Source organism: Puccinia triticina, chromosome 14A (genome assembly GCF_026914185.1).
Source record: "Puccinia triticina chromosome 14A, complete sequence".
In the NCBI taxonomy this organism is placed as follows: domain Eukaryota; kingdom Fungi; phylum Basidiomycota; class Pucciniomycetes; order Pucciniales; family Pucciniaceae; genus Puccinia; species Puccinia triticina.
In genome coordinates, this window is record NC_070571.1 from 4,641,727 (window position 1) to 4,926,191 (window position 284,465).

Here is a 284,465-nt window from a genome sequence, read left to right on the forward strand (position 1 = left end):
GGTCAAAGGGATGGGCTCGTCTGTGTCTTGTCTAGGTCGGACGGTCCATACTTCATGCTTGAGCATGTTCGCGATTTCTTTCAGTTCTGCCTGGATCCAGCTGTTGCGGTCAGTTCCGCTCATGGCCTGCCTGTGTGTTTTGGGGTCGATCTCGATTTCCAGCAGGTAAGCCAGCCTCGTCTTCCTGCCAGAGACGATGTTGGAGGGATCGATGGTGCTGCTGATCTCCTTGGTTGGCGGGGCAAGCGTCCACGCATAACGGCGGCTTAGGGGTTGCCGAGGTTCAGGAGATCCCGCTTGCGCGGTTGGGGCGGCGGCTTCAGGAGCCGGGGAGGATGAAGACGTGCGAAGGTCCAGTATGATTCGGTTTATGTCCTGCTCCTCTTCTACAAGTTCTTGCTGCGCTGAGTTGTCGGCTTCGATTGCCTCCTCTTCGCTGAAGAGGAGAGGCTCTTTCGCGTTAAAGCTAGGTAGTTTATTGGATCCAAGAGCAACATGGCTCTTACTCAAGGCTGGGCAGTCGGGAAATGAGGTTTCATCGAAGTGGAGATGCTTGACGGTGACAATCGCTTTGTCTTTGATGCGATAGACCCGATAGGAGGAGTAGTCGTTATCATACCCTAGCAGCACGCCTTCCCAGGAGACTGCCAAGAACTTGGTCTCCCTCTTCTGCTTTGGCTTAACTACCCACACTCTGCAGCCAAACAGCCGGAAGAAGTGGATGTTTGGTTTGAGTTTAAACATCAGCTCAATAGGGCAATTGCGACCTTTAGCGAGAGAGGGCAGGCAGTTCGTCGTGGAGGTGGCCGTTTGGACAGCTTTGGCCCACCACTCCGGCGCCATGTTGGCCTGCATCATCAGGCACCTCGTCATGTTGATGATGGTGCGGTTAGCTTGTTCCGCCAGGCCGTTATTTTGGGGGGTGTAGGCTGGCGCGACGTTGTGTTGGATGCCGGCGTTTTTCAGGTGATCGCCGAGGGTGCCATTGACAAACTCTCCTCCGCCGTCTGATATGAGCTTCTTCATGGCGAAGCCTGTCTGTTTCTCAAAGAAGAGTCAAAAGTCGAGTATGGCCTGTGTGGCCTGGCTTTTCTCTTTCAGGATGGTTGTGTGTATATATCCGGTGAATTGGTTGGTTAGCGTCATGAAAAAACGTGCTCCACCGTTTGTTGGTGGACTGATTGGTCCAACAAGATCCGCGTGAACAACACTGAGGGGAGGATCAACCTCCTTGAAGTGCCCGCTACAGGGAAGTCTGGTTAGCTTGCCCTGCATACAGGCCGTGCAAGAATGCGATTTGGTTAGGTCTAGAGAGTCCGGTACTACCTGCCCGATCCTGCCATAGCTTGCGTGGCCGAGCCTGTTGTGCCACTTGTGGTAATTGGATAGCTGAGTGATTGTAGTTGTGGTACAGTTGACTGCGGGTGCTGGCGGCGGAGCAGCACCGATTAGCTCAAGCAAATGGTTTGAGACGTTAACCTGAAACGGAGTGTTGTCGTTGATTTGCACTTCATAGCTGCCGTTCTTCTCGTAAACTGAGGCTTTGCGGTTGAGAAGCTGCATCAAGGATATGAGGTTCCTTGAGAGGTTTGGCACAAACAGTGCCTCCCGGAGGGCTAGAATCTGGCCAGAGGGGAGAGATATGTTGGCGGTTCCTCGAGCGACTGCGACTAGTTGTGATTTACCACAGCCCGTGACTATGCTAATGTGTACAGGAGTAGTGTCGGTGAAGTAGCTGAGGGAGTTCAGCATATGATTGCTGGCTCCCGATTCCAGAATGGTGGACAGTGGCGCGGGGTGAGGAGTGGTGTTGTAGGTGAAGGCCGGCTTGACTATCGCGCGATGGGCTTCCTCTTCTGGTTCGTCGGCACCGGTATGGTAAGTGTTGCGCTGTCGCTTCTGCGGTCTTTCACGCTCCTGAAGGGGTTTGTCAGGTGGACGCGTCAGAGGATGGATCGTCCAGCACGTTTCTTCAGTGTGTGTCGTTGCTTTAGGGTTATGTTTGCCGCCACTACATATGATGATCGGTTGGCTAGGTTTCTTGTGTCTGTGGCCGGTACCCGTGGCGAGTGCAGTTGACGTTGGCTCAGCGTCATCTACAAATTTCCTTTTTGTGGAAGTCTTGTGTCGGCCGATGTCCCGTAGCTTCGCGATGATTTCTTTTGGCTTGGCGAGTGCCTCAAGGTCCACAAATAGAGCTTGCATGAGCATGGGTTGACGTTTAGTGATCTTGCCGACAATACCGCAGCCTACGAGAACGTCGGGAACTTTAAGGCCTAGAGAGCTGAACTCAGTGAGGCTTTCTTCCATCTCCGTAATGTAAGAATTCATGTCCTTGTTAAACTGGATGTCAAGCCATTTATTCCAGACTTGGAATACCAAGAGGAGCGAGTCCAAGGCGTATATGGTTTTGATGTCAGTCCACATTTGAAAGGGGTCCTTCTTGTTGTTGTCTTTTATGATGCTGGTAAAGATTGCGTTTGAGATCGCCTCACTTAGGATACTACAAGTTCGGAGAGCTCCTTGTAGCTTGTCATTGTCTGGCTCCTTTGACAGTGGTTCTTCAAGGTACGTTTCAAGGTGGCAAGGCCGAAGATGCATTTTGATCTTCCGTTCCCAGAGTGGGAAGTTTGAGCCGTCGAACTTTGGTACATTGACGTGGTCTTTGTTGGGGCTGTAGGCGTCACTCTTGGAGACTTGCAAGGTTCTGTCTGTAGCGGTGGAAGCTGGGGCCGGTCCTTGATTGCGCGTGTTTGCCATACCGTCCTGCTTTCAGTTGTTTTGCGAGGTAGTCAAAGAAGAGGGTCCTTGAGACTGTAAATCTAAAAAGTTTGGAACAACTGAAAAGTTTTGTTCCTATTTCTCAACACGCTTGTATTTACATTTTTATATAATTTGAGAAAAGGAACAGAGGAGAATCTGGTTGGGGATTAGCTTTACCTGAAAGCAGTACGTTTGGGTGCTTGACTTTGGTTGAGGTTCTCCTTGGAGTTGTCTTCCTGGCTGGTAGCGCGAGGGCGGTAGCTATGCAAGACTAACAGAGGTGTTTCTAATGGAAGGGCCTGCGTTAGCTTAAATCTTGACTAAGGTCCTAGTCTGGTCTTTCTAAGGCTTACCAATGGCGGAGCCAGCTAACTAAAGAGCTTGGTCTTATCCTGCCTAAACGGGTGGGCTGTGCTGGTGTCTGCTTGTCGAACATGGTTCGGCTAAGTCAGCTATCTGTTCTGTTTCTGTTGGTTCTCTGGGAGAGGTTCTACTCACCTTGTACGGTGGTTGCTGAGATTCTGCAGAGGAAGGGCTCTTGATTCTTAGTACCGATCCGGTCTGCAAGGGTTCTACGAGTATAAGGTTGGTCAGCTATTTGTTCCAACTTTATCTCTCCTTGGGTACGCACGTTGACGCTGCTTCTAAGCTTAATCTTCCCGTTGCGGTTCCCGGTATGGTTGCCGTGCCTGCAAGTGATTGAGCGGGGCTTGTCAGCTAGAGGCTGGGTTAGGGTTCTGATCTGCAGAGAGGCTTACCTCTTTTTGCAGCTGGGGCTAGTTCTGGTTCTGTCCGCGCTAGCTTCCTCAAGGGTTGCTGCGGGTCTTGGTCTGGGTTTTGCTGGAGCCGCGCGAGCTTCCTGGAGGATGGCCGCGGGCCTGGGTCCGTAGTTTAGACTTCATATTCTGTTTTTTTTCATGCAATTTTAACCCTAGTTACAACTTATCATTTCTTTATAATTCTACTCTTTCCTCAAGTTCTTGTGTCAGCCTCAGAGTCAGTGCAACTAACCTAAAAGTCTGCCTTTTCTACATCTCAAATTATTTGAGCACAAAAAATATAAACTAAAAGATGATCTGCAATGTCTGTGTTCCTCCAATTGGGTCCCGCGACTCAATGAATTGTGGTTGAGTCCTGCAACTCAATGAATTACAATTGAGTCCCGCGACTCAATGAATTATGATTGAGTCCCGCGACTCAATGAATTACAATTGATTCCCGCGACTCAATGACAGTTATGGCGCGCATGCGCAGTTGTGACGTGGCAGCGCTACCAGGCGCGCCAACCACTTGTACATGTGTAATTATGTAAGCAAACTGTGAAGCGTTTTGAAGTCAGGATCTCCCTTGCCTGAGGAGGATTGACAGAAATCAGACACCCAGAACCACACCCGCAGTTTGCCCAGGATCACCACCAAAGAGGATACCACACTCCCAGTATACCTACCATCACAGCAGAAATGGGCCACTACACTAAACTAACGTTATTGGACAATAACTGTTAGTGTAGCCATTTTATTGACTCCCAAATTCATGTTATTTGTTATCTCAGATACAAGTATCCATACTAACAATAACAGGAAATAACAGCAATGACAACAATAACAGGCATTTTATTGCTACTAACAGGATACAATAACAGTTATTGCGGTTATCCATCACTATTTCCAGGGCAAGTTCCTGTATTGTTAGCAACACAAAAAACAAGATAACAGAAAATGTTGTTATTTTTAGCTGGTTTTGGCTAAAATACACTACACTAACAAATAACGTTACTGTATCGGCCAACCGTTGATCACAGGCACCTAGGAAATTGACAGTAAGTATCACTCTTTCACTGAGCCTTGACTATCTCAGAGGTAGAACTCTGTGTCTCTTGATTGCTCTCTCTTTCTGCTTGCTTTTGCCCAATCCTTTATCACAGGTCTGCACCTATCTTGACATCATCAACCAAAGGATTCTGCTGCATCATATCCTTCTTTTTTTGTGGTTTTTGTAAGAAACAAACCACACAGGTTTCCCTTTAAAGAACCTTGATTATCCAGAAGGAAGCTAAACAATTGTAGCTGGATTAAACTTGTCTAATCCAGGAGCCCTCCACGTTTCTTTGGTGAGAGGAGGCTGTTGCACTCTCTAGCACAGCTTGGCAGCACTCCCTAAAGGAGTTAGCATTGCCAGTGGAAGTTAGTACCCACCAGAATAACCTTGAATATCTGCCAATCTTGAATCTGCTCAGTTTCTCTCTCTCTTTCTCTCTCTCTCTAATACTTGTAATTTCTTTATCCCAAGAAATCCAAGGAGCCCCCAAATTCCTTGTGTCCTGCTGTCACTATAGAGACTCAGGCTCACAATGCCAACCTGTTCAGAGAAGAACAGTAATATGGCAAGATGAGCAAGCCCCCATCAGCAATCTAGTAAGCCAAATGGTTTGACTAATATCACTGATCTGGATATCAAGGGTGTTGACAACGCGGTTGAGAATAAATGCCATCACCTGTGGCGTGGCAAGGGCAATTGACCTTTTGTTATGGGAAGGCGTAGCGTATCCTATGACGCTGTGTAACCGGAGATGGTTGGGCGGGCTTTTTGTGGTGTTGTGATTGAGACGGTCGGGATGCGGTGAGGATGATATCAAGGAGTGCGCCTATAAATAGGGTGCACTGTGGCGGGTATTTAGGAAATGCCAGTCAACTTGCTGCGCTGCACTTCCAGCAAGTGAGGAGACTCAAGCCCCTCCGCTGTTGCACTTGTGCAGTTTGAGGGTTAATTCTTGATGACCCCCCTTTGCAATTGCCTTAAATGCGGCGCGCTGGGGGTTATCTTCCCAATACTTGCAACCTCTCTAGAAGAGGATGAGTATTGGGTCTGGTGTTGTTGTTTGGCTTTTTTTTTGGCTTTGCCACTGCAAGGTTAAATTCCTGTGTTTGAACAAAAAAAGCTCAATTTGGACCAGTGCAGTGCTTGTCTGATAAAACACTACATCAGTTATCAGCAAGTCTAGTTGTCAGGAATTGACATAGAACTAAAAGACCCAAACCCCTGCTGTTTCTGGCCAGCCAAAGTTTAAAGCAGATTTGTGCTAACACTGCACTAAATGTGCTATCATGCTGTGCAACACCCCTGCATACATTACCACTATGGTCTCTTTTGTAGTGGAAAAAAACTCCTGTTATTTTGTGGTGCAAAATTGGAACAGTCCAATACATGTTTTGGCATTGGATTGTTTTTTAGCATGATATAAGGCAATGTTATCATATTTGAATAGCTTGTATCAGAGCAAAAATACAATCCAATACCAGATGTGTTTCTGGGATGAGTGATTTGATTTTATCCACATCACCCAGAAAAGACATATTTTTTGGGGCAGGCTAAATCCACACCAAAAAATTACTTCATCCACTCCAAAAATGGAGTGAACAGTAGTCCACTCCAACTTTCATTGGAGTGAACCATAGTCTACTCCAATGAAAGTTGGAGTGAACAAAATTACACTCCAAAAAAGCCTGTTTTTTGGAGTGTAACCATGATTCACTCCAAAAATTTTGGAGTAAACCCAATTCCACTCCAAAAATATTTTTTCCAAGCACCATTTTTTTCATTTTTTTTTTGGAGTGCACAGATGTTCATTCCAAATTTATTGGGGTGGATTAAGGTTTCTCAAATTTAAAAAAATGCAATTTTAAATCTGTACAATTGAAACTTGCATGTAACGTTGAAAAATGTATATTCCAACCAGGAAAACTTTAGGGCAGTAGTAGGCAGCTGACATGACCCAACCAAATTCAATCCCCTTTAATTTATTTCTGGTTCAGGCTTTAGTCATTGTAGAACCTGAAAACATTTTACACACATTATTTTTGATGTATTTTAAATACACATATGATGCTGACATAAGTTTTCATTCCTCTTTAAGAACCCTGACTTATTTTACTGCAATACTGTTGAAAACCACCCCAATAAACTTGGAGTGAAAATATGTGCACTCCAAAAAAATGAATCATTTTACCTTGGAGAAAATATTTTTGGAGTGGAATTGGGTTTACTCCAAAATTTTTGGAGTGCATCATGGGTACACTCCAAAAAACAGGCTTTTTTGGAGTGTAATTTTGTTCACTCCAACAAAATTTGGAGTAGACTATGGTTCACTCCAATTAAAGTTGGAGTGGACTACTGTTCACTCCATTTTTGGAGTGGATGAAGTAATTTTTTGGTGTGGATTTAGCCTGCCCCTATTTTTTACCAATATAATACCACTGTATTTTATTGGCTTTCCAATACAATCTGTGATACTGCTTTTGTTGGGTATTGGAAGAGCAATTTGATATGCAGTAATGATGGCCTCTCGCACCCGGGTACCCACTGCGGGTGCGGGTACCCGCCTGAAATTTCGCAAAATCTCAACACCCGCACCCGCACCCGCACCCGGCACCCGCCGGCGTGTGCTCGGCAGGTATACCGGGTACCTGCTGGCGGGTGCCGGGTGCAGGGGCGGGTACCCGCTCTAATATACTCACTGCCGGTGAGAAATCCCTCCCGGTCAGCAATACATACACTCGCTGACCGGGAGGGATTACCACAGTCAGCAAGCTCATTGCGATGGCCGGGAGGGAGTCCTCCCAGCCATCGAGCCATCAATTATATCGATGACTGGGAGGGAGTCCTCCCAGCCATCAATTATATTGATGACTGGGAGGGAGTCCTCCTAGCCATCAATTATATTGATGACCGGGAGGAAGTCCTCCCAGCCATCGATTATATTGATGACCGGGAGGGAGTCCTCCCAGCCATTGATTATTTATCGATGACCGGGAGGGAATCCTGCCGGTCATCAATATACTCGCTGACCTGGGGATTCCTCCCGGATTCCCGGGGGTATAGTACCTCCTTGACCGGAGGGATCCCTCCAGTCGAAGAGGTGCACAAGCTTTTTGACCGGAGGGACTCCTCCGGTCGAGGAGTCCCTCCGGTTGAGGAGGTGTACACACCTCTGGGCGGAGGGATCGCTCCGCTTGAGGTGGCATGTACACCTCCCACCTCTTCAAGTGGAGAGATCCCTCCAATCCATCTGGCCCACCAAGATGGGTGTTGTAACCCCACTGGGTTACACGTAGAGGGTCTCATCTAGACCCCTTTTCACATTCTCTTCATGTATATAAACCTGTCTATGTTTACATACATGAAGAATCATCATTCCTAGCGTGAACCACCTCTGAGGTTCCTTTAATGGGCGGGTACCTGGATGGGTACCCGTTTTTTTCCTGCCCAAAAACTGAACACCCGCACCCGCACCCGGCACCCGCCTGCGGGTGCTGAGCGGGTGTTCCGGGTACCTGCTGGCGGGTGCCGGGTACCCGCAAACGGGTACCCAAGTGCCATCTCTAATATGCAGCACCAGCAAATAAATACCTTGGATCATTTTGGCTACAGCGTTTCTCTTTCATTCAACAGGTTGTGAGCTCATGAAAAACAACAAAGTCCAGTTTGTCAAGTCTGCTTGATTGAATCCCTTCTCCCCTATTATGTAAGTTGGCTGGCAGTTGCTTGAATTCTCTATGGAAGAGAGTTTTTATTGCTACTTTAGATCATTCTATTGATCAGGAAGAATGATTGTTTCAGTTAAAGAAAAAATTTCATCACATATTTATTTAAATTCAAGTCTTTCTTTTCTTGATTAAGCCTGAGAATGGAAAGATCAAGAAGAGGGATGTTTAGACTGATGATAATAACTATTTTCTCAAGTTGGAGTGCAACTGATACTCATTGATCACATTGTCTATTTGCTTTGACAGCTCAAATAATTAATATCTGTATGATCTTTATTGCCTCATTACTATTGACCTTCTTTAGCAGGACACATGTGCCTTTAGATACAAAACTCATTTGTTCTTACCTTATTTTGTTACAAGAAAATCTATCAAAGATGTAATAGCTTACAAGAAATCCAGTTGTTACATAAATTGTTTACGCTGTTCACCCGCTGGAGACCTAGACGCGACCCATTTTGATTAGCTGCAGGGGCGGATTGGCTAGCGTTATGATTCAGATGAGCTTGGTGTGCCCAGGAATGATTTGATTCTGTAAGCATTTTGTTGGAATATATGCTTCAAGCTCCATTTGAGGGGCCAAGTTATATGATCTAATATCCAAATACCACCAGTAAGACCCACTGTGTGTTTAGCTAAGTGTTATAAGAGCAGCTCTCATGAATGTAGAAGGTCGTGGGTTCAAATCCCACAACACACAATTCTTTTCACCTGAGTAATTTCAACACATTATCAGTACAGATGCTCTCAGTGAAGTTGGCTAAACCCTGTGAATACTTGATATTCATGCTTCCATATGCATACGCAATATTCAATTTCATAGTTGTTATGTATCAATCATTACCTATGATGCATGACAAACATACACAATTTGCATATGCAATATTCATAGTTTGTTGGGGCAGGCTAAATGCACACCAAAGATTTACTTCATGCACACCAAAAATGGAGTGAACAGTAGTTCACTCCAAAATTTTTGGTGTGCACATGTGTCCACTCCAAAATTTTTGGAGTGGATGATGGTATACTCCAAAAATCCCCAAAAATTGGAGTGCCCAACCATGCACTCCAAAATTTTTGGAGTGAACACCAGGGCACTCCACAACCAGCACTCCTCCCATCATGAATGGCTGGTCTGGACTCTGCGCTGCCCACGGAGGGCAGTACATATCCCTCTCAATGACCAGCACAGACTGGTCATTGAGAGGACAGACACAGCCCTCTCAACAACAATGCAACTATTACGCTAAAAGTAATAAGAGGCGCTAAAAATATAGTGTAGCGCTGGCCGCTAATAATCTGGGCAGTTAGTGATGGTGGTAGCGGTCCAGCGCTACATATAGCGCGTAGCGTAGCAACACCCTTGCTACATCATTTCCCTGCTCCGTGTAGTTTAGCGTTTTGAAGGTGCTAACGCTAAAAATAGCTGTATTTTAGCGCCAAAGCTGCTACACCTGCTGAAACATTGAGCTGGAGGTCTATTTTTTTCCCAGATTAGATAATGACCACCAATTATTCAATAATTACCACCAATCATTCAATAATTACCTCTAATTGTTTAGGGGCAGGCTAAATCCACACCAAAAAATTACTACATCCCACTTTCTTAAATCCACAGAATTCTAGACCTGCAGATCTAAGTTTTGGGGTGTTTTTTTCTCAAAAGATGGGGCAAAAAATGCCCCTTTATCTCACTTGGCACGTTGAATATCCCCAAAGACCCGAAGGCCCTATGGATGACCCTCCAGCTGTGCCGGAGCAACGCGCAAAAGAGGGCCGGTTGGTAAACTAGCCAGGGAGGGCCTAACCAAGCAGTTAGGGGGCTCCCAGGGAGGGGGCGGACAAAACCGAATCCCCTGCGGATCCACCAACTCCATAACCTCCTCTTTATATACTCACGCACATAACCTACCACGCACCGGCTGTTTCCCCGAATCCACAGCTATGCCACACTTGCTCCTATGATATTACCGCCCGTTTCGCCAAACCACAGCCAGGCCACACCTTGTCCTACACTACCGTCACCGCCCCGGTGGCGCCACACTTGCAGCACAACTCAACATGTCACTCCTGTCACCCTGAACTCCCATGTGCACGACAATTCAGAAATGGCCCAATGCCACGCTCACCCACAACAGGCGCATCCCTCTCCATTCTAACCCTGGCGCAGCCCGTCTCGCGCTGTAGATGCCAGTCTCCCCCGCCAACTCTATCCAACCCATTCTACTGTCTCTTTGAGGACTTGGCTGTCAACAACTATACCCTCGTGCGTCTCTCTCAAAAACTCACAGATCCTTTTTCCCCCACTCACTTTCCTTCTGTTATGCAGCAAATCAATCCCCACAGAGGGGTGAACACTGAGCATCTCAATTGATCCAAATTCATTGGTCGCATGCTTGCCTTTGCTATCTTCCATAGGTTTGTCTATATTGTCTTTCTCTCTTTTGATGTTTGACACTGAGGTTGTTTTTCTAGGAGGTTCCTGGATGTGTATTTCATCACAAGTTTCTACATGATGATCCTCAAAACTCAAGAAGGTTGCTCCTGCTGACATGAAGAGTGTGAAGCCGAGATAATTGACATGGATGATGTAAGTTTGTGTTTATATGGGGAAAGAAGGACGGTGGTCTGAAGTAAATGTTTTCTTGTAGGGAGAACGACATCACGGATGTCCTTGAGAGTTTGTTGTTGGTCCAGGTCGAGAAGTTTGGCAAAGTAACGATAGATATGAAGAAGAGCCGCCGCAACATACAGGTGACTGAGGGGAACACAAGAGAGAGTACATTGAGTTGATTACTCAATGGCGGGTCGGGAAGCGAGTGGTGGAGCAATTCCCGGCGTTCTTGAGCGGCTTCCACAAGCTGATCCCGTAGAAACTGATCAACGTCTTTGACAAGCGCGAGCTCGAGCTACCAATCGGGGGGATGTTGGACATTGACATGGACGACTGGATCAAACACACCAATTATCGGGGATATCAGCCCGACGAACAAGTCATCAAGTGGTTCTGGCAAGCCTCCGCGCCTGGCCTGCCGAGAAAAAATCCCGCTTGCTCCATTTCACCACTGGTCAGTCCCCCTCCCCCTCACCCTTGTTTTTTTTTGTGGGAAAATGGGCGGGCTGAGAGACGCACATTCACTTTCTCCCCCCTCAGTTAGGTACATCTAGGATCCCCGTTAACGGGTTCCAAGATCTCCAAGGATCTGATGGCCCTCGTCGATTCACGATCAAGAAAGCAGGTGAAATCACCCAGTTGCCTAAGTCACATACATGCTTCAGCAGGTTCGACTTGCCCCGCTATCCCACCTCCAACAAGGTAAAGTTCCCCCCTCCCTTCATCCTTCTTTTTGATGTGCTTGTTTGAGGTTTGTTGGGATGATAGGTTGGAGCGGAACATCAGCTTGGCAACCGCGGAAACTCTTGGTGTGTCTCCCTCCCTTCCTTTCTTTTGGTTTGTTCTGGGATGAAGAGCTGATTTGGGTCTCTCAATAGACGTTCTTGTAGGATTCGCGGTCGAGTGACACGGCGACGACTGTACCAGTGCCTGACGACGGGCTGCCCCACGGTAGCCCGACGCGTGCCCCATTGGCGTCGGGTTGTCAGTCCGAGGGAGCCAAAATCGCTCTTGTGGTGTATCCTGACTCCTTTGAGACCCAAAACGAGAGCGACTGATCCTATGGTTCGTTGGACGAGGTGGTACTCCTAGCTGCTGCTGAGGTGGGTATTCAGATGCCGGAAAGGTATACCGCCTCCCCCTGACTGATGTTAATGGCTGGTTTATCATTTGACAAATAGCAGTTTGCCGAGCCAGACTCCCCCGGCCCGTCATCTGTTCCTCCAGGCACAGACTTGGGTGCCTCAGTCCCATCTCCAGCCCCTGACACCCCCTTGGATGTCATAAAGAGTGTTTTTAAGACTTGTGAGATTCCCTCTCCTCTAATCCTAGCGACTTGGCAATCTTTAGCCCTTACCGGAAAACTGATTGGAATGGCTTTCAGATGGGTCTGCTCGACCCTCATCCCCAAACCCAGCTGCAAAGAGGATGCGATTGTCTTTGGGTACGTGCATTTCATACCCTTGCTTGGGCTGCCCTCGCAGCTGACAGCTTCTTCATCTTCAGATGGTAAAAAGAATACCAAGTTGGATCTTCCCCGGCCAACGCCATTTATGCCGGTTAAGGAGAATTTCAGTCGCGTTTCGGCTTCAGAACATGCGCAACCTCTGATTCTGCCGACGATCCCCAAGAACTCTCCTCTCCCAGCTACCACGCAAAATACGACTCGTCCACCTTTGACTTCAGCAATCACTCGGCAATCCGAAGGCCTTCGAGCCCCGGGGCTGCCTCCTCCAATGGAAGAGAGCCGGTTAAAATCATCTTCATGCCCCCGGCTGGCAATGCCTCTACTGCTGACTCTGGCTCAACTCTTCTCAGCCCATTGGAAGTCTGTGAAAATCAGGTGCCCATGAGGACATGCGATCTAACCCCCGGAGCCAATCATCAAGTCACCACCGGGAGCGCCCCTGCCCTTGACGCTGCCAATCCCCTCGAGCCAGCCCCTACTCATTCCCAGTCTACTCTGGCCGCATCCCAGAGCCACGCAAGTGATCCACAGGCCGCTTGCGACTCCTCAAGAAAGAAGAAGCTTGATGAGCCGATGACAGGCATTGAGGTGTTCAGGCGTCCAATCAGCAAAAAGGGTTAGCATATCTCCATTCTCATAGATCATCACAAAATGCTGATCTATGCTTTGCTTGCTCATGTAGGCCTGCTCCGCAACATCGACCAACTGGAGATCCTGAAAGACGAGATGGAGCTCAATGAGGGTCTGGCGCATATCGCAAGGAAAGCTGTCAATAATTCCCCTCTCTTCCTTCCAATAGTCAAGGAGGTCATTGCCTACCGAGTCAAGAATTGCTTCGATAATGGCGGTTTCAGGGTCGGCACTTTCAAGCTCAAAAGGAGTTCTCCGGAGTTTCTGGCACTCTTTGAGGCAGCTAACACCAAGGAGTTTGCATCAGTCATCCGCTGCAGTAAGTCTCTGGCCTCCACAAAGCTCCCCACCCCTATTCGGTGGTGCTAACATTTGTCCGACCACTCAGGCCCCCGCCTCACCCAGATCGATGGTGATGATGTTTTTTTTAGCAACAAGGACTTGATCGACTTCGACTCAATTGCAGAGCTCGCAAAGGCAAAGAAAAACCCGGAAATTGACGCTTCGTGGCGCTCGCTTATTGCCCTCATGCAAAGGTCGAAAACCTCTGAGAATGAGGAGTACAGTCCCCAGGAACAAGGCATGAAACTATCAGTCGGCAAGGTCCATACACTACTTCAATCCTGTATCGGTCAGATTGCTAGCGGTTGCAAACCTGTGGTAGAGGCTGCTCCTTCCGCGGACGACACGATTGCCGGCGGCCTCAAGATCATGTGTGAGAAAGCGTCCCACTTCAGGGCTGGTGCCCAAGGAACCTCGAATCACCGTGGTAATGGTCTCCATTTTCTGCAAGAGCGAGTTTGGGAGTCTCTGATTGCGCTCATATTGATGGATTACTCGGTTGAAAGTCAAGAAAAAGGGGGGGGGGGGGGGGAGAGTTGTGGCTCTGCGCTCCTCTGTTGCCTCGTGCTCGTTGTTGTCTCTTCTCTCTCCTCTTCCTATCTCACATCTACATATGCACCCCCACCCACAGACACTACATATATATCTATATGAACAGATCCTTTCCACAGTCACAGGTCTCATGCTGTGTTGCTTTGCGCGTCGGCCCCCTCGACTCCTGCGTCACACGCCAGGGGACAGGATACTACAATTTCTAATCCTTATCTATTACCTCAGGTGGAATACATACGTTTCTTCTGGTCTTCATTTGTGGGCCATGTATCTTTACTCAATAATATTAGTAAACTGACTTTTGTTGAAACCTTTCTCTTGTCTTTCTCACGCTTTTTGTTGTTGAATGATGGCCTGAATGTACACGCATATTTCTCAGTTTTTGTAAAACTTAAAACATTAATGATATAGAGAATGACCATGACTTTAGCATTTTTATTATTGTTCTGTTGATATATATACACATCTTTATTTTTTGATTGATTCTTCTGCTTTGAGTTCTGAAAAGAATCCGGAAGCAAATGAGACAAATTTTCTTCTGCTGCGAGTGCTCAAAAGAATCTGGGCAAGCAAATAAGATGTATCTGTGGGCTTTTTTCTGATTTGAGTACTGAAAAGAATCCGGGCAAGCAAATAAATTCAATCTGGAAAGTGCTGCTATAACCCATCTGGAAATTAATTTGTGAGGCACACTAACACCACCCTGCGGCGGCGTAGCCGCTTTAAACTCTAGTCCACTCCAAAAATGGAGTGAACAGTAGTCCACTACAACTTTCATTGGAGTGAACCATAGTCTACTCCAAATTTTGTTGGAGTTAACAAAATTACACTCCAAAAAAGCCTGTTTTTTGGAATGTACCCATGATGCACTCCAAAAATTTTGGAGTAAACCCAATTCCACTCCAAAAATATTTTCTCCAAGGTAAAATGATTCATTTTTTTGGAGTGCACAGATTTTCACACCAAATTTATTGGAGTGGTTTTCAACAGTATTGCAGTAAAAGAAGTCAGGGTTCTTAAAGAGGAATGAAACCTTATGTCAGCATCATCCAAGTTTATTAAATTCACAAAAACATGGCAGAAAAGATCTAAGTTTTGGCGTGCAGCCACATGGTGGCCACTGTTGAATAGATTACCCCCGAACACTATGTGCCATGGATAGACCCTTCAGCTTGTGACAGTGCAACAAGCAAAAAAGGGCCAGCATTTTTTATTCTCAAGCAGGGGCCTATCCAAGCGAAGTAGGGGGCCTGCAGGGAGGGGCCAGGACGAAACCGGAACCCCTGGGGGGACAATTGACAGCAGCCCCCTCCTTAAATACTCATGCTCAGCCCATCCATAGCCAGCGAGTCGTGACTCTTCCAAAGACTCTAGCTGCATCCTGCGCCACAGCTCCCATATCCTCGCCAACGCCACGCCGCCCAGTACACCCCAAAAAAACCGTTGACACTCTATGCCCTCGCCGGATTGGATGGCTAGCCAACAGAAGTCAATACCCGGCGCTTCCTGGCCATCCTCCAACCCCCCTCGCGCCTCAAGATTTTCCCTGCCAACCTCCCAATGGACCCCACTCAACCTGTCCTTCTGCCCCTTCTCCTCATCTGACGACAGCTTCCTCCTCCTCCTTGGCCAGTGTCACCAGTGTTGCCCGACCAACGGTATCAAGGCCCTCCCCTTCTCGTTTCCCTGCCCCCCTCGCCTCAGCGCGGAGACCTTGGCCCAGCCCGGGCCCAGTTCGTGGGCATCAAGGCCAACGTCACTGGCTGGCTGTACATGAAGCAACCCACCTTGATCCCTTGGCTCTTGCTGAACGGGATTAGCTCAACGGACACCTCAAGGATGTACAACCCTGTCTGCCTGATCAACCAGAACAACAAGAGTATCATGAACACCCCAATCCAGCTGTACCTCCACCCGGTGGCTGCGGGCAAAAGCCGCCACAAACTGATGAGCTCGCAGGCGGGAGTAGGGGGGAAGGGACACATTGAAGTTCCCAGCGAATTAATGGAGACGTTCTAAATACGGGCCCAATGAGGTGCTGCCCTGCTGGGCTTCAAACAGAGCGCAAGGGACAGGAACCTGCTCTCGTCCATGGGCACTGACCATCAATGTGGCCAAGGAGGTCAAGTGTCCCTGGGAGCCAAGCTCTTGCCCCGTGCCCATTGAGCACCTCTGGCCCACGCCCCTCTAACAGCAGCAGCAGCCCAGGAAATGCGGCCTGATGGTCCGGGCGACGGCCTTGACGCCAAATCTGAAGCACTCTTTTAAGGGAAAGATCCGTGTCAGTCTCCCCAAAAATCCTCAATCCACCACCACCACTACCAGCCTGTCTGTTCCAGATGAAACGGCTCAACTCCCACCGCAAGACCTCCTGCCCCTCCCTGGACTAAATCAAGCTTGCCTGGTTGCACAACCAGGACAGACTGGCGGAGATCTTTGATGACTCCGAGGTCTTCACACTTGTTGAACGCGCCCGCAAATGCAGACTCAAGACCCTTGTACATTGCCAGTGCGGCGTCTCTGGCTCTGCTACCTTTGTCATTGGTAATTGCATGTACAAGACTCTCTTACATTTTGAGAAGTTACAGCTCTCAATAAGGATGCATGATGTTTAATATTTTTTTAAAGAGAAGTTACACTGGGCTAAGCCTAACATGGTACATCCCCACATCCTCTTCTCATTTACCCAACATCTAACTTGTTTTGCTCCTTATTTTTGTTTCTTGAATAGGGGTTGATTTAATAGCCGCGTTCCTATATGCTGGGCTAGACACCACACAGGAAATCACTCTGCACCAATGCAGACTAATGTCCCGTTGACTATATTTCTGAGGAAATAAAGAACAGAAGCTCAAAAAAAACATGACATAAATGTTTTATTGATACATGATACATCTGATGATACGTAGATGAATTTCTTCCTGGATTTTTACAATGTTGCCCTGTGTATTGTGTGGAAATATTTACCATTTTAAACTTGAAAAACTTCAAAGATTGTACCATTATAGATTAGGCAGTGCATGTATTGGCAACATTCCAATCATTTGGAGAATGGAGAAAAATTCTGCGCAAGGTAAATGTTGGGTGTACCCACAAGCTGATTTGAATCTTAAGGATGAGCTACATTGTTGTGTGAAATTGAATCTGTGGATAACTTTATATTTTGCTACTTTGTAAAATCTAAATAACATATGACAAGTGTTTTGATGTGATTCCTATTACATGAGATGATTGAGATTAACAAGGCTTGGATAGCCAGGGAGGTCAAACATCCCAAATTTGAGAGGTGAAGCATTAAATTTTTTCCTCTATTGCTGTGGGGCCAAATTTGAAAATCTCAAGAACCACAATTTACATGATTGCATTCAATTCTCCTGAATTGTGACACACCCAGTCCATGCTTGCCCTGCTGCAGGAAAACTTGCTGTTGAGATTTTGCTGTCACAGGCAAGTGGGGGGGGGATATTAGTGATACATATTGGAGGGCTAATGAGGTGGCTTGGATAGCTATTTGGCAGAACAGGAGGCTGGATTGGTGCCCTGCAGCGGCGTAGCCGCCTTGGCCTCTAGTATGTGTATTTAAAACACATCAAAAATGATGTATGTAAAATGTTTTCAGTTTCTACAATGACTAAAACCTGAACCAGAAATAAATTCAAGGGTATTAAATTTGGTTGGTTCATGTCACCTGCCTACTACTGCCCTAAAGTTTTCCTGGTACTCCACCCCAAAAACTTGGAATATACATTTTCAAAGTTACATGCAAGTTTCAATTGTACAGACTAGAGGCCAAGGTGGCTTTGCCGCTGCAAGCATAGTCCCCTAACCAGATGGCTCCCTGCCTTTGGTTTTTATCTCTCTTTGACAGTGAAGGGGTTTTTTTCTTGTGGAAATACCTTCAATTAAATTTTGATGATGTGCTGGATTTATTTAGGGTCAGCCTAAATGCACTCCAAAATTTTACTTTGTGCACTCCACCTTTTCGGCTTTGGGGGGCCAGCACTCCAAAAAATCTGGAGTGCCTTAATCTTGTACTCCCAAAACATGGAGTCTCCAGATGGGCACTCCATGTTTGTTGGAGTACACAACTGGGTAATCCAAAATTTACCAAAATAGGGGAGTGCAGCTAGATGCACTCCAAAAAAAATGGAGTGCAAGCCCAAGCACTCCACCTTTTCAGCAAAGGATTTTGGCTTTGCACTCCAGCTGGCAAATACCAAATGGAGTGCATTGGGGTGCACTCAAGTCCTCACTGGCCATTGGAGTACACCCCCCACCTCAATGACGGGCCATGGAGTGGCATACACACACCTTGATGACCGGTCCGTGCCGGTCATTGCTGGGAAAAACATCTCCTCTCAATGACTGGTCTGCGCCGGTCATCATGGGGGTAAAGCACTGTTGCACCCTGGCCATCGAGTGGGGTTTGCACTCCACATGATGACCAACAATCAGTGGAAGTACACACCCCACTTGGTGGCCAACCATTGAGTGGAGTACACTCTGTCCTTGATGGCCAGCAATCAAGCAGAGGACACACTCCACTCAATGGCCGACCACCAAGTAGAGTACACTCTCCGCTTGATGGCCGGCCACCAAGTAGAGTACACTCTCCGCTTGATGGCCGGCCACCAAGTAGAGTACACTCTCTGCTTGATGGCTGGCCACCAAGTAGAGTACACTCTCTGCTCAATGACCAGCCATCAAGCGGTAGATCCCACTCAATGACCGGCTGTCAAGTGGCCTACTCACCCCAATCAATAGGAGACCCCACTCATTTGCCGGGGTGTAGTGTTACACCCCTTGATGTTTGGTGTGTGCCGGTCATTGAGAGGAGGTGCTACACCCCTTGATGTCCGGTATGTACTGGTCATTGAGGGGAGGTGCTACTTCGCCAGTATAGACCGGTCATAAGTCCCCTTGATGACCGGAGAGGGGTGAGTCCGCTTGATGACCAACACACACCAGTCATTGAGAGATGTTATTCACCTCAATGACCGGTCTGGTCATCAAGAGATGTTGTTCAGCTCAATGACCGGTCTGGTAATCAAGAGATATTTTAATCACCTCAATGACCGGGACCGGTCATATTGTGACTACCGTTGCCTGGCCATCCAATCCAACAACGGCATTGTCTATCAATGGTTGTTTCATGAAGAACATGACTTGCTTGGGAAGCTGCAGGGTTTTTGTTGGGTGGAACTGGGAGGCGTGGCGTTGGCAAGGATATGGTGGCCATGACGCCGGATATGGCTGGAGTCTTCAAGGGAATCACAACTTGCCGCCTATGGATGGGCTGAGCTTGAGTATATAAGGAGGGGGAGCTGCTGTCAAATGTCCCCCCGAGGGTTCCGGTTTTGTCCTGGCCCGTCCCTGCAGGCCCCCTACTTTGCTTGGATAGGCCCCTGCTTGAGAATAAAAAATGCTGGCCCTTTTTTGCTTGTTGCACTGTCACAAGCTGGAGGTTCTATCCATGGCACACAGTGTTTGGGGGTAATCTTTTCAACAGTGGCCATCATGTGGCTGCACACCAAAACTTAGATCTTTTTTGCCATGTTTTTGTGAATTTAATAAATTGTACAGATTTAAAATTGCATTTTTTTTAAACGGATGTACTTCGCGCACTGCGAAAAACTCGTTGCACAATGCAGGGGGCGTCCACTCAACGTCCCAGCCACAGTGCACGGTAGCTCAAAACGCTTCGCGCACTGCAAATGAAAAAGCTTGAAAATCCCCTTTTTTTTTCTGCCAGCCGGCAGAGGGGATTTTTCTTGCCCCTCCTCCATTTTATTGGGGTATTTGGACCCCTCAGCATGATGTAGAAAAAGTATGATAAAGAAATACAAAAAATAAGCGGAGCGCCTCCCCGGGGCACACCCCCGTGGATTTTCAACCTGCCAAAAGTCCATGGATTGGGTACACAGCCCCTCAAGAACAGAGTTCGAGGGGCAGAAGTACATACCCCATGACTTTGCCGTGCCGATGGCCGGCACAGGCCAGAGCGGAGTACTAAAAGAATTGGAGCAACTAAAAGATATTTCTTGCTTGTTAGATCTTTGTATGTACACGTGTAGCAATGAAAAGGAAGTGAGCTAGTTAAAGAGATTGATCCGGGCATGTACCTAAAAGCAGAAAAGGATATGCCCGGGGACTGAGTCTGGTTGAGCAGGAGTGGGTATGATAATGCGCTTGCGCCGCCTCCGTATTTCACAAGCTGTTTTATTGTATCCTACACTCCAGTTGGCCGTGTGTCCAACGTCAGTCTCTTTCTGTGATGGCTCTGGTTGCTGGTCTTTTCCAATTACGGGAGCAAGCCGGGTTATTTGAGTAACTTTGTCTTTTCCTGTCTGTACAGGTCTGTTTGTTCTTGTGCTGTTTGTTTAGGAGCAACGTTCCAATGTTAGTTGTCTGTGCTTTTGTGCTTTGTAGTCTGTTGCTGTTTCTGTGCTTACAGGTAACCAATGATTGCGACAATAGTCTCGATAGCAGGTCTGTCTGGGCTGTCTGGGTTTTGAGTCCAAGTCTTTCCGTGAGAGTTAAGGTTTTTGTCTGTGCTTGAGCTTGTCTGTGGGCGTTGACCATTAAGGTTCTCGCGTGATCGCCATCTGCGGTCAACGGAGCAATACACTGCAGTTAGCTTTGCCGTGGTTAGGTCTTGGGTCTGGACTGCGAAAGGGGCTAACCTTTATTTGCAGCTGGGCTTGCGCCTTGGTCTGGCCGCGCGAGCTTCCGTAAAGGTTGCTGCGGGTTCTGGTCTGGGTCTAGATTCCTACAGCCTCGCATACTTTGAGTCAAGAGATTGAAAGTAGCTTCAGAGATTTGGATGACACCTATTTGGGCCAGGGATCGACGGATTACCAAGCGTCCAAGGGGTTTTGTGAGAAAGTCCGCAGCGTTGGCGTTAGTCATTCACGTATCGTAGTTTGATGATGTTGAAGAGAATGAGTTCCCTGAAGAAGTGAAGCCGGATGTTCATGTGCTTGGTCCGTAAACTGTTCTGCGAGGTTTCACTGTTGGCGAGATCTATAGCACCTTGATTGTCGACTCCTACTTCAATGTCTCGGACAGATTCTTGGAGTTCTATTTCCTTGATAAGACTGGTAAACCAGGCAAGGTCCCTCCCAAGGTCGGATAGTGCCTTGTACTTGGCCTCCGCTGTCAAGAGGGAAACTGTTGGCTGCTTGCACGATTTCCAGTTGAGGAGATGTGAGCCCGCAAGGACCACAAAACCGGTGGTGGATCTTCTGGTGTTGGGGCAGTTACCCCAGTCCGCATTGGAAAATGCCCTGAGACCAGCGGATTCTGAGCATTTGAAGGTGAGGCTGATGTTCCTGGTGCCGGACAAATAGCAAAAGACTTGCACAGCGGCTTGGTAGTGCTTGATCCCAGGCTTTTTGAGATACTGTGACAGTTGGCTCACGGAAAGAGAGACGTCCGGCCTCGTAAGAATGCTGACGTAGTTTAGAGAACCGACTAGGGCCCTATAGTTGATGTTGAGCTTGCTGAGTGCGTCGATCTCTTGTGCTGTTGCTTTGGAGAGGCGTTCTCTTGGGTTTAGCGGACACAAGGCAGGGTGTTCTCTGTCAAGCCCAAATTCAGCCAACTTGCGCCCTATGTACTGCCTCTGGTTTATTTGAAGTCCACCTTCAAATCGGTCAATGTTCATTCCTAGGAGAAACTCGGCATCTCCTGGGTATTTTATTTCAAACTCTTGTTCCATTTCCGCTTGAAAGATCTCCGGCCGGTGACTGATGATGACAATGTCGTCAACATGGGCAAAGAGCCAGGTGGCTGGTCTGCCCTTCCCTTCGCGCATCCAGAATACGCAAGGGTCCAAGACTGAGATTGAGAATCCTAGCAACTTGAGGTAGCTTGTTAATCGCTTGTACCATACAAGCGGTGCCTGACGCAGACCGTAAATGGCCTTCTTGAGGTGTAGGACCGAGTTAGGCGGGCAGTTATAGCCTTGAGGTGGGAGCAGCGTGACTGTTTCTTCCAGCGGACATGTAAGGAAGGCGCTCCAAACGTCGAGCTGATGGATCTTCATTCCATGGTTTACTGCAAAAGAGATAAGCAGCCGCAAGGATGAGGCTTTGCCCGTCGGGGCGTAGATGACTTTGAAGTTACGCCTGTACACCTGGCGAAATCCCTGAGCGCAGATACGGGCTTTGAATTCAATTACTTCATTTGCTGCGCCTAGCTTTCTCCTATAAGCCCATGTGGAGGGAATAGGTTTGTCCGACAGGAGCCGCTGGCGCACTGTCCACACTTGATGTTTGAGCATGTTCAATATTTCCTTCAGTTCTGCCTTTGTCCAGTTGTCACGGTCGGGCCCGGCCATTGCTTGTTTATGATTCTTTGGGTCCACTTCGATCTCGATCAGAAACACCTGTTGTGACCTCTTTCCTTGAATAATATTGCTCTTATTGATGCTGCTGGAGATTTCCTGTGCCAGAGGTGCCAATGTCCAGGCATATTGTCTTCCTTCTGCCGGGAGCAAGACTTGGGGCTCAATGGGCTGCGCGGGCTGATCCTGAGTTGGAGGGCTGCTGGAGCATATTAGCTTGCATCAGAAGACAACGCGTCATATCGATTATTGTTCTGTTTGCGCGTTCAGCCATTCCATTGTTCTGGGGTGTGTAGGCTGGCGCGACGTTGTGCTGAATACCTTCTGCTTTGAGGTAGTCGCTAAGAGTCCCGTTGACGAACTCGCCTCCACCGTCAGATATGATTTTCTTCAGGGCAAATCCCGTCTGTTTCTCGAAGAACGCCTTGAATTCAAGTATAGCTGTCGTAGCCTGACTTTTCTCCTTTAGTATGGCTGTATGTATGTAGCCGGTGTGCTGATCCACCAGCGTGAGGAAGTATTGCGCTCCGCCGTTTGTGGGAGGCGAGATTGGACCGACCAAATCGCCGTGTACGATGCTGAGCAGCGCGATGGCGTTTTTGAATGTTCCATTACACGGGATGCGTGTAAGCTTTCCTTGCATACAAGCGTCGCACGATTTGACTTTGGTGAGGTCGACCTTGTCCGGGACTACCTGCGCTATGCGCCCAGAGCTTGCATGGCCTGACCGGTTGTGCCACCTCTGGAAGTCCGACATGGGAGGTGAAGAGACGGTGGCTAGACTGATACCGAGATTTGGGACTGGCAAAACTCCTTCGATTTCGAGGATGTCGTTAGAGGGGTTGACTTGAAATGGTTCAGCATTGTCGAGCTTCACCTCGAATTTTCCGTCCTTTTCACTGATCACGACTCGATTCTCCATAAGTTGCACCAGTGATACAAGGTTGCGTGAGAGTTTTGGGACGTAAAGTGCCTTGTGCAAGGTCAGGATTTTGCCGGATGCTAGTTGAAGTTGTGCGGTCCCACGAGCTACAGCTGTCAACTCCAATCTGCCGCTGCCAGTGACGATACTCACGTGGACGGGAGTGGTGGTCTTGAAGTACGCCAGGGAGTTGAGCATGTGATTGCTCGCTCCTGAATCAAGGACGGTTGAAAGAGTGGACCCGGCTGAAGTCGTGTTGTAGGTGAAGGCTGGCTTCATGATGGTTGTGTTGAGGGCTTCTTCATCACCTTCGTTGTCTTCGTCGGCAGCTGTGGCGTGGTACGATGATCTCTGCCTCTTTTGGAGATGATCTTGGTTCTGCAGTGGCTTGTAGGCTTTGGTCTGGCCGCGCGAGCTTCCGTAAAGGTTGCTGCGGGTTCTGGTCTGGGTCTAGATTCCTACAAGTACAACATGCAAACTCCCCTGATGACCGGCCAGCACACAGGGGGAGTGCAAATCACCGGTCATCGAGGGGAGTCTTTACTCCTCTAAATGACCGGAACAGACCCGGCCATCGAGAGGCGGATCACTCTTGATGACCGGGCTCATTACTTCCCCAGGTCATTGAGAGAAGATTAAAGACTCCTCTTGATGACCGGGTCTGTTCCAGTCGTTGAGAGGAGGAGTGTTTCTTCCTCTCGATGACCGGAATGGACCCGTTCATCGAGAAGAGGGTTTAATGCTCTGAGTCTCGATAACTGGAACGGTTCCGGTCATCGAGAGGATCATTTCTCTTGATGACCGGAACGTTCCCGGTCATCAAGAGGACCATTTCGCCCTCTTGATGACCGGAACATTCCCGGTCATCAAGATGACCATTTAGCCCTCTTGATGACCGGGACCGTTCCAGTCATCGAGAGGAGTGCTTAATCCACTTGATGACCGGTGATTTGCACTCCCCCTGTGTGCTGGCCGGTCATCGGGGGAGTTTGCATGTTGTACTCCGCTCCGGGACCAGCCTGTGCCGGCCATCGGCACGGCGAAGTCATGGGGTATGTACTTCTGCCCCTTGAACTCTGTTTTTGAGGGGCTGTGTACCCGATCCATGGACTTTTGGCAGGTTGAAAATCCACGGGGGGTGTGCCCCGGGGAGGCGCTCTACCTAGCTTTTGTATTTCTTTATCATCCTTTTTCTACGTCATGCTGAGGGGTCCAAATACCCCAATAAAATGGAGGAGGGGCAAGAAATATCCCCTCTGCCAGCTGGCAGAAAAAAAAAGGGGATTTTCAAGCTTTTTCATTTGCAGTGCGCGAAGCGTTTTGAGCTACTGTGCACTGTGGCCGGGACGTCGAGTGGACGCCCCCCGCAGTGCGCGACAAGTTTTTTGCAGTGCGCGAAGTACATCCGTTTTTAAATTTGAGAAACCTTAATCTACTCCAATAAATTTGGAATGAACATCTGTGCACTCCAAAAAAAAAATGAAAAAAATGTTGCTTGGAAAAAATATTTTTGGAGTGGAATTGGGTTTACTCCAAAATTTTTGGAGTGCATCATGGGTACACTCCAAAAAACAGGCTTTTTTGGAGTATAATTTTGTTCACTCCAACAAAATTTGGAGTAGACTATGGTTCACTCCAATGAAAGTTGGAGTGGACTGCTGTTCACTCCATTTTTGGAGTGGATGAAGTAATTTTTTGGTGTGCATTTAGCCTGCCCCATTATTTATTAAATTAGCGTAGCAATAAGGAACGCTAATATATTGCTATATTAAGGCAGAGCCGCTAAATATAGCTGAAGTGTGGCAATCAGAAGCTAAAAATCACTACTTTCTAGCAATTAAAAACTTTGGATTTTTTTCTGGATAGCAGTTAGCGTTGAATGTAATATGCTGGTGCCAAACTAAACTTTAGCGTAGCAGCGCTAAAAACGCTGCTAAATTAGTGTATTACACACTAACCGTAGCATAATAGTTGTATCATTGCTCTCAATGACCGGGACAAACTGGCCATTGAGAGGACACACCCCTCTTGATGACCGGCAGGACACACCCCTCTCAATGACCGGCACAGACCGGCCATCACAAGGACACACTCCTCTTGATGACTGGTCGGTCCCGGTCATTGAGAGGACAGACACAGCCCTCTTGATGATAGGGAGAGACCGGCCATCAAGAGGACACACCCCTCTCAATGACTGGTGTAAGACTCAAGAGTGGTTGTGGAACCCTTTTGCAGAAAGGTGAAGGGTATGATGGAGGTGCAAAACTCTGCCCTTCTGCTATCAGATAACAAGACCCACCAAGCTAAGCTTAGCAAGTTTTAATCAAGTGATAGGTCTGGTCTAGTTCCAAATGAGGTTGTTTGATGACAGGTATGTGAAAGATGAGCAAGTTTATGAGGAGTGGGAAGGGTGAAAGTTGACTTGATGTTTCCGGTGGGGGTTGAACACAGGTCCTTGAGAGGGTGATGTGAAAATTTGGGGGAGTGCCTAGGCTGAGAAGTGTATATATCTCAGTCAGGAGTTGAACCAAGAATGGGGTAACTTGTGACAGGCACGTGATATGTCAACCAAGAGAGATGAGAGTGAGTTCAGTGGTTATTGCAGATGAGAGGGATGATATGGTATGTTATGTGATATAAAGTATAAGGATAAAGATAATGGCTGATGGGTGATGTCTGTATAACTGGTGGGTACTGAACTGAGGGAAAAACAACTGGGGGGGAGAGAGCTCCTTATATAGACAAATGTGAGGGATTTTATCTAAAAGGGGGACCCTGGATGAGGGATTTTACCTGGTGGGCTGCGTACAAGTGGTGTCAGAAAATACTAAATACAGGCAAAAAGTGGGGTGAGAAATGAAAGAAGATGACATACTAATAGAAGGAGTACATAAACAAAGCGGGGAAATGTCAAATACAGGGGTACCTCATGCAAGGGGTGCATGAGTGGTGTCAGACTAATGCAAGGAGTGCAGAAATGGGGTCAGAAGACTGCATGCAGCTGCAAGGGGTGCATAAATGAGGCAGGGACATGTCAAATACAGAATAAATGGGGTTGGTCCCCTGTATATGCAGTGCAGATAAGAGGGATAGAAAATAGTATTTGTTTGGCTGGGGCTGAGTATGTGTATACCTGTGAAAGGTGAATTGAGGGCTGTGATAGGTTGATGACTGGGGCTGGCCTTGTCCATGAGGGTCCAAGTGTCAGCCGGGCTACTATAGTAATTTAGAGCCCTGCTAACTAACATCACACAGTTGTTAACTGTACATACTTATTGCGGCGCAGAGCGGCGCATACAAGATGAAAACCATATTTTATTATTGAATACTAATGGTGGTGCAGAGCGCCGCGCATACTAAAATGAATGAATATGCAATAAGCCTTCCCCTCGAACAACAGATAGGGTCAAAGAGAGACTGTCAAAACTCCAGCCGCAGGTAGCGGCCGGAGAAGAAACATAGCTATGTTCAAAAACCCGTTCTGAAGGAATTTTGACAGAAGACCGCAGCACAAAGAACACACAAAGATGAGCCTTTGGGCTCGAGAGGGGACAATGAGGGGGAGAAGGCTCACCGGATTGGCTCGGATAAGAAGCGCGGGTAGAAAGAAGGAAGAACCGATGGAGCTTGATTGCTTGAACTAGGCTATGTATAAATAGACTAAGTACAAGGCATCAAGTTGTGGTTGTGGACAACAATGTGGAGCAGATGAAGATCCGTATAAAAAAAAAAAAAAAAAAAAAAAAAAAAAAAAAATAGAAGTGGATGGAACCCGATGGAAGAAAGAGAAAGAGGACTCGGTGACATTCAATCTATCACAAACAGATCTCGTGCGCAAGAGATAACACAGTAGAGAGGAAAGCACAACAAACCAGTCTAGGAAGGGATCAATGTCACATGGCTAGTAGAGAAAGCATACATGACCTGATCTAAAAGGTAAGCATCATGGGCAGTGGATAAGATAAGGACAGATAGAATGAAGTGAGTCCGGAAGGGGGAACGGTGACGGGTAAGAGAGGCAGAAGGAAGAGAAGAATATCCAACACGTTCTCAGGCCAAGAAAACGGGTTTGATATTCTTGAACTAAAACTGAACTGCAATAAGAACGATCTATTTGAAACGACCGGAGGAGAGTAGTAAAAAGAAGTAAACTACTGCTTCTCCCCCGGCCAAAGATAGACAACCAAAAACAACACTAAGACTAGAACTCTTCCTTGGACCAAGGAAGAGTTCCACTTGTAAGTGAACAAAATAAACAGGAGTGATGTGAGTAACAGAACTCTCAATCACTCCTGTCAAAAATAGTCTTTCCCGCGGCCAAGAAGCTGCGACAAATTTGAAAATAGAAAGGCAACCCTACCAGTTGCCGCAAGAATATATAAAGGGAGGCTTTTGAGCAAGTAAAAGCCTCCCCAGATTCATACCAACCACCTCGTTGCCATACCAGCCCCGCCCCAATCTACCCGACCCGGTCGCTGTGGAACTACTCAAAGGGGAGAATAGAGCTTGGAAGGTAAATGGATAGCAACACTAGTACTAATGTAAGCTATGCAAGGGTGCTGATGAGGCTGCCTTCCTGACTAATGCTGAGGGGATGAGAGTAACACTAAGAAAAAAGAAGAAAAGGTGTGGCTGATTTCTGCTTGATCTTAGGAGCTAGTACTATGAGCTTTAACTACTGACTACTGAGGGTAAGAGAGATGGAGGATTGATGAGAGTGGGGAACTTATAATTTCTGTATCCAAAATTATCTATAAATTCTGTATATATTTCTCTGCATGAGGTACAAGTGAGGGGGGGGGAAGACAATTCTTATAGTAAGGAGGGATGAGCACAGACAATGAAGAGTTCTGGCTATGAGAATGAAGGTTGTACAAATGAGGAAGAGTGATGTGAACATAGTAACAGTATGTAATGATGAGCAATGCTGAAAAGGGAATGCTGGTTATGGGAATAAAAGAATGTACTAATGGGGAAAAGTGATGAGAACATAGTAACTACTTGTAATGATGAGCACTACTGAAAGAGGTAAGCACAGATCTAATGATGTAATGTGTACAATAGCCATAGTACATAATGAAGAATGTATGTAAAAGGTTTAGTATGTGAAAGTAATTATGTAAAAGGGATGTACTGTAATGATTCCAGTAAGTTACTAATGAATTGAGTATTGTAACTAATGAAGACTGTAGATTATCTGTAAGTCTTATATCCTCTATAACTATTGAACCATTGAAGATAAGAGTATACTATGTATGAGTGACTATATGTGAAATTTGATGTAGAATCTGAATATGCAATAATAATGAGGTATTTGTGAAGGGTTATGGAGAAATGGGCAATGTAATGATGAATATATTGTAAAAGAAAGCAATAAAATACTACTTATGGTTTGGAATGGAGCACCACATCGCCTGTCTGTTATTGTTCCAATCTTGGTTTTTTGAGTCGTTTGCCGTCCTTTTTTGCGGACCCTCTTTACGAGTAAGTCCGCTGTTTCCTTTTCTTTACTGGGATTCTATCCCCTATCCACCTCCTGGGAACGTTTCCAACGTTCTAAATACCCCCTTAACTGGGCCCCAGACGTCACAGGCTATTAAAAACCTCTGCGCACCCGTGCGCAGACCCTGTAAGACTTTTGGAGGGCACTTAAACACCCCAGGCGCTCCTGGCCCCTCTGTTAAACCCCTTTTTGGGCTCATATTACAAATAACTTTAAGTTATTTGATACTTTTTACCGCGCTTTTGCTGCGCGCACCACCCCACAGCTGCGCAGTCACCGGTGTAGCTAGAAGAGTACGCTTACTCTTGGCATCACCGCGCCTGACACCAAGAGGGTGTAACTTCCAGTTGAGCGGGGTTCCAGTGATGCTTCCAGTGGTGACTAGGGGTAAGATTGGCCATAGAATCCATTTCTGAGTTCCATTTGGTGGTATATTTAGTCCTGGTATGATTAAATATATGTATGAGAAAAAACTTTTGATTTTTCACTTTTCTGTCTACCACACCGGCAGAGACCGGCCATCAAGAGGACACACCCCTCTCAATGACCAGTCAGTCCCGGTCATTGAGAGGACAGGCACAGCCCTTGCAAGAGGAAAAACCCCCTCTTGATGAACTGGACCAACCTGTCATCAAGAGGACACACCTCTCTCAATGACCGGGACGGACCACCCCTCTCAATGACCAGGAGGGACTGGCCATCAAGCAAGAGGAAACAACCCCTCTTGCAATGACCAGGATTGACCAGTCATCAAGAGGACAGACACAGCCCTCTTGATGACCGGTAAAGACCGGGGCACACCCCTCTCAATGACTGGGACCAACCGGTGTGAGAACTCCTTTGGGAATAGTGGCAGTTCTGCAAGGGGGAAATACCAGTTATAATATTTCAAAGATGTATGAAGCTATTACAACTGTTACGGGTGGTTTGAAAGACCTGCCCCTCTATGATACTACACAAGAGCTATCACAACAAATTTATTTATTGTTGTGGCAAAACTAATGATAGAGAAAACTATGTGCAGCAGTCTCTTATCAGACCTAGATCAAACTTGAATTCAGCGGAAAGTGGATTTTGTATGGGAAATACAGTTAGAGTGGTTTTACAGCAGCCTTGAGTCAAATAATGGAAATGAGTCTTTAACGTAAGATATGTTTTATATGGTTTTATATGTTTGTGATATGAAAGTGGAGATAAACTGATAAAAGACTTCTGTTAGAACTGATGTTATATGTGAACTATTCAAAGTGTCTTTGCCCTCTTCCTTAACCTTCAGTTAAGAGCAAAATTGGTTAAGATCACTTTGACTTGTTAAGAGCACAAGTGGTGATGCTGGCTACTTGACTACTTATATAACCTCTGAGGCATGAAAGATTTTGGTTGGCAACTTGATTGAGATCACACTACTGGATTTTATGTGGATGTGACTTGTAACTCTGAGTGAGATGTGTGTTCTGGTTAGGATTGCCTGAGTGGCATGCTAAAACTGAGGAGGGGAAAGGTCCTCCTTTTATAGTAAAATGTGAGGGATTTTTGCTGGTGGGGATCCTTGTGAGGGATTTTTGCTGGTTTGACCACCACACAGGTGTCCATGTGGTGATGGTATCCACGTGGTTGTGGTTGTGGTGTCCATATGATATCCACGTGGTTGTGGTGGTGGTGTCCATGTGGTGTCCACGTGGTGGTGTCCATGGCGCCTACACAATTATGGAGGTGTCCACAGGTGGAGCCATGCTGTGGTACGTGGGTGGAGCCAAACAACAACCCTGGAGGTGTCCACAGGTGGAACCATGCTGTGGTGCGTGGGTGGAGCCAAAACAACAATCATGGAGTTGTCCACAGGTGGAACCATGCCATGGGAAGAGCCAAACCACACCACTACATACACTATAAATATGTCCTTGAGTCTAATTCTATACTATTTACTATCAAAATATCTCTACAGTATGTAATTATGCTTATGAACCCAGTATAATACTAGTAACTTTTGACTGAGTGCAGCTAGCCTAGTGGTTCCAATGAGTGACTAGGGGTTAAATGACCTGTAGAATCCAATTATGCAATAATAAATCTAGAAATATGTCTCCTTCTCAATATTAAACTGTGACTTTATGTGATTTGATACTTGAAACACATTTGGCACACCACATCCTCCCCCAGCTTAATGCTGTCTGCAGCGTCCCTGTGTTTCAAGTATCAAGAACATGAAAAGATCCCAAAAACAGGAAGTACTAAAATCTATCATCTCCTTTAAAGTTCCCAAGCATAACATAGCCCATTTATCTCTTCCCTCTATTGTTGGAATTAAATCTTACAGCCTATTCATAACTAGTAGCTAAAATCAAACTAAACTCAAACACTCATAAATTTCCTAAAAACAACTAATCCAATAGTTACCTTCATCCTATTCAATAACTCTAATCTAAACTCTGAAATAAATCACTCTATGTTTTAGCTACTAGTTCTTGAATCCTGTTTCACTTCTCTTCCTCAATAAATGAAATTGATCCATGTCCCATAGTAATGTCATTGGTTCTTCTCTGTGATGTAATTTATTCCATCTGCCTTCTGTCTTATCTTGTATGTCAACAATGTAGCTGTTGAGAAGTTTCATATTTTTCTTGTGTATCTTTGCTGCCCTGGATGTTCTTTTTTTTTTTCTACTTGCTCAAATGTGTCTATGTATGTATGCACTGAAGAGGCGGGTTTGTACCTGGCCAAACTCAGGCTTCAGAATGAGCTTGCAGTTTTTGGTCATGCAGGACCCCTTCCGTTGGGATTGCTTGAAAGTTGCAGCTCGTTGCAGTTTACGGTCATGCAGGACCCCTAAAAGAAACTCCAGACTGCACAATATGTATGCACTTCTCCGGTTGTCGTTGATGTGCTGGCAAATAATATTTGTGCTCGTCGCTGACAGACCTGGGGCACTCCTACAGACTGGTGGCTTACAACAAGTATGTGGGGATGGTTGTTTATCTTTTATCGCCGCTGAACCAAACCCTTAAGCTGGTTCTAATGCCGCCGCCTTTGATCCACCGCTGCAGGACTTCAACTGGGCTGTTATATTCATTCCTGAGAATGTCAAGGATCCTCGCTCGTAGTGGTCCACCCGATCTATTCTATGTATTCATGGTCATGGTTGATGGTCCTCCAACACCAGGAAGAATCCCTGGCCGCGCTGGTACCACCGTGGATGGATACAGGCTCCTCTGTGGACGCTGGTGCACCGTGCCAATCGGATATACACTCCTTCTCCGCGGTCCATGGCTCCACCACCAGGAAGAAATGAACAGGCTGGTACCACCATTCATGGTCAACCGCTGCTGGATGAGAAAAAAACTAGCGCCAGTCGTGGCTCCCTCCTCGGCTATAAAAGGCAAAGGTCCTGCTGCCCTTTCTCCTCCATCCTTCCTCATCTCATACCATGTCCGACTCCTATTTACAATCTCCCAAACCTTCTATCTATACAATCTCAACTGATTATTTGTTCACCTACTATCTTTGTAGTGTCCTGAGATGCAGGCTGGTTCAGGTTCGCCGCTCGGTGGCCTGTAACCTTCAATACCGGCGACAGTCATTGCCGATAACAGCCTACGCAGTTGGTTCCTTGCTAGGCCAAACCTTTTTGGAGACCGTCGGGACAGCTGCACCTTCAATGGCCGTCTCTGGTCGGAGCCGGGCGATCGATACGAACTCGAAGATAGTGAGTTGCCTCCCCTTTCATTGACCCCCTCTATCCTCTGCTAATGATATTGATACGCTTGCTTGTTTTGGCCGTTATAGCAATAAACTCTGACTACTCGGCCGTCAGGCCTGAATCTAGGTAACTGCTTTTCCTTGATAGTTTTGTACTCAGGCGACGCCGTTCCCCTCAATCACTTTGTTAGCGCGTCCGAGGCTTCCGGGTCTTGCTTCATGGCTACTGGGGCGTTCACCTCGGTACGACCCTCCGACGAAGCTTGTTATAGAATAGAGAACAAGGCTTGACGCGTCAACACTCTGCTTGCTACCAATTCTCATGTAGTAATTCTTTCTTAGAAAAAAAAGCCCGATGGTAAAGAAGAAAGGGACAAAAAGGAAAACAAAACTATAACTGATAAAAACTCTTGTGGCAGCAGCGTCTGCTTTTCCTATCTGCTCTTATTCATACCTTAGAAAAAAAATCCTTGTTTCTTTTTTTTCCTACTATCTATCTACCCAATGTTGGTACACAAGCAGCATAAAAAAAATGTGTAAGGTTTATTGTTTCTAACAAAAATGTGATCCCACATAAGTGGAAGCATAAATCTTGTTTTTCCTCCATTTCTCTGCTCTAGCCTTTTTACTAGATACATGAGCCTTATACCATTTCTTACCTCCCCCAGAATAAAGTTTGTGTCTCATTTTGCTGCTCACAAAGCCAAATCTGGAAGTCCAAGATCCCTGCTTGACAAATGCTTGCCCCCCTGAGTAATTCAGAAGTTGCAAAAAATCCAGTGAGTCTGTGAAACCACCAGGTAACTCTCTGAACCACTCCTGTCCCTTTCTCTCTCTTTTGGTCCTGTTAGTTTTGTCAAAAACTTCTCTGAACCTGCGGGGAATATAATGTTTGACCCAGTATAATTCCAATCGCAGATCTGGATTGACTATAGGTTCTGCTTCCCACAGCACTTCTGCTTCTGCAAGTTGGGTGTCCACTCTACTCTGCTCCTCATCTGTGAGAATAGCTGCTCCCAACTCATTCGCCCAATCTACTGGTGTGGCAACAAATACTCGCCAAGGGTCCTCCTCTATTAAGGCTGAGTTTGAATCTTTGCTGGCCAAAATTTCTACTCGTGGCAACTCTTCTTCTCCTGAAGTCAGCTCGCCGGTTCCTAGTGTAGATCCCAGTTCCTCCAACTGATCCCATTCAACCACTGGAATATTATCTTCTTCCCTTCCCAATGTTTGATTAGCAAATTTATTAAAAATATCCCAATCAACTACTTGGAAGGAGCAATTCTGCCTAAATGTTGGAGCTTCTTTGTGCCATTCCGGTGTACTGGGCAAACAGATAGGTATGAATACTCTTCTTCCTTCTGAATCCGGAAAGCTTAATACCTCTCCCTTCTGATTGGACAACTCTAATCTTATTCTATGATCTGCTAGGAAAGGTTGACCTAAAACTGTATGAACTGAGCCTCTTACTACAAAATAGTTGGCCAAGTGGACGTAGCCGGGAAGCACACTAATTGGTATTTTTTCTGCTAGTCCTACAATTGGTGTGAAGTGACCCCCAATCCCTCTGAGACGCATAAATATCTCTGGAGTTACTAGTCCCAACTGACTTGCCAGGGTGTCTGGAATGATGTTCATTTCTGCACCTGTATAAACTAAAGTCCTGATCTTCCTACTATTGATGGTCATATCCACCATCCCAACAGGACAAGCATAATTGAGCTGTGTGTCATCTTCATCTTCAGCGTCAACACTGGTAGAACAGTTCAATTGCCCGTTATTTACTCCTTTCCCTGGCGTTTCAGGTTCTGGTTGGCATTCTTGTAGACCTCTCAAGAAATGTGGGGCAATTTTTACAATTTCCTCTAAGGTGAGAGTATATGTCTGTTTATAGAACTTGTTGCAGATAGACTTGTCTAATCTGGGGTTTGATTCTTCCTTACTTTCTGGATACTCTTCCCTGGTTTTGCTTGCCTTATCAGAAGCTGTTGCTTTGTGCTGTACACCCTCTTCTTCCACATTTTCTTCCTCTTCCATCCAGGACCCAGGAAAGCTTTTCCTCCTAGTGGGGGCTTTTAATCCTTCCTGATTTGGTGGTGGTGCTTTGCTGGTTGACTCTTGTGGTTTAGTAGGTAAGGATTGACTAGTCCCTGGAGTGGTTTTCTCCTGAATTCTTTGAGACTTTCTGGATCCAAACCCTATATTGTTTTGCAACTCTCCTTCATTGATGTGCATTTGAGGTGGAACCCATGATCCCCATTCTTCTAGCTCTATGACGGCTGATGTTGATTCTGGAGCCACAGCAGTGGTCTCATTTACCTTGCTTTGTTTGTCGTGGAACCTTTGTACCATTTGCTGCACAGAGGATTCTTTATCTACTACAATAGGCTGTCTATTTGGGTAGTAGTAGACTCCTTGATATCTGTAAATCCTTCTAGTTTGCATTTCCTGGTTGTAAGATTCACACTCAGATAAGGTGTGTCTCTCTTTACAGTAGTAACATTCTAATGGTGCGAACCGGGGCCTTGTGTCTGAAAAACCTTGTCTTGGTTCTGAAAATCTGGGTGATGAAGGTCTGCTAAGATGCGGAGGGGCAGCTCTAGTCTGGTATTCTAGTGCATTGGTGAGCTTCTTTATTTTCTCCTTCAACTCCTCTGTCTCAGTAGGATCCTGAATGGCAAACTTCTTCTTGGGCCCCTCTTTTGTAGTGGATGCTACCTCTTCATTGTCAAAGTCAATAATGATTAGGGCCATGTCAACATATTTCTTTAACGTGTCCAATTCCAGGATGATATTATGTCCATCTCTGGTTTTCTTGAGTTCCTTGGCATGAGCTAACTCTTTGGTGACTTCCTTCTTCAACTCAGCAGAAAGAGCCCTCCAAAGAGGATTACCGCTTTCTGGATTCAAGTGACTGTATCCCATTTGAGTAAAATAGTCTGTCATTTCTTCAAGCTCACCAATGAACTTCTTATACTCAATTCTAGTTTTGATACCCTGACTGTCACGGGCCTTCTGGATCAACTGTGGTATGGCATCTTCCCTATATTTCCTAAAAGGAATAGCCCTGCCCCATTTCCTGATCATCTGTTTCTTCAGAAGCTCCCAGTTACCTGTCTCATTTCCGTCCATCTGCTCAAGAGCTTCACTTATCTTCTTATTATTGATGATGAGTGGCAATTGAAACGCAAGGTCAATTGCACCGGCGCCTTGAATTGAAGCAACCTTCTCTAACCTCTGTATGAATGTCTCTACTTCCGTGCCGTCAAAGTGAAGATTTGTCTTCTTGACGTCAAGTATAACTCCTTTGCGCTCATCTGGCAACATGATTTTTGTATGAGGTTGGGCCTGACTCGACTCTGGCAATGGACCTCCAGCCACAGGTAATGGTCCTGGTGACATCAAAAAGCTCTTGTCCCCTGCACCCATAGTTGTCTCTAAAATTTGTGTCCTATCCGTGTAAGATGTTGACTCTGCAAATCTCAAAGAAGTTCTTTGTGCTAAAGCAGGTGTTTCTGAGATTTGTCTCTGTTGAGGTGTGTCTAGTACAGCCTGAATCTTCTCCTGATTTTTGCGCATTTCCCGCATTTCTTCCATCATTTCTTGCAGAGAAGCTTGCAACTTAGATATCTCTTGCTCTTTCTCCTGGAGAACCGCTGTAGGATTTTTTGATTCTTCAGCCATTGTGTGGTTTTTCTTGTAGCACACTTGCTAGGGTTTCGTGAATATCCTTGCCGCCTTGGGGGACCTCGTCAATGTATTTGCTTACAAATTCTCGTTCCTGTTCCGGCAATCCGGGGTTGTGCCAAATCCGCTCCTCCTCTTGGTTTTGGTCCGTATTGTTATCCACTGTTTATTGTTTTTGTGTTGCTGATGATGTTTTATTGTTGATCCTTTGGAGGTATTAAGCCACTGTTGGGACACCAGATGTGAGAACTCCTTTGGGACTGGTGGCAGTTCTGCGAGGGGGAAATACCAGTTATAATATTTCAAAGATGTATGAAGCTATTACAACTGTTACGGGTGGTTTGAAAGACCTGCCCCTCTATGATACTACACAAGAGCTATCACAACAAATTTATTTATTGTTGTGGCAAAACTAATGATAGAGAAAACTATGTGCAGCAGTCTCTTATCAGACCTAGATCAAACTTGAATTCAGCGGAAAGTGGATTTTGTATGGGAAATGCAGTTAGAGTGGTTTTACAGCAGCCTTGAGTCAGATAATGGAAATGAGTCTTTAACGTAAGATATGTTTTATATGGTTTTATATGTTTGTGATATGAAAGTGGAGATAAACTGATAAAAGACTTCTGTTAGAACTGATGTTATATGTGAACTATTCAAAGTGTCTTTGCCCTCTTCCTTAACCTTCAGTTAAGAGCAAAATTGGTTAAGATCACTTTGACTTGTTAAGAGCACAAGTGGTGATGCTGGCTACTTGACTACTTATATAACCTCTGAGGCATGAAAGATTTTGGTTGGCAACTTGATTGAGATCACACTACTGGATTTTATGTGGATGTGACTTGTAACTCTGAGTGAGATGTGTGTTCTGGTTAGGATTGCCTGAGTGGCATGCTAAAACTGAGGAGGGGAAAGGTCCTCCTTTTATAGTAAAATGTGAGGGATTTTTGCTGGTGGGGATCCTTGTGAGGGATTTTTGCTGGTTTGACCACCACACAGGTGTCCATGTGGTGATGGTATCCACGTGGTTGTGGTGGTGGTGTCCATATGATATCCACGTGGTTGTGGTGGTGGTGTCCATGTGGTGTCCACGTGGTGGTGTCCGTGGCGCCTACAAAATTATGGAGGTTTCCACAGGTGGAACCATGCCGTGGTGCGTGGGTGGAGCCAAAACAACAATCATGGAGTTGTCCACAGGTGGAACCATGCCATGGGAAGAGCCAAACCACACCACTACATACACTATAAATATGTCCTTGAGTCTAATTCTATACTATTTACTATCAAAATATCTCTACAGTATGTAATTATGTGTCGAGTTTTAAACTCGGACATTGAGTTTATGTGTAAAGTCTATGCATGCGGCTTTGCATATGGTTTGGTGAATCATAAGCATGTCGATTGATCTCGATTCCGCCGGACTCTGGTAATCAAGACATTATCCGCCGACAACTCTATTCTTCCCTTTTCCGTTCTCATCCCCGCTCCTTATCATCTTATCTTCATCATTGTTACTCATTCATTGCTACTTAGTTCACAAAACCTCATCGATTCCTACGCTACTCAAAGACATTCTTCATCGTACCAAATCGAATCAATCAAAGACTCAATCTAACGATTGTCGGCTCCCCAAGCATCAGGAGAGCTAGATTCAGTCTCTGGGCAGGTAGTCATTTTATTTCTATTATGTAAAAGTGTATCGTGTTTGTTATTGACATCATTCTTACAATTTTTCTATCTAGGCTGTTTTGTTGTGGTATTCCTTGTGCTTGCGCAGCGTCGTCGTTATAATTGTGTCGAGATTTTCTTTTTGCTTTGGTTTATTCCTCAAGGTATTTATTACATTATCATTACTAAAATATCATGTACAAAAAAGCTAATCGTATTATCTTTTTTATCATTCAAGTGTATTACTTTTTATTGAGTTCTTATTAATTTAACTGTTTCAATAAAGTATTACTTCTACCATTTTTACATTATGCTTATGAACACAGTATAATACTAGTAACTTTTGACTGAGTGCAGCTAGCCTAGTGGTTCCAGTGAGTGACTAGGGGTTAAATGACCTGTAGAATCCAATTATGCAATAATACATCTAGAAATATGTCTCCTTCTCAATAGTAAACTGTGACTATATGTGATTTGATACTTGAAACACATTTGGCACACCACACCGGCCATCGAGATGGGTGCGTCCTCTCAATGACCAGGACCAACCGGCCATCAAGAGGGGTGTGTCCTATTGATGGCCGGTCTTTCCTGGTCATCAAGAGGGCTGCGTCTGTCCTCTCGATGACTGGGACCCACCTGTCATCAAGAGGGGTGTGTCCTCTTAATGGCCTGTCTTTCCCAGTCATTGAGGGGGCTGTATCCTCCCAATGGCCGGTCTTTTCTGGTCATCAAGAGGGCTGTGCCTGTCCTCTTGATGATTGGGACCGACCGGTCATTGAGAGGTGTGCCCTCTTGATGGCTGGTCTGTGCCAGTCATTGAAAGGGGTGTGTCCTCTCAATGGCCGGTCTGTGCTGGTCATTGAGAGGGGTGTGTGCTCTTGATGGCCAGTCTCTGCCGGTCATTGAGAGTGGTGTGTCCTCCCAATGGCTGGTCTGTGCCGGTCATCAAGAGGGATCTGCACTGCCCTCTGTGGGCGGCGTAGAGTCCAGACCAGCCATTCATGATGGGAGGAGTGCTGGTTTTGGAGTGCCCCGGTGTTCACTCCAAAAATTTTGGAGTGCATGGTTGGGCACTCTAATTTTTGGGGATCTTTGGAGTATACCATCATCCACTCCAAAAATTTTGGAGTGGACACATGTGCACACCAAAATTTCTGGAGTGAACTACTGTTCACTCCATTTTTGGTGTGCATGAAGTAAATCTTTGCTGTACATTTAGCCTGCCCCTAGTTTGTTCATGGTGCATGAAGGAAGGGGGTGTGTTGGAATATATGCTTCAAGCTCCATTTGAGGGGCCAAGCTATATGATCTAATATCCAAATATCCCCAGTAAGACCAACTGTGTGTTTAGCTAAGTGGTAGAAGACACTACAGCAACGGTGAAACTGATACTTCACAAGTATCAGTATTGTGTGTGTATTATATCAAAATAGATGTATTTTGGATGTATTGGTTATCAGATACAATACATGGTTTCCCAAAACTGTGTATTTGGGTGCCCAATACAATACAATACAGCATGTATCAGGGGAAATACATGCTGTATTGTATTGAAATACATGTATTTGTGATGTATCTGATATCAGATACAATACACACTTTTCCAAAACTATGTATTGCCAATACAGATACAAATACACGTATTGTATCAGTTTCACCGTTGACTACAGGCAAACAGGTGACGTTCCCGCACGCAGCGTCTCCTGCGCAGTTACTGCGGCCACCAAAATTAGGTGACGCTGCGCGCGGGAGCGACAGCTGTCTGCCTGTAGTGAGAGCAGCTCTTATGAATGTATAAGGTTGTGGGTTCAAATCCCACAACACACAATTCTTTTCACCTGAGTAATTTCAACACATTTGACAACAGATGCGCACACGGAACAACAAAAGAATTGATTGGAGGACATGTTGGAAATGTGCTCACAATGATCTGGCGCTCTTTGGCGAGTCAAAGGTAGTGTTGGTTGTGTTGACAGGCGGATTAGGCGGAGATGATGATAGTATGTGCAAGCAAGTGTTTTGAGCACACGAAGAAAGAGAGGGCGAGCTTACAAGGATGGCCATGGATCTCACAATGACCCGGTCAATCTGGCGAGCGTCCCAGCTGATTGTCTCTGCCAGCGGCAAGGCCAAAGTTAGTCAAGACCGGTCTATTGCGGTTAGGGATTGTTGATCTGGACCCTGGTACCAACCGGTACCTGGGTACCCCCTTGATTTTTAGCCCAAATGTGATACCTAGTACCGCACCTGATACCGCCTGGCAGGTACCAGGGGTACCGCTGGCAGGTACCACAGGTACCGCCAGCAGCCTTTTCTGTTTCCATTGCCATGAGCAGCCCTCACATACTAAATCACTATGTTTTATATTGCAAGCATCACCGAATAGCTTAATTCTTACTATGTAAACTATGTAGAGTAACTTATACTTAGATTACTCTTCATCTACAAGGATTACCTTTCTTTTATGCTTCCTTGTGGTCTTGCTGGAATCCTCGATTTTTCTTTTCCATGCAGCCAAGGTACCATCTTTGATTCTTCTGTTCTTTGAATAGAAGGCAACTGTCATTCCGCCACTTATCGAGTTCGGTCCAAGTCGGTGCCTTCGTGCCGAAACATAATCCCGACAAAAGCTGAATGCCCTCTCCACATCAACAGAGGTTGCTAATGAATCAAGTTCGGAATATAGATTAGATGGATGCAGTAAATATATTAATGTTTTGATAGTTGACTGACCTGGACAACTTAAAACATCAAGCGCCATATGTACCAGGCCGCCATGCATGTTTCCGGAACGCTTCTGTTGAAGCCACCACTTGAGAGGATTGACCGGATTGTTACCATTGAGGATAAGTCCCCCGGCCAGCCAGACATCAAATGCGTCAGACGCTGAGTTTCCGCCTTGGGCGGCCGCTGCGTTTCCAAGTCCAGCCAGCATACTTGTCCTGGGCTATCGAGATACGTGAAAGATCAGTAAAAAGTACATGGTATATTTGTATCATATCAAATTAATCCTGCAACTTACTTTGGAGGATGTAGTTGGTACAGATACAGCTGCCGCAGCCGCTCGCGGCTTGTAAAACAATACCCACATATCCCGGGCTAAGCGTATTGCTTCGGCTATCCATTCGGGCTCCCAGTTTGCTAATTTGAAGTACTCATCCTTGAAGGATGGGTGCAGGACTGAAATTCACATATTCAGAATAAGAAATCAACCATGATAAGGTATAATATACATATGTATAGCTATCCTATAAAGCGGGGAGGTGTCTGTTAGACTATAGTATTTGTTGGTTATTTTTAACCCAAATCGACTTGCATTCCTCAACGCCGCAGGATATTTGTGATTGCTGATAACAGTGGATAGGTGCTCGGTGATTTGATCGATGTATAAGACAATATTCGATAAACGAGACGAGCCTGCAACGGAAACTTGAAGTGTTAGCTCATCAAAGACGCCCAGGACATTGACCAAATCGCGCGCCAGGTCAAGGTCCAACTGATCCACGTAATGCCTGCGCTCAAGGCCATGCCTTTTATGCCGCTGCCACTCAAGGCTAATGATGAAGAATTGATAAATTTTAGTGATACTGTACGTTTTGAGACGGAATGCGAACCAACTTACACAGCAGCTTCACATCTAAGAATACTCTTGAGTTGAGTATATGTTGAGTTCCATCGAGTACGGACATCCCTCTCAACGGTATGCGGCTTGGGACACCCTTTCTCTTGGCAGATCTCTACAAACTCCGCTCTTGAATTCGGTGAGTACGTCAACTTCTTTGCAACCGCCCAAAACTGCAGCAAGGACTGATATCAGCTTCTCTCTCATATTGATCCAAGACTTATTTTACCTTTTCCAGTGATTTTTTGCATGAAATGGTTGTATAGCAATCACTTTCATCTTCGTCACTCGCTTCGTTTATATCTTCTTCATTGAGGGATTCCATATCACCTTGATTGTTTCCTCCTTGTGATTCATCATCACTCGAATAATCATCTGTTAATGGTGTTGCACCCGTTTGACCCGGAGAAAGCCTAGCGTAATGTTTCACAAATGTATAAGCTGTTGAAATTATAATTAGAGAAAATGAGATCAACCTTACAATCTTATTTGATCCTCAGCATCATCGTCTTCAGAAAGCAACTCGTCCGAGCCAACACTATTGTTTCTGGAAGTATTCTTCCCCTTTGCACTCGCAGTTCCGAACGGTCGGAGGATCCCGTGAACTATCAAGTTCAGGATGTGTGCAAAGCACCGGATCCAATGCGCCTCACCTCGGAAACGTGGCCACTTGCGCTCCTTCAGCTCTCGGACCATAACATGATTGTTTGTGGCATTGTCACTAACGATTCCGCATATCTAAATTTTAATTTGTCAGTGTAGAAGTTGAACAGTCAACAAAAAAAAGGGCAGACCTTTTCTTGAATGTTAAAATTCTCCACGACCAAACTGACTGTCTTCGCCAAGTACTCGCCTGTGTGGCTTTGAGAGAGTCGGACAAAATCTAGAGGCATGGCCTCTAGATCTACCTTGCCCGTGCCATCTTCAGCTAATCGATATATTACTATACCTAATATATCAAAACCGTTAGGGGACTGCCACGAATTGACCCCTAGATATAATGCGCCTTGGTGCGCCTGATAAACAGAAAACCGGTCAGGTGATCAAGTTAGAAATAACTAAAAATAGGAACCACCCACGTTTAAAACTGATTGATACTCGTGTTGTATAGCGGAATAGAGCATGTGGATATCTTTTGAGACTTGATACGGTTTTGGCAAATACTTGAGGACCGTTGTATTGAGGATTTTTTTTAGGCTGGCATCCGAAAGCGCTGAAAATGGCCTTGCTGCCTCAGCGCACCAAATAGCACATAGTTGAGGAACCTGAACAAAGAGAGATAAATCGATAAAGAGCATGTTTCTGATTAAAAAGGGCAGCAACTTGAACTGAGCACTGACATCCGCTGGATTTATATCCCCTGTCCCGGTTATTCCGAAATGTGCCAACAACGGAGTGCGTTTGGAATCCTGAGTTTTTCAGAGGCATATCAAAGCATGCTTGGTGAGGTTGCTGCAAGAGGAATCTGAGGTTGGTCGGTTGATTCTGGTGCCGCATCTGAAGATGGATGTCAATCAAAAGGTCTAATAGGTTAGTTATAATAGAAAAGCTAGCTTACAACTTGCAGGGATAAGCAATCATGCGGCGTCCATACTTGTCCAACTGATTGGAAAGCTCGGGCGACTCGTATGAAGCATAGGATGAACTGATTGAGTTTTCCGCGACTCTCTTAGCTCTTTCTATATGTGGATTACTAGTCAGAATTGGGTTGGAAAAAGTGATGTAATGACCAGGCTGATGGTTTGTACTCACGCAATTCCTCCTCATCTGTTGTCGCGGGTGGGGGCTGGGTTGCAGGGTGTGCGTTGATATCATTGGTGCTTCTCGGCGATTCGACATTTTCTTGTTTGGGTGGATTCTGCTTGTCTGGTGCATTTTCTTGGGATGATGAATCGCGGGATGACGGACGCTTGAATCGTTTGCGGTGGCGGCTGGAACGCATTGCAAAGTAGTTGACTGTCAAGAAGCAAGGGATTGATATGGGGATATGGGTAGTCAACGTTGTGGTGGACAAAATGATGAGATGTCTGCTAGATGTCACAAACTCCAAGGTTTGGGTTCAGTTCGAACTCAGGCTTTGGAGGGTGGGCGGTACTTGTGGGCGGTACCCGGGTACCTCACTATGGCCAAACTCAAGTACCTCATACCGCACCCGGCACCGCTGCACAGGTGCAAGGCGGGTGCAAGCGGTACCTGCCAAGCGGTACTAGGTACCCCCCACGGGTACCAATCAACAATCCCTAATTGCGGTCATCAAGAGGGATGTAGCCTCTCAATGACCGGTTTATTGCGGTCATCAAGAGGGATGTAGCCTCTTGATGACCGATCTATTCCGGTCATCAAGAGGGATGTAGCCTCTCAATGACCGGTCTATTCCGGTCATCAAGAGGGATGTAGCCTCTCAATGACCGGTCTGTGCCGGTCATCGAGGGGATCGTCTCCTCCGGATGGCCGGAGTGTCTCAACCCAGCCACCTGTTACCGCACGGCACCCCCGTGTGCGGATAGTTTTGGGGGAAGCTGGTGGCGCGCACGGAGGGGGGCCCAACGTCACATGATGTTGAGTCAACGGAAATTCCCGTGTGCAACAAGCTTCCCTCCGTGCGCGAAGTAAATCTGATTTTTTATTTTTGTTTTTTCTTTCTGTGTATGATCTGCCAATACTCTTGCAGATCATTTTGGTCTAGTTCAAGGATCACTTTTTTCAGGTAATTTCTTGACCTTGCCGACGGACAGGTTGGTCCGACCAAGCAGAAACCAGTCAGATTGATGGGCCTTGTCAGACAGGTAGACTTTGTTATGATGGGTCATTCTAGGTCTTTTATTATTGTCACGGTCTTACATATTTTCATTACAGCACATTACATCTTATTACATAGTTTCATTATGGGTTTACATATTTCTTCTCACCAACCCAAGTACATAACCATACTTGTATATATATTCTACATGCTCTGCAATCTTATTCTTCCCTCTGGGGGAGTTTTCCACATCATTCTCGCCATATCCTGATATCTAAGGCTTTGTTTGGAGCCGATATAAATATAGGTGATATAATCATTGGTTAATTCAATGAAAACTACAAAATTCAACATAAAGCCTCCAAATATTTTTCTAGGCAACCTACAATACTGGTCTCTTCAATTATGAAGTCAGATTCAACTGATTCAGCCATATTCAGTACTGTAGTACCATTATATTGCTTTTGACCAAAACAAAGCAATATAATGGTATTATGGTGCTGAAGATGGCTGATGACCTCATAGATGATGAGACCAGTACTGTAGGTTTCCTACAAACAAAAAATTGGATTCTTTATGTTGAGTTTTGTATTTTTTATTGAATTTACAAATGATTATATCACCTATGTTTATATTAGGGGGGTTCACAATAGGATTTTTACACACCTAGCTCCCTTGATGGCCCGTCTGTACCGGCTGTCAAGAGGAACACCCTACACCCTCTCAATGGCCGGTCAGTACCGGCCAGCAAGAGTAAAGCACCATTTATACTCTTGATGGCCGCTACTGACCGGCCATCAAGAGGTGATACACATACAGTTGTGCAAGGCATCCTACCGTACAGCCTCGCCCGCAACAAGAAATTTCAAACGCGGACCGGATCTACAACTCCGCATATGAGCATTATGTCATGTAAATGACATTTTTGAGCTCTTTGGAAGTTGTAGATTCCAGTTCTATGAGGGCTAAGGTTTTTGACCAGCCAATTTTCTTTTTTTTTGGGGGGGGGCCTCACATTACGGACACTGGCCCAAATACATACTGTAAAGCCATATTTATGGGCTTACATATGCTAAAGCCATATGTATGTATGTGTTACACCTGTAATACCATAGATTAGACCATCGGAGGACCTCTGATCCCGGTGATGACCGGTCAGCCGGTCATCGCAGAGGCGAGGATGCAACCTCTTGATGACCGGCTGACCAGTCACCAAGAGGGTTTATCCTCTTTGATGGCCAGCTGAGCGTTCATTGACAGGGATACAACCCCTCCCAATGGCCGTCTGTGACCGGTCATTGACAGGGATACAACCCCTCTCAATGGCCGGCTGTGACCGGTCATTGACAGGAATATAACCCCTCTCAATGGCCGGCTGACCGGTCATTGACGGAGATACAACCCCTCTCAATGGTCATTAATACCGGGAAAAATTAAAAACTCAGACCCTGGAATTCCGGACGGGGGTCCCCCGGGGGTATTTCTTGTACGGTAGGATGCCTTGCGCAACTGTACCCCTCAATGGCTTGTCAGTACACCGGCCATTGAGACAAAAACACTAAACTATTGTTGGCCCATACTGGCCAGTCATCAAGAGCAAAACTCTCTGGGTGATGTGTATACACATCACTTGATGACCAGTCAGTACCAGCCATTGAGAGGAACATAATACACTCTTGATGGCCTGAACTGATTGGCCATTGAGAGGAAATACACACCCCACTCAATGGCCCGTCAGTACCAGCCATCAAGAGGAATATACTACACTCTTGATGGCCTGCGCTGACTGGCCATCAAGAGTGAAGCACTTTTCTCTCAATGACCAGTTGGGTCACTGTGCAAGATGTGCATGTCCTCTTGATGGCCGATCAGTCCAGGCCATCAAGAGTGTATTATGTTCCTCTCAATGGCTGGTACTGACTGGTCATCAAGGGTGATGTGTATACACATCACCCAGAGAGTTTTGCTCTCAATGACCGGCCAGTATGGGCCATCAAGAGTTGAGTGTTTTTGTCTCAATGGCCAGTGTACTGACAGGCCATTGAGGGGTATGTGTATCACCTCTTGATGGCCGGTTAGTAGCGGCCATCAAGAGTATAAATAGTGCTTTACTCTTGCTGGCCGGTACTGACCGGCCATCGAGAGGGTGTAGGGTGTTCCTGTTGATGGCCGGTACAGACGGGCCATCAAGGGAGCTAGGTGTGTATTTCCCCTCAATGACCGGTTAGCACCGGCCATTGAGGGAGTAGTGCTCTCTTGCACCTGCCACTGAGAAATGCAGGTGACGAAATCCACAACAGGTGACAACACACCCGGGGCGCAAGTTTGAAATTGAGTTTGGATTTTGTCAGCGCAACAAAATCCGGTTTACGTCAGCCGTTTGCTGGCGGTGTAAGTGGTTTGCAGCGCAGCTGCAAACCCCCTTACAGCAAGGTTGCTGGTTCAATTCCCACTGCCCCCATGACCCATTTGGGGGTTAGGGGGCGGGTTTTAGGGGTTAAGGCTGTTTTTTTAAAAATATTTGGCAAGATGTATAATACACTGTATTGGATACATATTGGTGTGTATTGGATACATATTGGTGTGTATTGGATACGTATTGGTATGTATTGGATACATATCCAAACCAAATATACCTTGTATTGCTATCTATGGGTACATATCAGATACATTGGTACATATTGGATACATCAATACAATGTATTGCCATTTTTTGGCTACAACCATACAATGTATTGCTTTGTATCAGATACAGCAATACATTGTATTGGTAGGTATTGGATACACCAATACAATGTATGCCAGCTCATCCAGCGCCAGCCAACGCGCTAGCTCCAGTGGAGCTGGCCTGGCCAGCTCTGCTGTCCCTTGGCTTTTAGCTGAAGAAAAAGGCATTATTTTCTCCGGCTAATAGCCAAAGGAAAAAAGGGACAAAACTCACTCAGACTGCCAACTGTCTGACGGCCTTTGAGGCAAGCCAATGCACAGGACTGTTGGCTCAAGCCATGCGCCGGGCCAACCCTGATGACCAGCGCATTGGCATGGTCGGACTGACCTTCCCGCCAGGAAAGGTGCTTTGGCGTCAATTTAACCCGGTCGGACAGGTCAGGCTGACCCTTTGGCATGTCCAATGTTGTGTTTGGTCGGCCTGACCGTAATCCCACGCCGGGGCAAAAACAACATTGGTTCTGCTCTACAACTGGAGCCGTAGTGTAATTCTATGCACCTGCAGGTACCCATTGCGCGTGTGCAGCTCCCTGCAAGTATTTATACTAAAATAGATCCCCTGTCACCTGCCATGGGCACCTGCAAGCACATAGTGTTGAGGGGAACTTGGGTGACATGAAGACTAAGTGAGAGATGACAAGATGTCAAGGACATAGTCCAGGAGCATTGAGTCAATATATAATAATCATTCAGTGTAGTGAAAGAGAAAACAACTGAGACAGGGACTGGACTACATAAGATGGTACATGATATGGGCCAGCTTGTGGGTGTATGGAGTAGAAGCATACAACTCTATCAGAATATGATGCACTATCTTAACACATAGAATTATGTGCTGAAGTGTGACGGTACCCGCTGGCGGGTGCCAAGTGCCATCTCTAGATCACATGTTTATCGCATGCCTCACTAGCTAAAATCCCTCACTAGAAGCTTCCATGCAGCAAAAATCCCTCAATGGAGAAGTCACACCAGCATAAATCCCTCAACTGACTTCCCCACCAGCAAAAATCCCTCACATTTTTACTATATAAGGAGCATGCCTTCCCTCCTCAGTTTCAGCATGCCACCCAGGCAATTGTAAATAGAACACACATCTCACTTTAAAGTTTCATGTACATACATCCCCTGTGATCTCAAATAGTAGTCTCACAATCAGTGTGATCTCAACAATGTATATATACTCCAAACTAAGAAGGAGCATCACAATCCTGTAAATACCTAAACATCCTGGAACTTCACTGATTCCTTGGAACCATCCGCTGTAGAAATTACAAAAGGGTTTTGTGGTACACATTTCACTGATCTAGGTCTGATAGAGACCACTGCACAAAGTGTTCTCTCTCAAGGTTTGACCACAACAATAAATATTTTTTTCAAACCACCCGTAACATAAGTATTACTTAACTTAATATCATGCTTGTTATTTCCCCCTCAAAGAACTGCCACCTGTCCCAAAAGAAGTTCTCACAATGTCTTGAGTGGATCTTTCTTTTAGATCCCATGAGGTCTGGGGAAATTGATACCAGCTTTCTGAAACTCTATGCGGGGTCATTCCTGTTGAAATGTGAGAGTTGTCTAGATTTAAGGACGTGTTGAACCCGCCTGAGGTGTGGAGTGCCAGCTGTATGCATGGCCGACAAGAGGGCTCTGATATCACCTGATTGAAGTTTTTTTTTTTCTTTTGGCAGTCGATGGTTGTTGTCTGGTGAGTTGAAGCGGCCCAAGAGAAGCCAGAAGGCTTTCCCCCTCACCTGGGTTGTTCATCCAAAATGGTTGACTCAGCTCTTGTTAGCTTTTGACTCTGGGCTGAGCTTGTTCCACTGGCAAGCTCCCTTGTGGAAGAAAGGGATCTTGCTCTCCTGCCAGGGTATGTAGTGGGTGTGGAAAAGCAGTCAGGCTGGTCAGCAAGCGCGGGAAACATCCACTTCCCTCCCCACCTCGACCCCAGACCACCATCGCCCATCCGACATGCCGCCGTCTGCCCGCCCAGCCCCACTGGCCGCCGAGGATGACGAACGAGCACACCTGCTGGCCGGGCCCGCCGGGCTGCTCGAGCGCAAGCCGACCGCCGTCGAGCTCCGGCTGGCCGTCCTCGCCTTCGGCTGGCTCTGTGTGGCCGCCATCGGCTTCGGCCTCTTCGCAGGCGAGCTCGCCCGCAGCCATCCCGCCCACCCCTCCCCGCCCTCCACGATCCTCACCACCACCGTCTTCGTCGCTCCCACCGGCCTCCCCTCGCCCCCCAAGAAACCCAGCCAGGTGTGTGCTTGCCCCCCCCCCCCTTCCAGAAACCCTCGACTGATCTCTCTCTGCTTGTCGCCAGATCTGCGCCAGTGGCCCCTGTGTCGACGCGGCAGGAGAGCTGAGACGGACGACCCAACTGAGCGTCGATCCCTGTCAAGATTTCGCCCAGTTCTCCAGTAAGTCTTTCCGTGTTCGCCGCATGTTAAGGTCGAGCCACACATGCTGAGATCGACGCCTCTTGGGGCGTGGGACCCGCAAGCCGCTGCAGGCCGGGCGCCGGCGAGTGAGGAGATCTCGGCAAACATCGACGCAAGGATCGAGCACGTCTTATCGGGGCCTGCGAGCGCCGACGGGACGCTCCAGAAGATCCAAGCGTTCCGGAGGTTATGCGAGCGATCGGGGCGCCGGCCGGCCTACTCGGAGTATGCGGGGCTGCTGGGGAAGCTGACGGGGCTGTGGCAGCGGAAGCGGGGCGGATGGACGGAGGCGGACAGGCTCGGGGGCGTGCTGGCCTTCCTGCACGCCGCCGGGCTCCCGGCGCTCTTCGAGATGGGGGCCGTCGGGCCCGCCCTGAGGCCCCAGACGATCGGCATCGACGGCCTCCCGGAGGCCTTCCATGCGCTCTTCCCCGCCGGCCAAGTGTCCCAGCGCATCCAGGCCGCCACCAAGCTTGCAGACACCCTCGCTCGACTCGCCGCGCTTCCCGGGGAGACGCAGGTGCTCGAGCTCGACCAGGCCCAGCGCTTGGCCTGCCCCGCAACCGCCCCCTGGCCCTGCTGGATCCGCTGGAAAGACTTCTTCGCCGCTCTCCATCCGGACAAGCCGATCCGCCGGCTCACCCTCCATGGAGTCGACTACTTCGCACACATGGCAAGGTTGGCCTCCCGGCCCACGATCTCTGTCCCGAGGGCCATGTGCTGATCGATCCCTCCCTCTCTCTCTCAGGACTATCGCGGAACAGTCGGAGATCGGCCTCGAATCGTTCTTCCACTGGGTCCTCATCCACTCAGTCAGTCCCCCATCTTATCTCACACACTCGCTCACTGACCATGCCCTTCTCCGCGACAATGGGAGATAGATGCGCAGGCACGATTGTCGCCAGGAAACCAAGCTCGTCTTCGGCCCCAGTCTGCTCACCCTGCTGTTCCTGAACACGTCCGAGCAGCGCACCGCCCTGCAAGCGCATCAGCGCGCGACGCGCTTCGTGCTGGCCGCCATGCGGGACCGTGCGCCCCGCGAAAACTGGGTAAGCCCGGTGATCTCCAACCCCAAAGAACCATGGGGACTGGGAGTGACGTTGGCCTCGCTCTTCGTGCGTGCAAGCCCAGGACGCTCGAAGGCCCTCCCACGGACACCGACCAGTCGCAAGAGCTCGCGGCTGTCAGCCCCGATAGCTGGGTCGAGACCGTCTACGCGCTCGAGCGGATCAGGACCCGTCGGGCGTTCGCCGAGGGAACGCTCCGCTGGGACGTCCTGGCCAGCCGTCCGTAAGCAGCTCCCTGTACCACTCTCTTCCTCTCTCTCTTTTTGAGATGATGAAAAGGAGACTGAGGAAGGGTTTTCTGGCGCCAGAGCGATAGCTGGAGACGTCTTGTATCTCCCCCTCGGCGCCCTGCAGATGCCTCAATCGTTTCCCTTCTCCACGGACCTGCCCAAGTCGCTGCTCTTCGTAAGCCCCAGCCTCTGTCTCTCCATCATCCCAGCTGCTTGGGCTGAGCGTTTGTGTTGGTCCCCGGCCGGCAGGGCTCGACAGGATACGTGCTGCTTGATGCGCGCGACCAAGCCATAGGGGCGCACCCAGCCGGCGTGAGTCGGCCTTCGCCCTGCGCACACTCCACGCCCCACTGACCCGTCCTCCACTCCCTGCCTCCTCCCCCACCCCTCGCCCCCCAAAACGAAGGAGAGAAGCGGCTGCGAGGCGCGTCTCGCGACGGCCTTCGCGGGCTGGGCCGCCTGGGCCGCGGCCCACCCGCGCCAGAGCCGGGGCCGGCTGGTCGGCCTTCCGGCGCACATTGGCGCGCCCGACGCGCTCTTCTTCGTCGCCTTCGGGCGCCTCGGGATCGGCTGTCCCGCCATTCGACGGCTGCCGCCGTTCGTCGCCGCGTTCAATTGCTCCACTCCTACCTCTCTCTAAAAAAACACACACAACCCGAGCTCTGGTGAAGACACCCGTCTACCGCTCTTTCGTGTTGTTGTCTGTCGTGCTCTGTTCTTTCGCATGGGTGCTGTCGCTGGCATCGGGCTTTTTCCTCGCATGTCTCACTCTTCTCTCTCAAAAGAAGCAAAAATCACATCTTACATGTGTGGTCTACTGTTGTTGTTGTTGTATTGTCGTACTTGTTCTAGCCTAGTTTTGCACTTAAATGAATGCCTTAGCAATCCCAACTTTTCTGCCTGTATGTGCATTCCTGGGCCCGGGCTTGCGGTGCGCAAACACCGCGGGAACCGCCTTGCGCCGCAACTAATCGTATTTCTGAGTTTCTCTTTTTTTTAAAAAAAGGAAATACATATGTTTATCATGTTGCCCTTTCTGGGTGTTCTGCGCGAATCGAAGGGCCATGCTTGTGTCGGATACACGCCGCGAAAGACAAATTAACAGATTGTGGATAGCGATGGTTGTGCACATGTGCCTTCATGACCGGCCACAATCCGATGTCTCCATGTATATTCCACCTGGGATCTACGCATGTTTATTGACACTATCAGGATGCACCAATGCGCACAATTTCGAAACTAATCACTGGTATCAGCACCAAAGAAAATCTGGCGACGGTGTCTTTCCCGGGTTTCCACGGGATCGGCAGGGCGCGTGGCCGGAACCAATACGCGCCGCCTTGCACAAGACATCTCGCGCTCAGCCCTCTCCTGATCGCTTGTCGCCTTAGTGTACTCCCCTCTGAGGTCAATTTGATTGAATTGTTGGGCACGCCGCGCCTGGAAAAAAGAGCAGGAGACTGGCTCGGTCTTGCCCGCGAAGCATGCCGTCAAGACACTCTCGGCTGCAGCGGGGCGTATCTTTCACTTGGGATCCCCAGCTACAAGGTGACAATCCAGCCCCATGGAGTAGGCGGCAGCCGAGCGGCCTCTCGCTAGCTTCCGCCTGGACATCTAAATATTCAAAGCACCAGGGTTTTTGATTGGTGGAATTCAACACTAGGTATACCCACGGAGTCGGGATCGTCCTCCCCGTCAGTCCACGCACGTCAACTAGGCTTGGGGGCTGGGACACACGATCAGCATCACGCTTTCGGGCCAATTTGCCGAGCATGCTCCATTTTGCCTGGGGAGCTGAAAGCTCAACACACCACTAGACGCGAGTGGAACATGCAGATGATGGCACACCATCTGAGCCGTGCAACAGGCAGACAAGGAGGGGCTTACTGGGTATATAAACCAGTCCGTTCTCCTTGCCAGATTGCTTCCTTATCCACTTGCCACCCTTCACCTTTCCAAGTCGATCTTCAAATAACCACCTTTAGCGCCTGACAGGTCTCAGCTCTTACCACGACCCCTTCGATTTGCCCAGCTCCTTTTACCAACTTTTTCTTCCGAGACAAGATGCAATTCTTCACCGTCATCGCTGCCCTCGTCGCCTTCACCGGTAAGCTCTTGGTCTCCTTTTGCAGTCTTGCAGGCTCAGTTTTAGTACCTGTGACTAACTGGCGCTTTGGCTGGTCCAACAGGTGTTTTCGCTGTACCGGCCCCCACTCAAACCGAGCAGTAAGTCCCCACTTTACCGCTAGCAGTTCCATAGCGGCTTAACTGGTTTTTCTCCTTCAGGGCAACCCTCGAACCTTGCCAGTTTGGTGGTTTCGGCGGCTTTGGACCAGCAAACGTAGTTGCCGGAGCGGCTGACATTGCCACACTTGGTGTCTTCCACAACGCGCTTGGCGGTGGATTCAGCGGTGGATTCTTCTAAGTTTACAAGTCAGTTTCCTTACCCATCTTGTATCCACATTGTGACTAGGAAACCTCTTTAGCCCTCGTATACTTCACACTAAAACATTATCCATCTTCTGCAGCCCGATCATTGACAAACCTGGAACATCGTTAACAATGAAGTTTCTCTTTCTCATATTTCTTATTCATCTTGTAGCCGCTGGGCATTATTATTTTTAAGCTGAGACCTCTTGAGTAGCTTGCTACTGCGCAAATTATAGTGATTATTTTGACCATATCCACAATTGCCTGCACCAGTTGCCCACACATCGTGAGCCACATGAAAGACCTGGTGGGTGACCCTTTGCGTTCAAAACACCCATAGTCACTTCAACTTGTGCCACACGCATAGCTTTGAACCTAATATCAATACCTGCAATAAGCATGAAGCATGTCAGGCTCGGTGATGCCAAGACACAAAGTCCTCTAGCTACACGAGTGACTGCGGCGAGTGGGCGCGTCTGTAGACGCGGTAAGATGATGGTTTATAAAGATTTATATCCCTGATGGGATGTAACGGAGGGGCCGCGAGAGCAGCGGAATGGTTAAGGTGCCCTCCGGGGCGGTTCTTACAGGGCCTGACAAGCAGGGGTAGTATGTCCTGTGTTGTCTGGGGTCCGACAAGCGGGGGTTGTTCAACAAGTTCCCAAGTATATAATTGATGGGGATTACTCCCGAGATGATAAAGAGAAAATGAGCTGGACTTACTGTTGGAGCAGGAGTCCAGCGACGAGCAATGAATCTAAAAACAATCTAACACAAGCTGAGAGCAAACTGATCAACGAATATGTTCGGCGAAGTAGTGCGCTGCTGGGCGGTTAAAGTGATTGATGATTCTGGGGAGCCAGAGTCCTCCCAACACCGGCTTTTTATGCTGTTTCTGGGAGGCTCGTCGGCTTGCTATTCTCCTGGCTGGCCTTCCAATACATTTTGTTGGAAGGCACAGCCTCTTTACTGGTCTTGCTACTCTTAAGACCCGTATCTCTTGGATACTGGTCGCAAGGAGGATTCTTCCTTCTCAGAACCTGTTTACTGAGTTCTACTCGGAATGACACGCTAGAGATCTTCTGCTCTCGAGTAGAGGATCACTAGGAGTCATTTCCTATGCGGAGCTCTTCGGCGATTCGTATCCGAGTCTTTCCGCTACTGTTGCTGCGACAGAGCTCGGAAGAAGATTATTACCACGCGACCAGGTACTGTAGTTCTCTGAGTCGCGTGGCTTGGTTGTTTAGCCGCCTACCGGCGACTGTTGTTTCCATGCGACCAGGTATTACAGGCTGAGTGATTTAGCCGCTACCAAGCCCACGTAGTCTTCACACAACCAGTGGCTGTCTGCTGAGTATTACGTGGGTTTTCTGAGGGGGTCTTTTCATACAGGCTCCCTTGGTTTTGTTACTTGTACTTAGTTGGAATATATTGTACAGAAGAGGTTCTGGACCGCGCGGCGGTCCTCTTGGTGTCTAGCTTCTCTAGGAAGCTATTTGCAAGTAATTAAAACAATCAAAACTAATCTATGCTGCGCAGAGGTCCGCGCTGCGGTCTGCTCTGCACCCAGTTTACGGTGCTCTTGGCTGCGCTACCGGAGCTGCAGGCGGGGCTCTATTTTAGAATGGTAGCCCGGCTGACAAAGCAGTTCCACTGAAGTTTGTTACAAACCACCGTTGCGCTTGACTGTAGCGCAGAGGGAGCGCCAACCACAGCTCTTGTGTGGGCCCTCTCGTACTGTACTCCGCTAATGGCACACAATTTTTGGCAAAAGTAAGAAGGTTCCGCTTGTTAATGGATGTGTAGGCGGGTTCTGCTAACCCCCTCACCCACTAACTGCCTTGCACGGGATAATTTAATCCGGGCGGTGATCTCTGTGATAGTTGATCGCCTGATTAGTTTCTACCCTGTCATCAAGTTATCTGATAAGGTGGTGGGACACTCCGCGCCCATGGGAAAGAAAGGAAGTTCTTTCTGTCGTTAATTCGGCTGTCCCCGTCAAAGCATGCACTTGTACTAGCAGGCCGACTGTCGACCGAGTCCGACAAGGCACTCTCGGCTGGACCGGCGCACCTCTCCTTTGGGGATCCCCAGATACAGCACAAACTTAGGCGATTGCCGATCGGTCTGTCACCAGCTTTTTGCATGGGGAGCTAAGGACCAAGCTTCTAACTGATTGCACTGGGCAACACGTAAGCTCACGGAATTGGGAACATTCCCCCAGTCAGTCCACGCAAATCACTCGACTTGGCTGGGGCGATCAGCATCACGCTTTACGGCCAATTGGGCGGAAAGTTGCCGAGCATGCTCCATTTCGCCTGGAGAGTTGAATGTTGAACGCACCGCTAGACGCGAGTGGTTTAGCTCGAAAGATGCAGATGATGGTAAACCGTCTGAGCCATGCAAGAGCTCAGAATTTACGGGGGGGGGGGGGGGGGGGCTTGCTGGGTATATAAACCAGTCCATTCATCCGGCCAAATTGTTTCCTCATCCACTTGCCACCCTTCACCTTTCAAAGTCGATCTTCCAATAATCACCTTTAGCGCCTGACAGGTCTCAGCTCTTACCCCCTCGATTTGCCCAGCTCCTTTTACCAACTTTTTTTTCCGAGACAAGATGCAATTCTTCACCGTCATCGCTGCCCTCGTCGCCTTCACCGGTAAGCTTTTGGTTTACTTGTTGAACTTTGCAAACCTGGGGCGGACTTTCGACTAACGTGTTGTTCCGCTTGGTCGAATAGGTGTCTTCGCTGTCCCAGCCCCCACTCAAACCGAGCAGTAAGTCTCCACTCCAAAGGCACCCGCTGGCCGCTCCATAGTGGCTTAACTGGTTTTTCTCATTTAGGGCAACCCTTGAACCTCGCCAGTTTGGTGGTTTCGGCGGCTTTGGACCCGCAAACGTAGTCGCCGGAGCGGCTGACATTGCCACACTCGGTGTTTTCCACAACGCGCTTGGCGGTGGATTCGGCGGTGGATTCGGCGGTGGACTCTTCTAAGACTTGTCATGTCAGCTCCATCTCATTCTCTTCCTGTCTTTCGCCCTCGTATACTTTTCACTGAAACATTGTCCCCATTCTGCAGCTCGATCCCTGACAAACCTGAAATACCGTTGACGATGAAGTTTCTCTTTCTCATTTTTTGTTCTCCTTGTAACTGCTGGGCATTATTATCTTTAAGCTGAGACCTTATGAGTAGCTTGCTACTGCGCAAATTATAGTGATTATTTTTCCCACATTTTAGTATACTCACTATTTGAGTTATTTCCATGCGAGCCGAAGACACACCCTGTGCGAGTTCTTGCCACCGCATATGTTCTCTCCCAATTTCACCAAGCGCCGCCTGCATCAACGCTCCGCTGTTCAGTACTACCTTTACGAGCGCGCTTAACAGGAGGCTTGAGTCGTCATTCGCCAGAGGCCAGGCGGCACCTGCTAAACAATCATTGACGGGCGCATTCCCCCGCCGGCACGTACGTCGTCTATGCTGGACCCCCCAAACACCCCCCGTTCAAGGTGTGAAGCTTCTGTTTCTCACTTATCCTCTCTTTACTGTACCACATAGCTGGACATTCTATCACTTGCAGGTGATCATCTACCACATACAGCATTCCAAGCTGTCCCACTTTGCTGACTCTGTTCACTCTGAGTCCGTATCACTCTGTGAGCTAAGTAAAAAAAATCAGAGCTCTGAAAATATTGAGGAAGATGCCATGGAGATTCCAATCCCGGGTCCCATGATCCATCCAGTGAAAGCTCAGCCAAAAGTTGATATTAAACAATACATCAGGTATGATTGATGTTAAGTCAACTCACAATTCAGAAAATCTGCAATTGATGCAATTGAAGCAGCACCACTATCAAACTGAGCTAAGTCCCCTCCAGGCTCCTGGGCACAAAGCGCTCGTAGGCGGGGCTTGCGCGGGTCCCCGACGACGGATACCGGGTGCGGATACGGGTGTTCGGTTTTGGGACATAGAGAAAGGGCGGTTACCCCGCGCGGGTACCCGCTTGTCTGACTGTTGGGTCTCGGGACCCCATCAATGGGTCTCTCATCGGGTCTCGGGACCCCATCAATGCGTCTCGGGACCCAATCATCGTCTCGGGACCCAAGCAATAGGTCTTCGGAGTCCCGGGACCCAATGATTGGGCCCCAATGTATTTCCTGCTGGTTGTGCTGGTCGCTGGTGAGACCAATAATGTGTAGGCACATTAAATAATAGCCACTTGTGAGCTCCTGGTTGAACTTGAAGTCGGTCAGAGTTGGTCACTCAGCATAATCACCTTGCCTAGGGTAGGTCGCAGAGTTTCTTGAGGGTGGATCAATTAGGCAGGTGAAAAAGGGAGTTGATCATGAGGCCCAATCTGGTCCAATGGAGTGCCAGGGGCATAAAACAGGAAACATGCTGTAGCTGTATTTTATGTACATTTTTTTCTTGAATTCTAACAACAGACCAACCTAGGCAACCTCAACCCTTTCCGGATTAGTACAGGGAAAAAAGAGGGAGAAGCTGAGACAGGGTGTTGTTCAGTTGCCAAGCTGGATCAAATTCATGAGCAGCAAAGAGGGACTACAAGCTCTGGCATACAGGTAACTTGGTGGATTGATGTGGATTTTGGGGCTCATCCAGCTTGGCAACTTGTCACCCTGTCTCAGCATCTTCCTCTTTTTTCCCTGTACTAATCCGGAAAGGGTTGAGGTTGCCCAGGTTGGTCTGTTGTTAGAATTCAAGAAAAAAATGTACATAAAATACAGCTACAGCATGTTTCCTTTTTCATGCCCCTGGCACTCCATTGGACCTCATGATCAACTGCCTTTTCCACTCTTCACCCACATTCCTCAACCAGTCACAATACCAGTTGCTTTAAGGAATTGGGCTCATCATCCCTCCATAATAGATAGGCCTTACACACCCCATCCAACAATAGATCAAGAGTGCACCTCAGCCTCAAATAACAAAACAATATTTTGTATATCTCCATCACACTACATTTTAACATCATCTAGATCAGCCAAACCCAAAACACACACATACTCCACCGAGCTCACAACACCAAACATCCGTTGTCTCAACAACGACAAAATCAAGCCTTGGCCATGACTGAAATCCAAGCTAGGTCAAGTCATCCCTGCCCCTCTATCAGCTCGAAACCATTCGGTAAACAGCAAGCACTCAAAAGGGCTACCTCTCGATCAATCTGCAAACGAGCTCCCTCCGCATCTTCACTGTCTTTCGGGCACATCCCCAATGTTCTTCCGGGCCAACAATGGCAGAAGAGGGAACAAGTCAGCCATGCCGGTGTCCATAAACCATACCAAAATGGCATCTGGGGCACAGAGAGGGCGGGTGGGGCCTACAGTGTGGTTTTGAGCAATGCATACCATGATTACGACTGCGGCGACATCATCTGGTAAGCCATAACTTATCCATTTCTTCCTTTGACCAACTTTTCTCGGAATCAAACAAACGCGCCTTTGTTTAATGACCTTTGTTCTTTCACCAGGTACATGGGAAGTGGTGGATTCAGACGCCCCGGGACCAAGCAAGTAAGATCAACCATGCAAGACAATCAAAATCCCCATGGCCCGTACAACAGCGCGCTCCAGATGTCACTTCGAACCGGCCACCCCGTCCGAGTCGTTCGAGGCTCACAACTAATCGCGTCCCCATGGGCACCTGTGTCTGGATACCGCTATGATGGCTTGTACAAAGTCACCCGCGCCGATATGGTGAGAGATCCCTCGGGGGTGACATCGTTTAAGTGCGTCGTGTTTCGGATGGAACGAGTCGAAGAAGCCGGATATGGATTATATGAACTTCCTGTCAAACGGGGTCAAGCTACCCTGGCCCTCAGCAGAGCCAGCAAAGGACGATCGCGCAAAATCAAAGAAGATGAACAAAATGCAGGCTCAAGCCTCAGCTCGAACAAACTCCTCAGACGGTGCAAAACTTCTCTCCGTCCGGCCCAGCAGTCAACCGCATTTCAAACGCGTCCTACTGAGACCTTGCCTTCCATTCAAGTACACGCTCAGTCAATCGCCTTTCAACCGGCTACTCACCCTTTCCCTTCCCTTCGAGCACATCCTCAGTCAACCGCCTGTCAATCGCGTCCTAATCCCACCTTCCCTTCCCTTAAAGCAAACCCTCCCCATGAAGATTTGCCAATTTCCTTACAACCTGTCAAAAAACCATCCATACCCCAAAACCAAGCCACCGAGTCTCCACAGCCTGGCATGTCCAAGGGGGTCTTCAGCTTGAAGTTTAAGAGACGCGATTCACCAGCTCGACCTGTTCAGTTCCCCGAAACCAAACTTTCTCCTGTCCTACAAAGCTACACAACTAGTCCAGTTCCCGACTACAAAGCCAAAAGTCAATCTCCTTGCTCTGCCATTTCTACGGACATGTCGCTCGACGTGTCCGAGTCCGAAGGCTTGCGACCGGAAAGGCTCCTCTCACCTCTACCTCTTAATGATTTTACCTTCCAGATAACGGATCAACAGTCAAAACATAGTTGGTCAGCTTCACCAGACAACCGTCTCTCTTCACCCACTTTCATCAAACCCAGCTACCAAGCTCCAATCCCCACTCGAGCATTCCCTCCATGCCCCACAGTTCCAAATTCGCCCGTTCGACCACTTTCAAAGGCTTCCCTAGAGGCAGCATGGCAATTTGCCTCTACTGATCACGCCCCACCCCAAACCCTTACAAATCTTCTGTTGGACATCAAGGCCTTCACCGAAATCGAACACCACACCTGCTCGGGCTGCATGCAACTCGACATGGATCAGTCGCAGGGTATCGATTTTGATCCTGCTGAATGGGTACCAGCCATCAAGAAGGAGGAGGCTGACATTTCAGAAGATCTTCGTCACAACGATACCGTGGCCCCAATCGTGGACTGGCCCCAGCCTGGCAAAACCGAAGAAGTTAAGTGGGAGATGCCTGACATGGGCAACTTGGACGGCACAGAGTTGGAGTCTGAAGAGGACAGCGTTGATGACGAACAGCAAGGAAAAGGCGACTCGAATCAAACGCTGCCTATCCGCGGCCCTGGCAAAACCGAAGGAGTTAAGTGGGAGATGCCTGACATGGGCAACTTGGACGGCACAGAGTTGGAGTCCGAAGAGGACAGCGTTGATGACGAACAGCAAGGAAAAGGCGACTCGAATCAAACGCTGCCCATCCGCGGCTCGGAGGAGCACGAAAATGAGGCCTTGCGCGCTCTCCACGGGGTCCCTATTGTGGGCACGCCGGAATTGGCTTTCTGGAGCTTTATGCACACGACCAGTAACCAATATGTTGACACCGACGAAAACCTCGACGGCGACCCACTCGACGACTCTCTTGCCGACGAACTTGATGGCGACCCCCTCGACCCTCTCCACTCCTGCTGCTTCACCGACTGGGGAGATTAGGATCTTGCCCACCAACATCCCGATCGTCCTTCATAGTCCAGCCGCCCGGTTTACTTCTCCAACTTTGCTGATAAATCCGTACAGCTACTTTTTCATATATCAATCATCACACTCCAAATAGTTCATTCCTCACAAAGAAAACATGGTATTATGTTGGTTGAGGAAGGGAAAAATATCACTCTGGACTGCTTTGTGCTTCTCTCAATTTATCAGTAGACCTTCATGCACATTTGCTATAATTCAATACATAACAGCAAACACACATAAATATTTTTTGCATGTGTGCAATTTAGGCCGCATCTTGGATAAATTAAAATGAAGTTGAAGGTAAATGATGTTGAGATAGTTTATTAGCATTCCACTATGTATTATGCTTCTAATCTATACACCCACAACTCAGTCTATATTGGGCATGTATATAGTCTAGTTGTTTCCCTCACTGTTATCCTTCCTCACTGAATGATGATTATATCTTGACTCACTGTGTTAGGACTTTGTCCTTGACATCTTGTCAAATCTCTCTTAGTCTCGTGTCACCCAAGTTACTCTCAACAAATGATAAGGCCTACTGTGTAAGAAACATTTGACCTGGTTGACACATCCCAGATGCCATGAACTTGGAATTACAAAGCAGCTTACAACGACACCTGCGGATGAAGGTAGTTGAAAAGCTCAGGGAGCCAAGCTTCATACAGCGTGTGATCTTTGTTGTGGATTTCTTGATATGGAACTACTGTGATAATGGATGAGTTCCCACCAAATCTTTGACCCTTGCAGACATCGAGATGCACCCAAAAAGACTAGATTCAGGCAGGAAAATATTGAAACTCTAAGGGGAAGCAAACTTAACAAAGTCCCTCAAGACTTCGGGCCCCCGGGGGGTGTCAGAATTCTAGGCTCTTCTTCCGCTCACAAGTCTCAATATCTTCAATCATTATCACTCTGCTTATTTTAAGTAGTTTTAATGTTTATTAATCACTCAACTTGTGTTGTTTTATCTCACTCTACTGTCTTGGTAGTTTTATCTTTGCTCTAGTATTCTGCTAGTTTTATTATCCTGGTTTCACTCTAGTATTCTGCTAGTTTCATTTATCCTGTTCACTGGGTATGCTACTAATCTTTGTAGTGTACACTTTTATTGTTTTGTTTTTTTAGTCTCCTAGGCCCCCTTTGGATCTTGCAAGGGGGCTCTCTAGTTGTGACTACATACATTCTGCCCCTATGATTTGAAATAAACCATCAAGTCAGAGCATTTCCACCCATGACCCACATCTTTAGCTCCTTGGTCCAATCCAAGCTCCTCTGTGATTGTCCCTCTCTTCCTTGCACCTTGTTTCTATGATTGAAAATTTGACAGGGGGTAGGATGAACTCGCAAAGCAAGCCTCTGTCAGGAGGGACTTACACCATATTGACCTAATCTTGCATGGCTAGAATGAAATTTTCATGCCAATTTTCCTTTTTTTAATTCCACAGCTCACATATCACTGAAATTTTGTAACCTTTTTACTTGCTTCATGACACGACATGCTAAGCAAAATTTTAGTATTTTTCTTTCTATCTTTTTCCATACCTGTATTTTACTAGAACTAAAATAAAAAACATGTATTTGATAGAGTCACCAATAATTTTAGCCAATTCTGCAATTTCTTCATCTCAGTAATGCACAGACCCTCATAATTATGTGATTGTTGTTTCACGCTCAGATCACTAGATCACCGTGCATTATGCTGGAGTGGAAGCGTACACACAGTACGCCAGAAATAAACTGGCATCCTATCAAACAGCCGGAGAGAAACCGGCCTTTGAAAGAGCAGTCACAATCCTGCCTTGCTTTAGTCATGTCTATGGTTGATTCTGAGACCAGTTCAATATTCTCCAAAAAGTCAGGGCAAGAGGACAATGAAGCAGATCCATGGCCAGTTCCAGTTAAGAAATCACTCACTCTGCCCTGATCAATAACTAAACTCAAGTCAAAGGCACTGTATTCATTGATCCAAAACCGCACAAGGGAAAGATATGGCAATGAAGCTCCCCTTGTGGCCATTTTCAACCACTTTCTTGAGGATTTCATTCATGATCTCCCTGGTTGATTGCCATCCCTTGGGGGAACACCATAGCACATGGCGGATCTTCACCTTGGTATGATTGTTGGTGAGAAAAGACTTGAGGAACTTCTTTGAGTTGAGATTGAGTGAGGTCATGACTTCCCAAACATGGAGTACTTTCTGGTGTTCAAAGCAAAGATTAGGAGGAAACTTTGGCGGATGAGCTGGATTATTGTCCACTGGGTTGACCAATGGATTATTAGGGGGTTTCACAATAAGTAAAACCGGGAAGGTGTTTGAGCGCTTGCGAGTATTGTTATGAGGATGCTTGGGGCAATTTCTCACAGGACTTCATGCCAAATTTTTAAGCAAGTATGTCACCCACGAGTAAAGAAATTTAGTGCCGCGGGAAGCAAAAATGCTTATTGTGAAACCCCCTATTGTCTATTTGGCTGACGATTGCTATGGGTGATTGGCCAACTGCAAAGGTAGATGTTTATATGCGGGCCAACCACATTGATGCCGTCTTGTGAAAGCCTCAAAGTAAACTGTAACTAAAAAAAATATATGTATATAAGTCTGTGAGCTTGGACCCTCTGAGATCCTTACGGACCCCCTCTGTAAAGAAAGTCCAAAGGATTTCAATGTCTGATTTGCTTTCAGGCTAGGTGATGCTAAGAGCCAAACTCTTCTGGCGACACCTGCTGATGGTAGAGATGCGGAGACGCAATCTGGAAAGTGTTAGGTGTTTTATTTCAAAGAAATAACAAGAAAAACAAAAAAAAGGAGGGGCCCGGCAGAGCGGGGGTGGTTTATATCCCTCCAAAGATGATGCTGGGGCCTGAAATGCAGGTGTGGTTGAGATCCCAGGTAGTAGATAGTTGGAGAGTGGGTCAAATCAAGGAAGGGTTTAGACTTACTTACTTGAGTATATCCTTCCTAGTACAACAAAGAGCTTGAAAACAGAACAAAACGGTGAGAGCAGGCTTAAGACGGCGAGATCCTGAAAGTGAGGTCTGTTGGGGTCTTGATGGAAAATGATCAAGAAGAGGCGCAGACAATGGCGGTCAGGGTTTCAAATGGGTGTAATAAGCTGAGGAAACCAACTGGGAGGGAGAGCTTACCTCCTTAAATAAACCAATGGTTCCCTTGGGAGGATTCTTCCTGCGGTGAAAGTATTGGCCGGAAGATTATTTGTTGGAAATAAGTCATACTCCATCCGATCTTGGGAGTATGACTGTTAGAGTTTTGAGGGACAGGTTGTATAAAGGACAGTCACCTGATTTTGTTATTTGTTACTTATCTGTCACTTGTCTTTGGTATTACATTACTGTGACAGTTCCTTTCTTATGATGTAATAACTTTATTCTATTTGCCGCGGTACGCAGGAGGCAAGGCTTTTTTGTATGTAACAAGGGTTTCAGGTAGTTCCTCCGGGCGCGCGCGGGGCGCTAGTGACTTGGTTGGATTTAAACCAGTAATAATTTCTCTTATAATATTTCTGCTGGGCACGCGCGGGGCGCTAGTGACAAGTAATAATGTCTCTTTATTATTTATTTATTTTTGTAATAATATTTAATATGTATTGTCATGATGGCTTGCGCAGCGTAGCCAGCTGACATTTGCCAAGGAAATATATTTAGGGTTGAAGAATAATCATGATCAAGCACAGTTTTGGTGGAGAGGATGACGAGAAGCAGGGCTGTCACCCAAGCAAATTTATTCCACCAAATGTTACGGAAGCAAGGAATTATAAAGGTTTGAATATTCCTGCCACCAAAATTTAGATTCTAGCCCCCACAAAACGGGTTGATAAGGCGCAAGTCCCTCCTGCTGAGGGCTATTGGAGGCCGAACTTAACTCAAGCCCCTCGCTGCTGCAGGCGTCTGGTCTTGCAAAGCAAGCCTCCGATAGCCCTCGGCAGGAGGGACTTGCGCGCTATCACCCCCTTTCGCAGAGCCTAGAATCTGGGTTTGGCTGGGTGGTTTATTCAAACCATCACAGTTTGTTGCCCTCTCAACATTATACTTTGAAAATTTTCTTGGCACATAGCCTTGCTTCTTGCCTGTCATTGGATACAATCTGAGTTAAGTCACACAATTCCTTCACAGAGAAATAAATTATCAAAGTAAATAAAAACTTGGATTTTACCAAAGCCAAGTAACAGAAGGGGTCCGTGGAGGTCCGGGCTCACATACTTTACATATACTTTCTTTTGACTTACAGTCAAGCCTCTGAGCCCTTGATCGCCGGCACAGACCTGCCATCAAGACTGCATAGCCCTCTGGATAACCGGTAAAGACCGGTCATCAAGAGGGATATATACAACGCCCTGGATGACCGGTACAGACCGGTCATCAAATGGATATGTAGAGCCTCTCAATGACCGGTCTGTGCCGGTCATTGAGGGGAATTGACACTCTCAATGGCCAATACAGACCGGCCATCGAGAGTATACAACCCTCTCAATGACCGGTCTGTGCCGGTCATCGAGGGGACTTGACACTCCCGATGACCGGGATCGACCGGTCATCAGAAGGACTCAACCCTCTTGATGACCGGTACTGTGCCGTTCATTGAGAGGGCTTTATCCTCTCAATGACTGGAACATACTGGTCATTGAGAGGGTTGAGTCCCCTCAATGACCGGTTGATTCCGGTCATCCTCAAACTAGCTGTGTGTGAAACACGCTATGTATTAAACAGAGAGTCCGTGCTCTTGTTCTGTGATTAATTTCTGCAATTCTGGGTTGCAGACTTGGTAACAGGCTTGAGGTTTTTTGTCTTGTTTAATTTTTCAGGACATACTGGTATCAGTACATAAAGGGAAAAAAATATAGGTCTCAGCCGTAGCATGTTGGGCAGACCTGGAGCAAAAAAAAACAAAAAAAGGTTGTGGTATGAGAGATGAACAAAGGGGAAAGTAAAAAGAGGGGTGAAAATACCATTCTCCATGCGCCAGGATGGGGAGGTACGGTATAAGCAAACTTAGCACAAGTCCCTTGCCTGCTGGGGGGCGCGGCGCGAAGCGCCTCGCACAAAGTGCAACCTCCCGTCAGGGAGGGACTTTCATGGAATCCCTGATTCCTGGAGTGAGAGCCCCGCGTACAGCTCTTAGGCCCCGTTTGGCTGCCGCGTTATACGTCATAAATGGTTGAATTTATGACGCCGCGACCCAAAGTTTACCCCCTGTTGCTACCAAAACGTTGAAACCCCTGGGGGTTGCGCATCAAAAACTCGACCATTTATGACGTATAACACGGCAGCCAAACGGGGCCTTAGTTTTTGCAGGTGTCCAACTTTGTGCCCCCAAAAACCCCACTTCCCAAAAGAACTGAGTCCCGCCCCGGATATTAAAGAAAGGCCTGCTTCTCCTCTTTAATTTGACGGCAGTCACAGGCTGATAGCACTTGGTTCATGGCCTGGAGAGCAGTTTGAAAAGGGCCTCTTTTTGAGAAGCATTCCTGCTGATGTAAGCAAGAATGCAGTATTCAACTGCCGTTCAATAGATTGAAACAGATTTTGATACAAAGCCACATGTATTTACAAAAAAAAGTTCTCTCAATATGGTCCGCTTTTCTCGGTGTTTGAAAACTTCAAACGCAAGGATCAGGCCTTATATTGGCAGCTACAAGGCCTAAATTGCATCAGAAGAAGCGCACTCCCGAGCACTTCTTAAGTCCTGAGGGGCAGCCTCAGCGGGCTGACGGTTGAGTTACAAAAAAGGAAAAAGTGAAAAAAAACCTGATACAGGCTGATATTCCTGGGGCTCTCAGGCCAGATACAGGTTTTTGCAGCTAAGCCTCTCTGTGAGACAGAGACCCTACGGGGCTGCCTCACTGGGAGGCTTTGTTAAGCTCGCGGTATAAGTCCCTCCTGCCGAGGGCTGTCGGAGGCTCGCTTCGCGAGTCCCAAGCCCGCAGCAGCGAGGGACTTTGTTAAGTTCGATCGGAGGCTTGCTTCGCAAAACCAGACGCCCGCAGCAGCGAGGGACCTGGGTTAAGTTCGAAGGGGATGATCTCGACTGGAAATCAGCCAATGCGACGACTCTTGAGCGGCTTGACTAACCGAATTCCCAACAGAAGCTCCAACCCTCCTGCTTGTGCTTGGACTGACCCCCACTTGCCTGATTCTACGCACGGCTTTACACGGGATATTCTGTCACGCCCATTGCTCTCTTTGATTGCCATGCGTAGTAGTCATGTACTCTGTCATCGATTTTCAGACAGGTTGGTCATATCTGCCATTGTCTCGGCTGTCCTCGCCAGATGAAGCACTTACAGCAAATCATGTGATTGATTTCATGTTTAGTCCGCGTAAATCCTCCGAATTTGGGGTCATGAAAAGCTCCGCGTCACACTATTGGGCCAGTGGCAGAGTAACCGAGCAAGCTTCATCTGTGTGTAGCCTGAAAGTGGAGTGGCTTTCCTCGGAAAACGCAGATTTCTGGGTAGCATCTGATTGAGTGTATGTGTCTCTCAAGAGCTCGAAAGTGAGGGAACTCACTCCACGCACTGCCACGCAGTGGGCATATAAAAGCCAGCTCGTTCGTCCGATTGAGCGATTCCTCATCCACTTGCCCCTTTTTATCATTCCAACATCGAATATTATATAACCACTCTTAGCGCTTGACAGGTCTCAGCTCTCAACTCTACCCCTTCAACCTTGCCCAGCTCTTTTGCCCCTTTTTCCCGAGACAAGATGCAATTCTTCACTGCCGTTGTTGCCCTGATCGCCTGTACCGGTAAGTTGAGGGTTTGACTCACTTGCGATGTGAGTCTGGAAGCTGTGACTAACCGTTTCCTACTACTCTTCTGACCAAACAGGTGTTTTCGCCGCCCCCGCTCCCACCGAAGCCACCAAGTAAGTTCTCAATGTTACTCACTATTTTCGGCACGCCCGCGTTCCGTCTTAGACCTTGCCTTTCGTTGTAGAACTACCCTTGAACCCCGACAATTTGGAGGTTGGGGACCCGCTGGTGCGGTCGCGCAGGCGGCCAACGTTGCTACCCTCGGAGCTTTCGGCGGTGGATTCGGTGGACCTTTCGGATGGGGAGGATGGTAATCAATCCAAGTTAGTGGGCATATTTCAGAAGACCTCACCTCACATCAATCACTCGCTAACCAATCAATCAAACATTTGTGCTAAATCCAGAGCCAACAGATCAGATCCCGCTCGCTGGCTATTTGCTATGGCAAATCCGACGTCGCACGATTATCCGATTCCATCATGTCTCAATTTTCACTTCATGCTTTTTTTGATTCAGCTGGGCTTTTTTATTAAGCTGTGGACTTTTAAGTAGCTAGCTACTGCGCAATTTCATAGTGGTTATTTCACAAACTCGCCTTGTTGCCCCTGTGGTCCTGAGTCGATATTAGTGAGATTTGCTCCCACAAACCGATGAGCTTTTCATCCCCTGGGCTGTCTTCCACCAGCTGTTTGAGGGAGCGCAGAGGAGGACGCCATTTTCGTCTTGCTGTTGTTCTTCTCCCAAACTAGCTATAAGCCAAGGCTTTGAGATTGATGTGTATGGCCAGAAACAATAGCCCCATGAACTTCCTTCATGTAACCCGCTGGGTTTTCTTTTGCCAACCCCCTACCGCTCCTTCCAGTGTTCGGTGAGTTTTTTCCGAAAAAAGTCACATATAAATGGGCCACGGCGGCACCAAACAGAGGATCCAGCCCCAAACAATGGCATGCCGTTGTCATGCCCCACCATGTGCTCCCTTGCTGCCAAAAACATTTTCGCAATGCTGTTCATGTGTTCTTTCTCGCTTCATCTATTTTCATAGATGATCGGCACTTGTTGCGCCCATACTGGCTTTAATGCCCCGAAGTCATAACAGATTTCACTCCCGTGGAGCCCTAACTCTTGAAAGAATAGATCATCAAAGGCCCCGCGGCTGCAGTCGTATGTTCTGTAGGCGAAGTCCACGCAGAGGGAGAGGCCTTGCTAGGTTACGCTAGAGTGACACACGTGAACTGATAGAAATCGCAAAGGTGTGATTGTGGAGGAGTCAAGTGGAAAGGCCAAGTGGACTTTTATTATTCTTATCCGCAGTCGTGGGTACAACACAATCAGGCTGCCGATGTGCGCCGTATCCACCCATGTTGAGCTTCCGCTTACCGCAATACTTCTGTTAAGAATGTGTATGTCATCCCGATCAGGTGAGTTTTGCTTGGCTTGCTTTTTTGGTACGGGGTATTCTCGATGACCAACCCTGCTACATGGCACGCCAGCTCGCTTGCTGAATTTCCACTCGGCGTTTATTGCCTCCTGGAGGCAAATCCAGGTTCTCGCTCATGACCCACCGAATCGATGGATTCATCAGCTCCGAGGACCTCATGAGGAGCAATCAAACTCAATCTGCCACCCAAGCACCACTGTGATTCGGAAGTAACGCCGAGATCGACAGCACAGACGACCTGCTCTCCTTTCAGCTTGTCACTCAGCTCACCTTGGTTCTGACCAGAGTCTAAAGCGAAGCTTCTGGGTGATACGGGTAATCGACACTGTCAGCAGCCATCCGCTCGCTTCTGATCGTCAAAGGCGCGGATAAACATGGATCCAGGCGGATGTGAGTCCGTACCCTACAATCCAATCATCGGGAAGGAGTCGATGATAAGAGTGAACAGCTTGGCCGAAGTTATAAAACCACCGTCCTGCTGGCATCTCATGTTTCCTTTCCCCAGACCAATCACATTGATCAATCACCCACTAGTATCTTTATTTCAAACCTATTAAAATTTCTGTCAGGTACAGACTTTGCTCTCCTAATTCCGCGTCTTTTGCTTGAATCTTTCACTCTACTCCCACAACCTCGCTACTATCAACATGCAGTTCATCACCCTCGCCGTTGCGTTTGCCTTCTTCACCGGTTAGCCTCCCCTTATCACGCCGATGCTACAGCACCGCTAACTCGCCTTGTGCTCTGACTGCTTTCCAGGTGTTACTTCATCGCCGGTGTCCATTGACCGTAGAGCCTCCAAGGAGTGAGCACACGCAAATCTATCCATTTATGTCGAAATCCTAGACTAATTGAGTTTTCACCTGCAGCGACCCCTCTTCGTCCAGTGACGCTTCTGCTAGCGCTTCTGCGGCCGCGCATGCTCACTCAACATGGTCCGGGCCGACCCCAACTCCTGGACCTCTGCCGTCAGTGTCGGCTGAAGCCAAGGCTCAAGCCGCCGCCTCTGCGAAAGCCCAGTCCCAGTCGGCTCCTCATCCCATCCAAACAGTTGGCCAGGCCCCGTCAGCATCGGCCAGCGCTAATGCATCAGCAGCAGCTGCTGCTCAAGCCGCGCAATCGGCCGGGACACCCACTGTCCCTGTTGCATCGCCATCCACATCATCGGCCAACGCCAACGCTAATGCGGCAGCCAACACGGGAGCAAACGCAGCTGGGAATGGCTTCCCCGGTCCTAACGGTAACCTTCCCACAGGTATCTCTGGCCCGATTGACTTTTCAGGCGATGACTTCGGTGACATGTCATTCTCAGGTGCTCCAGGTTCTCCCATTGTCGGTAAGCCGCCGATGCCCCCTTTAGTCGCACCGAACCTTAGCACGCTAACGCACCGACTGCTCGTTGCAGGCCCTTTCCCAAGTGGTCCTTCAGCAGGCCCAGCCCCCACAGGCCCATCGGTATCTTCCTCATCCAGCCAGTCGAACGCCTCTTCCGGCAAGCATTTTCGTTGTTCAACGTACACTTACAAAATCCTCGGCATGTCATGCTGACACAATGTTTGAAATGACAGGCTCTAGCTCCGCTGGCCCTACCGGCCCGCAGGGCCCAATGACCCCACCTTCTTCCCAAACCGGATCAGATCAACCCTCGATGCCCGGGTTCCCTGGATCCCAGGACTCCCAATCAATGGGACCCCCTGGGTTCCCATCCAGCAGCCAGCCCCCATTCAACGGCGCGTCGATGCAATCCCCTCCGCAAGCTGGTCAATCTACCAGCATGAACGGACCCCCAACTTCATTCCCCCCGCAGTTCGGTGGTCAGCCCCCAATGCCTTCTTCACCTCAGTCTGGTGGTCAACCTGCTGGCCCAACTGGCCCGTCAATGCCATCTGCATCTCAGCCGGGTGGAAGCCCTCCCATGGATCAATCTTCTCCATCCCTGCCGCCGATGGGCCCGTCCGGAGCTCAGCCTAATGGCCCCTCCGCAGGGCAACCTCCGATGACCTCCGGCTCCTCTCAACCAGGCCCTAACGGTCCACCTCAAATGCCCCAAATGCCATCCTTCCAAAGCCCACCAGGCGGGCAGATGCCTCAATTCCCTCCTCCCCAGTACCAAGGCTCCAGCGACGCCGATGCTTTCGCTGAGGCCAACGCGCGAGCTCATGCCCAAGGGTACGGTAGACCAGCTCATGGCGCAGGCTACCCCGGAGGATACGGTGCATTCTACCCATCCGGCGGATTCGCCTACGGACCGGCTCACGGTGGATTTGCCTACCCGCGTCCAGCGTACGGCCCTGGTATGGGATTCGGTGGCGGCGTCGGATTTAACGCTGGAGTTGGCCTAGGAGGTCTTGGCGGCGTTGGTGTTGGGCTGGGCGGTCTCGGTGTAGGAGCAGGTGTTGGGCTAGGCGGCCTTGGTGTCGGAGCAGGTGTTGGACTGGGCGGCCTCGGTGTAGGAGCAGGTGTCGGACTGGGCGGCCTTGGTGTAGGAGCAGGTGTTGGCCTTGGTGGCCTCGGTGTAGGAGCAGGTGTTGGCCTCGGTGGCCTCGGTGTAGGAGCAGGGTTATCAATCTAAGCCTCACATCTAATTAGTAAGTCTTGACCGTTCATCTCTACCCCAGCGTAAGCTGACATGTTTGTGTGCTCGGCTTAATCATTTAGATCCTTCTTGCATAAGCGCGCAATTCTTGTTTCTCAGTCTTGTTTGTAACCCACCGGATAGCTGGCTGTTTGTTGGACTGTCTTCAGTAATACACACATCACAATCCGTGAAACTATCGTTAAGACTGAGCCCCATTCCATGCTAATGGTCGCGAGCGTGCTCGGGGAGTAAGCTGAAAGCCATCAATCTATGTAATTGTCCAAAATGGTTGGTAGCACGCTAGCCGCGCCGGCTACATTTGCCCGTTTGCCTGATTTTGGCGGGCCGTTTCCTGTGCATTTTACTGCTTCCTGCGGGTCAAACCCCATACCACAGTTCGGGTCCTACGAAGTGTCTGAATTTCCTGTGGGATTTGTATGATTAACCAGCGTTTTCAAGTCATTATGTAGCGCAGCTGCATTCGGAAGGCTCTGGGCAAAGAATCAGCAGGCAAGTTCCACACGATGCGGAATGAACGATGCCAATGGCCCGTCGGCGTGAGGAAACCATTTAAATCTGCTAAGTATTGGCTTGTCTGGTTGGAGGCGCCTTTGAATGCTTGATTACTCGAAAACGTCCAGCCAGTAACCGAGAGAATGTTTTCAAGCTACTTATTCATCACGTGCTGCGACGTGCAATGCAGGAGAACGAGCTCCGAGAGGCTCCGAGGATGGTGTGATCCACCTTCAGTTGCTCCATGCACTTTGAAGTCGCGCTGCAACATTCCGCCGTCATCCATGTGTGAGTGAATTGGTGCTCTGTGCAACTTCCCCTTGGAGTACATGAGATCAATATCAGCATCGGAGCGGGACAGATGAGGATCTTTTTGTCGAAAGGGTTGGCAATGATTCAGGATGGGATCGGTGAGGATCAGTTCCTTCGGATGATGTTGTAAACTGAATTGGAAAATGCCCGTCGGGTTCATCTCCGCCGCCAAAGCTTCCCGCGCTAAGATGATACAGTTCCATTGATCCTGCCTACCTCTGCCACTTCACAATGGCTCGTCTGAGGGTGCATCAAGATAGAAGAGGGGCATGATGAACAGAACTATCGATTGAGGATATAACAACTTACACGATTCTGCTCGGTCAGGAGAAGCGCCTTGGCTCTTGCTAGTGTATCTCATCCACCAGCTCCACCACTGCTCTGCAACAAACTCATTCGCTGAGTCTCCACCTCAAAAATTAGACTGAATTTTCTCTTTCTCTGTTAGGCCACCCTCTGGCACTGCTTACGATTATCGACCCTATTTCCCGCGCAATCATTAGAATTTCGAGCGGCGAAAGGATTGATTCAAAGACGAAGATGAAGACACCAGCTATCCAAGGTCTGATCGAGAAACTTGTCCCCAAACCTCTGGCAAGCAGGGTTCGGGGAGAGAAGAAGGAGGACTCGAAAGTGGGAAGCCACAGGAGTGGGATCAAAAGCCAGCAAGCTTTCGGAGACTTTTTCGTTCGTGAAGATCGCTCGACCGGTATCAGGCCCGAGAGGCCATCCAAATACACTAGTTACACCGTCTCGGAAGGTTTCCAACGCGAGACCGAGAAGGTTTACATTGCCAAGTTGCTCAGATCTGCCACTTGGAAACTGGACACCAGGTTAGCAAACCCCAGCCTTGGTCTTCGTCAGAAGAAGACGCTTAACCTTACTCCGCTTTCCTGTTTTAGGCTCATTCCTATCATGGCACTCTTCTATTTCTTGAGCGAACTAGGGCGCTTAAGCATCAGTTAGCAAAAATCTCTGATTACTAGCTGGAATGATGACCATGATATCTCTATTCGAATCTGGTTGAGAGAGACTTTTAACTGATTCCAAAAACTGCCTTCCATCTTACAGATAACATACGCTCGATAGGCAAGTCTTACCAACACATCATGATGTTTTTTATAAGCGCAATAAATCATCAGTTCCACTAATTCGGACTTTACACAACCGGTCGACGAAAATTTGACAGGCCTTCAATCGGATTTGCGAACTGATGATTCCCAATATACACTCTCGCTCATTGTTACCTTAATGTAAGATGCACCTGGTACTCTTAAGTACCACTCTTCACTCAACTAATGCTATTTTTATTCCGACTCATTTAGTCCTTTAATTGTAAGGCTCCAACAGTACTTTTTGTGACATTTCTAGCATTGTCTTCTTTGCAGGTAACGTCTGCTAACAAGTCATTTAAAAACTCCTTCATCCCTAGCTTGTTGAAATTCCATCAAACTTCATCGTAAGTCTGATCTGAATTTGTCTCTGGGAGATGAAGCGACATGGTTATTTCTTAATACCAATCATGCTAAACACAATTGTGCCTCTTTTTATGCATGTAGATGCGCCGGGTAGGCGCCCGATTTTTTTTCCCTGCGATCCTTACCGTTTCGGGATTGATAATTTTTTCTCATGGATTTTTGTCAAAGTTGGTTGAGAAATTCATCATGCCTCTTGGCGTACCGCCCCCGGCAAAAATATTCTGCTGAATGCACTGCTTCTTATCCCTTATCGATCGATCAAAATCAAATTAGCTATGTCGGACTTTTGGCGGCTAGGTAAGCATGAGCTCCCGAGATTTTGCGACTGCGCGTCACGCTCATATCAATTTTTTTTGCAATTGTTTTGCACTAGATTCTTCGTGGGGTTAGTCAATGGTGAGTGGCTAATTGCAGCTTTCTAGACATCTATCCTTTTGAAACTTAATCGTGACGACTCCGTTGTGCTTCATTCAGGCGGACTTTTTCCAGGCTTCTTGCTATACCTATCGTCCTTCTATACACGGTGAGTGAATCCCGGTTGAGGTGATCCTCGAATGGTATCGATCGAGTTCTCGCATCCTTATCGGTGAGAATATGATTCTCTTACAGAGCGGAGCTTCAGTGGAGAATGGCGCTATTTTATTCCACTGGCTGCATGGCAGGCGGTCTTTCGGGCTCGTTAGCTTACGCTTTCACCCGTCTGGACGGTGCTCTGGGACTTGCAGGCTGGGCTTGGGTATTTTTAGTTGAGCATTTCTTTCCTCTCATCCTTTGAGAGGTAGATCAAGTTCAGTACATATGATCTAACTGGTCTCTGCGTATTCCTTCCTAAAAAATTGTGGTCGTGTAAAAGATCGAGGGTATTTTGACCATGTTGGGCGGCAGTGTTGGATTTTTGTTTTTCCCTTCCTCGCCTGAGGGTGCAGGGTTTTTGACAGCAGACGAAAAGAGGTAAGTCGTTGAAGAGAAATCAATCCTAATTTGTCTCATTTCAAGTTTTTTAGAATGCTCATGGTCGTGATCTTATTGGCTACGAATTGCCCAGGGCTGTCTCTGAGAGATTGAATGGGGATCGTAGTCCGGTGGCAGAGGGTTGTTTGTTGGATGCGAAGCCATTCAGGTCTTCAGGCTTTCAAATCTGTCAAGCTCTGCGAAGTCCTCACGTAGCCCTATGCTGCCTGGCGTTCTTCTTCGCTGGGACCAACGTGACCAGTCTCATGCATTTTCAATCAAGCAGTCAGTAGTTATTTCTTTGAACCAGCCGTAAATGGCGACCAGCTGATCAATCTTATCATTTGTTTCTAAAAATTCATCTTCATTGTACTAGTATTGAATTCCGTGGGTTTTTATCCCTTGGGAAGGTTTCTCTCCGAGTGACAATGCTAATGATCTGCTGGTACCTAGCTCGGACATGGATCATCGGCCTCACAGATGTTATCGAGTGAGTGTGTTTGCGACTGAAAAAACTCTTGCCAAGACGTGAATCTGACAACAAACAATCTCTCATTGCCAACCACTGAAAAATGAAAGTTCCTCCCTACGGTATAGCAGTCCTCACGATTTTGCTTTCGTCCTATCTATCGGACAGATACCATTCTCGGGCTATGGCTTCAGTAGTATCCGGAGGTGTCTCGGCGGTTGGGTATTCGATCCTCTACATCTCAGATGACAGCAGCCTCAAGTACGGCTCGATGTTCTTGATCATCATTGGATCCTACGGAGTCATTCCATGTCTGGCAGCATGGATGAGCAACAACAGCGAGCCGTACGCTCGGAAGGCTACCAGTTTGGCTCTAGGACCAATTGTGGCAAATCTTGGCGGATTAATCGGTACACTGGTAAGTCAAAATCATCCGCACAACTAGCCTGGGTACTCCAAGGGTGCTAACCCTTAATCTTTAAAGCTCTTTCCAAACTCAGACCAGTCGAATTTCTCCGTTGCCATCATGGTGAACATTGTCTTGTAAGCCTTTAGTTTTCTGTCATCTTTCTCTTTGATTCTCCAGATAGGCATATTTGGCCGAGTGTGAAATTTGTGGAGGGAGAAGATGAAAGCTGACAATCAAGTGCAATAAAATCATTTGGGTTTCTTCATTGGCGATGTCTAGTGCGATGCTTCTGATCCTGACCTGTCTGGCAAACCTGGGGTACTTGACATACGTAGAAACCGTGAAGGTCCATCGACGCGACGAAGTCCTCCAGCACTATGCACTCAATGATCTGACGGTTGATCCGAGTGTCCAAGAGCTTTTGTACCTCAACGGCTGGGAGTATCTTGGTGACCGACACCCAGACTTTAAATACTCCTTTTAAGAGCTTTAATTCTGCAAATGTCAGCTCTTAGTCTGAGGTAAAAAACTTTTTGTATCTTTTTGTATTTTACTATTAATCAGTCATCCGAAACTCACTCAGAATAGATACATGTACAAATTTGTTCTTTAACCAGCATGCTCCATAGCTATCATCCTGCCTATATGTATATGTGTGCAAATGTGTTTTTTTTGTTTAGGAAAATATCCATCTTCCATGTCTGTAGCCTAATATGTATGCAATAGAAATACTAGTCCATCAGTCACCCGTGAATACTTTGATGCTGTTCTGTCCACTGTGGCAGGAAAATTCATCTTTTGGCATCTAATCTGAGTCAGTGAAGAATGTGGGATGCACAGAGACACGTTTGCACAGCAGGAGGCTTATTCAGCATCAACTTCCAAGGGCACTCCACAAGTTGATTTATTTAATTATGATGTTCAAAGTTGGTTTGCATAATTTTACGGACTTGCTTCGCGCACTGCGAAAAGCTCTTCGCGCACTGTGCAGTGCGCGAAGTTTGCAAACACTTCGCGCACTGCGCGTGAAGGGCGCAACTTTTTCAAATTATTTTTTGACCAATCAATAGAAAAGCTTATTATTGTCCTCTGTGAATTTATTTGGAGTTTTTTGAAGCTTCCTTGTATGCTTAAAAATCCCACCAATAAAAAAAACAAGTACAGCCATTTGGGGACCTGGAATTCATATTCCCACCAGTCAAAAAATCCAAATAATTTAGTGAATAATGATACATATGAATTCAAACTTTTTAGAATTTTTTGGCCACTTTGTGCAAGAATAAGGCTTTCAAAAATTAGGAAAGTTCACCACTTACTGGCGCATTTTGGCATATCTTGAGAAACAGTTACTGGTTTTTGAAAGCCTTGTCCTTGTACAAAGTGGCCAAAAATTTCTAAAACTTTCAAATACATGTTTAATATGATTCAATAAATTAATTGGATTTTTTGGCCTGTGGGAATATGAATTCCAGGTCCCCAAATGGCTGTACTTGTTTTTTTTATTGGTGGGATTTTTAAGCATACAAGGAAGCTTCAAAAAACTCCAAATAAATTCACAGAGGACAATAATAAGCTTGTCTATTGATTGGTCAAAAAATAATTTGAAAAAGTTGCGCCCTTCACGCGCAGTGCGCGAAGTGTTTGCAAACTTCGCGCACTGCACAGTGCGCGAAGAGCTTTTTGCAGTGCGCGAAGTAAGTCCGTAATTTTATGCATGCATAAATCATAAAATCATAAAAATATTTTAGTGAGCAAATTTTGTATTACATAATCAGACAGTCATATCCCCTGCAAAAAATATTTTATGATTTTATGATTTACTAGAGGCCAAAGCGGCTGCGCCGCTGCAGCAATGAGATTCACCTTTTTAATTTTTCTTATTTGTAGGTTTTGCTCTTATAAATTTTCAGCGGTGAAATAGCATATCCAAAATTATCCAAAAGAGAATGCTTGTAAGAAATATACACCAGGATAATACTCCTCCAATTCCAGAAAACCAACCAGTAACATGTTTTTTGTTGTAATTCATGAAATAATGTTTTGTTGTACTCCATGAATTGTAATAATTTGACTGGATCAACTAGAGGCCAAAGCGGCTTCGCCGCTGCAGAGCGCAGCCTCCCTTTTTCCTCAGATATTGAAAAAAGCCAAAACATGACAAGATATGTGTATTGATGTACATAACATATTCAACTGTTGTAACTCATTTTACATCTATTGTTTCACCTGCCCCCTTCTCAAAAGAAACTTTAAAGAAAGAATGACACACACTTCAGATCAATGAAACTGGAGGACTTCCCATGAATCTGGGATTCCAGATTTTTTCACATTTTGCAGGGAAATCTAGGGAAACCTAGGACCTAGAGTCCCAATGCCCAGATTTTTATGTAAAATCTGAAAAAATATGAGTTTCCAGATCAAAAGGAAGTCCTCCACTGACTTGGCATCAGCTCCATCCCTCAAGTTTTGCACAGTGTGACATCAATTGTTTCTAGTTGTAGTACTTCGCAACCTGTGATAGTTATTCATTTTTGCGGGCAATGAATAATTACATATGTGGAACAGTATTTCTGATGCATTTGGCATATGACAAAACACTTGCATTCAGTACAATATGGTGATTAACACCCATACACTTTGTTGAATTTTCATGGTACACTCCAAAATCACAGCCTTCATTCCCTTCAGCATCTACAACAAGGAAACAGAGGAGGGGGGGACTAACTTGTCCAATCATGATACAAGTCGTCGGCCAGATCAAAGATTGCGATGGGGTGATTGTTCAAAGATATTTGGATTCGTTGGCACAAGGAGAAGTCGTTGTTGTCAAGCTTGGGGAGATAGAGTGTCACAAGCATTGCGAAGTTCATCACTCCCACCGAGACAGCAACAAAGGCCGTGCTGTCCTCAAAACAGGGACAATCGTCTACCGGTTGTGGATGGGCAGCCGTGAGGATCAGACCGCAGACAATCAAAACGAGGGGGACTGATGCTTGCGTGCTTGTTGCCCATCGTTCAACAACTTCACCAAAGACTTGATGGATCGTCCATGCAAAAACACCTATCGTCCAGCCGCAGGCCACATCCTGGATCAAATGCATCCTGCAGTATACTCTCCCAAAGACCAACAAGAATCCATAGAGGATCAGGCCAAGAAAGAGCGTCAACTTCTGGACGATCGATTGGACATGAAGGGCGTATTGGAGTCCCATGAGAAACGTGGATGCAGAAATGGCAGAATGACTGAACGGGAACCCGTATTTGGAGGCGCAATTGCTGATAGCGAGTCTTTGGATCGGGAGCAAATAGGGGCAAGGAATACAGAACAGATCCTTGAGGATCCCAGTGAAGTAGACGGACATGCCAAGGATATATACTGGGGAGCGTTTGAAGTGGTGGTTGCCAAGCCAGAAGATCAGGGGTAAGGCGAGGATGAAGAACTGGTGAGAGCCAAGCCACAAGGAATGGACCATCAGTCGATCAAGCGGGCCGGAGAGGTAGCTACACTGGATTGACTCTAGAATTGTCATCTCCTTGTTCAGTGTCACTAACAATGCCGACCGGATCTTGAACCGCCAGGGTGACAACTGAGAACGGTAGATGTGATCTGGCTGGAGGCTGACTGGGCCCGATGAGCTCGGTGCACTGCTGACATGGCCGGGTTGGCTGCGGAGCTTGGTGGATGATGATACTGAAGAAGAGTGATTGCCGGGGGATGGGCTGAGTGGACTGAGTGGGTTGTTAATTTAGATGAGTCGCAATGATCTCGAATGATGCCAAAAATGATGCACTCAAAAAAAAAAATGATTAGGTACGCGGCTCAACTGATGAGTGTGATTGCTTGAGGCCGTCTTTAGACAAATCTGTCCGTTTCAATTCATCACCAGTAGCTAATTATTCCTGGAAAAAAAAAACAGAGAAGGAGAAATCAACCAACGGTCATCGAACCAAGCTCCGAGAGCAGTCAGGACATCGGCGTCCGGCATGGCCAAGTTAGCATAGGCTGAGCCATGCATACCGAGCATGTGTAACGGGCTGTGTAGATTGGTAGCAGGGGGGCTTACTTACACCACCCGGGTTGGCTTGAAAACGCGCCTCCGCCGGCGCCAGCAAGTCAAGCAAGAACTCGTCCTTCAGGGGCTCTGGGATTGTCGGGCGTCTGTCCTCTTTGTAGCGCATACGGGCTTTGGCGAAGGGGAAGGTGGTCACAGTCGCTGCGCCTGGCTATTTTTTACAAAGTAGGGCAGTGGGTCAGCATAAGCGCGTAGTGGTGTGGTAAACGCCACCGACCAGTGTTGGCAGGATTCCGCGGAGTGACGAGTGGCGCGGTCATGGAAACAATACGGTATAGAGGTGCGTTGCGTCAAGAGGGTGGGCAGGGGTTTGCCTTGGCGGTGGTTTTGGTAATCAACAACAGGGCAATTGTGTGGCTGGCGGTTTTGCATGTTGAGAGCTGGAAAGGTAGGATCGTGGGCAGGAGACGGTGGCGGTACCGAGGCGGAGACGGTTGGCAAGGGTACAAGTCAAGCCACGGGGGTAGGAGTGACTGAGGCGGAGTTGCAGAGTAGGTTGGTTGAGTTGATTGCCACAAGGTATAAAGGGGGGGGGGGGTCGGGACGTTCTATTGATACGCAGGGGATTCGGTTTTGTTCCGCCCCCTCCCTGGGAGCCACCTAGCTGCTTAGTTAGGCCCTCCCTGGCTAGTTTAACAACCGGCCCTCTTTTGCTTGTTGCTCCGGCACAGCTGGAGGGTCATCCATAGGGCCTTTGGGTCTTTGGGGATTTTTCAACGTCTGATACCTTGTGTAATAGATTTAATTATTTTTTGACAATTGTATAGGCCAAAACTTACATCCAAATGTCCAGGATTGTGTGGATTTAAGATAGTTGGATCAGCATCCTATCATGTATAGTGATTATTGTAACATTATTTTCTTTTTTTTTGCCACATTCTCTTTCACAGCTTGAGAGCTTCAGACACTGCAAGAAAAAGTTGCGCAACTGCAAGCAGTTGACATGCAAGAGCGCTGGGGACAGTTGCTGTGCTACTCAAGCCTTTTTGAAGCTTGTGTTGACCAAGCTTCAATGCACAGTCACTGTGCATGATGCACAGTGACTGGGCAACAAAATACTGTTGAGTGCTTGAGTGGAGTTAGAACAAGGGCTACACAGAAGCATCTCGCATGTCAACTGCCGTCAGTTGTGTGAGTTTTCTTGTAGTGAGATCCACTCAATTTGAAATAAGCTCACTGATTTACCTAGATAGCAGTTCAAAAACCAAAGACAAGAACAAAGCCATTTTCCTTGCGGACACCAACTGTTGCTTTTCCCCTGAGATCCAAAAATAATGGGAAAATAAATCTCAACAGATTGGATAACAGATTTCATATATTCTGCTTTGTTTTCAACAAGAAAACCAGGAGATAGACATCCTACTTTGTGTTTGAACATTAATCATGAAGAAGAGATATAAAGAAATATGCATCCAAGTTCAAACAAGCATATTCCACTGCTCCAAATACTCCTTACCCTTGGTATCCCAAGCTTGGTTTCTAGCTGGTTTTAGAATTGCTTTTGTACCTTGTTTTCCAAACTTCTTCTGAAGCTCAATGGTTTCCAAAGTCAAGCTTTGAATTTATTAGTGATTGGCCCTCTTTCAGAACTCCCACTATTATTTTCAACAAGATGAGAATAACATACATCAAGGAGATGCTTTATGCATTTTTTGCACAAAGCTGTGGTATGGTCAGTGGAAATTGAATACAGAAATACAAAGAAGTGTATTCATCATGGAGAATGCACCCTTAGTTCCATAGATAACACTCCTGAAATATGCACCGATAGTGTTTTGGTCAAGACTCCTATCTGCATAAGGAATCACAAATTTGGATGATATTTCCACAATTGATAAGTCAAGAGTAAAATGGGCACAACAGTAAATGGTTATGCATAGGAAAGAATTATAGGACTCCTATGAATGACATGCTCACTTAAAAACACAGATCAAGTAACTGGAAGTAAACATGTTCATCATGAAAACTGTTTAAAATGAAGATAAAAAGTGTGCAGATAAGGATAAATCCTACCCTTAGTATTTGTCTTGCAATGGAGGAAGAGAAACTGCTCCCTCTGAGCTTGCTGGGATCCTCTATTATCATTTGGTCTCACTCTACACTCTCTTGGCGCAAATAGTGTTGTTTATTAGCATGTATTTGATATTCCCAATGGAGGCTATGCCACAAGTGGCAAGGCTATTCTTGACAAAAATATTGAACCAATTAACTTTTGATTATAATCTGAAAGCCAAAATTCAAATTAAAAATGATTGATCAACCTTTGATTCTTATTTGCTGCTTATTATGATCATTGACAGTTCCACCCATATATTCATGGATGAGTCAATAGGATTGTGGTACAAACAAGTACAGGGGACACAAGTACATGAGGAGGGCTGTAATTAGTAAAACCCAAGGATAGGAAAATATAAAGAAAGAGACAGACGTACATCTATGTGTCTGTATTTTTGTTATATACCCAGTCAAAAATCAACAAAACAAGATAGACCAGAATAGTCAGGTTTCCAAGTTCTGACAAAGTTATTGCCTGGAGGAAGCTAAAGCTCATTGCCTCCCACGGTGAGTAGAAGATGCTGGTTGCTAGCGCGAGAAGCAAGATTGAAAGAAGAGACAACGGCGACTGGGTGGGCAGCAAGACAGCAGACTTGGAGGACGCAGAGCTGATGAGCTTGTGGATAGATAAGTGTGATTCAGCCAGCTCTTGCCACGCCTTAAAAGCCGTTCTCCCACCTCAAACGCCGTCACCTCTTTCTCTCCCACTCACATTCAAGCCGATTGCCTCGGCCCACCGTGCAGGAATCTCCCAGCTTGACTGCGACATTGAGTGTAGTTTGCTTAGGGAGGTCGCGGAGGAGGAGCGACGCAAGGATGTGGCAGGGGTGGAGTGGGACCAGGAAGAATACAAGAAGTTAGAACATGCACGCAAGGGGAGGGGATCTTGTGTAGCAAGTGAGCTTGCTGGCATGGCCAGGGAGACGGGCAGGATTCAGATCGGCTTCAGCATATGATTGGTTGCGGGTAACTGGCCAGCGTTGGCTGAGGTCTGGCGCATCAACACCTTTGAGGTGCGCCATTGGCTGAGCCCCCAAATGCTACCCTCCTTCTGAACTTCAGCCAATCGATGGGGTTGAGGCAGTTGGAGAGGACAAGGGGGCAACAAACAGGTCGTATGTGTCAAGCGGAGCTGGCTCTGGGTCTTGGCCACCTACCCTTGATGACCGGTACCGGCCATTGAGCAAGTGCACACATAGATCCATTTGATTGCTGGTCAGACCTCAACCTCTCAATGACCACTCAGACTGGTTGTCAGGAGGTTTCTTCCTCTCGGCAACTGGTCTTATTGGTCATTGAGATTTTTTCCTCTTGATGACCCATTTGGCTGGTCAGCGAGGGAATTTACACATCTCAATGACCCATTGGGCTGGCCATTGAGGGGATTACACATCTTGATGACCCTAACCGGTCAGGTCCAGGGTCATCGAGAGGAATACACCTCTCAACCTGGCCTGTACACACTTGTGCACAGGTCAGTATTGTGTCTGCCCAGCAGGGCTCTGGCAACACAGGTGGTGTGATTCCAAAGGGTGTGGCATGCAGCTGGTGGGCTAGGTCGGATACTTAAACAGCATGGATGAAGGTACTTGTCCCCCCAGGGGATCCGGTTTCGTCCCACCCCCTCCCCAAAGGCTCCCTACTCACTTGAGTAGGCCCCTTCTTGATTTCACAAAACAAAAAAAAAATCAAACTTAATTAACAAAATTAGCAAAACTCAAACACACCAAAAAATTTCAACTCTTGAAAAAAAAACAAAAAAATTAAAATCAAACAAAACAAAAACTTTGAAATCAAATAAAACCAAAAAATTCACACTCAAACAAAATACAAACTTTCAACTACAACAAAAACATTTAAAAAACACAAATTTGAAACCTTTTATTCTTTTTTGCCCGCAATTTCAATAAAATGCAGCATGAAACCATGAAGTCAGTTTCTGTGAAACTGTGGTTTTAATAAACTTGGATTAAAAACAGATAATTGCGTGGATACGACTTTTTTTTTGTAAGAAGGCATGATTGCAGGGGAGACAATAATTTGGGCAAAGCCAATCAATACACCCCAGCAGCCTTACAGTGTCCTGTCCCCGGTCGCCTCCTTTTATGCCTTTCCAAAATGCGCTCAGCCAGACGGTGTGTCATTGCATGCACACAATGATTACACCGCTTGCTCAAGACTTTTCACGGTCATTTTACTTTCCCGCCTGTTGCTTTTCTACCTGCACCAATTGCAAACTGTGAAATTAAATACAGCTATTTATTAAAAAGCCTTTGCTGGTTGCATTTTTGTCAGTTGCCTTTTAAATTGTTCATACTCCTACCCAAAACTGCCAAACTCTCTTTGCAGCCAGTTTTCCTTCTTCTAAAAACGTCCATCCATATGTTTATCTGCTTGACCGCTGTTCCATCGTTTCCGTTCTCATGAAGACAACTTGCCTGACTCACTTGATCCCGTTCCCACCATTTTGCTCACCTCCTTTATCCAGCGCGGTACTTGTACCTTTTCCAGCACACACTCCGTCCCTACCCCATATTGCCTATTTGCACACATAAAATACCCCTCACATCCTTGTCCCAGCACAGTACCAAGCCTTGTCTTTCACCTAAACCTATGCTTGTTGACCGGTACCCGGTCAGCTGTTTCAAATGCTTACGTGTCAAACTCACATTTCTTTTTCCGGGCCCTCAACCAATTGCATAAGTCATTTTGCTTTCTTTTCATCTTTCCTTTCTGCTGGATCACGGGATGAGGCGGTATATGCAACCTTTCCAACGGGCTCAGATTTCAAATTGTTACCAACTTTGGTGGTTGAGACAGAGCGCATTGCCTGTAACTGTTTTGTGTTGAAGGTACTTACCTCAAACCACCCATCTTGAATCACTCCACCGTCCTCTGAGTCAGTTACCGCTACTTTATTTCTGTTCACAGGACATAGTATATTGAACCAATCCCAAGTTGCTATTCTCTTCCCCCCTAACTGATTCTAGCACCTCTTCACACAATTTGCTGGTGGCCATCTTGCGTTTCCAAGCCTTAACCAGCTTGATTACAAACCTAGCTATCAATAGTTGACCCAAATTCAATGCCTCGCAACATGCCTGGAATTGTGACAAAGTCACTGTCTCAGAATAACAAGCAATATATTATGCAGGACTTTGGCCACGAAATTCCGTACTCGGTAGGTCAGTGTGATGATCCATGTCTGAGACGTCAGTCTTTGCACTGGACTCTCAAACGGAACCTCGCCAATTGCCGGTTGGACCAAGCGCTGTATCCATCATGTTGCCAAATGGGGGCAGCTGTCCTTCCAACGGAGTATGATACAATATACCCAAAGCTTCTAAAAGATCTATTAACAGGATCAGACTCAGGTCAGCATTCTTTCTATGATGATAAAGACGTTGCGTTAGTGTTAATAGTTGTTTTCCCACAGAGTCAATTGCCTTTCAGCAGGGCATTTGGAACTATAATAACACACTGTCATTTACCTCTCTTGGAGCGCAAGTGGACCGTTCTACTCAGGGGCCGCTAGGTATTTTCAGCGTCCGAGTAAAGGGAGCTTTGTATCATAATATGCGCTTGGTCCGGCCACCCAGTCGTAAACAGGCTGGCTTTGCCCAAATATATGTTGTGGGCAGCGGAGATGAGGGTCCAGAAGTCAGGATCAATGCTTGATGTTGGTCTCATGTTAAGCTGAAATGCACATACTTTACTACAGTTCTCAAGCTTTATTGACACCGTTGAACGTCAACATCGATTCAATTAATTCCCTATGCCTCAACCGGCTTCTGGTGTCTTGTGGTCCAAGCTATTGATCAAGTTCTCAGCAACACCAACAAGACAGTGGGTACGGAAATTTTGGGCAAAATTGTATTGCCTGGCTTTCCTCTGCCTTTCCTCCGCTTGAAGGAAGGCATGCCGGTCATTTGCCTCCGGAACCTGACGATAGGTACAGGCTTATGTAATGGTACTAGGTTATTAGTCACCGGTATCCAACCTCATGTTCTCAAGTGCCAGGTAATGACTGGGCCAACAGCGGGGATAGAGGTCGCTAGCCCTAAGGTTAGCATCATCCACAAACCAGATGAAGCGTTTGGAACAAAGTTTTCACAATATCAGTTCCCAATTAGCCCAGCTTTTGACAAGTGTTGACGGCCTGATGGTAGGCTTGGTGGAGGACAAGAGCAGGTCATTTGGCACTTGCAACGTTGTCAATCTAGGTGTTGTGAAAGAAGGGGTGGAGTAATTCTGTTTTGTTTTCAGAACATTTGCAGTGCGTGTAGTAGTGTTTTGTGTACTTGTATATATGCAAACGGTGTACTTCTTTGTCTTCCTGATATTGTGTGAAATGTACATTATTTGACGTGTGCGATGTAGTGTGGTGGTGGCACAGGTTGAGGTGCCGCATGTGCATGGGCCGCGGCGGAGCCGTGAGTTCACTAGTGCATGCATAAAATTATGCAAACCAACTTTGAACACATAAATTGTATGAATTTAGCCAAAATTCCAGATTTTACATCACCCACATTTACAGGGGGTCTCCAGGGTCCTACCACCTGGCATCCACAATTGGACTTCAACATCTTTTGGGGCCTGTTGAGAGGGCACATTCCAAAGCTAGGGATATTGGCATTGACATTAATCCTCAAGTATTTTTTATTGGTTATTTGGCTGCAACACGCGGGCAGCCCGCGGGCCGATCGGGGACAAACTGCCGCCCGCCACGACCCGCCCGTTTATTTTGCGGGCTGACAAGGGCGGCCCGAGTGCGCCTGATTGCCATGCCGTTAATGAAATTAAATTAAAAGACACAATCGATTTTTCCACATTCTCAGCGTAAAACCCACGGACGAAGACAACAGGAAATCGCAGTCCGAGGGGACGAGATGATTCGTTTAACCACAGAACTCAGCGAGCGAGTGCATGGCTTCCATCCGACGCTGAGGACGACAGTGACGGTGAGAGTGGACGAACGAGACGCCCTGGAGGAGTGTGCGGCTGGACTAGTGTACGCGGCGGTTCCGGGGACAGTGATCGTAGATCGGTACCAGCTACGGGTGCTCTACGAGGAAGGCCGACTAAGCGAGCCGACGGCGGTCCCGACCGGCCCGCTCGACTTGCTCGTCTGGGCGGACGGCGACCTCGAGGGGCCGGCCTCCCGGCCGGATCCGCCCCAGCCCGGCGGACTCTTGGTCCCATTGCCCCTCCACCTCTCCTCCGATTTCTCCATGCACATCCCCCTCCATCTGCGCTACCTGCCTCCCATCGTCAGTCCCGAAGTCCGGCCCGTTAGGGATATCCTCATCGAGCCACCCGTGCTCGTCAAGTGGTGCAACCAATCCAGTAGGTTATCTTGCCTCTTGCGTCTCTTCATACCTAGACAGATCCTCAGCAAGCGTTCGTTTTCTTCCAGCCGCCAACCCCTCGGAATCGACTCTTCCCGCGATCAGCCCGGCCACAATACGGCTCCTCAGTGAGACTTTTTCCACCCCCCATCGGCCCCTCTCAGCGCTTTCTACAGACGGCTCTTATCCCTCCACGCCTATCCGCCTGTCTGTTCCCGTCGGCGTGCAGGACGACGAACTGCTGGTCCAGATTATCACCGCCGCTACCGTCTGGCTGGCATTTGTTTGGATCTGCTCATGTCTCATGCCTAATCATAGTCCTGAAAAAACCAGCCATCCTTCAGCTGCCAGCGCACCTGGCTCACATCATTAATTCTCCTCATTTGACGGGGTTACCGGCAAGCATTCTAGATCAAGGTGTAGATATAACACGGACATAGATAAACTTACTGGATAAACCTCACGCAGTTTCCCCCTCATATTCTTATTTGTATTTGTATTGTCCCCTCCAGAAGAAGAAAAAAGCAAAATGGCATTTCGGAATCTTACCAACAAACATATACTTTCAACCTGAGCATGTGTAGCTAAACTTCATCGAGTTGTGAATCCAGTAATCATTGCTTAAGTACGAGATTGGGAGCCAGTGTAGACGAGCCAGTCTTCATGATCAGAAAGAATTTGCCATCCGCCCCCTCATGACATTATGACACGTTCAAATAGATTGATAACAAAACTCAACTGGAAGCATCCAGAGATTGAGCTTCTACATTGAATTAATATTACAAAAAAATCTAACAGGAGAAATTGATCATTCCCGTACTCGAAGTCGCGCTGGTAGTTTGTTTTACGAGGGTATGTCTGGCCTGAATAAGGAAATTGCGAGTAATAGAGACACCTTAATACGATTAAAACATCTGAGTCACAAGAAACAAGTAAACGTGGAGGCTACTGACGGATGAAACAAGGGAGAAAGGGGTGGGTATCAAGTTGAGGGAAGCGTGTGAGTGTGATTTTTACGGAGTGGCCACGAGAAGGGCCAGGACCTTCTCCCTAAACTCGGGTTTCAAGAACCCGTCTAACTCCTGGTTGGCAGCGAGAGCGGAATCGTCGGAGCCATCGATGTCCATCGGCTGATGGTCCAGCTTGGACAGACGCGAGATTTCCAAGGAGGCCTCGTAGGTTCTGATGATCGACGAGTCGGAGATTGGCATCGAACAGGTCGACAGAAGATTGATCGCTCCAGCCAATCGGGCTATGTTTGCCCGGGTTTTAGTCGTGATTGGCTATATGTGTATGCGGTGAAATATCGTCAGAGGGAACATTAATTTCACATGGTGGGCGGTCGTTGGAAAGTCCAGAAACGCTGACCTCGTTGACGTCAGAGTACATGTTGTCCGCTTCGGCTTCGAAGCCCTCCTTGAGCGACTCGTCATGTTCTGAGTCGGCCCGTTGTTGGGCAATCCAAATCCAACCATTCACTCCGATAATTAGATCGATCCCGATCGGCAAGATGTGGAAATGCGACTTGAGTCGCAAGATTAGTTGCGAAGGAACTTTGAGTAGCATTCCGTTTCGTAGCTATTCTCGTCCACACGAGCCACGTTAACGCGAGCTCGTTTAAAGCTTAAATACCAGGCGCTTCTTGCTCACCTTTCCATACTTCCTCGAGCGTGTGTGTAAGCTCATCGATCCATCTCCAAAAAAACCTTGCACTTCTGCTACCAATAGATCACCCTCTTGGAAGAAGTATCTCATCTGAAGCTCGTCGGATTCCAACTTTCTTCGCTACATTCCCATCGACACGACACCAAAAGGAATGAGTGATTGAACTCAGTTGAATGATCGACAAGTTCCAATCCAACATGCTGAACTGACCTGGACTCCACCCGGCAGATTGACAGATCCCAACATAAGTACCGCGTGTTGACGACCGCCGGCCTCAACTTTCCATCGTTTTGCTTGAACTTCGGTGATCCTTCCGATGACCAGATCGCCGACCTCGGGACGGTATCTAAATAAGGGGAAGGGTTGATCTAAGATGAAGGATGGGATGGGGTGACGGGAAAGCATTCTAGAGAACCCACCTACCGGCCGCTGAGTGGACTGACGGTGATGAGCTTGTTGATGCGCTCGACCGTGCCAGCAAGGCTACTCCGGATGAGCCCCTCCGAGGGCTGCGTCTCTCCTTCGATATCCCCGGCGTCCTGCTCGTCCTCCGTCTGGTTTTCGATGAACGTCCCGTGCCCCCTCATCCAGTACTTCGACGAGGCGATCATCTCGCCCGGCACGACCAGGACCGGCTGGTCGAACGACGATCCGGAGCCTTGGATCGGCATCTCCTTCGGTTGGGGTGGGTCTCGGGTGATGGTGAAAATCGAATGGGCCGTCATGGTTCGTGTTGGATTTTTCGTGGTCGATGTGCCCTCCCACCAACCACCACCGAGTCTTTCAATCTCCGCCGGATGCATGCCAAATTGAATAGTTACACCCTCTGCAACTCAACTGAAATTCCAATCCTAATTCAACCAAGTGGACAGCACCAAGCCTCAGCCAGCTTGATTTTCCATTCTGGATATACTGTGAGGAGAACAGCTCCCTGTGCAATCAAGCCAACAATTTTGAACAATGTTATGGTAAGTCATTTGAGTGTCCAATGTTTCCTCTACTGTTTGATTCTACACTTTCCAAAAGATGATACTCAAATGGAAAATGAAAGCCATATGCACTCCTTGCTCCTGTCTGGCTAGTGTCTAGTCAATCCAGAATGCCATCAGACATGTAATCCTGTTATCCACCAGTCATATAGTTGTTGGGAGGAAGACAAGTGTTTTGTCTGAGTGTGTGGTCTTTGATTATTAGATTGAGGGCTGGGCTGGGGCTTTGGTGTGTCTTGTGGACATGATAAAGTTTGAGAGTCTTGCACTCCAAACAAAAACAAAACTTGATCTAATCTGATTCATGATTTTCCTCCTTCTATCACTCATGAATTTCTCAAAGACATCTTTGCTGACTTCTGACGTCACCAAAACCTGTGTATAAGAAACAGTGAGACTTGCCCCACCAGACCACTCAAAGAGTCAATCCAACCTGTCCTCGGGACCATCAGAGCCCAAGAGATTGATTGGTGTCCAAACCGCCTGTTAGAATGTTGGACAATATTATGTGTTTCATCTACATGTACATAGCTTGCTAAACATAACCTTGTGATACTGGCATACACAACCCTATCTGTTGTGTACTGGTATAGATAGCCACATGCCCTGGCTCCCTTCTCTCTCCTTATCAAGATTGGAGACTGATTGTGTGTGGTTAGTTTACTCACTGGGTTGTCATTGTACAGGTTAGTCTTAGTATGCAATTCTATCAAGATTGGTGATGAATTGCGTGTGGTTAGTTTACTCACTGGGCTGCCATCTTGCAGACTCCATACCGCCAGAGGAATGGAGTGCCTCTCTGATGTGGCTGACCCAAGGGAAGGGCTGTGGTAGCTTGTAGCCAGGTTGGTGCTCAGGGAATGCTGGGCTGTGGCAGGGGCAAGCCACTCATCCCCAACAAGGACCAAGTTAGACTGTAAAACTGGTGGTTTACTCCAACTCAACTTTGGCAACACAATACAATCTGCAGAACACCACTGCAGCCAGTGCAAGACCTTGGGGGCGGGTAGTCAGCAAAGACAAGGTGGTCTTGAAGATGATGCTGCAGCACATGACTTGGCCCAAAGCCATCAAGGACTGTATCAATGGCCTCTACAGGATTGTGCCACTTCTGGGGGCTCATCTCCATGAGATGGAGAAGGAGTAGCTACTCAAGTGGCAATTCATCATACCAATAAAATGAGATATTTGCAAAGGGGAACAACATTATGTTCTCTCCTTGGCGGAGTTTGTTTTGCAAGCGCTGGCCAGCCTGACCTCCCAACTGACAATCAAGGTCAGAAAAAAGCAAATGCTGGACAGGCTGTCAGTGCTGCAATATTATTTCCCTTTTACCTCTGTAGCGGTTGGTGGCTAACGCGGCTGTCTCCTCAGGCAAGGGCCCAGCAGGACGCTCTGGTGGAGTTATGGCACTGATGACACGCAATTGGCCCTGGAACGCTCCCAGGCCTGGGTGGCAGTCAATGTAAGCTGGGAATTGTGGATGTGGAGCCTCATGGGCTGGGCTAGGCCATACTGACCGGGTTGACCTTTGCTCCCATCCAACAGCCACTGGCCAATGTCAATGAACAAGAGCGCATCCGCATTGCGGCTGATCTCCATGTCTACATCACTAGGAAGTATGGCATCAACACCAAGTCAATGAGAATCAAGGACCCAAAAAACCCAGGCTGCTCAATCCGCATGACTCATGACGCGTTGACCAAGTGGAGTTGCTGTATGCTTCATAAAATCCCTGGGATCAACCAGGACAACCCCCCTGACATCCCTGAATTTGTGAAAGATAAGTGTCCTGTGTTTACAGCCATTCTCAAAAAGCTTGCGGGCTTGAGGCCGAAAAAAGATTTTTTTTATTTCAGCCACAGGCCTGTACAGCTTCACTGTACAGGCAGTCAAAATCTCTTTGGGCGGCTGTTTGGCTCAATGAGGGTGCCGGGCTGGCCACAGGGCAGGGGAGGGGGATGCGGCAAAGGGTCCGATGAGTGTAAAATTGGTCCAGGATCCCAATGGTCCAACCCTTGAGGCCCCAAAGTTAAAAACAAAGAAAGTAGTGATTTTCTTACAATCACATTACTATATGCAGCCTGTCATACAAGGGCTATACAGGCTTTGAGGCTGAAAATAGCAGTTCAAAATTTGGGCCTACCCAACCGCAAGCTTTTTGAGAATGGCTGTACCTTGCTGAGCTGGCCGTTAAATAAGATGGGCGCCTCAGCAAGCACAAGTCTGCTGAGGATCCTGGCAAGCGCAGCCAGAGGATATTCATAAAAATGTATGAATGTTTAAAGCCACTTTGGCTCACAATCAAACATGATAAATGGATTCTGAAAAGATGGGCACATGTAGGCTTAAAGGGAGAATAATGTACTGCTAATTTCTCCTCAAAATGTAGTAAATGTTGGCAAGAAAAGCCAAAAATGTCTTTTAAAAATGTATTAATCCCACAATTTTTGAATTGATTTTCATGAGTACCCTCTGGCTGTGCTTGCCAGGGTCCTGTCTGCTGCCTCCCCTGCAAAATTGCAAGCTGCCCGTGCGTCAGAAACCCCGGGCCAGGCAACGTCTCACTCAAAGACGGCCACCCATCCAGGCACCCCCGCCCAAACGGTGTCAGCGTCATTGTCTGCTGCTCCGCCCGTGGGGCCAAAAACCAAGAAGGCAGGCCTAGTGTTTACTCCGGTGCGAGTCTTGTTTGCAGGCCTTTAGGTCCCTGCCTTGGAGTCAAAGTCAGCGGCTGGCATGCCTTCCCCTGGTGCTCAATTGCTAATCCGCGCAGATTCCCTTGCACGTGCGGAGTCCCTGGCCAAGCGGTCCCTTGGCACCAGTGCGGGGCCTGCCCGGCGCTATGACTTGACTGGATTGGTGGACCTTGGGGGCTATTCTGAGGATCAGGAGATGACCTGTTTGGAATCCAAGTACCCTGCTGGAGTCTCTGCCACCCATTCAGTCCCATCAAATACTTCTACCCGTCTAACTTGTGATGCAAGCTCAGATTTCAAAGTCATGCAGCCCTCAGATATTGACCCTGGTATTCATTGGTTCCCCGCTTGCAAAATCCCCTGCAGCCCTGCCGCGGAAGATACAGCACAGACTGTCAGTTGGCTCACCTTTGGGCGAGATTGTTTGCCACCAAGGTTTGCACGCACTTGCAAGATCCTGACTCCCAGATCGCCCTCCTCCAGTTCCTGGATCAGCATGACCACTCCGACTGAATGATGCCGGCTGCTCTCTAGGGATGGAGGAATTCCTCCAAAAGTGCAACATCTCAAATGACAACCCACTCCCGCGGGGGTTAATCAAGCTGCACCACATCAGTTGCTGGGATCTTTTCCTGGACACAACGTCAAATGCCCTTGAGAAGCTCAACTTCCCCCCCCCCCCCCCCCGCTGGCATTGCAATTGATGAAGGGAGCAAGATGGTTGATCCCAACTCACACACTACCTCCTCATGACGCCGTGGAACAGCCACTAAGCAGGAAAGACGTTGATAAGTTGGCCCCTCCAGGCAATCCACCATCAACTGAGGCCCCGGAGCATCCTAGCATCTTTGTGCGCGCGGTCCCAACCCCGCCAGAACACCCAGCTGGCTCTCCTCTTCCTGAACTGAGCCCACAAGTTCTATCACCCCATTGGTGCACAATTTCATCTCTAAACCAGCTGGGGATGATGGGATGACCAACAACTCCAAGGATGATTCAGAGGCCTTGCCTTTGGCTGTGTTGCGCTCCAAGGTTGCTCCCACCCAGGAGATGTGAGCAAATTTCCTGGCAAATTGGTGCAATTGCTGTGGTAAGTAGCACCATGCGTGCATTTTCTTCTTTCACGTACTTCCTACAGCCATGTTAGAAAAGCTTGCTTTTGGGCAGGCCCAACTTTTGGGCTGCTGATTTCAGCCTCAAAGCCTGTATGGCTCCTGTATTTCAGGAATGCCATTGGAAGAAAAAACCTAGTTTCCACTTTGGGGCCTTGAGGGCCCCACCATTGGATTCCTGGAGCAATTTTACTTTGATCTGGCCCTTTGCCGCCCCTGCCTCCCTCGCCCCTTGCACGACCCGGCACCCATGTCAAGCGAAGCCGGCTGCCCAAACGGGTTTTGTCTGCCTGTACAGTGAAGCTGTATAGGCCTGTGGCTGAAATGCTGAAATCGTTTCAGCCACACAAGCCGGCAAGCTTTTCTAACATGGCTGTAATATGGCACTTTGTCCCTAGTTGTAGCTCACTCGAGTGAGGCCAAGACATTTTATGCAATTCATCATCAAGTTCTGGTTGACTCAAACATTCAATTGCCACTGGCATGTCTCTGCCAGCGGCCATTCCATGGTAATCATTCACTGGATAGTCCCTAAGAACCCATGTCCAAAATCCTGCGACCTGAGCATCTATCATGGTCTTGTAGATCCAACTGGGAGATCCACTGAGTGATTAAAATTCTGGCCAAGTCCATGCACAGTGGAGTTGCACGCCCAAGTCCACAAAAAATTCAAGAAGTCCCCATGCGTACATTGCACTCTTACGCCAAAGCCAGCAAAGTCACCAGATTGGAGGCCTGCTCAAAGTGTGTGCAGGGGCTCTCCCCCTGCTCAAAGTGTGTGCGTCTGTGATTGAATTCCGTGCAACCAGGAAATAATTTATATTGTCTTTATTTCTATGGAGGGTAACATAGAATCAACCCACTAACATAGACACATATCAGGGACCCAGCACATCTCGTCAAGATACAAAAGTGGATGAGGTGTAACACTATGCCTGATGAGTTGAAATAATATAGTTGAGGGAGGAGCCACCAGGAAGTACCTGAGTTCAATCACTGCCTGAGTAACCAGTTCCAAAGAAGATTCCTCTCATCAATCCCGGAGTGACAATTGTTGGCAAAAAGTCCTTGATTATCTCTGCATCCGCGTGGGTTCCAGTGAGAATCTGCGCTTGCTTCAATTGCAACTTGAGGACAGAGAATACCTTTTTGATTGGGTTGAAGTCGGGAGAGTAGGTTGGAAGGTACATGAGTAATACCCCTGCATCTGCACAAATCTGCGCAACCCGACTGCCGTGGTGGATCCAAGCATTATCCATCACCAGAATGCTGTTTTGAACCGGGAAAGGATTCATTGCAGGCATCTGGGGGTACATACCAGATTCAGGCTATTTGGACTGCAGAAACCAAGCTGAGGGATAAGGAAGTTGGACTTACCAGTACAGTCTCAATGAAATATTCCATGTCCAGGCAACACATGGAGCCCACCTGGGCTATGGTTCCAAGCAGACCGTTCAATGACACCCCGGGCATTACAGTGACTCGGTTGGCTCAAAGCGCCTTTGGGATCCTAGTTGTGCGGCAGCCTTGCAGTGCCATCGCAGTGTTGCAAGCATGCGTGCCAAGCAAAACCCCACATTTGTCTGGTGAATTAAGACCAATTTAGACCTCAAACACATCTCACAAACCACAGAAACAGCGCGGACTCACCAAGAAACACCAAATACTCCGCAGGGAAATGGCCAATGCGGTCAGTGAATTGGAAACGGGCCGCCTTGTCTTGATTGGTGTTATAGGTTTAGGCCACCTTTTTGGTTAAGAGGAGCCAGGTTCTCAACTCCACTGAAATGGTGCTGATTGGATGGTGAGTGCTGGTAATTGCCTGGATGTCAGGGCGGGTCTCTATCGTGGCCGCGCCCTGAATCTTAACCTTAGATATATTCTAAGGTTCTCAGCTGGTCTCAGCTGTCTCAACGTCCGTCGGTACTCGACTTGGCCGTAGCACAAGGAGGAAAGCCGCGCCTCCGTCTGGAGGGGCTGGTTGAGCGTATACAACCGGAATCCGAAGGACTCGAAGAACTGGTCCTATCTAGGACAGGGAAGAGAGGAAAGGAAAAAAGACCCGACTTACCTAGTGAAACAGGGAGTCGGGTTGAGTGCGGAAGGGATGAGGATAATAAAAGAGATGGATCAAGAAAAAACCCCAATCGTTGTGTTCGGCGTTTGTGGTCAAATACAACAATAAAGTCGGGTGTGGTAACTGATCTGGGGGCTATTCCTGGTAGGAACAATCCCTGATACTTATACCCCAGCTATGCTGGGTTAACTTGTGGTTCGATGTGCATCGGCACTCTACGATCTATCCACCTGGGAATCTTATTAGAAGATGCCCAGGTATTGCTCACTCACTCGCTCGAGGTCGGTGAGCCTAATGTCATGCTTCACTCGGGCTGGCCTGCCCACTTGGGGGCAACACCTGAGTGCGCTCTCTAGTCGGAGGGGTTGCTTGGTTGCAGGCCGCTCTCACTCGCAGCGGCCCGTAATTTGTCGCTGTCTGTGCTGTCTTGACTAGCAGACTGCTGACATTCGCCCCCCCAAAAAAGCACTGCTCTGATAGGGGTTGTGCCAGGGTTGCAACGGTTTGCGGCGCGAAATTTGCGCAGCAGTACTTCCGAGTTGGAGATAGCTTCCTGCGGCAACCACTTATCGTGATCCGCCGATAACCCCTTAAATCGTGCGTTGTTAATTGATTCGTCAAAATCAAAAACCTTCCTGCCAATAGTAAATTGACGTCTTTCCGTATTTAACAAGGATATTTTGTAATGGACTAAGTAGTCATTTCCGACAATGAAGTAGCGTGAGGTCATATTGTCCATGACTACGAAGTTCATAACCATCCTGACATCTTTCAGGACAAGTCGAATATTGACAATTCCCAAAGGGATCAGCGCCCCAGACGCACTATGGAATTTTCCAGGCTGTATTGGAAGAATGAACTTCTCCCAGCCCGGGCAAAATTGCGCAAGGTACGTTTTCCCTACCACCGAGCGCACAGCGCCGCTATCCAATAAAACAAAACACTCCTTTTTGCAGCAGGTCATCTGCACAAGGTTATTCCTGCCGCGTGTCGTGCTGACAACATCCGCGCCAGAAGATATGGCACCGATAATCGGCCCACCATCTTCTGGGTCGCTACCCTGCTCCGCGGCTGCTTCTGCCCCTTCGCCGTCATCAACCGCATTGACATTCTTAGGGCACTTACGAGCGGTGTGCCCTGTTTCCTTGCAGGTGAAACATTTAATATCGGAGGGTGGAGGTTTAGTTTTATCTAAAGCTTGACCCGTAGGTTTGGAGACAAGAGGAGGGACCACCTCCGGGGGAAAGCGCCGCCGGCCAAGCCGCGTTTTGTCACAAATATCCTCCAGCACATTAATGAAGCTACTAAGGTCGGCATCCGGCTGCTTCATCGCGTTCTTGGCAGCGTATTCCACCTTGTTATCCATAAGGTTCAAGAGCTTAAAATTCAGGGACTCCTGATCTATATTGGGTTTGAAGCACTTCAGTCGGTGATACTGCCGTGTCACCCATTGCGCTGGCTCGGACTCGCCAGTAACAAATTGATCCGCCGTGAAAGCATTCTGCTTTTTCCGTTTCCATGCGGAATGTCCAAACTTTTTACAAATCTCCTCTCTCCAGAAAGACCAGGAGTTGTTGTGGTGCGTAAGCCGCATAGTCTCATACCAAGAGAGAGCAGTGCCCGTCAGCATAGTCAGTAGCTTAAGGATAATAACCTCATCGTCTACGTGGCTATCACGATGTGCGGTGTCGATCCACTGCACAAAACGGAGGTGATCGTACTCGCCCTCGCCTGAAAAGCTAGGCCAGTCCGACTTCGCGATGGCAAGATTGAGGCGCTTTTTGAGTTCTGGGTCTACTCCGCTATCTTCGCGGCGTGCTTGCCGTGCGGGGCCCGTGGGTAGATGAGGAGGAGGATCTCGGCCAGAGTTCGCAGTTGACAAAGCCTGAACAGTACTGGTGAGCCCTGCGATCTCCTCCCTTAACCTAGCGCCCTCAGCCCGATATTGACTCATCATCCTATCAATTTTTCCATTTAAATTCAGAAAATCAATCCTCTGGCTCTCGCTTTGCTCCTCAAGCTTCTGCTCCACCTCTTCCCCAAGGGTAGACTCGCTGGCGGCATGGGTTTTCCGAAGAAGAGCACCCTGTAACTGCTTGAAACCTGCTTCCAACCTCTTCATCAGATCCCTCGCCAGATCATCCGGGAAACTGGCAGCACTTGGCTTAGCCGTTACCGGGGCAGAGAGCTTCAGGATATGACTCTCCAGCTCGAACAACCTCGCGCTGATGCCCTGCATCTCATGGATGAGTTTTGGATCACTGGGCTCGCGGCTACCCAAGTCGGAGACCGTGATATCCAACGCATTCTGTACAAACTCCTTAAGATTGCGCTCCGTTTCGGCTAACTTCTTGACAGGGGAATCAATCTTGACCCGCCCTAAAGCCTCCTCCAAGTCGTCTAACCTTGTACCCATAGTTCTGATAGTCTCGGAAATAGGGGCGACTGAAGTAGAAATAGAGGTAGATATAGAATTGCTTATAGTAGAGATACCAGCCAGAGAAAACTTTACAGCTTTAAAATTATCGGAGATGATATCTTTAAGGAGGTGAACATTATTAGAAACGGGGGTGGAGACGTCCTTATGGACAGATTTAACAAGGGAGGTGAGAGCAGAGGTGGTATGGGACAAAACCTGCCTAGAATTTCCATCAACCACCTTCTCAATCTCAGAGAACATGTGTTTCAGCATACCGCTGGCTTTGTAAAGCGTTAGTGGTGCTGATTCCCTTGATTGCGGGCCCGCGATTGATCGATCGCCTGGTAGCCCCCCTGAATAGTCCGGCTCATTCGGAACCGTTCGTCGTAGATCGACGTTCAATAGTTCCTTCTTCCCCTCATTCGACCGTTCTGGGCCGGTTGGGGTCAAACTACTTCCGGAGCCTGTTCCGCTTGGCCGTTTACCGGAGGTGCTGGCGGAGGCGCCCCTTGGCGTGCAGAGGCTGCTGGGCGGTTTTGGCCCCTTGAGCGGTTGCTTGGTGCTGGGCGGTTTTGGCCCCTCGGGCGGTTGCTTGGCGCGTTCGCTGGGTTGTTTGCTGGATGGTTTGGATGGGTTACATGAGGGTTCCAGCCCTCGGTCAGAAATAGCAGTATTTCCCGGCTGATCAGTCGTTCCAAACTGTTGTGCGTCGTGATCGCCTGGTCCCTGAGGAGTATCATGGACTCCTGGTTGTTCCCCGCTCGTGCCTCTAGGAAAGCTTGCTTGAATCGCAGGTGGGTCTGGAGAAGGAGCTCGGTTGTGGGATTCCACCCGCGGCGGGCCGCCGCCACGTTTGAACTCTCCAGGCGGGACGAGACTGGGTTTGGCGGACCTAGTTGAGGAAGAGTGGGAGCCGGTGTTACTCTTGGCTTTCTTAGGTGGAGTCATAGTAAAAAGAGAAACTAACCGCTCGGTTCAGTTACGACGATGATGGATGCGATACTGTCTGGAGATCCACCCCGGATAGTGCTGTTAAGGCGGATGGGTTCCCCGAGTAACTGTTGTTTGACAGCCGCGGTCGAGCCTCTAGCTATTGAGGTTTCCCGAGATCGTACGTCCGCAATCAACCCAGTGATGGCTGGGTGGGGCCGACGTGCCGAAGAGGCGGACAAGGCAGGATTGATTGGGTTGATCGTCGGTTGTCCTCCTTGAGCAATGACTGGGAAAAGCTGCGTAGCGAAGTTTGACAGGTCGACACTAGAAGGCAAGCACTTAGCTACACACGTAGAAACTCGGGCCTTGACTCGAGAAACTTACTACTGGTATACCGGTAGAGTTTCAAGATGGAACGCTGAGAAGTTCGACGCTGGGAAGTTCGAACTATATTGTGATCACGCAAAACGTATCTGAGAAAAAAGAAGTCACACTTTGGGTAAGTGGACAGTAGCCAAGGTTTCAGGGAAAAATTTCCCGATGAGGCCCCCAAATGTCAGGGCGGGTCTCTATCGTGGCCGCGCCCTGAATCTTAACCTTAGATATATTCTAAGGTTCTCAGCTGGTCTCAGCTGTCTCAACGTCCGTCGGTACTCGACTTGGCCGTAGCACAAGGAGGAAAGCCGCGCCTCCGTCTGGAGGGGCTGGTTGAGCGTATACAACCGGAATCCGAAGGACTCAAAGAACTGGTCCTATCTAGGACAGGGAAGAGAGGAAAGGAAAAAAGACCCGACTTACCTAGTGAAACAGGGAGTCGGGTTGAGTGCGGAAGGGATGAGGATAATAAAAGAGATGGATCAAGAAAAAACCCCAATCGTTGTGTTCGGCGTTCGTGGTCAAATACAACAATAAAGTCGGGTGTGGTAACTGATCTGGGGGCTATTCCTGGTAGGAACAATCCCTGATACTTATACCCCAGCTATGCTGGGTTAACTTGTGGTTCGATGTGCATCGGTACTCTACGATCTATCCACCTGGGAATCTTATTAGAAGATGCCCAGGTATTGCTCACTCACTCACTTGAGGTCGGTGAGCCTAATGTCATGCTTCACTCGGGCTGGCCTGCCCACTTGGGGGCAACACCTGAGTGCGCTCTCTAGTCGGAGGGGTTGCTTGGTTGCAGGCCGCTCTCACTCGCAGCGGCCCGTAATTTGTTGCTGTCTGTGCTGTCTTGACTAGCAGACTGCTGAAACTGGATGTGACTTTGAATTTCATCCAAGTATAGCGTTGGCTTGGCCTTGAGTGCCGTCAATAAAAACTTGGCCTCCTCACAAAGAAATGCTAACGGACGGCCACACTTCAGATAGAGGGCCGGATTTCTAACAACATTCTTTTTTCAGAGGTATAAATTGTTCCAATGGCTGAGGGAGTCTGGGGACACATTGTAGCCAATTGTTGCATTGATCTTGGGGAGGCGCATCCCCCCCTGGCTGAGCCTGCCCACAATTGCCTGGACCTCTGGGGCATATTTAACATACACCATGTGGGACGGAATCTGATTGGATGGGGTGACGCAGATGGCAAGCAAAAACAGCTGAATCAGCTCTTGAAGAGAAAGGCAGGGGGGGGGGAGGGGGGGGGGGGGGGGTAGTTGCAAGCAAAGGGAGAGGGGGGAGAGGGCCTCACCAGTGGCAGAATGGAAATTATTTGTGATTGGGGTTCCAGATGAGCTGGCTGGTCCGGCTGGGGGGGGAAGAGAAAACAATGGGATGAGCTCTCTGGGTTATCAGACTGCTAGGAAGAGGGGGGAGAGGGACTCACCAATGTGGGATGGGGAATTTTTGGGGGCCTTCGGCTTTCTGGATGGGCTGGCTGGAAGAAGGTTCCGGCTGGGGGGGGGGGGGGGGGAGGGGGAGAAAAAACTATTGGATCAGCTCTGCGGGTGATTGGACTGCAAGCAACCAAGGGAAGGAAGGGAAAAAGCGGGGAAAGACTCACCGGTATTGGGCAAAAATCTTTTTTGCGGGTTAGGTTCCGGTTGGGCTGGCTGGTGGATGGTTCCGGCTGGCTGGTTGAAGGTCCTGGCGGCTGGGCTGTGGGTGGGTCCGGATGAGTGGGGGGGGGGGGGCATTTTTGATGGGGAGGGGGTAGGGGGTATGGGAGAGATGGAGAGAGGGAAGAGCTTGAAAGATGAGAGGTTTTGGAAGGATACAGGGCAGGTGGCTTAAATAAAATATTTTGTTGGTTGGATTTTCAGGCTGCCGGACCCACAAGGTTTTCGGTTTTGGCTGTAATTGATACAGGAGGGAAAAAAATCAGATTTCAGCGGCGCTCCTCTGCGCTAACCCAATGGTGAAAGTGCTGCGCTACAGATAGCGCAGTGCAGCACCAAGAGTAGCACTTTTTGGCCTGGATGCGCTGCGCCAATTTATAGCGTTTTTGGGCTACACTTGCGCTTTTTGGTGAAAGCTTGTAGATCCTCTCTTTTTGTAGCCACTATTTATAGCCAGAATATAGCGCAAAAGCACTACACTTTTGCTATGCTATTTTATAGCGCTTTTGAGGCACTTTTTTTGGAGGGGGGGAAGTAGTGTTTTTTGTTTCAATGTTAGATTTTCTATTAGAGAAAAAAAGAATTGCAACACCTAATATGGAAGATAAATTCCAGTGGCTAATCATGTAAAGGAACCGTTTTGATGTTCCAGGATTCTTCTTATCTGCGGCTGATTCAAATTTGGGGTTCTGAGGTGCCCCATCAATCAGTTTATGACAGTCCTTGAAGTTGCCTCCCATCCTGAAATTTTTGCGCAGACACATCTGGCTGCTGATGCAGCACTCAATTGTTTGGACTGAAAGACTAGACAGACCTGATGAGCACCCTGTTGCTGCACCCAATAGGGTCATCATCTTTGGTGGCTGTAGCAAAATGATCAGAGGAGAAACAGATCACACTGAAGTGAAGAACAGATTAAGGGTGACGGACTGAGGAAAGGGTGAGGGATGGTGAGTGATCACACCACTGTGGGATGGATGCATTGGATGGGAGGAGCCGAGGGTATATGTATACCCGCTTGGTAGCCTGTAGCGCCTCAAAGCGCATCACAGCTTTGGCACACTTGTGCTATTGCAGCAAAATAGTGCATGTAGCGCACTCATAGCGGCAAAAAGCGTTTTCAAGCTGTGCTGCGCTATTTTAGCGCAAAAGTGCAGCATTTTTGGATGCGCTTGCACTATTCCCCCTTGGAGAAAAGCACATGTGGCTATATTTAGCTTTAGCGCAGCGGGTTACCCACTGCGCTAAAGCTTTTTGGGTCAGTCACATAGTGGGTGCCCACTGCGCTGCGCTATAATGAGCGCTTTTTGTAGCGCATAGTAGCCTTTCACCATTGGCTCACTGCTGAAAAAGCGCAAAATTGCTGTGCTATGCGCTGAAAAGTGGCAAACTTGCTGAAAAGTGGCAAATTTACCTGAAATTCTGATAATCCTCAAGAGTCTTGCCATGTTTGATCAGGATGGCTTTGATCCAATAATAGCAGAGTGACTGACGGCCCTTGTTGGTTGGATTCCACACATGATAATTATGCTTGAGATTGTATAAACAATCATTGGATAAAACATTGATGAACTCCTGAATTATTGCTTGTGGTGATGCTGGGGGACTGTGAATTAAAATCAAACAGAACATGTGTTACAGAGCTTCTCCACTCATCCAATGTACCGCATCTAGAATTGATTGGTGATGATGACAATCCAAAACCAACAAACCAAATTCATCGCAAGTCTCACAATAAGTGTTGAATACAGTCCCATTCACGGTTCTCATATGGACTGGACTCATTGCACCTCAAACATTGAGCAAGAGTAGGTGCAAATAGTATAGTTCACCTTGGTTAACAGAAGTATGATAAACCCGCCCAATTGTGTCACATTGCCGCTCCCTTGCCTTGAAATATTTATTCTTTGTCCAAGTGAAGTTTTATTCTTTGTCCAAGTGAAGTACTTGGGGAATGTGTGATAGAGAAGAGTGCAGGACGCAACACCAAGCCCAATCAAGTTCTTTCTGTTCAATCAATACATTTCTGTAAGATGTGTACGGGCTGCTTTTTGAGTTTGCATCTGTTGACAGAAACCCTCTTTGTTGCGGTAATACACATCATGTTCTCCTTCAAGATGGAGTGATAGCCGTTGGATTGCAGGGTAACACTCACTTGTATCAAACCGCAATAGTCTCCGCGCAACTGAATAAAAAATATAATCTGATCAGACTTCTCATCTTTTCTAAAAGAAAAAAAAAAAAACATAATGGCTCACCTTCTGATGGGCCTATTTACCTTCTGTTGATAAATTTCAAGGTCTTGTCCCCATCAGTCATCCTCAATGATGAACAATCAACACCTTTAGTTATATATTTGAAAAGATACTTCAATGCGCGTATGCCGTAGGGTATCTCAACATTAATATGGCAGCTATACTTGAGCAGCAAATACTTGTTGTAAGGAACAACACAACCATTAGTGAATTCAAAATTGTCCTTTGTGAAGGTTCTGCCGTTATCTCAACGTTGTTAGTTTGGGTATGCATCATTGACTATTTGGGTAACTGGGGCAAAAGGTTTTGGAAAGCCCTTATCACACCTGCCCTCTTTCCAACACATGCTGCCTAAATTGCATGGCCTGTGTAACATGCATCAAGTTACTATCCGGTGCAACTCTGGCTCCTCAGCTTCAACGGGTATCTCTGCAGTTACCAATATGTTGATAGCTTTGGGTGTGCAAGGAACACTCCCGGGCTTGTTGATCAGAATGATGTGAGCATGGGGAAGGCCTCATTTTTGGGATTCAATTGTGTAAACCCAAGCTGTGACCTTGCCTAGACGTGTGTTCTTCACTACATCCTAAATTAATGAATCTAACTTGAGTCAAAAGATGTGCGAGAAAATTTCAGGTATGTCAGAAGGCTTCAGGTATGGTCTGACACACTTGGAGACCTCCAACCACCAAGGATTTGCAGTCATGGTGATAAATGCCAAGGGTGGGCCAAAATGGCAAACACTTGCCATTGAATCTTGATATAATTGCATCATGTTTTGCAGCAAGCCTGAGAAGGATGAGGGCAAAACTATTCTCCTCCCTTGTGCGTCATCCCCATTGGCAAATGACTCCAATACGCCCTGGTAGATATCTGCCTTTATCTGCACCTGGTTGAATATGAAGAATTTGAGCTGTCCTCTCTCCACACACATGTAAATGTTGACCACTATTTTTTGAAAGAGGTTCTGCCCATGAAGAATGGCAGAGAACTTGCCATCACAATCAAAGATCATGGAGACATACCATTTGCACTGGGATATAGTAGCATCTGGGCTTGGCCTAAGGCACAAATTGTAATGAATCAGATTAGAAGGAATTGAGACTCACCTCTATCAGAACCGCTGGGCCAACCGTGAATCCAGCCTTGCTTGCCATGTGAGAAGAAAAGCGGATAACGGATTGGGAGGTAGTCACTGTAATTGTTGGTGGTGTGTTTGAGGCGGCCTCCTCTCCTCCTGAGAACAATATGTCTCTGGCCTATATCCTCAGGGTTATTGCAGTCAATAACCATCCCAACTTCTAAGGTTTGAGGCTCATTGTAAACTTGTTGGTCAACCACAGCTCTGAAGTAGTTCTGCAATGCAAAAGTCTGATTTTCATCATTATTGGCCCACTCACATAGCATTTGGAACCAACACCCATAAGATTTGTTGATAGTAAGCCAGTTTTGTATCCAAAGCAACTTTTTGATATCAATTGGTGATCTAGCCTGTGCTGCCCTGAGCACTGCTTCATCAGTGTCATCACCGCCAACTACGTAAATCTGAGCAAACACTGGAATATTGCTCTTGTTGGGATAAAGTGAGCCAATGTTGTGATATAGAGAGCTAGTGACTCTAAAGCTAAAAATACTGTGTTGGCCCTGAACCAAACGGTCAATTTCTGCTCCACACAAAGAAAATGATAATGCGCTGTTATAGCCTTGGAGTTGGGCGTGCTGTTGGAACTCCAATGACTCTGGTACATAATAGGATTATTGGCAAAGAAATTGTCATTAAACTGATCATGGTGCAGCATTCTGTCTACAAACTGAATCACCATCATCCTCACTGCGCCATAAGTTTGCCAAGAATTCTGGATATTCAATTTCATCATATCTCACGGGCAGCACAACCTTTCCTTTACTACAACATGAAGAATAACTGGCAGTGGTCTGGTTCAGAAGGTCCTTTGTTTGTTCAGCCACAAAATGTAACACCTCACAACTTGCGCATGGGTTGTTCATCTGTCCCACGTAATGAGGTATCTTGTCACTGAATTGCCTGAATATCTCCATTCAGTGTTTTTCTCCGGATTGGTTGCAACATGACAAATGGTAGGCCTATAATTCCGGATATCATCAGGAGGAAGAAAAATATTTTGAGGGGTATTTCTTGCTGGGGTTCGCCGTTCCCGCAGAGGAGTTGGCTCTTGAGTGGTAGAACGCCTTTGAGCAAATAAACTTTGCCCTTGAGCCGCAAGGCTGTTGTTTCTTGATTGGCAAGTGCGTGCCATAAAAAATGTCAAATATCTGTGATAACAGAACCAATGTTTCTTGTCAACCAAAGGGAATCAACATGAACCGGAAGGAGCCTACAGGGATTATTGTTTGCCTCAACTGGGTCTCCACAAAGTCCAACCAGCTTTCCGCCCATCCACCCAGGCCAGCACTGCCCAAACCATGTGCATAGATGTATGGATGTTGCAATCACAAACTCTCCTGCAATTTGATCATACAATTGCCATCCACTGTGAATATACCCGCAAAGCATGGCATTTATTTTGTCTCTTTGAGGATTGAACATTAGCTTCTTGAATGGCCACACCTCTGGGGATAAATATATTGCGTAACTGAAACTACCAACATGAGCTGATTGAATGCAAGCAAGAAGATGTGGCTTAAAAAAACCTTAAAGCCAAAATACCTCAGGGTACTTTAAGCTTTGGATCAGGCTGGCTGAGGATTGAATTACAAATTGTAGGATCCATGCAAGGCAATGGACTAAGACTGCAAGTACCGGGGCTTGAACTCACAGCAGCTAACTGGGATTTCATACATGAGACAACAGGCACCTGACCAACCCCTTGCTATCTACAGTAAGTAACACATGAACGCAAGGTCCACTGCCAGCATCTCCCTCTTTGTACAGCCTGCAGTGACTTCATGGAGCTGCATATCAGAATGTATTCAAATGCAACTTCAAGTGCAGCGACAACTTCTGTCTGCATTCAACAATTGCTAAAATATTCATACATAGCAGATCTAAATCAGGTAGTATGTAGGCATTTGATACATTTAGGGTGTGCCTGTCTGAATCGTACTGTTGGATTAAGCGCTTGTTGAGTTGTACTGGCGGATTAGGTGTAATCCAACAGTACGTGCGCTGGCCGTGCTACCATTCTGCTTGTAGAGCTCTGTTGGGCACAATTTGGGGGCTGAGTGATGTATCAGCAGTAATGAACAATACTGTTTCTATGGAATCAATTAAAATATGTTGGAAGTTTAATTATGTGTATGCTCATGTTTTAAATGATGAGGTATAGATGGATGGTTGGACAACAATTTTGCCGTGTATGTGTATCAAGGTAATCAATGTCATGATTTTTATAAGAAATTAGAATGAAATATATAATTTTTTTCTGGGGGGGGGGGGGGGGGGAATGCTGATGGAATTCAGTGCTTGAGTCTTTTTTGGGCCTCTGAAAGCAAAGATGGAACACACTTGCCTTTTTTGTCCGTGTTGACAAAGTGGTTGTCATCATCATCCTCAGGGGTGTGGCTATTTGCTTTGCCAATCTCACCAGGTTCAAAGCCATCATGAGGGCCAGGTGTCAACCTTGAGTTTGCAGGCAATGGTCTTGGTACCACATTGTTGGAGGAGAAGCCGGGTGTGGAAGCAGTAGAGTTGAAATTGGGGGTTGAGTTGTTCTGGGCAACAAACCTGCCATTTGATGTTGCAGGTGCTGCACCACCGATTTATCGACTGTTATACACTCCAGAATCACTCCTCAACTTTCAAAAAGTCAAATACTGTGTGAAAGTGTGCTCACAGGTTGGGTTGCAGATGTGATCTCCCAACTGTGGAACCATTTGGAGCTGCACCGGGATTTTGATTTCCAGATGTGATGGAAAACATTGAGGTCTACATAAGTTGAATGAATGTGGATAATGATTAGAGATTGTGTTTGCAATGTCATTATGTTGAACATGAGTACATACTATGACATTCCAAGTGGAGGCAGCCTTGTTGAATTGGGTGATATTACCTATAAGGATAGTGTTGGCTCCAAAAACAAAAAAAGGGAACGCATTGAGGAAGAATGTAGTTCCAGGAATGGTGTAAACAGTCTGGAATTGAACCGTTGTCCTTGTCTACATTTTGAGAGAAATTTGATGTTAGTTTGTGGTCATGGAGGGCAAAAAAAAAGTGATCTCACAATGGAGTTCCAGTCGTTATGTGCCATGGTAACCTAGAGATTATCCTGAGGGCTCCCATTGGTTCCAACAGCCCTGATCCTATCAACATGCGTGATAGTTCCAAAACCAATTGCAAACCAATTGCAATTACCTTACCAAAAAGCTTTGAGTGATTCTTGTTGTCAAGATAATCTCTGGTGATGCCTATGGAGAAGGGCAAGCTTGGCTTGTAAAATAATTGATAGAAATTACTTTCTGTTTTGAGGAGCCGTCCACCTGTGAAGTAGAAAGTATCTTTTGCAAGCTGGCTTGATTGTGTTCCATATCTCAACATGTTCACCATGTAGCTGGTTTCACCTGCCATTTGGTTGGTAAAAACAATTGAGGTAAGATAATTAAAGAGTCCATAATTACGCCCAGTGGGAATTTCATTTGGCGCCTGTTAGTATAGTCACACATCACAATAAAAAAAACATATGTGTTAGCAAAACACACCAAATTGATGTGGATTCCTAAGTATGATGCATGCAAGTATTGAAGTGCTTACTAAGTCAATTATTTCAAATGGTCCAATTGTGTACATGGACCAAGTAGGCCGGCGGTTGGTAGCCATTTTTTTCTGGCTGTGTCCTGAGACTGTTGGGTAGTTGAAGGAGGCAGATCAGTGATCATTAAGTTGGCTTTTATCCATTCAAGCCCAAATTGCGTTTCTCTTGACTTGCTGATGGTCACTGTGTAAAGGCATGTGGTATCATTGAATCCTCCATGGATAACGTATCATGATTTATCACAATGACACATAAAATATCTGGGAAATTCACATGTTTGGTGGCTCATTGCAATGGGAATATTAAATTTAAATTCTTTGGGACTTACATCAACCAACTTGTCAAATGGGTTGGGTTGAATGTGGATGGGGATGGGATATCAGATTCTGGGTTGTTTGGAACAACGTTCATAGCGTGCGTTCTGGGTGATACACTGGTTTTGACAACACCAGTGGTTGTTTTCTCTCCTTGAAGGGTGAAACCCAGACATCTTCTACCAAACTGCATTGGCCTACCACACATGAAGGTTGCAAATATAAATTGGAAGAGCTGGTTTTGAATACTGCAGGCAGATCAGGATCATCAAGGAAATCACAGAGGAAAAATGAGGTACCAAACCAACATATGATGCACAAATTAATCACGTGATTGATCAAACCAATGGGAGTCAATTGAGTGATTGAAACTTGTTTGGGGCAAATGGATTGGGGTGTTGTAGCAGGAAGGAAGGTTTGGTCTTTCATTTTGTGTCTTGAGGCAGGGAGATGCTGGACTCGGTGTGCGGGTGTGCGTTGGCCAATATAAAAGGACCCAGTCCTGGTGCCACTTTGAGAAAGCATTGGCTGGACAGGAATCCTTTAGGGGTCCCATGCTACCTTGGGAGTGGTTTCTGAGCTCCTTTGGGAGAGGAACCTTCTTGAGATCCTTTGTGAAAGAGCCTGTGTTGATCTCCTTTGGGAGAAGGCCCGTTTTTGGGGGTATGCTGAGCTGCTTCCTTTGGGCAGAAGTGACCCTTTGGGGCAGTTTGGTGTGCTGCATGGTACACGCAGAGTCTCAGTTCACATTATTTCCCGGCAGGCGCGCGGCTGGTTGCGTCCCTAGGAGCCAGACATCAAGATTCAAGTCCAAGTCTTTCTCAAGATCTTTGCGGCACAGCGCGCAGACCTTCAAGACCTCTTCAGGATTTCAGCTGGTTGTCTTTGTGTTTTTTTTTCTGGTTTCACTACTGCGCGTTGTGGTAGACGGAAAAGTAAAAAATCAAAAGTTTTTTCTATACTACATATGTACTCACAATAAGCCTCAAGATACCATCAAAAAAAACCTCAGAAATGGATTCTACGGCTAATTTTACCCCTAGTCACCACTGGAAGCATCACCGGAACCCCGCTGGATTAGAACCTACACTTCTTTGGACACTGGACACCAATTACACGTTCAACATACCCAGTCACCAGCCTGTCACAAGCCTCAAGTCAAGGATCACAGCATTATGCTTATACACATCACAGGATACAAACATACATCCCCCCATCAGACTACAGTCATTACATATTATCAAGTACCCTTCTATTTCCATATTATGATGTCATCACACACTGACTCTGCAGCCTCAGACTTCATTTATGCACCCCCTGCATCCACCTGTCAGCTCATGCAGTCTACTGTCACTTTACACAGCCTTCATGCGGCCCTACTGCATTCTGATGACATCATTTATGTACCCCTGACACATTATGACATCATTTGTATCTACTCTCACCAGCTAAAATCCCTCGCACTGTTGTCTAGATTAGTTGAAACCCTAACCCACAAGCCCTCTGGGGCTCCACTTTTGTCTATATAAGGAGCTCTCTCCTCCCCAGTTGTCAGCCCCTCAGTTCATCACTCACCAATCACAGTCATCCCAACATTCACCCTTACCAATTACAACCAACCCTTATAATATAAATCATCAGCTCTATACCTTGTCAATCAAACAACTCATCTTGAGCCAACCTACCCTATCACTTGATTAAAAAAAAAACTTGCCAAGCATAGCTTGGTGGGTCTTGTTGACTGATAGCATAGAAGGGCAGAGTTTGCACCTCCACCATCCCCTTCTCCATTCAGCAAAAGGTTCTCAGGAACACTTTTGAGTCTTACAGCGTGTTGGATGGGCTCAGTGTGGAGGGTTGGTTTTATTTCTTCTTGTTTGTGTTTGGTTTTGTTCCCTTTGTTTCTGTGTGTGCTCTGTTTTCTTTTCTTGTGCGTGCATGTGTGCAGGGCTTGATGATGGATCTGCAGTGCACAGAGCCTCCTGGAGTCTGAGTTCACCCACAAACTCAGAGGAAAGGGGGCATGGAACCTAACTAATCCCATTCAGAAATCCATCAGAGTTTATCAATCCTCATCTGGCGCCCTCCAAAACACAATCCTGAATCTTATTGATCCTCGGAGAGCTTCTCCCTTTCTTCTTTCCAAGCACTTTCCCTTCCTCAAACAACAAAACCGCCAACATACACTCAACACCATTCAAACCTCATTGCTCTATCCAACCAACCACCCGGAGGGAATTCATCTCAAAGAACACCCATCCCTCCAACAACTGCCGCCGGCCCCCGCACAGACGGAGTTCCACATTTGGTCCCCCAAGCTGTGATCAAACCAGCGACCTCAAGATTTACAGTCTCGCCGATTTTGGACGGCCTCTGTGTGAGCCTGAGTCTCTTATGTGACTACAAGACACAAGAAGAAATGGGGGGAATCTGGTTGGATTTCTTGGGATAAAGAAATACAAACAGAGAGAGAGAAAAAGAGAAGATCAGGCCTAGACTTAAAGTCTTTTAATTATTGATCTGGGATATCCTCAACCTGGAGTTGGATGCCAGCTGTGCAAGGCTAAGAGAGTGGAACAGCTTCCACTCACAACAAGGAAACGTTGGTGGGTTTCAAAATTAGGGTTACTACTCTGCTCTGATTTTATAGGTCTCAATCAAAGACATCTTTTGATCTTTTTATGATTTAAAGAGTTAAAGAAAAAGAAGAAGCAGTCAAGAGCAACAGAGTTTCACTCTGGATAATCAAGGTCAGTGAAAGAGCTTACTGTCAATATCCTAGGCGCCTGTGACGGTAGGTATACTGGGAGCGTGGTAATCTCTTTGGTGGTGACCCTGGGGTTATCTGGGGTGTGGATCTGGTGTCTGAAGTCTGTCAATCCTCCTCAGGCAAGGGAGATCCTGACTTCACACAGTTTGCTTACATAATTACACATGTACAAGTGGTTGGCACGCCTGGTAGCACTGCCACGTCACAACTGCGCATGCGCGCCATAACTCTCATTGAGTCGCGGGACCCAATTGTAATTCATTGAGTTGCGGGACCCAATAGTAATTCATTGAGTTGCAGGACCCAATAGTTTACACACTTGGCAGATTAAACCTAATTCATTGAGTCGCGGGACCCAATTGGAGGAACTTAGAGCTTGCAGATCAACATTTTGTTAAGAGTTATTGTGCTCAAATAATTCAAGATGTAGAAAAAGGCAGACTTTTAGGTCAGCTGCGCTGATTCTAAGGCTGACACAAGAACTCAGGGAAGGAGTAGTGTTACAAAGAAATGATAAGTTGTAAATAGGGGTAAAATTGCATGAGAAATCAGAATCTGAAGTCAAAACATCCTCATGTTTTAAGGTTAAAAGTATATAAACACATTTAGATATAAAATGGAGATAAAAGGCAGTATTAGGTCAACTGTGTTGACTCTAAGGCTGACACTCTGAGATGCTTGGTGGTTGAACAATTTTTTTTTTTTTTCAACTGGTTTCATTTTTTTTGGGGGGGGGGTTACTAAATGTCCCCGGTTTTTCCGTGTTTGTACCCGGTTTTTGCGTACCCCCTTTTCCGCGTGCGTACCTGTTTTTTTTCTACTCATTTCTACGCAACGCAAGTAATATCAAAATTTGTCTAAATGATGAAAAAAATTATCATGCAATCAGAATACCAAAAACCCAATTTTAAATAATTAATTATTTTTTGCATACCCCCTTTTCTGGGGTATATACTTAGGGGATAACTTTTTTTTTACATGCCCCAGCCACACACAAATTTCAGCGCACTTATAATTGTGGATATTCTACATTCCTTGAAATTTTCAGGATTTTCAGGGAGTGCGTGGTGGGCTTAGTAGGAAAATTCCCGCTAACTAAATAACTTTTTATTACATTTCCAAACAAGCTAAAAATTTCAGGAATATTCAAAAGCTGTATAATCTCCGTGTCCTGAAATTTTCAGCAATGGGGTGGCATAAAAACATGAGATATAAGGGGTGTGCAGCAGTCTCAAGGGGAAAAACCCGGCTAATTGAATAGCTTTTTTGTTACATATCACAGCAGTCTAAAAACTTGAGTGAAATTTCAAATATGAATATCCTCTGTGAACTGACATTTTTAGCAATGTTGTGGCATCATAAAATGAGATGTAAGGGATGTGCGGTAGTCATAATACCTACTACTGCGCTAGCAAGGTGCAGATATGTATCTTCTGTCTCCACCCTTAAAAGTGGCCCTCATTGAGGCGCCACGCAAAAACTTTTTCCAAGCACGCTTGGGTAACCTGTTTGTGTGAGGACGGCTTGAATTTGTGAAACCACCTCCCGTTTTGTGAGGTAGAAGCGTTTTCCGGCACTATGGGAACAGGGAAGTCCTCTCAGAGCCAACTTCCGACAGGGGTCGTTAGAGTGCAGCGGATAAAAGGGTGGAGCCGTAAGCCAGACTTCCGGTGAGGGACTCCTGTCTGTGCTAAGTGGCGGCAGTCGTGTGAGGGGATTGTTGCTGTTTAGGCTGCCCTTGTGGCGGTGGTCCGTAGAGATGAGCGCGGAAAAAGGATTGAGGATAGCTTTGGTTGGGGGTGGTTTTGAGAGGTTCTCCGGGGGTTTGGATCCTTGGCGGCGGTTTTTTTGTTTTTAGAGCTTGAGAGATGTGATCTTAAAGATGCAGAGGAAGGGAGTCTGAAAAACTTTTGGATGAAGAATGATTGGCGGGTGGAGCCAAAAGTTTGAACTCTGATGATATGATCAATAAACTCTTGATGGACTGTATTCTGGGGATCAGAATGCCATGCCTCCCCCATCATCCAAGTTTGGCAAACTTGGACTCCGGGAGAGCCACATGTCACATGTATTTCATCACATCCTCTGCGCGCTACACGCGCGCACACACAAAACAGCAGGAAGAAACAAAGAGACAGCAAAACACAGAAGAAGGGATGAATCACAATGAAATGAGACAGGAAGAAGGGAAAGAACCAGAGGAAAAGAAGAGAAAAGAAAAGAGACAGGCAGAACACTCAGGACAAACAGAAAAAGGTAACAATAAATGAAATAGGGTAATAACCCCACAGCAATGCTGTGTTAGGACCAAGAAAGATGAAGGAGGCTAGGAAATTTGAAATAAGGAATATGGGGAAAAAAAGAAAAGGAAGGGGTGGAGGAGTATGGAAGAGAGGGGTGAAAAACGCGGAGAGATATGGGGAAATGGTGAATTCTTGAAGGTCTTGCAGATCTTGAGGAGGGGGGGTTCTTGAGTCTTGAGGAGTGAGAAGAGAGTGGAGTCTTGATCTTGATGTTGCTGGCGGCGGTGATGCTGCTGACTAGCTGACCACAAAATGGGTCACCACACCGGTCTTTTTCTTGTATGTGAGTTCGCCCAAGAGCCAGGACCGCCACGGCGCGGTTGAAATATGTCCCCCCAAAATGTATGTTAATCACAGCAATGAGTTGCCACCAAATGACCAAAGGTTTCAACAACTTCTTTGGTAGGGTCGCGTTGACCGTTGCCGACGATTTTAGCATCAGCTCTAGGCAAACGTCATGTCCTGTAGGGGAAGTTGCCAAGTGGAAGTGATGCCATGCTCTGAGCCCTGATATGTATCTCCTCAGTGTCGCCAAGTTGATTTTCCCGGCGTTCTTTGTGTACAAATTGGAGCCGGCCCATATGCAGAAACCCTTTGAGGCTTTCCCCTGTGATGGTGAGGGCGCCGAGTTTCTCTTCCAAGAGTTTGTAAAATTTTAAGAACCATTGACTGCACAGTTGTACTTAGCCTTGCAAAGTGCTAATTTTCCAGCCCCCTAGCATCACTAAGTCAGGTATGGAGGGTGTGCCGGGTTCGGACCCGTTTGACAAAAAATTGCTGATAGACTAGGAGATTGGCAGCAAAGGGCAGCAAGTTGCCGTGTTTGGACCTGTTTGACAAGAAATCGCTGATAGACTAGGAGATTGGCAGCAAAGGGCAGCAAGTTACCTGCACAGTCCACTGGCTTCTTATTAAGTACAAGGTCAAGAGAGATATACGGAACAACAGGTCAAAATCATGTGAAACATGAAATGGCCTATGAAGACAGCCAGAAACATTTGGTTCCACCCTTGGGAGTATTGGGGTTGCTGAAACCCAAGCTTAACTAAGCCACTTGTGGTGAGCGGGTCTGGGCGGCAGCCCAGTCTCACCAGAGAGGCTTATACACTAAAACACAAAGCCCGCGTGAGCCAAGCGTGATATAAAGGTCACTTTTGATACTTCCTTTCCTCCCTTCCATGTTCCTCATCATAATTTTTTGTGATCTTGTTTTTTTCAATTTTTACCATGCTTGTGATTTATCAGTATTTCTTTTATTGTTGTTTTCCCCCTCCTTGATTTTTGAAAACAGAAAACAAGAAATTCAAGTAAATTCTTCCAATTAATTAAGCAGAAGGATTATAATTAACAACATCACATGATAATGATGACTAAGAATAATTGGGGGTTACCGGCGCGCAGCATAGGTGGCCTAAGTCCATGGCCTGCGCCTGCCCCCAAACCTGCGGTGACAAAGGATCTAACCCCAAGACACGTTGGGAACCGACACCGCGCGGACTGGTTTCGCCTGAGGAGATACGCGCGCTTGCAAAGGCCCGGATATACGCGTGGTTGACCCAAACCATCGAGGCCAGAACCCACGAGAGGCACCCACTCCCCAAGGGACCTAGAGGACTCGAAGGTATTTAAACCTTCAGGTTGGGACAGGTTTGTCTGGCATTCGTTACCATTCATTCGCTATTTCCTCAACCAGCGCGTATCACTCATTCTCAGAAATTTTTGGCCACCCACCCGCCCTTCATAAAGAAAACAACACGGTTATTCAGAGAAAGGAAAGAGTAAAGAGAAGAAGAAAGAGAGACAAGGAAAGAGAAGGAAAGAAAGAGAGAAGCAGAAGGAACAGAAGAGAGGGCAGCCTGAAGGGGGCTCACATTAGGCCCTCCTCAAGAAGCCTCCTGCTAGGCGCTAAAAGCTGTCTTGCGGAGGAGTTGCCACTCAAGGCCCACCGTGATAAGAATACGCGGGCGCCCTGGACAAAAGAGCGGCTGCGGCGCGCCTTTCTAATCCAAGGATGAGTAGGCTCCTCACGCAGCCAACCCACACATCGGGGAGCCTGGAGCTGGTTGCATTAGCAACAAGGTCGGGCTCCCCTAGGAAGCTGAGTAAGGGCTAAAAACCCTCATAGAACTCAGCCTCTGAACAATGTACAGCTACGGCGCGTCCTCCATGGATTAACAAAACAGAAATCACGTAGAGGGGAGCTAAATGATCATCAAAAGAAAGTCCAAGTCCGCACACAGCACCTTGATCAAAGTAAGGAGAAGTTGGCAAAAATCAACTGCCGGAGAAACTCACGACTATTCCTTGAGATCACCATGGCGGGCAGCCAGATCGATGAGGCCCCCTTGCCCCTTTCCGGAGAGGATGATCACTCAGATTTGCTTGGATCGTTGCCGCTCAATATTATAACCAAAGATCCCTTGCCCTTTGAAGAAGTATCAGTCAACAGCACCAAAGAGCCATTGTCAGGAGAATCTGGGCGAGTTCTGAAGAACAAAGCAGGCCAGCTCACCTTGAATATGAAAATTGTTGAGATGACCCACAAGAAAAAGATAGAGATGCTGAATAATTGATCAGCGGCAATTTATGGATCCCAGGCGCCAAAACTAATCCAGCTAGACTCGGTTATTGATCTGATTCATTGCCGGGATACCTTTGTTCTTGCCGGAATGGGAGTTGGGAAGAGTCGCATTGCCAAGATGTATTGGAATTTATTTCCCAAATACAAGAAGCCACACCAGGAAAAAAAAGTAGTCAGTTGATGACAACTGACATAACACAGCTCTGGTTTCAGCTCCAAAGCTACTCCATCTGCTAGTTCAGGGCTGGCTGGCACACAGCTCAGTGCCCATTTTGGCACAGCTGAAGCCTCTAGCTTGCAATTTTCACAAGCTGCTCCTCAGCTTTGTCCCAGGCAAAGCTGCTGCTCAGCCTTGGCCCAGGCCCAGCTGCCCCTCAGTCTTGGCACAGGACAAGCCACTGCTCAGCCTTTGCCTGAGCAAGAACGGGTGTTGATAGACACACACCCGTCCCCCGGAGGCAAGCCCTCGCCCACGCCCTTTGAAAAGGGCGTGTGGGACCGCACACCCTTGATAAAGGGCGAAAGGGCATGCACACCCCTGTATGGGCGTGCGAGGGCGTGCACGCCCCCACATGGGCGTTCACGGGCGTGCACCATGGCTCGTCGGGAGCTCCTCGGCGGGCAGATGCAAGTATACCTGCTCGCCGAGAGCCCCTCGGCGGGCAGTTACAGATACCACCTCGCCGAGAGCCTCTCGGAGAGCAGGTATACATGCACCTGCTCGCCGAGAGCCTTGCCTGCTCGCCGAGAAGGATAACTCTCGGCGAGCAGGTATACAAACACCTACCCGCCGAGCCTGCTCACCGAGAGCCCCTCGGCGGGCAGGTGCATGTATACCTGCTCGCGCAGAGAAATCCTCGGCGAGCAGGCATACAGATCCCACCTCGCCGAGAGCCTCTCGGCGAGCAGGTATACATACACCTGCCCACCGAGCCTGCTCACCGAGAGCCCCTCGGCGGGCAGGTGCATTTATACCTGCTCGCCGAGAGAAATCCTCGGCGAGCAGGCATACATATCCCACCTCGCCAAGAGCCTCTCGGCGAGCAGGTATACTTGCACCTGCCCGCGGAGAGGCTCTTGGTGAGCAGGCTCGGCGGGCAGGTGCATGTATACCTGCTCGCCGAGAGAAATCCTCGGCGAGCAGGCATACACCTCTCGGCGAGCAGGCATACATATCCCCGCTCGCCGAGAGCCTTGCCTGCTCGCCGAGAAGGATAACTCTCGGCGAGCAGGTATACAAACACCTGCCCGCCGAGCCTGCTCGCCAAGAGCCCCTCGGCGGGCAGGTTCAAGTATACCTTCTCGCCAAGAGCCCCTCGGCGGGCAGGTTCAACTATACCTGCTCGCCGAGAGGCTCTTGGCGAGGTGGGATATGTATGCCTGCTCGCCGAGGATTTCTCTCGGCGAGCAGGTATAAATGCACCTGCCCGCCGAGGGGCTCTTGGTGAGCAGGCTTGGTGGGCAGGTATATGTATACCTGCTCGCCGAGAGGCTCTCGGCGAGGTGGGATCTGTATGCCTGCTCGCCGAGGATTTCTCTCGGCGAGCAGGTATAGATGCACCTGCCCGCCGAGGGGCTCTCCGTGAGCAGGCTCGGCGGGCAGGTGTTTGTATACCTGCTCGCCGAGAGTTATCCTTGTCGGCGAGCAGGGATACATACACCATACCCGCCGAGGGGCTCTCGGCGAGCAGGTATATGTACTTGCGCCTGCCCACCGAGGGGCTCTCGGCGAGCAGGCACGGTGCACGCCCTTGATAAAGGGTGCGCGGTCCCACACGCCCTGTTCGAAGGGCGTGGTCGTGGGCGTGCCCCCGGAGGACAGGTGTGCATTTATCAATGCCCGTTCTTGCTCAGGCAAAGGCTGAGCAGTGGCTTGTCCTGTGCCAAGACTGGAGGCAGCTGTGCCTGGGACAAAGCTGAGGATCAGCTCGTGAAAATTGCACTAGAGGCTGGATAGCCAGCTGGAGCAGGTGTCATGTCAGTTGTCATCTAGTGACTACTGATTTTTCCTGGTGCCAATTGTGCTTGTATTGAACCCGCTGGACTCACTTGGTGATAATCAGGTAAGTGTTTTCCTCATACTCGTACATGACACTTACTAAATCAAACAAGCTACATATGTAGGTAGAGGAGAAAAGAAACCTTGGAATCCCAGCGATCAATCTCACAAAAATGAACCCAAAGCCGACTCCTGCTGACTATTTCAATGTCTTCTTGCTCCACAAAAGCAAGAAAAAATCTCTTTGGGGTCAGGTTTAGTGATTTAATCACCTTGCAAATATAGGACACTTTTGACGCCTCAGTTGTCAGATCGGCAGGTTAGTCGGGGGGCGGGAGCATCGTGATTTATTGGAAGGCTGAGGAGTGTGATTGTGTATTTCAATTGGGTGATTGGATGGATGAAGTTTTGAGAGTTACCGTGTGATTTGAACTCCTTGGTAGTTTCATTACCAAGGTCCCCGTTAAGCATAAATATCTTTGTAGTGTGATTGCGCTCAGTCCTTGTCATATGGGCCTCAAGTACCAAAGTTGAAATTCTGGAATTTCAATTTTTTTTTTTCCGTGGATGCAAACAAGATTTTGCAGTAAAAAAAATATAGAAAAATCAAGCTTATGTAGATCTATTATGTGCTAGAACCTAGAAAGAAACTTGGAAATATTGAAGGTGTGGCGATGGAAACAAGGCCGCTCCCAACCAAACCTTGGAATCGTCTCACGCGAGAAATCTAACTTAACTAAGTCCCACCCTCCTACAGGTGGAGTGGTAAAACACTGGTTGCATTGCGCTGACCAGAGGGAGGGACTTGCGCGCTAAACGGACTTACAGGCTGACAGCATTTGGTTTTTTGGTGGGAACTTTTTTAAAACTGCTCTCACCCATCCATTTCCTGTCCGATTTCATTATTGTTTGGATTTCCATGATGACCAAAGTCTTCTTTATCCATGTACTATACCCACCTATCCCCAACCTGTCTTCTTGATCTGCAATGTCCCTTGGCACATCATGAGGTTTGGATTCTGTACAGTGTGAACTTTGTAATATAGGATGAAGCGGACCACAGACAGTCACAAAAAATGGATCTGAGGGGTTCTGAAGGCCTCAAAAAATTCAGAAAAATTTGGAGAGGTTCTCCTTGATCTTGGGAATCTTTTGTTCCCCCAAAACTTTGCTGCCCAATGGGAAAGGGTGAAGCCAGAAACGTTTGAAAAAAGACATAGTTCTGATTCTGTCAGCCCAAACTTGGAAATTGGGTGTAAGTCCCTCCTTCGGAGGGTCCCGGCGGGACAGTGTCCCCCCTCAAATAGAGGGACTTTGTTAAGTTAGGGTTTTAATATATAAGTCCCTCCCTCCGGTCGGGGTCGCTTCGCAACCAGCCAAACGCTGCACGGCCCGCAACGGAGTAGGGACTTAGTTAAGTTCGGCTGAAACCGTTCTCAGCCTGATGGGTTTTGAAACCACCTATTCCATTGACGCTAGCACATTGTTCAAGTGCTTTGTGAGAATCCGCTTGAGCCGCTTTTATTTCCTAGAAATGTGTTTTCTCTTCATACAAATTGTCAGAGGCTTCTATCACCGGTGGTGGTATGCTCGTGACCTTGAGAACCTCATCAATCGTGTCTCTTGACTGCTTTGGAACCGAGACAAAGGATTCTAAATCTAGAGTGTCTTTGGGTTGACCCCCGTAACGGTACAAAACCAAGAATAATTTACTATTATTTGGAATGATAGTAAACGAACAGTTTGGCATTGACTCTCAATCTCACCTTGCTGAGTCAAATATTCCCCCTCATCAGGCAACACAAACTCTTGTGCCATGTTTTTATTCGCTACACCAGCACATTAGTACCTCCTGATTTGGCTACCATGCCACGGTAAAAGATTCTGCTGTCGCGTTATCGTTGCGGCGCGTGGTTGCGTCTTTGCATTTCGCGGCAACTGCTCTAGTGACACTCATTTTCTACCATTTTTATCAAGTTAACAACATATTCTAATCACGATATATCGCAGCAAATTTGATTGATGATCAAACGCGATTGGTCTATTGGCTTATTGCCTAATGACAAGGATCAAGAGAACACATAATGTATGTTAGTTCTCATGGACCGGAACCATAAAAGACGAAATCAATATGTTCACTACGCTTCGTTCACATTGTTCAGTTTGTTGACCAGATGCTTCTTGACGATGACATCTCCAGCTTCTTTGGCTCCTTTAATCTTCGCCCACTCTGATCTCTTACTTCCTCCAAGTTGCCGGGCTTTCTAGAGTGGGGGGCGGGACATTGGTTGTCTTCTTGACTCGCCACAACAGATTTTGAAAGTTTTTGCTCCAATGCTGTTAGACCATGAATACCCCGGATCTGATTATGAATACGCAGCAAGTAAATTCAATTCTCACCAGCATCGGAAAAAGTATTGGTCATAACCCTAACCGCGTTTTTCCACCGACATCAAAAGCATTTCCCCGCGCCGCCAACCTTGCTGGTCTTTTCCTCACGCGTTTACATCTTATTATTCGTGAGGAAGAGACTAGTAAGCAGAATCACTTTTTCATCAACATCATCAAGATTACGGATTACCCAAACTAACCGCTAACTTTCCTCATCATCATCCTACTCCTCCCATTCCTTTTTCCCCTCTCTAATATAGATAAAATCCTCTCTTGCGCGCGTCCCTCATCATTAAAATCACATCAATAAAATCAATTACAAAAATAAACCCTGCGTCATCGCAGGTACGATTCTCATACCTTTCTCATTTCTTTCTCATTCATGTATTTACTCATTGATCTAATATTTGTTTTCCGGTCTTCATTACTATCTTCAATCTTCGTGTAGGTGTGTTGTCGGGTTCTCATAAGTCTTGTCAGGTCGCCGTTTGCTCAGATTCAAACGACATTGTTTTAGGTTCGCTATTTTGTTCACTTCACCATATTCATCATTGTTCTCCTTTTTCATCATCACAAGAAATATATTCACGCGTTTACATCTTATTATTCGTGAGGAAGAGACTAATACAATCCTCTCTTGCGCACGTCCCTCATCATTAAAATCACATCAATAAAATCAATCACAAAAATAAACCCTGCGTCATCGCAGGTGTGTTGTCGGGTTCTCATAAGTCTTGTCAGGTCGCCGTTTGCTCAGATTCAAACGACATTGTTTTAGGTTGTCGCGCTTCGCATTGTCCTAAAACTTTACAAATGCGACTGAATCTAAATCAACGGGTTCACCCGCGTTGCCGCGTCGTGATGGGAGGCAACGGCGCCAACTGCATACACCAAGCCGTGCTCTGATTATGTCTCCACGTCTTTCAAAAACATTCTTGCGTCCACCGTCAAAAGGACCGGAGTTGCTGAGACCGCTCTCAATATGGCGGGTTTTTGAGCTTGAGAATCCATCTTGTTTAATATGTTGACAAGGTGTTTCTTACTAATGACATCACCAGATCCTTCTGCCTCCTTAATTTTCGGCCCGATGTGGGCTCTATCTTCTTCCAAATCATCGGTGATCTCTAAGGTTGGTAGAGGGACATTTGTTTTCTTCATGATGTCCGGCACAACTGATTTTGGAAGGTTTGGTACCGACGTGATCAAATCAAGATCAGCAGGTTCGCCAGCGTTACCACCTTTTGCGTCGGGTCATCACCCTCTTCCGGAGACAGAAACTCTTCATCCGGAGCTGCTCCCACCTCTTTCCTCACTTTGGGAACTTGTGCGTTACCCAGTTTCTGTACAGTCGGAAGTAAGGGCTCGCCGACTGACGTGTCATCCCTGTGCGCTTCGCTGCAACGGTCCGCGTGACGCTTTTCTCGACCATGGTTTCTACCGCGTAAATTGATGTATCTTAGATTATCTCTGAATTGAATGATGTGTCCCGTGACAGGGTTCGAATAAGGATACAGAAAAACTAGCTCTTCACAAACTTACCTGGAGGAAGGATTATTCAATCTAATGTTTGCACTTCGAGTTGCCGAAACGTTTACGATGCGGATGACCGTCTCATAAACACCTGCTAGCTCTCCTATGAGGCAGAAAAACAAAGATCCTCTGATCTTGATCTGGTTAACGTACAGACCAAGTCACTCTTTTTTTTTTTTTTTGAATGTGAACTATCTGTTGATGGTGTACACTTTTGCTTGGGGTCTTAAGTCTGATGCGACCGGCGCGACTAGGGAGCCTAAAGACAATATGATACTAGTCAATATTGGTACGGTCTGGGGTTTGAAATAGTCTGATGCGACTGAATCCAAAATTATGATGCAACTGACAACTGACTCGGAGTAGAATAGCTTGGGGTCTCTGGTCTGATACGACACCTGACTGGGAGCTTTATCACAAGGAGATTTGAAATTTGATAGCTAAATGCTGAGTTCAGCCAATGACTCCTTAAATGAGACCCTGTGTCCAAAAATGATGTGACTTGTAGATGCGATTGCGCAACAAAAACGTGGTAGAGCGTGCAAATGTGTGTCATTGATGTCAGCTTGCTCATTATGTAGCAAAGCGAAAGAAGCGAAGGTCAAAGGAAACATACGAGCTTGTCAGCTGGTATATTAATCTCTTCATCTGGGGGTAGAAAATGTAGGAATACAGACCAATGAGACCAGCAGGAACCCTTATGGAAAACTGCTTGGTTAAACTCAGCTGCGTTGAAAGGCAAGCCCTTCCGCGGTCCCCAGAACCCAGACCCGCTGCAACCAGAAAGGAAGCATGCGCGGTTAAGCCCAGACCCAGCAGCACGGACAGGTAAACCCTTCCGCACTTGCCCAGACCAAGACCTAACCCAGGCACAGTCAGCTAAAGCATATCACTCCGTCGATTATGCAAGCAGAACCAGCAAGAACCTTAAAGGTCAAAGCCCAGCAAAAAGAGCAAACAAGCTTTAAAACCTTGTACGTACCCCAGCCCAGGTGATAGCAGATCCTCCACAGAGACTGGAGGACTTCCCGTCGATCTGGAAAGTCAGATCTGAGCCACCAGATATCAAATTTTGCAGGGAAATATGGGTCCCCGAAGATCCCCAAAGTGATCCAGAGTTCCAGATTCCAGATTTCCCTGCGAAATCTGGAATTCCAGATCTGTTCAAAAGTGACGGGAAGTCCTCCACTGGAGGACTTCCCGCCGATCTGGAAACCCAGATTTTCCCAGATTTTGCAGGGAAATCTAGGCAGATCTAGGATTTGGGATGATCAAGCCCAGATTTCCCCGCAAAATCTGGAAAAATCTGGGTTCCCAGATTGACAGGAAGTCCTCCACTGACTGAACCTTCTTTTGTTAAAGAAAGCTCGCGGAACATCTTGGACCCCAGACCAACTCAGACCTGCTTGACAGGATCACAGAAGCGTCAGCGACCCCAGCCCAAGACTCAGCAGACCCGTTCCGCCAGAACAAAACCAAGCTACTCAGATAGCCGGCTCATACCTGATCGTCCCTTGCGCTTGGATCGCCGTACATCCCACCTTCACAACTTTTCTTTCTTTGTCTAAAGCCAAAACAACCCCAACCACCCCAGTAGCCCAGGCATTTCTTGTTCTGCTTTCAGGTACATGTAGCTATGCTCTATTACTGTCTATCACTTAGACACTTGTGGTTATAACTCTAACAAGCAATAAATTTTAGTTATTCCAATTCTTTTAGAAACCAAGGGACGTGCTTTGAGCTGATGCCTAGGGTCTAAGGTCCGATACGGTACTTGACTGGGAGCGTAAATGTGATATTTAGAGTGAAGCAATTATTTTTGGCTTTGGGTATTGGGTCTAAAACAACACCTGACTAGGAGCACGGAAAGATGTATGTGGCTTTGGGTCTTGGGTCCAATCCAACACCTGACTGGGAGCTAGAAGATTGAAAACACAACATGTTATGGATGATGTAGGACGTGTTTGTAGAACAAAGAATGAAATACGGAGGGTAGATGTACATGGGTTTTAAAGTCTCTTGGGGTAACAACCTGGAGACAGAAGCTTAGGGTCTAAAGTCCAATATGGTACTTGACTTGGAGCGTAATATGTGGTTTTGGGTCTCAGGTCCAATACAACACTGGACTAGGAGCGTGTAAATGGATAAAGAACTGTCTAGCTTATGGTCTTGGGTCTGATGCAACACCTGACTGGGAGCGTAAATAATGTTTGATAGTACCAGGAAAGTTAGGGTATGAAAGATTTACTTGTTTGTCAAATGAATAATCTGGACGGTCTGAAAAATGCAAGAGCGACCCCAGAGTGCGTTGGCTCTGGTGATCTGAGATGGAGGAAACACATTCTTGGTGTAAATTTTTGAGTCCCACCAACTGAAACTGGAATCCAGCGTATTTACATACTCCCTCAATGGTGGGCATGACCAGTAATTGAGGGGGTTCTCTACTCATTTGATGACCGGTATACATGGACCGTTCATCAAGAGGTTTATCTCCTTGCCAGTTGACCGTTATAGACCAGAAATCAAGGGTATTTTTTACTCCCTCCGGTCTTTGAGAGAAGTACTCTCCATGACCGGTACAATCAGTCTTTGAGAGGAGTACCTTTGATGCCTGGCACAACCATTGTGAGCCTTCAATGACCAATCAGTCACACATTGTTGCTCCATATTATTTCCTCCTTCTATGGTGGCTTATACAGACAATTCATGATGGAAGAAGGAACAAAGCAGAATATGGCTAAGGCCCCGTTTGGACGCATCATAAATGCAGGTGTTATATTGCACAAATCATCAAATAAAAAACTAACCGTTCAAAATGAGGCACCCAAATGTTGATTCAGGAAAGGTGATGAACTGATCTTCTGAATTTTTTCATCAGATTCAAGAAATTGTGCTATCTTCAGTGCCATAATAGCAATATTACACTCTCAACCATTATAAAGTGTAATATTGCCTTTATGTAGCCAAAGATGGTCAAATTATTTCACTCTGGAAAAAATGTTGAGAACACCAGTTGCTCACCTTGCCCTGAAAAATATTTGGGTAGCACAGTTTGAAATATAGTTTGTTTTTTATCTCATGATTTGTGCAATATAACACCTACATTTATGATGCGTCCAAACGGGGCCTTAGCCATATTCTGCTTTGTTCCTTCTTCCATCATGAATTGTCTGTATAAGCCACCATAGAAGGAGGAAATAATATGGAGCAACAATGTGTGACTGATTGGTCATTGAAGGCTCACAATGGTTGTGCCAGGCATCAAAGGTACTCCTCTCAAAGACTGATTGTACCGGTCATGGAGAGTACTTCTCTCAAAGACCGGAGGGAGTAAAAAATACCCTTGATTTCTGGTCTATAACGGTCAACTGGCAAGGAGATAAACCTCTTGATGAACGGTCCATGTATACCGGTCATCAAATGAGTAGAGAACCCCCTCAATTACCGGTCAGGCCCGCCATCAAGGGAGTATGTAACTATCCCTCTCATGATCTGTTATGCCGGTCATTGCAGGGAGCTCTTGATGAGTGGTCTGGTCATCAAAAGCTCTGCTATTGAGGTATGTATGATGTACTCCCTCAATGACCATGAAAGACCTGTCATTGCCGCCAGTCATGGAGAGAATTTTGCTTGTAAACCTCTTGATGCCCGGCATAAACTGGTCATTGAGAGCTCGCCTCAATGACAGGCATAGTTTCTACCGGTCATCAAGAGCTCCCCTTGCTGATCGGCATAGTTTAAGCCGTTCATTGAGAGGGTTACGCACTCTCTCAATGACTGGTCTGCTCTGGTCATCAAAAGGTTGGTTAGAGCATCTCTAACGGAGCCGCGACTGGGCGTTTGGGGGCGAACTTTGGCCGCCCAGGTTCTTTTTTTTTTGCGCTAACGGACCCGCGGAACAACCCTGGGAAAATTGCCGGGGGCAGTCCAACCCGCAATCACCTGCTGACTTCTGCGGGTTGCCTCCAGGCCGCAATTGACCACACACACCTGCATCCGCTTGTCTTCATACCTTGCAAAAATGGACGAAACAGTATCAACACTTGCAGCTCACCAAGCAAGAAAAAAAGAAAAAAAAAACTTCATCAATTGAATCAACAAGCCTTGTCTTGATAACGGGGTCTTTCCCGGTCATCAAGAGGAGTAAAAACTCCCCTTGATGACTGGTTCTCTCTGATCATTGAGAGGAGTAAACCCTCCCCTCATTGACCGGTTCTCTCTGATGATCCAGAGGAGTAAAAACTCTCCTTGATGACCAGTTCTCTCCGGTCATCAAAAGGAGCAAAAATGACCAGAACGGACCCAGTCATCGAGGGGAGTGATGACCGGTTCTCTCCGGTCATCGAGAGGAGTAAACACTCCCCTCAATGACTGGGTCCATTCCGGTCTCAAGAGGAGTAAACACTCCTCAATGACTGGGTCCGTTCCATTCATTGAGACGAGTAAACACTCCCCTTAATGACCAGGTCCATTCTGGTCATCAAGAGCAGTGTTTCCTCCACTTGATGACCGGGTTTGCTCCGGTCATCAAGGATACATGCGTCCTGACAACCAGAACATTCCAGTCATCAATATTTATGCATCCTGATGACCGGAATCAGGCTTGCAGAGGGTGGTGGGTGCTGGTGTGTGGCGCTGGAGGAGTGACCTTTCAGTCGGATTGCGGCTTAAACTGCCAGTCCATAATTGGAGCTGAGCCGCGACTGCTGTGAAATGTGTCTGCGGGCCGGGGAACACAGGCCAACTGCCCCCCGGGCCATTGGAGATGCTCTTAAGGTATGCCTCCGTTACAGCATGTACACCACAGGTGAAGTTCTTCAAAATGATTTTGGTTGGCAACCAATATCATTTTGAGGTGTCAGCCTGCAAGGGGAGACCGTTGTCAGACGGTCGACGTTTCCACTGGAATTTTCCTGGAAATCTACTGGAGGGCAATCCAAAAATATCACGGATTGCCTAAGCCCTTCCAAATTGCTTATGAATGCTATTTGGAATGGTTCTGGGCTGTGGCAGGTGGTGATTGGCTCAAAATGAGGACCAAACAAATTAACCAGCCAAAAGGGGGGTTTGAACCAGCAGAATGTTGCTGATCTGCTCCCACCGGAGCTAGCTTCCTTGCAAGACCACTACGCTAGACAAACGGCCATATGGTGAATGGCGTAATTTGTGTATATGAGCCTGCATCTGTGAGGCTTGATCAGTCATATACACAAATGATCTGGGAAAAATCCAGGAAAAATACTGGAATGAGATTCCAGTCTGTATTTCCTGGAATGCAGTCAAAACTTCTTTGACTTCATTCCAATGTGAATTTTTTTTTCTTGGGTTTGGGTTTAACCCGAATTGCAATTGGAATGATTCCGGTCCTTCAACCATACTGGAAGCATTCTGATTGGCTTTTGTTTTTTTGACCATGTTGGACACATTCCAATTGGCTTTTGGTCTTTGCCACCGTCCAGTATTTTTACTGGATTCAAACTCCAGAAGTCCACCTGTGGTGTACATGAGCCATGTGATTATCATGGAATCTTCTTTGGCACCCAGGCAGATTACTTGGCCAGTATGACTCTAACTTAACACAAGTCCCCCACTTTGGAGGGCCCTGGTACAGCCTGGGCTGGCGCGAAGTGCCCTTGCGCAAAGCGCAACCTTCGAAGGAGGGACTTGGGACTAATGTCCACATTTTGGCCTGAGAGATTCCGATCTTCCAAATGTTTTTGCAGGCAATTTTGTGCCTTTCAATTTTTGACCCTGTTCCCAAAGGGCCCCAGGCATGCACTTTGGATCATCAAACTCGTCTCCCTCTTCCCTATCTTTTGCCACTACACATGTTCCTGGAAGTCCAACCATTTTTGCTCCATGACCCTTCAAAGTTATGTATTTTCAAGGTTCCTTGAGCTGTATGCTGTGCGGATTGAACTGACCACGGAAAACAGTATGGTTTCTCAATTCAATTACACAGGAACCAAGCTCTCCATGCTCTGGTTAAGAGGCCTTGGCCACTGCAGCCCCTGCATCCAATCCTCATCATGAGGACAGGGACACAAAGCCAAGATGTTCAGCTATCTTGACCCTTCAGGGCTCCAGCAGAGGCTGCCTAGTTTTTTCGGTGTGAAGGGAGAAAGGAAAAAATGGCATAAAAAGCCACAAAAGCCCCAATCTCTCAGGCAAGAAGTGTGACATAAGTCATAAGTCCCTCCTTCGGATGTTGCTTTGCTCCCCCAAGGAGGGACTTAGTTAAGTTAGAGTATGACTGGGGAATCATTACAGACTCTGTCAAATCTGGCCAGTTTGGCAGTGGAATCAATATTTGACCACTGGATTCCAGGTTCAGGTGGTGGGACTCAAAAATTTACACCAAGAATTAAAATTCTGAAAATCAAAAGATGTTGGCCAACAAGTTGACTCCAAGCCTCCATACCATCCAGCTGATTCTTTGTTTTTTGTCCATCTTAGATATGACTACTCCAATTCGGCATAGCAGGATTGATTTTCTTTCAATATCATTGTATCCCCACTCCAGTCCAATGTACTTGCTCTCACTTTAATATGGAGGCGCTGGACCAACAAAAACGGCCAAATTCATGTTTTTTTTTGTGAAATGCCGGTGAATCCACGACAAAATGGACAAATGAACCAACAAAGCAGCCATTGTTCAAAACAGCCACCATGGCTCTGAGCCAACATTCCTAGCCAAACATGGTGCCTGAGCCAACACTCCTAGACAAAAATGGCTCTGAACCAGAAATTCTGGTCAATCACGTTTCATGTTTTGAATCTAGCCATCTTTCCTTGCTTCCGCTTTGAGCATCCGCCAAACATGTGGGATCAGTATCAGTCTGTATCAGTGTATGTATACAATGGTAGGAGTACTCAAACACATGTCAGTGTCAGGATTGGTTATAAATCCTGTAATAGTACAAGTACCTCACCAGGCAGGAGAGCAGCCTGGTTCCTATATATACCTCTTCTACCCCCCCATCATTCTTGGCAACTTCTTTATCACTCAACAGGGGGTCGGTTAGGTGCCCTGAAGAGTTGGTCAAGCTGTTTACATGCTGCCTTTTGTGCTCTCTCTATCATGCTCCTCTCTGACTTGATTGGGGGTTGGTTAGGTGCCCAGGAGAGTCAGAACAGCATTTCAGAGCATCTCCGCAAATCACTCTAACTTAACTGAGTCAACGGGCCCCGTCCCGCAGGGACCCAAGCCCACTTGACAAGCCGTTAACCTCTTCAAGGACATCCAGCAAGCTGTAAGACTCACAGGACATCCTCAGATGGCCTTTCTGTATGGTTAAAGGCATTGCTTTTGTACCCATGCAGTGCAGAAAGTAGGTAGAGTTGCCACAATAGCCCTTATTTACATATTTATATACATATTGGTCTGTATATGTGGTTGTGGCACAGTGGAAACCAATAATCCAATTATGGTGTTCAAAATTGCATAAGATTTTTTTGCATAAAATCACAAACTGCAATTTTGGCTGGGAGATGTCACTTTAAGTTTTATGCACGCTGACATCTCCCAGCCAAAATTGGCTTTATGATTTTATGTAAACAGTGACATATGCAATTTTGAACACCATAAATGGCTTCTGCCAGCAAGACCGCACATATTACGCTAATTACATTAGCACCACTAGAAATTGAATATAGCTGAGAGCCGCTAAACTTCCAGGCTGTTAGCTTTAGCTGTAATATCAACCCGCTAAGCTCCGCTAACGCTAAATTACAGCTAAATTACAGCTAATTAGCGGGCCGCTACAGCTAATTAGCTGTAATTTGTAGCTAAACATGCACTTTTTCCCAAACATTTTGTAGCTGTAATTGTAGCTGATTATAAGCTACATTGTAATACTAGCGTAGCGGCCACAAGAAACCGCTAATTACAAAACCGGTACGCTAAGTGCAGCGTAATATGTGCGGTCTTAAGTTCTGGCCATCTTGGAGAATGAATTTGTATAAAAAAAAATGCCAATGCAAAAAAATTCAAGACACTGCAAAAAACAAAAAGCTGTCTGACATGTCGGTCCAGCGCCTCCATACTTTAACATCACATTAAGGCCCCAATTATAAACAATAATTGGGACTTTATTGAAAAATAATCAAAACTCGATTGAAATTATGATTATAGCTATTTTTTAGTAAAAAAAACAGTTAAGAGTGAATCTCAATTTGGTTTTGATTATTTTTCAATAAAGTCCCAATTATTGTTTATAATTGGGGCCTAATATTAGACTATCTTTTGCTTCCGCCTGACTTGTAACTCCCTCATGTAGAATGTCTGAAACCCGATTTGGAGTGTTCTTGCTCATCCATTTGGGCGTTCAAACGACGCTAGAAAACACATTGCAACATGCTTAGTTGCATCGGTCAACACGCATGTCCCATCTTGTCCAACCCAACTTGTGATCAGAACGGCTTGTAAAGATGCTCCATGTATCCCACTCTATCAGATGGCCGTTTCTGCTGCTTTGTGCGAAAAGCCATTTGTTGAGCGCCATGAACACGGGAAGACTTGCATGCTCTAGGAAACATCTCCAATCACCAAAAAGAAGGGGGGATGTGGCTAGGAACGAATCTAGCACTGCTTTTCCAAGACTTCATTTCCATTCAGAATCAGAACGGAGCACTTAGTATCCAACCATCCTGGTTTACTTTTACTTCAGAGTGCACATGGACGCAGGCAATCATGTACCATCCAGAGAAAACTTACGCTCCTTCCAAATTTGTCAGCGTGAATCCAAGAAACAGCTTGCAAAAAGTCAAAGCCTCCTAAGCTTTATGTTTTTAGCTATGCAGCCAGGAAGAAACTCAGATGGTCTGATCAAGGTATACATCAAATTTCAATTTGCAAAAAAAGATGGAAAAATGAAGACAGTGAAAATACCAGATGAGCTTGATGGTACAAAACTAAAAAGAAAATGGTTGGTTGAGAAAAAAAAGGTATTTAAATTTTGATGCTTGTACGACGATGTTGTTCCAGGAGAAGGTTTGAATACTCATCATCAGATGAGCATCGACTGAAGAACTCTACTCAAGAAAATGATGTGGGCTTTTTTCGTTTCGTTTTTTTTTTTTTTTTTGTTGGCATCACTCTTTTATGCAACGAAGACTCAGATAGAAGAGAGGCTCGAGAGACTAGATTTCAATTTGTTGAAGTATTTATACTCAAGGGTTTATTCTTATGATTAGGCAATGGTCATAATCTAGAAGTGAATTGCTTTGCCAGTTGCGGCCATGGCTAAACCAGAAGAAATCAATCGACCAAAAGAAGTCAGCCATATAATACTTGTAAACAATCTTGGAAGGTGAAGAACACGGACCGGCTTCCTTAAATGCCTCACTCAATGTAGGATGGGCATGGCTTGTTCGAGCGACATCTTCGGCACTGGCGCTGTATTCCATCGCCAAGACAGCCTCGCCAATCATCTCGCCGGCGTTAGGTCCGATGATGTGAACACCAAGGATCTTGTCGGTCTCCTTCTCAGTAAGGAATTTCACCATTCCTTCCGAGTCGTCGTTGGTCTTTGCTCTCGAATTAGCCAGGAATGGGAACTGATAAATCACCCACGCGATCAGTACATCAGAGGAAGGTATCCGCTACCCCAAGGAACGATGTAAACAGACTAACCTTTCCGATTGAATACTTCACATTCGCTTTCTTGAGATCTTCTTCAGTCTTACCCACCCAAGCCACTTCTGGATGAGTGTATACGACGGATGGGATGACATCGTAATTGACGTGGCCATGGCCTGTCTTAAGCATTTCGGCAATTGCAATACCTTCTTCCTCGGCCTTGTGCGCCAACATTTGTCCGTAAGTGACATCACCGATACATTTGATGTTGGGGACTGAAGTGCTGTATTGGCTATCGATCACGACCTTGCCTCTCTGATCTACTTCGACGCCGACGGCCTCCAAGTTCAGTCCGGAGGTGTTGGGGCGTCGCCCAACGGCAACCAAGACGACATCTGCTTCGAGCTGATCAGTCTTGGCACCATCGGCTGACTCGATCTTCACATGGTGGTTTCGCTCGTCAATCTTTTCGAGTCCGGTCACCTTGGTATTCAGTTTGAACTTGATGCCCTGCTTGCTGAGGATTTTCTGGAAGCTCTGGGCGATCTCGCCGTCGATACCCTGGCCACCGATCGTCCCAAGATATTCAACCACCGTCACTTCGGCACCCAGCCGGCTCCATACAGATCCCATTTCTAGTCCGATGATCCCACCTCCAATGACAACCATCTTCTTGGGAACTTCTTGGAGATCAAGCGCACCAGTCGATGAGACGATCCGCTTCTCGTCAATCTCGATTGCTCCACCGGGGAACGGAGACACCTCAGAACCAGTGGCAATGATGATGTTCTTGGTCGACAGATCTTGCTTTCCACCGTCGATCAAATCGACCGTCACAGAGGTTGTTGATGATAGTGCGCCATGTCCTTTGATGTAGTCGACTTTGTTCTTTTTAAACAGCCCTTCGATTCCCTTGGTAAGAGAGGAAACCGCCTTGTTCTTTGCTTTGAGCATGTTGGGCAGGTTTAGCTTGACGTCGCCGACTGAAACGTCGAGTTCAAAACATAGTTAGTTCATTTGAGATACACTATCGAAGTTTCCAAGGAGGACAAATGACTGATGTTCACTGACCATCGATTCCACGGTTTTTGAGATCGTGAAGTGTTTGATGATAGATATGACTGTTGTTCAACATGGCTTTGGAAGGTATACAACCGACGTTCAAACAGGTTCCACCCAACGCCCCTCGTTTCTCAACACAGGCTGTCTTGAGGCCCAATTGAGCAGCCTTGATGGCCGCAACATATCCACCAGGTCCTGAATTACGAAGCCATACGGAAAGGGAAAATTCATCAGAAACATCAATATAAATCTGATAGGACAATTCCGGATCTTTATTTCTTGAGACTGACCACCGCCAATCACCACGACGTCATACTCCGTCTGATCGGTTTGAGAAGCGAACCGTCGTGCTAGCTGGGGTGCCAGAGACCGGCTAGAAAAAGTTGCGGAGGGGCGAAGGGTCGGCGAAACCTGAGTATCGGATGAATTGGGCACAGTTAGTTATAGTGGTTTTTTTTGGGGGGGAAAGATAGCTGGAAAAGTACTGAAGCCAGAGGCACATACCCGATAGCTTCGGGTGATAGCTTGTGAGATCATGGTCGGGATGATGGATGTTCGGAGTGGGTTTGTGGTTGCGACTGGGGAGTGGTTGGTCAAGGCTTTCGAGAGAGACAATCCACCACGGGTTCCGATTTTGTGCGCTGTGTATTTAAATACATAAGAACGGGCAAAAACACGGTAAAAACAGGTAAAATCCCGACCCGGGCGCTGGACCCCCTGGTTGGGGCAAAAACTGATCTGGTATTACTTTGGGCTCATATGTAATTTCCATCCTGCAGGTTCATCAAACAGCTGTAAAAGCATCGTACTCATCACACCCAAACCACCGCCCGTCTCACAGCCAAAGACACCATGATTTGATGAGCTGTAGTCATCAGCCTTGGGGATGGGAACCAAATCCTGGTCGTCGCGGATGGAGAGGGGGTCTGATTTTCAATCCCAGATGGCAGAGTACACACATAATCTGATGTTCAGCAGGTTATCATTTAAAGGAACAGAAAGACAGATCCACAGTCTTGTAGACAGGAACATGATCTCTCACAACAAAAATGAAACATCTTGTATACTAAATCCAAGTTTATTAAAACTACAGTTTCACAGAAACTGACTTCATGGGTTCATGCAGCTGCATTTCATTGAAACTGCAGGCAAAAAAAAATTAAAAGTTTGAAATTTGTGTTTTTTAAGCTTAAAAATTTCAAGTTTGTTTTGTTTGTTTGAGTAATTTAGAGTTTATGTTTTGTTTGAGTGTAATTTTTTGGTTTTGTTTGAGTTGATTTTATTTTTTGTACATTAAGGGTGTTCAAAGTTGAAATCATAAAATTTTCAATGCATAAAATCATGAAATTATAAAACTTTCAAGTGATGATTTCATATGTACCATTCTAGAAATGTTGCTCTAATTTGAGTGCTTGGGTGCAACATATTTTTTTCAGCTTCAAATTTTATGATTTTAATTTTTATGGTGTTATGATTTTATGCAAGTCAACTTTGAACACCCTAATTTTGATTAGGGGTGTTCAAAGCTGACTGCATAAAATTATAACACCATAAATTCATAAAATTTTAATCTGAAAAAAATGTGTAACACCCAATCACTCAAAAAAGAGCAACAATTCTAAAATGGTACATAAAAAATGATCACTCAAAAGTGTTATGATTTTATGATTTTATGATTTGAAAAAAATATGATTTCAACTTTGAACACCCTTATTGTTGTCATATTTTTTGTTTTGAGTGAGTCTGATGTTTAAGTTTTAAATTCTTGTTCAAGATTAGAATTTTTGTTTTTTGAAATCAAGAAGGAGCCTACTCAAATGGGGCCTTCAGGGAGAGGGTGGGACAAAACCCAGATCCCCTCTAACTTATCAAAGTTCCTCCCTATGCAGGAGGTTGGAGTTCGGAGTTTGGGTGGTGGTTTGGGTGGTATCTCATTTGGGTGGAGCTTAATTTTGGCTGGTGGCAAAGCCACCCCTCCTGCAGGCAGGGACTTGGACCTAATGTGGGGGTTGTGGTGTAAAAATGGTATGAGATTACTTTGTTGAAACAGTTAATCAACAAAAGAACTCAAGAAAAGTAAATACAATTTTTAGAATATAAAAGGAATAGTTAGATCTCTTTGACTACTAGCTATAATGATAACATGAAAATAAATACCTCAAAGAAAGAACCAGCACAAAAACAAATCTTGAACAAGGACAAAGGGCAACAACAAAAAACACACGGAATTATCACAACAAGCTAGCCTAAAGTGAAGACTAAGTTGATTGTTAACACACAATGTCTGTTGATGAAGTCAACATAAACATGAAGCAACTACCTGCCCAGAGACTAGTTCTAGCTCCTCCTGAGTGTTTAAAGTCAACTAGAGGCCAAGGCGGCTTTGCCGATGCAAATTTAGGGGTTCAGGGAAAATTTATGATCAGCCCCTTTCCCCATTCTTCTCCACAGGCCAGTAAATACCCTCTTGAAAGCAAATGTTAAATATGAAAGGCATTCATAAACTCCAGAATATGTAAAAGGATAGATACATAAATAAAACCCTGAGACCTGTATCAGCATATTATTAAATTTCCTTATCCTATTCCAGTACTGATGGGTCTTTTCATTTCATTTTGAATGGACATCTGCATAGCCTGAGTAAGTTAGCCTTGTTGCCTGGAACTGGGAGTTGAATTTGGTGTTGAGGTTAAATGGGAATCCTAAAGTACACATGATAAGCTTGATGCCTTCCCATCATTGAGATCAAAATCATATCTGCTGAACAGGTTTGTCATTCCACCAGCTCAAATTTTGACAGTCTCCACTGCTCCATTTGAAAAAGCTTTCAGTTTGCCTAAGTAGGTGGAGAGTTTGAAAGTCCAATATGGTTGTCACTGAGTCTTATTATAATTTATTCCAACTTTAAAGTCAGATACAAGAAAAAATTTCAAAACAACAACCCTTGTTTCCTGAGGGAAAAACAAAATCAGATTGATCACTGGTATTCAAACAGTGGCATCAAGAAGACCAGAAAACAAGAAAAAAATTCAGGCCAAAGACAGCCAGGCCAGCTTGATAATTGATTGCTACAATGTGGAGCTAGGAAAGATTTTAACCAGTGAGCAAGGGAGAAGGAATTAAAGAGGTCAAGACAGACCGGTCATCGAGGGTAATAACACCTCCTCTCGATGACCGGCCATCACCGGTCATCGAGAGGAGTAGCACCTCCCCTCAATGACTGGTACACACCGGTCATTGAGGGGAATCACACCTCTCAATGACCGGTCTGTACCGGTCATCGAGGGGACTCACAGACCGGTCATCAATCACACCTCTCGATGACCGGCGCGGACCGGTCATCAGTCACACCTCCCGATGACCGGCACAGACCGGTCAGCGAGGGTAATAAGACCTCCTCTCAATGACCGGTCATCACCGGTCATCGAGGGGAGTAACATCTCCTCTCGATGACCGGTCTGTGCTGGTCACCAAGGGGAGTAGCACCTCCTCTCGATGACCGGCCAGACCGGTCATCAAGGGGAATAACAACTTCTCTGGATGACTGGTGTGTACCGGTCATTGAGGGGAGGTGCTACTCCTCTCGATGACCTGTCTTTACCGGCCATCGAGGGGACTCACACCTCCTCGCGTTGACCGGTATACACCGGTCATCCAGAGGAGGTGTTATTCCCCTTGACGACCGGTGTGTACCAGTCATCGAGGGGAGGTGCTACTCCTCTCGATGACCGGTGTGTCCCGGACATCGAGGGGAAGTGCTACTCCTCTCGATGACCGGTGTGTACCAGTCATCGAGGGGAGGTGCGACTCCTCTCGATGACCTGTCTTTACCGGCCATCGAGGGGACTCATACCTCCTCGCGTTGACCGGTATACACCGGTCATCCAGAGGAGGTGTTATTCCCCTCAATGACCGGTGTGTACCAGTCATCGAGGGGAGGTGCTACTCCTCTCGATGACCGGTGTGTACCTGACATCGAGGGGAGGTGCTACTCCCTCGATGACCGGCACAGACCGGTCATCAAGGGGAGATGTTACTGGTCACCGATAGGTTTTGGCTTCGGCCGGCGCGTTTCCTGCGTTTTCTGTACATATCGGTGGTGGCGTTTGTTCCATGGCGGTGGCGTTTTTGTCATGGTAGTGTTGGTCTGCGTTTGCTGTACATATGGGTGGTGGTGTTGGTTCCATGGCGGTGGCTTTTTTGCCATGGCAGTGTTGTTGTGGACGCGGCGGCAAGTCCAACTCTAAGCCAGAGGCCCGCGGGGGCTCGGATATATAAGACCGCGAGCTGGCTAGTCAGATTCTCCCCTCAGCCGCATCCGTTTTGTCTGTAATTCCAGCTGGCGGTGCGTCTCACGCTCTCCCGCTGCTGCATCTGCATTTGCACAGCCTGGGGGGTTAAAGAGCTGGCCCCCACTTAGCAGATTGCCACCGCGCTGCTGGGGGCCTTCCTTACATACTGTTTGACCCATCCGGTGAGTTGGGCGGCAGTATGGGCCTGGGTGCAGCAGCTTCGGCTGGTGTTGGGCTAGGTTGTGTTTTTTGCAGAGGCTTTCCTCAGATAGGGGAAGCCTTTTTTGCTTTTGTGTGATTAAAAGATAGGGAAAACCCTTTCTTTGTTGTTTTGTGGATAAAAAATAGGGGAAACCCTTGAATTTTTTTCCCACAAAACTCTGGTTTTAATAGACTTGGATGATGAATTGAAATTGATCTTCAATTTGATTGATTGGTTACAAAGAAGATTGTCTTTGAGCAAATTTTTAGTAATTGATGATTTTGAGTCAAGTGATTGAAAGAAGCAAAGGATTGAATAATGGAAAGGGAAGAATAGAGTTTGTTGGCAAGTCAAAGTGTTGCTGATCAGAGAATCTTGGGATCGGAGTTGGTTGATTGTCATAACACATATTGATATGCATGACCACATGCATAAACCAAATCACATACTCAATAGGCGAGTTTTAAACTCAACATGTGGCGCATAGACCACCCACCAAAAAGTGATGGAAATGTAGTCTTCAATTTTTCCAGCCCACAGTTTTGGTGCTGGCCATTCCAGCTACCAAAACTTAGAAGATCATTGATGGAACCAATTTTTAAAAGCTGACAACCCCATTGATCAACCAACCAGACTATTCTTGGTGGATTTTTGAAATGATTCAAGGCAAGCCAGAACCACCCTCATCTGGTGTGGTGCTTGAGTCCGGTCCAAGCACAGCTGGTTTTTGTAATTTGCCTTCTTAATCCTTTCTTTTTTGTTTGACAAGATGTATCAAAATTCTGAGCAGACAGAACAATAGCCAAGATGCCAGAGCATCTATCAATGCTTGGTTGGGACCTTATGCTTGCAAACCAAGTGAGCTACGGCCTGCGTAATTTGAACCACCCATTCCTGCAATGGTCTACACACCATGGCCCCCACATTAGTCCTAAGTCCCTCCCTGCAGTCGGCGGCACTTTGCTAAGTTAGAAATCCCCTGGGGGGACAAAAAGCTTCCCCCCAGCCCTTTAAGTATTGGTCCCAGCTTGCATGTGACACAAGGTGACGCCCAGATGGGCCCTGACATCCTTTGCACCCACCTGAACACCACAACTCTGCCCTGCACCTGGGCAGACAAAATGCCCGCCTGTACACACTTTTCCAAGCCTGTACACACTTGTACAAGTGTTTACAGGTCATATTTAGACTCTGGCGGTTTGTTTCTCAGGATGACCGGTCAGGATCATCCAGGGGTGTTCCAAATCCCAGGAAGTTGGCTTTGAGCGGTGAGAATGTGTCCACGCATTCTGGGGAGGCTTTGAACTCCTTGGCACTCTGCACATCTCTAAATGACTGGAAAGACCAGTCATTGAGGGGAATCATACCGCTTGATTACAGGTCTGTGCTGGCCATCAAGTGGACTCACATGTCTTGATGACCAGTCTGTGCCAGCCATTGAGTGGACTCACACTTATTGATGACCGGTCTGTACCGGTCATTGAGGGGACTCAGATCTCCTCCCAATGACCAGTCTATGCCGGCAAGACCGCACATATTTTGCTACATGTAGCTTTGTAGCTTTGCAATTTAGCAAAATTGAGTGCCGCTAAACTAAAGCTAAATTGTAGCTACCCTTGCGCTGCAATTACAGCTATGTGGAGGCCACTCTATTTTTTTTTTTATAATCGCTAGATGGTAGCGCCCAAACAGCTACGCTTCAGCTGTTCTTAGCGCGCTAAGCGCTAACGTAATGTGTAATTTATAAGCATGATCCGCTAACTTAGCGGCTACGTTAGCGGGGAGGCAGCGGACAAGATAAAAAAAAAGGCAAGACAGCCTGGAAATTTTGTATTCTAATATTGAGTGAGTGAGATTGGATTGAACAAGTGACATGAGGTGAGATCAAGAGAGAAGAAAATTTGGTACTTGTAAATTGGGAAGAGACACTATTTCTCTGGATCTCCAACATGTTTAATTTTATTGGCTTTTTTTTGTTGATAAGGTTGCCAACATGCGTAGCAAATTTTGCATTAGCTTCAGCTGCATCAAGAACAATCTGGCAATTGGTGAAATCGCCCCCAGCCTTCACCCCTTGTTGCAACCAGATGTGGCTGCTGACGCATTGCTCAATGGTCGCTGCACATAGGGCACTCCTACCGGTTCCACACACATCAGCCGCTGCTGAGAACAATAAAAAAAACAAGCGGAGACCGTAAGAGTTCTGCCAGCAATTAGCAAGCGGTTGATTTGGTGCTGGCAAAGCTGGCCAGAAATGTGCAAGAGTGGTTGTGGTATCATTATTTTAACTGCACATTTGAAATGGTAGCGTGCTGCGCTAGGTTTAAACTGCAGTGAATCAACCGCTACTGCAAATGCGTAATAGATTGCCCGCTAATTGGAATGCAGTAGAATTTTTGGCGCCTTGAAATGCTACAACGCTAAGTTACAATTTTTTTTAGCGTTAGCGAGGGCCAATCCTCTAAGCTACAAAGGGGGACTGGGAGGTGTAGCGGGAAGTGCGCTACGTTAGCGCTAGAATTAGCGTTTTTCAGCTACAGCAAAAACTGTGAGCGGGAAACCGCTAAGCTACACTTGTAGCGGCGCTAATGTAATTTAGCGTAATATGTGCGGTCTTGATGCCGGTAATCAAGAGGGACTTGGATCTCCTCCCCAATCCCATGACCGGTCTGTGTTGGACATCAATGGGACTCACACCTCTCAATGACAGGTCTGACCGGCCATTGAGGGGACTTACACCTCTCAATGAAAGTTCTGTACTGGTCATTGAGGGGACTCCACCTCTCAATGAAAGTTCTGTGCTTTCATTGAGGGGACTCAGATCTCCTCCCAATGACAGGTCTGCGCCGGTCATCAAGTGGACTCACACCCCTCAATGAGTGGTCTGAGACTATACACTACCAGTCATAGCCAATGGAGTTATTGGTCTTGGTATTTCTGATTGGTGTGATTTGTCCCACAATAACCAAGACAATGTACAGCAAGCCCACCAGCAACGGTGCAACAAATTCAATACATGTGTTGTATATGCATATACGTTGTATTGGATTTCTATGCAAATACAAAATGAATTAGTGTATTTTTATTGTATTGCCCCCCAAATACAATACAACACGGTCTAAATAAAATGTATTGACCAAGCCAATCCAAAAGATATTACATATGAGGGGAGCTATACAAAATTCAAAAAATACAGCCTATTGTATTGGATGAGCAATACAATACAAATACAATGTATATGCAATACAATATGATGGAATACAAGGGAATAAGAATACATGTATTGGATTTGTTGCACTGTTGCCACCAGCAGCTTTGACACCACCATTCCAGGAAACTTGAGGAAGCAATGCTCACTCCCACTTACCTTCCTCTTTCTCTGATGATTTAATTAAAATTTGCTTGTATCTCTATTTGGCTGTGAGCCTGAGTCTCTATAGTGACAGCAGGACACAAGAAAATGGGTGGGCACTATTTGGATTTCTTGGGATAAAGAAATTACAAATAGTAAAGAGAAAGAGAAAGAGAGAGAGAAACTGAGCAGATTCAAGATGAGCAGATATTCAACATTATTCTGGTGGGTACTAACTTCCACTGGCAATGCTTCCTCCTTAAGGGAGTGCTGCCAAGTGTTGCCTCCTCTCACCAAAGACACGTGGAGGGTTCCTGGATTAGACAAGTTTAATCCAGCCACAATTTTTTAGACTTCTCTATGGATAGCCAAGGTTCTTTAAAGGGAAACCTGTGTGGTTTTTTTCTTACAAAAACCACAGAAAAAGAAGGATGTGAAGCAGCAGAATCCTTTGGTTATGAGGTCTAGACTTAAGCAGACCTGTGATCAAAGATTGGGCAGAAGCAAGCAAAAGAGAGAGCAATCAAGGAGACACAGAGTGGTACCTATGAGATAAACAAGGTTCAGTGAAAGAGTTTACTTGCTGTCAATATCCTAGGCACCTGTGACGGTAGGTATACTGGGAGTGTTGTAAACTCTTTGGTGGTGATCCTGGGGTTATCTGGGGTGTGGTTCTGGTGTGCTGAAGTATGTAAATCCTCCTCAGGCAAGGGGGATCCTGAATTCGAAAATTTTCACCGTTTGCTTATGTAATTACATATGTACATGTGGTTTGGCGCCCCTGGTAGCGCTTACACGTCACAACTGCGCATGCGCGCCACAACTCAAGAACTCAGGGAAGGAGTAGAGTTACAAAGAGATGGTAAGTTGTAACTAAGGTCAAAATTGCATGGGGAAACAGAATACAAAGTTAAAACAAGGATATCTCTTAAGATGAAAAAGATATGAAGTAATTAATATGTAAAAAGGTAGAAAAGGCAGACTTTAGGTCAGCTGTGTTGACTCTAAGGCTGACATTGGCTTTTGGCCATCTTGTTTATATTCATACTGCAGATTTAAATTTTCAATTTATATTTTACTTAAGATGGTAATGATTTAGTAGAATTACTAATTTTTATTTAGTTCTTTCTCTTGTGCATGCCTACTGAGTTATAATAAAAACAGCAAAATGGGCAATTATGGGAAACATGCTTTATTAAATCAGGGGTGATAAACTGGACCAAATAGGATACATATGTACCACTGTAATTGAGATTTGTCTCTGAGAACAAATACAATCTGGTTTAAAAGATGCACTGAAATTATGTGCAGTGTGGTTGATTTCACAAAACTTCTTTTGTTCAATGGTCTCAAATTGGGCCATACACTGGCACAAATGTCCCCTGTGATTCAGGCTTGTTTCACAAGAAACTCTGACAGTCCTCAGCCAAGGGAAATTGTTCAAGTTTTATTTTTTTTTATCAAAAAAAATGAATCATGATGTGGTCTTCTGCTGGACTGCGTCCCTATGAGTACAGCGGCGAAGCTGCCTTGGCCTCTAGTACTTTTTATTTTGTGATATTCAATATTCTACAGTCATTTTACACACTCATTTTGACCAATGCTCATGACTTCAAGTCTGTTGGTTGGGCTTCTGGAATGAGCTTTTGGGGGTTTGGAACTTTGGATATATCTTTTAAGGGTATTTACATGTGGTATCATGTCAATTAATGTTTGAATCCGGACCCCGCAGATCTGGAGGAATCCAAGGGTTTCACAGACTGGATCAGGGTTTGGGATTGGCCTGTTGAAATCCGGTATCCGGCCAGATTCCTCAGTTTGCCCCATTTCAGATGGGGTGGCTGTGATAGGCTTCCAAAAGGCTTTATTTTGAACTATTATGACCTCTTTCTCAATTTGGTGCATACTCAAGTGGAACACAGGTGGTAGTGTCACATTGCATTATGATGATGACTCAATGAGACCAGAAACCACCTTGGAAGCAGGGAAACAATAAGAATCCTACATGGAAGTATGAAAACAATGAGAATCAAGTAAGATGAAGAGCCAGTACTACTTGATATTTTCAGTATTACAAATGCTGATCACGCTGTTGTCAATCTATTTCTGTAAACAGATGATTGACTCAAGTGTCATTGCTTTCATTCTGTTTTGGCTGTAATCTTGAATATGTTGACCAACCAAGAATGCTCATTTGCAGGGACTCGGGAGTACTCAAAGCTGAGGCAGCCAGATATGTTTGAGCCATTGTGGCAAGGTTTGGAAACTTCTTTGAGTTGCATTTTCAATAAGTTAGTGGCTCACAAGCCTCTTCATTGCATTCAGAGTCCAAGTATACCGTGATTTCCTCATTGAGAGAGGAAATCTTGATTTTATTCTTGAACAATGCTGAACTGATTGATGAGCAACCGTTGTTGTTTGAGCTCCATCTTTCTTTTTTGTTGAATCTTTTTCTGTGTATTTTGAATCACTGCTGAGATGCTCCGCAGTCTCATTGAACATTTGGATAACTTCATCCTTGCTCATATCAATGTAAATGAGGAGTGGATTGTTCAAGATACTGGTTTTGATTCAAGGATTGAGCAAAGTTGAGCAAATATAAACAGGTTTTGTAGCCACAATATCAGAGTATTGTTTGATTTTGGCAATCATAAGTTCTGATGCTGGAATCAATCCCTCATCCTCATGAAAAATACAGGCTTGTTTGCAGTAAGTTGGATGGGTTGAGGAATGAAAATGAAAGATATGATTCACCTCATTCAACTTTTCCATGATCCATGTGTAGACCGGGGCCGCTAGCATAATCAACAGAAATTTACTTGTGGGCATCATTTGGCTTTCTTGGGAGAGGGGCTCCAGAAAGCTGAAGAGTTGTTGGACACCTTCCAATTTGGATTCTGAAAGATTGTACTTCTGAGATGATTTGTTTCTCTCACAGAATAGTTGAATGGTTGTTTGAATGTTATATGCGCATTCAAGAATGTCATATTTTGAATTCCACCAAGTTGAAACATTTGCTATTATAACTAGAGCTTTGTTATTCAAAGCTTTGTGATGCTTGCAGGTTTCAAGAGCGGTAAAAGTACAAGAAAACTTAGTTGCTGATCCATTGCAGGGAGAAGGTGGCCTATTTATAGACCAAGAGATGAGATAGCTCAACAATAGAAAGAGAGAGAAGCAAGATGAGAATAGAGGAGAATCATTGGATGAGCTCGTGGGGGATCTGAAAGGATACAAAGGAAGGCCGGACTTGGAGAATCTCAGGCTGGATTTAGTAAGCTAATGTACATGCCTTAAGATAACATGAGAGAAAGAGATAATACATGAGAGCTGTGAAAGGCTCATCTATAAGATAGCAAGCTGAGAGCGGCAAACAAGCAAACTAAGGATTTTGGCCAGGAGCGTCAAAGAATGAGGCCAAGAGCAACATATGTATAGAGAGGAGAAATATTGGTAACCAAAGCTATTACTTTAATTGGACGACCAGTGGTTGTTTTACTAGAAGCGGAAGTGAGTGACTTCACAGCTTTGTTGATGTCTTTGAATGCAGAAGCTTTTTGTGATGATTTTATCAAGAATGCTATCAGCTTACTTATTTGAGAGATAAAACTAGCATAATCTACTTGGGGAGGTGGATTGCTAAGAATGCTTGCAAGCATGTGAGGAGGACTGGATCTGCATACTGGTTTGGAGAAGGACTTAATGCCAAATTTTGCTGCAAAGTTTATTGCATGTGGCATACATCCAAGCAAGCAATTTTCTTCATCAAAAACCAAACTGGTCATGGATTTCTTGACCCATTGTTCCATTGTTTGATGCTTTATCTGCTGTGACACAGATTTTTTTTGCTTTATTCCAAAGGACTTTGGCGAGATGAGATGCTAGATTTTTTCCAGAGTGGGGGCCATCAATCAGCTTGGTTGACAATATCATTGATTTGAGCTTGTAGTTTTCAATCCAGTGTGCCGTCATTCCAAGGAGTGAGTTGGTGCTAGGTGCGGTCCAACCATTGCAAGTCAAGCTGATTTTGGAGGGGACTTTTCAGAGCAAATACTTCAGAGCTTTCTGGCCGTTCATAAAGGTGGTGAGAATGAAGTTGCTCAAGGTATTGGCTGAGGGGAAAGGCTTTTTGTCTCAGGGTTACACAACTCAAGCATTCTCCAAAATTCTGGATGCTCAACAGTTTGGTAAGAGATATGGCATCGGACAACATATTGACCAACAGCACACAGCAAGCTTTTCCATCAAGACCTCTTTAATCTTATCAAGGAACCAACCTAGAGATCCTACCTCATGTGTGTCGTCCTTCTTTATCCTGTGTTTATTGAGCAAGTGGCTGCTCATACATTTTGTGATTCCTTGTTTTTTGGGGGCAATTTTTGCATGGCAGATTACAGTACCCTGATCAGGAACAAGAGATGCCTGGCAGACATGCCATTGTTTTCCTTCAATGGTCTTATGCTTAAAATAATGCCACACCCACAAGGTAGTTTGCTTTTCTCCGGCTGGCTGGTCCGTCTTTGAAACATTAGTCAAAGGGCTTTTTTCAACCACGCAAATATCGTCGGACTCGGAAGAACCATCAGAAGTCGTCGAGGGGGAATGTTTCCGTCGTGGCAAGTGTCCCACTCGAGCTTGGATCGTTCATTTCCTAAAAAATCTGGTAGAATCCGGACGGATACCAGATTCTACCAGGATCAGGGTGCGGGATAGGTCTAATCCGGCTCCGGAGCACCGGATCAGAAGCTTAATGTCGATCAATCGAACCCCGCTCGCTGAACTCCGATCTGCAACCCTCATCTCATCGCCAACAACTATATTCTTCCCGGTTCTCTTTTTATCAGTCATCATCCCTCATCGATCTCATCACCTCTATCTACCACTTTTTACACGCGCTGGTCCCGGTTGGATCACATCAATTGAATGTAGCTCGGTTGGGTGTTAGGATTATCGCTGGGGCTTTCAGGCCGCTAGAGTAGACCTTTCTGGCAGCAAAGAGGAAGGAGATAAGCCGACTCATCGCATCCGGCATGTCCTCGGGCGACCGTCCCCGCACTCAATCATCGCTTCTTCTCGGGAAGCTCGGGAAAGCGTGTAGGCTTTTGGCTTTCATCCAGAGCTTTAGTCCCGCGATAAACTAATTTGCATTTGCTCAGCCATCGGAGCCTAGTTTCGCAGATGGCGGCATCGTATCTCCTAGATGAGCTCAGCCGAGGACAACCAAAACAGCAAAGATCAGAGAACGAATGGGCTTGCATCTCATGTCAGTCTTGATACTTAAATGAGGTCGATTGGTGTGATCTGAGCTATTTCCCCATTCCACCTTCACCTTTCGGCACCTCCTACACACATCACTATCATTTCCAGACCTTTCAATCTTTCGGAGTCGAATCGTATCACGTCAAGCACTCTTTCAAGCCCTTAATTTATCTTTTACTTAAATTTAAATCACGTCGAAGATGCAATCCAGCTTGTTGATCAGCGTTCTCATTGTCTGCAGCGGTAAGGATCTCAGTCCGCTTCCCGTGAAGAGTGTTTACCAGCTGGACTAAGCCTTCTCATTTTTCCAGGTGTCATCGCTGTACCTACCTCCCGAGGCAGCGACTACGCTGCTCACGAATCTTACGGAGAATCTGAGTCTTACGCGCCAGCCCGTCAGTCGTACGCACCAGCCCACGAGTCGTACGCGCCAGCCCATGAGTCGTACGCGCCAACCCATGCGTCGTACTCCGCACCACCCAAGCCAGCACCAGCTCAACACCCATCGTACACAGAGAAGCCTGCCCAGCCCCGACCTGCCCCTCAACACCCTTCTGGCACCGTCCAATCCCCTACATTCCACGCCCCTGGACCCGTCCGTCTCCCATCTGGCCCAGGTATGCGTACCTTACCACAATGTACACACGACCAACCTTATTGACACTAATCAAGTTTCCTCACGTTCTCCTGTCCGCTCAGCTGTTGGAGGTTTCGGAAATGGTGGTGGCATGATCCCTGGAATTGGTCTCGGAGGTCTAGGATTCGGAGCTAACGCCGATGTTAATGTTGGAGGAGGCCTCGGTGCAGGAATTGGAGGTATCTTCTCGGGCAGTACAGATCTCGCCTCGGGCATCAGCGGCAACGTCATGGGCAACGTCGGTGTCGGCCTCGGCGGTCTCGCAGGAGCCGGTATCAATGCAGGCGCCCATGCGGGAGTCGGTGTTGGTGCTGGAGCCCGCGTTGGAGCCGGTGTCCACGCCGGTGCGAACGTAGGAGCTGGTGCTCGTGTTGGAGCCGGTGTAAACGCCGGTGCGAACGTAGATGTCGGGGCTCGTGTTGGAGCCGGTGTCAACGCCGGTGCCAACGTAGGAGCTGGCGTCGTGGGTCCCATTGGAGTCGGAGTTGGCGCTAATGTCGATGCAAATGTTGGTGTGGCCCCTATTGGCGCCGGAGCCCACGTTGGAGCTGGAGTCAATGTTGCTAGCCCCGTTGGTCCCATCTACGCTGGTGCAAACGTTGGCGCTGGAGTAGCTGTATAAACCGCTCACGATTCTTAGATGTTATCCCCCACATCTTGTGTAGTAATTACATTCGTTTTTCACGTCCTCCCATGATTCCCAATACACACGCAACACAGAATGAGTACAGCCGAGTTCATCTTGGGCCATCACTGCAAAGTGTGAGAATGAACTAACGCGTTTTGCTTTGACGTATTTAATTGATTACCAGTTTTGATTGGTGATGAACTTGATTGTCATTAGTAAGACCTTCCAAACTATTAGCATAACCGCGAGCTGTACATGTTTGACGCTGCGTACGTTAAACTTGCTTTCGCTGACGCCAGTCGATGAAGGTTAATAAGCTACACAATTGGTATCCCCTGAGCGAGTGTTGTGCCTTAACATGTCCATCACTCCCCCTACCTGAATTCCCATGTGCTACTATCACTCAGCGATATTGAGAGAAATTAGCCATTAGGTGTGAGCGAGTTGAGTTGTAATAGGTTGGGGTTTCAAGAAGGGACTCGGGCCCGCATGGCACCAACATTAGTGCGCGTGACCCCCTGTTTCCCCGGGAACCTCTGCAGCATGCAACGACATGAGGCCTCTGTTGGCCAACCAGGCCCGGGTTGACAATTTTGGTATATTATTCCGAAAGCTGAACAGACATAGTGCCAAAGCACGGAAACAGTTGTTTCAACAACCATTTCCATTCATGCACCCGCACCATCCAATGCAGAAAGTGTCAAAGCCTAGCTTTATGTGAGCTTAAACTTGAGGGTCCTTATTTCTTCCACCGAGAACAGCTCAGGTATCCTCAGTTACAAACGACGTCGTTAGCGCGCCTGGGTCGAATTTCTTCATGACAGGGGCTGCCAAACAGGAGGTAGATGGGGTATCGGCAGAGGAGGTCACATTCCGAAAAACCGCACTCCATCCTGTAAATAATTGTATTTCTTTCTTCGTTCGTGTTGCCAGTCTTCTCTCTTATCTCGGTTCGGTTGTAAATATATCGGAAGTTAGAAGTGTATTAGCATTTTGGGTACCGGTTTGTTTCCCCATACCATACTTCCTTTGCCGTGATGACATTGCCATTAGCTGCTTAAGTATTTACCGCTCCGCTGGATTGATGTGGCGGATGTTGTCTATCATTACCATCTTTTGGGTATCTTGATTGTGCTTTGTCAGACGAGCTCGACGTATTTGTTGATGAAATAAAAATATCAACCCACCAGCGATGTCATCATCCCTGTCTTTAGTTTTTTCACCCTTTTTCCGTTTTTCTGTTTATGGATGCCCCTGCTGCAAATGAAGTGTGCTAGTGGCACCCGGCCGTACTACTGGCAGCTTTATGCTGAAGAATTTACATCTAACAAATCCGATGGCAAATCTCTCGGTGGCATGACTATGCAAACTTTTTAGGTTTTATCTACCGGAGACTTGCTGCCGTAGAATTATTCTCATTCTTCTGCAAGTGAAGAAACACTTTCTCTATCCAGGAAGAAATTGTACATACCTCAAGTTGCCCATCTCGAAAGAAAAACACTCGACCCACAATTCCTTCGTTCCTCTGACCCTCACAAAGATCATATCCTATACTTCCATTGCGAAGCTGTTCAAACCTGTCCAAGCTACTTTGCTAGCTTTTCCTTTGTTCTCTGCCTATAACCTGCACCAGCCCACACTATCCGCCCCTTTAATGAAGATCTAAACCCATCGCTCAACACGCAGACAGTCGCCCGGTGGAGATTCATCCTGTTGAAGGGTCGTTGTCAATATACTCAAAAGTACGTATTCGCTAACCCAATGAAATCCGGTGAACCTGACTAGAGCAACAGCTTTTCTCCTGGTGTTTTCGATCTGCAGGACCTCTCTTATTTTGGCATCGCCTCAAGCTCCCTGATCATGTCCAAACTGGATCCGAACAATTGCTTTTCGGCTCAGAACATCACTCGATTTGTATCAGTCCTTGATGGGCCACAGGCCGTCAGTCGACAGCTTGGCAGATTAGATAGGTCTCCTGAGGTTGGTTTCATTCGAAAGAAAGGCCATCAATTGGTCGATGGGGATGGGCACACGCCATTCAAAATCGTAGGGCCTAATATCTATTGGCTGGGTTCGTCATTTTCTAAGAAAATTGAGCTCTCGATGTGCCAAGTTTACGTCGTAATAGCATGACGAATATCCAACAAGTTGAAAATGCAGATACCCAGTTGACAATTTTTCGACACTTACTTAGGACTCGATGAGAATGTTTCACCTAGTCCATCCTATCCATCTCAAACCAGAGTTTTGGAGGCTCTTGCTACAGCAGCTATCATGGGATCCAGTTGAGTACAGCATTTGCATTGGAAGTAATCCATTCGAGCTTGAAGTTTACGCAAGGATGTGTTATGACTTATTCAGATAACAAAATTTGGCTGACTTTTTCCTGATGGGAACAAACACATTGGTTTCATTACATAGCTGTAGTAAGAGCCACCACTCTAGGTATCTCAGTTGGCACCCCATTATCAGTTTGGCCTACGAGGAATAACACCAACAACGACGCACTGGACGTGATATCGTTTGCGATCTATGCTGCCAAAAGGTGGGTGAGAATCTTTCAACAACGCGGAAAATTTAACAGCTTACCAGGGAGACTAGAGGCGGTTATTGGAAGCGGATGTGTTTTTGACTGGACAATCCATAAATTTTCTTTTCACTCGAAACCCAAATATGTTCTACATATTTAGATACGGCCTGAGATTAATAATCCCAATCACCGACCAATACGAGTACTGTAAGCCTTTCGATCCTCATATCATCCTACATATTTCAATTGATGAGGACGATTCTCAAACGAGAAACATGGAAGGAATGAATGGTGTCAATTGTTTTTCCTTGCGAAATGAAAGGCATGACAGGAGGAAAACGAGTCGAACATGATTGCTAACTTGAAAACATTTTGATAAATAATGAACGACAGATCACGGCGGATTCAAAACTTTCCTGAAATGGCGCTCGATTCCAGACTCCGACTACAGAACGTTTTATGATATAAAATCTGATGTTTATAAGGATTTTTTGCTCTACTTGGAAACAATCTTTAATCACGTTAATCCTTATACTCAAGTTAGGATTAAAGATGAACCTACAATTATGTTTTGGGAGACGGGTAACGAGTTGGATGATCCTGCTACAGCCTGGACTGAGGCAATTTCGCAATGGATCCACACCAAAGCCCCCAACCATCTAGTTTCTAGTGGAAGGTACGGTATCTCGACTAAAGACCTAAAAATTAGCACGATTGATGCTGTGTAAGATCAGAGTCTCAAAATTATCTAAAACCGAAGCACATTTGCCAAATATAGGTAGATGTGCAATGTTCCACACACAATGACTGAGAGACTGATCAGACGAATGTGGTTCGATTTTAACAGGACTAATCACTTTTATCCGCCTCGAGCAGACAAATATAATTCCGATGCTGCGCTGGCTGCGTCACACGGGAAGGTCTACTATGCTGGCGAGTATGACTGGTCAGGTCGAGCGAAATCATGGGGACTACTCGGCTGGGTACTTGTCCCAATTTTCCTAGGCTTGCTGGCTCTCTTGATTGGGGGTTGTGGAAAATGCTTTCCGATCGTCTTTGAATGGACGACTCATAAAGCTCAAAAGCCCGGCCAGACTAAACCGCAACGCCACCGTTCCTTGACCATCCGACAATCTCACGTGGCCATCCTCATGATCTTTATCGTCTCCCCCATTACGGCAGGTATCATCTACGCTTGCTCTATCAAGGGTACTGGGATTGAAGCGTTCTTGGCCGAGACAGAACTACCCAATTCCAATGGCTCTGGAGATTTGTTTTGGAGTTTATTTGGCCATGACGATCGATGTTGCGATTGGGTTGATCATGTTGAGTATAAACTCTTTTTTCTATAAAAAAACTATCAATGCCAGCGGAAGTAACACGATATCCCCGTAGTCAGAAAATATGATATTGAACCTGAAATCTGCTTACGTGTTATTGACCCTAAACTGACGTACTGTAATATTGCAGACCGATGGTTTCACGATGCATTTTCCGGGTCGCAATGATGATGAACGAGGTTCTGTTGCGAGGATTATGCAACATACCTACACAATGAGAAGACAGGTCTTCGGTCCAAAGGACAACTTGAATCCCAAGATTGAGGGTGATCACCAAGATTGGTTTGGTATTGGGGATCGTGTTTTGGTTAAATGTCCTCAATCATTGGACAAATAAGCTAATTGCCCTTTTCTAGATACCAACTGAGAAGGTATGAACCCCGTTTTTCTCAAACATTTCTTAAAAAGCATCGTATCTCTTCATAGAAGGAAAAGTCCAGCTGACATCATCGACCTCTTTTACCCTGTGAATTAAGAACATGAAACAAATCTGATCCCGATATTTAATTTATTCACAATCTATGATTTCCTCCAGAAGGAGCATTCTGAATTTCTTAATTTAATTACTTGATCTCCGAAGAACATCAATCTTAAAAACGTATAATTAATCCGTTACATTTTCCAAGAACCTTTTCATTTGCCATTTAGCTGAATGCCCCCGATGATTAATATAAGTTTGTATTTCAACGTGACCCTTTCCCATGTTTCATTATTCCTTTTGTAATGAGCAAAAATTTTGATAGACAGTTAAACATGTTTTTGCCATGTATTTATCATTTCTTGTAAGCCGCTAATCACTCCCATTCGGTACATAACCTACAACAGCTTGTTTTTTAAATGTAAACAGTAATTCAACAGTAATTTACATCCATCATCAATTATAAGATCAAAACCCGGGCAGGTTATATGTGTTCCACCCTGCCCCTCTCTTCTTATGTTGTCTATCAGATTTTTTGACTTCAGGCTCAGTACATGGTCATCTATTTCTTTGCTATTCCCAGTTTAGGAATAACACATGTAAGTGTTTGTTTCCTTTTGCTTGTGACTTATCTCATCACCCGTTATGCCAAGTTCGCTCTTCTGCGCGTGTTTTCTTGTCATTCTTGGCCTCACTCTCAGCTCGCAATCACATGGAAGCCTGCGCTTGTTCGTCCAATAAACATACATGCGGTAGAATAATTACAAGGAAGCTTGGGAAGATCTCCAAAGGTATACTGGGGTACAATTTTTTTAATAAGAATATTTGAAGGTTTGGAATTTATCACCCAGTCTGAGCCACTCTTCGTGATTAATGTTCTTGACTATTGATTGTCGTTTTTCCGTCAAGGCGGCTGTTTCTTCTATTTGAGCGACTTTCTTCTTGTTACAAGATCTCAGCCAGACGAGGTTGATGCTGCAAAAAACTGCGATACCAGCCGCGCTAGATTCCAGAAGAAAAGGAGAACTCTTGGTTGTCAGTATAGGTATTATTTGTATGTATTATGGAATAACAACAGCATCCGCTTACAAGCACAAGTTAACGATGGGGCCCGCCTGGTGATGGGAGTCCTGTGAGCTGGCAAAGAGCTGTGGGGATGTTTTTTTTTTTTTTTAGAAATGTCATCATCATTTTATTTGTTCCTTTTTTAGAGTCAAACTGCAGACTAGAAACTGGCTTTTAAAACGAAGTCTGAAAGTGCACTCCGTTGTCGAGATTCAGGAAAAATTCCAATGAAATGAAGAGCTTACCCATGTCGAAACAATTCCGCCCGTGTTAGCGGCTATAGGTCCCAATGCGATAGCCGTGGCTTTGCGGTAGTGAGGCGCACTATTATTGGCTATCCAAGCATACAGAGTTGGGGAAGCAGAATAGATGCCCGCGGTTGAGAGAAACAAGGAGAAATATCGAACGACATTTGAACTGCTAATTATGAACATGAGGTAGCCAACAAACTGTTGTTTTCAAGAAAATAAGAGTGTTTCGTCATGGCGGCTTGATTAGTATTGGGACAAGCAGTATTAAGCCCTTAGCGAAGAGAAAAGCATACAGCAAGACATCCCATTGTTATGGCAGTGACGCCCCGTGCTCCATAGTGGTCTGAAAAGTAAGACGTCAAGAGCATGGCTGGTTTTCCCATGTTTTTTTCCAGGACAAGAGTGTTTTCAGCATTGGAGTCGAGAGAATTGGATAGAAATGATTTTGATGCTGACAGATGAATCCCACAGCAAATGGGGGAACGGAAACCAGTTGAGTCATTCTCGCGGAATAGCCAAACTGATCTGAAGTTAGTCTTATTGTCGAAGGGACTGGCTAGCTGTTAGGGGCTTACCGATTTAACAGCTAACAAGAAGTTGATTGGGACGAATGGCATTGGGTTCAGCAAAGGCAAAAGGATTCGGGGAGATTGGCAGTGCTTTCACTTACTGCTAGGTTCGAAATAAGCTAATCCGTAAAGGTTCGACCCGATCATAAAAAGAGACGCGGCTGCAAGTAAGACGTGTGGACTTCTGAGTGCGCAACCCACTTGGTACCACGAGAACTTCTCTTCGGATCCCTGGGTTTCCGACGGTCTATCTTGCTCCAATCGAATCGCCATGATGCTGCAGGGAAAGTTACAAGACGCTATGAGGTCGCCTTACATCACCTGCAAAAGATTTGAATGCACTGGCTGACTCTCACCTTCTTTGCTCCGGGGTTAAGAATTTACAGGTTGTTATTGTGCGAGGGAAAATAAAAAAACCTATTAATCCACATAGAGTCGTAAAAATGCCCTCGATCTGTGGTTATATGGTGAGATTGGGAACCATGTAAGCTTGGAGATCATGGACAATTGATGTGTAGAACAACGCCTTGCTGAGAGATGTGACGAACAATAAATATCCAACCCCATCCTGGTATGTTACAGACGCCATTACTAGGAATGGACAGAAAACCCGATAAGCCTCAGTCATACCTGCACTGTTCCTGGACACACTGAGCAAGAGAAGGTTACACTACAGCTGTATGAACCAGTAAGCGAATACCCCAGACAAGGCCCCTGACAATGCTGAGGCTGACGAGAACAGAGAAATCCGGAATTGAACTTCATTCCTTGTGAATGCAATTCAGAGAGTAGCTCAGTTGGATGTTTTCCCACGTGAATGACGCGGAGGAAAGAAGCCAAACCTTTTGTAGGAATTTGAGACATAGAGTACGGTAGCCTAGAACACCAGATAAGAATCAACGACAAAGAAACAGTCGCAAATCGCGCTTGCCAACAACTTACTGGATATAAACCGCCTGTTTTCAGAGAGCATTGAGCATTCAGTTTTTTATACATCGAGATTCAGATAAATTAAATGGTTTTACCCTCGACGGCACCCAAAAAGAACCTGGGGAATAATCAAAACAAGATGGTTAGCATGAGAAGGCGCGCATGAATCAACTTGCTGAATACATACCTTGTGACGAGTAGGCCCTGATAAGTGGAAACAAAGCCTTTAAAATTCAATCGAACATTACTATGTCAATGGCGAATGGAAATAACAGCAAGCAATGAATATATCCACCTTGAAATGTAGTAACCAGTCCCCAGAGAGTCACCAGTAAGGGTATCATGATATTTGCGCCGATCCTTTTTAGCACCTTTCAAATTTGTAAAGTTTTGTTAAAAAACGAATGGCCGGTCAACTAACATACGTGTCGATAAAATGGGCAAAAAGAAATTGGACAAACCAAGTTGATTGGCAGCTCGGCAGCCTGTCGTGTTTGGTGGTCATCAGCACGCTATTCCTCTATGGACATCAGAGAATTGGGAGGCTGTTACTCACAACGTATGGACTTTGGGTTAACAAAAGCAGAAAACTCAATCAGAACATCGTTGCATGCGGGAAGAAGTTGAGTGGAATAGTAAAGAGACCTACACAAAAGTCATCGTGAGAGCAACTGAAAACTGGAAGTCCGTCATTTTAAGACTCTCCTGTAAACCTGTGGATTAAATGGTTGGAAAATTTGAATTTGTCGTCGCGCTTTCCGACTAGAAATTAAATGACTGACCCGCAACTCGCGCATTGCCTAGAGAAAGAAGAAAACAAAAGATGGGTAAATGCAAAGATAAAAATAATTCAGAGTGATATAAGAGGTGGAATGGATAGACTTACCCAAATTGGACCGGTCGAGATGACTCAGAAACGAGTAGACAAAGGTGATGGGAAGAATGCTGCAGGAAAGCGCCAGGGTAAAAGTGAGAATTGGCTTTTCAGGCTTGATGATCAAGAGGCTTTTTTTATTTATGTCTGTCACAACGGGATTTTCCTTGAGGGAAGAGACTTACATCCAATCGGATCGACGAACTGCTTCCCTTTCTGCGAGCGGATCTATACTGAGCTGTCGATCGAGCGGTACGTCACAACATTCCGTCGACTTCTCGCCGCTTTCTTGGCCTATAATAAGGTATGGCTGGATTCAGTACGAATCCCAAGAATACGTCGGACGGGACGAATAATCGTCTTACACATCTCTTGCTCGATTCCGATGAGTGCGCGCTGCCTGAGAGGAATAGCAATTGCAAGGCTAGTTTGGGAGGCACCGGTTGGATGAAGCTGCTTTGAGTATCGGTTAATGATGTACAGGGTTGAGCAGGGTACAAATGGTTCTAAGGGGGGGGAGCTTCATTGGAGCCTCCGCTTTTTTACAGTTCTTCGAGCAGCCCACTGCCCGGGTGTGTATATTTCTTTATCGATCCCTTGCCCAGCAAGCTTCATGGGCTATGTGATCTGTTGCATGAATAATTCTTGAGCTCTACTTAATCGGGGTTCGATAGGTTTCGATCCTTCGGTCTACACATACTGCTAGTGAGTTGATCGTAATCTGAACTTCATGGGGACACCTGCACACGTTTGGCATTCGAATACACTAGACCAAACAAGTGATCAATGACCATGTTATAGCCCACTGAAACATGATCCATCAGCATCCAGCTAATACACAGTTGTATCTTTCTGACGAGTTCTCCGGACGAGCAGGCTCGGCCGGGCTAGGGTGGCTCTTGGCCTAAGCAAAAGAAGATGTGTCTTTTGCAGATCACTTGCTGATTGGCGCCGCTGGGATCCATCACGGATCCCAGCCTGCATTAGGCAGCGACTGCGTAGCGTATGTGATGTACCATAAAAAAGTTGTCGTCGAGAGGCGTGAATCGCTCTCTTCATCAATGAGACACAAAATCCTCTAATGACGAACCGTCGAGCTTGAAGCCTTGACTAAAGTCCAACTCCCTCCTACTCCCTCAGACCTTCGACTGCATCCACAGATGATAACAGTTTGCGAACGTGTGAATCGATGATGGCAAAAGTTGATTAACCCAGTGATCAGGGCTGCGCACTGGCAGTGGAACTCTGTCACAAGTTGAGTCAGGAGCCGACAGAGCAGACCCAGCATGTTCAAGTAAAAATGTATGTATGATGTCATCACTGGAAATTTGGCTCACTTCGACCAGCTTCGACCCTTGAGTGTATATTGCCAAATGTTTGAATGTTTGATGCCCATGTACGTTTGAACCGCTCTATTCCACTCCCTGTCCTCGGTAACACCAGCTCTAATGGTGAAAGGGGGCCGAAGCGGAGAACACACGTTATGAGAATGCGATGGACATGCTCTGGTGATGTCGATGAGCATCGACTCCCAGCAGCGTCATAAGTCTGTCTGTATGCTGGTACATGCAGCTGGGCCAAGCGATGCCGCTCGCTTAATCATCCTCAGGTACTGTATTGTGGCTAGGTGCATACATATAACAACATTTCCTAGCTTCGGCGCCAGCCTTCACGGAGCCATCCAAATGAAAGATGATTCAATTATAGCTAACGTGTTTCGTAAGCCAAATCAGGAAGAAAAGGGCTGTCATTGCTGTCGTTTCCGCTTACTGAAGTGTGTATTCTACAAATGCGATTTCCTTATCAAAGGAAAATAGATAAAAAATACAGGTCTATGTTTGATGAATGAATTAAGAATGAGTAAGAGTGTGGTTTTTACGAGACCTCAAGCTCTATGGTTCCAAGAAATCAGCTTGCATCCTCTTGAGGGATGATGGAAGAGTCCGCACGTTCATGTCGATAGCTCCAGAATTGGTAAAGTACTATGAGGTCCAGCTAAGAAAACGATCCAGAATATTAGTTTCATTCTGGGATTTTCTTGTTATCTGGAATCAAATCAAGCTCAAGTGAATTCAACTCACGAATATCGTTCCGCCGCTACCTATTAACCAACTCCTGAAATTCAAAACAGTTGAAAGAATTGCAAGCCCGAATTCAGTCAATCATATACATTGTTGAAGCATGATGCACTGGCCTGCATAATGGAAGTGAAATCTCACAGGTTGATTAAGATGTGTTCTGGAGATCGATCTACGGTCAAGATTGAGGCGACATAAGTCAAGTTCCCCGTGATTCCAACCTGAAAAGTGAAATCGAAGCGAGGATTATCAGGTCGCAAACGATGACAATTGGAGAGAACAAACAAAAAGATCTGAGAAGCTGCTATCAACTCACTAAGAAGAATAACAAACTCAAGCCATGACATTTGGTGACTTGATTCTTAAAGATTTGCGGAATTCGACTGCTGAGATAAGCGAACGCGCTAATCCAGCCCATGATCTGAGCAGTCGTGTCCCAGATTTCAGTCACTTCATCACTACTGCCACCAGCAGGCGGTGGAGTCTTAGGATCTTGAGGGTCTGAGCGGGGGTTTTGAGAGATCGACCAGCCAAGTAAGCCGATGAACAGTATCACGCCATAAACCGCGAAGTAACTGGGTAAGCCCTGGGAGCAGTATTTCAGTGCGCGATATACTCGATTGGATAAGTATTTGGAGGATAGTTTGGTGTTCTCCGGTTGGTCCGAGCCATCGTGTCTAGACAGAAGAGGGGAGGTTTCTGCTTCTGCAGGTTCAGAAGCCACGTGATCGACTCCAACGTTCCCGGTTTCAGATCCCACGCTCAGTGAGACATTTCTTGCTGCCTTTAGCTGGTGATAACGACGGTAGTGGAAGATTTGGAGGAGTAGGACCAGGTCACAGAGCGTGTAATACATCGATAAGATGATCATCGTTTGTAATAAATGTTGTTTGACCGCCCCAAATAAGTTCGCCAAATCGCCAATCATCCATATTACTATGAAAGAGACTGAGACGCCCTCTCCACTTTTGTAAAGATAGTTTTCGTAGATCTAATCCAACCGAGATGATTTTTTTTTTTTTTTTTTTTTTTTTGGGGGGGGGAGGGGGGGGGTTAGTACATTTGAAGGGCACATATAATTAGATACTCGGATTTCCAGTAAAGACATCAAACGCATACATACCTGGGGGGTGTAAACGAGAAGCCTTCGAGCGACAAAACAAACCGGCAGATCAGCATCCCTCCTCAATATTCTCGATGTATCTTTTCACCATGCAATAACAATGATACATACAGATTTGCGAAAGAAAGAAAGATTCGTGTGTGTGAAAGTAAAGGAGACTAACCAACAAGCAAAACTGATCCATCCCATCAACGACGAGATAGACTCACTTGAGGTTGATTCGATTGCGAACGACATTTCCCGTTAATGTTCCGATGCTCTTTGGTGGATTAAATGTGAGCTCTATGTTGACTGGAGAGAACGCTGGAAATCTTCGAGGTGACAAGGTTGGCGGCATGTGCGCAGGATTGCAGGACACTGCAGAAGAAAAATTGCTCGGACCTGTCTATCCGAGTGGTCGGACATGTGTCCGACCAGCTCGGATTTCGGACACAATCCTGGCCCATGTTTAGCGGGTCAAGGTCCGGTGATCAGTTTTGTGATGACAGCGTCTTCTCTGCTTGCCTCAAAGTCACTTTCAAAGGTCCTCCCTTTTCTACCAAGTTCGTCAACTTGAATCAGAACCTTCTATAGAATCTATACTATATTACAACCTATTACACCTGTAATAAGCAACCTGGGGTGCGGCAGCAAGAATGCTCCACGTGGGGTGGTTAAAATGAATAGGGAATCACGACTCGACCATTTCAGGTACGTATAATCACACTTTCACTTGGGGGACTGTTGGTCTTTGGGGAAAGAGGACAAAGTGGGGCAGAATTGATTCTGTCTGGAGCCCTCCAAGTGCATTTGTGTAGCTTCCTTGAACATAATTTGGGTAAGCAACTTGATCTTGTGCTTTGGCAAGTTGCTCTTCACAATGTCAAAAATTAGCTGTTCATTGAAAGCAGCCCAGGATGGAGCAGTATGGGACAGGACAGTGGCAAGGTGCTGCACCATGGAGACAATTTTAGAACCAAAATAAATCATATTACATGTCTTAATAGCTCATTGGATGAACAGTCAGCCCAAGTTCCTTCTCAATTGAAACAAGTGGGAACTTGAGAGGAGGAATGATATAAAAATAAGACAGCCAGAGGAATGAAGGAAGGCAGGGACTTGGATGTTGTGTTTTGAGGGGAATGTGTGTGTGATACTTCTTGTGAAACCAGTGTTGGGCAACTTGGGAGCAGGGTTCACATTTGGGTTATTGGTATTCATTCAGCTTTTTAAGCACTACATATAACTTAAAGTGTGGGAAACTGAACCTGAATAGAGTTTTAAGAAACTTTGCAAAATTCATGCAAGCTGCTTGGGCTCAGCTTTGAGTCTCCCTATTACATTTGACACTTTGATAAATGGTTTAAAATTAAAACTCATATTCAAAAGTTTGAATTTGTTTGTGATGCTTGAAGGCCTGGGTACAGCTGGAGAATACTTCTTTCTGAGTTTAGTTATTTTAACAGTCAAAACTTCCATTTGTTCATTGATTTCGTTCAGACAAGCCTTCTGCTCTTCATCTTGCAGACTCTTCAAAGTGGTTATGTAGTCCTTTTGTAATTCTGAATGGATGTGATATTCAATCAAATTGAGTTCTTCCAAAGTTGATATTGGTTTTCTTCCATTAATCTCCTTCAATGGGAATTGTTCATCTAAATATTTGGTAACATTTTCAATTTTTATGAGTGCTTGAATTCTAGAAGTCATCAAATTGATTCTCTTCCTCACTTGTTCATCAAATCTGCGGGACACCGTGGAAATTAGCGGTGATTTTATTTCTAATTCAGGTTTCAGAAATTGTTCATCAACAAGTTTCAGAATTTGGCCAATAATTCTTAACTTATCACTGTTGATCCAATCATTCTTCCAGTTTTCATTTTCTTTGAAGATTGTAATCAAGGTCCAAAGCTGAAAGCCCTTCAATCCTCTAGCCCGCCAAGAGGGATTGGTTTCTTCTAAATCAGACAGCAGTTCATTATCTTTGAAGAAATAGTCCATCCAATTTTTGAATTTTTCAATCTTGGGAACTGTCAAATCATGGTTCTTGAACTTGATTTTTCTGGCCTCCAACCCAATGAAATCATTTAAAATCTTTCTCTTTGATTCAGGTTTGATAACTATAAATGGTAGAAAAAGCAGAATATCAACAGAAAGGACAACAGATAATCCAAGTTTAACAGAGAAAATTGATGCACTACGGATGTGTGACCTACCTTTAAAAATATTCACAAAAGGTGATGGATAGATTTCAATCCTACTAATTGTAAATGGAGGACTTCTTTCTTTCTTTCCAAGCTGTTTAAAGCTGTGAAGCCCATCATGATAAAAAAACCCTTGCTGACACAAATTTTCAATCAAATCTTCAAATTCATTTTGATTTATCAAATCATGCTTGTAGACTTTATCAATAGTTTGAATGTAAATTCTTTTAAGAATCAAGATGTTGTGATCATTTTCATCATTCAAATGAGAGTAAAATTCAGGTGGAGTAATCAAATTTTTGGGGAACATATCTTCTGGAACTGATGAGATTCTTTTTTGTCAAAAGCAAAACAAAAAAAATCAGGACAATTGGCTTAGTTAAGTTGGAATCTCTATTCAGATAATAACTGGAATTACTCCTCTGAAAAATTATTTTCTTCCAAGATTTTAGTTGTTGAAAAATTCTTCTCATGTACACAAAGACTCATACACTTCCCTTTCAAAAACTTTTGAACAGCCATGAGGTCTTGTGCATGATTCTCCATTAAAGAACTGTCTGATTTGAATTCAATATTGGAATGAGGAACATTCAAACTTTTGACATGTTTAGTTTTTCTCATGTTGAGTGAAATCATGAGATCATCAAGATCTTTTGTAATCATGTCAAGTTCCTCCAAGATAGAACTTCTTTGAATGGTTGACCAGTAAGTTTCAACATGAAAATCTTCTGATATTTCCTTTGAATTTTCTAACTCTATTATTTGATTGAAGAATAAGATTCAGTCAATCATGATCCCAAATTTGTTCTGAAAAATTCAAGTGAGGCATCTTACGGTCTCTGTATGATCCAGCAGTTGGTGTTCTGAGAATCCTGACAGATTCAAAGTATTGATGAATGTCTCCTGATGAAATTGAAGGCTTCTCTACACGTTCTGTGGGTATAAAATTTCTGATAAGACAATTGGTTTGATGGGCTGTTTGTAAGTAAATACAACCCAGTAATATTATTTTTGATATATTGTGACTTAGAGATGAAGATACCAGCATATTTAATGGGAAGCTACAAGGAAGAAGAAATTTGATTTAATTCCTGGTTAACTGAGGCTAAAGATCTAGGGTGGGGGTGATATGCACTGATAAGGATTTCAATTTATCAAACTAGGATATACTGGTAAAATGATATGTTATTTGGTGGAAAATTCTGAATTCTGCCTTGTGAAGGAGAGAAGAGGAAAATCCTAGATTTGAATAATGATTTCTATGTACACAAATAAAGGATACATGGGATGTGTATTGTTATGGGTTGAATATTTGGCATCATACAGCTAATGAAACAGAAGAGGAAAATCCTAGATTTGAATAATGATTTCTATGTACACAAATAAAGGATACATGGGATGTGTATTGTTATGGGTTGAATATTTGGCATCATACAGCTAATGAAACATGTCCGGTTGATGATAATATATACATCCAATCATGATACAACTGTTGCCTTGACACTGCAATGAGTCACATATAATACAAGTGGGTTTCATTTTCTGAAAGACATACAGATGTATATATGTACCTGTCATCACAATTTTGAGCAATTGGGAGTGTGGAATCTATATACATATCACTATTTTCTATAATTAAAAAACTTGAATCCTGGAGCCAAACAAACCAGTACAGATCCTGCTATGCAATGTAACACTGATCTTGATGCCTCTCCCTTTGATTTGGGACAGTTCAAATTTGAATTTCTTCAGCAGTAAAGAAAAATTCAAACCAGCAGATCACATAACATTTTTGAATTACAAGCTCAAGAAAATAAGAAAATAAGACTGGTAAGTTAAAACAAATCCAAAACCAGCAATTAGTCAACAGGGAGTAAGTTTCTGCCTTTGAATTGCTTAATCTACCAAATTATCAGAAAAATTGAGGTTTGAAAAAGAGTGATACATATCAAAAACGAGATTCATTGGTCTCTTTTGGTTCCATAATTTACCAGGTGTGTTGGGGAGTCACTGGCAAGAAATTTGCAAGCCAATTAGATTAAGTGTGCTGCTATAGTTATGGTGTTCAAAGTTGGTTTGAATAATTTTATGCATGCATAAATCATAAAATCATAAAATCTTTTTTGCAGGGGATATGACTGTCTGATTATGTAATACAAGATTTCCTCACCAAAATATTTTTATGATTTTATGATTTATGCATGCATAAAATTATGCAAACCAACTTTGAACACCATAAGTGTGCACATGTGATAGGAGGTATGTACATATGTTCCTGTTATGGTCTGTTGTAGGGAGAGGAAGATGTAGTCTGGGGTTTCTGGATCCAATATGAGGAAGAGGCTTGGATCTCCAGCCTCTCAAACCTTGAGTATGGTCCGTGACATGTACATGTAGTCTATGTACATGTGAGTCTGTGCTGCGGAGTCCGCGCTACGGCTCATAACAGTTCCACATGTTGTTATAGTGATTTGATGAGCGGGGTTGGGGGAGTGATACAAGCAAGTGATGTGACTTTGGGGTCATGATGGGTGGTGAATGGGCAGGCAGGAATTGTCTCTGAATCCGGCCTCAAAAATTTGACATACTGGTGGTAACTCAGAAACCGCAGATACTGTTTTAAATTTGGTGTAATGACATGTTGAGATAGTGCATTAGCATTCCCTTATGCAGTATGCTTCTAATCTATACACCCACAACTTAGCCTATATTGTACATGTATATAGTCTAGTTGTTTCCCCTCACTGTGATCCTCACTGAATGATGATTATACTTTGACTCATTGTGCTAGGACTTTTGTCCTTGACATCTCGTCAAACTTCTCTTAGTCTCGTGTCACCCAAGTTACCCTCAACATGACATGCTTTGTGCATGATAATCACGCCCTCCCCGCCCTATTCAGTATATGCAGGTTGTGTGCCCACAGGTGGGATCCAACGCATCATGTATCATGATCACACCCTCACCCGTTGGGTTGGATAGCAGGTATGTGGTATGCTGGTCAACCCTGTCCCCGGGGTCCAGCCCTAGTCTGATCTGGGTGAAATTTTCACTAAATAATTCCTGACACCTGGAACCGGTACTTTATCAATAAGCGTGATGTTAACAATATCATTTCTGGTTCATACATGTGATTGTGAGTCCCATCAAACTGCCTGGAATCAAGAAAGCAGAGCAAGTTGATGACTTACATAAATTGCCAGTGTTGAAGCAACTCTCTTTCTCCAGCAAGCACCATCCGGCTGAGTTTGTTGGGCTCAGGCCCGCCCGCTCAGTCAAATGGCGCTGGCTAACTGCTGCCCATTTAAGGCTGGCACCCGAAAAGTACCACCCGGGTGCGGGTGGTCGGGATGAGGCCAGCACCCCGCCCGAACACCCGGTGGTTTGGCAGTACATGATGGGCGGGCTTTCAAGGCCATTTGGACGGGCTTGAGCCCTGGGAAGGTCCGATGAACGGGCCTGGGAGGCCAATTGGACGGGCTTGGGAGGCTGAAATATCTTTGACTGGTTCAGTTGCAAGCAATTGAATGTATGTAGCTCGGGCAGGGGTGTGACTGGGAGTGTGACAGGTTGGACATGGTTGCCACCTGTCGGCAGAGTACAGAGTCCACTCGGTCATCGTGTCAGCCAGCGCCAGCACCCAGCCCAGCAACACCCACGGAAAAACATATTCAACTACCATCACCAATCCGCACGCCTGAAAACTGATATCCCAAGATGCGGTCGACCACCTTGCTCTCCTGGCTCCTCAGCGCCTTTGTTGCGGTCATCCTCCACACCACGATCGCAGACCAGCAGCCCCGAAAAGGCCCAGTGGCAGTCTCGAAGTGCGTCAGCAGTCGCTTGTATTCTCTTAAAATTTCCTTCTCCAAACCTTCTCCTTCCTGAAGAAACAGAAAAGGAAGCTGATTCGCTTGTTGCAACATTTAGGGTCTACCTCGATATTACACGTGGCGGCAAGGTAAATCCACATTTCGATTTATCTATGTTGTGCGGCAATCTGGGATGAAGCTCTGATCGAGTGTTGTGTGCTTGTCTTGTGCGGTAAAAAGCCGTTAGGAAGGGTCGTGATTGCACTGTTCAAGAGGACACCTAAAACTAGTGAAAACTTCAGAGTCCTGGCTATTGGTAACACGAAATCTGCCAGTGGTACTCCCTTGGCCTACAAGGGATCCAGCTTTCATCGAATCATCAAAAATTTTGTAAGGCTTCTACTTTGGCTTAGTTGTGAAACGGCTACCAAAAAGGCTGAACTAAACTGCTATTCTTCTTTACCTGCCTTCCTCGGCTTGCCCGATCGCTGCTTTCCTCGCTCCTCAGATGATCCAAGGTGGTGGTGAGTACCCTTCGCCTGGCCACAATATCCATTTTTATTCTTAGCTGACTCTGGGTTGGGACCATTCTCACTAGATTTCACCAAGGGAGATGGAACCGGTGGCGAATCAATTTACGGCAACAAGTCAGTGAAACTTCAGCAATAACAATCACCCTAACGATTGCTGACAAGTTGCATGCTGGGTTTGACTGATGGTTTTTGCGGATTTATGATTGGATCATAGATTTCCAGACGAGAACTTTTTATACAAACACGAAGGTCCTGGGACGCTATCGATGGCAAACGCAGGTCCAGACACCAATGGCTCTCAGTTCAGTCGAATGATCTTCCAGACCCGGTTTCAGGTATCGGTAAATTGACTGAGTTTATAATCATCATAGGTTTTTCCTTTGCACCGTCACGACTTCTTGGTTAGACGGGAAACACGTCGTGTTTGGCAAGGTTGTTGAAGGCATGGTATGTGTCATTTTCTTCTTCTTCAATTATGAGAGTGATCCCAATCATTTCGTGCTCCCATTCTAGGACGTCGTCTACGACATCGAATCATCCAAGACTGATAGCAGAGACAAACCGCTCGAGAAGGTCGTCATCGCGGATTCCGGGGAGCTTGAAATCGAAGAACAAGTAGACGAGGAAGGGAACAAGGTACCTCTCCGAGTCGAGCTATAGAACCATCCACCTATCACCTTCCCCATCTCTCTCGGTTCCCCTTTCTCTTTTCCTCGTCTTATCTCTATTCCATCACTTCCTTTCAAGGCACCGAATAGCTGCTCTTTTGGAGTAGCTACCTCTGTCAGTCTTTGCCCCCTCCAAGACCACTCTTCCACTCTACCTCTCATTCAAAAGCAACAAAGCAAATTTAGTAGGGACCACCACTACTACAATCTGTTTTCTTCCCAATTAAAAAAAATGTTTTGGTATCCAAATGTTGATGCAAGGCAGACTTTGATCGGACGTGGTAAATGTGAAGAGCTCATAAATTCCCAAATCAGATCAGTATCTTGGAAGGAGTGAAGTACGCTGATGTGGCAGCTGAACAGAAAAAACAGGGTCATGAAATGCATTCAATTCTCGTTGCAGGTTGGGCCCACGGCGCTCCTCTCTTACCGCCCCCTGCACAATAATAATAGTCCGTCCGTCTATGTCTTCCAACCAACGAATGCAAAATCCTCTTTTTTTTAATAAATAAATCGTTTCGTACTCATTATAATCTCTTTTGTTTCTCGCTTGGGTCATCAACAATAATCATCATCATACTTCGAACGATCCAAAACAAAATCATCTTACTCTACCAGTTCGGAGTCAAAGGCAACGGCAACTTGTTGAGCTCATCGTCAGCATCATCGCACACTCAAACCAGTGGGCAGAAAGAGTCCTTGACTTGGAGTCGCGAAGTTAGTTCCTTGTGATACTCTTTGTATATCACAATCATTTTATTTGTTTTCTTTTCAAGATCAAATTTCTGTATTTTTTCTGTGGAACAAGAATGTACCTTGAGCCATTTTAGAGCGCAAAAAAGTTCGCTATGAATGGTCACCTGGAATCGACGATAAAGATGAGTAAATGGATCGGTCAAGGAGGATACAAAAGAACAGGGACAGTTGTTTAAGGTTTGTGTATGTTCGTATCGCTTGCGATTTGATTAGGGAAACCGGTTTCATAAGCCGATCAGGTCACAAAATTCATTGAAAAATGTAAAGCCAGAGACCAGTGTTCACTATGTCTGGAAGACATCATGGGAGGCGGTTAAAAATATTCAAGGATCAAGAATGAGAGATGACTCCGGGAGATAAAGACAGTAAAGGAATTGGAGACGAGGGGGGTAGGAGGCAGGCTCTTCAGGAAACGGAAAGAACAAAACCATTACCGAGCTGGTTGACAGGTTGAGGGATGAGTGAACATATAACCATCTTTGCAGTGGCTTGAAGTTGATCACTGCCAACCTCATTGGCGGGTTGTGCCCGGACGCGACGTGCGGGCAAGTTCTCCGACAAACAGCAAGATAAGATTTAAATGAAGAAGTTGACATACGAATAGATGAATTGTTACAGGCTTCAAGTCAAAAGCCGGATGCTCAGAGAAACAATCGTTAAATTTGTGCAGAGGGGGGCATCTTTTGGTTGCAAACGGGGGGAGCTGTGAGGTCAAGGACAGAGGGGCAAGGTTGGGAAGAGTGCGGTGCGATTGCTGTATGTACCGAGCGTGCACAACAATCACAAGATGTCCGATAATCGACAATCCAGGAAGTGTGATCACAATAAGATGATCTAAGAACAGCAGGAGGTGTGTATTTAGGTGATACGTTGTCATGTATTTCTCGTCAAGCAAAGTTATAAGATTTACAGCCAGCTGTGATTGTACACGAGGTTATTAATAAACATGAAATAAGAATAAAGGTTGAAGAAAAAAGAAGTGCAACCAAGAAAGCTGTCTGTATTATTCTGCAGGATTATAAATTGATATGTCAGCAAGAGGTCGTGAATGGGTATGTGATGTTGAAACGGATGAAAAGCACAAACCTATGAAACTGGTCAGAAGGGGATCAATAACCGGGGCCTGGGGGCGGGCCACCTGCACCAAGACCTCCTCCCAGGATGCCGGCAGCTGTGCCAACGATGCCGGCGCCTACACCCAAAATGCCTGAAGCCAGACCGCCTAAAGGGCCGGGTCCAATACCACCACCGAATCCGCCACCAAATCCTCCGACGCCTTGACCGAGACCACCCCCGCCAGATAGCTGGCCAGCACCTTGGCCGTATCCACCCCCGCCGGATTGACCAGCTCCGGGGAAGCCACTGGCGAGTCCTCCTTGGGAAGATTGACCATTGGCGCCTCGGCCAGATTGTCCAGCCCACGAGTGGCTGTGGTCAGCGGATTGATGACCGTGATGACGGGCTGGAGCAGCGTATGAATCGCTGTCATCGGACTGGCCGTACGGCTGACCCGGCTGGGAGTCGTCCCCGGAGTAAGATCCGGATTGGGATGACGGGTGAGCACCACCTGAAAGGAAGCCATTCCAGTCAAACGAGTCACCTCCAGATGGAGAGGGGCGTGCGGAGAATGAGGTGGGAGAGCCGTTGATGCTTGATGACGGGCCTGATGAGGATGGGCGGGCAGGGAATGAAGTCGGGGGCCCGTTGATGGAGGCTGATGGACGACCACTTGAGGCGTGGTAGGCATCACCTGACCCACCGCCTGACGCGCTGGACGGCGATGATGAGCTGGACGCTGGGGAACCACCGCCGAACATGCCTCCCAAGCCACCGAGACCACCTAGTCCAGGAATGCCTAAGCCGTCAGGGGGTGCCTTTGCTTAAGGAATCGCTTGAGCCGGAGGATCCACTCGAAGCACCACCGAGGCCGCCTAGGCCAGGTATGCCTAGCCCGCCAAGTAGAGAGCTGCCTTTGCTTGAGAAATCGCTTGACCCAGATGTTCCACTTGAAGAGCCACCGAGTCCGCTCAGGCCGGGGATGCCCAGGCCGCCAAGACCGCCTAAACCAGGGATGCCCATGCCCCCGAGTGGGGAGCTCCCTTTGCTCGGAGAATCGCTGGACGTAGACGAAGAGCCACTGGGGGAACCTCCAAGACCGCCCAAACCAGGGATACCGAGCCCGCCAAATGGAGAGCCGCTCGAAGATGATGAGCCACTCGAAGAGCCACCGAGCCCGCTCAGACCGGGGATGCCCATGCCACCGAGACCGCTTAGACCAGGAATGCCCATGCCGCCGAGAGGGGAAGCCCCCTTGCTCGATGAATCGCTAGACGAGGAGGAAGAGCCACTGGGAGAACCTCCTAGACCGCCTAGACCAGGGATGCCAAGGCCACCAAGGGGAAAGCCGCCTTTGGATGAACTGCTTGTAGTGGAAGAGCCGCCTGCAACAATAATTGGGGGGTGTCCCAGGCTCAAAGGGCTGCCGGAAGGTAGGCCGATAGGTGGAGAACCACCGGCGCCAGGGCCTGTGGAGGCTGAGAGATCTGGTGCACCGGGTGAGCCAAGAGAGGAGGGTCCGGCTAGTGGCAGGCCTGAAGGTCTAGTGGGGATGTTGTGGGTGTTGATCGGTCCTCCCAAGTGAGAGGCGGCAGCTGCTGATGCTGCAGCTTTAGCTGATGATGACGAAGGCAGCCCAGCAGGTGGAGAGCCCGGAGCAAAGCCTTCCAGCGAGTTGATGGCGGGTGGGGAATGGGCCTTGGCGGCTGCAGATGCGGCCGCGTTGGCTCTGGCATCACCGGACGCCGACGATGGCGAGTAGGGTAGGCCTGGCGAGCCAGAGTGAGCATAGGCGGCCGCGGCGGCATTGGCTGAGGCTGATTGACCGTGGGCGCGTGCGGCGGCGGCCGCGCTTACGTCAGCTGAGGCCGACGTGGGTGGCCCACCGAAGGAGGCTGGTTGGCCAGCGTGGGCACGAGCAACCGCTGCGGCGTTGGCCATCGCTGATTGAGCATTGGCGTTTGCGGCAGCCGATGCGCTGGCGGAAGCGTCGCTGCTGCTTCCCAACGGTTCACTGAGAGGCAGATGGATGTTAGCACAGCCGACTTTGATGTTAAACATGAATGACGGGAGTGCTCACTCGGTTCGCCCTCTGCGATCAAGGGGCACCGGTGACGAAGTGACACCTGAATGTTTGAGGGTGTTAGGTTAGCTGGGGTTGCTCTATTGGTTGTAAGCGATAGTGACAGAGAGCAATGACTTGCCAGTGAAAAAGGCAAACGCGACAGCGAGAGTGATGAACTGCATTTTGAAGGGGTGGCTTGGTTGGAGCAGTGGAAGTGAGGGTGAGGATGGGGGTTTCAAGAGAAAGACACCTGGCTGGAAGTAAGTAAAATCTGTAACCGGACAGATGATTAAAATAAGATGCAATAGAAAGCAATGAGGGGAATTGGAGTAAATCGCCTGAGGAGAGGAACTCAGAGGTTGACGAACGACGGTCTTATCTTATACGCTTCCGCAAGCCAAGCACTTTCATTTGATGCCTTTGCCGACCGCAAGTTTCTTAGCTTGCAAGCTAGTCGACATTCTCCTGTGATTTTCGCCCAGGCTTGTTCGAGAGGAAGCAAGCGAGTGCACCCATCGGGGCGATTGATTTGCAAAGCGAGCAAGCCCTTGCATCCAAGCGGGAACACTCCAGTAATGCCGCGGCTCTGCTCTGCATCGCTGGCCACTCCGGGCTTCCCGATCAGAGCTACCGACGGATGCCGGCCGCCAATCGGCTGTTCTCGTAAGTGCATTCGGGGCTAAATCCCAAGCAGTGTCCGCTCAGCTCTCCAGCGATCTTCGTTGGCTGGGTGGGCCTGTGGATCGCGACTTTCGATTACACGGACCAAGCTTCATTGCCGGTCAAACAACATACCCGACTTGCGCCGACCTAACAGCCGTGCGCTCTAAAACGAATCCAAACCCTCCATGTAAAATTGTAGTCCACTTTACATTTGGAAATGAGTCAAAGCTAAAACAAATGTTTTATTATCACCGGCGAGGATTATCGCTAGAGGGGCCCGGTGGTGTTTCACCCCCCTCTGATTAAAGGAGGGGCGTGTTAAGTTTCAGCACCATGGCTCCGAAGCCAGGGACTTGCATTTGAGTAAGCCAAATTCGGCGGTCAATTGCCGATTCACGGCAACGACGTAAGCCCACCTGCATTTGCATCCGGGTCACTAAATCTAAATGTGTATCAGGTAACGTCCGCGAGAAACACCCAGGTTTAAAAGGTAGTCTGGAAATTTAGGTCTTACATCTGACTTTGCCTGGCTCATGGCGGATACCGCACAAGTGACGGATTTCGACATCGTGGTTCGTCAGCCCCACGGCGCGTGAAAAGATTAACAAAACTGGCGTGGTTCTCGAAAGATTTATCAAACATCCAGGTTGTGTTCACCAAAACTCAAAGCGAGTTCCAAAAGATTGGGGGAGATGCTGTTTGTAGCAGGGCCTGCCTCACAGAGTAGCATGTCAGTGGGTAGCAGTGCGTCAAGTAAGATTGGTCTAGCCACAGAACTACGGAAGCCCTGGGCGGCCACGAATCGCGCCACCAGTTTTTGCCTTTGCCTTTTGTTTTGGACATCGAGTTTCGCAAATTGTATCCGAAGATGCAAATTGCTGTGGCATCAGTATCAAATACCGGCCTCCGAATTGAAATTCATATCACATACTTGAAGAAAAAAACCCAAAAAATGATCCACCAGATAAAAATCTTTTTGTACATGATTAAAGCCAATATGTATGTATGGGCTTCTATCGCCATGGCCCGGCCCATCCCCCGAGGACCCCGGTCCAAATGCCCGCACATGTAGATAATCCGCATTCCACCAACAGACTCCGAGAAGTTCAGCCGGGATCGGACCGGATATTGCAGATAATCCAGTTGACTGCTCGGTGGACGGCGTCTCTCCACCGCACATACCGCCCCCAAGACCCACATCAACACCTGTCCATTCAGACTTAGCCGCCTGAAGGGAGGTCAGGAGTCGGAGGGGGTTGCGGCGCGCATGCCGCACAGGGCTTGGCTTGCCGCAACCAGGCACAATCACCTGAGTAGTCTGTTTGAGGCACTCAACTGACCGCTTACAGTTTGAGAGTCCCGAAGACCTGGAAGTGTTCTCCCAAGACTCTTGTGTGTGGGTCGGGGGAGGTTTATTTTTCCCTAACCTCTGAGCCTCTCTCTCTTCGAGCTACTGAGCGCAGAGTTTCCCTTGAGGGAAGACCATCTTTGAGAAGCTCTTGAGAGAGGAGAGGACAGCGGTACGGAGCCTCCCGGAGCAGTCATACACCCAAGGGTTTGAGGGCAAAGGCGCTAGACCCCACGCCTGAGCGTGTATGTCTGTCCTTTTCTTTCTTAAACTATTCTGTACTAGGGTGGGCGGGCGTTCGCGAAAATCCTGGTCCCCAAGGACTGGGGGACAGTTAGGCAAGAAGAGAGGCACTTGCAAAGTCAAAGCTGAGGAAGCTTCTGAGGCATTTTGGCTGAGAGGAAGAGAGGAGAGAGCCTGGGAAATCATTGTTCCAGTTTGTACTCAGAATTATTTCCAATTTGTTAATGTTCATGAGGAGTCAGGATGGGCTAGAGGGGGTGTTGCGGGCAGGTTCTGCTTGTGATGCCGCGCTGGCGTCACCGAGTTGCTGCCTTCCTTACCCGGGGCTCCGCCGGAGGCTTTGGTGGCGGTGGCAGGGGAGATGTGACGCAGGCAGATGAGAGAAATGGTGCCGTCTTGTGCTGTGGGCACCTTATCCCATTGGGACTCTGGTGCCCAGCCTGTTGACGCCTCCGTGACCTTGTGGGTTGGCCGCGTCATTGCCGAGCCATAATGTATGACAAGTTGGTTTCAGTGCCATGGTACATAACTTTGGGTTATTGTGGTGCACTCCATGGCGCCTGTACAGCTGGTGTGCCGTTGGGGTGACCACTGTTTCCTGCTCTGCCCTGCAGTGAAGGAAGACAGAACTTGCCTTGGCAGGACACCACCATAGGCACAGGTACAAGCTCTTCTGTAAAAGACAAAGTGTGTGCCCAAGTCTCACCTTGCCTCTCAAATCAGCCTCATCACCAGAATTTTACTCCATTGCTGCTACATATCACCCTTTCTCCGTGCTATCAAGCTCCCTCATTATTGTTCTACTCTGAAGCATCCCAGTCTCAACCGTGTTCATTTCCACCTTGTTCATTTCCACCTTGCAAAGAACTTGTACCACATTGCAAATTATTCTCACCTTTTCTTTCTTCTCACCTTTTCACATACTACCTTTCTTTCTACAATTGGTTTCTACACAAATGCATCTTCTTTGGGTGAGAGTCTTTTCTTTTTCTGCAACGGGGTTTTCTCTTAACTGCACAGCTACAGGTAACTGATTGATTCATAATCTACTGGATTTTCACAGATTCACAACAAACCTTTTAATTTACTACCTTTCTTTTTAAAACTGGTTCCTATACAAATATGTCCACAATTTGGTGGCATTCATGCATTACCAGCCCATAGCAGTTCAGCCTGTGGCGAACAACTTGTTGCTGTTTGCTGTGGAATTTATTAGCCACAGGCTGAACAGCTCTGCCAACGCACACTATTGTAGGAATTTGTGGACCTGAACACAGGGGGGAACAATGTTCCTAAGCATGGCAAGTGAAAAATGGTCTGTGATGTAGAAGAGACAGCCAAACCTTCTCTACAATCAGCTTCAGTCAGCTTGCTGATGTTCTCTGGTTGAGGAAACAAATTACTGTCACAGTGTGGCATTAGCACGAAATTTTAGTCAACCAGATCACCCAGATCACTGCTACACACTCATTTATAAGACCACTGTGCTCTCAGTCAAATCTCACTTGGCCTCACCTCACCGCTCTCATCATTCTCATTGCAATACCTTTACTCCATCAGACTTTCTCTGCACTCTATAGCTTCCTCATTATCATCAGTCTCAGCCTTTCCACTTTGCAAGGGCATTGTGCCACATTGCCACCCCAGCAATCTCATAAGCCTCATCTCAAGAACTTTAACTTTGCTTCTATCATCTTCTCTCTGTAGTTTTCAGATTCCTCATTATCATAGTTCTCTGCGTGCCTCAGTCTCAACCTTTCTGCCTTCTACATGGAGGGTTTGGATTCGTTTTGGAGCGCACAGCTGTTAGGTCGGCGCAAGTCGGGTATGTTGTTTGACCGGCAATGAAGCTTGGTCCGTGTAATCGAAAGTCGCGATCCACAGGCCCACCCAGCCAACGAAGATCGCTGGAGAGCTGAGCGGACACTGCTTGGGATTTAGCCCCGAATGCATTTACGAAAACAGCCGATTGGCGGCCGGCATCCGTCGGTAGCTCTGATCGGGAAGCCCGGATTGGCCAGCAATGCAGAGCAGAGCCACGGCATTACTGGAGTGCTCCCGCTTGGATACAAGGGCTTGCTCGCTTTGCAAATCAATCGCCCCGATGGGTGCACTCGCTTGCTTCCTCTCAAACAATTGGGCACCACTAATTCAAAGATTGAAGACCACAGAATGCTCTTGGAACTAGCTCAATCTGGAAAGGGAATCAGGAGTGCAGCAGTCATCAATTTGTTCTATGAACATCCAAATGAGGACTTTCTGGACACTAAAATTCAAACCCAGGCTCCTACCAACCACAAGAGAAAAGTTGAAGGAAATACACCCAAAACATCCAAATCCACATCACGGGCCCTTGGTGGAAAAATTGCAACAAAAACATTCAGAGGATCAGTTAGTATGGCTTCCCAAGTTGATGCACTCAGTCAACCAGTTGGTCAATCTATCACAATGAAGACAGATGGATGGACAACAGCACAAAGAGTAAATTTTTACACAACGGATGAAGAACAACCACCAGAAGCAGCCCAAAAATCTATTATCATCATGCGCAATATCCATGCTGTCTCCTTTCCTCTTGATATAAAAATTGAAGTCACTGATTTTGGGGGAGGGTAGAAGCCATTGATTTCATCCTGCTCAAGTTTGCTCATTTGAAAAAGGGAAAGAAGTAATCAATAAATGGGTGGCCAAGCTTTGATATTCTGATCCCAAACCCAATCTCTCTAATCATGCAAGTGAGGCAATTGCCTATTGTGGTTTTGGGCTCATCCTTGCTGATTTTAAAGAGCTCATTAGTAATAAACTTGAGGGGCTGATGAATCTCAAAGGTAGTCAAATTGAAGTGAGTCTTTTTCCCAATTCACCCACTTATCTTTTTATTCATGTGCTGATCTGATTTTTTCCACTGATGTAGCTTGTTAGGCATTGTGTGGTTGTGTTGGGTGAAATCAAGAGCCCCAAAGAAATCTACTTCTTTGAAAGTCAACTTCAAGGGTTTTTTTTAAATACTCAAGCAATATCAACTTCATTGTCACAGAAAAACATAGGGGATTGGATCTTGATTATCTTTCACTCATGAATGCCTTGACAAATTGGTCATACAACCAATCAAATGGACAGAGATTGGTTTGTGATCTTCAGGGGTTTGGTCCCATCCTCACAGATCCCCAAATAGTTGATTTGAATGCTGAGTAAGTTTCTTTTACATCCAAAATATTGATAAATACATCTGCTGACTCTGTCATAGTGCTTGGGGTGAGGGAAACAGTGTGGGTGCTGGCATTTCTGTTTTTTTGGATGGCCATGTTTGTACTTCAGTTTGCAACTTTCTCCAACTGGGCAAAGGAGGAATAACTGGATACAGGATGATCAAGTGCTGGGTCAGTTTCATTGACAAAGGCCAACTGCAGCCAGACCCAATCTTCCATACTGGCAATAGTGCCAACACTAGGATTCTAAGCTAGATCCTTCAGCGCATCTGACTGATCCGACAAGGACCTCTGGTCTAGAACTGGCGAGCTTGCCCTATTTGGTTGCTTGTGAATTCCGGCCTCCTCCGGTTCTATGGACACTGGAGGCCTTGTTTCTATCCACTGCCATCCTCCTTTCATGAAAATTGTCTGGGAAATTTGGTCTTGGGGGCGGTCTGTGCGGTGGAGAGATGCAGGCCGTACACCAAGCAGTCGACTGGATTATCCGTACATAATATCTGGTCCGATCGTACATGTGTGACCATTTGGACCGGGGTCCTTGGGGGATGGGCCCGGCCATGGCGATAGAAGCCCAAGATGATATGCAGGCGCATACTATGTAAGTATGTGATATGAATCTCAATTTGGAGGTTGGTATTTGATACAGATGCCACATCGGGTTTTGCAATTTGTATCTTCGGATACAATTTTCGAAACCCGATGTCCAAAACAAAAGGCAAAGGCAAAAACTGGTGGCGCGATTTGTGGCCGCCCAGGGCTTCCGTACAGAACAGACTGAGGGCCCAATTATAAACAGTTATTAGAATTTTATTCAAAAAAAATCCAAATTCATTCAAAACTTTTTTTGTCTGGATTTTTCTTATGTACAGATTCAAAAATAGCCCAAATGACCTTGAGGAGGTCATTTGGGATCAAAAATTTTCAAATTTTTGTTATTGAAGCAATTTACAGGCATACAGTACATGTATGCAACACTGTACCACACTAATCCAACGGTAGAACTTAGTTGTACCGTTGGTAATGCCGTGTATTACAGATCTCTGCCTCGGGTGCACAGGAGATCTCTGATCTGGTTCTGTCGAGTCCACATCAAGGCGATGTGTTCACCGGGCGCCCGAGTATCATCCGCAACGTTCCCCAGATTGCAAGGGATCCTCTGGCCATACAACTGTTTGAGTGTCAATCAATCGTACCAGTCCTGGAGGTAAAGGGCCCCTCGGCGATTGAGAAGGTTGTGTACGTTCAATGGCTGCTCCCAAGCATTGTCTGCCGCTCGATCCCCAGAGCCCCCCCCCCCCTTTTCCCAACTCCAAAGGGCATTCCCCCCCTGGCATTGGCCAGGGGCCTGTTGTTCCCCAGTTCCGTCCCGTCGTCCAGCTTGCCTGTCGGTTATACGGATTATGGCCAACCGTTGGGCCGGCCCTTTGCAGCCGCGCAGCCGACAAGGCTTGTCGACACGGGTACCACCCTGTCGCGCGATTTCGCCGCCCCTCAAATCGCCACTTATGCGACCCCCAACGGGTTGACCATGGGACAGGGGCATCCCATGGCCGAACCGGAGTGGCGACCCAAGGCCGCCCTTTTGGAGTGCGGCGACCTCGGGGCGACCCACTTGGGAGGCCCCTGGGACCTCCCTGACGGTCCCGAGGTTGTCTTTGGGGGCGCCTGTGGGGCGGTGTTCCTAGGGTAGACCCAGGGTCGCCGCCTGATGGCTGGGTCACGGGGGCGCCCCACTGATGGTTTCTGGGGCGACTCAACCGCCCCGCGGTGTACACACAAAAGTGTTTGACCGCGCGCGTATCGGCCGTGCAGCCTCAGCCCTCAGGAGGATACGGAAGCGGTTCTTCAACTGCCCAAATGTACGCTCCACGGGCGGGGGGGGGGGGGCGGAACAGGCGGTGTTGGCCAGGAATTTGGAATTCCTGTTGTGTGGCCCGCAGGTTTATAATTGTACATAATTATTGAGGCTTTTTTGAAACATATTTGGGCCTGTATTTGCCACAGAAAGTTAAGAGATTTTGATTTGAATCAAGTTTGGAATATATTACAATAAAACTTTGATAACTGTTTATAATTGGGCCCTGAAAGGAGGGGCTGGATTGTTTCAAGAAGTGTTTCATCACACAAATCTCTACCACCGGTGTATCCCAAGACCAAAAATGGCCTCACAAACCTACTATGTACCACAGCAAGTCCCATTCATCTATTTAAGTGGTCCTCACGATTGCTACTCATCATGGTCTCCACTCTCCTGATTCTCCTGGTCAGTTTCTTCATCTCACCTGTGCCTCGCAGCTGGTCAGCTATGAACTAACAGACACGCCTTCTCCAACAGCTTATCGGACAACATGCTGCTGTGAACGCGGTACCGGGAGAAAAGATCGGTTTGCCAGAAGGACAGGAATCCGGTCTGGCTGAATATCGAGTGGTAATCAACGCAGGATCACACGAAAGAACAGATTTGTATCCCCCGCCGTATACTTTGGTGAGCCATGCCAATGGATTCGAGAGCCCTTTCGAGCCATACGTAGGCTGAATGTTCTCCAAACGATCTGCTTGCACGTGTAGCCAGATTATTATACAAAAGATGGCGTCCTGGACATGGGCAATCATCGAACCAATCACGGTTTCCCGCTTCAAGACCATCCAGGAGGACCCGCCGAACATTGCACTATCACGCCCAGTACCAGAACAACTGTTCAAAGGGGATCAACATGCTTACATATAGCTTGTTGTCTTGCCCCCTTGGTCTTCGCTGTCTTTGTAGTTGGTGTTATTTTACTCATTTGGGTCTTGAAACGCAGCTGGTTTGAATAAACCCGAAGCAATTCACTGATCTGCTTGGACAAGGCTGTCCGAGCAGACTTTGCCGGAGGAGTTCCGCATTCTGCTCGGCCCCAGCTGCAGAACTCGCCGGAAAAGCTGGGTCCGACATGCTTGGACGAAGTTGTCCGAGCAGATGGTTCATGCAGTTTCCTAGCCTGTAACATACTCCCCTCGTTTCAGGGGCCGGGGGAGCACCAGGCGCGTCTCGCGTCGAAGCAAGCCTCAGAAAGAGGGGCTTGCAACCAACAGTGGGTCAGCTACGCTACCATAGCTGTTAGCGCAGCGCAAATGCGCTATTTTTAAGCGTAGTGTTAGCGCAATCGCGCGCATCTGCGCTAACGCTACGCGCACAGGTTGCAAAGCTATTTTAGCTTTTAGCGTAGCGTTAGCGCAGATTCACGCAATGGCACTAACGCTAAGCATGCATGTGAAGACCCCCGCGACATTGGGTCTTCACACAAGGGGTTACGGGATCACCTAACCCTAAACCCCCTGCGAGACTCATACATAGACTCGACCCCGCTCTCCCCTAGTCGAGTAGAGATCTGATCTCTCTCGACTAGGTGAGCACCTTTCCTTCTTCTCTTTGTTTTCCGTCTGTTTTGTCTGTGTATCTAGCCAGAGAGATCTGATCTCTCTCGACTAGACTTTGAAATACTAGTTACACCGTTTGGAACTAGAACTCAAACGGCTTTTGCCTCGTCATCTGCGCCCGTTCTTTGTCGTCTTCAGTGAGGGTTCACAGAACCCTTACACTTTTTTTTTCTCGTTCCAAACAACCAGGATCATTCGGATCCCCCTTCAGTATCGTTACTCGCCGGTCAAATCGTGACCTCTTGTTCTCGCACCTGGTCAATCGTGACCTCTCGTTCTCGCACCCGGTCAACTGCGACCATCGTATCGTGGGCGCTCGGCTCCCAACTCATCAATCTTCCCTCAGATCGTTCCCTCTTCTATTGCAACGGCCGGACAGGCCCATGACAACCCGAAACACAAACACCGAGCCCCTCCTGCCCATTACGGACCCCGAGGAAATCCTCCGAGCAGCTCGCCGCCGAGCTCGCCTTGACGCTGCGTTAACTACGACGAACCCTATTTCGGTCCCTCTCCCCTGCTCACCACCGCAGACTCACGCCGCCATGCAACACCAGCCGCCAGGAGGCTCAAACTCACAGCCCCCACCCAACCCCCCAGACTCAACGGACCAGGGGTTAGAAGGCGAGATGAGCATCACTGAAGCCTTTAAGGCCCTTTTGACGATTCAGAAGAATACCGCTGTACAGTTTCAAGCGGCCCAATTCCAGGCCAAGCAAGCGCAGGCCCGAGCAGAGGAGCAACGCCGTCTTGATGCCAAACGGCTCGCCGCTGTCGAGGAGCAGCGAAGACTGGACAACGAGAGGCTCATGGAGCAACGCCGCATCAATGCCGAACGGATTGCTTCCATCGATGAACAACGTCGACTCGACAACAACAGGTTCGACGAGCAACGCCGCATTGATGCTGAGAAACTCTCACTCCTGGAAGAAATCGCCAAGAACAGCGTCAATAGACCGGAACAATCCCAAATCTCTGCCACACAGGCAGACGGGCGCATCAACCTCACTTGCTTTCGAACCTCAGACGGCCCCCAATTCAAAGGTCCTTTCCAAGCGGTCAAGCCATTCCTCACCTGGATGCGAGGAGTAAAAATTTTCTTCTCCACCCGCAACGTCTCCCATTCAGACGATAAACGCTTGATCCTTGGCGCACTGATCTCCGAGACTAATCTTCTATCCTACTACGCCAATGTATCGGCTTCGTATGAGGGCAAGACCTGGGACAAATTCAGGAGCTGCTTATTCAAGTTCTGCCTGCCCAAGGACTGGCGCACAGAGCTCCGCCAAACCATTCAACACCTCGAGATGTCGAACTCCGAATCCTTCATGGAATTCAGCGGACGCGCCCGCACTCTGCAAAGTTTAGTCAACTTTGAAAAAGACTCCATCTCCGATTTTGACCTCGCCGAATTCGTTATGTTTGGATTGCCAAACACTCTTAAATCTAAGGTCAAGGACTTTCAACTCCTTGCAGCCCAGAATTTCAGTTATACCGAATTTGAAAGCCGCACAAATGGGTTTTATGCCACCCTTCCACGCCCTCGACCTTCCACCGGCCGAGGACCGACCACATTGGCCACCAACACATCGAACCAACTGGACCCCAAAGCCTATCTCTGGAGACTTTTCTCGTACCTCGACTCGGTTGGCAAATGCCATTTCTGCAAGAAACACTGTGGAAACTTAGCCGGCGCATGCCCGGGGCCCCAAGAACGACGCATCTTCATTCCACCCTCCTTTGTGGTCCCACCGAAACCGGCGAACTACGTCGCCCCCCGAGCCTGGAAGAACGCCCAAGGACCATCGACTTCATCCGCTGGCAAAGCAACGGGACAACCAGCAGGAGTGGCCGCAGCGAGTGTAGAGGCCCCAGCTCTTGATGAAGCTGGCATATCCGCCGTCGCCATGATTGAAGGACACATGGAAGCCGAAGCACTTAACTATGGGGACGATCCGCTAAGCTTCATTGAACGCGACAGAGAAGATTCGGAACCCTCGGACACCGAAGATACCCCGGTAACCGCCGAGACTCTTTCACTGGCCGACGCCTCGCAATCGGGATATCATGAGGGACTCCTTGAGTTCTTAGACAACCCCACCACAGCGGAGGTAGATGACAAGTACGTCTCAGCCCGCCACACACTCTCCCCCCCCGCGCCATCCATTTCTTTCATGCAGGGAGACGCTTACGCGCCCCTGCCCCTGTAGTGTGTAAACCACGACCCCCCTATCAACGACCACCATTGCCAACCCGGTACCAGCAATCCCACTTGGGATCCTCAATATTCATTCCCTTACACTCCTCTATTCCTACATACCTAGTCTGTTTTAACTCCCCAACCCCAACTCAGCCGACCCCTGTTCCACAAGCCTTCAAACAACCTAACACCGGTGTACGACTCAAAAGTGGTTGTAAAACCCTTTTGCTGAATGGAGAAGGGGATGATGGAGGTGCAAACTCTGCCCTTCTATACTATCAGATAACAAGACCCACCAAGCTAAGCTTGGCAAGTTTTAATCAAGTGATAGGTCTGGTCTAGTTCCAGATGAAGTTGTTTGATGACAGGTATGTGAGATTTGAGAGTGAGTTCAGTAGTTATTTGCAAATATAAGGGTTGTAGTGATGGGTGAAGGTGATGGTAAGTGTGAAGGGTGGTATGTAAATAACTGGGGAATACTGAGCTGAGGGAAAAACAACTGGGGGGGAGAGAGCTCCTTATATAGACAAATGTGAGGGATTTTAGCTACAAGGGGGACCCTGGATGAGGGATTTTAGCTGGTGGGCTGCGTACAAGTGGTGTCAGAAGATACTAAATACAGGCAAAAAGTGGGGTGAGAAATGAAAGATGATGTCATACTAATGCAAGGAGTGCATAAACGAAGCGGGGAAATGTCAAATACAGAAGAAATGGGGTTGGTCCCCTGCATAAGCAGTGGAGATAAGAGGGATAGAAAAGATTATGTGTTTGTCTGGGTCTGAGTATGTGTATACCTGGGAAAGGTGACTTGAGGGTTGTGACAGGTTGATGACTGGGGCTGGCCGTGTCCATGAGGGTCCAAGAGGGTGTAACTTCCAATCCAGCGGGGTTCCAGTGATGCTTCCAGTGGTGAATAAGGGTAAAATTGGCCGTAGAATCCATTTCTGAGGTCCATTTGGTAGTATCTTGAGGCGTATTGTGAGTAAATATGTAGTATAGAAAAAACTTTTGATTTTTCACTTTTCCGTCTACCACACCGGCAAAGCTGACGGAGGCGTAGGCATCCATGAAAAACCAGCTCCTCAACGATCAGCGGCCTCAACTTCCTATAAATACACACTTCACTCGACACACCCCCTCCGGCACCCCCCTGTTCCTTATCCTCAACCGCCCCACTCGCACTCAACCTCAGCCGACCGCTCCCTCCTTTTTATAGGGGGGGAGATTGTGAAGACCCCCGCAACATTGGGTCTTCACACGAGGGGTTACGGGATCACCTAACCCTAACCCCCCTGCAAGACTCATACATAGACTTGACCCCGCTCTCCCCTAGTCGAGTAGAGATCTGATCTCTCTTGACTAGGTGAGCACCTTTCCTTCTTCTCTTTGTTTTCCGTCTGTTTTGTCTGTGTATCTAGCCAGAGAGATCTGATCTCTCTTGACTAGACTTTGAAATACTAGTTACACCGTTTGGAACTAGAACTCAAACGACTCTCGCCTCGTCATCTGCGCCCGTTCTTCGTCGTCTTCAGTGAGGGTTCACAGACCCCTTACAATGCAGGGCGCAAAAGAGCGTTTGCTACGCTGCGCTACAGCGCTTTTTGAGGCAAAAAAGGCCTTTTTTCCGCTAAAAGCGCCTTAGCGCAATGTAGCGCAGCGTAGTGGGTGTAGTGTAGCGCTAACACTAAGCAAAAATTGGCGTGCTGTTAGCGCAGCGTAGCGGCGCTAACTGCGCGCTAACGCTATTCAAAAAAGGCCAGCGCTTCTTGCCGCTACGCTAAACGTTAGGGCTAAAATAGGGTAGTTTAGCATAGCGGCCCACTGTTGTTGCAACTAAGTGTTGGCTCTGGCATGAGCGACTCAGGCAAAAAAAAGTTAATTTTTCTCCAACCCTTGATTGCTCGGCTAGCTGAGCTCCTCAGATGGGATGAAGCTGTATATAAGGCAGACATCTTGCCTTCCTGGTAGTGTATTTTTTATTGAATTTTGCCAGAAAAACTACTGCTTTCCTTGGATTTGAAAGCTGGAGCTTGGCTTGGATTGGGCAGGAGTGGTAATCCACCAAAAACTGTAATCTGGAAGATACTTGACAGTGAGTTCATTCCTTGTACCACCAAATCATACAGGTTCTATGAAAATTTAAGTTAGGATCATGTTGTGTATTGGGCTTGATACAGCTCCAGACCTTGAGATCACACTGGTCGGAGGTCTCATAAAATGAATCTTCAACATCCCCTGGCATGGGGATGGTTTGGCTACCATCATCCAATGATCCATGCTTGGATAAGGGATGGGTTAGGTGTAGGCCTTTCAGGTGGTACAGTCACTGTACAGATACATTGGTACCCCCAAAAAAATTTTGTGGGCAGTGAAAACACACCAAAAAGTACAAAACTGCACTACAGCCAACAAAAAACCAGTGTTTGATGTGTTTTCACTTCCCACAAAATTTCAGAATGGATTTTGGACTTCATTTTTTTCATTTATTATCATTCATTTCACATTTCAATCTATTGATTTTGATTATCCATTTTTTTTTGGAATGGTATTGAAGATTTTCCAAAATTGTCATTTAATGCAAGCAATTTTGTAGATTTTGTGATGTTCCAAATACTTTTTATTTTGTTATATTCATTCTTCTGAAGTCATTTTACACACTCATTCTTGAATCATCATGACTTCAAGCTTGTGGGTTGGCCTTCTAGAATGAGCTTTTGAGGATACCAATGTTTCTGTCCAGTGACTGTACATCAGGCAGTGAAAAATCCCCACTAAGTGGAACTGCTCACCCAAAATGTTGGTGATATCATACAAGCCCCTCTTTCGGAGGCTTGCTCCACCTTGCTCTGCAAGAGGCGCCTACTGGTGTTTCACCGGCCTCACTCTGAAACAAGGGAATTGTGTTGAGCTAGGAGTGATTCTTGATTAGGTCAAATTGACCTTAGTGATTGTGCCTTTGAAAAAAGCAGATGTAAGTCTACAATTCTGATGCCTCTTCCTGAATTCAAATGACCAGGGAAATCCAGATACAAGGTGTGTGGCTCATGGTGAGAATGAGGATAGAGAATAACAGGTGGGGTTAACACACATTTGGGAGTGGTTCATGAGGAAATTGGTTGTAAGGGAACCATGCAAGGCAAACTTAACCCTTGCTGCTGCGGGCGTCTGTTCTTGCGAAGCAAGCCCCCAATAGCCCTTGGCAGGAGGGACTTGCACGCTATCACCCCTTTTTGGTGTTCCAAGATTCTGAGTTTGGCTGGGTGGTTTCTTCAAACCATCACAGTTCCTTGCCCTCAAAACTTAATACCATAAAAATTTGCTTAGCACAAAGCCATGCTTCTTGCGCGTCATGTCATACAATCTGAGTTTCAATAGACTTCTCCATCCACTCCAAATGAATTATCAAAGTAGTCAGAATTTTACTTTTTCCCCAGTTGGTTTACAGAGAGCGTCCATGCTGACCAGCTTATGTACATTGCTGTTTTTGAGTGACAGAATATCAAACGCCCAATCTCACACATACTCAAGGACCCTGGAAGCCCCCAAAGTAGGTGGGTAACCTAAATGTATGAATTTTTGCATTTTTTTGCAAAATGCTAGGCACAAAATCAGTATGAATGGGGTTTGAAACCCAAAAGGGCACGCACCAAACATGGCATTTATGTATGAATTTCTGCTGATACTCAGTTAAATCCCCTAAAACCTGCAGAACCCCGCTTGACTTTGGGGAATTTGGGTTCCACAGAGCGCTTTTGCCCCAGGCATAGGCACAAAAATGTATGAATCAGCCAAAAAAAGACATTCCCCGGTGCCCCCTGATGTATGAATTTTGCCATAATCTTGTCATCCCCCCTCTTCATGTTATTTTCTTTACAAACCTATCATGCAATCAATTATCTACTATTTCTCTGACATATAACAGCTCATGACATGGATGAAGGCATGTAGGTATTTGTTGTTGAGCTTTGTAATTGACTTGGGCAGGGTGATGGCTGTTGTTTTGCCAAAGAGTGGAGTAGGCCATGGGTATGGTTCATCACTGGCTGGTGGGTGCTCTTTGGAGACATCTGAGGTGGATTTGTTATTGGACATGTTGGGACAGTTGTTGCTGCTTGTTCAGGTCTTGCTTTCATCCATCTCAGTTCTCTACTCACCGGCACAGTGGTAAGCATGGTCCTCAAACTAGCTACACCTTAGGTAAGGCGGGGTAATTGAATGAGGGCCGGTGCTCTGGCAAAATGAAAAATCTACAGATCTTGCTTACCGAGTTGGTTATCTCTTTGCAATTATTTTTGCTTGGTTAATTTCTCAGAGGATACATGTGGCAGTACATACAAATAAAAAAAAATCAGGGCTCTTGAATAGTATCTTGCGCTGACAACCAGCCAAAAAAAAAAAAAATCAGAAATGGTGTTCTATGAAAAGTGCACACTGAAGAAAGTGAAAAGAGGCATAAAAAATCCATTTTTCATGCGCCAGAATGGGGAGGTATGGTCTAAGTCCCTCCTGACCAAGGCTTGCTTTGCCACTTCATCCTACCCCCCAGGGGCCCAAAGTCTTGAGGGACTTTGTTAAGCAAAAGTGCAGCAAAAGCAAAAATTTGCTATGCTACCCGCTAAACTAGCGGATAGCGGCACAGTTTTATGTTCTCAATGTGTTTTTATGTGTTTTAAAACATTTTTCTCCTTTTTTTTCTTTTTGCCTCCCACATTGCATAGAGAAAAGAAGCGCTGACCCCTACATGATTGCTTTGGTAGTGCACTATTTTTTTATTTTATTTTTCGGGAAAATAAAAAAGCGCGTAGCGCAGCAATCTGCCCGCTGCGCAGCGACCCAGAAAATTGCTGCTAAACGCAGCGCAGCTGATACACTGTTGATTGTGAAAAACTTGCACACACACTAGTTTTTAGTGAGCTGAGGAGTAACCCGATATCCTTGCCAGGTTGATGAGTGCATCAGAAGCGCAAAACTAAGTTCAAGGAGTGATGGACAGCCACTCAATTCCTTGAATTGGTGGATACACAAGGGCACTCAGGAAATATGCATGGCAATCTGCTCCAGATGGCCCTCAATGTTTTAAGCTGTCCTGATTGGTTTTTTTATCTATAGGTATTTTTTTTTGATTTCCATGCTCAAGGATTTCACCTATAGAAATAACTGTGGAAGTTGAGTGATTGTTCAATTTTGGAAGGGACTACCTTTCTCTAAGAAGGCACAGACTTAGTGCAACATTGGTCACCATTCCAAAGGGATTGGGGTCACATTCTACTCAAGGAATGGAAAAATAAAGAAGGGAGTACTAAATAATTGGAAGGCGGAAAAGAGAAAGGGGAAAAAGAAAGTAGATCAAGAGTTTTTTCTATCTTGTTGATTTAGTCTATGTTAGTTGACAAATCCAAGAAGTGAAGATTTGGACGGGCCTTTGCCGTCATAAGAGCTTCAAACCAGCGGGTACCCGCCTGCTACCAGGGCAACGGGTGCGGGTGCGGGTGCCTAAAATGTTAAGGCCCTGTTTGGCAGTGTCATATTACGCAGCGTAATAATAGGGGGGTTCACAATTGATTTTTACTCAACTTTGGAGCCAAATTTAAGGCCTTTATGAACAAAATTTCAAAATTTTGGGAAAATGCACAGCAGCAGGTGATACAGATCAATCAGTCCAATCTATCAGTTTTCTAAAAAACTGTTCATAAACACCTTAAAATGTGTCCCAAAGTTTTTTTAAATTTCAATTGTGAACCCCCCTAATAGGAAACATGCTACATTAAATATGGTAAAACATGTGTTTTTAGGATAATCTTTTGAAATTAAACCCTCATAAGGCTTGGTAGTTTACTTCCAAAAGATCAGGCGGAAAAGTAGTGTCTTACACAATGTAGGGGGACATGGCAAGATTATTTATTGCATAATAATCACGCTGCCAAACAGGGCCTAAGATTTCAGCTAAAAAGAAAGTGGCGATGAAGGGAGGACAATCTTACAGTGATCAAGATTGGACCAGGGTGGTTCCGGATGAAAAGTGCTCAGACTCAATGATTTTTATTTCATGTCCGAGGAGCGGACTTTAACCAGACAACTAGAGAGCCCCCCCAGCAAGATCCAAAGGGGGGGCCTAACCACAATAGGGGGTTTCAAAATTAAAATCCAGGTCTCCAGGAGCTTGCGCAGGTCCCAGATTCCAGGAAAAAAATCCCCCGCCAAAAAAGAGGTTCTGGGCTATCAACTTTGAATCCCCCATGTTGGTCAAAATCCACCTGTACTTACATTCCTGAGCATCAGGTCTGGCAGTCTGGGGTTTCAGGAAGTCCCCTCCCACAACCGGGGTCCCAAAGTTCTGCCAAAAAAAAACCGGCTTGGTTTCCCTGCAGTCATAATCGGAATCCACGGCATTCAAAAGGGTGTATGTACCACATACCCTACTGGAAGCACCACTCCCCTTGGTTGACCAGCACTGGCTGGTCAGCCAAAGCATTACACACCAGCCACCGGGAGCAACATATTCCCATCAATGGCTGGTCCATTTGTTCATTGGGAGGAGTACGCTGGTCCGTTTGTTCATAATTGGGAGCTCCCTTTGATGGACTGTCATTTTGGTCATCTTGAGGAGTATATACTCCTCAAGATGATTGATTATTTCCAGCAAGTTAGAGGAACTTACTCCTCTCAATGACTGGTTTGTTCCAGCCATCAAGGGAGCATGTACTCCTCCCAATGACCAGAACAAACAGGTCATTGAGAGGAGTATGCACTTTTCTAGATGACCGGAACGGGCCGGTCATACAGGGAAGTGATTACTCATATCACTTCCCTCAATGAACGGTTTGTTCCGATCATCGGGAGGAGTACATACTCCCTTGATGACCGGCCCGTCATGGCCACTCAGAGAAGTAATCATTTTCCTCAATGACCGGTTTGTTCTGGTCATCTTGAGAGGTACATACATACTCCTCTCAATGTCTGGTTTGTTCCGGTCATCTTGAGGAGTACGTATATAACTGGAACAAACAGGTCATCAAGAATTATAGCAAATGGCTATTGATGGCCAGCACAGACCTGGTGTTAAGGGAGGAGTGTACTCCTATCAATGAACAGGCCCACCATTAAGAATATACAGCCTACTGAACGGCCATTGGTCATGGTGGAGTGTGTATGTACTCCGCTCAATGAATGGCTTGTGCCGGCCATCAAGGGTGCAGTGAGCTGCTCCAATGGCCGGTTCTTTCTGTCATGTGTATACAGTTGAGGAGGATAGGCCCCACTATACTTGTGGGTCAGGGGTGACCGGGGTGTGGAAAAAGTCTTTGATGAAGTTGTTTCCTGTTGTTTTGGCCTGATTCCTGGACCTGGAACGACCCTCGTGGAGCCTCTTGCTGAGCAGGCCCCCAGGTCCCCAGGAGAGCTTCCAGGTCCGATTTTTTTCCTGGATTTTTGGACCTGAACAGCTTCCTAGATCAATAGGGTGTTTCAAAGTTAAAAATCAGGTTGCGCAGGTCCCAGGAATCAGAAAAAAAAATGTACCTGGAACCTCTCCTGCGGACCTGATTTCCTTCTTTGAAAAAGGCTCCAGGAGAAGGAAAAAGGTCAGAAACACCCCTTAAGGGTGTTTTCACCTATCCCCAATCACACCCGCATACCGGCCATTGAGTGTGAGCCAGCACACACTACCACGCACGCAACTCGATGACCGGTTGGGTCTCAACGGCCATTGAGTGACACAACACTCAATGGCCAGTTGGGTCTGTACCGGTGTTAAGATTGGTCTGGCGGGGTTGGGAGGCGGTCTGGTGATCCTAGCTAGAATGTAGATTGCTAGATGGGGAAACTGTAATGATCTCCCCCCTGCGCCTCTAAGTAACAGAGGCGCATGGCATGTATGTACAGATGAGTGACATGTCTCCCCGGGGCAGCGCACAGCGCGTGAACGCGGCTCATAACACTACCCCGCCCTTAACGCCCAAGCCCCCGGCTCTGCGCCCTTGCCCCCGGGCGGCATCAAAAAACCCCGTAGGGAAAAAGCCAACCCTCATTGTATTCGCCTTGTCCTCCTGTGCCGTCGCTTCGCGTGCGGGAATTTTTTGTTGAAAATTTCGACCAATTTTTGACAATTCTTCAGGTTGCTGGCCGGTTCCCACGAATTTGACTCTGGCCCGTATCCCTTCCATTCAACCAAGTATTCCGTCCGCTTTCCCCTTTTTTGGCAGTCCAGGATCCCCTCAACTTCCCACTCCATTTCCCCTTCTAGTTCCACTGGTCCTGGCGGTTCCTTTACGCGGCCATCAATTGTATCCTCTTCAGCCTTCCTAAGTAATGAAACGTGGAAGTGCGGGTGCACTCCCTTCATAGAATCAGGCAGGGTCAGCGCATATACCAATGGTGATATCCTGTTAGAAATAAGAAAAGGCCCCATCCACTTGTGAGCTAGTTTGGGGCTGGGTCTTGTTGTTGAGATGTTTTTTCCGTTGAGCCATACTGTGTCCCCTATCTTCCAATCAGGTGCTTTCCTTGCGTGTTTGTCAAACTGGACCTTCATAATTTCCTGAGCTTCCTCCAACCCAGCCTTGAGCTCCACAAGCGTCTCCTCCAGCTTCTTGAGGCGTGCTTCCACCGCGGGGATGCATTGGTTGTGCGCCGGTATGCCGCCAAAGGTTAGGCCGTATCCGTAGTTCGCCCTAAACGGCGACATTCCAATGGAGATGTGGTCCGCCTTGTTGTGTGAAAACTCCGCCAACGGGAGGAGGGGCTCCCAGTCGTCCTGGTGATACCCCACAAAGTGTCTGAGATACTGTTTGATTGCTTTGTTGACTATCTCCAATTGGCCGTCAGTGCGGGGGTGGTACGCCGTTGACGGGCATAGACGGGTGCCCATTGCTTTACTTAGTTCCCTCGTGATCTGGGAAATGAATAGACTGCCCCGATCCAACACAATGGACCTAGGCGTTCCATGATGCTTCCACACATATTTCAGCATCAAGTCGGCAAGTCCTTCCGCTGTGGTTGTCTTCCTACATGACATGAAATGCACCATTTTAGTCAGCCGGTTTAAGACTCAAAAGGTGTTGTGAGACCCTTTTGCTGAATGGCAAAAGGTATGGGTGAGGTGCAAGCTCTGCCTTTCTGTATATCAGAAAACAAGACCACCAAGGTAAGCTTGGCAATTTATTTTGTGATAGGATATGTTTGAAGATGAGATATATAAGAGGATTGTTGTCGATGTCTGAGGTTGATGGGGTTACTGATGTATGAGATAGGTGACAGTGACTTGATGTCTCAAGTGGGGCTTGAAACTAGGTCCTTAGCCTGGGGGTATATAAGTTCAGAAAGTGAGGAGTGATGAGGATGAGAGGGAGCTAAGCTCAACCAGGAGTGGAACCGGGGACTGGCTACTGGTGAAAGGTGTGTGACTGAGTGGTGATATAAATTTCAAATAGAGTGTGAAAGGTATGTGAAACTGAGTGGTGATATGAACTGATAACTGTGATATGGATAGATGATAATATGAGTGGTGATAAGTGAGTAGGGAATATATACTCCGGATGGCATGAGGATCTGAGGGGGAATGTCCCCTGATGGGATGAGGAGAAAACAACTGGCAGGCAGAGGCCTCCTTATATAGACAATGATGAGGGAATTTGGCTCCAGGGGAGCAGCTTTGAGGGAATTTGGCTGGTGGGAAAGTACAACTGAGGGAATTTAGCTAGACTATCTACAATGCGTCCCTTTGATATGCAAACAAGATCATATATATTCATACAAGGATTTTCCAAGACCATAGGTATGCAAATGAGAAACAAACATATGCAAAGAGAAAATAGGAGGTGAGGACTGATAAAAGGAAGGAAGAAAATTAATTCATGTGCCGTATGCATTATTCCAAGTATGGTAGCCAAGAGTTGAGTCTGTGTGTGAACCCACTCGGACTGGTGCGTGAAAGGGGTGATTTACGTATCTTCTGATCCGGTAGAGATATGAGGGTGGTTTCAGTGGGTGACTAGGGGTTATTTTGGTCCTAGATTCCATTTCTGATTTCCATTTGGCTGTATCTTGAGGCGTTTTGTGATTACACATAAAAGTTTGAATTTTTCTCCTACAAACACAGGAATAATGACCACACCGGTCTACCACGGTCAAAATGCTATCCGCCCCGTTTGACGCCGGTAGGTCCGTGATTAAATCATAAAAAATATCATTCCACGGCCCTGCCGGTATGGGCAAGGGCTCCAGCGTCCCGTATGGACGTTGAGTCGACGCTTTGACCCACTGACACAAGGTGCACCCGTCCACATAGCGGTTCACAAACTGCTTCATTGATGGCCAGCTGAAGCTTCGTCATATCAGTGCCAGTGTCTTGGCTCTTCCAGGGTGGCCGGCCGGTTTGCTGTTGTGGCGACTTTTGGCTATTGCTCTCTTGATGTGATTATCTGCCGGTACCTCAATCCGTCCGCCGCAGTAGACCAACCCGTCCACGTAAGAATAAGCGGACCCCTTGTCTTGTGTCAGTTTCATCAGCCTGGCGTCGTTATGAGTGGGGTCCCGGATCAGACTTAACAATTCATTGTCTGATGGGATCAGGTTCTCCTGTTCGGGAATCACTTCCTCTGCCCCCAATACGTCCACTTCGAACCACCTCTTGGCGTCCTCCAACTCCATCTTCTCGTCCACAAACCACTCGTTGATTTTGGCCCATTCTACCTTGGACACCGCCGCGAATGTCTCAGGGGTGATGTTTGAGGGTTTCAGGAGTTGGCCGAATGTAAGCTTGTCTTCGCTACTGGGAGCCAAATCTGGGCGTCTTGATAGCGCGTCTGGCTTCGTCGCCTGCCTTCCAGGTCTAAAGACAATTTCAAAATCAAAATTCCCCAGTGTCTCGGCCCACCGGACCTGGCGTCGCGTCAGGCTTTTAGTGGTCATAAAGCTCTCTAGGTTTCGGTGGTCCGTATACACTATGGCTTTCAATTGGTGGGGGTTTCCTTCTAAGTATTGGCGCCACTCCTTAAACGCTGCGACGATGGCTAATAACTCTTTGTTGAATATTTCATAGTTCCTCTTGGCTTGGATCAAGGAACGGGAAAAGTAAACCACTGGGTGCAGCAAATTGTCTTTTGGGCAGACCTGGGACAGGACCGCTCCTAGTGCAAAATTGGAACAGTCGCATTCCAGTAAGAACGGTCGATAAGGGTCTGTGATCTTCAGGATTGGCGCTGATGTGAACGCTTTCTTTAGGTTTTTGAACGCCTCGTTGCAATGTCTGTCCCAGATGAACTGCGTCCCCAGCTTAGTCAGGTTGTGCAACGGCCTTGTCGTCCTCGAAAATTGGTCAATGAACCTCCGGTAAAAGTTCACAAAGCCGATGAACCTCTGTAGTTCCGTTATGTTGGACGGTGGCGGCCAGTCTGAAACCGCTTTCACCTTGGCTGGATCCATTCAAACTCTGTTGCACAATATCAACAGGCCAAGGTATTCGACCTCATCCCTCGAGAACTCGCACTTCTTGGGTTTCAGCCACAGCTGGTGCTTGCTTAGTATATATAGGATACCCATCACCGCTGCCTCATGGTCTTCGCCTTGCTGCAAGTAAACCATGATGTCGTCAAGGTACACCGCCGTGTCTTTCCCAATCCTCCCGAGCAGTATGTCCTGCATAAAAAACTGAAAGAACCCTGGCGCTCCCGTCGGCCCGAACGGCATAGTCAACGGCGCAAATTGTCCTGCGCGACACACGAACGCTAGTTTATCTTCGTTGCCCTCTGCCACGCGGAGGTTACCGTACGCATTCCTGAGGTTGAGCTTGGTGAACTTGTTGGCATTGAGTAGGCTGTCTACAAGTTCCATTGTCAGAGGTAAGGGGTACTTATTTTTAACCGTCACCGCATTGAGTTTTCTATAGTCAAAACATGGCCTCAAGTTCCCATCCTTCTTCCCTGTGAACCGGACCGGTGCCGCTGTGAGAACTCCTTTGGGACGGGTGGCAGTTCTGCGAGGGGGAAATACCAGTTATAATATTTCAAAGATGTAAGAAGCTATTACAACTGTTACGGGTGGTTTGAAAGACCTGCCCCTCTATGATACTACACAAGAGCTTTCACAACAAATTTATTTATTGTTGTGGCAAACTAATGATAGAGAAAACTATGTGCAGCAGTCTCTTATCAGACCTAGATCAAACTTGAATTCAGCGGAAAAGTGGATTTTGTAAGGGAAATGGAGTTAGAGTGGTTTACAGCAGCCTTGAGTCAGATAATGGAAATGAGCCTAAACGTAAGATATGTTTTATATGGTTTGATATGTTTGTGATATGAAAGTGGAGATAAACTGATACAAGACTTCTGAGAGAACTGATGTTATATGTGAACTATTCAAAGTGTCTTTGCCCTCTTTCTTAACCTTCAGTTAAGAGCACAATGGGTTAAGATCACTTTGACTTGTTAAGAGCACAAGTGGGTGATGCTTGCTACTTGACTACTTAGAACTACTCTGAGGCATGAAAGATGTTAATGGGCAACTTGATTGAGATCACACTGCTGGATTTATGTGGATGTGACTTGTAACTCTGAGTGAGATGTGTGTTCTGGTTAGGATTGCCTGAGTGGCATGCTCAAACTGAGGAGGGGAAAGGTCCTCCTTTTATAGTAAAATGTGAGGGATTTTTGCTGGTGGGGATCCTTGTGAGGGATTTTTGCTGGTGTGACCACCATACAGGTGTCCATGTGGTGATGGTATCCAAGTGGTTGTGGTGGTGGTGCCCATATGGTGTCCACGTGGTTGTGGTAGTGGTGTCCATGTGGTGTCCACGTGGTGGTGTCCATGGAGCCTACACAATTATGGAGGTGTCCACAGGTGGAGCCATGCTGTGGTACGTGGGTGGAGCCAAACAACAACCCTGGAGGTGTCCACAGGTGGAACCATGCCATGGTGCGTGGGTGGAGCCAAACAACAATCATTGAGTTGTCCACAGGTGGAACCATGCCATGGGCAGAGCCAAACCACGCCACTACATACACTGTAAATATGTCCTTGAGTCTAATTCTATAATATGTACTATCAAAATATCTCTACAGTATGTAATTATGCTTATGAACACAGTATAATACTAGTAACTTTTGACTGAGTGCAGCTAGCCTAGTGGTTCCAGTGAGTGACTAGGGGTTAAATGACCTGTAGAATCCAATTATGCAATAATACATCTAGAAATATGTCTCCTTCTCAATAGTAAACTGTGACTTTATGTGATTTGATACTTGAAACACATTTGGCACACCACACCGCCCACGGTGATGTGGTCCGGCGTATCGTGCCATTCTCTAGTCCTTCCTGAATGAGTCTGTTGAGTGCCTTGTTTTCCGCTGGTGAGAGGGGTATGATGCGGCTGGCTTGTGGAAGCGCTCCTGGTACAAGCTCAACCCTGAAGTCATACTTGCGCCTAGGCAGCAGTCGTTGCACCTCCAATTTACGGAACATCCCAATTGTAAGGGTTTGAATCCCTTCACTGAGAAAGTCGGTGGGACAGAAGGCCAAAGGCCAGAAGTCTATCAAAAAGAATGTGATTTCACTATATAAATGTGAGAAGTTGGAGATAAAAAGGTGGAAAGGAGAACCTTGAGGTGAAGACCGGCTTGGAGAAGAAGAAGAAGAGAGTTCAAAGTTGAGTACAAGATATTTAGAGCAACAAATCTATGTATAAGCATAAATACAATGCTTCTAGTACAATCTAGTTTCAGTAAGGGTGAAACCCTGGTGAACCCTTACACCAATGTGAGCGTGGTATTGCCGCGGTACAAGCTCTTCCGCCGTCTTTGTTGGTGGGGAACCTTCAGCTTCCGCCGCGATCTTAGCCAAATTAGACCACAAGGTCTTTGCCGCGCTGACAAGAGCGGTTTCCGTTGGTGGAATTTGCTGGGTATGTCCTATAAAGTGTACCCGCTTGCCAGTTGTCCTTACACTCCCTAACTCTTGGGATGACAAAGAAACGGTTAGGGACTCACATCGCGGGGGTGTTGATTGGCATAAAGCACGCACCCCCTTGTCAGTTTTCCTAGCGTGCCTCACTACAGGCTCCTCCCCGTCCTGCAAGGTTTCTTTTGGAACTGACAACACCGCCTCGACGGTGGCGGACCCCTTCTTGATGGTTGAGGTTTTGGTGGGTCTTGACCATGCCTTGGCAGTAGGTCCCTGTTCTGGAAGTTCTAGAAAGGGTATCCGCTTGCCAGATGCTCCTACACTTTCTGAGGAAGAAGGAGTAGGAAATACGGAAGATAACTCACATCGTGGGGGTGTTGATTGGCATAAAGCACGCACCCCCTTGTCAGTTTTCCTAGCGTGCCTCACTACGGGCTCCTCCCGTCCTGCGAGGTTTTTTCCCAGAACTGACGACACCGCGTCGGCGGTGGCAATCTCCCGTGAGAAGGGTCTGAAACAGCGCGTACGCCAGTCGATCCTATTGCCGTGTCTTCTGATCCACGGCATTCCAAGGATCCCGTTGTAAGTATCCTTCAGTCGTGCAACCATGAATGTCAAGGGTTCGGTCTCCGTGTCCAGCAATAAGGTCAACTCGAAGGAGGACTTGCTCAGGGATCCATCAAAGCCTGAGATGGTCTTTGTTGTCCTTGCTGGAGTAAGCCTCAGGCCGGCTTTAGCCGCAAATTTTTCACTCACGACATCATGGGTGGCCCCAGAGTCAATAAGGAATCTCGCTTGGGTCAGGGTGGTTGTGGCACAGGAGGGTAGTAGAGGGAGGAATGGGGTGCTGACAAACAGCCGATTATCCATTTCATTTAGAGTAACAAAATCATAAGCCCCAACATTAACCACTACATTGCCCTCCTTGCTTGGGTGAGGCACAACCCTCACACCCAAGCATCGCCATTTTTTGACTTGTCCGCTCTCCCAGCTCCTCCACTCATCCCTTTGTTCATGGTCAATTGTCGGACCTGGTCCTCCAGCTTGGCAATCCTTGCATCAACGTTGGCCTTGTTCTTCCCCTTCTTTGGACAGCCCCGTGCAATGTGGCCCTTGTCGCCGCAGTGGAAGCACAACCCTGTTCACATCATACTGACTTTATCCAAGCTTGACAGCGCTCCTCTCATCGCCGAAAGATCCATGGCGTTTGGATTGGCTTGGGTAGGGTTAGTGTTGCCCGCGAACTGGTTGGCGCCGTTAAGTTTGTTGTTGATCTTCAGGGCCAGGTTGCTGAGGTTGGTCAGGGCGGTGAACTGAGCCCGCGCAATCACAAGCACCAAGCGAACGTCCTTCTTGAGCCCCTGCTGATACTGGCTCATTAGGGTCAACATTTCCCACCTGGTGTTCGAGGCGTGTTGGTTGAACTGGGACGTATAATGCGCCACGGACTTCGTCTGTTTCAGCTGTCGCAGTGCCTTCTCCGCCTTCAATTTTTGTTCAGTGTCGTAGTAAATCATTTGAAACGCCGTGGCGAATTCGAGGTACAAGACTGGTTGGCCGGCGAGCAGCTTCGTCGTGAAAGGTTGGGCCAATTCACTAGCCTGGCCGGTAAGATAAGAGATTGAGAAGATGATCTTTCTGCGGTCATCGGGAAACATTTGGGGGTTGGAGAGTACGTATAGGCTGATCTGGGTCACATAGACCTCCGCCTTTGGCCCCTTCGTGCCGTTGTACTTGTCTGGGAGACCCACTTTGGGTCCTTTCGCGGGGGCGTCGTTCTGAGCTTGTGGGACGTTCGGCAGTTGTCCTGGGAGGATGGGCACCACTGCCGGGGCAACCATGCCGGCTCTAGCCGCGGCGAGTTTGGCCTTGGCTTGTTGTTGAAGGCTCCGTTCCTCCTGGATAGAGGCTGCGAGTTCCTTGACCCGGGCCTGTAACGCTGCAGCATTGTTGTCCATTGTGGGAGTTTGCTTGTGTCCGGATCAGGTTTGTTTGTTCCGGGTTCGGTTCTGGTTCGGTAATCTTTCTGTTTTGTTCTTCCCTTGTTCGTTGGTTTGGTTTTCCTTGTTGGCCTCGTCCCCCATATGTAGATCTAGCAATATTTTAAGATTGGTCTGGCGGGGTTGGGAGGTGGTCTGGTGATCCTAGCTAGAATTTAGATTGCTAGATGGGGAAACTGTAATGATCTCCCCCCTGCGCCTCTAAGTAACAGAGGCGCATGACATGTATGTACAGATGAGTGACATGTCCTCCCGGGGCAGTGCACGGCGCGTGAACGCGGCTCATAACAACCGGCCATCAAGTGACACAGCACTCCATGGCCGGGTGGGTTTGTACCTGCCATCAAGTGAGACAACACTCAATGGCCATTTGGGTCTGTACCAGCTACTGAGTGAGACAACACTCAATGGCCGGTTGGGTTTGTACCGGCCATTGAGTGAGACAACACTTGATGACCGGTGAGGTCTGTACTGGCCATCGAGTGACACAACACTCAATAGCTGGGTACAGTTTGTACCAGCCATCGAGTGACACAACACTTGATTGCCGGGTGGGTTTGTACCGGCCATTGAGTGAGACAACACTCAATGGCGGTTTGGGTCTGTACCGGCCATTAAGTGAGACACCACTTGATGGCTGTTTGCATCTGTACTGGCCATTGAGTGAGACAACACTCAATGGCCGGTTGGGTTTGTACTGGCCATTGAGTGAGACAACACTCAATGGCCAGTCGGCTTTGTACCGGCCATTGAGTGATGTGTCACCCAATGGCCGGGTGGGGTTGTACCGGCCATGGAGTGACGCAACACTTGATGGCTGGTCAGGTCTGTGCCGGCCATCGAGTGACACAACACTCAATGGCTGGTTGGGCCTGGACCAGCCTTGCGGGGGCATTATTGAGTTTGATTTGAATACAGCAATGTGTAACCGCTGTGTACAGGTGGCAAGGGACAAAAGGGATTCGTGCCCAAATTTTTGCAGGTTGAGAACTCCTGGGTGCAAGATCAGGAGATTCTTGCATTTGGGGGCGTTCAAAGTAGAGCCCCCAGGTTGGTGTTTTTGGCAGTGATTTTTTTTCCTGGAAATCAGACCTGATTGAGTTCCTGCGCAACCTGATTTCAACTTTGAAACCCCATAATCTTGAACCACCCTAATAACAGGGGACAGGACAGATGACAGGAACAGGGGACAGGGGACAGGGACAGGGGACAGGAACAGGGAGCAGGACAGATGGACCACTTGGTCAAACAGGACAGGACAGGATTTGACAACTTGGTCAGACAGGACAGGAAAAAGGCCACATGGCCAGACAGGACAGGAAGATAAAAGACCACTTGGTCAGACAGGAGAGAAAAAGACCACACAGCCAGACATGACAGGAAAAAGAAAGTGAGCGGACAGGCTCTTATTCTGACATAAAATATAACCTTTTTTTTTGGCAGGTACCTGCACCCACCACAGGTACCTGGGTACCAAGTGACATCTCTAAATCCAACCCAACTCAAGCCATCATCTTTGATTCCTTTTGTGCATCATCCAGACCAACACAGAGGGCAGCTCCAGACCAACACAGAGGGCAGCACCAGACCAACGCAGAGGGCAGCCTAAACAGCACCTTTCTTCCCCTCTCCTGACTGTCTCTGCCTAGGATGGATGGAGTCCCATAATGGGTGGCTTACAGCTGACCCCTGGAAGTATATTGTGTTTTGTAAAATGCTTGGACAGATGGTCCTGTTGCTGTGCAAAAATCATGGCATTCTGTGATTGCAATTTTTTTGTTTCTGCCTCACATTGTGAAATAAAGATCATCACAATCATTTTCACTGTGGCACGGACAGCCAGGAAGGCTGTTGCCATTGGGATGTGTATGGCAGAATGGGGGGAGATTAAACTAGGGCTGTGCCCAACAACCCCAGATCTGGAGGACTTCCCGTCGATCTGGAAATCCAGATCTGAGGCGACAGATTTCAGCTTTCGCAGTGAAATCTCGGTCCCCGAAGCTCCCCGAAGGGATCCAGAGTTCCAGATTCCAGATTCCCCTGCGAAATCTGGAACTTCAGATTTATTCGAAGTCGACGGGAAGTCCTCCACTATAGCATCACATTCACTCTTGGTGTCCAACCAATAAGCAAAATACAACATATATTGTGCATGAAGATTCCTCAGGTTTGATTACCACACCCGCCTTGTAGCTTTCGACTTCACTCGAAGCTACAGCTGGGGCTATATCAGATCCTTTCTTCATCCTTCACCCCCTCTATTGACTTGACATTCCTGCATACTGTGTACTGAATTCAAATCACTCTCTTTCTCTCCTTCTTCCACGGACCCGTCCTAGTCGTGACCGACTCCGGTTGATCGACGTCAACCAGCCCCTCGAAGCAGAGGCGCGGCTTTCTCCTCCAGCTGAGATCAGCGGAGTTGAGTCTCCAATATCGAGAGTTCTGACCGCTGAACTCAGCCCCAACCTTGATCAGGACGTTTAGGTTAAGATTCAAGGTGCAGTCACTATACAGACCCGCCCTGACAGACTTGGCCTAGCTCATGGCCAATACCGCAGAAGTGACGGATTCCGACATTGTGATTCATCAGCCGCACGGTGAAAGATTGACAAAGCTCCTGTGGTCAAACAAACGTCCAGCGTACATGGCTGTGTTCACAAGAACTCGAAACGAGTTCCAGACGATTTGGAGAGATGGCGCTCAACAAGTAAGAGATGTTGTTTGTTGCAGGAGGTAGCAGGGCCTCACAAGGTGTACCAAGGATCACGTCAGTGGGGCAGCTGTGGGTCAAGTTAAGACAGCAAACACGGTCAAGCAAGAGAACAGATTGAGAAGAGGGGCTGGATGGTTTCAAGAAGTGTTTCATCGCGCTAATCTGCCATTGCGAGAATAAAAAGGCGCCGCCGGTCCGAAGGCCACGAACCACTAACATACTACCATTCATCTACCTGGTCGTCACGGTCGCTACTCACCATGGTCTCCATTCTCCTGATTCTCCTGGTCAGTTTCTTCATCTCACCTGTGCCTCGCAGCTGGTCAGCTATGAACTAACAGACACGCCTTCTCCAACAGCTCATCGGACAATATGCTGCTGTGAACGCGGTACCGGGAACAAAGATCGATTTACCAGAAGGACAGCCTTCCGGTCCGGCTGAATATCGAGCGGCGATCCACGCAGAATCACGCGAAAGAAGGGATCCGTTTTCCCCGCCGTATGGTTTGGTGAGCCATGTCAATGGATTCGAGAGCCATTTCGAGCCATACGTAGGCTGAATGTTCTCCAAACGATCTGCTTGCACGTGTAGCCGGATTATCATTATACAAGAGAAGACGAGCTGGAGATGGGCTTCTATCGAAGCAATCATGATTACCCGCATCCCCAAGATCACCCGGGACGACCCGCCGAACATCGCACTATCACGCCCAGTACCAGGTCAATTGAAATGGATGGACCAATGGATCCATCTTGTTGTGGTATCAGTCACTCTACTCAAAAAACAATTTGTTGTTCTCTCGGTGGTAAAGCATTCTGGTTCCTCATTATCACTGCAATTGTCGTGACCTTGATCATCGTTCTCAAACCTGAGCATCACCCTCACTGCACAAGATGTTGGTCTCGTCCCAAGTCTTTACGTTAATATGTACCCGCGTGTTTATATATTCCCTGGAGATGATCACACTAGTTTACGGAATTACTATGCGCCATATGAAAAACACTTCGCCCATTCGGAAGCAGATAGATTCCAGATTTTAGAAGCTCAACCAATAGGACTGTGGGCTGGTCATCACCGCACCACGCAATATTCAGGGCACCATCAGCTCATCTTGTTGGTTGAAAAAAAAAAAAAAAACCTAATAACAAAAACACTGCCAGGAAAGATCGACCCGTATGGCCTCATGAGTGGGATGAATTCGTTCCAGTCATTGTGCGCGTATGCTCCCGCTCAACGGAGGTTATAACTTTGCCGATCAAGAGGGGTTCCTCCCGGTCAACGGAGCTTGTCTATCCTCGTCGATCGGGAGGGATGTCTCCCGGTCATTGAGGACCTCATTCATGACTGTAAAAGTTCCCAATCAGGTTGTACCGTTGTAGGAGGTTGGAGGGCCTCGTTGACCAGGAGTAAACGCAGAGATGTTGCATGTAGCAGGGCCTCACAATGTGTACCGAGTATCATGTCTGTGGGCAGGAGTGGGTCAAGTAAGATTGGGAAGACTGTCAAGCCAGAGAACAGAATGGGAAGAGGGGCTGGATTGTTTCAGGAACTGTTTCGTCACACGAATCTGTACCACGCAGCTTGTGGGTGGGCAACGATGTTTCCAGAGAACAAAAAGGACCTCCTGTGTATGTACCACAGCAAGTCCCATCCATCTACCTGGTCCTCACGATCGCTACTCACCATGGTCTCCATTCTGCTGTTTTTCCTGGCCAGTTTCTTCATCTCACCTGTGCCTCGCAGCTGGTCAGCTATGAACTAACAGACACGCCTTCTCCAACAGCTTATCGGACAACATGCTGCTGTGAACGCGGTACCGGGAGAAAAGATCGGTTTGCCAGAAGGACAGGAATCCGGTCTGGCTGAATATCGAGTGGTAATCAACGCAGGATCACACGAAAGAACGGATTCGTATCCCCCGCCGTATACTTTGGTGAGCCATGCCAATGGATTCGAGAGCCATTTCGAGCCATGCGTAGGCTGAATGTTCTCGAAACGATCTGCTTGCACGTGTAGCCGGATTATTATACAAAAGAGGGCGACCTTGAGATAGGCAATTATCGAAGCAATCACGGTTTCCCGCTTCCCCAAGTTCATCCGGGACGACCCGCCGAACATCACACAATCACGCCCAGTAATACCAGGACAGATGTTCAAATGAGGGGATCAACGGATACACCACCTTGTTGTGGTCTCAGTCAAGAGGCTCAAGACAGGATTTTTTGTGGTACTCCGAACTCTAAATTAACCTGGCTCGTCATTACCGTTGTAACTGCTTTGATCTTGATCCTCGTATTTGAACTTCGTCACGTTCACACCAGATCTTGTCGGCCTCGTCCCAAGTATTTATGATAATACCCACTTGCATGTTTATATCTTCAGGCCATGCATTTTTGGGGATGATCACACTCATTTTACGGAATTACTTTGCGCCACATGAAAAGCAGAATGCAGATTTGAGCGAGCGTAACAAAGCCCACAAGAGGCATGTAGGTGCAAGCGGGGCTTATGGCTAAAAGCAGGATGTTGGCGTGAGGCTATCTCAAAAACGGGTGAAGTTTCTTGGTTTTGAATTCAGAAGCTCCCATGATATTTATGAAGTGATTTTCTATGGAGGGATAACATGTAACCCTCTTTTACGGAGAACGCTCCGCGCAGGGTCCCCCGGGCCTCTCTGGACACTCGGTTTGAGCGGCTTTGTTAAGCTAGATCTCAGCATAACAAACACATTTGCAATTTTCTGCTAATTCAACTGATCTTTGACAAAGTTTTACTAGATTGTACATGATTCTGAATGCAATTGAGGCTATTTATGGTGTTCAAAATTGCATATGACACCATTTACATAAAAATCATAAAGCCAATTTTGGCTGGGAGATGTCAGCGTGCATAAAACTTCAAATGACATCTCCCAGCCAAAATTGCAGTTTATGATTTTATGTAAAAAAATCTTATGCAATTTTGAACACCATAATTGGCCATTGAATTGAAAAGGAAAATTATGATTCAAAAAATTGGAAATAGTTTGGGAAAGGGAAAAGACGCGAAAGGGAAGAAGAATAAATCCACAGGGGATTTGTAATTGAAATGACGGGGAACAATGATGATATTGGAAACAACGGGGAACAATGATGATATCAGAAACAAAATGGAAGAGTCCTAGAAATGAGAGGTTGGGTCAGTGGGCTAGCCAAATAAGGTAGAGTAAGATTGGGGGACCTCCTTAGGGTGATGATGCTTGGAGCCCTTTCCAGGTGTTTTCCAAGATGGTCAATATATCTTTATAAAGTTTCTCAGCATTCTCTCCTCTGACACCAGGATTGCGTATGAGTTTGGCAAACTTGCCCACACATTTGATGAGCGGGTCTTTGGCATAACAAGATGTGAAATGTTTGTTAAAGTCTGTAATGTAAATGAGGCAACCAGTTTTTGCGTGTAATAGCTCTTGCGGGGTGCGGTAAATCCATCGTCTCAAACTAAAACGTTTCTGTTCTTTGGAAGGGAAATTAATGCAAATCCATAATAAGACCCAAAAAAACGATTCCAGATCATCCACGAAATCATGCGGATGTTGTTTTCTGAGCAAGTTGATTGACATGAAGAATTTGGTGCCGGTTCTTGCTTTGCGGTTTTGCATCTCTGTGGGATGGTAGGGGATTACCACATCCAGGTTGATCAGGAAATTTCAATCCGGATTGTCTTTGTTGCCAATCATAAGATTTTTGACCGAGATGTCTCGGTGAAGATAGCCAGCCTGCAATAATCCCTGGTGTCCTCTGATACAGTCCTCAAGAGCCTTCAAAAGACGAGTTGGGTAATCAGCTTTCCAAATGGGTTGCCCCGCATCTTTGAGGACCAACTGCCTATGCACCCAATTAATAAACACATTTGGTACTTGTGGATCATTGGGCATAGTAGTGAATTCAATAGTTGACTTTGACTGGAAATCAATTCCTCTCCAAACGTGAGATTGGATGTCAAATCTCTTCTTGGCCACGTGAACATCTTTATGGTGATAATATCGCGCCACGTGAGCTACGTTTTTTTGGTAACTTGACGAAGCATAACACCTTCTTCTCTCCGGTCAGCAGGTTGCCAAGAATCCTTGTTCAGAAAACTTCCATTCTGTCCATCAATGTGTGCTTTCCAGCAGGTCGTTGCACGTGTGCAGATTCCATTCCCTTGAAAGATGATGCCGTCAATTACGAGTGTTTGAGTACCGTTGTCAGTTTTGATTTTCACAGTTTGACGTTCTTGATCCTCGATGAAGGTTGGATCAAAGCCAAGGAGTTTCTTATCGCACATTAAGAAAAATGAAATTAGAAATTAAAGAACGTCAATGTTGTCAAGTTTTGTTTGTTGGCTTTGACGTCAAGTAAATCAGAACCAATGGCTCCGGATCGGTCAAACTGCCAGAGCAGTAGACAGGTTCCGGCTCCGCACAGAGTAAGCCCAAAGATGAAGCTTTGGGTTAGCTGATATTTGAATATCTTGCAGACATATTTGGCTAAACAGATGTAAGCATTGTTGGCCTCTGCTTTTTTACTCTTGAGCTCTCACATTGAAGATATCTTGGTTCCCTTTGAGCCTCAAAGGGAATTGGTTCCCTTTGAGCCTCAAAGGGAACCAAGATATCTTCAATGTGATATTTGTTTTTGCTGCCCATGGATAAAATTGCGCCTTCTGTATTGCGTTGGTCCGTGTTGCCCTTCAAAGGCTTGGTAGGAGAAGCCTGCCGAGCGCAAGAATCCTGAATGGTTGGTTTTTGCTTCTTCAACTGGAGAAAGAAGGAATTGATCCATCTCAACATAGAAGTCTCTGATGTTTTGGTAAATTTGTCTCTACACCTGTGTTGAATAAATCTTTTCTCAGGGGTGAGGCGGAAATCGGGAGGGATGTGTTGCTTGTTGGTGAAGTGCTTAACCAAACCTGGGACATTTGTGTACGTTAAGTTGCTCAGTTCACGTTTTAGCAAAGGAAGAAATTCATCAATCCGGTTCAAGGTATTGGTGAGGCCGGGCATGGTGCCGGTCATCACCGGGGTTGATTGGACATTTAAAGATGTTGGGGTGCGGGTGAATTTTTCTTCTATGACATTATGCATCTCTTCATCAGATTGGTTTTTTCCGTCAAGGATGAGTGCAACAAGAGGCTCTAGAGGTTTTTAGTGACGTTCTTGCTGAAGGGAATTAATTTTCACTATTACCAAGTTAAGCCGTCCATGGGGATCCCATGGCATGATTCTTATAAAAGAGTGGGTGTATTCCAGGAGTTCTGTGAGATGGTAAATGTGAGTTGTTTACACTTCAACCACTACCAGATATCCTGAGTGGGATATCCAGTAAGAAATACAGGATACCTTGTATCCCAAAGCACACCCATTACAGAGTGTGCTTTGGCACACTCCTATTACGGAGTGTGCTTTGGCACACTCCTATTACGGAGTGTGCTTTGGCACACTCCTATTACGGAGTGTGCTTTGGCACACTCCTATTACGGAGTGTGCTTTGGCACACTCCTATTACGGAGTGTGCTTTGGCACACTCCTATTACGAAGTGTGCTTTGGCACACTCCTATTGCAGAGTGTGCTTTGGCACACTCCTATTGCAGAGTGTGCTTTGGCACACTCCTATTGCAGAGTGTGCTTTGGCACACTCCTATTACGGAGTGTGATTTGGCACACTCCTATTACGGAGTGTGCTTTGGCACACTCCTATTACGGAGTGTGCTTTGGCACACTCCTATTACGGAGTGTGCTTTGGCACACTCCTATTACGGAGTGTGCTTTGGCACACTCCTATTACGGAGTGTGCTTTGGCACACTCCTATTACGGAGTGTGCTTTGGCACACTCCTATTACGGAGTGTGCTTTGGCACACTCCTATTACGGAGTGTGCTTTGGCACACTCCTATTACGGAGTGTGCTTTGGCACACTCCTATTACGGAGTGTGCTTTGGCACACTCCTATTACGGAGTGTGCTTTGGCACACTCCTATTACGGAGTGTGCTTTGGCACACTCCTATTACGGAGTGTGCTTTGGCACACTCCTATTACGGAGTGTGCTTTGGCACACTCCTATTACGGAGTGTGCTTTGGCACACTCCTATTACGGAGTGTGCTTTGGCACACTCCTATTACGGAGTGTGCTTTGGCACACTCCTATTGCGGAGTGTGCTTTGGCACACTCCTATTACGGAGTGTGCTTTGGCACACTCCTATTACGGAGTGTGCTTTGGCACACTCCTATTACGGAGTGTGCTTTGGCACACTCCTATTACGGAGTGTGCTTTGGCACACTCCTATTACGGAGTGTGCTTTGGCACACTCCTATTACGGAGTGTGCTTTGGCACACTCCTATTACGGAGTGTGCTTTGGCACACTCCTATTACGGAGTGTGCTTTGGCACACTCCTATTACGGAGTGTGCTTTGGCACACTCCTATTACGGAGTGTGCTTTGGCACACTCCTATTACGGAGTGTGCTTTGGCACACTCCTATTACGGAGTGTGCTTTGGCACACTCCTATTACGAAGTGTGCTTTGGCACACTCCTATTGCAGAGTGTGCTTTGGCACACTCCTATTGCAGAGTGTGCTTTGGCACACTCCTATTGCAGAGTGTGCTTTGGCACACTCCTATTGCAGAGTGTGCTTTGGCACACTCCTATTGCAGAGTGTGTCACTGAACTCCGAGGTTTCATGGGAATAGTGACCTATGTCAGAATTTTCATTAAGAATCTGTCAGAAATTGCTGCGCCTCTCAGAAAACTCACACAAAAGGATACTGAGTGGGCCTGGGACAGGGACTGTGATCAATCATTCAACCGCCTTAAAGAAATTATTGGAGAAGACATTACTCTAAAAAACCTCAACTACTCTAAAGATTCAGGTCTGATTGCCTTAGCCGTGGATTCAAGTCTTATTGCAGCCGGAGGAGTACTTTCTCAGCAAGAACTAGAGACAGGACTTATCCGACCAGTGCTTTACAAATCAGTTGTCTTTTCACCAGTGGAATCAAAATATTCCCAGCCTAAGTTAGAGCTCTGTGGCGTAGCCAGGATCCTCAAGAAATTACAGACACTTCTTTGGGGCCAACACTTTGAGTTACAAGTGGACGCCCAATCCCTAATCCAAATGATCAACTCTCCTTCGCTTCCCAATGCACCTATGACCAGATGGGTGGCTTTTATTCAGCTATTCTCATTTGATATGGTACATAAGCCAGGGAAGACGTTTACTTTACCGGATGCCTTATCAAGACGGCCAATAAGCGATGACAAGGACAAATTTTATAACAATTCAGATGACTTTGATGAAGAGGAACCACTGATTAAAGTCTGCTCACGATTTAGAACATTCTCAATTTCCACAAATATTCTGGAGTGGGAATCACCTGGATTTTGGAACGATCTGAAGGACTATTTACAAACCCTGCGTAAACCACAAGGATTGGATCCTGAAGAATTTCAGAAACTCAAACAAAAATCAGCAAATCATTTTATTCAGGATGGATGACTGATGCGCTGGCACTCTCCAATGGCGCAACTAGTAATCTCTAACATCTCGTACCAAAGTAAGCTCTTACGGAAGGTTCACGAGGAACTTGGTCATCAAGGACTTGAAGAAACATATCAACGCCTAGTCTGCCGATTTTGGTGGCCAAGTCTAAAGAAAAAAGTTTGCTTATGGGTAAAAAGCTGTGAACCGTGTCAAAAACGGGACCCACTAGTACCTAGGGAAATTCAAAACCCAACTGGTGAAAACACTTTATTTGGACGAGTAGTGTTGGACGTCTGTCACATCAAGGCGGGAAGATATAAATATTTACTTGTGGCTCGAGATGACTTATCAGGATGGGTAGAGGCAGCTCCTTTGGTCAAACTCACAGCGGCAACAATTGGAAAATTTCTCTTGGAGGAATGGGTTTATTGGTACGGGGTAATCAAGACGGTTACGGCAGACAATGGACCTGAATTCAAAAATGAATTTATCAAAGCTGTGGAAAAGATTGGTGCAACTTTTAAACCACCTACACCTTATTACCCGGAGGCCAACAGCATGATAGAAAGAGGACACCGACCAATTAAAGATACATTGATCAAGATGTGCGGCGAGTCTGGAGGAAAATGGAGAGAATATCTACCTTTAGTGCTTTTTTCAGACAGGATTTCAACAAAACGTACAACAGGTTTCTCACCATTTGAACTTGTTTTTGGACAAAAAGCGGTGCTACCTGTGGATCTAGAAATGGACACCTATCTAGGAATTGATTGGACAACAATCAAAACTACGGAAGAGCTCTTGGAAGCTCAAACAAAGCAGTTGGAACGACGGGACAATATTTTGGCAATAGCTTACGAGAAACTGATGAAAGTCAGAGAATCCTCTGTCAGGTACTGGGACCGGAAAATTGCGGCAAGGCTTCAAAATTCTCTTGAACCTGGCGAACTAGTTTTAATTTACAATAAAAGCTTGGAGGACCAATGGGGAAAGCTTTTTCTTAATCAATGGAATGGTCCTTTTAGAATCACTAAGCAATTACCAAAGGGGTCGTATATCTTGGAGGAATTGGATGGTGTAGAACTTAAAAGGGCTTACGCAGCTTCTCATATCAAACGCTTTTACCCACGTGGACGTGAACTTGAGGAGATTCAACAAGACAAGGATCCAGATCAACCTGATTTGTTGGATGAGGACGACACGGGTGAAAATTTGCATGAAGATTCTGATGAAGAACTGGACAACAATCTGAATTGGTGCCCATCTCAAAGTTGGGGGAGAAAACAACATTCTATTTAAGAATGTTTTAACACTCTCCCTATCACAAGTATTATATTTAAATTTGAAATTTTTCTCTTTGGATTATCCTTGGACAACACATTTTCTTTATTTTGAAGTCATTCAGAACATTAAAAACTCACTTCTCAAGCAAGGTTGAGGACAACCTGTTTAAGTTGGGGGAGGGGTGTTGGTATATATATTTCAGGCTAATAATAAGAAGAGAATAAAAAAAAAAAAAAAAAGACTAGCCTACTGTACAAGAGATAAAAAGAAAAGAATAATACATTTTTTTGGTTTGACCTCATATAAGTTTTTTATTATTGTTTTTTTCTATTATCTATTGATTTTTTTTGGGTTTTGTGACAATTTTTACCCCAGGAAACACGTGGCATAGGCGCTCAAAGGAGCAAAAAAAAAAAAAAAAAAAAAATAGCATAAAGAAGAAGACATAAATAAAGGGGCAAATGAATTTTACAAAGTACATTTTACGGGGTACAGGGCCTTGTAAATTCACCAGAGTGTAAAACTACCCATGACTGGGGGCTATGTGTAGTTTTACAAAGTGTGGGCCAAATTTCCCCCCTTGCAAAGACAGGCCCTGCAAAAGGTGGGGTGTATTAAACCACCCTCAAGCGGCGAGATACACATTTACACTTCCCTGTTTACCGTGCTGGCTGGTGTACCCCTCAATTTTCCAGATTGGGGGGGTTGTGTTGAATTTTACTATTGTACAGCCACTTAAAACATTACAGGGCTTGTAATATTACAGCTTCAACACATGTAATACAGAAATATACAAGCACGACTTCCCCAATTTGCATGGCACAGTTCATCGGCACGTGTTTGGCATGGTATCATACGTATGAAGGCGATGAGGGCTCTGGGTATCACCGCCCTCGGCAGAGATATCTCCTTCAGGTTATACACAGGACCACCATTGCTCTCCTTCAGCCCATTGGCCAAATCTGCGTTCACGCCCCCTCCCCATCAAAAAATTAATCTGTCACTTTGTCCAACCCTCCCCATTTTTTTGAACCACCCACCATCCATAATGTCTTTGCCGCCATTGAACCCCCCAGTACCAGACCCACCCGATGTTACTGTGAAGTGGGAGTTGCCAACTGATTTCGAGTCCTTCCGTACTTTCATCGACCACGGATGCACCTTGGATCGCGAAGGCTATCCAATTTATCCAAACGGTGCAACCATATTCATCAAGGAGGCGGACAAGATTGTGGTCAACTTTGGATCTGTTGGATTTACGAAAACCACAGGAGTTGAGAAGCGTGGTAAGGGTGTCTGGAAAGTTCAGCGGACCTACTGCCTTGGCGTGCTGGTTTGCGACATAGATACCTGCCAGTGGGTTGGCTCTCCCCCGACGGCGAGAGGAGGCATCAAAGAATATCTTGACCGGTGAGTTTTCCAAAGTTTTGGTTGTTTTTTTTCACTCTGAAGATTTTACTGACCATTTTTCTACGCTTGTGAATAATCACAGTGAACCAAAATGTCCGGGAGCTGCTGGCCGATGTCCAGGGAAAGTTGTCTGGGAGGCTTGTATTGGAACGGCTATCCGATTTGACTTCCACATCCCATCCGGTTGGGCTTTGCTCCGACACCGAGGTTTACACGACCATCCCTGGCCCAAATCCAAGAAGCCTGATCCCCTTGCGCGCGCTGATCTCAAAGCTGAGATTGTCAAGGACCCATTGAAAGGAGCATTCAAATTGAAGGTTGGCCAAGCTTGATTACCTCATGTGGACCTCGGAATTCAGTCTGACCAATATTTGCCTTTTTTCCAGATGGGTCAAGCAAATACCCTTGATGAACCCATCAGCAGTGTCACCAATATCCATGGCTCGCTGGTGAATGCTGATAGATTGGGATACTATCGACGACTTATGCTCCGAGAGCTGAACATTGTCCCCGACAAGCTAGGTGCTGGTGTTGGAGACAAATTCATGATGGACTTGTTCCAATGGAACTCGTGCGTACCAGTTTTTTGTTAGCTTTTCTCAGTGGTTTGGATTCTTCTATTCATTGACGACTCTTTGTATTATCAGGCGTGGGCTTCTAGTAATCTCCTCAGGCTACCAGCACAACAGCGAGCACTTTACTTTCCAGACAAAGTGGATGGGCGAACGACTCTTGGCTCGAGATGAGAACAACAAAGTTTACCAGGGTGGTCTCATCTCTGATGTGACATACCGATTTTTTGAAAACGGCTACTTGCTCACCACGTTGATGTTCTGCGAGCAAACAGCAAGATGGATCCCAGCACAGCTTTCTTGGATTCGTGGACTCAGCACAAATTACTACAAACTTCATTTCTCAGCACTCTTGAGACAGTTCATTCGGCCGGACATCACTCCAGCGGAGCGTGACTTAATGGCTCGCCAAGTTGTTGATTTCTCACTCGCTCAAACAGAAGGGTTCAAGGCGGCGTACATGGAAGTTTTTGGATGTACTGACCCAGACAGAGCAGCTAAGATGATCAAGGGGTGTCACCAGCACTTCCGGGCTCAGGTCACCAGGGTGAGGCGAAATCGTTTGATCCTCTCTGCAGATCAAGACGTACGTTTCCTATTTTTCTTCTCAGCTTTGTACAAACTATTACAGCTTATGGTTCTGTTTGCTAAAAATTTGAACTACTGATTTCTCAGGCTGAATTTCAAAAGAAGTGCATGGCTTTACTGGATCCGATTGAAGAAGGTGGACCGACACACGAAGAAAAAATTGACGAGTTGCGCCGCCTCTTCCCGAAGACCAAGTGTTGGCTAGACTGGTGGACTATGTCCGACATCCGAGCCATGCTCTTTCCATCCCGTCGGCCCATGTTGGACGACCATCCAGATGGAAGCGATGGACTTCCTGATACAACCAACGCATTGGAAAGTATGCATCGAGTTTACTATATGACAAGGTGAGCAAACACCCCCTTATTTTTGATTCCAAATTGCTTTTTTTTTCTGACTTTCCTGTCTTTCTGAAGCTCTGGGAAGAAATGCCTGATGGTAGGCATGGTAGAGCTATTTGGTTTTGTCAGCGTGCTGGAGGAAGAGTACAATGCAGTCATGTGCGGGGTATTGGTGGAGTACGGATCGCAGACAAAGATGCAAGTTAACATCTCACACTCGATGGGCTGGGCCAAACCAAAGAAGCGAAAGTTCATCAATGATGGTCGTCCACCTGACACTACTGCCACCCTTCTGGACGGTCCCGACCCTTCCACCAAGAAAAAAAACCTCGGGCGGCCGAAGAACTCTCTCAATGTTGACCGAAGCGAATACTCAACATACCAGTCTTATACCGCATCCAAGGAGCCGCATTTGAGTAACCGCTGCTGGATGTCGGCTGCGCTTGAATCCCTCTTAGAACAGTACTGGCAAAGGGGCAACACTATTCTACCATTTGACCATGCACTTTGGGGCTCGGACAACTTTCAATCTAACAAAGATCGGACGAATCCGAACGGTCTTGACGAACGCGCAGACAAAGCTCTTCAACATGTGCAACGAAAAGCACCAAGCAAACTTCCAGCCTGGTGCTTTTGCCTCGTGTGACCTTTTCCTTGAGCTCCTCTTGGATCCAAAGAGGAATCCGACACGGGCACTTGCGGGTTTGTTTGAGGTCGTCGAGCATCGTCAATTCATGTGTGGATCTGCTGAACCATGCTTGATCCCTCAAATACGTTCCTTGACACCGATCAAGATCGAAATGAAGAACTTTCTTGAAAATGGACTGGAACCTTCCGATGTCTTGGGCTTGATCAAACTCTGGACATCCGCCGGTATCTCCAAGACTCCAGGACTTGTCTGTCGATGCCATGCAATTGAGAAATCAACTCAGAACAAGCCCAAGCCAAGAGGTTGTCCACCCAAGAAACCCAAAGACCCTTCGCCTGAAATCACGATCTCGGCTGACGAACCAAATCACACTGCTGAGTATGTGAAGGAGACATCTCGGCTTGCATTCAAGGATGATCTCCCTCCGCAGCACTTGTACTTCTTCATGGAAGTTACTCAGCCTAGCAATCCGATCGAGCGAGAGCGATACATGGGTGCAATGGATTGGCCGCACCAAATCACCATCTTGGGGGCCAAATACACTCTCTTATCTCGTGGTTTCTGGAACGGCTACCACTACTGGTGTAAGGTGTTGCGAACTGGCCGTGGCACCACCACTGGTGTATGGCTGCACGATGATCGGCAAAACGATGGAAACGCCCGACTTGTTAATACCGACGCGTCTTCAATTGGCGGGTCCCATGCTTTCACCAGCTGGATCTTCTACTGTCGTGTCTGGACCCCAGACGAGGAGTCATATGTCAACAGTTCGATTGCCAAGATACGCTCGGCCCATCCCAATGCCGAAGGCGACATCCCCTTCATTCACTTGGGCAACCTGATCAATCTGGAGCAACTCTTTCCGGTAAGACCTCCAACAACAAACACCTTGGATGGCGAACAAGGCGAACAGGATAATGATCCAAATTCGCCAGCGGAGAGCTATTGCGTTGACAACTTCGAAGATCTGGATGGTAGTGATTTGGATGAAGATTCAGAGCTCGATCAGGATGGCGTTCGTAGCCGAGGCGAGTCTGACCCAAGTGACAGTGAGCAAGAATCTGACGCTTCTGAGCCCTTGGTTCTCAATCCTGTCAACACCTCAGCAAAGCGACTGTTGACCTTGAAACTTAAGCTATCGCAACTAAATCCCAATCTGTCCGATGCGAACCCACAATCACCAAATGTTCATCATCACCAATTGGAAAAAGCTCATCATCTGATCACTCCGACCATAGATGGCAAGGACAACCAAAGGCGAAGTCAGAGGATCACAAAGAAGTGATGCCTTTCTTCTTTTTTTTTCCTTGTGTAGTAGTGTTTTCAGTGAGGTTGTATTTACCATTTAACCAGGCTTGAGATAACTTGCCACACTGGAGCTATTTTTCTGCATACCCGCTTTGCTGCCTAGTTACTGTTTCATTGTAAAAATAATTGGCACTTTGTAAATTTGTGTTTCTGTTGCCCTTTTGATTAATTTTGCTAACCATTTTTTACAAGTGCTTGTCAATTTCAAGCTGGTAAGCTCCAATTTGAAATTTACAAGCCTTCTGGACTTACAAGTTGCCAGCATGTAAATGGATGCTCCATGAATTTACACATGTAAACTTTGAGGTTTAATTTTGCATGAGCCTTTTTCCCAGGCTGCCCTTTGCGGGGAGGTTATTTGGGGCATGAATTTGTAAATTTACACATATCCCCCAGTCATGGGTATTTTTACAATTGGGTGATTTTACAGGGCCTTGTACCCTGTAAGAAGTACTTTGTAAAATTCTATATCCCCATAAATAAAAGAAAAAAAAGAAAAAAAAACTCACCTATTGTCATCAGTCATTGACAAACGTAGTGATCAGCGGAAAGGTATCAATTGGCCCAGGCCTGGAACAAACAAATACGCTCCATGCGATTGAAATTGTTGGGAGATGGGCTGCGGTTTGAATATGTGATGAAGTCCTTGACTAGCCCGGTATAGAAATGAAAGAGTACAGCCGGCTCAACGGTGATGGGAGACGTGGGAACAGGATCGTGGCAACGGTTGAGAAGGGCCTCAATCTGGTGAGGGTGAAGAAAAGCAAACTCGGTGATACCGTCATCACCACGAACTGCCGGCAAAGGAATGCAAGGGTACTCTGGGTTACTACGGTAACCATCTTCCGATAACCCGTCATGCTCATGATTGGAACTAGTCAGAGCAGCCTCTTTACTGCTCTGAGGAAGGTCAGGCTGATCATCAACCTGGATTGGCTGATGATCGGCAGGCTCAGACTTGTGAGGAGCCGTTGGTTTGGACATCCAGCCTGGCAATTGGGTCCAAGAATCGTTGAAAGGAAGAACACCGACCGGGAGTTCGAGGTTGATGAGTGGGTGACTCCCACGCGGAAGCGGTTGTATCCGCAGAGATGGCAGGATATGGGGTTGGCATTTGGTATCAAGGATGAAGGCCAACAAGGCCAGGCGGTATCGCCAAGCCGTCGACCTCTGAGAAAGGAGATGGGTGAAGCACTCTTTCATTGCTTGAGGGAGCAGGGACATCTTGACCCAAGTTCACAACCTGAAGAAAAAAAATCAGCACCCAAAATCATAAACAGAAGTAAGGTGGAACTTACTCTCTTCAAGGTATCCATTGTTGCATTGCCAACAATGATCTCGCGAAGAGCCTCTGGGGAATCAGAGCAAATATCAGACATCACCAGCAACTGGGTGAGGTAGTCACGGCGCTCTTGGGTCCAGTTCATAGGGCCAGACGATGCGCGAGCTGCTTGCTCAACGGGGGTAGCATCAGCATCCTGGGAGAAGAGAGATCATTATCAGTTTTTTCTCTCTGAAAACAATAACAAAACATGAACAACTTACCCCAGGGAACGGATGCCCTAATGGATGATGATTAAGTAAATTGCAATTGAACCCAAGGGGATCAATGGACGGGCAAGCAGTCTATGAGCAGGAAGAGAACCTCAGCATCAATCAACGAGTTGTGTTGAATAAACAATGTACTCTAGTTGTAACGGAACTCGCACGAGGGTGCAAACTATAAGGATGAGACACACGGTCTGGTAGAGAAAACATGACTGCTAGTGAAGACTTTGATGCGGAGGCGGTGTTGAATACTGCTGCAAATGAAGGAAGGATGATGAGCTGCTCTGCTTCCCAGGAAAAGAGGCCTTTTTATAAGCCAGCCCCTTGAGCACACACCACAAAGCAGAAACACAACTCACCCAGCGGCATCTTGACGACAAAGGGCTGTTTGGCGACAACAAAGGGCTGCAGGCCCCGCAATCTGGACCTTTGATCTTGAAGAGGCAGGGTAGTTTTGAGGTAATAAAGCCAAATGCCTCTGCAGTTAAGCAGGGCATGACCTCGACAAATCAACCTGGACATAGGGACTATGAAAGGGAAAATCAGCAGGGTCAAACAAACAAATAAGCAATATAAACAGATAAATACGTATGTTGTGGTGCACCCAGCTCCAAATGTTTGGGATTGTTGGCAGAAGGTTGCAGAAGTCGGTCGTTTGGTTTGGGTTTGTTGGAATCAGACTGGTGGATAAGGATGGCTATTGGGCAGGCTCGGGCCGTCCGCGGGCCGGCCCGCGCTAGCCCGTGAAGTTGGCGGACAGGCCGGGCCGGGCCAGTGCAGCCAAGAACGCAGCCCGGCCCAAACCTGTTTACTAAACGGGCGGGTGGCGGGCAGCCCGCGGGCTTACAATTTGCGGGCAGCCCACGGGCAGCCTGCGGGCAGACCACGGGCAGCCTGCAGGCCGCCCGCTATTTCACCAGTCAGACTCAGGTTGCATTACAACCCTTCACCGGTTACAACATATGAAAATAAAAAAGAAATTTAAGATGATTCCTTCGTCCTGGCTGCTTTGATCCAGTCTTGAGTGCACAACAATGCGTTGACCGTTTCGTCATTAAGCCGCATCCGATAATCGTCCAGCACACGCCCACTCGTTGAGAAAGCCGACTCTGATGCCACAGATGTCATGGGAATCATGAGCATTATTCTTGCAAACTGGGACAATGAAGGGAATCGAGCCGCATTTCCCTCCCACCAGCCAAGAATATTGAACTGATCGTCCTCGCTATTGGGGTCACAGACAACGTTCCGTTCTTCTAGATACAAATCCAATTCGGCTCCGGGCGCGTTGAGTTGATGTCCAGACATGGTACCGGCCATGTATTTGTTGAACCCGGATAGATCTTCATCGATCTTTTTAACCTTGGCCGTTGAGGCGGGTTGAGTGGATCGTTCGGCAACAGGTGATTGAGGGGGTACATATTGGTTCCAAAGCGATAGGATGGAAGACCTAACCTTTGCTGTGAAATAATCAACCTCAGATGTTGGGAGGTGGGATTGCTGCTCAAGGCTGTAGCGAAGATAACGAATCTTATGTCGTGGGTCTAGAATCAGTCCGATCGCCGCAAGCTCCTTTGATGAATCCCAGTACTTGTGAAACTTCTCGAGCATCGGCTTGACCATGTCATGGAGGCGAGTTTCTATTTCACTAGGGCAGGTGCGAGGTTCGGCGTAGTGGGCTAGTTGCTTCTGAATGGCGGTCATTGCGCGGTAGGCATGGTTGATGGTTGGATACTGTGTTCCACTTAAGACAAGGGTGGCTGAGAGAAAATATATCAGTAGATGTTTGATGGATGCTCACAGTAAGATTCAAATAAGCTTGCCTTGGTAGAAAGGCTTGAGGAAATCTTGGATGACGCCGAGTTCCTCCCATTGTGCTTCGCTTGGGCAAGTTTCAAATTTGTCGTCTTCAAGATCGATTTGCTGGAAGGCCAACTTACATGGCATTGATGACTCAATCATTAAGAAGGTCGCGTTCCATCGGGTCGGTACATCCTTGGATGGGTGTTTCATGTCTTCGGCTAGATTCACAGAAACAAGAGCCTTGTTGAAGGCATCCATCCAAGACGAAGATCCGTGTATGTACTGAACACTATTTCGGAGTGACTCGACTGCGGGACCTACGACCTTGAGACCATCCTTGACCACTAGGTTGATGACATGCGCCATACATCGGAAATGGAAGTATGGCGACGTCGTAGGAGTTGAGCTAGCAACCAAGCGATCCTTTATCAATCGCTGTAGCCGGGTCATAGCTGCCGTGTTGTTGACAGCATTGTCAAGGGTAACGAAAGCGACTTTGTTCAAGCTCTTCCAATCGTTGAGAACTTGACATATTCGCTCCGAGATCGCATGGCCAGTGTGCGGAGGCGGGAGGGGCCGGAAGCTGATGATCTTCTTGTTCAGTTCCCACTTGTTGATGTAGTGGGCCGTTATTACCATGTAGCCAGTCAGATCGGAGGCTGTCCACATGTCAGTGGTTAAGGAGATCATCTTCGCTTTCGCCATCATCGCCATTTTGCCTTGCTTCATGTGATTGTAGATAGCCATACAATCACTCCGCACTGCCTTTCGTCGGGGCATGGTGAAGTTGGGCTGGGCTGACTCCATAAACTCTTGGAATCCCGGATGATCGGCCATCGCGAACGGGTATTCATGCTCAATAATCGCTTTTGCAAATTTCTCTCGAGTTTTTTCTTGAGAGAAGATCCAAACACGGTTGCTGGTGGTTTGGGAGGAGCTGGTGAAACCGAGAAGTCCTTGTCTGGGTTGAACGAGAGCCCCGCTGTCTGTGATACAGCAATCAGAATGTCGTCAGAGATGGTTCGTTCCTGCTGATGATGTAGCCGAGAGTTTGAGGTTGCAGTAGTTGCATATTGCCTTCGATACACCTCCTGATGATTGCAATATCAAAATTCAAAAGATCCGAGTCAGTTATATCTATACTTATAGAAACTAAGAGGGATAAGAACAGGACGGCCCACCTTCTTCAATCTTCTTGAAATGGTCCCACACCTTGCTGGTGAGTTTACGCTTTTTGAACAAGCTCCCTTCGGCGGTTTCTTGTGATTCACTCAAACTGTCGGCGGGGGCTGGTGTCTGGGGGGCTGAAGCCTCAGTTCTAGGTGGCTGCCTATCGATCTCCTGCTGCGTAGTCGATGGAGTTTCTGGTTCCGATCTCTCGGCGACGCGGATATCGTCAGTTTCGCCTTCTTCCTCGGACGAACCAGGGTGTGCGCGTGTCTTTCTCTTTGCCATTGTGGCCCGTGGGGGTGAGTTGGTCACTGGTTTACTGTCGATGGCTAGTTCGTAGTTGGCTGAGGTGGCACTGCAGCTGCCAGCGGCAGCCAGTCCCGCTTCGGAGAACACCGGTCCCCCGACCGGGGGAGGCCCACGGGCGCCCGCGGGCCGCCCGCGAGCCGCCCGTTTTCTAAACGGGTCGGACGGGCCGGGCCGATTTTAAATTATTATCTGAAATGTGTGTCCAAACCCGGCCCAAACCCGCGCGGGTTCGGGCGGCCCGTTGGCCGGCCCGCCCTATAGCCATCCTTACTGGTGGAAGGAGGTGGTGATTTTGGCGGATTGGCTCTGAGGCACCGCGGGCGCCTCAAAGGAATCCGCCCCCTGGAGATGGTAGAGGTGGTCCGTTAAGTCGTCTATGTAGTTAGGATTGAGGTGTGGGTCGAGGTCGTTTGGATTGAGAAGTTGGCAGAAGATTGGGAAGTTTGGGCCCATGCAGCTCAAGGTTGCAGAAGCAAGCTCAGGTGCCGGTTTGTTGGGATCAGTCTGGCGGCGAAATCTACGGATCGGCTCTGAGGGGGTGCCCATAATTTTGCAAGACATATTTTGCAAGACATGAGCCCCGCAAAGCAAGTAGCATGCAAAATTACAATTCAACCGGGGGTTATTGTATTTTTGCAAGCCATTGCCTGTGACATATGACATGCAATACTAACACATGTAAAATATTACCCGCAAATTTTCAAGAGGGGCTCCCCAACATGTAAATTTACCCCCCTTTACTTACAACACTTGCACTTGGGTCATGCAAAATTACAACCCTAAACCACAAAACATAACTTTGCATTCCACCTTCTTGCACGACAATATTGCATGCAAGCCATGCATTGCAAAATACCGAGCCTCCCCCGGTAAAATTGAATTTTGCATGCAATCATTCCCGCTTTTGCACAACATCTCTCACAAGTATCATTTTTTTTTCCAGACCCAGCGACCTCAAGGATCCTCGCTTATTAAGTAAGTTAAACTCAAATCCTCCCTTCCCCACGCTCTTTGTACACATATTCACTATGTCCGCAAATACATAGGACCCCAGCATGCGGCTTTCCAGACACGTGGTCCCGGGAACAACGTCAGATGAATATGAAGCCTCCGATCAACAGTCAGACCAAGCAAGTGAAACACCCCCAAAACCTCCCTCTCCAATTCAAAAGGATACCTCTCAACCTCAAAAACTCAACAGAGCAGAATCCGAGTCGGGGAGTTCTTCGGGTAAATCAGAAGGTAAAAAAAAGAAAAAGAAAAAAGATAAGGAATGGTTCATCCCAGATATAAACGATGATCACCAGACTTTTATTGATTACGGCTGCCAGCTTGATCCACAGGGCTACCCGCTATATCCCAACGGTCAAACCACCTTTGTGCGTCTACCGGGCAAAGAGATTACAAATTTTGGTAGTACTGCCTTTGTCAAGCGGCACAACGGGAATAACCGGGCAAACGGAAAATGGAAAGTGTGGTGTTACAAGTGTCTTGGGGATCTAGTGTGCGATAATCCAGAATGTGAGTGGGCAGGCGCCCCCCCCCACCGGAAGCGGTGAGATAGAGAAACTGAAATCACGTGACAAGTATGTGCATCTTTTTTTGCTTTCCTGTACAATTATTTTAATGCAACGGAGTACTGTTTATCATCAAAACTTACTGTTATCACCCAGGCCCATTAAATGCAAAGGTCTTGCCGGCGAATGTCCTGGAAAAGTATTTCACCTCCCTTGTGAAAACACCTCGGTGCGTTTCGATGTCCATCTTGAATCTGGTTGGGGGCTCCTCAGACACAAGGGCACACACGACCACCCATGGGCTGAGGCAAAGAAGCCAGACCCCTTGGCAAAGGCCACGTTTGCAAAGCTTATCAAGGAGAACCCGTCAGCAGGTGCCTTCAAGCTTAAGGTAAGTCTAATTATCTCATTGGGCAGATCGGATTCAGATTTGAATGATTAAGTTGGAGATCATTTGAATTGCAGCTGGGTAAGAAAGCAGACGAAAACAAGAATGAAGATGGAACCTTTGAAGGTGTCACCGATATTCACCCTTGCTTTCAGAACAGTGACCGGTATGTACTTTCCTTTTGATGCATTCAATCCCAAAGCTGAATTCAATGTGTTTTAGACTTGCATACCATTGCAAGACACTGTTGGCTGAGTTGGGCATTGTGCCGGGTAAAAAAGGTGCGGGCGCAAGCGACAAGTTCATTCTTGACATGTTCAGTTGGGCCGCGTAAGTCTTGCCATAATCTTTCATGTCATATGATTCACATTTTGAGCCAATCTCAATTCCATTTCTTCCCAATTTCAAACAGGCAAGGGCTCTACATCATCTCGGCCTCATACCTACCTGGATCCGAGCATTTCACTTTTCAGACGAAATGGATGGCGGAAAGGTTACTTGCTTGCAATAAAAATGGAGAACTTTACCACAGAGGACTAGTCTCAGATGTCACGTACCATTATTTCGAGAACGGGTATCTCCTATCAGTTCTATGTTCTGTGACGAATTGCAGCAATGGATACCAGTTCAGCTTTTGTGGATCCAAGGGTTGACAGTCAAGTACCACCAAATCCATTTTACTACTCTAATGCGACAGTTTTTCAACGACGCTTCAATTCCTGCCCAGGAGCAAGACCTCCTAGTCCAACAAGTCGTTGACTTCTCAAAGGCTCAGATGCAGGGGCACAAGGCTGCATACATGAATGTATTTCGTGTCTCAGACGAAGAAAAGGCGGCATCGATGTTGAAAGGATGCCAGCAGCATTTTTCTGCCCAGGTGACAAGAATCAAACGCAATCAATCTCTTGTATTGGCTGACGAGGAGGTAAGCCACATCTATACATTCAGGTTATATCTCCAGCTGACGAATGATTTGCTTGCAGGCTACCTTCCAAAAATGTTGCTTGGATCTTTTGGAACCGTCTGTTGAAGGTGGTCAGACTCACAAGCAGAAAATCAATTATATTCACCGCCGATACCCAAGAGTCCGACAATGGCTAAATTGGTGGACAGTGGCAGATGTTGAGGCAATACTTTTCCCATCCCGGCGGGCGATGCTCAGTAAAAACGGAACCAATGGGATCCCCAACACCACCAATGCGCAGGAAAGTCTACATCGCCTCTATTACATGATTAGGTGGGTATTCTTGTGTCATTATTATTATTATTATTTTCTTTCATATTACTCATTAAGTATGCTTTCTTCATTCAGCCAAGGAAGGACAAGCTTGATGCATGGAATGGTCGAGTTGTTCTCCTTTGTCAAGATGTTATGGGACGACTGGACCGCGGTGATGAAGGGGGTCTCAATAAAGTATGGGGCCAAAAAGAATACTGAAGTTGGGGTCTCGTTTGGAATGACTCGTAAGCGCCAGCAATACCAGAAAAATGGAAGACCTCCCAACACTACTGATGCTCTGGCCGAGCCGGATCCCAAGAAAGCTAAGACGGAGAGGGCCCCAAAAGTTGTCAAGACACCTGGACAAGGTTACTGTTCCTACGTCGCTGTCCCCGATAATCCCTTGCGAAGCAATCGATGCTGGATGGCCGCAGCGTTGGAGAGCTTGTATGCTCTGTATACTCCTTTGTGGCAACAAGGTATCAGTGGCAAGGGGACCGATCTCTTCACCGCGCTGCTCCTCCATTTCTCGTTGAGGGTAACTTATGAGCTGAACTTGACTGGCTCAATCCGTTCAACACTCACGAGGGGTCAGAACAAGCTGTGGGAAATGGCCAACTCCAAGCACCCAGCAAGTTTTATTTGAGGCGAGTTCTCCTCTTGTGATTTCTTCATTGAAATCCTTTTGGACCCGTTGAACCATAAAAAGAACAACAAATTCCGGAAGCTCTTTGGCTTCATTGAAGATTGACAGTTCAGCTGTGAGGCGCTACCGGGGACCCAACAGCCAGCCGAACAGACGCGGCGCAATTCCCATGTCATCTCCATACGTCCCGAGATTTTCCTCAGCTCCAACACCGCCTACGCCAATGTTGGACAGCTATTCAACGTCTGGACTACAGACACCAGGAAAAAAAATAGTCACTTGATGGCAAGTGACATGATGCAGCTTTGGTTTCTTCTCCAGAGCTACTCCAGCGCTGCTCCAAGTCTGCTCCACCAGCACTTGTAGAGCTTGCAGGACTGCACCAGAGCACTCAATGTGGCACAGTCAGCTGATCCTAATTTTTTCCCAGGAACAGCTGATGCTCATCATAAGCTGAGCAGTAGGCATTGACTGAGCCTGGGCCAAAGCTGAGCATTGGCTGAGCCTGGGCCACAGATCAGCATTGGATATCCCAAGCCTGAAGCAAATTGAAGTGTCAGCTTGACCAAGAATATTCCAAATCTGAGCATCAGCTTAGCCAACAATGGTCCAAAGCTGAGCATCATCTTGGAAAAGGCTTGTGCAGAGCTTAGGATCAGCTGGGACAATACTGTTCCAAAGATTAACACCAGCTGGGCCAAATTTTTTCAAAAGCTGAGCATTGGCTGAGCCAATGCTGGTACAAAGCTGAGTGTTGGCTGAGCCAAGGCTGTTCCAAAGCTGAGTATCAGATTTTTTGAGACTATTCAAAAGATTAATATCACCTGAGCCAAGGCTGTTCCACAGCTGAGCCAAGGCTGGTCCACAGCTGAGCCAAGGCTGGTCCACAGCTGAGCATCAGCTGAGCCAAGGCTGGTCCACAGCTGAGCATCAGCTGAGCCAAGGCTGGTCCACAGCTGAGCATCAGCTGAGCCAAGGCTGGTCCACAGCTGAGCATCAGCTGAGCCAAGGCTAGTCCACAGCTGAGCATCAGCTGAGCCAAGGCTGGTCCACAGCTGAGCATCAGCTGATCCAAGGCTGGTCCACAGCTGAGCCAAGGCTGGTCCACAGCTGAGCATCAGCTGAGCCAAGGCTGGTCCACAGCTGAGCATCAGCTGATCCAAGGCTAGTCCACAGCTGAGCCAAGGCTAGTCCACAGCTGAGCATTGTCTTAGCCAAGGTTGGTCCACAGCTGAGCATCAGCTGAGCCAAGGCTGGTCCACAGATGAGAATAAGCTGTTACAGGAGTGGTCAGACTCAGAATCTGAGCATTGGCTGGGCCGAGATTTATCCAAAGCTGAAAATCAGCTGAGCCAATACTGGTCCAAAGCTGAGCATTGGCTGGGCCAATGATAGTCCTAATCTGAGTCTAAGCTGAGCCATGACTGGAATAAAGCTGAAAATAAGCTGTGCCAGGACTGGTTCTGATCTAGGCAACAAAGCTGAGCATGAGCTGGGCACCAAAGCTGAGCATAAGCTGGGAGCTAAAGCTGAGTATCAGCTGACCAGAAATGGGGATCAGTGGTGCCCAGCAAAAACTGAGGATCTCCTGTGGAAATTCTTAAAGTGGTTAGATGGTGGGTAGATGATGGGTAGATGGTGGGTAGATGGTGGGTAACCCGCTGGAGCTGGCATGATGTCACTTGTCATCAAGTGACTATTTTTTTTCCTGGTGAGAGGGCATTCAAATAAACTGCGGCCGCGTCTGTCGTTCATGCCCGGAGGCAAATCAACCATTGTTTAAACCAGCAGCTCCCAAAAAAACAAAGGGTCGCAAGCCTAAGCGCCTCAACTCCGAAGTCAAGCTCGTCGGTCCACAGAGCAACAACGGACACAATCTTCTCGAGATTTCGAAGCTGGAATTTGAAGACGAGCTCCCGCCTCTTCATCTCAACATCCACCTAGAAGTGATGCACATAGCGGACAAATCGCGCAAGGCGCGATTTCATGGGTACCACCGATTGGCCCTTCAAGCTCTCTATTGGCGGTCACACTTTTACTCTGATGTTGCGAGGCTATTGGGCAAATGATCACTATTGGGTAAAAATGCTCAAATCTTTGGGTGGTATGGTTGGCGTTTGGCTCCATAACAATGCTCGCAACGACGGTTTTGCCCAACTTGTCAATCAGGTGCCAGGTGGTATCTCGGGTGTCTCTCCAGATACTTCCTGGCTGATGTACTCCAGGATGTGGACGCCGGAAGAAGAGAAAATTATGGATGCAGCAATGGCGAAGATCCTCAAAGATAACGAGCAACCGGCTGGTGATTTTCCTTTCATCAAAATGAAAGCGATCCTCAACTCGTCCTACAACTCTGTATTGATACCCCACAACCCTTCGCAGCCATCCGCGACTTTGCCCGCACCACCCTTGATTGAACCCTCGAAAAGGCCTGTATCCCCAACTTTCCCAACACCGCCCTCAATTGAACCATCAAAAATCCGTGTCCCCAAGGTTTCAACCCTTGGAAAACGCTCCAAAACAACCCCCGCCCTTCCCAATGTTTCTTCAGAAACAAGTAAGCCACAGCCAGTCAAAAAACCGGTCTTGATTAAGCTAAAGTTGAAACCACCCAAGTTGCCACAAGTACAGCCACCCCCAACATTCATGGCCACCGATCTTGCACCACTCAATGATTCATTGGAGGCCAAAACAAAGGGAAAGAAGTCCTCTCACCCACCTCTGCAAGACCCCCAGCCTACTTGGAGATCCAGTAGGCAAAGATGAACTATTAGTATCTTATCCATGTAACTTGCTGTTTTGCCTCTCCCAAATATATGGTATCACCTGATTTGTTGTTTTCTCTCTCTTTCATTGAGAAATATGTGTCTTGCAAAGTCATAATAAGACGTGCGAATTTCTGTTGAGGCCCCAAAATTCTCCAATTTTGCAAGCGATTTGCATGTCTTGCAAGCGCAAGTCTTGCAAAATTCCTCCCTTTGCACACATTTTTGAATTTTGCAGGCCATATTGCTTGCACACCTTATAACTTGCAAAAGATGCCCTGCGAAAAATGCTGCAGGCAAGACCCAGAAAGATATTTGCATGACATAGTTTGCAAGACATACCCTTGCATGATATCACATTTTGCCAAAGGCATGCAAAATTACAAAATACCCAGATGTTATTGGAATTTTGCATGCTTTTACATTTGCAAGCTATATGACATGCAAAAAAAGTCATGCAAAATTCTGCCACCCCGCTCTGAGGCACCAAGGGCGCCTCAAAGGAATCCGCCCCGGGAGATGGAGGAGGCGGTTGGTAAAGTTGGCTACTCGTTCAAGGTCATTGGGATTGCAAACTGAGCGGAAGAAGGGATACATACATATGTACATAACCCCCATGAGGTATGGCCAATATGCATACCCGGTCGGATTCCGACAGAAAGAGCGGGCGCGATCAGTGCAGAGCACCCGGGCCCAGGGCCCAATTACTTGGTACGGGTCCCCGATCAATACTTGTCGACCGAGGCTCGCGGCTCCAGGCGTGCGCTCTCTAGCGGTCCAGCGCAACAGCTGCGGACAATACCAAGACACAATGTCGACTGCTGCGCAACTGCGGACTGCGCGCAGCACCACGGCTCCTCAAAAACAGAGAAACTTTTTCCTCAAGAAAATCCTATGATGACAAAAGTCAATTTTGGATCAAAAAAAACTGACCCCGCTCAACCACTCCGCAGCGGCGTGCATGGACATCTGGTGGCCAGCTATTTAGAAGTCTGAGGCATTCTGGCTAAAACAGCTCAAAATTTGGCTTTCAAACCTCAAGATACAGAAATAGATGTGGTAAATTGTCTGGGGACAGACAATAAGTTGGGGGAGGATGTGGTATACGAAATGGGAAAAATCAAAAGTTTTCTCTCATTTGCGTAATTAGTCATAGAATGCCTCACGGTACAATCATATGGGCCCCAGAAAAGGAATCGACGGCCAAAGTACCCCCTAGTCCCCACTGGAAGGGTAACCAGAGCCCCACTACACTGGAAGTTAGCCCTTTGGACAACCTGTAGCATCCCATCAAACCCCTGTCACACATCTCAAGTCACCTTTCCCTCACTATACACATACACACCCATACGTTCCCCGCTCCACTCTAGCTCCCCTGCATATATTAGTTTGTATTTGTTTGCCATCTACATTACATCATGTAGCACTGCCCCTGCGGGCTGTGCCCTGCAACCCCATTGTTCCCCGCCTCATTTATGCACCTCCTTGCATAAATTAAGCACAGCCTCACTCATGCACGCACCCCTTGCATAAATTGTACACAGCCACTTCTGTATTGGCACAGCCCCCCTGGAGCAAAAATCCCTCACATTTGTCTATATAAGGAGCTCTCTCCCCCCCCATTTTTGTTCCTCAGTTTATTACTCATCAGTGATTCACTCACCACCTTGTACTCTCAACACTTACAAATTACAACTATACTCATAACAACCCTTATATATCAATAACAACTCTTTATACGGTGTCTTGAACAAACTCATCTTGAGCATCCACTCCTATCACCTAATTAAAACTTGCCAAGCTGAGCTTGGTGGGTCTTGTAGCTGGTAGTATAGAAGGGCAGAGCTTGCAACTCCTTCATCCCCTTCTCCATTCAGCAAAAGGGTTTCACAACCACTTTTGAGTCTTACACCGCTTCTGTTGTCTGAGTCTTGCAGCTGGCTTCCAATCATCTACTCAGAGTCTAAATCTTGCTGGTGGACAGTGCCTCAAGCCGTATGGTTTCTTGTCAAATTGGTTCACCTTTGAAGCATGTTTGACCTGTCACATCCCAAAGTCAATCTATCAGCGTTGAAGACTTCCACAGAAATGTACTGGATGAGTTGCCCACACATCATGCAAGCAATCTGTTGCCAGAGTCTTCAATCCCTTCTGTCACACCTCCAAACCTTATGGAATCCCCTCTGCAAACGTTTTGAAAGGTCTTGTGAGCTTGGGCATGGCTTGCAATGAGCTTGATGTGACCGGGCTTGGAAAGCAGAATTTTAAGTCAGCACTCTGGCAAATCACCTGTACACATGATGATGATGTTGCAGTCATAAACCACTGACCAGATTGATTTTGTTATCAACAACCTTGATATAGCCTACACATCCTACAATTTGGTTGATATGGACCTTCGCAACGTAGACCATCCCAAAAGCCTGGGTCATTTTGAACTCTTGAGAGAGAGGAAAATTTCCTCGGTGAACTTGCCATTTCAACCGCTCCACTCAAATGATAGGGTGAGTGGACTTGGATTGAATGAGAAGTTGGCCGGAAAAGAAAACCTGGGTGCAGAATTCGAAGAGTATTGCTGGAACCGCGGTTGCCAATGAGTGGAGCAAAATATTATACACTGGGTAGGCATTGATGGGTGTATCTGGAGAGAGCTGATGGGACGCAATGCAAGTTTTGATTTGGATTTCATGTCCCACAGCCTGGATGTTGTGCGGATCAGTGTTGGAGAGATGGATATTACCAGAAATTTTGATCATCTTCAGCAGTATCACAGATGAGCAACAAGGCATCTATTAATTACGGTGCTTTTACTGTATCTATAAAAATGAAAACTAAGATGTCATGAACATGTGGATTTTTTTTGATATTCTTGTTCCCCACAAAGCCTAGAATCAAATCCACTTTTTTGGCCTACCTCCACTGGGGGATCTGTCCTGAAATCTGTGAAACAATTTCAATTACAGCTATTATTAGGGCCCTAATAATAGCTGTAATTGAAGTTGTTTCATGCATCTCAAGACAGATCCCCCAGTGCAGATAGGCCAAAAAAGTGGATTTGATTCTAGGGTTTGTGGGGAACAAGAATATCAAAAAAAATCCACATGTCTATGACATCTTAGTTTTCATTTTTATAGATACAGTAAAAGCACCGCAATTAATATATGCATCATTGAGATGAGCTTGATGTCAGCTTCACTTGTTGTATGGCCAACCAGGTTGGGCAAAAAGAGAGGAAATATATATTGCTAGGTCTATCTCTGATGCATCCATCCCCTGCCCGAACTGAAAAATTAATGTGGAGGTGGGATTCCTCCTTTCAAATCAAGAGAAGGGGAAAGCTTTGCTCCTTGATTGTTTGCGTTGTAATTCATTCTATGCGTGTGGTTGACCTTCTCCACATCCAATCGCACAGGCGCGCTGTTTTTTCCCTTTGTATGACTCTGTGTTACCCCTCCCCACATAAAACATTAGTCACAAAGCTCACATCCTCTGTTGGTGCCTTGCTTGCCAGCTTTGGATTCCATCTACCCCAGAGCCTTTCAGCTTTCTTCCTGATCCTTCCGGAGCAATCTGCACAGATTGGCCCCACTGGGGCCAAGGCGTGTGAGCAGGGCTATGTCTACCATGACTGACGGCTGTCCACAGTGGCGGACATTAAATTATGTCTTTCCTCTTGATAGACCTATTCGCTTATCATTGTGTCAAGGCCAAGCATCTAAACTCAACCCATCTTCTTCTGCAAAGAGCCCAGCAGCTGCAACATAACACACTCACAGTGTTCGCTTTGATGCCCCCGCGGTGCCAGCATTCATGGATCATGGATATTTCAGTCTCCCTTGGACATCCTGTGTTGGAGTTGCTACAATTTCACTGGAAAGGTGCATGGGAGAAGGAGGTCAGGTGGCACACTCACGGAAAACAGCCATCTTACATAAGCAGTCCTTGAAGTGAGCATCACTTGACATAGTTCACTCATCCGCGACTTGGGGGTTCCATGGCTAAGAGGCATCAGGCCCAGGGATGACAAATTTGGCTTAAATAGAGCCCAGGCCAAAAGACACAGATGTTCAGTTATTGTTGTCAAAGTGCTTGGAGGGAATGATCAGGGGGAAAACATGTTTCCTTATTGCATATCATCCCTTGGTTTTTTCTCATGGAGGTCACCTCACATGCAATCTGCCATTTGAGATGATCATGAGGTTCCCAATGACCTGCAACAGATGGTATGAGGCTAAATTGTACTATTGCAAACTTCCCCGGCTGCCATGAGCGCGCTTCAATCACTATTGTCCTGGTGGCACCAAATCTTGATGCAGCACCCACCAATCTTATTGGGCCCTGAGGGTAAATAGTAGGTTACAAATCTGATTTTATTCTAAACTTGAACTCTCTGGGTGCCCATTATGCCTTCCCAATTGCCAAAAGGCAATTGAAGAGTTTCTGGATTTTGGCAGCTTCTAATTCAAACACCAATGCTGATCTTGACAGCTATACACCCTACCCAATCAAGGATTGTGGTGGATCAGTGAAAAATTAACCAATCTTGGGACACCATGTTAACCTGCCATCACGGTGGGTGAGGACACCACACCACACAAAACAGTGGTTCAAACAGTATGTTCCACTAACTCCAGACAAATAGCTGCATGGCCAGTAAATGATTCTTGATCTGACTGCCTTTTGTGCCAACTCATATGACTGCTATACTGAAGCAAAGCATGTCCAGTCGAGTGAGACATTGCCACTTTAACCCTGTACCAAGACATCCCGCTACCAAGTCATCCCAATTGCGGTGTTGTGCACCCTTGTGCGCATACGCAGTTGGGAGGGACTGAGTTCCTCTCAACATGGACAAAATGCTGGTGCAGAAAAATGCATTCTGTCAATTTCTCTTGATCATGAGTTTTGGTAAGTAGATTATTATAGTAGATTGATAATGAACACAAGGAATCTGTTATCACTATGAAAAAAACTCAAGAAAGTGCTGGCAGTTGACATGCAGCATACTCAAGTTCATTTCTAGCTGATACCAGGCTCATACATATGAATCCCAGGTGGTACACCCTGGAATTTTTGGAAGATCCTCAGCTTTAGCCTACAGTGCACAACACACTAGACTGAGTTACAAACTAAGTCTAAGGTGCACGGACTTCCTGAGGCAAATGCTCAGCTGGTTGCACACTTGCCCCTCCTGCGCAACAAGGTCATCCATACTGGCCCTTGTTGACCAACCCCTGGGATGAATGCCCCCCATATCAGCAAGAATACGCGCCTGTGTTGACTAGGAGGATGTTTACGCCCATCCCCTTCAAAAAAGGGCGTGTTGAGGGGCACGCCCTTGATTTCCCTGCTGTACACTCCCACATACGCCCAGCGGGGGCGTGTAGGGGCGTGCAAGGCCAGCTTGCCAAGAGAGACAGAGCTGGTATGTGTATACCAGCTCGCCAAGAGGGAAGTTCCTCCTGGCGAGCTCCTCTCAGTGAGCTGGTATGTGTATACCAGCTCGCCAAGAGGGACTCTCCTCCCGGCGAGCTCCTCTTGGTGAGCTGGTATGTGTATACCAGCTCGCCGAGAGGGGCTCTCCTCCCGGCGATCTCCTCTCGGTGAGCTGGTATGTGCATACCAGCTCGTCGGGAGGAGAGTATCTCTTGGCGAGCTGGTCATACCATCTCGCCGGGGCCATCCCCCTCGTACGCCCCCACATGCCCCCGCTGGGCGTGTGTGGGAGTGTACAGCAGGGAGATCAAGGGCGTGCCCCTCAACACGCCCTTTTTTGAAAGGTACATATGCCCTTGTTGACCCTTCCAGTTGACACAGGCGCGTATTCTTGGTGGGCAAAGGTATGCCCTTGTCAACCAGGAGGGATTCCTCCTAGTCAACACGGGTGCGTGTTCTTGCCAATATGAGGGGCATTCATCCCAGGGGCTGGTCAACAAGGGCCAGTATGGATGTGTATGGATGACCAGTCAGCATTGCAGGTGATGAGGTTTACAGATCAGGACACCCTCAGCACATGCAAATACTGTGCTAAGTCCAAAGCTGAGCTACAGATCTTCCTATGATGCTGAGCCAACCGGTGATAGACCATGGAATGAACCTGGATGAACTTGAAGTTTCAACCTGGATTGCGCATGTCAACTGACAGTGCTTTCTCAAGTTTTTTTCATAGTGTATCATGTTGGCCCAGAGAACATATGTACTTTTATCAGTATGAATCTTCAAAGGAACATGGGCGGCGAGAAGCAACATTTCTGCTGGCATCCCTTCAATAGACAAGAACATCTTGACCTCAGACATTGATTCTGAACAACCCATTTTGTTGGTGCTGTGTTGGAAATGAGTAATGGAATCCAAAAACTGCACTTTCAGGGGCCAGTTCAGAGTATATGTGACATTATTTGAGTATATTGCTGTTCCACAACCAGCAGAAACTTGAGTTGGATTGACATGTACCATTGAGAAACTCCAGAATAGCCGACTTCCATAAAATGGAGGAGGTACCCGCTCAGTGAGTCATAAAATGCTCTGCAACACAGCAACAGCGGCGGAATGTCACAAATGAGGATCAAAATTCATATTCAGGGAAATTGGAAAAACCATCAGAATTCCTCCAGCCACACCATAGCTCAGGGCAGCTCATATTTGTCAAACTCAACGGGAGTTTGCCTGAGGAGTTGATTGCTGTAGCTGATAAGGACGGCTTTCATTCTAGGGTTGGGTAGACAGTGACAGGGGCTGACGTTTTACATGAGACAGCTCTCGTGGTATCATGATACCTGATCTTTATTTTTCAGCAACCTACTGGGGCATCCAAACTTGGCAGCTGGCATCCTCTGACTTTGCTGCCACTGAGAAAGGGTTGAACAGATAATTTGAGTTCAGGCATGGCCCAACATGCAGGATTCTTGGGTCTCCACTGAGAAGCATGGAACCTTCACAAGTGTTACACAGTGCAGGAGCCATTCAGCCTACCAACAAGCCAACAAGCAGATGTGGTGTTTGGGTTGGGGCTGCAGGGGCCTCCTTTATGTTTGAACATCCATGTAGATCTACAGAGGGGTTTCAAGTCTCTCATGGTGGAGTGGGAATAGGCCCAGCTGGACTCAAACTATCTAGGATTAACACTCTTTGGTGGCAATGGATCACCAAAAAGCTCACAGCTCCACGATGATTTTCATTGTACTGCATGTTTGAGGACAAAATCCAACTGGCGGAAGAGGCTTGGTTCAAGTGGATCTTGGCATTCATCTAGTAATGAAATTGGGTAGGCTCAAGTTGGTTGGAGAATTTTTGCTGCTACCCACCTAACTGTGAACATCTGACAGCGCATGCTGTGAGACAGGCACTCATGACGCAAACCAGGACTCCAAGCTTTGTTCATTCTAAGTTCAAATTAATTTGAACTTTCCATTGGGATATACATCAGCATGAAGTTCCTGTAGTATGTATGTATCATTGGAGTTAGTCTACAAATGAGTTCAGATATAGTTGCACCTAACATGAACAACATCTCAGCTTGAGTCACAAATGGTGTAACAATTGGCATCTGGCAGCATTCAAGAAACAAAATACCATCTGGCACTCTCTAGAGAGAGCCACAAATATCCCCCTGGTGATAAGTTGGAAGATAATGGTTTGGGAGCAGATGGGGAGAGTAGAAATTGGATGGTTGACATCGTTATTTATAAGAGCTATTGGTAAGATACGAGGTGTTTTTCAAAAAGAGTAATGGGGTTGTAGAGGTACACCCCAACAAGAAGCGCGGGAAGATAGCTGGGAATTTGTTTATGAAGCAGGAAAATGTTGCAAGAGCCACACAGGCGAGTAACCAAGGAGAACCACACAGGTCAACAATAATAGTCACAAAGACTTTGTAACACACCGCCACACAGGCAAAAACAGAGTACTATCCACACAATAACACGCGAGCCACACAGGCGGGAATAACACACTAACTGATTAATAAGATTCTAACTGTAAGGCCTCAGAATAAAGCGGAGAGGCTCATAACCTAAAGAGGCATGAGTATGTAAATATGGAGGGAAAGAGAATAATTGAGATTGCACAACAAAGGAAAAGCATAATGAGACTAGAAATACAAGGTTATTTATAGTCTACATTATGTAATGAGAAAAGTGACATGAGATAGCTGAGAGATGTCGCGTCAAGACCATAGTGTATGTCAGTCATGACATAACTGTAGTGAGACATAATTCTTTACGTAACAAGCTACAACACATAGCAACAAATAATGTAGAAATGGCAATTGGGTTCCAGCACCTGTGGACAGGTACCTTCCAGGTGGTTCCAGGTCCTTGAATTTCTGGGGGAAAATGCTTGCACCCAGTTACCCGCCGTCGCAGAGGGCTGCCCGGCTGCCTACCCCAACTCAATAATAAAGTATAAATTGTCACTGTGGCAACCAAAGCCTGCCAACATTTTACAGTGGTAAAAAAACTCTCTGAAGAACACATGCTGAGCTTCATGGCATTAGCAATCCTCAGGAAAGGGGTGTGCTACTTTGCTTGAGAGCCAATAATTTTGGATTTTTGCAATCTTTTAAAAAATCCTGCTGGTCCAATTTTCAAGGGTTTCCTTTGAAAATTGGATGAGGACATCTGCACATTTATTTTTGCCGTTTTTTGTGAAAATTGAGGTCCTGACTCCCAAGCAATAGGACGGTTCACGTAGGGATTTTTTAACCCTGCTGATGTTATAAATCAGCAAGCCTTCCCAGCCAAATTGGCTGGGACCGTGGAATAAACTTTGTTTTGGTCTTGCTGATTTTGGCCCTACATGAACCGTCCTAATATTTACAAATTTGACTTGCAACTCCCAAAATTGCCCCCTGGGTCAATTTTTGGTCCGGGGAGTTGGGACCCAGGGAAGATGTCCAAATAAGGTACTCCGGACATCGGTGACTTTTGGGAGTCGGAGTCCAAATTGTTGGGAGTAAATTAGTCAAGACCCAATCAAAATTGGCAAAAACAAACAACAAGTTGCAACTTGCCGATTGAGCTTACCTGGCTGCTGTATATGCATCCAGCATATAGCAATCATTTGGATATTCATGTCCGGTCATGGCCAATGACCGGGCATGAATATCCAAATGTCTAAACTTGACAGTGCATTGCACACAAGGTTGGCAAATCCAGTCAGAATTCCCCACAGGCATTCCTTTCAAGGAAGCCAAGCTTTTCCAGTATGGCGGTGGAAACTCAATCCCAATCAACTTTCACCAGCCAGTAAAGCTTAGCCAGTCCCTCTAGATTAAGCATTTTAGTCAACAAGAAGTCTTCCATTTATCAGATGTGACATCCGGAAGTATACCCGAAACCCGACGTCTGGTTCAGAGTCCCAGGGCCAAGCAGTCGCGTTGCCGGGCTGACATGATATCAGATTTTGAAATTTCTCCGAGACAACTGTGCTGGCAGTGCTTTCATCCCACACAGCCCCCGCCCCTGAAAAAACAGGGACATGAAAAAACCATCAATTTCATCATCATCGTCTAGAGCAGTAAGAAGCTAGCAGGAGGGCGCTCAGAAAGAAAGAAAGGAGGGAAACAAGCTAGCTATCTAAGAAGATAAGGATATAGAGAGAATTAAAAGAAAGCAAAAGCGAAGCCGGGTCCCAAAAGGACGCAGTTCATAACAAAAAAGAAAGGATGAAGAGAGAGGAAAGAGGGAGCTTGTTCAGAGAGAATTAGTGGACGAGGGTCTAAGAAGAGGGTTTGTAAGGGGGCGGAGGGGGCGGCGGGAGCGGGGGCATAACGACGTCGGACCGGGGCGGAGCGACGGGACTTGGCGGGTGAGAGCGAGCCGGCTCGCGGGTAGCATGTAGCGAGAAGGAGAGGGTTTCGGAGATGGGAGAGAGGGGGCGGGAGGCAGGGCCGGCATGGATGTCGTCGAGCCCGGCCTCGGAGCGCACCGACCCGCTGTCCCTGTCCGCCGCCGCGCCCACCGACGAGCCCATCCCGTCGTCATCATCGCCGGCCTCGTCGCCCGACGAGAACACCCGGCGGCGGCGGATCGGCCCCGGGCTCGAGCCTGAAGACCCGTCCTCATGCACGGCCTTCTTGCGCCCCCCCGCGCTGCTCCCGCTCCCTTCGCCTTCCCCGCCCTCGTCTCCTCCGCTGCCCCCAGTAGAATTCGCTACACTGGGAACCACTGAGATGTCCCGTGACTGCATCGCCGAACTGACGATCCCATGGGTTTTGAGCCCGAGCTTCCGGCTTGTCCTTCGGCGATAGAAGAGCAGATAAGCCGCCGAGCTCTTCACTTTTTCCGGCGAACTGACTTCCGTAACGTGCGACTGTAAACAAAACCCCCTCACCAGTCAGAAAGTTGTGTGTTGAAAGAGGGAGGGGAACAGGACAGACGTCATCGTAGTTGTGCCATTTTCCGTCTTCTTCATTTTTAGCAAACGCGGTGTAATGGCCTCCACCTAAGCCCCCGAAGTGGTTATCGACGGCAAACAGATCGTAGATCAAGCTCTCCTCCTCTTCCTCATCCTCCTCGTCGTCGTCGTGGCCGTCGTCGTTCCCCTCTTCCTCAGAAGTCGCAGCAGTGGCAGTCTCCTTTGGGTCCTGCTTGGGATCATCGTCTGGTTGGCGGGCGGAGCCAGGAATCAGCTCGTCGCTTTGCTGGTCTTCCTGGATCGCATCGTCGTTGTCGTTACCGGCGTTCTTATCGTCAGCAAGGCCCGACGAGCCGGGCTGATTCGCCGAAGAGTCGACAAGGATCTGTGGGACATCGGCATCCCCAGGGGGCCGCCTCCTGAGGTTCCGTTTATGTTTCTTAAGTTCGCGGACGACTTTGATCCCCTCGACCTCGTTCGAGAGGTCGAGGCCCTGGATGGGGAAGTCGACGAAATTATCGACTTTCGACGAGCGGCCGTAACCGGTTCTCGCGGAGCTGAAGCGCTTGAAATGGACGACGAGGATATCGGGGACCTTCCAGATCTGCATCTGTTTGGTGGCCTGGACATGGTTCTTGCATCGCGGACAATACCATTTATCGTCTTCGCCGAGCTTCTCGGGTTTCGAGAAGTCCTTGAAACACTCCTCGATCGTCAGCTCGCCCGGCTTCTTGTTGTTCTCCTGCTCGGCCACACGGGAGGCCACTAGTTCAGGGTCCTCGACCAGCGGCGGGTCTAACCAGTTCTTCGAGCGAGGGAGACTCTTGTCCAGGCCGAAGAAGTGGCCCATCGCAGAAGGCGTCCATTCGCATTCGAAGTAGTCGCCCTGGAAGACCACCGGGCCCGGGGGGGAGGGCGAGGCGGAGGATGCAGGAGCCGCCTGGGGAGCGGTCGCCTTGTCTTCGTACAGGTCCTCGTTCTCGTCTGTTTCGAACACAGGCCCATTGGACCTGGTCGCATCTTCAGCGGCACTGGGCGCGGGAAGAACCGGTCCGACTGGCGGGCTCTTGGCCGCGATGAGCTTGACGCGCTCCTCGATCTCGATCGTCGCGTTTCCCATCGCGTTGGAGGTAGGGAAGACGGCAGGGGTGGGAGTTTTAGGGACAGTGATCTTGAAAAGGTTGGGCACGGCGTGTCGGAGGGGGGCGGAAGAGGAGGCGGGCTCCGGCTCGGCGCCGGCGTCCTTCATCTCCACGTCCTCGTCCGCCGCGTCGGCGGCCGCCTCAAACAGCTCGTCGGCTTGAGTTGTATACCGGGCATATTCCCGCACAACCGCATCGTACACCGTCTGCACACTCAGCCGCTCCTTCGGCGAGATCCGCGCGACAAAAAAGACCCCAAAGGCCGAGTGCGACGGCTTGTGCATGCTCATACTGCTGCTGCCCACGTTCACCCGCTCTGCCGGCCGGTACGAGACCACCGGGATCAACAGATCCGCCTCCTCCTCCGACCCATTTGTGTGATAGACGCCCGAGTTCAGCGCGGCGAACGGGAGCGGGGTCTCGAACAGATTGATGATATCTCGCTCCATGACCCCCTCTAGCGAATCCGTATCTTGCCAAATCTTCCACGGTTTACCCGACCAGTCCTCAACAGCAGCCATCTAGAACAACGTTTTGTTTTGTTTTCGTAAGTCACAGATTATTTGAACTTTACGAGAAGAAAAAAGTGAGGCTTAACTCGATCGGGATCAGCACTCAAGATGCGCCCAATATGCTGCTTCAACTGGCGGATAGTCGAGTCTTTGTTCAACTGGTAGACGACCTTGATGCGCGGTTTTGTGGAGTCCAGGGGCACGAAGTAGATCGTGCCCTTGAATTTTTTGTTGATCGGTAGCTGGAGGGTGAGGTACATGATTTCATCGAACTTGATGGCCACCTGAACATCACCGTAAAGTCAGCTCGTGTGTGTGTGTGTGTGTGTGTGTGTGTGTATGGGTGTGGGTGGGTGGGCGCAGAGATGAGAAACTGAACTTTGTTGCAATCAGGACAGATGAGCGTGGATTTGTACTGGCCCTGAAAGAGATCGACGATGACGGAATCGTTGCGTCTGCGATAGAGGTTCCAACACGTCTTGGCGAGTTTCAGGATTTTCTTGGCCTCAGCCTGGGGATCGTTTGTGGAGTTGTTGGAGTCGTCGTAGTCGGGGATTTCGTCAAAGGGCTTGACCTTGACGCGGTTGAGATCTTCGTGGAGGGCGTCGAGGAGGAAGGTGAGCAGTTCCTGTGAGTCCTGTTGGCCGTAGCCGAGGAAGAGCGAGTTGAACCGGCCGACGATCGACTTGAACTCCCGTGGAGACACCGAATGGTGCGATGAGGAGCCGCCGTAGTTCATCATCCCTCCCGTCCCGTTCGTCCGCCCATTCTTCACCTCGTACTCGCTCGACCACATCCGCTCAATCAGTTGCCCAAACGTCTCGGCTACTTTCCCTCCCATCCCCAACGGGTTGGTCCTGTTGAGCTCGTTGATGTACACCCGCGACAAGAAATAATTCTTCAGCTCGGGGCAGTTACTCAAACATTGTAATGCCGAGTTCATGACTGTTTTTTTAAAGTGGAGAGGGGTGGTTAATTTATCGTTTTTGAGGGGGGGAGGGTGGGCCACGGAATGAGCAAAGTTATTTACACTAACAGCATGTGTTACCCAAGTTAGTCAGTCCTACCAAACCTCTGATCCCGCGGGTTTTGAGCGCGCCCTGAGCGGAAGCAAAGCTAAAAAAAAAACATATATATAAAACAAGAGAGATGAGCAAAGATACCAGAGGGGGTAGAAAAAAGGAGAGCTGACGCGACGAGGCTGAGGTCGGAGTTGGGAGAGGTGAGAGAGAACTTGGGGTCGAGGAGGTTAGACTGGTTCATTTTTTCCATCCGATCGAGCCACTCCTGGCCGCCGAAGACGGGCTCGGGAGCAGACGAAGAGTGGTCGTCGTCGAGCTGCGGGGGCGTGGCAGGCGGTTGGAGCTTGTTCTTGTTGGGCGTGATGAGCCATCTACCGTCAGCGTCCTGGAGTTCGACAGCGAGCACGTTGACGGGGTCGGTGAGGAGGGCCTCGTTGAGGTCGGCGGCGTCTCCGGATGCGGGGTCGACGAGCTGGCTCTCGATGGCTTCGAACTCGGCGGCAGAGATGATGAGCTGGTTGGGGCGGGGGGGCGGGCTGTGGACGGCCCAGAGCTTGATCGGGGGGTCGAGCAGGCCGGCGGGGAACAGGCTGGTGGCCAGGTCCTGCTTCAGGTCGCCGAGCGAGCACGCGATCGAGAACTTCTTCTGGACGACCAGCGGGGACAGGCTCCTGAGCAGCGCGAGGTCGTATTGGTCCGGCTCGAGCTCGTCGAGGGTCGCGGTGGGCAGGAGGAGGTGGAAGACGAAGTCGGGGGGATAGAACTCGACGGATTCGCTCGAGGGCCCGCTGGGGGCGATGACGGCGCGGGGGATCGCATGGGAGGGGTGCTTGAGGCCGTACCATCCGACGAGCAGGTTCCAGAACTCCTCGGGCAGGATTTCGCAGTCGATTCCGATGGAGATCCCGAAGCGCAGCTGGTGGCTGTGGTCGAGGAGGGCCGAGTTGTCGATGGGCGGGAGGGGTGTTTCTGGTGATGGTTCTTGCGGCGGCTCGTCTGCGGGCTGCTGGACCCCGGCTGCTGCTGCCCAGCGGGCGAACCAGTGCTGGTGGATGAGGAACCAGGTCTGCTGGGTGCGCATCCTCGTCGACCGGTGGGCATGGTAGAGGGCAGCCTGCTCCTCGAGGGATGGGCGTTGCTCGCCAGCTGGTTCTGGGTCCATCTCGCTGCTTTTCTGTGGTTGTGTGGTTCTGAGCGAGTTTTCCTGGGGAGTGGGCAGCTGGCGAGTCGGCTACATACATACCGACGCATCTGTAACTTACAGAACAGTAACCACCCTTTATCATAACCAAAACACCCCGGCGGCCATCGGCATGGCCATCATAGCGCCAGACCGGAGGGCCGGCTCAAAGACACATCACACTATTCCGGAGCGCAGGTTCCCGCAGACTTTTGGGGCCGGCCCGGTCTAAGCTTGCGAGCCCGGGTGGGCGCCGCGAGGGCTGCATGATCGGCGAGCCCGTCCCGCGTCGGCGGCGGCCGGCCCGCGTGCGGCACTTTCGTAGATCTCGGTCGTCCGTCGACCCGTGTTCACCGGACGCGTCCCTCCGCGGCCACAGGGGCAAGACGAGGCCCGCCGGATGGAGCGCGGTCCATCCGATGGGACACGCCCCGGCCATACAGCCCCGCATTGGGCAACTCTCGTAACAAGCCGCATCCGGCCCTCCGCCACCCCCACTGTCGTTTGTTCTTCCCAAAAAAACAAACACTGTTCCACAGAGCCGGCTCTTTCTTCTTTTCCGGCGCTCAGCAGTCGATCCAGCTTGACTTAGTGGCCACACCACACACCCGCCGATTCTGTGGATCTTTAAACCAAGAGTTGACCTCTCCACGCCCAGCATCCTCTGCCCCCACCTCCCACACATCCATTTACTATATCCATCCGATTCCCAGACCGGACACATCTCAGAAATATAGCCCGCCCTCCAGCGCACCGCCCACACATACACAAACACACCACACACATCTTTTTTCGAATACCCTTCCTACCGAAAAGAAAAGTAAATAAAAAATAAAAAAATACTCGATCCGACCGCGCTCTGTGTTGCAGCACTTCTGTGTCGGCATGGATTTCGATCCAAACACGGGGCTGCCGTGGGGCACCAGCCCCTTCAAGGCCACGTCCCAGGAAACATATGCGCCCGCTTTCGGGCCGTCCCAATTCGACACCCAGCTGTCCCCCAACGGTACCAAAAACATCTTCTCTTTTTGCGGCCCGGGTCCTCCCGAAAACTGACTGGCTGTGTTTCTATTTTTATTTTTTTTGTTGCGCGCAACACCAAATAGGACTTGGCTCTCAATTCGGCCACCCGTTTTCGTCCTTTGCCAGCCATGCCCAGCAGTCCCTCCCCCCGACGCTCGCCTCATCCATTGACCCACTGATCCTGAACCCGTCGGCGTCTCTGCTGCCATGGCCAGCAGCTGCGGGAGGCTTGGACTTCTCGATCCTCGATGGGCCGGGGAGATACGGCGACGGGAATCCATTCGACACGTTTATGCCCCCCGCGTCGGCGGGGTACGCTTCCTTCGGCGCTCTGGCCCAGCAGCCCGGGGGCGGCGATGCTTTCGACACGCTCTTCAACTTCGCGACGAGTCCGGCGGAAGAGGCAGATCCGATGAAGCTCGGCTCGACCGACTTCGAGAGCATGCTCGCAAAGATGAACGGGGTGGCCGTCCAGCAGCCGGCCACCTGCGTGACCCCTCCTCCGGCGACGCCGACCAAAGAAACTAAGGCCCCCCCGGCGCCGCGGAAGCGGAAGCCCCGCAGCGGGTGCGCCCAGACAGCCCTCCGGGCGTCTCCAGAGTCGCCGACCAAGGAGGCCGTCGCGAGGCGCAAACGAAAGCCGGCCCCCGCCGCCCGAGCCTCCCTCACGGGCCCCTCCGAGCACAGCAATAATCCCCAGGAGAATCACCAGCCGACCCCCTTCCAACCCCAAAATCATCCCAGCTCTCCGCTGAGGGCTGAGATAAACACGCCCGCCGGCCTCGGCCCGGCCTCCTTTCCCAACGCAAACCTTCCACTAAACCAGCGCGTCATCAGCTCGGGACACCAGAATGTGATCTATCCGCGGGACCAAGTTGCCACTGAGTTGGGAACCCGGATCACCGACATGAGCCACCGTGATTACTACCAACTGGCCGGCTTGATGAATACCCCAACACGCGTAAGCCAACGTAATCAACAAGTCTTTGGACCTTTTGCTCATGCCATACTTGGGGCTGTTCCATACCATACACAGGCGAGCCACCCCACGACTTCCTCCCACTACAATATGTCCACCCCGTCGCTTTATTTCCACGCCTCCGCGGGCCCGGAAGGAAACAATCAAAGCCCTCTAGCTTCCCGGACTGTCGTCCCCTACAACAGCGCCTTCATGGCACCCTCATTCGCTTCCACGCAGCCGAACGCTGGCCCGCAAGCCGGCCCTTTCTCGGACCCGTTCGGCCAACTCCTGCCCCCCTTGCCCATCTCTCCATCCCTCAACTCGCCTAACAGATGCCCTTCCGACGTCGCGCAGCGGTCCCGAGCCCCCGGAGCCATCCCGCACGCGACAGACGCTGCGTCCACGCTCTTGGCAAGACAGTCTTTGTCCGCCCCCTCCCAGCTTCCTCATAACGAGTCCGCCAGCCGGACAGACGACATCCCCGTCTTGATCCCCGACGCTCCAACCAATCCCAACCACCACCCAGCCTCTCCGTCCCAACGCGACTCTGTCAGCGGCTTCTCGGCGCGCATTTCGCCCAAGTCTTCCGTCACTAGCTTCCACACCGACCTGCCCGTGTTCACAGACGACAACACCTTGTTGCCTCGATACAACAACCCCTTCGCCACTGCTTCCGTCTCCCCCGCCGAGCTCACCGGCATCCCCGTCTCGCCCGTCTCCTCTGAGCCCCATAGTACGCCAACAAACCCGGCTTCTCAGACGAGGAAAAGCCTGGGTGTGCCCAAAACTCGATGGAAAACCTCCGTGCCGGCCGCGAAATCGGACGCCAAGCCCGCCCTTAAATCGCTCCGTATCCACTCTCTCCCCAACACTTCCACCACGCAATCCAACCCAACCCGAAAAGTTTTGACTAAAAATCCTCCGACCCCGGCCTCAAGTTCGGCAATCTTTGTCAACTTCACGTCCAGGGATTCCAAGAAATTGCTCAATGGAGTCGCCCCCAGTGGCAGCTCTAAACGAAAGAAATCCTCCCAGGACGTCGGCTCGTCTCCTGATAAGTCCTCCACCACTAAGGACGCCCGGTCCCCTCCTGATGATGTTCTTGGCGATCCGGTCAAGAAAAGGAGACTTCTCAGCAGCTCTCCTTAGCTTCGTTTTTTTTTTTTTTGCTTCTTTGAGCAGCAAAAACCCATGGCTATTGTTTATTTGTGTTTGCGAGGGGTATGCTTCAAATACCTTGCAGCGCAGGGGTGGATCCCAAACTAATATTGTAAATAAATGTACATAATCAAAAGTAATAAACCTACCCCTTATCTTAATCTTGACCAGGTGATTTTTTTTGGACAAGTGATTGTTAGAGGCAGATGTGCATGTTCCTCGCCGCGCGGCGACGAGCCCGCCTGGCCCAATGCTCGTGCTCGGGCGCGATCCTCCGCTGCAAGTTGGGGCTGTTTTTCTTTTTCGGGCTTTTCAAATCCCGAAGACAAGGGTACAAAGTTTACGTGTTTCGAACAAGAGGTGCATGGAAAACTGTTATGAGGGCTAGTCAGTTGCTATAGAAAATACCAGGAGAGAGGGCAAATCTTTGCCTGGCGGCTGCGGTTTCTGGAGTGGGTCCCTTGGTGCATGAAGCATTAGTGGCAAAGCAGATCATGGGGAGGGCCCAAGAAAGTTTATAATAGGAGCTCCCATTCCCGGTCTGGTTCCACATCCTCATCACCCACCGCCCTTCAGCCTACAGATCACACCCAGTCATCTAACACTTCCATACAACGGTCCTTCATTTCAACCAGAAAAACTCACCCAGCACGATGTTGTCCACCGTCTACGTTGCCTTCCTCTTCGCTGCCAGTGCGTCTAAACTTACTTTCCGAAGCCTTTCACCACCTCCAAAAACTGACCCACTCTGCTTCTCCTCCGTCTCGCAGCTGCCCTTGCCACACCTGTCCGGTAAGTCCCCGCCGCACTTGCCGGTCTACCTGGCCTTGCGTACTGACCCTTGCCTTCTCCGCAACAGACACACACCCCGAACGTACTTTAACAGCCACTCGCAGGAAGCTGGACAAGCGGGTGAAAACCATTACCTCCAGGCCACGTCCAACCCATTGGGCAGCACCCTCAACCGCGGCGACTCCTCGAACTCCGCCTACAGCCGCCAAACCGGCACCACGTACGGCAGTGGCTACAACGATGGTTTACTCGCTTACCCCGGTGGGATTTTACCCCAGGCCGGCCCGGGTGCCACGTTCGACAGCGTTGGCACGGGCTACAACCCCACCGTCGGCGACAACGGGCCCTTCTACAAGAAATAGAGACGCTCTTCTGCTCTTTGTTTTGCCTCATGATCCCTATCTGATCCTTCACGCCTGTGTCGCTTTTTCATGTACTAGGGCAGCTGTGCATCCTGCTCGCGTTTCTACATAGACTGTTTTTCGTTTTGTTTGGCTCCCTGATGATGTACTTCATTCGCAATCTCACGTTACTTTCGTTTGTCCACCAAGTCGCCAGAAAAACAGGAGTACATACTCCCCAGTAGCACTGAATGACCTTATTCCTACTTGTCTACATTCGAGTGACGGACTTCCTGGCGTCCAAAACTATTTACAAGCCATAAGTTAGAAGGACACGCCCATACTGGCTGGTAAAAATTGCTTGAGATTGACTTTTCGCCAGCAAACAAATGTTAGCGCCTCCCTCCGAACCAACCCATTGGCAGCAGGAAGTCCACCATGTGGATGTTTCATTCCGAGGTCTAATCGGTCAATTTTCAATTGAAATGGAAGTTTCAACTTCACCATCCTTCGAGTTCGACGCCGGCTTTAAAACATACCTCTGGGTGTCAATCTTTGCGTCCATTGCTTCATGGGCCCCCTCCCAGTGGCAGTTCCATCCCCTAGCCTGCGAGCACTTCCAGGATGTTAGTTGTTCTACTACACTAAGCCAATCACTTGAAAATTTATCTCATTCTCAAAGGGCGACACAAAAAATCCAAGCACCCTCTAGAAAAGGTAGACAGGGTACACGTTAATTGGTTATTCTGAACTGCCCCTCTCTCAGTTTTGAGAACCTCTCAAGCAGCACTATTCTACGTCCAAAGCATCCATCCGAACTCCACTGGCCTCCTGAGATACTCCTGGGGAGGTGTGCCGGCAGGACCTCTTGGTTGATCTTTGTCTCCAGCTTTTCAGAATGATTAGTGTTTCTGGGAAAGTCTTGTTGACAATCTTCTCGATCACCGAGAGTGAGCATCCTCCACAACGGCACGCCACGAGAGCACGCGCGGCTTCGACCGTTGACCGGGTTGATCTGTTGATGTCTGAAGCGATTTCGCAGATGGCGAAATGGTAAGCGGATCCAATCCTGGGTTAGAGGCACCAAAAAACATCTATAAAGCGAGCTTTGCCTTGGCTTTCGGTCCACATTCATCCACTTCACCTCAGCCCACACATCACACCCAATCATCTAACACTTCCCTACAACGGTCCTTCATTTCAACCAGGAAAACTCGCCCGCCACGATGTTGTCCACCGTCCACGTTGCCTTCCTCTTGGCAGCCAGTGCGTCTAAACTTCCTTTGTGAAGTCTTTCAACTCGAACTGAAAGCTAACCCACCTGGCTGTGCTTCTTCTCTTCCTCGCAGCTGCTCTTGCCACACCTGTCCGGTAAGTCCCCGCCGCACTTGCCGGTCTACCTGGCCTTGCGTACTGACCCTTGCCTTCTCCGCAACAGACACACACCCCGAACGTACTTTAACAGCCACTCGCAGGAAGCTGGACAAGCGGGTGAAAACCATTACCTCCAGGCCACGTCCAACCCATTGGGCAGCACCCTCAACCGCGGCGACTCCTCGAACTCCGCCTACAGCCGCCAAACCGGCACCACGTACGGCAGTGGCTACAACGATGGTTCACTCGCTTACCCCGGAGGGATTTTACCCCAGGCCGGCCCGGGTGCCACTTTCGATAGCGTTGGCACCGGCTACAACCCCAACGTCGGCAACAGCGAGCCCTTCTACAAAAAATAGAGAAATTCTTCTGTTTTTTTTTTGTGTGCCTCCTGATCATGCTTCTTTGACACTTTGCGCATTTTTCGCTTTTTCATGTACTGGCCAGCTGTGTATCCTGCCCATGTTTCATCACAGACCAGCTTTTGTGTTCTTTGGCTCTTAGATTAGTTCATTCGCAATCTCCCGTTACTATCGTTCATCTGTGTCCGCCAAGTTGAGCCCAAAGACATGACTCCAGCGGGGCCCAAGCCCGTCACGACTCACTTCAAGATTCAAATTATCTCTCCTCCTCCAAGGACGGCACAGCCATGTGGGAGAAAAGGGATTGAGTAAAAGATCTGTTCATGAATTGCAGAAGTTCCGCGGATTTCACACCTTCCTGAGATCGATTGACAGAAGTCAGCCTTCAAGTTCATGCAGGAACACGGAGGATCTCGGAGGATCTTCCAATTAGACTCCCAGTTCAAGCTTTGAGGACACCAATGGAGGAAACATATATGAAACACCATTGAAAGCCTGTCCTTCCCACCCCCGACCAGACGCTCACAACCACCCACCATTACCCCACAACTCTACACTGCCTCGTCTCCCGCAGTACTTTGCCAAAAACCCCAAAATCTAAATGATGTATATGCCATTAGTTGTACTCTTGACCTCCTTAGTGATTGTCCCTGTTGTCCCAGCTCCTCACCTTTCCCCACGTGGAGGACCCGGCGGCGGCAGCGGCGGCGGCAGCGGCGGCGGCAGTTGTACTCATGTTGTATGTGATGTGGTCTGTCACTGTTGATTAGGTGTTGGCAGAGAGAAGTTGAGGTGTGGCGACAATGGAACAGGTCAGCCCCAGTTTTATCTCTTTCGGACCTATAAATCTGACTCAAAGTCTAGTCTGTAGCTTATCCGCAACCGACGGGAGAGGCTCCTCTTAACTCGGCCAATATTATCCGACTCCAATGGCAATCACACACAGGCACCCATTGATCTGCATATTCTCACCTAGTTTTTTTTTTTTTTTTTTCTAAAGTGTAATTTGGCCGTATGGCATTGCACACTATGAATCTAAGTGACATTGTACATCTCAGGGTCGGACTCACTAGTAGCCTTTAAGGCATCTATTTGTTATTAGCTATGAGCTGTTGTTGTTGCTGGTAGTTAATAGTGCGCAATGTCAAATCAAACTGCACTTAAAAAAAAAAAAAAAAAAAAAAAAAACTGTGTGAAAAATGAAACACATGACTAAACAAACACCACTACAAGGACTGCTAGTGTTTTAGACAAGGATAGGAGCTGAGAACAGTAATCGGAGAAGAGGAAGACAATAGAGAAAGAACAAGGAGAAAAGAAAAGTTGAGGACGACAACAAGGTGGATGAAAAAGGGGTTATTTGGGGAAATGATCCATGAAACGGCTTGAGTCTTGGAGGAATTTTGCTAAAGCAACTTCGGCCTTTCGGTTTGAGAGCGTGAGGTCCAGGCGTTCCGACCTGAATCTGATCCGCAGAGATCGCAGCTGCTTCCGCAACATCACCCTAAGACTTTTGACCCCCGGGCAGAAGTTCATGAAGTGAATCACAGTTTCCCGGGCCCCACAGTTGGGGCACAAAGGATCGAAAGACCTGCGTATTCGGAAGAGGAAAAATTTTAATGTACAATAACCTGAAGCTAGTTGATTAATCAAAGAGCTGAATGCAATGGGGAGATCCGAGGGGATAGGTCTTTTCGGGGAAAGACCAGCGAGAACGGTGCGTTGAACCTTCTTCAAATTTCTTTTGACCGAAATGCGTTGCGCTGAGGGGGACTCCAGTGCATCCTTTGCTAGCTCGTCAGCCAATTCATTCCCAAGGATATCCCTGTGGCCCGGATACCATACAAAGATAACCTCCAGGTCACCCCGCAGCCTTGTCAATGCCTCATCAATATCCAAGAAAAGTTGCTGTCCAGGTTTGGGGGCCGAGGGGTCATTGATCCTCCTAAGGACACCCTGATTGTCAACTAATATCGCCACACGGCGAGTGGCCGCCGTGCGCAGTGTGTTTGCTAATCCTAAGGCCGCGAGAACACCAACTGCCTCACTTTCATGATTTGACACCAGAAAGTTGCCCCCTAAACGGAAAGAGCTGTATTTATTCAGGGCCGGGCATATTGCCGCTCCAGCTCCTCCCTTCTCCGGGTGAAAAGACCCATCGCTGAAAATGACCAGACTCCCTGGATCTCCACAGTGAGAAGTGATGATAGACTTAACCGAGTTAACCGCGGTTTCCTTCGTTGCGTCCAGATTCCAGAATTCCAGGGCTCGAGAGGGGCCCGTCTTGAAATCAAACGACAGCTTGACTGTCTCGGGATCAGTAGCCATGGCCTCATCCACCAAGCTGGAGGCAAGGCCGTTACTTGCTGAGTCCGCAAAACGAGCCGCAGAATCAGCCCTGCTAGATAATATAAGGGACCGGATGGTGTTGTTAGCCTTGATCACAACCAATTTCCTAAAGAAAAAGGAGAAACATGTCCTGGAGACTTCAGCCGTGAAATCAGGGACCGCAGATCTCCTCTGGATGAAGCTGATAGGGGTATTCTTGAATACTCCAAGGGAGAATATCCCAGCCATCCTGTTAACCTTGGAAGCCAGCGCCGCGGTTTTCGCCTTGTTGGTGACGGTAGCCCAGAGAGCCGCGCCGTATAAAATCCTGGGAAATAGAACACTACGGATCAGTTTAACTCTAGCAGTTTCCCCAGTTCCCCAACGCGAATTGCCGAAGATTCTTAGCTGATTAATCGTCTTGTGAGTCTTTTCTTCAAGAGCTTTGAAGTTCTTGTTGAAAAGCAGTTTGCTGTCAATCCAGACTCCTAGCCATTTGACTTCGGATGCTGGTGTCAAACGGTGATCACCAAAGGGAAAAGCACCGTCAGGAACTTTTCTCTTGGTTAGCCAAAGGAATTGGGCCTTGGCCTGGTCGAAGATTGCCCCATGAGTATCACCCCACTGTAAGGACCGGCGACCCTCAGCCCTCAGCCCTTCCTTTGCTTTGTCCGCCGACTCGGCCGCAACTAAGTGTACTACATCGTCCACATAGCCTAAAGAAACAGAATCTTGAGAAACCGTAAAGTCTTTTATCAGTAACGCATTGTTGTAAAGAATGTATAATATCACAGATAGGGGGGACCCCTGTGGAAGACCGATTTGTATCGGAAAAGCCTCTGATACAAAATCATCGAGTCTGATAGTCGCCGACCTGTCCCTTAGAAAGTCAGCTATGATCAGCACCAGGTAAGTCGGGCATTTCAATTGAAAAAGATAATTAATAAGCCTGGTTGGGTGAACAGAGGGGTAGGCCGATTTCACATCTAGAAATAAGGCCGCCACCGTCTTTCCCTCCCTCCACTTAGCCTTAACCCAGTGTTCAAGAGCAAACAACGCGTCCTCCGTGCCTGATCCTTTTCTGCCTCCGAAGTGACCGTTAGCGAGCACTCCCGACTCCTTGGCCCACGCAGTGAGGCGTCGCGCTAAGATGAGTTCAAATAGCTTGCTCATGGTACTGAGCAACGCAATCGGTCAATATGCGGTCGGGCTTGTGTAGTCGGGTTTCCCGTGCTTCCGGATGATGGCAGTGACCGCTACCTTCCAGGCCAACAGAAATTTACTTCTGGTTAGTATATTGTTATACAGCGTAGTCAACTTCCCAGAGAGGGGCAAGGAGAAGGACTTAAGGATTTCATTGGCTAGACCATCAACGCCAGGAGCCTTCTGGGGGCTGATACGTCTTATGGCGGAAATCACCTCGGTCTCTGTCACCGGTGGGTAGCTAACAAACCTGCAAGACAGGTCCAACTGAATGTCTGAAAGATCTATCGGGACAGAGGTAATTGAAGTTCCCTTGAAAAGTAACTCAGCTTGCTCATTTTTGTCGTGAACAATTGTCCCGTCTGGGCCTTTGAGGGGGAGAACCTCCCCGCCAGCCGACCTTGAGGAGAACCTAAGAACCCGGTAGAGATCGCCTTCACCCGGATCCTCCAGAAGCTTTTGCCAGCTGCGTTGCTTCAGGGAGTTGACCAAAGAAAGAAAGTAATTATTCCATTGTCTGTAACACTCAATGGACTCGGGAGACTTAGCTAAAATCATCCATTTGCGGGCTTGGTTACGGGTCTTCAAGACTGGATCCAGGGTCTCGCGGCACCACCACGGTTTTGCCCTGGCCTTGTTCGATTGGACTCTCTTGCCTAGCTTCTCCTGAGCAGATTTGAGGAAACCAGTTAACTGTTTGGCTTGGGAGTCGGGGGACCCCTCAGAAAGGAGGTTAATGGATGATAACTCAGCTGCTAGAGGATCGATTTTTGCGTGGTCTATATCCCGCCAGCAAGGGGCCCTCCAATGGAAGACCGGCGAAGGGCGTCCGACAGATAGTTGGATGTGGATCGCTTGGTGATCTGAGCCAAGGTTCTCGCCCAAGACCTTTACCGTTTGAATGAGCCTGGAACCCAAAAAATTTGCCCAAACAAGGTCAATAGTTGACCCTTTTCCTTTGATTGAGTAGAAAGTCGGAACATGCTTTGGTGACAATAACCAAAAGCCAAAAGAAGAGAGATAACTTAGCAGATTTCTGGCCTCAGGCTCAACCTTCCTAACCCCCGGCGGGTTCCAGTGCCGGTGGTGCAAATTGGCGTCCATGAAAATCATTGTTGACTGCTGCCGGGAGTAATGGGAAGTCAGCCAGCATTTGAGCTCCTCAACGGCTGAGAAGGAAGCTGGAGGATTATAAACATTGAGTAAACGAAAAACTTTCCCAGTCAGGGATACTTCAATACCAGTTAGGGTTTGTGAACCCCCCTCTAGTAGTCTTAGCGACTCAGAGGGAATCAACCATCGGACGTAAATTACCGCCTTGTGCCTCTCACGCCAGCAGGTCGGAGAGTGCTCAAATGCTACAAAAACACGCCAAGCCGAATGGCTTGGCGGGCGTAAATCTACAGGGTTAATCCAAGGCTCCTGTAAAAGAAGGAAATCAAAAGAAATGGAAGAATTTAGGACACTTAGCGTGACCGATTTTGAGACGTGGCAGTTGAGTTGGAGACAGGAGAGAGAACCGATGTTGAGATTGGGGGGGTTGGGGACGCAGCTTCTTGACGGAAAATGTTGAGCGCGTTGGGCACAGAGGAGAGAAGCTGAGGAGTGGCAGGGATGGACGAGTGTTGAGAGTTAGGGTTGTGATCGTGGGTTCCTAAGGTTGTATTAATCATTGAAGGGGGAAGCGTTTCTTCTCTAGCCACGCCTTCTTGAATGGGCAGGCAGGGTTGAACGGAGTGTGGTCGGCGTCTCGGATTCCTTCGATTTTGTTCTTGAGGCCTTCTTTGCAGAGCACACAAGATTTAACACCGCCAAGACCTTCAGGGCATTCATTCGTCTGGTGGTTGCTGCCGCATTTGGCGCATCTTGCTGATTCACGGCACCATTTGCCGAAATGACCCATCCTCAAACACTTGAAGCACTGCGGGGGGCGAGGCTTGAAGCGTTCAGTTCGGTGAAAGTCGTAGTTCAGGAAGATGCCTGCTTTCTCAATTGTGTAGGCAAGGTCCTTGCTAACAAAAGAGAGGACTAGGGAGCCCGCCTTCTTGGTTGATGGTTTGTTGGAACCCATCCATCTGACGCGCGCCAAATTGGACGCTTGGAAGTTATTTTCAGACGCCAACTGCGCCAAGTTCGAGGACTTCGAGATGTCAAAAGACTTCGGGATTCCGTGTGTCATGACTGAGAAAGTACTAGGAGTGGCTTCGAGATCAGGATGCACTACCTTGGACCAAACATGTTTGTTCTCCATCAACCATTTTTGGTGGGCTCGGTTCTTGGTGTAGAAAGAAACGTCTCCCGACGGCATCACACTAGCACTGCGAATGGCAACGAGCTCGCCGTCTACCTTGGCGTCGAGTCCGAGCAACGCGTCGTTCGCCCTTTGGACGAGTGCCCCGCTGGGCTCGTTTTTGAGGGAAGTGTTGGCCGGATTGGAGTGTATTACCACCCTTTTCGGTTTCAACAAGGCAATGGTTGGGTTAGATGGGGGGCGGATGGCCGGCGGCGCGTGAATTGATCCGACAGGGGCCCTGGACGCGGCGGACGCGAAAGAGTACTTGGTGGACGCGTTCGGCATGGGTCCCGACTTCAGGAGGGTTTCGACTTCCGTCAGGCGTTTGATGACCGGGTCAACCTTGGCGTTGAGTTGATCGACAGTAGTTTCCAAACGACGGATTAATCTCTCGTTGTTCGCCGAGAGCTCCAAAAGTAAGTCCACGAATCTGGCATCCAGGAGAACCGCGCCATTCGCGTCTCGTTCGCTAAGCGCCTTGGTGAGCAGAATGTGGAGGCTAGAGGCGGGGGGACTGATGGCCGGGCGGGGGGGGAGCCGTAACTCCAGATCATCCATCATGGCAGCGTCGTCCGTGTTTGAAGCGGGGAGCGGCCGATTGGGTTCGGGGGGGCGGTGAGTGGGGAGCATGAGCTGCCCAGGGGAAGGGGGGGGAAGGAGATGTAAAAACCCCGGGGAAGGAAGAAAAGGTACCACCCGACTACACGATCGTAGCGGGCATCAACTCTCCCCCGGAGAGGTATACACCAGGCCATAACAGGAGAGAGCTTTTCTGATGCTGAGGGGGGGGGGGGGGGTGAGTTATCGGAAAGTCGACGCGTGAGGTGGGGTTTTTTGTGGTTCGCGGCAGAAAAGTACCCATTGAAAGCCTGTCCTTCCCACCCGACCAGACGCTCACAACCACCCACCATTACCCCACAACTCTACACTGCCTCGTCTCCCGCAGTACTTTGCCAAAAACCCCAAAATCTAAATGATGTATATGCCATTAGTTGTACTCTTGACCTCCTTAGTGATTGTCCCTGTTGTCCCAGCTCCTCACCTTTCCCCACGTGGAGGACCCGGCGGCGGCAGCGGCGGCGGCGGCGGCGGCAGCGGCAGTTGTACTCATGTTGTATGTGATGTGGTCTGTCACTGTTGATTAGGTGTTGGCAGAGAGAAGTTGAGGTGTGGCGACGATGGAACAGGTCAGCCCCAGTTTTATCTCTTTCGGACCTATAAATCTGACTCAAAGTCTAGTCTGTAGCTTATCCGCAACCGACGGGAGAGGCTCCTCTTAACTCGGCCAATATTATCCGACTCCAATGGCAATCACACACGGGCACCCATTGATCTGCATATTCTCACCTAGTTAACCCTCACCTCCTCTTTGTGACTTCCCTTCGATTTACACGGCCGTGTAAAGTCAGATCTGGCACTTGTAAAGCCTGATTTTTACACACTGGTTTTACACACACTTTTCAGCGGCTAGATCAAACTAGAACATCCCTCTTGATGGCCGGTACAGACTGGTCATCGAGAGTACACAACCCTCTCGATAGCTGGGTCTGTACCGGGCATCGAGAGGGTTGAATCCTCTCTACGACCGGTACAGACCGATCATCAAGAGGATTCAACCCTCTCGATGCTCGGTACAGACCGGCCATCGAGAGTACGCAACCCTCTCGATGCCCGGTACAGACCGGCCATCAAGAGTACGCAACCCTCTCGATGGCGGTTTGTACCGGTCATCGAGAGGATTCAACCCTCTCGATGACCAGCCTGTACCTCGAGAGGACACATCCCTCTCGATGGCCGGTACAGACCGGCCATCGAGAGAGAGGGCACCATCCTCGAGGACACAAACCTCTCGATGGCCGGTACAGACCGGTCATCGAGAGTACAAACCCCTCTCGATGGCCGGTACGGACCGGTCATCGAGAGTACAAACCCCTCTCGATGGCCGGTACGGACGGGTCATCGAGAGGGTACATCTGTACCGGCCATCGAGAGGGTTGAGTCCTCTCGATGACCGGCGGTGTGTCCTCTTGATGGCCTACCCTCTCGATGCCCGGTATAGACCGGCAATCGAGAGGGATGTGTCCTCTCGATGACTGGTACAGAGGACACATCTGTACCGGACATCGAGAGGACACTCGATGACCGGTCCGTACCGGCCATCGACCGGCCATCGTACTCTCGATGACCGGTCTGTACCGGCCATCGAGAGGGGTGTGTACTCTGGATGACCGGCCTGTACCGGCCATCGAGAGGTTGTGTCCTCTCGATGACCGGTCTGTACCGGCCATCGTGAGGTTTGTGTCCTCTCGATGACCGGCACAGATCTGCCATCGAGAGGGTGGTGCCCTCCCTCTTGTTGGCCGGTGTATACCGGCCATCGAGGAGGATGTGTCCTCTCGGTACAGGCCGGTCATCGAGAGGGTTGTGTACTCTCGATGACCGGGTGAACAATGCCAAGTTGCTAGAATCCTGGGGTTGTAAATCTGGCAGGTATTCTGGCATCTCAAGCCTGCGGAACAGCTTCTAAAGCTAAAAATTACAAGGTGAGTCAGGTCTGGCTTTACAAGTGCCAGATCTGACTTTACACAGCCATGTAAATCAAAGGGAAGTCCTCCAATATGTGCCAATCTAAGCTCAAGTGCTTTATAAGTAGCAATACTGCTGTTCTCAGATTCTTGGCAAGTTCCTGCTACCGAGCTCAACTATTCTTGCCAACTCAGCTTTTTCTACTAGTGAGAAGCCGTGGCGAGGGCACCTCAGGTGGGAACAAATACATATTAGGGGGATTCAAAGTTGGCCATGCAAAACTTGCATGTCCTTTTGCAAGGAAAGCCACAAACACCAAATCTCAAAAAAAATAATTCAAGCAGGCTTGGGGGTTGCAGTGCCAATATGGCTTGCATGCAGTTCTGCAACTCAGTGTTCAAGAATGAACTTGAACACCAACTTGCAAGAGTACATGCAAGTTGCACCGGGTCAACTTTGAAACCCCCTATTGTGGTCTAGTTGCAGAAAGGGTGCAAGTTGTGCTTGCGGGGTGCAAGCACCCTCCCGTCAGGGTTGCACGCAAAGTTAATGTTCTCGCGTGAGCGGTACCAGCCAAATGGCTGGAAAGACCATAAACCCCCTCAGATGACCCCCAACCTCCCCAAAATTTGAGAAGCCAATGGCACCTTGAGAATCCTCATGGTTTCTTATGTACATATCCTGAAATTTTCTAAATTAAATAAAAGCCATCAATCAGGTTGAAATCACTTGTTAATTTGGCCAATATGTCACAGGAATTACAAATTGCTTTTGGGGGCAGACCACCATCACACCCCTTTCACAACCCTCAAAGCCCCTTTAGAGACTAAAAACTGAGTTTCTTGACACACATGTAGAAATCTCAATAATATTTAGGAATGATAGGCAAGAAGGTAGGCTGCACTTCCCTAACTTTTATTCTTGTATAAGATTCTCAGTTGTAGATGCTACTGGATGTTAAAGTCCAAATATAACAAAAAATCACAAAAAATCCATTCCTCTCAGGCTACAACCCAGTCTTTACACATAAGCCTCTCCTTTGGAGAGGCTTTGTGCCTCATTGGAGAGGCTTAGTTAAGCTTGTATATATAGCCGTTGTGGTGATCAGTTCTGGAACTCGTGTCAAATTGTCCACGGAGCAATCAGTGCGGTGCACAGGCGGTGCGGAAACGGTGTGGAAACGGTGCGGAACGGAGCGGAGCGGAGCGCACAACTGAAGGCGGCGGCGCGCGGAGCTTGACGGCGGAACTGGACTCAGACTAAGCAGGCCAGCGCGGACTGGATAGCGGAGGTGGTGATTGGGGGAAGCCGTGGCAGCCAGAAGGGCGGCGTGTGGGATCCTGACATCATAGGCTAGACAGGGGCGTGGAAGCTAGAGAGAGTAGTTTGACGGCGGTCAAAGGCAAGCGGCGGAGACGACAGGTGTTGGCGGATGACGTACGTGTGTGTATAGCGCCTGACGGATGACGAGTGTGCGTGTGTGAACGGAGTTAGCGTATGGCATGCGTGGGAGGCGGGCGGAGGATATCTTTTAGTTCTCTTCCTTTTCTCTATAAAACCACGGTGGGGGAGGAAGGATCCGGGGGGATCATACTCCCCACAGACTCTCTTTTACGGTTTTTTACTTTACTTTGCGGATTGTTGTGCTTCTTTTACTTTGCGTACGTTGCAGAGCGGAGTTTTACGTTGCGGACTTGCTTTACGTGTTACTGTTGTGCTTTGCGGAGATTTGTGCTTGCTTTAAGGCTGTGTTCTTGCGGTTGTTGTGGAGTTATCTTCTTTATGCGGCGGAGCTTTATTTTACTGTTTACTTTGCGGAGCTGGATTATTTTACGTGCTTTACTTTATTTACCCCACTCAGAGCCCTACAACACGGCGGAACTGTGGAGCGGAGTTTCTCCAGATCACCCGACTTTACCTGGGAATCATCTTGGAGCGGCGGGGTCCTGACATTTCTACGCAGTGACCATTTTCGTTCATCACACCGTTCCAAAAAAGCTTGGCTTCTTTGGAAGGAATTTCCAGCGGAAATTCCTTCTGGATTTGCCAGAGCTGCGGGAACTGTGCAGATACCCGCCCGCACTAGTCACGCAATCACCAGTTAAGGTTTTTCTCCGGCCGGCATCCAATATCGAATCCGTGGGTCCCTTCGATGCCCCCAACAACCTGAGCCGGCAATGACCCACGGCCTCCCCCTCCCCCGCCCCCCTTTTGGATCTTTCATTCTGTCCCTCCCACCATCCGTGAGTCAATTGATCAGTCCGGTAACAGAACAATGGGTAAGAATTCGCTTTTTGTCCACTTGCCTTCTTCCATACCTGACTGATCTGTTTCATTTTTCTCCAGGAGACCTCCCCGACCCCGAAACAATGCTGGCGCTTGGGGATCCCAGCTGCGAGTTGGATCCTGAGAATCAAAACTCTCAGCCGCCTCGCCGAACACCGGTTCAGATTGACTATGTGCTCTATGTCAAGAACCGGGCATATCAGCAACCACCGAGCAGCCGCGGTCGAACTGGTGCTCAAGCGACCAAGCAGTGGACCAAGATGGTCCGGAAGCCCTCCCTTGGCCCGTTGGAAATCAATCTACAGGCGATTTCGTGGCGCATGTTCCAAAACAAAGTGATTATCCATATCTGCGGAGGAAAGGAATTCAGGGCAAAGTTTCTCAAAGATGCAAATGCCCTTGGTGAGATCACGTGGCATGCCTCGATCAGCGGCCACTCAAAGTATGGGGTTTCCCATCTTTTCAAAGTGAAAAACACATCCAACTTTTCCGAATTCGCAACAGCTTCAGCAGATGCCCCCAACAAAAGAGTGCAATTCAACTTAACCATGGTCGACCCGCATGAGAAAGCAAAGGATACTGCCAAGGTTTGTCATCTTTGTTTTGGTACCCCACTCTTATCACCCTTATATTAATAATTACAACCGTTTGCAGGAGGCCCAAATCGACACCGTGTTGATGATGAAATACGGGCCTCCTGAGAAGCGCGCAGTTCTGCAGCGTGAACAGCTTCGCTTGGCCTCGAATGTATGTCCCTCAGTTCATTTGTTTTTGTGGTATGTATGCTGATTGACGTTTTTGTTCCATGGCCACCAGGCAAAAGCGGACACGGATCCTGTGAACCCAATAATAGCCAAGATCCGTTCCAAGTGTGAGATGCGACGGGCTGGGGGTTCCGAGGCCCTTGTCTTCACCTGCCCAGAAGACCCAACCCGCACGATGCTCCTGCCGTTCAAGCAGTTGTGGACATGGGCCCGTGCCATCCTCAATAACGAACCAGGGGTTGATTACGACCACCCCCCTACCACTGAGCTCTTTGTCTGGCGGTCAATCCAGAATGCTAGTGGATCGAGCAAGCCTTCTGGTCACAGTGGTCCATCAAGCTCGCTCAACGCAAGCATCAACGGAAGGTCTCCAATCAAGAGACCATCCGAGGCCGATCAGTACCCCCAAAAACGAAGCGCATCACTTCAATCTACGGGCTCCTCTGACGTCCAGGTCGTCTCGCAAGCGCAAATCGGTGCCAATGAGATCGAAATCCTCTCAGGCACCCCAAGAAGCTTGCCCGAAAGTCCTTGCCCTTCGTCTCTTATGCGTAATGTCTCGTTGGCGACCAGGCACCAGTTTTTGGCTTTCCCTTCCCAGCCGGCTCCTCTTGGACCCGAGAATCCCGTTCTTGAAAGTATACCCATGGAAATCTTTCTCCACGAGGCGAACATTCCAGATGACGACCGCGCCACTCGCCTCCGCTTGGAGCTCAATGGTATCTATAAGTGGACCTATTTCAGGTCATCCAGCGAACTTCAGCTTATCGATATCGGATTTACCCCAGGTGCGGCTCGCTCTCTTTGCGAGGGGGTCCCGCGCCTGATTGCGCGCTATGGTAACATCTCCGCTTCCGGACCCAACGCACACAAAGACGACAAAGAAGACATGCTTGATGAGTAGGTGCCCCACCAATTCCCAATCCATTAGAGGACACCCTGCTCTCCGCTTTTCCCATCTCTTTTAGGTCATTCCACGTGAAAAAAATGTTGTTATCTCTACCTCTAGATAGTCTACACATAAAAATACACGTATACACGGTTCTACACATATAAAAATACACAATTATATATAAAAATACACAATTATATAAGAATACACGGTCATCTCTATAAAAATACACGGTTATGTCTATCAAATGCTATGATGGATCAGTTGTGCGCAATGAACAAGAACACTGCGCCCCTAAATCCACAATTCTGGTGCGAGTCTCTTGTCTTTGGTCGTCTTTGGTCCCAAGTGAGAGAAAAGCCTCTTGTGAGGTTTTTTTGGGACAAAGTCGCACAAGCTGCTTGGCAGCCAATGTTTTGGTTCAAGTTGCCCGAACTGGTGCTCGGCAGCCAATGTTTTGGGGCAAAGCGCACGAACTGCTGCTCGGCAGCCTCGGTAGCCAATTTTTTGGTTCAAGTCGCACAAACTGGTGCTTGGAGGCCTTTTTTGTGGACCAAGTCACCCCAAAAGCTGCTTGGCAGCCTTTTCTTTTGAACAAGTCACACAAACAGCTGCTTGGCAGCCTGTTTTTTGGTCACCATTGCACACACTATTGCTTGACAGTTTTTTTTTGGGGCACAGGTCACACAAAATGTTTTATTTTATCATTTTTATCGGAAGGAAACCATCACAAGCAAAAAAAGCAAATTTCCTTTACATCATGTAGCCACAACATCTGAACTCTGCGGCCATCAAGCTTGGAGTCACCAGTTCATTAATGTACAGCTTGATTGAATCTATATCTTCCTGCTCATCCCCAGTGAGGATGAGGTCCCGGCGCAGATGGTGTTTGAGCACCAAAAAAACTTTTTTGATGGGGTTGAAATCGGGCAAATAAGGTGGGAGGTATATGAGCAGAACTTGGTGATTGTCGCAAATCTCCATGATGCGGCCGCCATGATGGATACGTGCGTTATCCATGATCAAAACACTGTTCCTTCCTGGAAAAGGGTTCATGGTTGGCAGCTAAGAGATGTGAAATGATCCATCAGTAAATCATTCATTCATTATTATAGAATGAAAAATCAGGTAGGTAACTTACAAGCACTTCTTCAAGAAAGTGCTCAAAGTTGAGCCGCTGGATTGAACCCGGTTGAGCAATGAATCCGAGAACTCCATCCAAGGATACTGCTGGCAACAGACTGAGGCGAGGGGATTTGTGTGTGCGTTTGACTTGGTTCGTTCAACTACCCTTTTTCGCCCAGCCACGTCGGCGTTGCAGTTCATCCATACATACAGCTGACTCATCTTCAAGCGCAAATCTTAGTTGACAGTTCTTGAAAGCCATTATTTGAACAGCTTACCTGTAAAAACTAGGTATTCGGGAGGTAGATCGGCCACCTTCCCAGTGAAGTCTGCACGTTTGATCTCACACTGAGAGGGGTGAACGGTCCTAGCTACCTTCCTAGTGAGACCAAGTCGGATGAGAAGATCATCGTAAATGGTCGACAGACTGAGCCGAATCCCGCTGGCATCTTCCACGGCCTTCTGGATTTCATCCAAGTAAAGCGTTGGGTCGACCGCTAAGATGTCCAAGATGAACTCTTGTTGATCTGGGTTGACTTGAAGAGGTCTTCCGCGTTGGAGGTACAACGCTGGGTCTCGGACCACGCTGGTTGTTGTGAGGAATAGTGCCTTCCAGCGTTGGAACAATTGAGGCGAGATCCGTGCATCCAGGATGTCATTGATATCGTTGATTTGTTTTCCTCGGAGGATGAGCTTGACCGCCACCACCTTCACTTCTGCTGCGTATTTGACAAAGACCATTTGGTCTGAGGCGGGATTGCACACAAGTATCAGCCAAGAAAAAATCACGCGAAAAACAATGAGGAGAGGGGGAAGAAATAGAGCGGGGTGACTGACTGACCTGACGGATTGGTTTCACTGGCAGGCCTGCCGCTGTCTGCTTGGGCCAAATTGGGCGGGTGGAGGTGGGGGGATGGGTGGTTGGGGGCATCGAAGGGACCCACGGATTCGATATTGGATGCCGGCCGGAGAAAAACCTTAACTGGTGATTGCGTGACTAGAGGTGCGTGACTAGTGCGGGCGGGTATCTGCACAGTTCCCGTAGCTCTGGCAAATCCAGAAGGAATTTCCGCTGGAAATTCCTTCCAAAGAAGCCAAGCTTTTTCGGAACGGCTGTACTTTTGATACATGATAGATAAGCTAGCTTAACTAAGCCTCTCAAACAGAGGGTCCGGGTAGAGCTGGGCAAAACAAACGGTAAACCCGTGGCAGGTACCTGCTATCCGCTGGCAGGTGCAAGTGCAGCTTTGGGTGCCAGTGTCTGGGATTCTGGGGAAAATCAGGAGGGTTACCCTAGCTTAACTAAGCCTCTCAAACAGAGGGTCCTGCGTCCCTGCCGGATGCTCTCTGTGGGAGAGGCTTATGAGTTATGTCCCAATCTGCGCTGTATCAGTTTGAGTTCTCAAGCACCAAAATCTTTTGTTTTTTTCTTAAAAATCATCCATTTGCTTTATTGAAAATTGGCTTCCCACAGATTGTGGGGCAGATGATGGCACACAATATCCATGCCTCACACCCACTCCAACGGATTTATAGACCAATTTTATGATAAACTTTTGAAGAGCCATTTTTTGTAGGATTGGCCTGAAAAACCATCTGCATGATTTGCTGTGTTGGAAGGATATTCCAATTGTGCAAATCCACTTTTCCGCAAGTACATGGTATTAGTGGGAAAGTGATAAATTATGGACAGTCCAACGGCAAAAACACATAGATATATTCAGATTTCCTTCTTGAAGATCCAGCTGTTGTTGTGAATCTCATGGATCTACAAGCACATTTATCCCCTCAAGTGTCTTCCTTGAAAAGTTCATACTGTGTTTTGCAGAATGCTTGGTTCATTCTCCAAATTTTTTTGGTTTTGTTGACTGGGGGCAATCACATAATTTTTATATCTTTTCCGCATGGTGCACCTGACAGATTTCAGATAAGGCCCAAGGCCAAATCTACCCCCCGGAGCCAACATCCTCTGGTAGATTGTCTTGGAGATGGGTTAGAGACAAACCGAGTTCATATTCAGAACCGGAGCGCCTTCTTTACCCTACCCTCCACTGCCCATGGCCATTGGCCGCTGCCCTCTGCCCGTACGGAGGGGGCAGGGAGGGGCTGACCGAGTGCTGGGTTGTTACAAAGGATATCCCAGGCGGGAGTCAATCTGAAGGTTGGGTTTAAAGTTACACGGCGGCTGCATAGTGCGGTCAAAAGAGCCGCAAGTTTGGCCGTCAAATTGACGGTCCCCCCTCAGCCATTGTTGACCGGCAAAAAACAGCCCCCGCGTCAGCCGCGGCCGAATTGTCAGCCCACCCACCAGAGAGAAGTCGGGCAAACAGCTGGCAAAACTTCCGGCCAGCCGACCCAAGCGGCAACTTGATGTCAACCCCCAGCCCAAGCACATTTTTCCACCGTCTGATGGTGTCAGGGTGTGCCTCTATAGTGGCAGCGCGCTGAATGAAACCTTTTGATATAATCAAGGTTTGACAGCTGATCTCAGCTGTCACAACTTTTGTCGGTGCTTGACTTGGCCGTGGTGCAAGGAGGAAAGCCGCGCCTCTGTCTGGAGGGGCTGGTTGAGCGTATACAACCAAGTCCCAAGGACTTGTGGAGCTGGTCCTGTCTTGGACAGGAAAAAGAGAAAAGGGAAAAGGCCCGACTTACCTAGTGAAACAAGGATTCGGGTTGAGTGCAGAAATGATGAGACTAAGGAAAAGGTGGATCAAGAATAACCCCAATTGTTGTGTTTGGCGTAAGCGGTCGAATACAACAATAAAGTTGGGTGTGGTAACTGATCTGGGGATATTCCGGGTAGGAAAAGTCCCCAGTACTTATACCCCAGCAAGGCTGGGCTGCTCATTGGACCATCTATACTCTGCTTGCCTGGGAGGCTCCCAGGTGTAGCTCTCAAGCTCATCCATACTCTGCTCGCCTGGGAGGCTCCCAGGTGTAGCTCTCAAACTCACTTGGGATTGGTACCCAAGTCTAGCAACATGGTGCTCATTCGAGGTCATTGTACATTTACACCCTCTAGTCCAATAATCTGTTTGGGTTGCAGGCCACCCACACTTGCGGCGGCCTATGGCTTGTTGTTGAGATTTCGACTGGAGGACCGCAGCACGTGGAAACAAAAGATGAGCCAGTGGGCTCGAGAGGGGGCAGTGAGTGTTGAGGGCTCACCGGATCGGCTCAGGATGGAGGCGCGGAAAAAATAAGGAAGAACCGATGAGTTTTGATTTCAGGTTGTAGGCTATGTTTATATAGACTACATACATGGAATCATTTTGTGGGCAACATGATAGTGAATATGCATGGAAGAAAACAGAACCCATTGGAACTCTCAACAAGATATCACAAAAGACACAAGACTGTCGCAAGCAGAGATAGCGCACATTGGAGGATAAGAAGTATATGGAAAGTTCTACGATCTAATCTCGGCAGGGACAGAGTCTACAAGGCAAGTACGGACAGAGAACATGACCAATGACTACATACAGACCATGGGGTGTGAGGTAATCATAAGATGTGAAAGGTAATGGATCATTTGGACTCTGAGGAGCTAGAAAGAAAAGGGAGTGAGGCAGAAGGCAAGAAAAAGGAGGACAGGGGACAAAAAACTCAACACTTGTTGCCATCTGCGCTGTCTTGACTAGCAGGTGGCTGACAGACGGCCACTTGGTTTGTTTTTTGGGACACCCTCAGGTCAACTCACAAGCTGGCACTTGCAACTTTTTTTTTTTGATTTTTTCTCCTTTTTCTTTATGGGTTTTGTGTACAAGTTTCAATCAAACAGAAGGAAGAGAGGCAGTTGTTATTGGTACTGATATGAGGGAGACACTTGCTGGCAAAAAACGGCTTCCGACCAAGAGACTCCGGCAGTCTACCAAAGCCGGCCCAGCCGTCCAGGCGATGATTTGGATTGTAGTGATTGGTATGCAGAGTTGTTGTACCAGCCATTGCTCTGGAATTGATGATCATAGCCAGGCTTTGGGTCGGCCTTTGAGTTGCTCAGGCTTTGCAAACCATTGCAGTGATGATAGAAAGGATGACGTGAGGAAAGGAGAGAAGAGACTGATGGTGATGCCAGTGATCTCGCGGATGGTGGACGTGAAGACAGTGATCTTGGTGATGTGTTTGTGGCCCCCTAGCTCAACCTTTGATTCTCCTGTTGTCAAGTAAAATATCCGAGCCATCTAAGCCCAAACCTCCTCTCCAAGTCAGAAAAAAAGTTTCATACAGAAGTTGAGAGGGCTTACTAGAGGGGAGTGAAGAAGGGAAGAGATAAGGGGGCCAAGTTTTGATAGACTGGTTGACACTACCAGTCACAATGATACTTATGTATGAATCTCCTCACTGAGGTGGGCTGGTCAAGGCTGGAATTGGTGTTGTTGTAGTGGTGGTGGAAGTGATGAGTTCTTGGTTTTTGCAAAGAGATGAGGCTGGAGGTGTGGAGGATGACGTGTCCTCTGCTGTACTCCAATGAGCGGACTTTGAAAAAATGAGTGGGAGCCAAGGGTGACGTGTCCCTCCAATGAGCGGACTTGGTAAAATTTTAATCTGCCCTTTTGGGTTAGGGCTATTGGTGAATCAACCCAGGCAAGTTAACAGAAGTTAAAATCAAGTTGCCTGAAGTCAAGTGCCGACGGGTGGGCTGGCTATTTGGCTGGCTATTTGACGGCTGACGCGGGGGCTGGTAGCTGACCAGTCAAGCCGACCAATACTTGGCCCCTCACGTCAAATTGCCAACCAAAACCTTAATATGTGCAACTGCCGTGTAGGTGTGGATTTTTGTCTGCATGTGCTTACAAAACCTTGAATGCAAGGTTGGCCTAAGGCTTGGTGTAAAGTTTAATTTAAAGTTAAGTGCTTATCAAACCCAGAAAATTTGAGAAAAATCCAACCATTCTGCAAAACACAGCATATCAAAAATTTACTGCCAGTCAGATATTGATTGAAGCCATGAAACCAGTGCCATTTTACAGAGAATATCCAGTTCTATCAGTTTCCGCTGGGGCGAGAGGAAAGGTGCAGTGAGGTGGGAATGAGAGAGAATTGAAAAAAGCTCCCAGCCAAAAATGTATCAAACTGATCCACCCGACAACTGGGGATAATACACCTTTCAGAGGGCACCCACACTGCCCGGGCGCTTTAGGCCTCTTTAGTCCTAGCCGCTTGCCCTCTGAAACAATGGGACTTTTGTTCAGCTAGAGGTTTACCTGGGTATCCAAAACCACACCTGCTCACCTGCAAGTGTCCAGGGCAGGTCTGTTGAGTTGTAAGGACTCTGTTAGTCCTTCACTGAGAGTGAGCTGGAACGGGCACGAGGGACAAGGCGGGAAGCCTAGAGCGGTTCTAGGACCAAACACAGGGGCGATTGGATTGCTAGCTCAGAGAGAAGAGGGATCAGTTCTCTGCTGTGAGATGAAAGATAAAAGGAGAGAGAAAAGAGACAAGCTTACCTAGCTCAGAGAGAAGAGGGATCAGTTCTCTGCTGAGCCAGGGATGAAAGGCAAGTGCGCTATATACAACATTGTGACAGGCTTGTGTCATCTCATGACATATTGTGAACCCAACAGAGGAGGGGGGTTTACAGTCTCCCCTCCTATAAAAGAGAAGAAGGGGTAAATAAAAACAGGAAATAAATTGGGAATGGGACATGAGAAGAAGGAGGATAGAGGAAGGGGGTGAGGTGGGAGTGGTAGGCCAGGAGGGAAGTTCAAGGAAAATGGGATGTAGGGACTTTGTCGGGAAGGGCAGGGTGTTGGGTGGCTTGTTGGCATGGCGTCAGGCGGCGGAGAGGCGGAAGAGGTCGGCAGAAAGGTGGCAGAGGTCGGCAGAGAGGCGGCAGAGGTCGGCGGGGAGCCCGGTGACGTTAGATTAACATTTGCCGGAGAGGGGTAGTTTGCGCGTGGAGACAAGGGGATGGAGCAAGGCGGAGGGAGTGGGGAGGGATGGGGTGGAGTTGTCCTGTTTTTGATCAGGAGTGACTCGAGTCGGTCCCCAAGAAGACGTCGTATCTGTGTGAGGCAGTGGTTGAGGCTGTGTAGATTATTTTTGGGGGGCTGTAGTTTGTCAAGTCTTGGAGGTCCAATTTGTTGCGTGAGTGATGGACGAGTGGGGAGCGGCCGTGAGTAGCGAAAATTCAATGGTAGTGTGGTTGACACTGAGTCTGAGGAGGCGAGGGCGCGAAATGGGGCAGGAGAAGTAGGTTGAGCAGGGGGGAGTGCAGGATTTTGATGTACTCGATCAGAGGCCAGCAAGATTGAGGGACGCGCGGGGGGCGGTAGTTTGTCGAGGTTCGGAGGCCCGATTGGTTGTAGGAGCAATGGGAGAGCGGAGAGAGGAGGTGGGTAGTACCCTTTCTTGGATAGCATAGACGGTCTCGACGGCGCTTCAGAGGACAGAGTAGCGTCAGAGGAGGTTTTGAGAGCAGGCAAGGCGTTAGCGGGGCAATGAGGGTGGCTTTGAGAGGAGGGCTGCGGAACTGAGAGTCTGTCGAGTTGATTGAGTTGATGGAAAGAGTCGCCAGGAAGGGTCGCGCGGCTTTGCAAGTTATTGCAAGGCCCTGAGGAGTCAAAATCGGGGCTGCGGACTTTAGTGGAGCAATTGGAGGCCGACAAGAGAGATGGACAGTTGAAGACGGTTGGTGAGGAGCATGCAAGGGAGCCACCTTGGTCGCTGGTGGCGTTGCCAAGGAGGGAGGGGGCCGGCGGCGAGACTGGGTGTGAGGTCGCAGGGAGCTTGCTGGGTGGTGTAGTAGCCGGCACCGCTACATTCTGACGGGGAGAGTACGATTGGATGAATATTTCCACTTCCTCGTCCATGTGGGGCCAAAAAAAGTTCCGCCTGAGCGCTCGGGCTGTTTCAAGATATATTGCATTTCCCAGGCGTCTGTGCGTCCCGGCAATGAGATTGAGACGGATCACGGGGTCTGCTGGGATGACTAGGCGGCCTTCAATGAACATCAGGCCTTCAATCAATCTGCCTTCTTTGTGCCGGTGAATAGCACTCCGGAGCATCCGACAACAGGAGTCAACCGCGTAGCCGGATAGAATCCTGCGCTTAAGGTGGTCGGACAGGGAGGCGAGGATCTTTGGGAATCTAGGCTGTTCAGTTGCCATTGCCGGTGATTGGAGCATGCAGTCGGTGGATTGGGGGTTGTTGATAGAGTCTTGAGGAATGCAAACAGAAGGGAAAAAAAAAATTGATGGACGGAGTTGGGACGGTCGGATTTTGGCGCGGAACGGAACGGAATGGATCGGACGGAACGGATTCGGAACGGAACGGACGGATTTCGGACGGAACGGAGTTGGGTGTGTTTGGGTGTAGAAAAAAAAAGTGTAAGGACTCTGTTAGTCCTTCACTGAGAGTGAGCTGGAACGGGCACGAGGGACAAGGCGGGAAGCCTAGAGCGGTTCTAGGACCAAACACAGGGGCGATTGGATTGCTAGCTCAGAGAGAAGAGGGATCAGTTCTCTGCTGTGAGATGAAAGATAAAAGGAGAGAGAAAAGAGACAAGCTTACCTAGCTCAGAGAGAAGAGGGATCAGTTCTCTGCTGAGCCAGGGATGAAAGGCAAGTGCGCTATATACAACATTGTGACAGGCTTGTGTCATCTCATGACATATTGTGAACCCAACAGAGGAGGGGGGTTTACATGAGTGTGCCACAGGTTTTGTTGGTTTACGTGATGTGGAAGAACTTCTTGGACAGGCCAGTCAGATCAGGACTCATTGGACCTGCTGTTGGGAGCAGATAATTGAGGTAGTGGAGCACTTCCCATCAAGTCTGGGAGCCTCCGAGATCGCAATTCACAAACCAAAATCCTTGATTTTTGCCAAAAAGGAAGACATTTTCCTACAGCCATTCTGGAAAAGCTTGGCTGCTTTGGACAGGAAATTCCTATGGGATTTTCCAGCCTGGTATGCAATAAAGTGGCAAGGTTGGACATTTTGATATATGCAGGATGCCTATATCAAAAGCAGACAAGCTGAGAGACTTCTGGTTGGTTTTCCCGGATTTTGGTTCCAGAACCAGAATCCTTGACCAATTTTTACCCTAGACTGCCGTTCCAATGAACGCACCCGGTGTCATGGTGCCGGTCCCCCCAGCGGCCTGCATTTTTTTTTGCTACCAAACAGCGCCGCCAATAGCAACTGCGCTCGCAGGTATGCAGGATATCCGTCTGTCAACACAGGTGGGCAAATCCAGAAAGAATTCCCGCTGGAAATTCCCTCCAAAGAAGCCAAGCTTTTTCGGATTGGCTGTAACCCTACAGTCCATTAATTTCATGTGCACTGGTTGAGTTTTTGATAGGTGTCTTAATTTAGGATTTAGAGGGGCATCTAGAGCTCTCTAAACAACAACAGGAAGTCATCAACTCCCATACCTCAGGCTACTTTTGGGGGCTTGCTGGGGGTCCCCTTGCACTCCGCAAGCACACGAGCTCCGGCCAGCTCCGGCAGATGCCAACCCAAGTCCCTCTCTCCAAAGTGGCCCAGGGACGCCGTCCCCCACTCGCACGAACCCGGTCATAACTGATTCATTCATTTTCATGCAAAAAAAAGCAAAAGCCAAAAAACACAAACAAAGAAGATAAGAAAGCCGTAAAGAAGATAAGAAAGCCGTAAAGAAGATAAGAAAGCCGTAAAGAAGATAAGAAAGCCGTAAAGAAGATAAGAAAGCCGCAAAGAAGAGAAGAAAGCCGTAAAGAAGGAAGCCTTGACAAAAAAGGAAAGCAGCCGAGCCACCGGCCGCCGGGCGTCGTGTGTGAGCGTCGGAAGGCGATCGGGGTGGGGGGGGGGGGAAGATAAATAAAGGCACGATGGCAACACAAAGGATAAATAAGAGGGAGCAGAGTGGAGGACTCGGAGGGAAGCGAGGGTTTGGGCGCGGTCACTGGATGTAGGCTGCCAATCCATGGGCCTGGATCTGGTCGGGGACCTGGGAATGGAGGTGCTGCATGGTATCCCGAGCAGTCAGCAGCGGACAGAGGGGCAGCCAGGGAAAAGAGAGACGTACGCGCAAGAGGCCGACGAGCTGGTCGCGGGTCTCCGGGGGCACGACGGCCTTTTCGTCGGGCACAGCGGGGCCCGAGTTCTGGAGGGCGTGGGAGAAGACGTTGAGGATGTGGTCGAAGTGGGTCTGGACGAGCGGGTGGGCGGCGTGGATGAGCTCGAAGAGGGCGTCGAAGCACTTGCTGGCCTCGGCGAAGTCCTGTTTGAGCGGCAAGGCCTCGAAGAACACCGGCAGCACCTATCTCGCAGACACACAGACACACTCAGTTCACTTCTTCGGAGTGCAGAATGAAAGGGGACTGACTTGGTCAAGCGGGAGCGCGGCCTTGTTCTTGAGGATCAAGCGGGCCACGGCGCCGGCGGCGTTGTCCTTGGCGCGCTCGCTTTTCTCGCGGGCGGGGTCGTCGTTGACGATGAAGAGGGGCTGGAGGGACTCGAGGATGGTCATGTAGTGGGAGGAGAGGTCGAGGGGGGTCCAGAAGGCGAGCGAGCCGAGGAAGAACGCGGCGTTACTGCGCACCTCGACGTCGTCGTCCTTGGTGGCCTTCAAGCCGAGGGGCAGGAGCTGCTCGGTGAACGGGCCGACGGCGGCGCCCAGCCCGTTGATCACCTCGGCCAGAGAGCCGATCGCGTTGTTCCGGTCCGTCGGGGAGTAACAGGGGTCGTAGTACTTCGACACGCCTGGCAGGAACTGCTGGAACGCTTGGGCGAAGTCCGCCCCAAGCACCGTCGCAAAGGTGCCCACCAGGTCGGCGGCACAGCCGATCAGGTTGGACTCAACCTCGGAGAGGTCGCCGGTCGCGGACGCTTCCTCGAAGTCACTGTCGAGCTGCGCAGTCGACTTCCTCTCCAAGATCGTGAGGATCAGAGTGCACACCTCGTCGAGATCTAAGTCGTGGATACGTCAGTTACTGTCAGAAAGGCTGCCGGGGACCAATCACTTACAGGTGGGAGCGACGACACCAGCACCGACGGTAGAAATAACCGACGAGAGAGAAGAGCAGAGATCGCTGACGACATCACTGAGACAAATCAAGCACAAAAATCAGCAGGTTGAATATACAAGCGGTTAAACAGACAAAAAGCTGGGCAAGGTGTGTGTGTGTGTGTGTGTGTGTGTGTGTGTGTGTGGGTGAATCAGAATATGTGTTCAAATGGATTTCACGTAAGTCTCGATCACGTAGATCGGACGAATCTTAGTGAGCTGAGTATGAAGGAATCATCAGGTAGAGGGAGGCCACAACCGGCGCGATTTTGACGGCCACTTACCACTCATCCTCGCCGCGCCAGACGCTCATGATCTCGGGGATGACCAAGTCGATGAGTTTGCGGACGTCGTCAGGCAGATTGATGTTGGCGATGCCGGGCTCGAGCTTGGGCGAGTCGGTGATTTCGTAGGCGATGGTGATGAAGGAGAGGAGCGTGGTGGCGGCCGCCTTGCGGGTGGTGGGATAGAAGTGGGTGAGCAGGGGGGTCAGGCTCTTGATGGAGGTTTCGAGGTAGGGCAAGAAGCTGGCTTTGGTGTATTCGAAGAGCTCCGAGACGGCGTCGGCGGCCACCGACTTCTCGACGGCCACCGCCGTCGTCGTCTTCATCAACTCATCATCATCCAGGTCCACATCATCAACATCAACAAACTCCGAGTCTTCCTCCGCCTCGTCCTCTTCGTCGTCCGCAGCCTTGAACCCCTTGATCATCTCGCTCGGCAGGACCGACCCATCGTCCTCCTCCGCCTGGCCCAGACTCGCAAACACCGCCGGCATCACCCGGGGGAGGTAGGCCACGAACTCGGCCTCGTAGACCTTGGCCAGAGTGCCAAAGAAGATCATCGAGCATTCGCGCAGACTGGGGCTGTTCAGCTCGATGGCCTCGAAGGCGATGTTGAGACAGCCGTCGAGGAAGGGGCGGAATTTTTCCTTGCCGACGGCAGAGGCGAGGGTGCCGACGGTGTCTTGCGCAACGCCTCGCAGCTCCTGCTCGTCTCCTTCGCCTTTGAGGGACAGGAAGGGGGTGATGTGCTGCATGCAGACATCGAAGTAGGGCTCGAATGCACCCTTGGCAGCGTACGCGGCCGAGCCGATGGCGCCGACAACCGTGCCCTTGAGCTTGGGAGGCGCCGAGTCGATCATGGGGACCAGACGCTCCATGAGAGGGTGGAGGTAGAGCCCGATGGTTTGGTCGTCGAGGACTTCGAGGAGCCCATCGAGTGCGGTCATCGCGTTCCTTTGACAGGTAGGGTCGTTGAGCAGAGCCGAAACTCGGGGAACCAGGATCTCGTGACGACTGGCACACTCGTCGACCAGCATTTCGCAGATGCAGGACAGGGCAGTGCAGGCTGCACGACGCACGCGGGGATCGTTGTCCTCCAAGCTGGTGTCGATGAACGGCCACAACTGGTCGATGTGCGGCTGGATGAAGAGGGAGCAGCCTTCGACAGTCACGCCAAGGGCCATGACGGCAGCCTTGCGCATAGAGGGGTCGGGACTGCGGAAACATTCTTGGATTCGGGCGTAGAGTGCTGGGAAGACGGCTTGTGGAGAGAGGGAGGTGGAGAGGGCGTCGAGGCATCGGAAAGCTGTCTGTGTAGACAAACAGGAGGAAGTCAGCTAGCAGAAAAGATATGAACAGCCTGGTGGAGGACAACATACCCTGGCCACGGAGTCATCTTCCGGGTCCTCGGGCTCGTCTTCGGCCCCAATGGTAATCAAGGAATCGACGATAGGCTTGATCAAGTCCATCGACGCGATCTTGGACTTCTTGAACTTGATGGTCCAGAGGAGACAGTTGAGGGCCATGATGCGCTGGGATTCGTCGAGGTTCTTGTTGTTGCCGATGGTAGCGTTGAACTGGACGACTTGCTGGAAGTGGGCGTTGATGAGGGGGACTTCGATGATGAGCAGGGTTTCGAGGGTGTCGAATCCCTTCTTGGCCCCGTTTTCGTCGCCGGCTTCCAAGGTCTGTCCGATCACGACCAACATCTGGGGTATCATTGCCTGGAAGGAGGCCTAGTGGAGGGGAAGAGCTGGGGTCAGCGGAGAGACGCTAAGCAGGAAGGAGTGGCTCGGACTGACGATGGAGGACTCTTCGTCAGCCTCGATGTACTCGGCCACGCGGCCGAGGGCCTGGACGGTGGTCACCCGGACTTCGAGGCTTTCGGGGTCCTGGAGGGTCTTGGCGAAGAGGGCGTAGATCTGGGGGAGGTTCTCGGCGAACGAGTCGACGACGGTGTCCATGAGGCTGGAGAGGGTGAAGATGGCCACCTCGCGTTCCTGGGCCACCGGGCTGTCGGTGGCCTTGATGAGGAAGCCGAGCAGCTGGGGCCAGGCCTTTTCGGGGAGCTCGTACTCGGCGATCTCCGCGATCACCCGGGCGATCGAGTGGCGGGTGATCGGCACGGGCTCAGAGACGACGATCTCGAGCAGGCGCGACTTGATCGCATCGCGCATCGACGACTGCAGCTTCTTCCAATGTTTTCGTTTGCCAGCGGAGACCCGCTTCCTCAGCTCGACAGCCGAGAGCTGGCGGACCGCGGGGGTGTTGCATGTCGTGAGGATCTCAAAGAGGCCGGGAATGGCCAATGGAGAGCGATAGAACTGTTCGTTGAGTGCTTGGGTGGCCTGTCGGAGTCAACACGTCAGCGCGTTGAGTAATGGACAAAGGGGTGGCTGTGCGGGCTGGTGGAAATAAAAAAAAAAAAAACGCGCCGGGCATGGGTTGCAGGTTGGGGGATGACGTCATACTAACGAGATTCCATCCTATACGGATTGTAATCTTCAGCGAGCCAGAGCTCTAAAGAATAGCGGTTCTGAATTGGTGATAATCATCCGCCATCCACCCAGACCTGCCCAGCAGGGATATACTGAGGGCGCGACTGTTTCTTGAGAGGGAAGATGGGCGCAGGGGGCGGGAAAGTGGGGATCGTGGAGAGAGAGAGGGGAGTACTAACCGCTTTGATCCCATCTGTGCCGGAGGGGGTGGCGATCTGTTCGAGGCAGGCCTGCAGCTGGGGGACGAACTGGGGCTGGGGGAGAGGGGCCGGTCAGCAGGGTGGGGGCAGTGGTGATGGAGGCAGGCAGCTTACGTCCATCGGGAGAGTGGATGGGGAGAGGTGGGTGATGGCTGCGTGTGAATATCGCGAGGGGAGGAGGGGGGAGAAGGGGGGGGGAGATGAAGGGGGCGGGCCGGGGGGGGCTACGGCGGGCAGAATGTGGGCGGAGGGGGGCTGAGCCCTAGTACCCGCTTAGGGCTCAGATGGTGAGAAGAGAACACCCCCTTTCATTCTGCAACTTCTGTGCTGAAATACGCCCTTTGGCATTCCTCACTATCAACCTATGACATCTTTGTGACACAAAAGAAAACAACCTCTTCAAACAAACACACAGCTCAGTAAGATGGAATGGAATCCGAGAGATAAGCACATCGAGAGAGAAGAAGAGAATAAAAAAAAAACGAACAGCGGTGGGTATGAGGGGGAGGTGAAGGGAGAACCATCGACCCCCAATTCGATTCGAGTCGGGAAGCAAACCTGCGATGGCCGCATCAGCTCTCCTCTCCGGCTGTTGGGCACTCAGACGCGCCGTTCCGCTTTGACGCGAATTCAGGGGTGTCGGAGGTCGCTTGTGACCTTTGGGCAGAGATTCATGGAATGGGAACCCGTCTCCTTTGCCCCGTTCGAAGCTCCCACAGCTGCGAAAGGAGTGTCGTTGCAATCCACAAATGTGTCCTGGATCCAGCGGGCTGATCACCGAGCTGGAACCGAGAAGTACATGGACCCGCGGGAGCCGGCCTTCCAGCCCACAACCGATCCGCCGCCTTGCGGTCTTCTTGGAGGTGCTTCTGGCCGCACCAGCCGGCGGCTCTGGCGCCTCCTTGGCAACAAGCACTTCGACACCGCAGAGAGCCGCAGAGGTTTCCACCATCCAGCAACCTTTCCCCAGGACCAACGAAGTATGATAGCCAGCAAGCCTGCGGGCGAGCGCCCCGGCCAGACGACACTAGCACGATCCACACACTTATAGTTTTCGGGGGTGGCTCGTCGCCCGCAAGAAGAGATGCACTAGGGGAGCCCCGGGGCAGCCAGCCCCTCACGGCGCTTGCAGCCCACAACACTCCGATGACAACACTCCGATGGATGAAGAGAGGAGCAACTTATATTGAGCCAGGGAAATGGTAACTGTCTATCCGATCCTGGTACATCTCCCGCCGTTGCGCGCAGGACTGTCGAACCGAGTGAAAAAAAAAAAGAAAATAGGAAAAAGGGGTTCCGTGCGGGGGGCGACGGGCGAGCCGCGGGGGTCACTTCTGCAGCGTGACGAGGGTGGAGTTGCTGTACAGCATCGGGCTCTGGGTGGCCTGTGGGGGAGAACACGAAGCACACAGGGCGGGTCAGCGCACTGGGCGGCAGGAAGAGGGCGCGAGCGGGCGTACGCCGAGGAGCAGGTACTGGGAGAGCACGAGTTCGTAGCTGTGTGCGGACGAGGACGCGGGTCAGGGCCGAGGCCAGCACGGGGAGAGAGAGGGAGGGGGCGGGGCATACGGGGCTGCGCCGGCGACGAGGTGTTTGGCGGGGGGGAGGCGGAGCGAGAAGCGGTAGCTGTAGTCGCGCGGGTCGATGTGCAGGTCGCTGGCGTAGAGGGTCTTGAGCACGAGCGCGGCTCCCGAGGCCTGGGCTCTGAGGCCGAGCGTGAGGGCGACGGTCTGCACGGACGACGTGGTGGCTGCGGGGCGCTCCTGTCAGCCCTCAGCGCTGGCTGTGGGGGGCGCAAGGGGGCGCACTCACAGGTCAGCTTGAGGACGATGTCGGCCCGCTGCCCGCGATGCAGGACGGCGCCGGCCGCCGGCGACTGGATCGTTATTTGCTGTGCAGCCGCTCGCTGGATGCTGGTGAGGCCCAGGAGGAGGAGGAGCAGGAGGAGGAGGGGCGAGTGGGCGGCCATGGTGGGTTGTGTGTGGGTCGGAGCTTGGGGAGAGAAGCGTGTGTGGGGTGGTGAGCCAGTGCCTGCGGGCTTCTGCGGGGCTGCAAGCCACAGCCCTGTCCGCGGCGTGGATCCGCAGGGACCAGCCCCAGCGAGGGAGCCGAGAGAACCTCCCACTGCGGACAGCCAGCGAGTCACGCCAGCCGGGCGGAGATGAGGACGACGGATGGCTGCTGCAGGTTTCGTCCCCTGTTCTCGCCGGTGCTCTCATCCGGTCGACGGGCCTGTAGTGTCTCGATGAAAGCCGCCAAGAAAACAATATACATACATACATCTTTGCAAGAAACGTGCTGCCGGGGGATGCTGTTTCATCATCCATCCGCCCGGGCAAACCCAGGACCAATATATATATAAACTAGTTTTCTGTCTCTGCTCACAGCCATCATCACACATCCCAACCAACCGCCAGTGCACCACCAAAAGTAGACATGCGGCACATACTCAGCCCATCGCTCGCTCTAGCAGCTCTGCTCCTCCAGGGGGCCGTGCATGGGAACAGACTCGGCAAGCGAATGCAACACTTGCCGGGGATCGTCGATCCCGCCTGGGCCGGTGAGTCGTCCCGCCAGCTGATACAACACGCCGCTCACTCCAGCGCTCATCCATCACGAACATTTTTCACGAGAACAGATGGATACCATGCGGCCGCATACAGCCCGTCCTCGACGGAAGCTTCTAGAGGTCTGTCGTTACAAATACCTTCCATAATGAGGGATTCGGAATTTACCGATTCAAAATCCTGTAGAAATGTCGCGCTACGACCTCCCTCAGCTCGAGATCGACCGCAGAGCGGACATCTGGGCACAAATGGGCAAGCTGTCCACTGTCTTCTCTCTCCCTCTCAGTTTGACTCCGGCTGTCGCCTGATTTTTGATACTCTTTCACCATACACAGGCGGATCGGACAGTGTGTCACACCATGGTGCGTTGCCAGTTTGATTCGGCTGACCAAGACAGACGATCCATGGAGCTGATAAGTGGGTGATCCAGCAAGCAAAGAGGACAAGTTCCGCGATACCAAGATGATCAACAAGATTAGAGATCTGTTGATAGACGATCGGCTAGAATTAGGGAGGCTGGGGCTACCGGACAGCCATCCTGCCAACAACATGAAGCCAGCCTTTGGCCTTTTACACGACTTTTATGATGCCAAGCTTGGGCCACTCGTTGGGAAAGACCTTGATGAAGGTCTGCATATGTTTGATGCGGAACTGGCTAGGAAGCAGGAAGGAGCAGACCATCTGGAAACCCTGAGGGGGATCCTGGACACAGAGCGTGATGGAGAGAGCCTGCGAAATGCAGAATTCATCTTGGTCAGAGATGCCCTCTATGCACTTCATCTCCTCTACAAACACCAACTGATCACCGTAGAACAAGTGAGAAACTTTTTCAAGGCTGACGGAATCATCAAATCCCTGGGGAGACACCTTGTTGACTGTTATGGAGAATATTACCCCCACTTCTCCAACTTCAAAAACTTCTTGCCGGACATGGATTTCTTGAAAGCGGACTCGAAAAGTGTGGAATTGCATTGGTGGCTCAATTGTAAGCATAGCAAACTGGCTGAATCAATCGGGAGCAGGCGGCTGACAAAGTGGAGCTTGGTATTCAAGTGATTGACAGGACCACTCGGGGGAAGATTCTCCTCAGATCAATGCAGAAGCTGTTTGCAAACATGGCGCCCCAAAGAGTCGTTGGGGAAGACATCTCCTCGGTTAAATGGGGAGTATTCCTTGACGAGGGGTTCTATCAGACTTTTGAATGGAAAGGCTCGACCATAAACCCTCATGGAAATCAGTTGGACCGATTGAAAGAATATGTGATCACCATTTCGGAAGCCACTTCCACAACCAACAGTCTTGAAGAGGTACTGTCAAACTTCTGGATCCGGAATGTGATATTCAAATACAATGCCAACCACATCCCTCGCTCACTCTCCAAGTCGAGGCCGGGAGAGCCGGGAGCGCGGATCATGCGGCAGCACGAACTGGCCAAGAAGATCCTCCAAATTCATGTGGCCAGAAACAGGTTCTTTGAGCATGAATGGTGGTTTGATTCAACCAGTCCCATCATCCATCTCCAGAGCAAGAAATGGATAGGAAGAGTCGAGCAGAAGAAGCACAAAGCCCCTGAAGAGTACAATCAACTCAAAGCCCAATGCCAGGTGTTACTCGAAACATCCGCATCCGATCAGGAGCTCGGCCGGTGCGGGATGGGCTTTGTTGTACAAGGCCTATCTGACGCCAACACCATCAGGAACGGCTGGCTCAACCAAATCACTACCCACACGCGTCCCTCCTTGACGGACAACAGCCCCTCCAAAAGGGACAAGCTCAAGGGGAAGCTGGACACTTTGCGAGGACACTACGGCGATAAGGTCGCCCGAGTCCGGGCGAGGGTCACAGGGGCCAAAGAAAAGTGAGTTGGAGGAACTCTTGTGGGGAAACTTTTACAGTGGGAAGATATGGCCCGGCTGATTTGGGTTTTGCTTGATGAGCAGGAATACAGATCAATAGGCCCCTATGAATTGCAGAGGAGCAAAAGGATTCTTTTCAAGCTTGCCAGTTTTTCCCCTCTACTTCTTCCCCAGTCCCCTGTGAGGTCCCCTGCACCTTGTGTATTTCAGAAGTAGATCAGCAAGACTTGATATCCCTGCCACCTCCTGCCTCTTCTAGATTTTTCAAGGAAACTGCTGCTCTCTCATACCAAGCTAGCAAAGCATTCCAATTTCCATTCCTATCTCTCTTTCTCTTTCAATCATTTCATTTCCAAATGTATATACTGAGGGAAAGCAAGACCCCTGCTCTCTCAGACGCTGGCCCATTGAAATACAGCCCTGGTCAATTTGGATGTGCACAGGCCAAAGAGGGGGCGTTGAGGCCAGTTGATTTGTGAAGTGTACTACTGAAAAGCAGGAGAAAACTGGATGCTTTTGGAGTACATCATACGATATTGAAGATGAATCAACAAGATTAGTAAAATAAGAATGAATATCTGTTAGTCTGCAAACATGATGTATCACCACAGTATAGGAGGTCTGTTGGCATGACCCACAACCACTGTTGGTGTAGGACTCTCAAGTGATTCTGCTCCAAATTGGATCCTTAGAGACGGCTAAGGTGTCAGCTGCCACGCTAACAAGGGGAGCCAACTCAGCCAGTCTTTGGGGTAAATTGGACTAGAATACCAGAGATAGTGTCTCATGAAAACAGGAAGAGAGTTAGAGCTTGAGATTATGAGGTACAGATAAGGCCAGTCTCCAGTGGAAGGTTGAATCTGAGTAGTAGAGAAAGAGGAAAGGGATCTGATGTAAACCATAATCTCAGTATTTGAGTATGGTCAAAGACTACAACATGCAACAGTGGGTCGCTACTTTACGGTTATTGGTAAAGTAGCGTTATTGTAGCAATTTTTGGTCACTCTATAATGACCGGACTGGTAGCCACCGTGTAATAGTGCAATATCAATAACACACTGAAGGAGAGGGTTTTTTTCAAGTCTTCTACAATATCTATGCGCAGAGCAGCATTTATTGAGCAGTAAAAGGCCATTTGAGGGCAAATTTGGCCTTTCAGTGCTCATTAATATGCTCATTTACCATCAACGGCCGTATGAAATGAAAGATTTCAGACGACTAAGAGAATTTTATTCCTTAGTGACAGTTTCTAATTACAACTTGATCATAATTAGATAGGAGGAATGAGGGTGAAGATTTACCTAAGAGCAGGCAATTAGGCCGCTCTCTTAGCGTGAAGCTGATAAGGATGGGATGAGTAGATTGGACAGCGGGTCTAATGTTTAGCCTGTGTCGGTCTAGGCAGCGAGTACCGTTAGCTCATCTGTTCTTCTCTTATCATTCCTCAAGACTTTATGGTCCTTACCCAGTTTGGGTTTCTGGCCCTTAGGGTCCACTTGGTTGTTCTAGGCGAAACGGCGGAGTAGCAATGCTGTCTTGTCTGAGTGGAGCATTACTCATTAGCCTCTTTGTTTCTTTTTGCCAGCTAGGGACACAACCACTTACCGTGTCTCTCTACTTCTCTTTGGTAGTAGGCGGTGCGGTTGGTCTTGTCCTCCTCAACGATGTCTAGGGGATTTGAGATTTTCATGGAAGAAGCATTAGCTTTCCATGTCGCTTTCAGAGTTTCGAGATGTCAGTCGCTCACCTTTGGTGTTGACTGATATTCTAGCTCTTAGTTGCTGAGAGCCGGGATTAACCACAAGCCTGATTTTGTTGCTTGCTGGTGTTGGACCTGCATACATCAAATTTGATGTGTCAGTTTTACAACGCCTCGCGGCTGTTTTGGACTGCGGAAGATGGTTTGCTTTGCTTACCAAGTTCCGCAGCTGATTCAGCTCCGGGCAGCTCTCTCAATTTATGAGCGCTAAGCCTTTCGCCTTGGTGAGAAATCTCACATGAAAGGGCCATTCTAGGGCAAAATTGACCTTTCATTACAACAACACATTATTTTACCAGTAACGGCTGTTGATTTGGTTATCCGCGCGCTAGCAATAACAATAGCCGTGAAAAAGAATAACTGAAGGTCGCTACTTTACTCTGCCAGCCTGGTTATTGTAGAGTAAAGTAGCGACCCACCATTGCAACATGGACAGGTAATCAGAACTGAGGAATCTTCATACAGGAAGAGACTTTCTAACTTGGACTGTCTTTTCTGTGATGGGCTTATGTGGTTTCTGTCTGTCACATGTCAATTGAGTGATGCCACTATGCATCCTACCTTGCAGAGAGGCGCTATGGCCCACTATCTGGAGTTGGTTTGTTAGTTGCTGCACTTTGCAAACTGGCGGCCTGCAGAAAACCACTACCAAATAAGCACCCAGCTGGCAGCCACAAGTTTCTGTAGCACCCACCCACAAATGGGTGGTATTGTTTGAGCACACACACCCTATTCTGTGGGCACACAGTAGCTGAAGAGGTGTGGTTGGAGGGAATTGCGGGGGGTGTAGTCTAGTTGGTAAAGGCAGCACTCTGTTATGTGTCACAGTATAGCTGAGGTTGTGAGTTTGACTCTCACAAGAATCATAATCCTTTTACATTCTCTACATAAGTGACACTCCAGGTTCATGTGGGATTAACATTGTCCAACTCCAGTCACCATTTCACCTTGCATCCTTGTCACCAGGGGAGATATGTTCCCACTCCCCAGGGAGTGCCAGAGCTGAATTTTATGTGAGTTTTGGTAGGATGTGAGCCTGATGTGGATTAGTAACTCATCCCCAAAATAGTAAATTGGATGGAGAAGTTAGTGAAAAGTCAGTCACAATTGATTTGGAAGTCAACACAATGTTGTGTAGAATTCTTTTGTTTTCTATGTACAACTGTAGGAAGAAATATGATGAAATGATATTTCACCAAAGTCCAACTCATCAATTGCTCCTGTCTACTGATTTTTAAGGATAGCAAAGCAAAATTCCCATTCTCAAAAGTAATTCTTCCAAAAAAATGGGTTTCTTGTAATTCACATTATATGCCCTGATGTACAAAATTAAACTAAAAGTCGACTTGGTATTATTGGGTTTAGATTTTTGGAATGTGGTCATGTTGCAGTCATTGAAATTGAAACCCATTTTCTTGTAAATGCGGGAATTAATTTGAATTTGGCTGATAAAAATGACAAAAAACTGTTTTAATAGGGTGAAAGTCTGAGTTAAGTCAAGGTTGGATTGCGGTGCCAATTCACTTTGGCCATATATCCTGTCCTCCTCACAAAAATGATCTAGTGAATTTTGTATTTTTTTGCTTTTCAAAATTCACATGTGCACATGCAAGTTAACCTTTTTGCACTTTGCTAATAGTCACCCTGATGTACACGCGTACATTGAGGTGGAAATATCACAGGATGGGCCTTTCACAGCCACATGAAAAGTAAAAAATTTGTTTTGAGACACCAATTGTCCTCCTGATGTACGCGAGTACATGAGGGGGAAAAAATCACAGGCTGGGCCTTTCACATCTCCATGGAAAGGACACGCTGGTCATGGAGCCAAGAAAGGACTATATTCTGGATGAGTTCTGGATGAATTATAGATGAGTTCTGGATGATTTTTTGGCAAGTTATGGTTTATTTCAGGATGATTTCCAACTGATTTCCACGCTGACTTCCAGTCTTGTTCATACCTATTCACTATTGCTTTACCAAAGGCCTCCAGCACAGTTATGGAAAAAAGTTATAGTAAGGCACTCCCTGGGGAGTGGGAACATATCTCCCCTGGTGTGTCAACAATCAAAACCATCAGCACCCCCACTAATTCACAAAACCCCTTGGAAGCAAACACAATGGATGTTTGACCACAATCAGAACCCATCTCAGGACTGGATGCACAACTTGCAAGGCTATAACCTGTTTGTCAACAGCTTGAAAGAAAAAAAAGGAAAGATTCCCCAAATGTTTTGTTTGATACTCATTCTTCTCACCTCCTGCATTCCCTTTAATTGGTTGAAATTCAATGATTATAAGAAGCTTGTCCAAGAAGCTGAAAAATTTCAATTTTCTGGAATTTCTCTTAATTTTCTCCTTCTTTTGTGCAGTGTTAATTTGTTTTTAATATTTCTGATCAGCCCCCTGAGCCCCTGCAAGAAACAAAACGGGGCCCCAAGGGCTAACCTTGGCCCTCAAAAGCATTCAAATTGGATGCCAAAATCTTTGGTGCACCCCCTGTAGATACTGCGTATTTCTTGAAGATTCAGTTAGAATGGTTGGCTGAAGGCTGAAGGCTTGCAAATCTGACTAGAATCTAAGAATTATTGATTCAGTCTTCCCTCAATCATAGTGGTACAACCTTCCAAGTGATCTGTCCTTCACTATGTGAGTGTTTTATTAAGGTTTTGCAACAATATAGTCTCTTAATCCAAGTTTATTAAAGACAGCCAATCACAGAAATCAAGATCAAGGGTTCCCCCTACAACTTATCAAAATACAAAAAAATACACCATAGCAAGACCGGGAAAAACACAACACAGCCAGCCCACCATCCTTCTCTGGCTAGCAGGGTCAAAAATGGTGGGCAGATGACCCCCAGCGCGCCGCAAGGGCATTATGCAAAGGGGGGTCACCAAACTTAACCCCTCAAACCGTGCAAGTGCAACAGCGGAGGGGGTTGAGTACAAACCATTGGCTGGAAATGCAGCACAATGGTTTGATGCCCCCTCAAACTGCGCAAGTGCAACAGCGGAGGGGGATGAGGCAACTCCTGGCTGGAATTACAGCAGTAGGAGTCGCCTGAGGAGACAGCAGCAGAGTCTACATGGAGTACTTATAGGCCCCAACTCCGTGCCCGCTCTCTCAATTTCTGATACACATAACCGTTGCCACGACTCCCTTTACAACTCACCTTCCACGCTGTATCCCGGCAACCCATACCTTGACTCACCTTGTTTGTAACTACCATTGCATTGTATTACATGCTGCCTTGCTCCTGGTGCCATCATTGTACCAACATTACCGTTGCAACTGGAACTACCGCCAAGCTCAACACCATACAGGTGAGCCTCTTCACCTGATTCAGTCCGCAGTGCTTGCATGAAAGTCAGTACAAACCTGAAAACTCATCACAAAGGACAGCATCCACTCCACCCGCAGCCCATCAGACCGTCTCCGGCGCCGTAGCTACCATATCCTCAACCATATCTCCCCGCCCTCTTATTCGCCCTCCTGACCCAATCAGGACCAGCTGAGTCGCCGCGAAGTCCGCCGGACGAAGAGCAACAGGCAGGTCAATCGCGAGCGCTTCTTCGGCCACAAGGGCCCCTCCACCGTATCACACGCTGTTGATGCTGATGAGCACCATAAGGATGAGGACAAGTATCAGGGGCCGAGAAATTCAGCTATCCAGGCCGGGTAAAATATGGGGGTTGGTGACGGGTCCCGAACCACCCAAGAAGTGCCTTCAGAGCTCGTCGACGCCCTGTAAATCACCTCGATTGCCTCATCCATGCCAGTCTCGAGGCAGCCGCTTGACCAGTCCGCCTGTGCACCATTTATTCATATCCTTTGGCACACAGATTGATCTCGCTGGCTGCAGCTGCTACTGCGGCGGCTGGGGCCAATGCTCAGCCGCCGTGTGCGTCGGGAGCAGTTACTGCTAATGGAGGATCTCACCTGCTCGCTGTTTTGTCCATGCGTGCTGAAACTCGCAAGCAGCAGTACAAGAGTGAAGGTACACCTTCCAGAACAGCTGATTTGCCTCAGTCTCTTTCTGGGGCTTGTTTGTTGACTCCCTTCACCAAGCTATACAACACCCGGGAATATGCAAAGACTTGTACCAGCCATACACCAACCTCTCAACCATGCTCAGCTAATCCGTCTCATCCTCCACAGATTCCGGGCCAGCCATGAGTACCTGGCGCTCCTCTTCAAAGCCTTGATAGTCTTGCAGCACACACCTTTTTCCGCCTCAACCAGCCCATTGCCTTTTCCCCCATCCACCCCAGAATATCCTCCGGCTCCCCCAAAAATACTCCTCTGATGAGACCCACTCGGCCTGAGAGCTTATTTCCCAAGTGGCCAGCCAACCTCGTTGCCCTTATTAAACATCTCATCCAATACTCCGGCCGCGCCAGGCACACCAGCCTCAAGCTCCTGATTTTCCATGCCCTTTATACCAATCCCACATCCGCACTGTCCCCAAGCTCCTGCTTGACTATGTCCCTCAAAAGGATTCCCGCCGAGGTCCTGGAAGACCCCACAAATAAATGGTACTTCCAATTTGGGCATTACTTTCTGTGGCCCTCTTTTTTTTGTTTGGTGCTTGGTTTTTGTGCCAGTATTATTGTCTCTTTTGTTGATCTATAAGATGGCTTAAACACACTTATTTATTCTTTCTAGTTTATTTTCTCTTTGTTTCTTTCTCTTTCTCTCAGTAAAAGAAAAGGCATACACTCTCTTTAAACAAGAAAAATAAAACACATGCATGAATAGATATCAAAATATTAATATCTTGACTTGATAGATAGAAGTATTGTGATGTGGTTGAAAAAATGCTATTTGTTTGTGTTTTAGTTTTTCAATGGAGAAACAATAGGTGAGTTCATGTTGGGGCATTTCAAGTCCCCAGCTAAAATTGATCTTGCTATTTGATAAAATTGGGATCTTAAAAAGCCAAACAATGGTGGGGAGAGTCCAACTTTCAGCAAGAACTGAAATTAACTGAAGTTAATTTTAATTAAAATTTTGCTGGTCCTGGCCCAATGTGAACCGGGATAATGAATAGCAAGATTTTATTTGAAACAAATAGTGCATTAGTAGACTAAATTGATCTCATATGTGTGTCTTGTCTGAAACCAGTCAGGTTTGTAGGTTCAATTCAATTGAATCAGGGTTTGCTGCATGGAAAAGATTTTGGTGGCTGGGGCACTTCATGTGTGATGTTTATGAATCAGACACGCAAGTAGTACAAAAATTCATTCATTCTCATATTTCTAGGGATATTGGCTGTGATGACACATCAAGGCCTTTCCTGATGATTGAGTTTAGGTGTTTGGTGGATGGATTGTATTTGCAGGCGCAGTGCCGGCTTTGGGGGTGAGGTCGTGGGCCCAGAAGTTGCAGATTTTATTAATTATAAAGGAATCTATTTTTTGTTTGCTTTTGATCATCATAATTTTGTCATTTCATCATCTGTGTAACCTCCTTGACACATTCATTCATAGGTCGTACTACTTTGGTCATTTACTTTGACCTTGCTTATGCTTTGTGTGTATTAATATATGGGACTTCTGCTGCTTTGAAAGATAATTTATCAAGATTATCCTCTTTAGGTTTGTCACTTTTGCTGTGTTATTGATTGAAATGATCCTTGACCAAGTTTAAAGTCTGAGGATCATTTTGACTTCAGAAAAAATACAAAAATACCACAGGAAATTGACCTTTGCAAGGTGTGGAAGTGTTGATGTGAGGATGTCATGTTTGATTTCATTTATGATGTGACTATTTATTTTTATAGAGTGGTGTGAAGTATAGACCCAAATACATTTTTTGGAGGGGGAATTATAAAATGAGTTTAGAATGATTAAATTGGGATCTGCAGCGGCGAAGCCGCTTTGGCCTCTAGTGTTTGCTAAAAACTCAGAATGTCACAACAAATATAAAATTCACTTCAAGCCCAAAGTTTCCAATCAAAGAAGTAGCAACAAAGACAAAATTACTTCCAAGCCCAAACAAATCAAGAAGCAACAACAAATATAAAATGTGTTTCAAACCCAAAAAATATCCAAACACAGTAGTGCCTACTCAGCAAGTGAGTCTTCTCATTGAAAAAAACAGAATTCAAACCATGTTGAGTGAGTCTTGTATTCTAAAAACTCAGGAGATACACTGCGGCTAGAATGAGCATGGAAGACACTGGTGGATTGATGCTTCCTGCCGCGCTGGTTGGCTTAGTAGGAGGACCATTGGGGTCAGAAGGATTGGAAAGTGAGTTGGGAATTTTTTCACTGTTGGGGTCAGTAGAATTAGGAGTGGGGTTTGTGTTAGGGCCATTCCCAGCATTGTTGCTGCCATTGTTCACATCATTTTTCCCTCCATTGTTCCCGTCATTAGGGCTGGGAGAGGTCACCAGCAGTCCTGCAGATTGAACAAAACAAACAGTCAATACGTTTCCATGCGTTCAGCGGTATCTTCGATTTCGTCCTTCACCACCGAGTCATTTTGTCTGTCTTGCCAGTATCGTCATGGCGATGTTCAACTGAAACAGCGGAGAAAGCACCCGATTCTGTGGGCACCGATCAAACAGCATGTCCCCTATGCACGCGGGGACCAGGGACTGCAGCTGGAAGTCTTTGCTCTGCGGTATTCCAATATTTTGTACTCCTTAGTGCTCGGAGTCGTACGTAGTCACGAAATCAAGTCACTACAGTCTTAACAGACGAGGTCGCTAGGCCATCGCGGAAGGGTGCTACGGTCTAACGATGGGACTTTATGTGAAGTGCCGTGGTGAGCTTCTGCGTCTCCCGAATCGTTCCTAACCTGCTGAAAACTGCAAGGGGGTGAACACGGCTACACGCCGCTACGAGCAGATGAGCTGACTTGGCAGTGACTAGTGTAGGCCGGACGAGAGGACTCTGATGGATCCGTTTCACTGATTTGGGGCTGCGGACAAGCGACGAGTAAAGTGGAGAAAAAGTACACTTCCGGTAAAACACCGGCCGGAAGCAAGTCTTCTCCTGTCTAATGTCCCGGCCTGATAGCATTTCGACCCCCGACCTGGTTCACGAGAGAGCTCTGGCAAGAAATGGAAGCTAAGCAGTTTGTTTAGGAAATGATCATGTCGCGTCTTGCTCCAGTCAGGGCTACAAGTAACAAGGTGATTGGCATCCTGATTGTATAATTCATGGATATCTGCCCGCGGAGTGAATTCATACCTCAGAGCAACATTTTTGCATGTAAATATTCATAACAAAAGACAAAAGTCAATCAGAAGAAAAATGAAAAACATAAAGAGAGATGAAAAGCGTTTCTACCTGATGTCTACAAAAAGAATCCGAGTGAGGTCTATACACAAAAATATAACCACATGTATATGAGAAGAGACGAGAGGGAGACACATGCCTACACCGAAAACTACACCACACAAAAAGTCACGTCCCTTTCAAACAAAAAAGGCTGATGGCTCAAAGATCTTGCTCATGTTCAGTGGTAGCAGCAGCAGCAGCAGCAGCAGAAGAGGGGTCATCAACTTGGTCAAGCTGGTTGTTTTTAGCAAGAGTTTTTTTCCGGAACCAGCGCTGATCTTCGGGCGAGAAGCCAGCTTGAGGGGAACCGAAAAGCGCGAACTCGGGCGTCACGTCACAGTAATCTAATCCTTCAAAGTCTTTCTGTCCAGCTTCCACCAATTCGAAAAACTCTATCGAAAAGAGGGCACCCAAAGTCAATGATGTTATAATGAAGGAGAAATGAAGAAAGAAGGAACGGACTGTTGTAGTCGATCCAAGTATGCCATTGATCGTCAAAGTAGTATTTTTGATGGGCAGCCAAGACACAGCACGAATGTGCATGTTCGGCTGCCAAGCCGTATTCGGCAATCGGCCCCTGGTCTTGAGACGACCTGTACCGGGGATCATTGATTTCTTCGCACAAGTCTTCAACAAATTTGATCACTTCATTGTGCCAGGGCGAGTTCTTGATCGTCAGGTTTGATGATCCTGGGTATCCACAGTAGGTTACCTAAATAGGAAAAAGCACGATAGGCATGGTGAGTGAGCGTTCATATAAC

At 47.7% G+C, this 284,465-nt stretch overlaps 31 protein-coding genes across 31 annotated transcripts in view; 19 read left to right on the forward strand and 12 right to left on the reverse strand.

The window, feature by feature from the left end:
• Window positions 1–11,245: 11,245 nt before the first annotated feature.
• Window positions 11,246–16,180, forward strand: PtA15_14A415 (uncharacterized protein; the record flags this gene model as incomplete). The annotated part of the gene is made up of 8 exons (XM_053163129.1): window positions 11,246–11,374; window positions 11,461–11,622; window positions 12,000–12,023; window positions 12,102–12,364; window positions 12,514–13,004; window positions 13,071–13,337; window positions 13,407–13,793; window positions 16,107–16,180. 8 exons carry the CDS (start codon window positions 11,246–11,248, stop codon window positions 16,178–16,180), a joined length of 1,797 nt encoding a protein of 598 aa, XP_053027086.1.
• A 32,615-nt stretch (window positions 16,181–48,795) lies between these two features.
• On the forward strand, window positions 48,796–51,202 carry PtA15_14A416 (uncharacterized protein; the record flags this gene model as incomplete). Its single annotated transcript, XM_053163130.1, has 9 exons — window positions 48,796–49,083; window positions 49,148–49,244; window positions 49,328–49,943; window positions 50,014–50,049; window positions 50,155–50,314; window positions 50,392–50,555; window positions 50,641–50,737; window positions 50,812–50,874; window positions 50,969–51,202. 9 exons carry the CDS (start codon window positions 48,796–48,798, stop codon window positions 51,200–51,202), a joined length of 1,755 nt encoding a protein of 584 aa, XP_053027087.1.
• A 1,424-nt stretch (window positions 51,203–52,626) lies between these two features.
• Window positions 52,627–52,987, forward strand: PtA15_14A417 (uncharacterized protein; the record flags this gene model as incomplete). The annotated part of the gene is made up of 3 exons (XM_053163131.1): window positions 52,627–52,669; window positions 52,752–52,788; window positions 52,849–52,987. 3 exons carry the CDS (start codon window positions 52,627–52,629, stop codon window positions 52,985–52,987), a joined length of 219 nt encoding a protein of 72 aa, XP_053027088.1.
• A 2,621-nt stretch (window positions 52,988–55,608) lies between these two features.
• Window positions 55,609–55,987, forward strand: PtA15_14A418 (uncharacterized protein; the record flags this gene model as incomplete). Its single annotated transcript, XM_053163132.1, has 3 exons — window positions 55,609–55,651; window positions 55,733–55,769; window positions 55,837–55,987. 3 exons carry the CDS (start codon window positions 55,609–55,611, stop codon window positions 55,985–55,987), a joined length of 231 nt encoding a protein of 76 aa, XP_053027089.1.
• Window positions 55,988–58,085: 2,098 nt separating this feature from the next.
• On the forward strand, window positions 58,086–62,984 carry PtA15_14A419 (uncharacterized protein; the record flags this gene model as incomplete). The annotated part of the gene is made up of 3 exons (XM_053163133.1): window positions 58,086–58,399; window positions 58,493–60,122; window positions 62,940–62,984. The coding sequence occupies 3 exons, from the start codon at window positions 58,086–58,088 to the stop codon at window positions 62,982–62,984; spliced, it is 1,989 nt and encodes a 662-aa protein (XP_053027090.1).
• Window positions 62,985–67,151: 4,167 nt separating this feature from the next.
• PtA15_14A420 (uncharacterized protein) lies at window positions 67,152–67,514 on the forward strand (the record flags this gene model as incomplete). The annotated part of the gene is made up of 3 exons (XM_053163135.1): window positions 67,152–67,194; window positions 67,277–67,313; window positions 67,385–67,514. The coding sequence occupies 3 exons, from the start codon at window positions 67,152–67,154 to the stop codon at window positions 67,512–67,514; spliced, it is 210 nt and encodes a 69-aa protein (XP_053027091.1).
• A 1,771-nt stretch (window positions 67,515–69,285) lies between these two features.
• On the forward strand, window positions 69,286–71,210 carry PtA15_14A421 (uncharacterized protein; the record flags this gene model as incomplete). The annotated part of the gene is made up of 5 exons (XM_053163136.1): window positions 69,286–69,328; window positions 69,398–69,443; window positions 69,508–69,974; window positions 70,044–70,130; window positions 70,207–71,210. The coding sequence occupies 5 exons, from the start codon at window positions 69,286–69,288 to the stop codon at window positions 71,208–71,210; spliced, it is 1,647 nt and encodes a 548-aa protein (XP_053027092.1).
• Window positions 71,211–72,581: 1,371 nt separating this feature from the next.
• PtA15_14A422 (uncharacterized protein) lies at window positions 72,582–75,832 on the forward strand (the record flags this gene model as incomplete). Its single annotated transcript, XM_053163137.1, has 18 exons — window positions 72,582–72,874; window positions 72,944–73,002; window positions 73,113–73,130; window positions 73,231–73,294; window positions 73,367–73,376; window positions 73,474–73,500; window positions 73,601–73,686; window positions 73,793–73,816; window positions 73,893–73,915; window positions 73,994–74,042; window positions 74,129–74,264; window positions 74,373–74,470; window positions 74,565–74,755; window positions 74,847–74,857; window positions 74,924–74,960; window positions 75,050–75,357; window positions 75,424–75,482; window positions 75,628–75,832. 18 exons carry the CDS (start codon window positions 72,582–72,584, stop codon window positions 75,830–75,832), a joined length of 1,698 nt encoding a protein of 565 aa, XP_053027093.1.
• Window positions 75,833–78,068: 2,236 nt separating this feature from the next.
• Window positions 78,069–79,681, reverse strand: PtA15_14A423 (uncharacterized protein; the record flags this gene model as incomplete). Its single annotated transcript, XM_053163138.1, has 4 exons — window positions 78,069–79,039; window positions 79,286–79,351; window positions 79,413–79,568; window positions 79,639–79,681. The coding sequence occupies 4 exons, from the start codon at window positions 79,679–79,681 to the stop codon at window positions 78,069–78,071; spliced, it is 1,236 nt and encodes a 411-aa protein (XP_053027094.1).
• A 6,684-nt stretch (window positions 79,682–86,365) lies between these two features.
• On the forward strand, window positions 86,366–87,197 carry PtA15_14A424 (uncharacterized protein; the record flags this gene model as incomplete). The annotated part of the gene is made up of 2 exons (XM_053163139.1): window positions 86,366–86,822; window positions 86,893–87,197. 2 exons carry the CDS (start codon window positions 86,366–86,368, stop codon window positions 87,195–87,197), a joined length of 762 nt encoding a protein of 253 aa, XP_053027095.1.
• Window positions 87,198–87,837: 640 nt separating this feature from the next.
• PtA15_14A425 (uncharacterized protein) lies at window positions 87,838–89,292 on the reverse strand (the record flags this gene model as incomplete). Its single annotated transcript, XM_053163140.1, has 5 exons — window positions 87,838–88,107; window positions 88,193–88,402; window positions 88,475–88,609; window positions 88,700–88,835; window positions 88,913–89,292. 5 exons carry the CDS (start codon window positions 89,290–89,292, stop codon window positions 87,838–87,840), a joined length of 1,131 nt encoding a protein of 376 aa, XP_053027096.1.
• A 17,169-nt stretch (window positions 89,293–106,461) lies between these two features.
• On the reverse strand, window positions 106,462–106,878 carry PtA15_14A426 (uncharacterized protein; the record flags this gene model as incomplete). The annotated part of the gene is made up of 2 exons (XM_053163141.1): window positions 106,462–106,751; window positions 106,839–106,878. 2 exons carry the CDS (start codon window positions 106,876–106,878, stop codon window positions 106,462–106,464), a joined length of 330 nt encoding a protein of 109 aa, XP_053027097.1.
• A 14,435-nt stretch (window positions 106,879–121,313) lies between these two features.
• Window positions 121,314–121,540, reverse strand: PtA15_14A427 (uncharacterized protein; the record flags this gene model as incomplete). Its single annotated transcript, XM_053163142.1, has 2 exons — window positions 121,314–121,451; window positions 121,514–121,540. The coding sequence occupies 2 exons, from the start codon at window positions 121,538–121,540 to the stop codon at window positions 121,314–121,316; spliced, it is 165 nt and encodes a 54-aa protein (XP_053027098.1).
• Window positions 121,541–130,850: 9,310 nt separating this feature from the next.
• On the reverse strand, window positions 130,851–133,315 carry PtA15_14A428 (uncharacterized protein; the record flags this gene model as incomplete). Its single annotated transcript, XM_053163143.1, has 7 exons — window positions 130,851–130,885; window positions 130,968–131,199; window positions 131,276–132,204; window positions 132,293–132,478; window positions 132,574–132,694; window positions 132,788–132,924; window positions 133,243–133,315. 7 exons carry the CDS (start codon window positions 133,313–133,315, stop codon window positions 130,851–130,853), a joined length of 1,713 nt encoding a protein of 570 aa, XP_053027099.1.
• A 12,273-nt stretch (window positions 133,316–145,588) lies between these two features.
• Window positions 145,589–146,647, forward strand: PtA15_14A429 (uncharacterized protein; the record flags this gene model as incomplete). The annotated part of the gene is made up of 3 exons (XM_053163144.1): window positions 145,589–145,631; window positions 145,700–146,005; window positions 146,088–146,647. The coding sequence occupies 3 exons, from the start codon at window positions 145,589–145,591 to the stop codon at window positions 146,645–146,647; spliced, it is 909 nt and encodes a 302-aa protein (XP_053027100.1).
• Window positions 146,648–148,513: 1,866 nt separating this feature from the next.
• On the forward strand, window positions 148,514–150,860 carry PtA15_14A430 (uncharacterized protein; the record flags this gene model as incomplete). The annotated part of the gene is made up of 7 exons (XM_053163146.1): window positions 148,514–148,724; window positions 148,848–148,937; window positions 149,075–149,198; window positions 149,344–149,390; window positions 149,577–149,907; window positions 150,031–150,508; window positions 150,654–150,860. 7 exons carry the CDS (start codon window positions 148,514–148,516, stop codon window positions 150,858–150,860), a joined length of 1,488 nt encoding a protein of 495 aa, XP_053027101.1.
• Window positions 150,861–151,753: 893 nt separating this feature from the next.
• PtA15_14A431 (uncharacterized protein) lies at window positions 151,754–154,999 on the reverse strand (the record flags this gene model as incomplete). Its single annotated transcript, XM_053163147.1, has 15 exons — window positions 151,754–151,943; window positions 152,031–152,089; window positions 152,252–152,426; window positions 153,669–153,703; window positions 153,769–153,782; window positions 153,852–153,874; window positions 153,944–153,960; window positions 154,086–154,127; window positions 154,218–154,241; window positions 154,313–154,322; window positions 154,406–154,469; window positions 154,539–154,556; window positions 154,643–154,701; window positions 154,816–154,924; window positions 154,996–154,999. The coding sequence occupies 15 exons, from the start codon at window positions 154,997–154,999 to the stop codon at window positions 151,754–151,756; spliced, it is 843 nt and encodes a 280-aa protein (XP_053027102.1).
• A 1,539-nt stretch (window positions 155,000–156,538) lies between these two features.
• On the reverse strand, window positions 156,539–158,068 carry PtA15_14A432 (uncharacterized protein; the record flags this gene model as incomplete). Its single annotated transcript, XM_053163148.1, has 6 exons — window positions 156,539–156,625; window positions 156,712–156,745; window positions 156,850–156,929; window positions 157,025–157,699; window positions 157,832–157,853; window positions 157,995–158,068. The coding sequence occupies 6 exons, from the start codon at window positions 158,066–158,068 to the stop codon at window positions 156,539–156,541; spliced, it is 972 nt and encodes a 323-aa protein (XP_053027103.1).
• Window positions 158,069–163,728: 5,660 nt separating this feature from the next.
• PtA15_14A433 (uncharacterized protein) lies at window positions 163,729–165,016 on the forward strand (the record flags this gene model as incomplete). The annotated part of the gene is made up of 8 exons (XM_053163149.1): window positions 163,729–163,838; window positions 163,942–163,972; window positions 164,064–164,213; window positions 164,332–164,347; window positions 164,422–164,470; window positions 164,571–164,657; window positions 164,728–164,803; window positions 164,870–165,016. 8 exons carry the CDS (start codon window positions 163,729–163,731, stop codon window positions 165,014–165,016), a joined length of 666 nt encoding a protein of 221 aa, XP_053027104.1.
• Window positions 165,017–166,889: 1,873 nt separating this feature from the next.
• Window positions 166,890–167,597, reverse strand: PtA15_14A434 (uncharacterized protein; the record flags this gene model as incomplete). The annotated part of the gene is made up of 1 exon (XM_053163150.1): window positions 166,890–167,597. The coding sequence occupies one exon, from the start codon at window positions 167,595–167,597 to the stop codon at window positions 166,890–166,892; it is 708 nt and encodes a 235-aa protein (XP_053027105.1).
• Window positions 167,598–167,643: 46 nt separating this feature from the next.
• On the reverse strand, window positions 167,644–169,574 carry PtA15_14A435 (uncharacterized protein; the record flags this gene model as incomplete). Its single annotated transcript, XM_053163151.1, has 4 exons — window positions 167,644–168,850; window positions 168,917–168,962; window positions 169,041–169,252; window positions 169,414–169,574. 4 exons carry the CDS (start codon window positions 169,572–169,574, stop codon window positions 167,644–167,646), a joined length of 1,626 nt encoding a protein of 541 aa, XP_053027106.1.
• A 7,029-nt stretch (window positions 169,575–176,603) lies between these two features.
• Window positions 176,604–177,095, forward strand: PtA15_14A436 (uncharacterized protein; the record flags this gene model as incomplete). Its single annotated transcript, XM_053163152.1, has 3 exons — window positions 176,604–176,630; window positions 176,703–176,852; window positions 176,940–177,095. 3 exons carry the CDS (start codon window positions 176,604–176,606, stop codon window positions 177,093–177,095), a joined length of 333 nt encoding a protein of 110 aa, XP_053027107.1.
• Window positions 177,096–198,856: 21,761 nt separating this feature from the next.
• PtA15_14A437 (uncharacterized protein) lies at window positions 198,857–200,613 on the forward strand (the record flags this gene model as incomplete). Its single annotated transcript, XM_053163153.1, has 4 exons — window positions 198,857–198,883; window positions 198,956–199,105; window positions 199,189–199,316; window positions 200,487–200,613. 4 exons carry the CDS (start codon window positions 198,857–198,859, stop codon window positions 200,611–200,613), a joined length of 432 nt encoding a protein of 143 aa, XP_053027108.1.
• A 21,991-nt stretch (window positions 200,614–222,604) lies between these two features.
• On the forward strand, window positions 222,605–223,617 carry PtA15_14A438 (uncharacterized protein; the record flags this gene model as incomplete). The annotated part of the gene is made up of 2 exons (XM_053163154.1): window positions 222,605–222,628; window positions 223,234–223,617. 2 exons carry the CDS (start codon window positions 222,605–222,607, stop codon window positions 223,615–223,617), a joined length of 408 nt encoding a protein of 135 aa, XP_053027109.1.
• Window positions 223,618–233,183: 9,566 nt separating this feature from the next.
• On the reverse strand, window positions 233,184–238,267 carry PtA15_14A439 (uncharacterized protein; the record flags this gene model as incomplete). Its single annotated transcript, XM_053163155.1, has 8 exons — window positions 233,184–233,191; window positions 233,417–233,927; window positions 233,995–235,635; window positions 235,713–235,910; window positions 236,006–236,571; window positions 236,663–236,742; window positions 236,819–237,879; window positions 238,010–238,267. The coding sequence occupies 8 exons, from the start codon at window positions 238,265–238,267 to the stop codon at window positions 233,184–233,186; spliced, it is 4,323 nt and encodes a 1,440-aa protein (XP_053027110.1).
• A 446-nt stretch (window positions 238,268–238,713) lies between these two features.
• Window positions 238,714–240,961, forward strand: PtA15_14A440 (uncharacterized protein; the record flags this gene model as incomplete). Its single annotated transcript, XM_053163157.1, has 2 exons — window positions 238,714–238,834; window positions 238,935–240,961. 2 exons carry the CDS (start codon window positions 238,714–238,716, stop codon window positions 240,959–240,961), a joined length of 2,148 nt encoding a protein of 715 aa, XP_053027111.1.
• A 662-nt stretch (window positions 240,962–241,623) lies between these two features.
• On the forward strand, window positions 241,624–242,124 carry PtA15_14A441 (uncharacterized protein; the record flags this gene model as incomplete). The annotated part of the gene is made up of 3 exons (XM_053163158.1): window positions 241,624–241,663; window positions 241,741–241,762; window positions 241,830–242,124. 3 exons carry the CDS (start codon window positions 241,624–241,626, stop codon window positions 242,122–242,124), a joined length of 357 nt encoding a protein of 118 aa, XP_053027112.1.
• Window positions 242,125–243,329: 1,205 nt separating this feature from the next.
• PtA15_14A442 (uncharacterized protein) lies at window positions 243,330–243,836 on the forward strand (the record flags this gene model as incomplete). Its single annotated transcript, XM_053163159.1, has 3 exons — window positions 243,330–243,369; window positions 243,453–243,474; window positions 243,542–243,836. The coding sequence occupies 3 exons, from the start codon at window positions 243,330–243,332 to the stop codon at window positions 243,834–243,836; spliced, it is 357 nt and encodes a 118-aa protein (XP_053027113.1).
• A 22,305-nt stretch (window positions 243,837–266,141) lies between these two features.
• PtA15_14A443 (uncharacterized protein) lies at window positions 266,142–270,350 on the reverse strand (the record flags this gene model as incomplete). Its single annotated transcript, XM_053163160.1, has 9 exons — window positions 266,142–266,204; window positions 266,268–266,501; window positions 266,568–267,151; window positions 267,209–267,285; window positions 267,533–268,842; window positions 268,912–269,268; window positions 269,335–269,880; window positions 270,210–270,284; window positions 270,345–270,350. The coding sequence occupies 9 exons, from the start codon at window positions 270,348–270,350 to the stop codon at window positions 266,142–266,144; spliced, it is 3,252 nt and encodes a 1,083-aa protein (XP_053027114.1).
• A 2,400-nt stretch (window positions 270,351–272,750) lies between these two features.
• Window positions 272,751–274,659, forward strand: PtA15_14A444 (uncharacterized protein; the record flags this gene model as incomplete). Its single annotated transcript, XM_053163161.1, has 6 exons — window positions 272,751–272,790; window positions 272,869–272,919; window positions 272,984–273,049; window positions 273,133–273,159; window positions 273,228–273,782; window positions 273,851–274,659. The coding sequence occupies 6 exons, from the start codon at window positions 272,751–272,753 to the stop codon at window positions 274,657–274,659; spliced, it is 1,548 nt and encodes a 515-aa protein (XP_053027115.1).
• A 9,204-nt stretch (window positions 274,660–283,863) lies between these two features.
• The window catches only part of PtA15_14A445 (uncharacterized protein), a gene marked incomplete at both ends in the record, with an annotated part of 2,877 nt that continues 2,275 nt past the window's right edge, over window positions 283,864–284,465 (reverse strand). The window contains 2 exons of the mRNA XM_053163162.1: window positions 283,864–284,096; window positions 284,167–284,416. Of these exons, the coding sequence (XP_053027116.1) occupies window positions 283,864–284,096; window positions 284,167–284,416 (483 nt within the window). The remainder of the gene's footprint in view (window positions 284,097–284,166; window positions 284,417–284,465) is intronic.